Source organism: Pleurodeles waltl, chromosome 6 (assembly GCF_031143425.1).
Source record: "Pleurodeles waltl isolate 20211129_DDA chromosome 6, aPleWal1.hap1.20221129, whole genome shotgun sequence".
NCBI lineage: Eukaryota > Metazoa > Chordata > Amphibia > Caudata > Salamandridae > Pleurodeles > Pleurodeles waltl.
In genome coordinates, this window is record NC_090445.1 from 161,225,793 (window position 1) to 161,514,150 (window position 288,358).

The 288,358-nt window shown below is 45.2% G+C and overlaps 1 long non-coding RNA gene across 1 annotated transcript; it reads left to right on the forward strand.

The window, feature by feature from the left end:
- Positions 1 to 26,474: 26,474 nt before the first annotated feature.
- LOC138301888 (uncharacterized) lies at positions 26,475 to 217,736 on the forward strand. The gene is made up of 2 exons (XR_011205142.1): positions 26,475 to 26,516; positions 217,393 to 217,736. It is a non-coding gene; the product is annotated as an uncharacterized lncRNA (long non-coding RNA).
- The last annotated feature ends 70,622 nt before the right edge of the window (positions 217,737 to 288,358 follow it).

The window sequence follows — 288,358 nt, forward strand, 5'->3', positions numbered from 1 at the left end:
CTGCTGGGCCATCCCCCACCATTGTGAAAGCGCAGCCCCAGCTGATTCAGGTACAGTGCGCTTGGGCTGAGCGCATCTGCACCTCATAGTGTTAACTCTAACGGGGTGACGGACTGAAAGAGGTCTCCCCGTAGGACTCACACGGACTGTGCCTTCTCGTCGAAAGAGTATCATAGGTGAAGGACTTTGCAGGGTATTTCTGGTATTGAGGACTGTGTGGAGGCATCCTGAGGACGACAGGAGTTTGTCTGACAGGCTGCGCTCCAAATTATCGTATTCTGCCTAAGACAAGCTCAGACCACTGATACCTTGTCCCTTAGGCCCAGCACACCTTCTTTCCAGTGTTGCCTTGGGACGTCCCGAAGGGCTACCTCAGTAGGCATTTTTGGCTCGATAGACATAGTGGGACAGGACAGAACCTCAAAAGAGGCTCCCAATCCTGCAACTATTATTAGAAACAGTACCCCACTGATGTAAAAGGAGCGCAGGAGCTCCTATATCTGACACAGTGGATGAGGTATGGATACCGTAGTTCTCCTAAGGGAAGCGCAGAGGCGCTGCAACCTTTGTGTAGAAGGGATTGTAGATTATACATATAAACTCTACATTCCACCATGGCCCTAATTGTGTAGGCTGCATTCCTTTTCTTTACAACCTGACTTATGTGTATGTCGTGCTTGCCATGTTTGGGGGGACAGCCATAATTTCAGAATCTGCCTGGTATGCAGCGGGAGGGTAATGTTCTAGGACACATGTAATATTGAAATGTTTCTTTGTTTTCATTCATGATGATGTCTTAGCATGCATTATAATGTGTTTATTATGATGTGCCTTTTTGGCGATAATGACCTGACTACTGCTTGTGTTGCAGAATCCCAGTAACCTATGTGTTCACCTGACTGCTGCTTAGTCTTGCAGAGTACTAGTAAGCCTTGTGATGTTCTGACAACTGCTTGTGTAGCAGGGTATTACTGAAACATGTTGTGTTTGGTCTAATAATGTTTTATGCTATACAATTTATTTTGATATAACTTGTGCATTTCCTCTGTGGTTTATTTATTGTGTCACGTGTGTTGTGCTTGTTGTGCATACGCTTTACACATTGCCTCTGGGATAAGCCTTATTTCTCGTGCCAAGCTACCAAGGGGGTGAGCAGGGGTTTTCTTGGGTGTGTAACTCCCTCGCCCTGACTAGAGTGGTGGGTTTTGCCTGGCTGAGGTGCATACCCTAGCCAACCAGGAACCCCATTTCTAACAATGAGGGTGGATGATCGACTATGTCAAAGGCTGCTGAGAGGCCCAGCAATATCAAGAGCCAGAGGTCATCTTCATCTGTGGTCAAGAAGACTTTGTCTACAAATGTTGTAGTGTCCATGCTGCAGGTTGATCTTAAGTCAGACTGGTATTCATGCAGGAAATGGTTAGCAATAATATGGCCTTGCCATTGAACATAGACTGCTTTTTTAATGATCATTCTGATGAACGGTAGGTGAGTGATTGGCTATAATGGGCATGATCACCAAGATCTAGTGTAGGTTTCTTTAGGAATGGGAGGAGCTGGCCTATCTTGAGAGCTTCTGGGAAGATGCCTTGCCTTTGTGTGAGGGAGGCACAGACAATGGTATGAAAGGAGTAAGAGAGCATTGACAGAAAGCTTTGATGAAGGGTGATAGTAAAACATCTTCATGAGACATTTTGATGGGGTTGAGTGTACCAGCAGGATCTTGGAGGGATAGGGCTTTGAAAACTGACCAACGTGGAATTCTACAGGAAGGAAGATAAGAGTTTCAGACTCTTAAGGTGCCCAAAGAATCATCTCTTTTAAAGGCTTCGGTCAATACCCATATGACTCTTGTAAGAAACTCGATTACTTGGGGGCAGCTGACCATCCATCACAAGGAATAATCACAACCTTTGCTAGGTGAATCCTCAAATTCACTAAACTAACCGGAACTCAACCACCTGGTAGCTATGGCACAAAGCACACAGGGTAAAGCGTTTATGTAGCACCAAAATAGTAATAAAGCTGAAATGTAAGACAATAAAAATCCCAAAATGAATTAGAAAAGAAGCACAAAGTGCCAATGATAGCCAATGGTGGTGGTAGACCGAGACATTGGAGCAATTTGATGCTGACAGGAATAGAGTGCAGGTCGGATACACTAACCAGGTTCATCCTGGTCAAAGATTTTACCTTCTGACTTTAGTTTTTTAAGACCTAGTTCACCACAGGAGTACACTTCTAAAGCCCCGCAGGACCTCAGGGGAGGTACTTGGAGATTTACAAGGTGTCGGGCAGAAGCCAAAGAGGAGGGTCCTGTACAGTTCCAGTTGCCACTGGTGAGCTCAGCAGTTGCAGGAAAAGGCCTCTCGTAGCTTATTGTGTTCCTCTAGCTTTAATCGTAGGTCTGTTTTATGATCCTTTGAGTCCACTTCTTTGTCCTGGGTACAAGAGGGAGAGCAGGTTCTGTCTTCCACGCTCTCTTCAGGTTTCAGACAGCAGGTTCAGTCCTCTTCAGATCGTCTACAGGTCCAGGAGTGTTCTGAAGTGGGTGGTTGTAGGTGTCACCTTTATACTTGGTATGTGCAAGAGGCTAGGAATGCCTCATGGGCATGCCCTAACTAATGGGGTAAATGTTCCCAGAGCCAACCCTACTCACTTTGGGCATTTTTAAGATGTCAGACGTCTTTGGCCACACTAATCCTGGGCTCTGAGGGCTGGGTCTGTGAGTTGTTAGTGTACAATGTTAATCTCAGTGTCCTCCCACATCTAAGACCAAACTCCAGTTTGAAGCAGCCATTCTACGACCAATAAACCTAAAGACAAAGATCTGGTAGAACAAAGAAGCGTGTTTCAGCAAGAGGCACAGTATGCACACAAATTGGTTTGTTATCCTGTTTCCCTTCTCTGAAGAGTGCTCCAAATGTATATGTCAAAGCAGGATCTGACTATCGAGCAGGATTTGACATTGCAATGTCAAAATATGTGTTTACAGTGATTGGAGTCTTCCTAACTGGGTGACTAATATTTGCCTATGATAGAGGAGGCCTCTTTAAAGTTCCTGAGCAAAGCCCACTGGCCATCCTGTCATGGGAACAAGACAGGCGACAGTTGGATCTCATGCAAATGGGCTCCAGGGTTTTTAGTAGGTTACATTCACAGACCAGGATGTGCGGCCACTCCAGTACAGGATAGCACCAACGAGACCCACCAGAACTTTAAGTAGGCCGGGTCCCACTGGCTTTCAGCCCGACAGTAATTAAAAACAGACATTAAAATGAGTCCCTTTCCAACATTGTTTTTGTGCCCTTAACTTTAATGGCAAAAACACTGAACTATTTCTGAACAATGAATAAGAAAAAAATAAAGGTAATTCATGTCAGCGATTTAGTTCTGTTTCATATTTCCCATTTTACTTTATATTCCATTTCCTAAGAGCTTCAACTATTTCTAGGATGTAGTTTGTGGGGTTTTGTGTAGCATATTGCTCTTGTATAGTGCATGCTATGAACTGAGTTTCCTTCAGGTGATTATACCGTGCCACAATTGAGAACTTGAAGTTGAGGCTGTAGGCAGTGGGAGTTTCTCACAGTGACATCATTGAGTCAAAAAAGTGTTCAGAATACATGGTCGCCCAATTCTGGATGCCTCTACAGAGTTATAGTCATGCATTCCAGTTTCAGCCGTGATTCATTACAATTAAATTAAAAGAAAATGCTGTGGTTACAGGCGAGTGGGTGCGTTGTGTGTTTTGGGCGGAGAAGTGAAGGAGACGTGAGGAAGTGCATTGATGGGAAAATGAAAAGAGGGCATGGAAGAGGAACAAAATGAGTTGTGAGGCATGCAGATGAAAAGATATGAAGAAATAAAGGGCATGCATGTCTTACATGGAGTGCACATAACTGGAGTGGTTGAGACACTCCGAAGACCACTGCCCCTTCCCCAGACCTCGGTAATGTTTAATTCACACTCCCGATTTCAGAATTGAGATACTTTTAGTATTAATTATGTAAACAAAAACATTGTTGTTATTCAAATACCTTCAACAGCTAGCAACCATTGACGACGCCAACAACCCTGGCTAGTTTCAGATGTCAGTTGTCATATTTCTGGATGCAGTAAGAGAAAGCTCAGAGGGGCATCAAAATACTGGTCTGTGACACTCTGAGAGTCACAGAAATGTAGTTTAAGCCACACCCTTAATTATGTAACCCACACCCCTATCAGAGACACCCCTATCAGAGACACCCACCCCCCCTCACACACACACTTTTTTCCTCTCACTTAAAGCACTGGGACACATGATTTAGGACCCATCCGAGGGGAGGTGTATAATGGACCAGTAGGGAAACCAGAGCAACACATGCTCCAGCATGCTGTAAAACTGAAATGCCGCCTTTATCCACTAGTCACCCAAACCACAACTCCCCGCCCCTTTTCTCTACAATTGAGGATCTCGCTGCTTGGTAAAACCCTCCCTCTGGACCCAAACCCCACCTGCTCGATGTCTGCCTGACGGGCAAGTGCTCTGAAGTGACCTCAAGTCATCATGTTAGCTCGCTAGAAAACACCCAGATAAATAAACAGAACTGCACTTTTGTTTAATTGACACCTTATTACAGCCTGGCATGTATCCTTGACAAGAGGGTACCATTCCATAAATATGTGAGCCCTCTGCGGGATTCACAATGTATATTCTGCCGCGTAAACTGTGTGCACGAGTAAAAACCACCACCATTCTTTCACATGCTTGGCATTTCCGCGGCCTGGGCTGCTTTGATGCGTGTATGGTGTCTTGGAACATTGCCGCTGGGCAGCCAACCACAGAGGCCTCAGCTATGAGGTGTTTACAACACAGGCAGCTGCACTGCGCAACGTGCTTTCATCCACAACCCGCTAACACAATAAACAGAAAATGCCATTATATTAGGAAAAAGACTTCGGCTTCCAAGAATGGAGGGGCAAAAGTTTACGTTTCACCACCAAAAATACAACACATGAAATCTACTGGACAACGTTCCGTTCGAGATCTAATCAGTGGCACGTGCTCTGCTGAAAAGAAATATGCACAACCCCCAACTCTGAGCCAGGGAGAATCAGGCAATCACCAACATAGGAGGCCCCAGATCCTACAGCATAGGGTTCTGATGTGTCTGTTAATCAGCGCTGAAGTCCTGAAAAAGAAATGGGTGGGACTAAACAAAGTAGGCAGTACTTAAGTGGCATCACGACATGTGATGCGTGTGTGGCTTTACAGGAAGTGACATCACAGGAAGAAATATCACAACCTCACAGGAAGTGACTTCACAATAAATGGTGTCTCCCACATATGTCAGCAGGTCTATCATGAGTACATTGGAGATGTAACAAATGAAAGATGATCAGTATTTAAGCCTGTGACTTGCATTCCCTGTTTGAAGAAATTAACAGCCCAAATGTGAATTAAGTTTGGTGTCTGACTAACTGTACTAGACACACCACTAAGTTCTGTAAGATAGACATGCAAAACTTGGCATCAACAACAAGCACATCTCATGGACTGCATTACAATGCCCGAAACTGCAATTTTGATTTTCAAAACTATAAAATGTCTTAACCTACCAAACATACCACCTTTATATATACTGACAATTGTAGCACTTTGGCCATTATAAAAAAAATGTAAGTTGCATACCCTAAGAGAGCTACAGTTATAACTGGATATTTTGCACATATATTAATTCAGACATGATAGACCATACTGAATTGATACAGGATGTCTAACCATAATAAATTAGTAATTAGTGAGACCTATTGAAAAAATTGAATCTCTAACAAGTAGGTAACAAAATCACTGTAAAAATCCCATGCATCTTGTATCTTTTGTTGTGAAGGGCAGTAGGATCTACCTTCCTAGACAGACTATCTTCTGCATGGCGATGAGTAGTCAGCCATCTGTTAAAATATGGCACTGGGTTCCGAAAAGGCAGAGGAGGGCCCATGAGATCTATAACATGTAGTGAAGAAAGACGTGCAATACCAATATAGTTCTATATGGGTGACATTATCAAATTCATGGTGCTGAAACCCCTTTCACAGTCACATGAAGTCACTGGTAGAGTGCACAGTGCCCCCAAAACAGGTTGCAAATATTCTGTAATCTCATTCTCACCATTGTCAATATTGTCTCTGAAACCTTCTGAAATTAGTTTATAATTAAGAGAGAATCTCATGCACAGGTCTATACACTATCACAAATTACACACAATCAAAATTACTCATCTGGTTGAGGGGCCTGCTCGGAGGGTGTTTATGAAGCCACTGGTGTGCATGGACAGGCAGCACCTGCTAACCATACATAACTTGCCCATGCCTACTCTGTGGGCGTAACATCTTCAGCATTAACCACACACCCTACGATGTCCTAAAAAGTAGTAAGTGAATGCAGGAAGAACATTTCTGCATCCAGAATCAAGTGGTCCTCATCAGTAAAGAATAAATGTAAAACATTGGGGGCATTTTTAAATCCCCAAAAGGCTTAACGTGTTGGCAGCCAAGGATGTAACGGTTACATCATTGGCTCAGGCGCTCAGGCGTGAAGGACGTAACCGTTATGTCCTTGGACTGGCTTATGGGGGGGAGCGCTAGGGCTCCCCCCATAAGCCTCGCCTCGGCGCCCCCAGGGCAGGAATGGAAGGGGAATCGCTTCCCGTTTCACCCAGCCCCACCCCCTCTGTGGATTCTGATGGTGTCAGCACGCGATTGCGCTCTGACCTCATCAGGGGCCTACCCCTCCGCGCTGGAAGCTGAGCTTCCAGTGCAGATTCTAGGAGAAATGCAAAAGCATTTCTCTTCCGATCACGTGGAGGGGGCGAGAGAGGCATCAAAGGAAAGGCCTTTTCTTTCCTTTGATGTCTCTCTCTGCATTTCTGCTGCCAGATCGCAATGGGATTGGCCTATTTTTGGAAGGCCCTTCTGCCCCCAAGGTGGGCAGAAAGCCCACCAGAGACCAGGGAAGATTTTTTTTCTTCAAAATAAGAGGGTGGGGGTATGGCCATACCCCCACCCCAAATAAATGGGGCCAAAGTTGTTCTGCCCACCAGTGTGCAGGTGGGGCAATTACCCCCAATCCACACCCGGGGGGGGGAAGAAAGTCTACTAGATGCCAGGGAATTAAAACAAACAAAATATAGTGTGGTGGTGGCTACCAGCCAGTATGGGCATGGTTATGCCCCCACCCCAACTGAAGTGGGTAACAGTCTTTCAGCTCTCCCCCTGCACACTAAAACATCCTATCCCATGGCAAGCAAGAGGACATTTGATTATTTGGGGGTTTGGTTTTACATTTGGGCCATGAGAGCTTGGCTAACTCTCAAAATCATCCCACATGGAATGGTGAGGGCTGCACATTTTGGACTTTGGGACGCTGCCATGCAGAAAAATCCACAAGACCTAGACACATCTCAAAACTAAACATCTGGGTGATTCCAGGGTGGTGTGCTTCACATGCACCCGTACCAATTTCTTACCCACAATGCCCTGCAAACCTCCAACTTTGCTGGAAATCACACATTTTTTCCCTATTTTTGTGACGGAACCTTCCGGAATCTGCAGGAATCCACAAAATTGCCCTTTTGGACCCGCTTTGGTTCCCCCTCAATTTTGACATGTTTTGGCTCTTCCCTGTCACAGGCACTTGGCCCACATACACAAGTGAGGCACCATTTTTACCAGGAGACTGAGTGGAATGTTGGGTGGTAGGAAGATTGTCCACAGAAATGTGGGGAAAATTTGTTTTTTTAGCTAAATTTGAGGTTTGCTGAGAATTCTGGCTGAGATCTGGGGGATCCACGCAAGTCACACCTCCCTGGACTCCCTCAGGTGTGTAGTTTTCAAAAATGTCTGGTTTGGTAGGTTTCCCTGTATGGCTGTGGAGTCCAGGACCAAAAACACAGTTGCGCCCCCCGCAAAAACATGTAGTCTTGTATGTGATAATTTTGATGTGTCCAGATAGTGCTTTGGGGCATTTCCTTTTGCGGGCTCTAGGCCTAACCACACAAGTGAGGTACCATTATTATCGGGAGACTTGGAGGAACGATGGGTGGAAGGAAATTTGTGGCTCCTCTCAGATTCCAGAACTTTCTGTCACCAAAATGTGAAAAAAAAGTGTTTTTTGGCCACAATTTGAGGTTTGCAAAGGATTCTGGGTAACATAACCTGGTGAGAGCCCCACAAGTCACCCCATCCTGGATTCCCCTAGGTGTATAGTTTTCAAAAATGCATAGGTTTGGTAGGTTTCCCTAGGTGCCGGCTGAGCTGGAGGCCAAAATCTACAGCTAGGCACTTTGCAAAAATCACGTTCGATTTCAATGTAAAAATGTGATGTGTCCATGTTGCGTTTCCTGTCGCGAGCATTAGGCCTACCAACGCAAGTGAGATACCATTTATATAGGGAGACTTGGGCGAACACAGAATAGCAAAACAAGTGTTATTGCCCCTTGTCTTTCTCTACATTTTTTCCTTCCAAATGTAAAACAGTGTGTAAAAAAGACATCTATTTGAGAAATGCCCTGTAATTCACATGCTAATATGGGCACCCCGGAATTCAGAGATGTGCAGATAACCACTGCTTCTCAACACCTTATCTTGTGCCCATTTTGGAAATACAAAGGTTTTCTTGATACCTATTTTTCACTCTTTATATTTCAGCAAATGAATTGCTGTATACCCGGTTTAGAATGAAAACCCATTGCAAGGTGAAGCTCATTTATTGGTTCTGGGTACCTAGGGTTCTTGATGAACCTACAAGCCCTATTTATCCCCACAACCAGAAGAGTCCAGCAGACGTAATGGTATATTGCTTTCAAAAATATGACATCGCAGGAAAAAGTTACAAAGTAAAACGTGGAGAAAAATTGCAGTTTTTTTTACCTCTTTTTCAATATTTTTTTAATTCAGCTGTTATTTTCTTTAGGAAAACCTTGCAGGATCAACACAAACTAACCCTTGCTGAATTCAGAATTTTGTCTACTTTTTAGAAATGTTTAGCTTCTGGGATCCAGCATTAGTTTCACACCCATTTCTGTCACTAACTGGAAGGAGGCTTAAGGCGGAAAAAAATAGTAAAAATGGGGTATGTCCCAGTAAAATGCCAAAATTGTTTTGAAAAATGTTTTTTTCTGATTTAAGTCTGCCTGTTCCTGAAAGCTGGAAAGTTGGTGATTTTATCACCACAAACACTTTGTTGATGCCATTTTCAGGGAAAAAACCCACAAGCCTTCTTCTGCAGCCCTTTTTTTTTTTTTTAACCAAATTTTCGCTGTATTTTGGCTAATTTCTTGGTCTCCTTCAGGGGAACCCACAAACTCTGGGTACGTCTAGAATCCCTAGGATGTTGGAAAAAAAGATGCAAATTGGGCATGGGTAGCTTATGTGGACAAAATGTTTTGAGGGCCTAAGCGCGAACTGCCCCAAATAGCCAAAAAAAAGGCCTGGCACCTGAGGGGTAAAGGCCTGGGAAGCGAAGGGGTTAAGTATACAAAGTAAAATATTGAACAGAGTGGTGAACTGTTCATTTGTAGCTGTTTGAGTTAAACGTCTATTAGTGCAGAGACTTATGTGTAACATGCCAAGGTATTTGAATCATACCAAAACCACCTCATGGGAAATTGATGTAGTTAGAACCACAGAGCTACATTAGGAACATCTGAAGCTATGAGATAGGTACATTGACTGGAGGGAGACCCTAGTAACCGTAGAAAATAGTGCTGAAACTTGTCAGCCAGAGTAGTAGACAAGGCATGTGACACTTAGTGAGCACCGTCATTGTCATGTCTGGAAACCATCCAGCCTGCTTGCAGCGATTGTTAAGTGGATTATGAAGCCAAGGCACAAGAAGTACATACGCCAAGACTCCTGATCAGTGCTTGAAATGTAAAAATTAAAGTGCAGGTACTCTGTACCAGAGTACCTGCTTGTTTCTGGGAAGTGCCGGTACTCTCCAATTAAAAGTATTACGTTTTTCTTGAGATGTGCCGGTACTCTCCCTCTCAAAATAAAAAAGTGCTGGTACTCAGTACCGGACAGTACCGGCCCATTTAAAGCACTGCTCCTGATTTAGGCTAAAGACTCACACTTTAGTACTCTACATGTAAAACAATGTTGGCTTTTGTCACAGTAAAACATCCTTTACATCGGTCTATTGCACTTTCACAAACATGCAGCAATATATGGAGACGGAACTGGGGCTTAGTTATGCGAGGTAGGAAGATAACACTTTGAGTTATTTAATTTACTATAATGTTGCTCTGTGTATAATAAGAATCTAGGCCCTATATCAGGTGCACATGACAACTGACTTGAATGTTGCTTCTACCTGCCGCCCACACTCCAACCTCCTGCCCCAAGAATTAAAGACAAAGCAATAACCTTCTCTCTTGTGTTTCATTTAGTGGCCTATAATGTTGTGTGATGTATAATAATAATCTAGGTCACATATAAGGTGCACATGCCTCATTCACCTTGAAAAAAATACAAGAATTAACCTTTGATGTAAAACAGCAGAAATATAGCGATTCCCATCTACTTGCAGACTTATACAACGTAAAAGAAGAAAACTTACGATCAATCCTGGCTTTCCCACTCGACCACATTATGTGATCCTAAGCAAATCTTTCTCTTATATTGGATCTATTAGACTATACTGTTGTTCCATGTACAATAAGAATCTAGGTCACAATGAGGGTGCTCATGACAACTGACTTGCCTCCTAATTCATTAATATCATTGTTCGCAGGGCACGGATGAGCATGAATGTCTCCAAATTCACACTAGGTTCAAGAAATCAATTTTAGTAAATGCCTGTCAATGCAGTGATATCACCTGAAAAACTATGTTGAAACGTTTCTGCATTTTAACTAAATAAACGTTTTTGAATTGTGAAGTTACTTTGCATACATATTTTGATGCAAGAATCACTTGCCAATTTCATGGCTCTGCTCATGCACGGACTCTTGATGTTAATTTATTAGCTCTCTATTTCTAAATAAACTAGTGTTAGGAAGCAAGGCTAGGGTGACTGTAATGGTACCCTTGGGCCCAACCTTTGGAGTTGGAAAGAAAGATTTCCCTGAAATCAGGCCGCATGCCAAGCAGTGTTAACAGAAAAAGATATCTGGACTGTACAATGTGCAACAAGAAAACCAGTGCTCAATCGCTGCTGCCATGCTCACCAAGTAGCTTATCCTAGGCAAGTATTTTATTTCACTGAGCCTCCTATTTCTTTATCACATCATATCAGCACCTTCAGATAGGTGAGTTCAGGATGTGCACTGTTCAAAAACCACTTGCAATTCATTTTATAGACTACAGTGTTGCTCGATTTATAATAAGACTCTGGCCATTTTTAGAATATACATGACAACTGACTTGCTCCTTAGTTTACTAATGCCATGTTTACGGGACAGGTGTGGGCAGGAATGTTTACGGGCCCATGTTTACAATTTATCACTTTTAATCAATGCAGTGATTTAATCTGATGTACCAAGGTGAAACGCTTGTGCTTGCTAAATACACTTCTTTGAGTTTTGAAGGCACCGTACCATATTCTAACATGATATATGTTGCATGATTTACTTGCCAAACAAATCCAGGGCTCGGCTCCTACATGGGCTCATACAACCAAGCCAGACTCTTTGCTTTGGCTCAGCTCTCCTGGTTACTGTGTTGGCTCGCCCATGTCTGTGTGCAACAAATGTTGATCTTCCAGCTCCCTGGCGTATTGCATCCTGGGAGAATTGCACAGTGGACATTTTTCTACATTTCTTCCTGCTGATTTCTACTGGGCTTCTGACACTGGATATGTTAAGAAAAATCACAGGGCAGACACAGGGCAGGCTTGAGACAGTTTTCCAGCCTTGCTACTGCTCTGTGCTTGATCCTTACTGCAGTGCTGTAATTGTAAAAACTTTACTCTGGGGAACCCAGAAATTCGGGATCAAAGTGTGGCAATAAAAAATGGGTGAGGTCACGAGGGGCGGAGACATAGAAAGCAGTCAGACAGTCAACGTATTATTTTTTTCAACTCTTCCAGAAAGAAATTGACAACAAGGAGAAATGTTACAGTAAATCTGTTCTGGCTTAACTGGTTGCAAAGGCTGCATTTTAAAATACTGTATGAGGTTAAGGCACCTGTTGCAGAGATCTTTGTGTTCCCAATAAATCTCGGGGAATAATAGTAATGGTAAGATAACTATAGTAATTAAGGCATAACTTGGAGATATGTGTTTTTTCTAGCCATAATTTTGACTAAAAGTATCATAGAGAGTTAATATGTCTCCTGCAAAGCACATCAATTAACTTGCAGATGACAGCTTTTTATTTTATGTAGATAGGTAAGTGGGTTACTGCTTTGAACACAGAGATACTTATGTTCCTTGCAGTCCATAGGCTGCAATCCTTGGAATCTAGCTCAGTGAGCTATGAAGGACAATGTGTGACTCCTAAACCTTGAAATCCGCATTCAGGGCCACTTGATGTAATATTACAGTGCAGCGTTTTTCATATAATGATGAATTTGCCTCATTTGCCACATAATGTATCATCTTATGCATAATCTGCAGAGTTTAACAAAAAAAAATTCTAGCTGAAACAGATAAAAAGTTACTAAAAGTGCAGTGACATGTTGCTACTCAGTGAAAGGCCCTTTACAAAGATGAACTGATCATCATTCTGTTGCTTATTTATGCATTTTGGTGTCAACGTGGTATTAATGCGGTGAAACCTTTGCCCAGATAGTGTTAACATGTGCACAGATTCCTAAATAATGAGGTAATAGAAACATTAAATTTGCCTCGTTACGCCTCATACTTTGCCTTTTCTTGCTGCATAATTTAGTCGACCCTTACGCATAATTTGGTCCATCCTTGCCACATAATTCCAGTGGCCCTGCCCTCATTGTCTTATGTAGTACACTGATTTACACACTTGTATGATTTATTGTCATTGTATAATGTGTGAATGTAATGTAAAGCACTCTAACATCCTACATTGGGATGAGAAGCACCATAAAAGAATTACATTTAAAAACTGTGGCATTTGAATTATCTATGCAAAATACTTGTACAGACCGATACATCTGAAATTCCAGTGCATGTATATGTATTTTATACAGGATTGAACAAAGTAAAAAATGTGCCTCCAAATCATAGTTTCTCTTGAGTACTTGCGAAGTGATAACAAGCTGTGCACCTTTGTTTCCCTCCTTGCATTTGCATCAAGGTGATAGGTTTGAGATAGTTCCCAGCCAGGATGCTACTCCAACAAAAGGAGGGCTAATAGCCCATAAAAGCAGGCCTCTGTCTGTGGCCCAGATGGAGGTAGAAGTAAGAAAGCTTCTGTGTGTTACATACATGTTGCTGCTTTGAACGGAAAACAGAAAAATTGCAGGCATGCTGAATGTGTCCCGGTCTTGAAATATTACACCCGGGGAAATTAAGCATATTTCATGGGGCCCAACTTCTTGGCAGGAGTGACGGCGTCCACCCTGTCAAAAATAGTGGGTGGACGCTGTCCACCCTCGTGTACCGCGACTTGTGTCCTGCTGCTCATGATTTCATAATTCATTTTATGATTGTTTACTCTTCAAGTAAGACACCCAGACGACCAAGGGTTCCCCCACTGTGTAGCATGAGACCGACCTAGCGCTTCCATTTCTTGCATTGGGATATGAAGATCTCTATAAAGGCAAATAGAATTACGTAGGAATGGAAAATTGTAGGATGATGCAATTGTTGCAATCTTTTCTTGAGGGGATCCGAACCTCAGGCACATTTTCAGGATAACCACTGACTAAGCAAATTATTATTTTATGGTCCACCTGGATGTAAATGTATCTGATTGAGACCTGAAAATCTGGCACGAATCTCTCTCTTGTGCCAGGAAGTGAACATACCCCACATAGGGAATGATCTAAAGAAAGGAGTGACCAACATTCTAGCTAGACATTGTGGATAAGGGCGAAAGTTCTGCACTACTATACACCATGGGTGTCCAGTGTAGGTCCTGGTGGGCCAGGCCCATATCAGAATTGTAAAAGTTCCACGTAAGATTAATTTACATACAGTAAAACTAAATGGAACTTATTTAGATAGAGGTATCAATGAAAATCTGGCATGGCTCTGGCCTTCCTCCGAATTCGCTGGACACCCCAGCTTTAATGAGTTGCCAAATTAGGAGAAGAAGCCGTCTAGGATAGCAGACGCCCACCCCCCCAACCACCCTTACTTCACATGCAACATAAGGAAGAAGAACACTACTCCCATGAAGTTGGTACTATTTCTAATTTAAAAAAAAACAATAGTAGTAATGCTATGTTAAACATCGGCTTCTAATTTATCCTAAAATACTCTGTAATTTCAGCGGGAGTTGTACTAGACTGGTTCGGCCATAGGGTTGGTCGGTTTCAGGCTCCCCAATCCCTCCCACTGAGATCCTTCTACAGTAGTTCACACTGCCCTATCTCACCCCTAAGGGCGCGCCTTCCCCCGTCGCTCTCTCTTTAAATGTCACTTTCCAGTTGATCTGGTCAGTGGGAATGGTTCTTGAGCCGAGCCCTGGGACACGTGCTGTCCATTTCCAGATGGAAGTAGCGTGACCAGCGCTAAGCCTGTGGAGACCTCCATAGGTTCTCAGGCATTTCCTGACAATTTTCCCAGTGTGTAATTGGAATGGAATTCTAATATTGTGAGTGTGTGACACTCTTAGCTAGAGCCCGCGTGGTGTACGAAGGAAATCCAATCTAGTGTATCTGTGCATTCGCACTCTTAATGTCATTCCTGGAACTCTGTAGTGTCACTTCCTGTGCGCCCACGTTCTCACGCTCATGGGATGAGATCTCGGCTGGAAGAGGGTGGGATTCAAGCACAGCTGGTTGTATGTACATGCATATGGCGCCCGGCCTCAGGATGAAAAAGGTGGCCCACAAAATTTCTTACCATTAGTTCTCTATCAAACATGGCAACGCTCCCGATTCCGGCGGGAACGTCCCGATGTTAAACAAATAAACAAAAAGGCTTTATTTTCGCTTTCTGACACTTAAAATTGCCCACACTTCAAGTCAATGGGGAAATAAATCTAATATTTTTAAAATCTTCCCCTTGCCTTTTGCAGTATTTTATATATGTACATATGCTCTATTCAAGAATAGCCATTTAATGCGTGCCATGCTGCAAACTCGGCAGCTCTGTGGCTGCACCAGCGTAGTGTACCCGTACATGCGAACCCTGCCGATTTCAAGGCTAGTCTCATTGCCTCCCGATTCCTGCATGCAAAAACCCGATTTGGATTGCAGAATCATGATCTGCTGGAAACGAGGCAAGGGTGAAATGTATGCACGCTCCCATCTCCCCCTTCAAGAACTACCTCGGACATCAAAAGTTAACCCTTTGTATTAGAGCGTATGACAGGGCACAACAACTTATTTTTGGCAGTTTTGCATAGCGCATAAAAAAAACTGAGTTTAGAACTCTGGGCCTCATTTAGATTTCGGCGGAAGATTTACTCCATCACGATGGTGCCAGATATCCTATCCACCGAAATATAAATCCCATTATTTCCTATGAGATTTATATTTCGGCGGAAGGAAGGAGTTACCAGTGGCGGCCAATCCTTTAGGGCGGAGGGGCCACGCCCCCCCACCCCATGAAGAGTGTCTGTCAGGCTGAACAAAGGTCAGCCTGACAGACACTCTCCATGTGCAGGTCAGGCAGCCAGGAGTGAGACATGCTCGATTTGCTCACACTCCTGGCTGCCTGAGCCGAACTTTGCTGGGCTGAGGAGATCAGAGCTCCTATGGGCATGACCTCCTCAGCCCAGCAAAGGTGCCTCGAAGCCCTCCCCTGGGTGATGAGGAAAGCATCACCCATTGACACTCTCCCTGGGTGCTTCAGGTTTAAGTCCTGAAGCGCCCAGGGCGAGTGTCAATCAGTGACACTTCGTCACAGAGTGGGGTGGGGTCAGCAGTCTCACTGACCCCATCCCACTTTGTGACGAGGCTGGGACTGCTGCCTTCCCTCATTGGCTGACCTCAGGTCAGCCAATGAGGGAAGGCAGCAGTCCCAACCCTCCTGGGACCTGGAGGCAAAAGGTAAGTGTGTATGTGTGTGTGTGTATGTGTGTTATGTTTTAAATTGAATGGTGCGCGCGTGCATATTTGAGTGTTATGAGTGTTGTTAATGGATGTGGATGTGTGCGTGCGTGCATGTGTGTGTGAAAGAATGAATGTGTGTGATCTTGTAAAATGAATGTCTGGTGCGTGCATGTGTGTTTGAATGGAATGAGTGTTGTTAATGGATGAGCATGCGTGCGTGTGTGTCTGTGTGTGAAAGAATGAGTGTGTGTGTGTATGAGTGTGTGTGTGCCCCGCCCGCCCCCCTCCCAAAGCTGCCGGCCGCCACTGGGAGTTACCCATCTGCCGATATCTAAATCAGGCCCTCTGTTTTTGTTTGTGCTAAGTTATGAAACTGCCAAAAATGAAATGTCAACAGACAGATTTAAGCAGAGTGCTTTCTATTTCAATTTCATGGGGAAAATACATTCTCCTGACTATATTTTTTAAAATTTCCTACTTGCTTGCTCTAAAATGTTGGCATGTATGGACATGTACGGGCTCCTGATTTCTGAAAGATTCTTGAATTTGTCTGTGTTTTTAACTAAGTGTGGGCATAACATGTGTAATTTAATGTAGCATAGTTACACAAAATTACAGCAAAAGATCATGCAGAACTACGCAAGGAGCACAACCCAGCATTTAGCTCTATTTTGTTGAGAAAAAAGGCACCCTCACATCCAAAACGGACCAGAGGATGCATTTTGCGCTAAAAAAACAACACTAAGTACAACAGAACACAAATTGCAGCAGCCGATCATGCTCACTAAGTGTCATAGATTGAATTTGTGGAAGTGTTGTAGAATAGAGGTGTTTAGAGTTCAGTGGCAGAGAGTGTTGTGGGGTGGAATAGGATGGAGTGGGCGGGATTGGATTGAGGTAGTGGGTTGGATTGGCCTGTAGTAGGGTGGAGTGGATTGAATTGGGTCAGAGTTGGGTGGATTGCGTTGAGTGAAGTGGGGTGGTTTGGTGTGGGGTGGGGTGGATTGTACTGGAGTGGGGTGGATTGAAATGGGGTGTATTGGATTGGGGTGGATTTGAAAGGGATGTATTAGATTGGATTGGGGTGGGTGGTTTGGATTGGAGTAATAGGAGTGGGGTGGATTGGAATGGGGTGGGGTGGACTGAGGTGAATTAGATTTGACTAGAGTGGGTGGATTGGATTGGAATGGGGGGGATTGGAATCACTGGAGTGGGGTGGATTGGACTGGAGTGGGGTGAATTGTATTGGATTCACCGGATTGGAGTGGGGTGGATTGGATTGGAGTGGGATGGATTATATTGGAATAGGGTGGACTGGATTTGAGTAGGGTGGATTGGACTGAAGTAGGGTGGGTTGGAGTGGGCTGGATGGATTGGATTGGAGTGGAGTGGAGTGGACTGAACTGAGATGGAGTGAATAGGGTGGAGATAGAGTGTGGTGGATTGGATTGTAGTGGGGTGGATTGAAATGGGGTGGGTGTAGTGGATTGGCGTGTGGTGGGCTGCAGTGGGCTGGACTGAATTGGAGAGGGGTGGGGTGAACTGGAATGGTTTGTTTTGGATTGGGGTGGATTGGAGTGGGGTAGAATGGAGTGGGATGGATTGCATTGAGGTGGGGTGGATTAGAGTGGGGAGGGTGGATTGGATTGGGGTGGACTGATGTGGGATGGGGTGAATTGGAGTGCGGTGGACTGGAATGGGATGGTGTGGGGTGGATGGGAGCAGAGTGGGGTGGATTGGGGTGGATTAAATTGGGGTAGACTAAGGGATTGGATTGGATTGGAGTGGGGTGGATTGGACTGGGGTGGGGATGGACTGGAGTGGGGTGGATTGGATTGGGGTGGACTGGATTGGGGTCGATCTGATTGGGGTGGATTGAAGTGAGGTGGATTAGATTGAGTGGGGTGGATTGGATTGAGTGCAATGGATTGGATTGAGTGACGCACTATAGGGTGGGATGGGGTGGATTGGATTGAGTGTGGTGGATTGGATTGGTGTGGATTGGCTAGGGGTTGGGTGGATTGGATTGAGGTGTGGTGGATTTGAGTGGGGGGTAGGCTGAATTGGAGTGAATTATGGTAGATAGGATTGGATTGGAGTGGGGTGGATCGGATTGATGTGAGGTGGATTGGGAAGAAGATGTGGCGTAACGGTGAGAGTTGCCGACTTTGGAGCTGGGGAACCTGCTTCGAGTCTTTACGTCAGTTCAACATCCTGTGACTCTGAGAAAATCACTTGATCTCCCTGTGCCTACCAAAAAAATGAATGTGTCCTTGTATAATGTAACTGGTGCTTATGTGAAGTGCTCCAATACGATCTGGTCGAGTTCATGCTATAAAAAAAATTGGAGTGGGTGGATTGGTATGGGGTGTTTTAAATTGATGTGGGGTGGATTAATTGGAGAGGGGTGGACTGAATTGGAGTGATGGGTTAATGTGGACTGAATTGGGGTGGATTCAAGTGGATTTTATGAAGTGGGATGGATTGGGGGTGGTGTGGGTGCATTGGATTGTAGTGAGGTAGATTGGGTAGCAGTGGAGGTGATTGGAGTGCGGGTGGATTGGATTGGAGTGGTGTGGGCTGGATTGGAGTAGGGTGGGTTGGACTGCAGCAGGGTGGGTTGGACTGGACTCAGGTGGACTGGACTACAGTGGGGTGGATTGGACATAAGTGAGGTGGATTGGGGTGGGGTGGATTGGAATGGGTGAGGAGTATTTGGTTGGAGTAGGGTAGATTGGGCTGTGCTGGATTGGCGTGGGGTGGACTGGATTCTAGTGGGATGGATTAGATGAGAGTGGGGTGGACTGGATTGGGGTGAGGTGTATTGATTGGGTAGAGGTGAATTGGATTGGAGTGGGGTAGACTGGAATGGTGTGGGGTTGACTGGATTGTAGTGGGGTGGATTGGATGGGAGAGGGGTGGATTAGGATGGAGTTAGGTGGACTGGATTGGGGTGAGGTGGATTGGATTGGAGTGGGGCGAGTTGGAGTGGGGCAGGTTGATTTGGATTGGAGTGAGTTGTTTGGGATTTAAGTGGGGCAGAGTGGGGCAGGTTATTTTGGATTAAAGTGGGGGCATATTGAAAGGGATTGGAGTGGAGCAGATTGTTTTAGTTTGGAGTGGGGCAGATTGTTTTGGATAGGACTGTAGCAGATTGGAGTGGGACGAATTGGAGTGGGACAGATTGGAGTGGGGCAGATTGTATTACGGTGGACTGGAGTGGGAAGGATTGGGTTGGTGTGGGGTGGATTGGATGGGAGTGGGGTGAATTGGATTGAGGTGAGGTGGATGGGAATAGAGTGGGTGGATTGTTTTGGATTGGAGTGGGTAAGATTGGAGTGGGACAGAGTCGAATGGGGCAGCTTGTTTTGGACTTGAGTGGGGCAGACTAGAGTGGAGTGTATTGGAGTGGGGCAGATTGGAGTGGGACAGATTGTTTTGGACTGGAATGGGGCAGATTGGTGTGAGGCATATTGGAGTATGGTAGAGTGGGGCGGACTGGAGTGGGGAGACTGTTTTAGATTGGAATGGGGATGAAATTCTTATTTCGCAGAGGGGCAGATTGTTTTGGATTGGAGTGGGGCAGATCGGAGTGGGACAGATTGTTTTGGATTGGAGTGGGGTAGACTACAGTGTGACAGATTGTATTAGGGTGGATTGGAGTGGGGTGGATTAGATTGGGTTGGGTTGGTGTGTGATGGACTAGATGGGAGTGGGGTGGATTGGAGAGGAGTGACTTGGGGTTGATTGGATTGGGGTGAGGTGGATTGGATAAAGAGTGGGAGTATTGTTTTGGACTGAAGTGGGCAGATTGGAGTGGGGTAGTTTGTTTTCAATTAGAGTGGGGCAGATTGGAGTGTAGTGTAGTGTGGCAGATTGGAATGGGGCAGATTATTTTGGGTTAAAGTGGGGCAGATTGGAGTGAGGCAGATCATGAGCGTCCTTTCACTAAAATGCCAGGGGTAGCGGAAGTGACACCATACTCGCATTTAACCTTAATGATGTCACATGACCTTAACCCCCATGACATCACAATACATGCACTCACTCTCACCCTGACTCACTCATTTGCACTCTTACTCTCACTCACCTATACATTCTCACTCGCTCACTTTCACACATACACACTATCCCACTTACTAACATACTACTACTAACATACATGGTCACACATACTCATGCTCTGTCACCCAGATTCTCCCTCATACACATTCACTTACATACCATATACTAAAAAATATTGTAATTTACTTATCAAGGACGCCAGTGAAGGTTCCATTGCAGATCCTGATGCTCCACCTTTTTATTACATTAATAGTGAATGATAGATCATTAACCACTATTATTGTGATAAAACATTAGCAGAAAAGGAGTCTGGAGGCTGACACTGGTAATGCGAGCCACCACTGTGTTATGGCACTAATTATTCCACCCCTGAAGCAAGGGGTGTAGAGAAGGTGACAGGGGCTGCAAAGAGCATGCCAGGGGTCGCAGCTGCGATCCCTGTCGACCCCTAAATGACTCCACGAGGCAGACTGGAGTGGGGCGATTTGTTTGGATTGGAGTGGTGCAGATTGTTTTGGTTTGCAGTGATGCGGATTGGTTTGGATTGGCCAGATTTTTGGGATTGTAGTGGTGCAGATTGTTTTGGTTTGCAGTGGTGCGGATTGGTTTGGATTGGCCAGATTTTTGGGATTGTAGTGGGGCAGATTGTTTTGGATTGCATTGGGGAAGATTGTAGTGGTTCATACTGTTTTGGGTTGGAGTGGGGCATATTGTTTTGGATTGGAGTGGGGCAGATTGCTTTGGAGTGGTGCAGATTGTTTTGGATTGGAGTGGGGTGAACTGGAGCGGGCAGATTAGATTAGGATGGGTTGGGAGGATTTGAGTGGGGTGGGTTGGAATGGATTGAATTGGGGGGGTAGTTTGGATTGGTGTGGGGTGGGTTGGTGTGAGCTGGGGTGGATTGTAGAGGGGTGCTTTGGGGTGTACTGCACGATTACGTTAAATAATTATTTCAGAAACTGCACATAATAAAGAAACAGTGTGGCTTTGCAATATTGAGAACAAGATAATCGTCATCTTTTGAGAACAGCACCCACAAGCAAAAACAAAAGAAAACATGAGTGCAAAGTGAGAAAAGACGACTTAGCAAAATAATAGAATGTAAGCTATACAAAATAACACTGTGCAATTTTGTTAGTCCTGCTGGGCATGTTTTTGCCAGTCACAAGCCTTCTGTTTGCAGGACCCTAAAAGTTAAAAAGAACAAAATAGTACCTCAGTCATGTCCGGAGCAGCCGGCGATTACTGATTAAGTATAATCATTCAGTACTTGGTCCCTGCTCCACACAGAGGAACGAAATGGTGCTTGGCCTGCAGTGAGGAATTACGAGACTGTAAAGAAGAGTGCCAAGCAAGCCAATAAATGGTAAGCAACAGGTGGGCACCAAGCCCTTTACTGTACACAACAGAGTCTTGCTAGCATGCATTAATAGGTTTTACCCTAAAAAGGGAACTCCAAAGCCCAATCTTTTTGACAGGAGTCTCTTAATTCCCCTGATATTATGGGACCTACTCTGAAGTCACAGGAGGATTTCACTGAATGTACCAAACCCGGAGAATATTATGTATCAACATTTGTAACCAATTCAAATTGAATAATACCATTGTGTTTGAGTAGTGAGAATTGGCTTGCTCAATGTACTGTTCAATAAAGGTTTGAATTGGTTCTCACCCTGATCCCGCCCCAGACCTTTGCACTATGTTGTGTGCTGAAGGTTTTTTTTGTCCCACTTCGGAGAGTAGTTATCTGTTGCCCGGCAAAAAAAGACTGGTCAATATTATAGCCTCAATGTAATATGAGCTTTTAGGTGTGATCTAATGAGCTATTTTTGTCTTGCTAGGTGTAGGGCATATGTTGGAGTAATACAAGGGATGTGCTGTTGAGCTGGCAATGTTCTGCCCACTGTAGGGCTTTAGAGAGCTGTTTTGCACAAATAGGTGTCAAGATGTCTGTCCAATGTGTTCTGTTGGGAATTCAATGATAACCAATTTTGGGATGTATACAAGTTGCACAGTATTGGTGGGGTGGCAACTCTGAACTCTTAAACACTAGTACTGCACGGTAACCTTCTAACAGTACTGTGGAATTGCACTTTAATCTCCAGGGAATGGGAAATAACAGTGCAGACCTTTTTTTCAATTGAAATTCTGCACAAAATTCCTAATTCTGTAGGTAGTAAGGCTCTCAATTACTACATCCTCTGGTAGCAAGTGGGACCTGCTACCACCAGAGCTGGTGGGTGCAGGGGTTTGTGATGGTGTTAGTGGCAAGGGAAGGGTGTGGTCAGGCATAGCTGAACATTATATGATCCCTGTGTCTCAGATAGGGGTGGTCACAGGACAGAAGACAGCCTGAAGTTGGCGAGGGCAGTCACTGATGACCAGCACATTTTTTACTATTGATGCTGCATGAGGCCCAGCTGAACTGATTTCTCAACTAGGGTGTCTGAAGGCTCAATGAAGTGCTTTCAAGGGCAGAAGGTTGCGTTTAGAGAGAAGTCCAATAAAGGGTATCTGAGGTTAAAGCAAGGGTATTTTGAGCACCTGCTGGAGAGTCTCTAAAAGTCTGTAGGCTAAGTGTGGCAGTGCTAGAAACAACTAGGGTGTCTGAGGGAAGGATGGTCTTCTAAGAAAAGGCAGACCGTTGTCAGAGGGCATACTGGAGGTACCTCAAGGCACACCAGTGAAGGAACACTTAAAGAGCAGCTGATGGGAGGATCAGCATAATGGATTAAAAGGGAATGCTGGATGTTTCTGTGGGCATTTCAAGGGTTTCTGTGAGCACAGATGGTCTCTTTAAATGTCAGATGGTAGTGTTTAAAGGCATGAGGGTCAACTAGATGTTTGAGTGGAGGTCTATGGGGCCTGTCATAGATTTCTGAGACTGGTTTGAGGATTTCTTAAACAACAGTGAGGGTGTCCAGTGGCTGGATCAGGGTCCCAGAATGTGTGCTGGCAATATATGAAAGTTGATGAAGGTGCCTGAGTGACAGCTGGTGGGACTTACTGACCAACTGGAGGTGTCAGATGGTGGCCCAGCAGATGGCTTTGTTAACTAATGATCAAAACGTGTGTCTGAACACTGGCTAATCCTATAGCTCTCTGAGGGCATGCTGATGAAGAAATTTCAGGGACGGCTGAAGGTGTTTGAGAGTTGTCTGGGGGTGTTTAAAGGCAGACTGAAGATTTCTTTAGTCTGGTTTGGGGTCTCTAAGACCTTCTGATGGTGTCTGAGAGCATGGCAAGGGTCGTTGAGGGCCATTTGAGGTACTGAAGGACCAGGTTGGGCGTCTGATAGAAAGCTGTAGAACACCAAAGGTGAGAGGTGACTCTTGGTAGGATATCTGCAAGTGACCAAGGATCATTTGAGAATCTCTGTACATTTTTTAGGACAAACTGAAGGTGTCTATAGAGCAGCTGAGGCTGTCTGAAGGCTTGCCCAGGGCCTCTAAGGACCAGCTGGGTGTGGTTGAAGGTGAGCTGCAGATCGCTGATAGTTGGCAGAAGGTCTTTGAAGGCCAGACAAAAGTCTCGGAGACACCTGAGGGCCTACTAAAGGTCTACGAGGACATCTGAGATATCTAAGGCCAGGTAAGCAAGCGCAGAACCATCTCAGGGTGACCAAGGGCAGGCTGAGCTTGTCTGAGGGCTGACTGGCAGTGTCTAAAGATGGAAGAATCTCTGAGTGGTGTTTAATCACTTGTTGGAGTGGACAGGGAGTGTGGAGCAATTAATTGAGTTTTGTAAATATCTTAATTTGAATGACATGAATGTGAGATTCCCTTACCAATATAGTAACAACTGCATTGATTTCTTGGATGCACAATTATACATTGAAAACAATAGCATTCACAGTAGGTTATACAGAAAAGCAACTGCCTGCAACTCTATGTTACATGCTACAAGCGCCCACCCACATTATCAAATTTCTGCGATACCTTATGGTGAAATGATTAGGGCGAGACGCAATTGTAGTAAGGATGATGAGTTTGAAACATGCATTGAGGATATGTGTCAGCGGTTTGACCACCGGGGATATCCTAAGAACATTATTAATAATGCAAAACGGAGAGTTAAGTGTATTTATAGGGAAGATACATTGAAGCCTAAGGAACATGGTACTTGTAGTGAGCAAGGAAAAGTTAGATTGATAACAGATTACACAGGGAACTCAAGAATGCTGCGTAAGTTTATTCATAAGCACTGGCATATTTTACTACAAGATGATACCTTGAAAGGCATTATTGGTACCAAACCTGAAATCACATACCGAAGGGGTAAATCCCTGAAATGTATTTTGAGTCCGAGTTATCCCTCAATGCATATTAAGGAGGATTGGCTTACCGCCCTTACAATAGGCTTTCGCAATTGTGGACATTGTGGATTATGTAAATGGGCAAGCCGTAAAAGAACTGAATTCACAACCAACTCAGGCAAGACATACAAGATAAGAGCAAATATGAACTGCGGAACGTCATATGTGATATATATTGTTTCTTGCAAATGTAATTGCTATTATGTTGGCAGTACAATTCGTCCATTAAGAACGAGGATTGGAGAACATGCGAGGGCACTTGTACATGAAGATTATAGATATCCACTGGTAGCACACATTGGGGGTGATTCTAACTTTGGCGGGCGGCGGAGGCCGCCCGCCAAAGTTCCCCCAACAGAATAGCGCTACGCGGTCAGGAGACCGCCGCGGTTATTCTGTGTTTCCCGCTGGGCTGGCGGGCGACCGCCAGGAGGCCGCCCGCCAGCCCAGCGGGAAACCCATTCCCACGAGGAAGCCGGCTCCGAATGGAGCCGGCGGAGTGGGAAGGGTGCGACGGGTGCAGTAGCACCCGTCGCGATTTTCAGTGTCTGCATGGCAGACACTGAAAATCTTTTAGGGGCCCTCTTACGGGGGCCCCTGCAGTGCCCATGCCATTGGCATGGGCACTGCAGGGGCCCCACAACACCCCTCACCGCCATCCTGTTCCTGGCGGGCAAAACCGCCAGGAACAGGATGGCGGTGAGGGGGTCGAAATCCCCATGGCGGCGCAGCAAGCTGCGCCGCCATGGAGGATTCCTCAGGGCAGCGGAAAACCGGCGGGAGACCGCCGGTTTTCCGTTTCTGACCGCGGCCATACCGCCGCGGTCAGAATGCCCTTGGGAGCACCGCCAGCCTGTTGGCGGTGCTCCCGCGGTCGTTGACCCTGGCGGTCAACGACCGCCAGGGTCAGAAGGACCCCCATTATGTCTTGTGAGTCGCAAGGACAACACAAATCTTTTGAATTTTTTGGTATTGACCACATAGGATTGGATCCAAGGGGGGGTAACAGACGGTTGGCCTTAAGAAGAAAAGAGGCATTATGGATACTACGTTTGAGAGCTGTAGAAACAGGTCTCAACACGGATAGGGAACTTGAATATTTTGTAGGTGATTAGGATGAGCAACGTATAATACCAGATGCTGCAATTGATAGGAACACTTTTGGGGTTCCTAACTATCTATCATTTGGCACATCTATTGGTTGGATTTGAATTTTTTCTGTGTAGATAGTTTTTTGCTCAATTATCTAATATGCACCCATTGAGTATGATGAATATGGATTAATATTTGACTTGTACTTGTAAGTACTTGCTTAATATGGACAATTGTAATATGGCAAAAAAATGTAGAAAAACCTATATTTTGTAGTTCTGTAAAGAACACCAAACAATATGTTTGTTGTACATGATAATCATGATATAATCTCTGTCTCTTGCAATATAGCAACAAAATGTAGAAAAACCTATATTTTGTAATTCTGCAAAAAATACCAAACAATATGTTTGTTGCATATGGTAATCATGATATCATCTCTGTCTCCTTGAATACTTGGCACATCCATTTTTGTTATCTTTCCTAATGAAAAACTAACTTTATTTATACAGAGGCCATAGGTTTCTAATTCTTGGATTGAATGATAATTTGTGTATACTACTAACAGGTTTGACATTTCAACGTTCACACTTAATATTCACCTGCATCAGAGTTCTTGGTTTCGTTGTGTTAATAACCTTTCCTTCAAATACCGTTGCTTCATAACTAATATGATCGGGTGATCCTTTTCTTTCTGGGCACTTGGAACATATAATTTGACTATCGGTCTTAAAGGGTTTCTTCTTAACGAGATCGCATGATTTTTACCCTCAAGATGGCTGCCGTGGTCGTAGTCCCCTTTTTATCTTCATGGGTATATACTCCAAAGTTGCGTGATATTTGGAAGGACTGGATGAGCGTTCAGTCCGTTTTTTATTATAACTAGAGGAGACACAGACGGATGGAATGATTCTTTGGGTAAGTGTTATAACAATGTACTTTTGAAAGAATTGAGCGTTGGGGATGACTTGATTGGGGTTGGGAACAAGACGCAAATGTAACACTCGTTTGGGAAGCGAGTATTACAATTAGTATTGCAGACATGTTTTTTGGATAATTGCAGTGCTGTTGAATATTTGGCATGGAGGGTTAGGTGTTTAGGTTGGTTAGACTTAGTTGATATACATGGTAAGTCACTTGGTATGTATTGTTGATTTTGCTTCACAGATGGTATACATACTAGGACAGGCGAGCATAGTAAGCAGAATTTATCTGGTAACAGTATTAAAGAGCTGGTATTCTCAACATTTGAATTACGGCAATAATACGGTATCAAAAATACATAGGTAAGAAACTGGGTTTGCTGTGGGTTCTTTTCCAACACCTGGGTTTATTAGAGGACCACTATAGTTTGAGGTTACCCTATGATTCAGAAGGTGTGGTGAATTATAGTTTTGGTATCCCTACATTAGACAGCTTTTGTGCATTTCCCATAAGTCTGCACTAACATCACGATTCCTAATCACTCAATGACGTACAGAATTAAAAGTGGATATGATTGCACACTCTAATCACATGGCACTAACATGCCTGAGCATGCATGTTCATCATTTCTATAAAAATCATCCATCCCACCCTCTGGTGAACTGGTGATGGATTTTCATTTACTCATATATTTTTGATGACTGATTCAGACTTATTTGACTGGAACTTATACAATTGCAGCCCTGACAAAGTCCCTGGGGAACCCCCCGACGAAACACCTGTTGGCTGCGAGGTTGGATGTGAGATTTAAATAGACGGTGAGGATCAAATTGGATGACACGCATGGAAAATACATGAGGATTAATTTGGATGACAAACATGGAGAACATTGTCGAGCACAAACTTAACGATTTGGAACTTGGAGATTTGGTCATGCAATAGATCGGAACAATATACATGACGATCTTTTCTAATCTTCATTGAACTGGGTCTGGACTAATATCTCATCACAGAACATTGGAATTTCTGTTGAAGTTTATCTGTATTTCATTTTGATCATATTTTCTAGAAATATACGTAATGAGGTTTTGGCCATAGAACACTGACTCTGCAGTAATTGTTTATCAATTTCTGTTAAGTTGTGTTATTTTACGAGTGCCTCTTGTTGCTCATCACTTGTTGGAGGGTACCTTATGACAGACTGAAGGTCACTGGTTTTGTCTCCCTGGGATACTGTTCCATTCGAACACTTAATTTCCAATTCGGATACTTTTACACTTAACCTATAATATGGGCCCATATGGCTTTTGCGCACTGTGTTGAATGCTGTGATAAGGTGATTCTAGTGTGAACTTTAGGTGATTGTGTTGGTATTTCATGGCATGAAGCACTTGTGCCCGGTTCATCACAGCTGACTAAAACGCATATCTCTGTTGTTTTGTCTGCATGTGAGATATTCTGTATAATGCGTTCATATGGAGGCTGGGCTGTTTGTATGTATTATAGGGGAGCAAATTCTACATGAGATTATCACCTGAGTTTTTATTCAACAGTAGCCTTTGTTCACTCCTTACCGTGCACATAAAGAGTTCAGAGTTCACATTCCAATCTCTCTTCAATGTGTGTGATCTTCAACAAGTGTACTCGGTTGTGAATAGACTGTGTCTTTTGATGAAATATAAGGCAATATTCAGAAATAGGGAGACAGCAAAAACAGGAGCCAGTTCTCTGGAGTAAACAGGCGTCTCTTGAACACAACAGAGCCTGGTCACAAGTAGGGAACTGCACCAATGTTTGGAGCTCCTTCAGGTCTCTATGTAGGACCCTCCCATCCACTGGTCTCCGAGGTCCCGACTAGGTGACTGACAGTTGCTGCAGCATCCACCTTGCTTGTAGTGGTGTTTTTTTCTCCCCTCTTCTATCATTCTCCCAGTCCCCTAGAATCACTTAGCAAACCATAAGATCTCCACCAACAATTTCTCAAGGATGTCTCTTTTCTCTGGCACAGTCCATCTATCCGAAGACCCCCTTTGCTAAACCAAAGGAAATGAAGACCTGCTTTCGCTGCTTGTCTATGTGGCTGTTTCATCATGCCTGTAGGAAAGTAACCTTTTTTTTGCTAAGGTTACCCCCACTTTTTGCTTGCTGTCAGCGTGCTTTTGAGTGTGTTCAGTGGGATCCCGCTAACAAGGACCCCAGTGACTGTGCTCTCGTCCTCTAAATTTGATTGCTTAGGGCTTAGCACACCCCACAATTGCCATACTGCTGCCCCCATGTAAGCCCCTAGTATATGGTACTTAGGTACCCAGGACATTGGGGGACCAGGGGTTCCCCATGGGCTACAGCATGTATTGTGCCACCCATGGGAGCCCATGCAAAATGTGTCCTCAGGGTGTCTGCATGCACCCTTTCACTACAGGCCACTGCACCAGGTCACTGTAAGTCACCCCTATGGCAGGCCCTCCTAACCCAGAGGGCAGGGTGCAGGTACCTGTGTGTGTGAGGGCAGCCCTGCATGAACAGAGGTGCCCCTACGAACCCCAGCTCCATTTTCCTTGACTTCGTAAGTGCAGGGAAGCCATTTTACCCATCTACTGGTCCAGCTACTAATGGTAATGCCAAACCTGGACATGTTTGGTATCAAACATGTCGGAATCATACCCCAATACTGTTGCCAGTTTTGGTTCTATGATTCCATGCATTTTGGGGGCTTCTTAGAGCACCCCCAACATGTCTCCTATCAATCTTATGGATTTTCCGGGCAGCCCGCGCTGCTGCCACCTCACAGACAGGTTTCTGCCCTCCTGCTGCTTGACCAGCTCAAGCAGAGGAAGGCAGAACAAAGGACTTCCTTTGGGAGAGGGAGGCAACACCTTCTCCCTTTGTAAATAGATGTTACATAGCTTAGGAGGGGTAGCCTCCCCAAGCCACCAGTATGCTGTAAAAGGCACATTTGGTGCCCTCCTTGCATAAACCAGTTTGCACCAGTCCAGGGACCCCCGGTCCCAGCTCCGGCTCGGAACTGGACAATGGTAAGAGGAATGGCCAGTCCCCTGTCCATCACCACCCCAGGGGTGGTGCCCAGAGCTCCTCCAGGTGGCCACTTGATTCTGCCATCTTGAATCCAAGGTGGGCAGAGGCCCCTGGGAGCATTTGAGTGACCAGGTGAACCAGGTCAGGCAGGTGACGTCACAACCCACTCCTGATAGGTGCTCCCCATACTAGGTGACCAATCCCCCTTCCTTGGCTATTTAGGGATTCCCTCCAGGGTGGGTCTTCAGATCTGATGTGTAAGATTCCAGCAGGACTCCTCTGCATCATTTACTTCATTTTCTGGCCACCCGGACTGCAACTGGACCCCCTAGGAACCAACAATCTGCAACTCCAGGGATGACTCCGCTCTTCAACATTGTTTCTCTAACTCCAGCTCCTTCCAGCAACACCAACATTTTCCTGGCTGTGCATCTGTTAACCCCTTCGCTCCCAGTCCTTTTCCCCCTCAGGTGCCAGGCCTTTTTTTGACTATTTGAGGCAGTTTGAGCTTAGGCCCTCATAACTTTTTATCCACATAAGCTACCCATGCCAAATGTGTGTCTTTTTTATCCAACTTCCTAGGGATTCTAGAGGTACCCATAGTTTGTGGGTTCCCCTGAAGGAGACCAAGAAATGAGCCAAAATACGGCAAATGTTCATTAAAAATAAATGGGAAAAAAGGGCTGCAGAAGAAAGCTTCAGTTTTTTCCCCTGAAAATAGCATCAACAAAGGGTTTGCGGTGCTAAAATCACCATCTTCCCAGCTTTCAGGAACAGGCAGACTTGAATCAGAAAACCACATTATTCAACTGAATTATTTTACTGGGCCATACCCATTTTTACTATTTTTTGTGCTTTTAGCCTCCTTCCAGTTAGTGACAGAAATGGGTGTGAAAACAATGCTGGATCCCAGACAGCTAAACATTTCTGAAAAGTAGACAAAAATCTGAATTCAGCAAAGGGGTCATTTTTGTAGATCCTACAAGGTTTTCCTACAGGAAATAAAAGCTGAAGTAAAAAAATATTGAAACTGCAGTGACAAAAACAGCCATTTCTCTCCATGTTTTGCTCTGTAACTTTTTCCTGCCATGTAAAATTTTCAAAAGCAATATACCGTTAGGTCTGCTGGACTCTTCTGGTTGCGGGGATACATAGGGCTTGTAGGTTCATCAAGACCCCTAGGTACCCAGAGCCAATAAAGGAGGTGCACCTTGGAATGGGTTTTCATTGTATACCGGGTATACAGCAATTCATTTGCTGAAATATAAAGAGTGAGAAATAAGTATCAAGGAAACCTTTCTATTTCCAAAATGGAGCCAAGATAAGGTGTTGAGATGCAGTGGTTATTTACACATCTCTGAATTCTAGGGCCCCCATACTAGCATGTGAATTACATGGCATTTCTCAAACAGACGTCTTTTTTACACACTGTCTTACATTAGGAATGAAAAAATTTAGAGAAACACAAGGGGCAATAACACTTGTTCTTCTATTCTGTGTTCCTCCAAGCCTCCCTATACAAATGGTATCTCACTTGTGTGGGTAGGCCCAATGCCCGCAACAGGAAACGCAACATGGGCACATCACATTTTTACATTGACATCTGATGTGTTTTTTGGAAAGAGCCTAGCTGTGGAGTTTGGCATCTAGCTCAGCCGGCACCAAGGGAAACCTACCAAACCTGTGCATTTTTGAAAACTAGATTCCTAGGGGAATCCAGGTTGGGGTGACCTGTGGGGCTCTCATCAGGTTCTGTTATTCAGAATCCTTTGCAAACCTCACAATTCGGCAAAAAAACACACTTTTTCCTTATATTTCAGTGATAGAAAGTTCTGGAATCTGAGAGAAGCCACAGACCCCCCCCCAACATTCTCCCAAAGAAAACTGACCTGTATTTTGCAAACTGCCTAGCTGTGGATTTTGGCCTCTAGCTCAGATGGCACCTAGGGAAACCTAGCAAACCTATATATTTTTTTTAACTAGACACCCAGGGGAATTCGAAATGGGGTGACATGTGGGGCTCTCGCCAGAATCCTTCGCAAACCTCAAAATTTGGCAAACAAAACACTTTTTCCTTACATTTCGGTGATGGAAAGTTCTGGAATCTGAGGGGAGCCACAAACCTCCTTCTGCCCCCGTTCTCCCAAGTCTTCCGATAAAAATGATACCTCACTTTTGTGGGTAGGCCTAGTGCCCACAACAGGAAATGCCCCAACACACAACATGGACACATCAGATTTTCCCAAAGAAAACTGACCTGTTTTTTGCAAAGTGCCTAGCTTTGGATTTTGGCCTCTAGCTCAGGCAGCACCGAGGGAAACCTACCACACCTGTGCCTTTTTGAAAACTAGACACCTAGGGGAATCTGGGATAGGGTAACTTGTGGGGCATTCACCGGGTTCTGTTACCCAGAATCCTTTGCAAACCTCAAATTTGGCCAAAAAAAAACACCTTTTCTTCAAATTTTGGTGATGGAAAGTTCTGGAATCTAAGAGGAGCCACAAATTACCTTAAATCCAGCATTTCCCCAAGTCTCCCAATACAAATGGTACCTCACTTGTGTGGGTAGACCCAGTGCCTGCGACAGGAAATGCCCCAAAACACAACGTGGACACATCACATTTTCCCAGTGAAAACTGACCTGTTTTTTTGCAAAATGCCTAGCTGTGGATTTTGGCCTCTAGCTCAGCCGGCACCTAGGGAAACCTACCAAACCTATATATTTTTTAAAACTAGACACCCAGGGCAATTCAGAATGGGGTGACTTGTGGGGCTCTCACCAGGTCCTCTTACCTAGAATCCTTTACCCACCTCAAATTTGGCAAAAAAACACCTTTTCCTCACATTTCGGTGATGGAAAGTTCTGGAATCTAGGAGGAGCCACAAATTACCTTCCATCCAGCATTCCCCCAAGTCTCCTGATAAAAATGGTACCTCACTTATTTGGGTAGGCCTAGCACCCGTGAAGGAAAATGCCCCAAAACACAACATGGACACATCACATTTTCCCAATGAAAACTGCCCTGCTTTTTGCAAAGTGCCAGGCTGTGGATTTTGGCCTCTAGCTCAGCCGCCACCTAGGGATACCTAGAAAACCTATATATTTTTGAAAACTAGACACCCCGGGCAATTCAGAATGGGGTGACTTGTGGGGCTCACACTAGGTCCTGTTACCTAGAATCCTTTGCCCACCTCAAAATTTGGCAAAAAACACTTTTTCCTCACATTTCAGTGATGGAAAGTTCTGAAATCTGAGAGGAGCCACACATTTCCTTCCATCAAGCATTTCCCCAAGTCTCCTGATAAAAATGATACCTCACTTATGTGGGTAGGCCTAGTGCCCACGACAGAAATTGCCCCAAAACACAACATGGACACATCAGATTTTCCCAAAGAAAACTGACCTTTTTTTTGCAAAGTGTCTAGCTGTGGATTTGGCCTCTAGCTCAGCCGGCACCTAGAGAGAACCTAGCAAACCTATATATTTTTGAACACTAGACACCCAGGGGAATTTAGAATGGGGTGACTTGTGGGGCTCTCTCCAGGTTCTGTTACCCAGAATCCTTTGCTCACCTCAAAATTTGGCAAAAAAAAAACTTTTTCCTCACATTTCGGTGAAGGAAAATTCTAAAATCAGAGAGGAGCCACAGATTTCCTTCCACCCAGCATTCCCCAAAGTCTCCCAATAAAAATGGTACCTCACTTGTGTGGGTAGGCCTAGTTCCCCAAAACACAACATGGACACATCACATTTTCCCAAAAACAACTGACCTGTTTTTTGCAAAGTGCCTAGCTGTGGATTTTGGGCTCTAGCTCAACCGGCACCTAGGGAAATCTAGCAAACCTGCATATTTTTTAAAACTAGACACCCAGGAGAATTCAGAATGAATGGGGTGACGTGTGGGGCTCTCGCCAGGTTTTGTTAGCCAGAAAACCTCAAAATTTGGCAAACAAAACACTTTTTCCTTACATTTCGGTGATGTAAAGTTCTGGAATCTGAGGGGAGCCACACACTTCCTTCTACCCCACGTTCCTGCAAGTCTCCTGATAAAAATGGTACCTCACTTGTGTGGGTACGTCTAGTGCCCGTGAAAGGAAATTTCCCAAAACACAACATGGACACATCAAAATGATCTATTACACAACTACCTGGTTTTGCGGGGGGATGGGCACCTGCGTTTTTGGTCCCAGGTGCGGAGGTCATCTAGGGAAATCTACCAAACCCAGACATTTTTATTAACAAGAGATTTCACAAAAATGAAATACACTGTTAATAACTGAAAGGCCAAATAACTGAACCAATGACTCACAGCTTTTGAGCTGTAAAGCCGCGTCAAGGCACCAACCGCTTTACAGTCCATTCACACACCTTTCATATATGACATGCACAAGACCATTCACGCCGCCAGCCCAGCACATTACAACACTTGCATCAACAGACAGCGCCATTCAAGGGCCCATCACTTTCATGCGCCCACATGCCTGATACAGCAATCACACTAGCTGATGGGAGTGTGTGAACTGGCGTTTGGCTGGCAGTCTGTTGCAGTGGCCAACAGCAAGTCACTATTTACACTGCCAGCCAAGTGCCACTCCACGCACACCGCCAGCCAAGTGCCACTCCACGCACAGCGCCAGCCAAGCGCCACTCCACGCACACCGCCAGCCAAACATCACTGCACGCACACCGCCAGCCAAGCGTCACTCCACGCACACTGCCATCACTTTTTTTTTTAAACAACCAAGAAACCACGAACTAATTTATAAGTACAAAACTACAAACACAAAGGCTCTAACTGAATACATGACAGAAATGCCAACTGTGAAACTAAACATATGAAAATATAAAACAGGCAGTTTACGCTCATGGTAGTTCCCAGTAATTCTTTCTGGGTGTGGTAACTCCTGAAACAGCCAGCCACACTCAGCCCAGGCTTTGAAGGACAGTCAGGGCAGTATATCCGGCTCTCCCTCCGGATGCCTCTTCGGGCACAGACTCTAAATTTCTTAGTGGTCAAGTCTTATTTAGGAGCGGGAGGAATGTGATCAGGAAAGTGGCGATCTTTCAATCTAGCCACATCCTCCACCACTGCCACTCTAGGAACTCTTGCCTGTTTCCACCACAATAAGGCTCTCTATCACTGACTCCTGAAATTTAACACATTTCATCCTTGACTCAGGGGAACAATCCTTGAACACAATAAAAGCATTAAAATTTGCTAAATGAAACAAATGGATGGCCAACTTTTTATACCACACGGAAGACTTACGAAGAGCAGTGTAAGGTTCCAACCATTGATCTACTCTATCAACACCACCTATGTGCTTATGGTAGCCCAAAATGCACGCAGGTTTGCGCATTTCCGCAACCAGACCCCAAACAGTCACAGGGGAAGTACTCTCATCATGGATGGTAGTTAGCATGTACACATCCCTCCTGTCTGCAAATTTCAGAGCTAGCAGCTCATTATTATGTAAAGCAGTGCACTGTCCCCTCTCAAGTTTTTTACAGACAAGCTCCCTTGGATAGCCTTTCCAGATAGAACGGATTGTGCCACAAGCAACAGTGTCCACTCTGAACAATTCCTTGAACAACTGCACTCCAGTGTAGAAGTTATCTACGTACAAATGGTGACCCTTTGTTAAACAGTCGTCAACCAAGTTCCCACACAATTTTCTCACTAACTCCAAAAGTGGGTGGACAACCAGGGGGGTCAGTACTGGGATCCCTACCAGTGTAGACCCGGAAATTATACATATATGCTGTACTACTTTCAGACAGCATATACATCTTAATTCCATAGCGTGCCCTCTTGCTAGGAATGTACTGCTTAAAAACCAAACGTCCCTTGAACAGGACCAAAGACTCATCTACAGATATTTTTTTCCCTGGAACATAGACCTCTGAAAACCGATCTGCAAAATGATCAAGGACAGGCCTAATCTTAAAAAGACGGCCACAATCAGGTGATCTCGTGGCAAGGCTAAAGCATTGTCAACAACATGCAGCATCCAAAAAAGAAGCAAATACCGATTACGAGTCATGGTTGCAGGAAGTATAGCCGTTGCCATCAAGGGACTAGTAGACCAATAAGAAGCCAGTGATGGCTTCCTTATCAACCCCATCAAAAAAGTCAAACCCAGGAACGTTTTCAACTCTTCCAGATTTGTGGGAATCCACTGGGTAGCTCTAGACTGAGGCCTAAGTCTGGCAGCATTGTCCGTCAAATACTGCTCCGCATACAAATTAGTTTGCTCAACAATCTCTTCCAAAAATACATCTTCCATAAACAACTGAAAGAAATTGACAGGCAAAAAGTTTTCCGTATTCACTCACACCCTGGTAGACCAGTAAAAACAGGCAACTGTAGCTGCTCCATGTTTGGGGCAACCCAGGTGTCAAGTCTTCCAATGAGAAACCTTTTAGCCCCGGGCTGCTGCACTATTGGCACATCAGTGTCCTCCTCTAAAACAGGCCCTTCATCTGCACTGAGAGTGGCTTCCTCATCAGAAGATTAATCTCAGACAGAAAACTCAGACAGAATCTCTCACTTCCTCCTCTGCCTCAGATGCAGAGCCAGTCTCAAAATCATGGACTGAAGACAACTCAAAAAGCATGCCAACAACCTGCTGAGCGGTCATTCTGCGGCTAGCCATGATCCTTTCCAAGAGACGCAACTTGACAAATGCGGCAGCAACAACCAGCACAGTCTAAAATAAGTAATAAACAAAGTGTGGCTTTATCACAAAGAGCTACGTACTCAAAAACTATACCACACACTTGCCTGAAAAAGCTAAACTCACCAGCAACTACTCTGCACGGACATAGCAATCACCAATGATATCCCACTAAAAAGAAAAAAGGAAAAGCAAATTAGACGTAAGACAACACACATATCATTGTGCACAAATCTAAGGACAATTTCACACACAATCCTACATTTAGTACACCACCTACAAACATGCCATTCATGCACGGCAACAATACTCTGGTGGAGTAAACTGTTTTTACTTACCTAAAACATGCAACTAAGCAAACTGCAGGTCAACCACTGCCAAAACCACAGGGAGCCACAGCAAAGGAATCAAAAGCTTTGAACTAGAACAAAAAGGAGAAATAAACTGTTATAATCACAAATGCAAAACAAACACCCGCCACCAAGCAATTAGAAATTTTCCCTGATGCCTAAGTGGATTCTGCAGATGGGCCTACCAAAAAAAGGCCGATCTGCCCCCAAGGGGGCAGAAATGGGCAACAGTTCTGTGCCCCCCAACACAAAAAAAAACAGAGGGAAAAAAATTCCCTGGCGTCTTGGGGGCAGATGGGCCTAAAACAAATAGGCCGATCTGCCCCAAAGGGAGGCAGAAATGGCCATCACTAAGGTGCCCCTTTTGGGGGGGTGAACCTTGCTCAAGTGGTGCCCCCAAGACACAAAAAAACACACAACACAATCCCTGGGGCCTAGTGGGTTTCAACCCCCCCAGGGGTGAGATTGGCCAAAAACATGGCCGATCTAGCCCTGGGGGCCCGAAACATATAAAAACTCTTGCACGTAGGGCAGCGACCCTTGCCTAAGAGGTCGCTGCACTAAAACATTATAATAAACATAATTCCTGGTTCCTAGTGGGTTTTGACCCCCCCCCCCCCCCCGGGGGCAGACTGGCCGAGAAAACATCCAATCTAGCCCCCAAGGGGGGCAAAACACAGATATCAAAATGCCCCCAGGGGAGTGACCCTTGCCTAACGGGTCGCTCCCCAACATAAACAAAAAGAACATCCCTGGTGCCTAGTGGTGGATTCCTGCTCCACGATTGCGAGCCTCGCCTGCGATCGTGGAGCAGGAATCTGTTGAAAACAGGCACGGGGGAAAGGAAAAAAAAAATTCTTTCCCACTGTGTCTATTTCTCCCCCCCAACCATCCACCAGGAGAAGGACTCACCTGTTGAGCATCCTCTCCGATCAACGCTCTAGAAGCAAATGGCTTCCAGCACGTCCCCGCCAACATTTCATGACGTTGGCGCGCTGTGAGCACGCTGACGTCATCAGATTGCACGGGAGGTTGTCGGGGGCGGAAGGGGAAGTGATTTTCCCTTCCATCCCTGATGAGGGGTGTGGGTGGGAGGTCCACGGGGGGAGCGCTATCGCTCCCCTCGTGGGCAGGGTGTAGGACGAGCTTGTCTCGTCCCCGGCACACAGGAACTGTGGCTGAGGACGAGACCAGCTCGTACCAGGCACCCAGGGGTTAAAATAAAGATGATAAAGAGTTGCAGCTTCATATAGTTTATTATGTGTGACAGCATATACAGGGAGCAACGCTGTTCGATCCACCGCCCAATCCCACCTCCTCTACTCGCTAAACTACATTTCACTTTCTTCATTCTGGCATCTACATTCTACACCTCTACGTCCTACTATAACAATACTAAACGCCTTCCCCCCATAAAAATAACAATAACCAGAGTGGTTTCTTCAACATAGATTAAGGTACAAAATACATATACAAATATGTGCACCAGATTTCTTATATTCTCAGCCCATTACATAATCATCCAAATAAGATGGAGTTCTTCTCACCCTCTCACTGCGCCATAGTACTTCTTCTTCGCATACATCCTGAACATTATCATTGGAAACATCCTCATTCGCACCATCAATGTTTATACCATCCATTAAGTAACCATTGCATTCTTCGTGACCCTTCCTACTGTTCCCAACATTAACTCCACAATCCTCCTTCCTATATAATGATATTTGCTGTACATTCCATACCATCCTCCAACTCTCCAGTATTTTTCAAGACTTCAATAATCCTCAATGGTTCTGATCAATGTGGCTTCCTCTTATCAACAAACCCAGGTTTCCTAACCCGAACGTACTGTTCGACTCTCAAAACACACATTCTTCTCAGTCTGTTATGATATAATCTAGTACGCAATTGATAATCCTGCACTTTGTTCCTCATTTCACTATTAATTGTCACATCAAACTTCTTACAGTTTTTCTCCATCAACCACCGTGGTACCAAATTCATAGACTGTTTCCTACCTTTTAACAGTTCAAAGGCCATTTTCCCTGTAACAGAATGAGGAGTCGCCCTCTATGACAAAAGCATGTTTTGTAAAGACTTTTTCCAATGAAATCCCTGATTTAACAACTAGTTGTATGCTTTCTTTTATGGCCCTATAAAACCTTTCTGCCTGACCATTAGAAGAAGGGTTATACAAACCTACTTTCAAATGTTTGATACCATTCCTCCTTAGAAATCCAGCCATTTTTCCAGATGTTAGTTGTACACCATTATCCAATACTAAAATTTCTGGCACACCTTCCCTTGCAAATATATCCTCTAGAAACTCTGCTACCAGAACCGTAGAAATTTTGCTCACCATCCTTACTTCGGGCCACTTAGAAAAATAGTCAAGACAATGGCATCCTTCTTCACTGGTAAGGTAGAGAATGGACCCATAAAGTCAAAAGCCAATTTTCTCCATGGTCTAACAGGTAATTCAACAGTCATTAATGGCGCTGAGCATGGTTTGGTACTTTTATCACTCCAAGTGCAAATCGTACAATTCCTCACAAATCTGTCCACGATCACATCAACACCCGGCCACCAGAAATTCTCCTTCACCTTCCTTTTGTTACTGGACATGACACCATGACTAACACGACTCTTCCTTACTATGACTTTGCGTACACCCTTAGGTGGGATTATCCTGTCACCTCTCAATACTACATCATTGCACACACTCAATTCGTCCTTCAATTTCCATAACACTGCACCACCACCTCTCATCATGCATTCACCAGGTCAACCATTAATAATGTTTTTTTTATCATTTGCATTTCAGTATCCTTCAACATCTCTTGTTCCCATTCCTGTTCAGTTATCATTTCTTGTTCCATTTCTTCATTAGTCATTATTCCTAACAGCACATCATCATACGTACGGCTACATCACACTCTCCATTCTTAAAATTCTCATCATCGTCTTCAACTAGTAGCGCGAGAGGCCGTCGGCAATGGTATTGTTCCTTTCCAGGTACATATTCCACTTCAAAAAAATACATTTTCAATTTAGAAGAAAGTCTTGCGAGTCTTGGCGATAAATTCCTCCCACTACCTGGTTTTAATATATTGACCAGTGGTTTGTGATCCATGCATAACTTGAATTTCTTTTGCCATACATACATTCTGAATCTTTGCACAGCCCGTGAAGCAGCTAATAACTCCTTCTCAATTGCAGAGTAATTTCTTTCAGGTTTCGTCAAAGTTCATGATGCATATGCCACAGTCCATTTCTCATTACCTTCCTTTTATGAGAGAACTGCTCCAATACCATAATTACTTGCATCAACTGAAATTATGCATAGTATTCATTTTAAATGGTTTCAAAAATGGAGTTTGTACCACTTCACAACTCATTCAGATTGTTCCTTGCTCCATACACATTGAGCATTTTTCTTAACGAACTTCCTCAAGCCCTCTACTTTCGTTGCATAGTTCTCAATTGTAGGAAAGTCCTCCTTTTTGCCCTGGTCACCCCACACTTTTTGGACAGGTACTGGTGGTTACTGACTCTTGGCTGTGCCCTGGGTACTGCTTACCAGTCCCAGGGCCAGTGCTCCGTGTAAAGTGGATATGCAAATTAGGCTAATTATAATTGGCAAAGTTAACCTACCTACCCTACCCTATACCCTAGTATATGGTAGGGCATGGAGGTTTAGGGGCCCCAGCATAGGTAGTGCCCCCATAGGTGCACTGCTGAGGTGCTCAGTGTAATTGTAAAGGCAGGCGTGCCTTGCTGGCTTTTTTTAAATTAAAGTTACATGCAAATTCGACTTTGGAATTAAAAGTAGTTCCAAAGTCTTAAACTACCTTATTTTTACATATAAGTCACCCCTAAAGTGTGCCCCATGTGCCCCTAGGGCTGGGTGCCATGTAACTATAAGCAGGGACCTTATAGAAATAGTTTTATAAGCCCTGGTGAGGTAAAACAGACAGATTTGTTTTTCCCTCATTGTAGTGAATGGCCGCTATAGGCTATAATGGGGAGAATTTATTTTAATTTTAAAAGTCCCCTTAAGTAACAGATACTAAGAGTTTGGTATACTAAGAGTTTGGTATATATTAAATCCCACAACTTTCAGTTGTGGGATTTAATATAACTTGTTCAGGTAAAGTACCTGAAAAGTTGCCAACTTCAGCCCTGCAGTGTCTTTGCTGCTGTGCTTTAATTGGCCAGCCTCTGGCAGCCTGGCCAGGCTGCCTTGATGAGGTGTGAAGTGGCCTGGCTTCACACAAAGAGATGTGCCTGTGGGAGGAGATCTCCCCTCAGCAGATGGTGAGGCAGGAAGGGGGAGGGCTGCCAAACTGGTCTTCAAAGGCAGATAAGGACATTTGGAGCAACCCTAATAGAGGATACGTGGACCTGGTATAAGGTGATAACAACATAGGTGCTCATCACACACCAAGCCAGCTACCTATAATGCCTTTTTATGGTCGAGCCTGTGTAGCATGCGAATGCGTATCGCTTGCGAGACACTGTAGTAGTTGGAAAAGGGCTTGGAGCCCTGTCCGTGTCACGTCGGTGTCTTTCATTGGTTCGTGGGCTTGCCTTTTAAAATCTGCTTGCTTTCATTAGTGCAAGGCATGTCATGCCCTTTCCAGTGGTTAGCCCTCCTTCGAGGCTGCCCCGAAATGTTATCAGTCTCCACCAATGGCATGACGCCAGAAAGCACGCCATTGCCCAATCGACTTGCTCCTGTTCCAGACAGCCTTAGAACTGTTTGGTAACTCGCTAAAATGAGAATGAAAACAGTGACAAGATGACGGGGAGCAATATCCTGTTGAAAACAAAGGCGGAAGGAGCCAGGGGGCTGTGCGACCGGGAGCGCTGTTGGGAAGGCCTTCTGTAGGATGTTTTCATTACAGCGCGTACCACGGCATGGCTCGTGCTTGGATCTCACCCTCCCCGAGTTCTCCCAAATTGTGCAACTGGAGCCAGAGCCCGACCTGTTAACTGTGGCGACCGAGGGAAGGCTGAGGGGTCTGAGGGCTGAGTGGCAGTGTCTAAAGGTGGAAGAATCGCTGAGGGGTGTTTAATCACAAAATGGAGGGAACCTTACCACAGACTGAGGTGTCACTGGTTTCGTTTCCCCGGGATACTGTTCCATTCGAACAGGATGCGAGTCACTTAATTTCCAACTCAGATATTTTTCCGTTTAACCTATAATCCGGGACAATATGGCTTTTGTGAACTGTGTTGAATGCCGTGACAAGGTGTTTCTAGTGTGAACGTTAGGTGATTGTGTGGTACTTCATGTTATGAGGCACTCGTGTTCTCTTCATTAACAGTTCACTAAAGCGAATATATCTGTCGTTTTCTGTGCATGTGAGATGTTTAATCCGTTCATATGAAGGCTGGGATGTTTGTATTCATTACAGTGGAGCACATTCTACATGAGATTGCCAACTGGGTTTGTAATCAACATTGGCCTTTTGTCACTCCTTACGGCGCGCACAAAGAGTTCAGGTTCCAATTCCTCTTCGATGTGTGTGATCTTGGACAAGTCTGTTCGGCTGTAAATTGCTTGTGCGCAACGATGTTCAGGAATCTGTCGTTTTATGAATAATTAAGCAATTTTCGTAATTCGGAAACAGAAGACAGCAAGAACAGGAGCCAGTTGTCTGGTGTAAAAAGGCATCACTTGGGCACATGCAGAGCCCGGTCAACAGGTCCGGCTCTGGAATCCAGTTACACAATTTAGGAGAAATCGGAGAGGGCGGGATCCAAGCAGGAGCCGCGCGTGGTCCGCGCTGTCATGAAAACATCCTGCAGAAGGCCTGCCCAGCAGCGCTCCCGAGCGCACAGACCCCCGGCTCCTTCCGCCTTTGTTTTCAACAGGATATTGCTCCTCGTCATCTTGACACTGTTTTCATTCTCATCTTAGTGATTTACAAAACAGTTCTAAGGATGTCCGGAACAGAGCAAGCGGATTGGGCAATGGCGTGCTTTCTGGATTCATGCCATTGGTAGAGACTGATAACATTCCACACATCAGCCCTTAGGTGTTATGCAAGCATGGGGGATTGCATCCAATTATGCTTGCTGCTTTCAATATTAGTAGTAATATCCATTAAGTCGAAAAACCTGACCACATAAAGACACTGCCCCAATGACCATCAGACCAGCCCTTCAGGCACTGGCCAGGTAGCCCTACAGGCCAGCCACACCATGCGCCTCTCAGAACCTTGACATGTCAAGGATATAAGTTCATTAATTTCTTATTGCCCTATCAACAAGTAAGCAGTTAATCAAGAAGTAAGGCTGGACTCCTCTCGCCACCTCCTCTCTTTACAAGCTTTGGCGAAGTAGCAGTTGTCGCCTTGGGGACCTCTTGGCCTTGTTAATGCCTGTACGGCATTGGCAAGATGCTGGGCAGAATGCCCAAAAGAAAACAAAAAGGCATGATGACACAGTTGCATCATTTGTAGGTGCCTGCATGTGTGATGACGTGTGCGTGCATCATTATACATGCACACATGCAAAATCATGCAGGTGACATTTTTGTATTATTTACAGAAGCAAGATGAATCGGTAATTCAAAAACTTTTTTGGGAGCTACTTCTTTTAAAAAAATGTTAAGGTAGAGGGATCTGAAACAATTTGCTGCCAGGTTTGCCACCCCCGCTCCAAAAAAAAAAAGATAAAAAAAAAAGACTGGTCGTTGGTAGCAATGAAGGAGCGGGTCGAAGAAAGCAATAGTGGAGTAGGGAGGAAAGGCAGGGCACAAGGGAGAGGAACAATGGGCGGAAGGGAGCTTGGCGGAGGAGGAGCACAGAAGAGAGCTTGCAATATGAAGGAGACAGCAATTCAGAGAGTGGAGGGGGAAACACACTAGAAAGAAAGTTGGAAAACATAGGCACTCTCAAGCGGTGCTTAAGCAAAAAGAAAAAAATAATGCCCTAAATGTGAGCAGTGGAAGGATAGAAACCAGCTAATTAAAGAGATGGTAATGAGGCAATGCTCCAGGGGACAGACAATCACAAGATGGACAACCAAAAATAAGGAATGCCATCAAGTACGAAGAAAGTGAATGAGTGACAATAATACCAACCAATGGTAAGCAATGGGTGGGCTGTAAGCACCTGTAGTTTCTTGGTAAAACCATATCAACTCTTACCACTCAGGACTATGCTCTTTAGTAGGCTTGACATAAACACCGATTGGGTTTTAATACATGGTAAAAGAAACAGAGACATGCAAAAACTTCATGGGGTAGCCTATGTCAACACTATTCATTACGCAGTCACTAAGCAATATGTGAACGCATGAGACTTATGACAAATTGTCAGTTTCTTACTGCAGATATATGTCTGCTTTGTTGACCTTCCGTAGAGCATTGAGAACCTGGTGGCTCACAAGCCCTTCTAATGTTATGTTATGTTGATTTGCATAGCACACTAATCATCCAAGAGGGTATCCAGGTGCTTAGCAATGGCTACCTACTCACTCAAGCACCATGAAACCTATTTGTATAAGAGTGCTTAATCAAGGAACCTTATGATTACGTAACATAACACAAACATTTGAAGAATATAGCCTTTGTAAAGGCCACAAAGAAATACTACTTGCCCTCGTAAAAGCATTGAGGATAAAAACTGCATACCCCTTTGCCAGGACCGTCTTTAGCATTGGTGGCACATGGTGCGACAATCTGTTTTGACACCCCTCCCCCCCCACTGATATCAGTTCCCTTACTACCCCCCTGAAAAAGTGCCCCTCAACTCTGCATAACACCCTCTCACATACATTTAATTTGCTTCAAAGCACTGATAAAAGCTGGCTTTACTAATTCACTCAGCTATCAACACAAAATACAGATCTGTCCTTTGCAGCAGCCATATTACCTTCTGCCCTACTTTATGCCGAGTCAAAACTGCCACTAGACAAAACCCACTCTCTCACTAGCAGGAACATTAATTACAAGTTTTATCTTGACATTTATATTGCAGCTTAAAAGCTGGATGCACAAGGAACTCTGCAGGAAGAGCTTTTAAATCATAAGTTATTGCTAACAAAGCTCCCGCCTTGAGGTCAGTGCCCTCCAGGTCAGTGCCCAGTGCGGCTGCCCCATATCACCACTCCAAAGCTGGCCCTGACACGTCCATGCATTTACATGTGCATACTCACATGTGCAAACACACCAGAATAGCCTCTAACTTTCAATTTATTTTTAGTATTGTTTCACTGTTTGTGGCCCAAATTTTTTTTACTTAATTCTCTGACTGTGCCCTCCATATCTACTTGGAATCTCTGTGCATTAAGCCACCTATGCTTGACCCACAGGTTTGTAATAACTATGTCCCCCTTTTCCAACCTCCAGTCTCATATTGTAACATAAGGGATCACTTAGCCTCTGATTGAAAAAATCAGCCATGTGAACTCAATTGCACACTTCTGGTTATGCTGTGTTTTTGCAAAGTGTTTGCACTTCATTACCCCTTCGTGTGATCCTCCTCTTCCCAGTTCTTACTAATTGAGGACTGGAACGTGGAGGATCCCTAATCGGGGCAATGAAGATTACCGGTAAGTAACTGAACATTAGCCCCTCATGTGATCCTCCTCATCCCAGTCCTCATTTAATAACAACTGGGACGAGGAGGATCCCTACTCGGGTAATGAAGAATACCGGTAAGTAACTGCACAGTTACATGTATGTTCACAAAAAAAGGGATTAACACACACATTATTTGCACCAGTTTTCAACAAATTATCTCTGCATTTTTCAGCTGTTTTCATCATCATCTAAAAGATTAAGGCAAATACTACTGCAAAACCCGAAGAAGCAACCTTTGCATTCAGCTGCCTATCATACCTAGTGCGCTAACAACTACAGAAATGGTGACCTTTTTCTTACGTCTCACCTACAGACAGCACTTGACATTTTGTATAGTGGGGGATAGGACCCCGAGGAAAGATCCAGCCCCGGCCATCGCCACTGGGCAGGACGGAAGGTATTGGCGGAGAACAGGTACATGGCCGGACAGGGACCGAGCTACATTGGTTGAGGCTGGCTCTCCCAATAGCAGAGGTACTCGTAATAGGGACTGCAGAAAATGAAGTGCATGCAAAGAGGTGGGCGTGCCTGGATCCTACTGGTCTGTTCGGTGTGGCATTCAGTCCTTCTCTCCTGCAGTGTCCAGGAATTACAGCAAACCTTCCTGCATCCCTATTGCTGCCTCTTGCCCTTCTGTGCCTCCATGCGCCCATGCATCCTGGTACATTGTCCTTCCCTGCACATGTCCTATTACATGTTTCACTCACTGTCCTTAACCCTTTACCGCAGTGGTTTTCAAACTTTTTAATGCTGGGCTCCCAGTGGGAAAAAAAACAAAATCATCGCCCCCCCCACAAATTTTTCACTATTAAATTGGCGATGTGTAAATAAGTCTAGACATATTTAAGCATTGCAGTTAAGTTATGTTACTGTTTTAATAATACAATCAAATACATGATGCCAAACATACTGTTCTAGTCAGGCCGGCCTTCCTAACATGTAAAAGTATCCAGAGTATGGTTACTAGAAGTGGGGGTGGGGGTTTTGAAGAGTATTTGGAGCCTCTTCCCTTTTGACACATACTACCAGCTTGGATATAAATGACAAAACATGTTAGTGAAGGCCCATTACAAAGCGGTTTATTGCTCATTTTTTTCAGCTTAAACAAAGTGCTGTTATCAGCATGATGCTTATTTTGGCCAGAGGCTGGCAGCCCCTTCGGGATCATTTGGGGCCCTCTAGGGGGAGCCCCTCCCCAGTTTGAAGACCCCTGCTTTACCGTCTTCCAACTGAACTCACGTGACTTATGCCTCCCATTAAATCGATGTTTCTCCCATGTTGGAGCATGAGTCGTCTGTGGCCTGCATCAAGAGCTGTAGCAACGATGACACAGGGTGATAAATATCAAATCAGGCACAAAAAATATTTGCAACTAATCTGATTTCCCGACCCAAGATTTATTCCTTTATAATTTGTTCCAGGTAATACCTGGAGAAATCTGCATAGGGAAAACACGTGGTTTGCATTGCAGTAGACCTGAAACTGACTATTAGGTGCCAGTCGCGGCTCGCCGAGGGGGCAGGGCGGGCGTGGGGGTCGGGGGGGGGGAACAATGACGACGGCACATAACATAAAAAAAAATATTTAAAAAACACTTACCTCTGCTCCCGCGATGCGATGTTCCTCTGCTCTTAGTCTCCTCCAGCACAGGTTTTCAGCCTGCCCTGCGGCCAATCCTGACACTACTCAGAGCAGCGTCAGGATTGGCTGGGAGCCCCCAGCCAGGGCACTCCCAGGCAGACTGGGAGCCTGTGCAGGCTCTCTCCAGCCCAGCAACTGTGTTACTGGGATGGAGAGACCCTTCTGCGCATGTGTGTGTGGCTGGGCTCAGACGGCCGGCCAAACATGCATGCACATGAGGGGGAGTGCTGAGCACACACCCTCATTGCTTGTCACCCTATGGCCCCGCCCCTTCCCCCCAAAACTATAATTAACATGGTTTATAATAGTTTTTAGGGAAAAGGTTTGCAGCTGACGCTGCTGGCGAGGGGGCAACGCTACTCCACCCATATGGGTGCCCCTGTTAGGTGCCCTCCTACATAGAGTGTCCTACTCTTCAGTATGGGAAAAGCTAGAATGGCACTTCCAGGGCTGTGCTGGGCCTGTACTGTAAGTGTTATGCCTGCACTGCTGCTGTTGGTGTTGAACATGTTTTGTGTGTGAAAGAAGTTGCAGTTGAAAATGTCGCTGTGCTCTGCTGTAGGCTTATATCTAAGATCACTGGAATTATGCGGCAGGGCAGGACAAAATGATGTGGCAGGGTTTACCAAATTACGCAGCAAGCAGTCCAATTATGTACCCTAATGCACCATATTTTGTGAGAGTATTAAGTTATTATTTTGTCACTTTTACACATTAACATTACCTGGGTAAAGGTTCCCCTCATTTGTACCAGTCTAATACCGAAATATAGCAGTTGCATCAGAAAAATGACCTGACAACCTTTGAGAAGTGGCATTCATTGTGCTGCAACCTGTGTTGCCACTTTTTCTAGTAACGTTTGATCCGTTTGAGCTAGAAACATTTTTATCAAAATCTATAGATTGTGTAGTAGCAAATGCTCTTTTATTTGTGGTGAGCTCTTAATTATGCAGAAAACGCTGAAGCCACAAAATCGCATAATTCCAGGGGCTCTGTTTATATTTTATGCCTCTGTGTCTCATACAAGTGTAATTCCCACAACCCATTCTCAAACAATCTGAGAAACAAAAAATGTCTTTTTACTCGCTTGTTCTCATTGCAAAATAGTGTAAGTGGCCCGTATTTTAGCTGGTAGATAAGGGAGAGAAAGCTTTGCTAAGGGGAAAGTTGTTACGCCTCCATGGAGTTGTAGAGCTGACATAGCAGGGGCTGTCCACATTCCAGGCAGCGGAAGTATGCAGGAATTCCCCACGCTTCCTCTAGCAGCAGACAATAATGTAGGATTGTTGGGCTGTGTTTTTACTGCTGGGTATTTTCTTTGCATTCAGTTCGTTGTTTTTCTAGTTGCCACTAGTGCTCTGCTGATCATTACAATAATTGCTTGTCATTTTTATTCACCAGACTCGTATAAAATAAAGATCTGCAAGTCCAACATTGTTGTATTTTGTAACTTCTCAAAACTTAGAGTGGGGGAGGGGGCTAAAACAACCCTGCTAGGATCTCTGGCAGGCCTGGTGCAGTCTCCAGGCTGGCGCCCCCAGTGAAACAGCCAGAGATGGAAACGTGGTTCTTTTATACCATGTTTAGTTCTTGTCCAGATCGAAATGCGCTTAGAGCATTGACCTGAACACTCGCTGCACACAAATGTGATGTTCAAATCCAGATAAGCCATGCTCGGTCTTCCATCCTCATCAAGTGGGTAAATTGAGAACATAAATTGGCTCATATTAACACCTGTTATCGAAACTGCAGAGGGCCTGTATCTACCGATATATAAAACCATGTATTATTACCTACATACGATTGGATAGAGTTCTATAACCAGCTGTTGAGGCTTGCCCTACCCATTGAATTATAAGTATTGATATAAGTTGGATGCAGTGGCATCTTTAGGATTTAGGGGGTCCCTGACAAGAAATATCCAAAGTTCCACCTAGCAGGGCCATGAAAATATTATTACCCGTGTTCTGCTAACTTAAGGATATTACTGCCAGGATTAATGCCATGCACACGAAAGTGAAAGGGCTTCACAGGCCACTGAAGTTTTTAGTGTCCAATTCTGATGAAATCTTAATCAGAACAGGTGATCCATGATTCTATGTTCTTCAGGTAGAAAGATGTTGAGACTCTTAGCATGTGCTTCACTCACGCATGCGTCTGAGAGGATCTCTTCTGGACCTGGGGTGAATCTGCAGCAACAAAAGGGATACAACACAGGCAGAGGGTGCGCACGCTTGCCTAACACAAAGAACAGGTACCAGGCAGATGGCACCAGCAGTGTATGGCTCTCTCACTCACACATAGAGCAGGTACTATGTGTGCATCAGCAGACAATGCACACCTTGATTCCTGTGCACCATTACACTACAAGCTGTAGTAGTGGGCCTTCTCCATAAACGTAATCAGCACATGTGCATCAGCTTCACTGGGCGTGTGCTTGTGTGATGTCTGGGCCTGTAGCGCGTTAGGGAGTGGTGTTTATAGTTAATGTTTACTAGGTTTTGTATAGTGCACAGTGTGTCATTTGTGTGGCGTTGCAGTGCCTTCTCTTGGAGGGCATATTACTTTCAAAATGTTTCCCTCGCAGACTTAAGTCTGACTCAGATGTGTGGAGGTGTGCGGTCAGTGGCTGGAGTGTGGTGGAGGTGTCTGATAGGGTGTGGGCTGTGCTGGGGTAAGTAAGTGTGCATGTCATGAGATTGTGTGCAATTGTGCCTGATGAGTCTGTACGAAATACAGGTGCCTGGAATGAGTGCGTGCTGATGGTATAAAGGGGTGTTTAATGTGGTTGTGGTGTGTTTTGATGTCGGTGTGGTGTGGTGTGGTGGGAGTGTGGCTGAGTGTGTGTTGGCTTCATAATGCCATGCCAGGTCCACAATTTCTCAGTTGGATACACATTGCTTGCCAATTCTAAAAGGACTTAGTAAAGTAGGTATTACGTGGCTTTACTGGTCGAGTAGGTTCGCATTTCCTCACAAGTACTTTGACAGTTAGGCATAATTGTTGCAGCAATTTCATCGAGCATCTCCCTTGCTTGTTTACTTTGAAACTGATGTTTGTTTCCAAATGATAATTTATTTGTCCAAAAATCTTACTGTATTTTGAGCTGAGAATCATAGTTGGTGTAATTGAAATAAATATATGAATAACGAGTATTTCACATGCAATTATTTTTTGGAGATAAGAACTAGGCCTGGGTGTATGTCGGATTGGAACGGCTAGGCTGGTAATGTGGTTCACTGAGTGGGCACACCCATACTCGCCCTTTACTTGAATCGGCCTTGAGATTAAAACACCACTGGTGATGTTTTTGCCCACACAAAGCTGACAAGCTAACTGGTGGACATCTTGAAACCTGGCAATCCCTTGTGGGTGCGGCTCCGCCCTGCCGTGCGCAAGGTAGGAGGCTCTGTCTGCTGGCTGGCACCACCAGCCGGCGAAAGCAGGCCTCCAATGGGGGGATTTCAGGAGCGGTCTAGCCCGCAGGAGCCCCAGACTCCTGCCCTGTCTGATGCCACCCTGGCCCGGGTAAGGAAGGTGGTGCTGACAGGTCCTTGGTTCACAGGTCTCTCATCGGGGCTGGGGTGGGGGTGGGGGTGTGGGACTACGTAAGCTGTCTATCCCACAGGAGCCCCAGACTCCTGCCCTGTCTGATGCCACCCTGGCCCGGGTAAGGAAGGTGGTGCTGACAGGTGCCTGGAGTCCTTGGTTCACAGGTCTCTCATCGGGGCTGGGGTGGGGGGGGGGGGGGGGACTACGTAAGCTGTCTATCCCACAGGAGCCCCAGACTCCTTCCTGTTCTAATTCCATCCTGGCATGGGTTGGGAAGGTGGCCATGCCTGGTCCCTGGAGCACGGAGTTTGCAGGCTCTCGCGGATGAGACTATGAGAGCTGTTCAGCCTGCAGGTGCCCCACTCCTCCCAGGTCCAACGCCATCCTGAACTGGGAAGGGATGATGGCCCTGCCCAGTGCCTGGAGCCCTGGCTTCACCGCCTCTTATGGAGGGATTACAGGAGCTGTCCAGGGCACAGGAGACCCAGATTCCTCCCCAGTCTGACAATACCCTGCCTTGGGTAGGGAAGGTGGCCCTGCTAGGTTCCTGGAGCCCTACCTTCCCAGGCGAAAGCCATGACTTTTCCCGACTGTCATGCGGGAATTACTGGAGCTGTCCAGCCCACAGGAGCCCCAGACTCCTCCGTGGTCCAGTGCCATCCTGACCTGGTATCTGCCTGAGCCTTCATGTTGGGTCTTGTCTCTACTCCACACCCCGGAAGGGCACAATGGTACTCCCCAGTCTTCAGCCACCATGCCCTGGGTAAAGACTGTCATCTCCAGTTTATCGGCTAAGGATGCCCTAGGTTGGTGCCTTTCACATTCCGGGTACCGGAGCCTGGGGAGCTAAGGAGGGTTAAGCCCCCAGCCAAACCCCCTCTCTCCTTGGGCCTACCTGGAAAGCGATTTTTTTCTCTACTATTAAACCCCCACAAAGTGGGGCTTACAGAACCTGGGAGGGGGGAGACAAAAGTCACAGTTACCTGCTCAGCTGGTTGGCCGGTTACCCGTTCTGGCCCAGCAACCAAGCAGCACGGTCCGACCTGGTGACTGGAATGCCTAGGCAGCAGCCTACAACAAGGCTAGACATCAGGAGGCTCCTTCCTCAAACCAACAACCAGCATCTTGTATCCAGGTGGCTCCACTGGTGCACGCTCCAGCCATCCGGTCACCCTGCTGACCTGTGAGGGGTCGTGCCACCATGCCTGCACCTGTAGGGCAGGAGAGGGAGGCCCCTGTGCCACACTGCACATGATGGATCCTAGGACCTTACCAAACCATCCAAATGGTAGTAGTGATGGGCTGTGTGTACAAAGGGGAGGAACTTAATCAAAACAAGCTTACAACCTCACTTACTGGGAATTCCTCACTCATGGGAAATAATTGCAATCCCCAATCCCTATCATGAACAGTGGTCAGCAGGTTACCCACGCCTGTCAGCAAAGGATAGATACATGCTGATTTGTCCAGTGTAGCATGCATGCAGCCCTGGACATCTACGGGCCTCACAGTTATTGCTTGATCTGTTGTAGCTAAACACTACTTGTCTCTATAAAAAGTTGAACAGCAACTATTGAGGGTCATATAACTAGTTAGCATAGAGGATTTTTATTTATTGTCGGAATTAATTAGACAAATTGCTCCACCAACTAACATTTGACATGAACCACCACCCATAGAATTGAAAAAGAGCTATCAATCTGTCAATCCTTTTCATGTCCAGGCCAGGTGAGGTTTCAGGTGTTGAGTCAAATTAAGGCACAGGTTCCACTCCTGATGGTGCCCTTCCATCAATTCCTTTAAGTTTCAGCTTAGCAACCACATTCCCACTGGAACCCAAAGACTTTGGTTTCCCAAAAGATGCTCAGCAGGTCCTGGGAATAAAGCTACAGGATCACTAGTCTGCGTTGTTTATGGTCAGAACTACAACAGTATCTGATCATCTTTGAAGCTCTGACTTTTGTTATTGATTCATAAAAATATTCTTGGCAAATGTTTTTGCTGTTAGTTCAAATACAAATGCCCCTGCTGTCCCTCTTAATCATGGTCCAGTTCTGAAAACCAACAAAATAGAACTGGAGTCCTATTCCATTAATCCTATCTGAAGTATCCAGATGACTGGCCTGCTTAGGACACTAATGTTTTTCAAAGTAAATGCCTCGCTGCCCCACTTCCCCACCCAAGACACTCAGTGAAGAGCATGAAGGGGAGCTTGAGAGGCAGGGCCTGGGACAGGCAGTAGCACACCTTGTGGCGGACTGCCAGCTCAAACCTAAGATCCAACTTTTAGCTTTTTTACTGCAGCAGCTTTAATATACCCTATTGGAGCTGTGATTACTGCGGCTGCTGGCATCAGACTTGCCCTCCAATGGATCATTGTAAAAGGATTTAAAGTTTACTCATTCCAAGTACAGGGCCTCGAAGGTGTCCTAAATTGTTATTTTTGATCACTACCTCCCTGTGCCGAGAATGAACGATTGCGTGCCTGCTGTCTTCCTTGAATGTGGTAGCTGTTTCTCAGGCTCCCTTTCCAGAACTGAACCATTATTCCCTACTACCCATAGTCACCATAGTAGGCACAGAAAGTATCACTGAAAGTTGAAAGGTCAGACATCCATATATATCGTCACCGTCACTGGACGTTGTAGGAGGCTGGGCTGGCTTGCAGTGGGTACCAGAGGTACTTACACCTTGTGCCAGGTCCAGTTATCCCTTATTAGTGTAGAAGAGGTGTGTCTAGCAGCTTAAGCTGATAGAAGGTAGCTATGGCAAAGCAGCTTAGGCTGAACTAGGAGACATGTGAAGCTCCTACTATACCACTGGTGTCATATGCACAATATCATAAGAAAACACAATACACAGGAGTACTAAAAATAAAGGTACTTTATTTTTATGACAATATGCCAAAAGTATCTCAGTGAGTACCCTCAGTATGAGGATAAGTTATATACACAAGATATATGTACACAAACCAAAATTATGCAGGTAATAGCAAGAAAAGTAATGCAAGCAGTGTAAAGTTACAGTAGATTGCAATAGGAGCACATAGGTATAGGGGCAACACAAACCATGTACTCCAAAAGTGGAATGCGAACCACGAATGGACCCCAAACCTATGTGAGCTTGTAGAGGGTCGCTGGGACTGTAAGAAAACAGTGAGTGTTAGAAAAATAGCCCACCCCAAGGTCCTGAAAGGTAGGTGTAAAGTGCACCTACTAACCCCTGAGAGCACAGAAGTTGTGATAGGGGGTTTCTGCAGGAAGAACAAACACCAGCAATGCAACAACAGTGGATTTCTAGACCTGAGTACCTGTAAGACAAGGGGACCAAGTCCAATAGTCACGACAGTGTCGAGAGTGGGCAGGAGCCCAGGAAATGCCAGCTGAGGGTGCAAGGAAGCTGCCACCTGTTGGAAGAAGCTTGGAGTTCTGCCAGAAAGATGAGGACTAGGAACTTCCCCTTTGGAAGATGGATGTCCCAAGTCGCGATGAAGCTTGCAGAGGTGTTTCCACGCAGAAAGACCGCAAACAAGCCTTGCTAGGTGCAAGGGTTGAGGTAGAGGTTTTTGGGTGCTGCTGTGGCCCAAGAGGGACCAGGATGTCGCCACTTAGAGGAGGAGACAGAGGGGGTGCCCAGCAACTCAGGGAGCCCTCACAGAAGCACGCAGCACCCGCAGAAGTACCTGAACAGGCACTTGGAAGAAAAGTGAACCGGAGTCCACCCGAAGTAAAAAAAGGGAGTCCCACGATGCCGGAGGACAACTCAGAAGGTTGTGCACTGCAGGAAGGAGTGTCGGGGACCCAGGCTTGGCTGTGCACAAAGGAAATCCTGGAAGAGTGCACAGGAGCCGGAGCAGCTGCAAATAACGCAGCACCCAGCAATGCAGTCTAGCATGGGGAGGCAAAGACTTACCTCCACCAAACTTGGACTGAAGAGTCACTGGACTGTGGGAGTCACTTTGACAGAGTTGCTGAGTTCCAGGGACCACGCCCGTCGTGCTGAGAGGGGACCGAGAGGACCAGTGATGCAGTCTTTTGGTGCCTGCGGTTGCAGGGGGAAGATTCCATCGACCCACGGGAGATTTCTTCAGAGCTCCTGGTGCAGAGAGGAGGCAGGCTACCCCCAGAGCATGCACCACCTGGAAACAGTCGAGAAAGCCGGCAGGATGAAGCGATACAAGGTTGCTAGTAGTCGTCTTGCTACTTTGTTGCTGTTTTGCAGGCGTCCTGAGCAGTCAGCGGTCGATCCTTTGGCTGAAGGTGAAGAGGGAGATGCAGAGGAACTCTAATGAGCTCTTGCATTCGTTATCTGGTGAGATCCCCAAAGCAGAGACCCTAAATAGCCAGAAAAGGAGGTTTGGCTACCTAGGAAGGAGGATTGGCTACCAAGAGAGGTAAGAGCCTATCAGAAGGAGCCTCGGACATCACCTGCTGGCACTGGCCACTCAGAGCAGTCCAGTGTGCCACAGACACCTCTGTTTCCAAGATGGCAGAGGTCTGGGACACACTGGAGGAGCTCTGGGCACCTCCCCTGGGAGGTGCAGGTCAGGGGGGTGGTCACTCCCCTTTCCTTTGTCCAGTTTCGCACCAGAGCAGGGCTGGGGATCCCTGAACCGGTGTAGACTGGCTTATGCAGAGATGGGCACCATCTGTGCCCATCAAAGCATTTCCAGAGGCTGGGGGAGGCTACTCCTCCCCAGCCTTCACACCTATTTCCAAAGGGAGAGGGTGTTACACCCTCTCTCAGAGGAAATCCTTTGTTCTGCCTTCCTGGGCCAGGGCTGCCTGGACCCCAGGAGGGCAGAAACCTGTCTGAGGGGTTGGCAGCAGCAGCAGCTGCAGTGGAGACCACAGAAAGGCAGTTTGGTAGTACCCGGGTTCTGTGCTAGAGACCCGGGGGATCATGGAATTGTCACCCCAATACCATAATGGCATTGGGGTGACAATTCCATGATCTTAGACATGTTACATGGCCATGTTCGGAGTTACCTTTGTGACGCTGTACATAGATAGTGACCTATGTACAGTGCACGCGTGTAATGGTGTCCCCGCACTCACAAAGTCTGGGGAATTTGCTCTGAATTATGTGGGGGCACCTTGGCTAGTGCCAGGGTGCCCACACACTAAAGTAACTTTGCACCCAACCTTCACCAGGTGAAGGTTAGACATATAGGTGACTTATAAGCTACTTAAGTGCAGTGGTAAATGGCTGTGAAATAACGTGGACGTTATTTCACGCAGGCTGCAGTGGCAGGCCTGTGTAAGAATTGTCAGAGCTCCCTATGGGTGGCACAAGAAATACTGCAGCCCATAGGGATATCCTGGAACCCCAATACCCTGGGGACCTCAGTACCATATACTAGGAAATTACATGGGTGTACCAGTATGCCAATGTGAATTGGTAAATTTAGTCACTAGCCTATTAGTGACAAATTTGGAAAGCAGAGAGAGCATAACCACTGAGGTTCTGGTTAGCATAGCCTCAGTGAGACAGTTAGGCATAACACAGGGAACACATACAGGGCACATACCTATGAGCACTGGGGCCCTGCCTGGCAGGGTCCCAGTGACACATAGACGAAAACAACATATATACAGTGAAATATGGGGGTAACATGCCAGGCAAGATGGTACTTTCCTACAGACGTGCAGTCAGCCCAAGAGTCACCAAAGCGGCCACGTGAGCCCAGATTGGACTTGCTCTGATAAATGCACACATCCCGGGAGATCATCACTCTTCAGCATGTATTAGCTTTAGAATTACAAAAGTTACTCAAGTAACAGATTGAGCGATCGAAGAAACCATAAATGAATTAATGACCAATTCGCAGTTTCACTGTACTGGCCGTGTGTACTTACACATGCAGGGCTTAATCTCTGCTACTGCCAGAATCAACCAGGTAGCTGCACCTGCTGGATGGGAGGGGGAGCCACGTGCCCATCCTGGCCCCACCTTCACACCCCTGACAGCCTGCTTTGGGAGCCCCTGCTTTCCTATAGGGTACTGGGTGGCAGGGCAGTCACACAGTCACTGGGAGGCTTGGCCTGCTCCAAGACAACAAAAGGGGAAGGCAGGCAAGGTGCAGCCTGAAAAACACAGGGGTGGCATGTCCCAGCCTGGGCAGCTGGGGCCACTCCATGGAACGGTCCTTTCGAGCTGCTGCAGAAATGTACTGGGTGAAAATGGGCAACAGACTGGCACACTAGGCCCAGACAACCAGGCAGCACATAGGACTAGCACCACCCATCCTGATTCACTCTGGTCAGAGCACTTTACAAGCTGCCAAGCTGCTTGGCATTCAGTCCACTGAGTGGCCTCCACAAATAGCAGACCTTCAAGTCAGACAGGCCAGGCAGGGTGGAAGCTCTTTGCTTGGAACAACATCTGAAACTGCCCAAGCTGTCCTTTCCCAACTGAACCAGTAATGCCAAATCAGTTGGCGTACAGTGCTCGCTACACTAGCCCCAAGCAGGCTGCCCTGCTCAGGTTTGCATCCCTGCTTGCTCTCTAGAAAACAAGGCTCAGAAGAAAGTGCCATTGGATAGGGTTGGAAGGCAGCCACAGATTCAGGCCCCTGGCACCCCAGGGTGAGACTGCCCTGGCCCACATAGCACCTGGAGGGGTGACACCAGGAATTACCTCATACCTTGTCCCTAATACTCCATAGGGAGTCCACCTTCCTTTCTTGTAATCCTTGCACACTGAGTGAAAGGAGCTCATTTGAGCAAATGCATCTGACCCCATGGTGCCCTGGCTGGGCTTGAAAAGTCAACTGAGCCTTCATCAGGACTTCCAGGTCAGCCCGACGGTCATGATCACAGTACAGTGCTGGATAAACCACCCGAAGAAGGCTGCCCTGCTTGGGGCTGTCAGCTTCATATGTGTGCCTGCTCTCTGGCAAGCAAGGCTCGGAGGAACTGGGTTGGAAGACAGCCACAGCCCCAGGCAGCACCTGGATTAGAATCACCAAGCCACAAGTGGGTCCGACCTCCAGGAGCCCTGGCTGGATCGAAGAGTCAGATGAGCCCTCATTGGGACTTCCAGGGCAGCCCGGGCATTTCGCCATCCTACTGAGATGCATGTCATGTAAACAGATGCCTGGACTTGAAGAACGGCCATTTGGTCGCACCATGACTTCTGAAAAAGGATTCCGCTCATCCTTGGAGGGGAAAGAGACTCTGAAGTCTGGGTTCTTGGAGCCCAAGCTGAGAATCAGGAAGGAAGGGGCTATTCACAGGTCTCTAACTTAGGGCCCAATGACAGCTTCTGAACCCAGACAAGCATAGGAGACCTCTTTGGGTCTTCTGGATCCCGTCCTGGGCACCATGCAACACAGCAAACTGTAGAAGGGAGCCCAGTGCCATGGGCCTCCACTCATGAGCCATCTGGATCCCTGACCCAGGTCCTTGTCAGAGCTTTTGAACTCAATCAGTCAGAGTACAATGCAGGCTTTCCATCCCTGTCTGCTCTCCGGGAAGTAGGGCTTGGAGGAAAGGCCCGTCGGACAGAGCTGAAAGACTGCCAGAGACTCGGGCCACTAGGAACCCAGGTCGGGCCAGCCCAGGTCTTTGCAGCGCCTGGGGAGGAAGACTGTAGGACAGTGGGGTCCCTCATACCTTGTTTCTAATAATCTGGAGGAAGTCTATCTGCCTTTCTTGTAATCCATGCACGGCGAGTGAAAGGGGACCACCGGAGCAAACACATCTGACCTCCTGCAAAACTGGCTGCACTTGGAGAGTCAACTGAGCTGTTATCTGGACTTCGAAATCAGGCTAGCCATCATGATCATAGTACAGTGCTGGCTAAACCACCCTCCTCCCCCGTCGAGCAGGCCTCCCTGCACAGGTATGTCAGCTTTGCAACCCTGCCTGCTCCACAAGAAGCAAGGTTTGGAGGAAAGGCCCATCGGACAGGGCTTGAAGGTAGCTGCAGACGCTGGGCCCCACCCAGCCCTGGGAGCACCCGGGTTTGCATGACCAGAAAACAAGGGCATCATAGGGACCCTCTCCCTACTAATCCAGAGGAACATTCCTCCCTTTTCTTGTAATCTGTGCACTCCGAGTGACAGGGGGGGGCATTGGAGAAAACACAAGCAACCTCATGGATCCCTGTCTAAGCTTGAAGACTCAAATGAGCCCTCATTGGGAGTTCCAGGGCAGCCTGTCCACCTGGATACACTATAGGAACACATTGATTGCTAACTTCCAGATGTTGGGGGTTTGGTGCAACCAGATGTCCATGTTGGAAGGATAGACATCTGGTCGCTCAGTAACTTCTGAAAAAGTATTCTGCACACCCTTTGAGGCAGCAGGGACTCTGAGCCCGGGTTCTTGGAGCCCGAGCAGGGATTCAGGCAAAGAGTTATTAAGGGACCTCACAGAGCTCTGACCCAGGAACTCATGGCCTGCTTCGGAACACAGACAAGCAAAGGAGACCTCCTTGGGCCTTTGGGACCCTGTCCCGGGTACTTTGTGACAAAGTGGGCTGAAGAAGGGAGGCCAAGGGCTTCCAACCCCAGGGCCTGCTGGAGCTCTGACATGGGGCCCAGTCAGCAGTTCTTATCCCTGGTAAGCAGAGGAGGACTACCTGGGCGCTTTGCAATAAGGCGGGCTGGGAAAGGGAGCCTAGGGCTTGGTCAGAGCTTCTATACCCAGACAAGCAGGGGACACCTCCAAGGGCCTGCTGGAGCATGTCCAAGGCACTTTGCATGATGGCAGACTGGAGAATGGAGCCCAGGGACAGGGGCTGCCAGAGCTCTGACCCAGAGCCCAGTCAGCACTTGTTGTCCGAGGCAAGCAGGGGAGGCCTCCCTGTGCCTGGGGGACCCTGTTCCAGGCACTTTGTGGCACAGTGGGCTGGAGAATTCACCCCAGGGCCCTCCAGGGCTCTGACCTGGGGCCCAGTTAGAGCTTTCTCTATACCCAGACAAGCAGGGGAGTCCTTCCCAGGCCTGTGGGACCCTGCCATAAGCATTTTGTGACAAATTGGGCTGGAAAAGGGAGCCAAGGGCCAAAAGCTTCCAACCCAGGGTCTGCAGGAGCTCTAACCTGGGCCCAGTAAGTGAAGCAGGGGAGGCCTCCCCAGGCCTGTGAGATCCCATTCTGGGCATTTTGACACAGTGGGCTGCAAAAGGGAGCCCCGGGCTGAGTGGCTTTCAACCAGGGCCCACTGGAGCTCTGACCCAGGCACTGATCAGAGCTCTTGAACCCGTATAAGCATGGAAGGCCTCCCCAGGCCTGTGGCTCCCCACTGAGGGCACCCTGAGACACAGCAGGCAAGGGAACGGAGCCCAGGTTTGGGGTCTTCCACCCCATGGCTGTCTGGGGCGTGATCAGAGCTTTTGCTCCTGGACAAGCATGGGAGGCCTCCCAGGCTTGCAGGACACTGTCCCGGGCACTTTGTGACATGGTGGCCTTCAGAAGGGAGCCCAGGGCTGTGGTCTTCCACCCTGAGCCAATCGGGGCCCTGACCCAGCGCCAGATCAGAGCTTCTTATACCGGGCAAGCATTGAAGGACTCCTTGAGCCTGCAGGTCCCCGGCCCAGGTTCCTAGTGACACAGCGGGCAATGGGGCAGAGCCCAGGGCTTTCACCACCCCATGCCTGCTGGGGTTCCCACCTGGTGCCTGGTCACGGGTTTCTATCCCAGGCAAGCAGGAGAGGCCTATCCAGACCTCTGAGACCCATCCCAGGCACTTTACGACCCAGCACACTCAAGCCAGGTCCGCAGGGCCCTCCCCCTGGAACTGCCTGAGCACTACCCATTCTTGTAATTCATGTACACAAAGTGACAGAGGAGGGTATTTGAGAGAATATATCGGCCTCTTGGAGCCCTGACTGTGATTCAAGCTTCAAGTGAGCCCTCATGCAGACTTCCAGAGCAGCTTGGGAATCTGAACAGTGAGTCATGTGAAGGGAATGATTTGTTTTGTTTATTTATTTTAAGCATAAAACGTCACCAGTGACATTGGCATGGCACAATTTGCACCACTCATGTAGGTGTGGTAAAGATTCCTTAATATAAATTTCTGTTACAGTCAATTACATCTCTACAACTCCATGAAATAGCGTCCACTCCAAGACTTGGTTTATAGCATTCTATTTAATTATAAATTCATCATCTCAACCATGTTCCTACATGGTCCATAACCCTATGCTATTTGCTGGTTCTCCCGATATAGGAAATATTATAAATAAGACAGTATGGTTTCATGCTTTCGAATGTTGTATTACATTTTTCCTTTCTTGAACAAACGTATATGTTCCTGTTGTCACTCAGCAATTCTATTTCTTGAGTATGTCTTATGGCTTTCTCCTTGTCTGGATGTGTAATTTACAACGCTTGTAAAGAACAGGTTCTTCCCCTTTTCACTTACTTTGTCGCTTTGGGTATAACACAGGTATGAGGGCCTCACTTTCTTAGCTTTGCCTTAAGGTTAGCCAACATGGTCATTTCTACAAGTGTAAGAAACAGCTAGCAGTAGTGGTTTACACATAACAAACAACAGAATTCGTGTTCGTATAGCTTATGTTTCTTATAGCTTGTACCTTCAACCATGGCCATCATACGTATGCAATAATGTCAGAAAATCGGAATAGACATATGTGCAAATCTTCCCTAATAACTGTAAACAAATGCCATGTCAAAAAATAGTGATACCATCAATATTGTGAACGGAAACCCCCACACACAGTTCACATAGAACTAAAACATTTAATAACATAAAAATAACCGCTGAGTATTTTATATGTGTATCTGTATTTCGTCTTAAATAAATATTAGCTGTGGAGAGGTGATAATATAACTGCATTAACCGCATAAATATAGAAAAATAATAAATGAATAATTTTGTTTATATTCTATTGATGTGCATTTTGATGCACGGTCAAGTTCTCACGGTGAAATAAAAATGTATTTTCGTCATGCAAATATGCTTTATGCATAGGTTCATTGCCTTTGATTAACTACATAATTCAGTAGCACTTGTAAAATCACCCGTTCTGAGTTGGATTTCAGCTGTATTCTGCCGCATTGTGCTCCTTTACTACAGTTCCTCAGCTCTACAGCAGCACTACTAGCACCAACATTCTCTTGTCCAGGGTTGCCTTGACAACCAGTACCGGACAAATGATGCTGTGCTCCTCCACAAAATTGCTGTGCCCAAAAGGTGGCACGAGATCAGGAGCTGTGCCAGCCCATTGAAACTAGTGGATGCCGACCCACAAAAATGTTGACTGTACATTGCAAACACAAATTCTTCCGTAATGAATGAGCTGATTACCTCTATAAAGATATACCTGTGCTCAGTATAAAGTATCACCAAGAGAAGGGAGAATGGAGGCCGCCCCTAGAGAACATGTACATCCTCCTGATTTACAACTGTTCTTGTTAATACTCTAGGTAACTGAAATCTGTCTCAAATAGTGATATGTCAGGTGATAAGTCCTTAGTTTAAAGGACAAAAGCCATCTGCCACCCAGTAGGTGGCATGCTTCAAAGAGGGCTATTCCTCACACAGGTATCATAACTGTATGGGTTGCGACCCTTAATTAAGGTGAGCACTTCCTAATCTTACCATTGTCAACCATCATGTTCAGAACTCATGGACCTAACAAGGACTTCATAGGTGAAATCTCAGACCTTATAACTTCTGCCTGTATTCAGCACACTCACCCTACATTCCTCAGTGACTTTAACCTCTATAGAGGTTCAAATGCCAAGAAGCTGAAAATGTCCTCCAACACATTACTCAAAACCCTGGACATCAACCAACACATTGCCAAACCTACCCATTTTATAGCAACACCCTGAACTTTATCATTAAATCCCCTCCTTCATTCAAATGCAAATCCATTTTGCCACTAAACTGTACCAACCACATTTCCATTCCTGTTTCCTTCCTTCATACTACACCAATCCATCAAGGTCAACCAAAATGAGAAAACTCAGTCAAGGGCTGAGTCCCAGAGTGCCCGAGACCTAGCTCCAGGTCCTGGCGGGTTCCATGAGTGAACACCAGGAAGGCTAGCCTGTACCGTAGGGCCATCTGCTGAGGGAGACCCCATAGTGTCAGGAGAACATGGGGAGGGGGCGGCTGTAGCGAGCATCCCACCAGTTCTGGTTTCTGGCAGTACTACTCCCCGTGAGGGGGTGCAAAGGTTCAGACAGAGAGCTGAGAGGGGGTTGCAGGCCCCAGTGGAGAACCTGGAATGTCAGGGGTCAGCTCTGAGGTCAGAGCCCCCCAAGAATGACCTTGGTGATACCATTTCTGGGCTGGGGTGGATCCAGGCTCTGCCAGGTTGGCAGAGGTCAGGGGACCAGCGCCGGCCAGACTTTCATGTAGCCCTTAGGGAAGGTGTTTCCCTTGTGGGGGTAGGTGCGCTCCCCAGGAAGTCCTTTTTTGCCAGCCAGTGGTCCAGCCCGAGGGTGGTGACTCCGGGTTGGATGGTTAGGTTTAGAGGGTAGGCTCTGACCTGATGGGAGGCAGGTGTGCTCCCCAGGAAGTCCTGGCTTGCCAGGCAATGGTCCAGCCTGAGGGTACAGGCCCTAGGCTGGAGGGTGAGGTGCAGGGGGTAAACTCTGACCTGATGGGCGGAACGGTTTGCCCAATCCCCCTCCCCCGGTGTGACTTCTAGGGGTACTCTCCATGGCGGGGGAGTGCAGAACCCTGGGAGTAGGGGCAGGGGAGGGAGACTCACCCCTGACCCCAGTTCAATTCAAAGGTACAGACCCAGGATTGAATGGCCAGGTTCAGGGTGTCCCCCCTTACCTGGAGGGAGGGGCAACTGCTAACAGTGACCCTACCATATTGGATTCTGGGAGGGTCACTCCTAGTGGGTGGGTGCAGGACCCCAGAAGGAAGGGCAGGGGGAGGGAAGCCTCTCTCCCCTGGCCCTGATCCAATCTGAGGGTTTGGAAGACCAAGTGCAGGTTAACATCCCTGCACTGGTGGGAGCATTGTGCAGGACTGCTTCACAAGCAGTCTGACAATTCTAGACTCTGCGGATGTCACTTCTAGGGGGAGGGTACAGAGCCCCAGAAGGGAGAGCCAGTGTCAGGCTGTCATCCATGACCTGGCGAAAGGGAGAGTGGTAAAAGGGTGCCAGGCACCCACAGTTCTCCACAGTCACAGTGGTTGGAGATCCTTGAAAGGCCTGGTGGGAGGTTGTGTTGCACCTGGCCCTTTTTGCTGGGTCATCCCCAATCTGTTTGCCTCCTTCCTCCTAAGTTTTCCTACCAGTTTTTGTTTGCTTTAGGTCTCTGGGCACATTACCACTGCTAATCAGTGCTAAAGTGCATATGCTCTCTGTGTAAATTGTATTGTTGATTGGTTTATTCCTGAGTGGCATATTTGATTTACTAATTTACTAGTAAGTCCCTAGTAAAGTGCACTAAAGGTGCCTAGGGCCTGTAAATCAAATGCTACTAGTGGGCCTGCAGCACTGGTTTTGCCACCCACATTAGTAGCCCTGGCTCAGACCTGCCACTGCAGTGTCTTTGTGTGCAGTTTTAAACTGCCAATTCGACAGGCCCAAACCTTCCCTTTTGGTACATGTAAGGCACCGCTAACATAGGCCCTAGGTAGCCCCATGGGCAGAGTACAGTGTATTTAAAAGGTAGGACATGTACTGGTGTGTTTTACATGTCCTAACAATGAAATACTGCCAAATTCGGGTTTCACTGTTGCAAGGCCTAGCTCCCTCATAGGTTAACATGGGGGCTGCCTTTACATAACTTTAAAGTGCAGATTCCCTTTGAGGGCAGATAGAAATGTGGAGTTTGGGGTCTCTGAACTCACAATTTAAAATTACATCTTTTAGTGAAGTTGTTTTTTAGATTGTGAGTTTGAAAATGCCACTTTTAGAAAGAAGGCATTTTCTTGCTCAAACCATTCTGTGAATCTGCCTGTTTGTGAATTCCCCGTCTGTGTCAATTTGACAGTTGGGCTGTTTACACCTATCCTCTAGACAGTGACACAAAGGGAGCTGAAGTGTAGCCTGCATATCCTGATCAGCCATCTGAGCTAGAGTGGAGGGAGGAGTGGTCACTTACACCTGGAAAGACTGTGCCTGCCCTCCCACAATGCAGTTTCCAACCCCCTAGTGTGTGTCTGGGGCCTGGCCTGGACAAGGAAGGATCCTGCAAACTCTTGAGACTTTGCTTTGAAGTTTGCCAACTTCAAAGGCAGAAAGGGGTATAAGAAGAAGACCCAACACCCTAGACTTGTTGAATTGTTCTGGAATCAAGAGGAACCTCTGCCAAGGAGAAGAGCTGAAGGAGGAGTACTGTCCCTTTGCTGTGCTGCTTTGCTGGACTGGCCTGCAATTGCAGCTTCTGCCTGAAAAGAGTGCAACGGGTGAACTTTGCTGTGTATCCTGCCTGAGAAAGTTCTCCAAGGGCTTGGAGTAGAGCTTGCCTCCTGTTGGAAGTCTCAGGGACATAAAAGACTTCAGTTTCCTCGACCTGCAGCACTGGGAACTGTGGCCCTCATTACAACATTGGCGGTAAAAGCCGCTTACTGCCATGCAGAAGACCGCCAACACACCGCCGCGGAATTCCGCCACAGCTATTATGACCCACATTTCGGAAACCTGGCAAAATTCAGACACCCACACAAGTCCGCCACACCAAAGGTCAGTGATAAACTGGTGAAAACAAAACCTCCACCATCACGCCAACAGAAAAACGCCCACACTATCACGACACACGAATCCACGTGGCGGTCTTTCAACAGCAGTATTCCATCGCCGCGCTCAAAATACACACACTTTTACAAAACACAGCCACATTGGACAATTCGAAAATACACACACCTGATACACATACACACACCACTCCCACACACCCATTACAAAATAAAACACACACCCACATCACCCACAAACCCCTACGACCAAAAATTCCGAAAGAAGGCCAGAGAGAGACAGCACCAGCAAGAACAACAGCACCCACAGGCACACAACACCATCACCCACAGAACTTCCACGCACCTCACACAACACCCCACTACATATCAGCACACTAATCACCACACACTCCACCCCACACATCACCTACACCACCCCATGGCATGGCAAAGACACCCCAGGTTGTCGGAGGAGGAGCTCAGGGTCATGGTGGAGGAAATCGTCCGGGTAGAGCCACAGCTATTTGGATCACAGGTGCAGCACACCTCAATTGCAAGGAAGATGGAGCTATGGCGAAGAATACTGGACAGGGTCAACGCAGTGGGACAGCACCCAAGAAATCGGGAGGACATCTGGAAGAGGTAGAACGACCTACGGGGGAAGGTGCGTTCCGTGGTCTCAAGACACCACCTGGCGGTTCAGCGGACTGGCGGCGGACCCCCACCTCCTCACCCACAACTAACAACATGGGAGGAGCAGGTCTTGGCGATTCTGCATCCTGAGGGCCTCGCAGGAGTAGATGGAGCGATGGACTCTGGTAAGACAAATCTTAACTATTACATCCCCCACCCTACCTGCATGCCATCACATACCCCCACCCTCACCCTCACCCCCAGCACTCCAACTCCTCACAAATGTCCCAACATCACAAACCACCCATCCCAACACCAAGCCCTGCATGCAACAACAAAGCATGGACACCCATCACTAAAGCATGCCCACTGCACATACCCATACAACCCCCTAAACCATCATCACACAAGGTCCCACACAGGAATGCAAGCACTGGGGTACATGGTGACCCACCCATTGCACACCATGCCACACACAGATGTAATAACCATCCTTTTATACCCCTGCAGGACCCCTACCCAACGTCACTGGACAGGAGGGTCCACACATGTCCACACCACCAACAGAAGAGGCCCACAGTGATGACAGCAGCTCTGTCCAACTGGATCTAGATGACCAGCCCGGCCCATTGGGGACCTTGGGACAGTCGGTTCCCCTCACCCAGTCACAGGCCACCACAGACCTTCCCCCCTCTGGAAACACCAGCACAGCACCCACCCAGCGGGCCCATACCTCCGTCCCAGGACACGTAAATCAGCTGTGTGTCCACCACTACAGGGAATCCAGGCTAACCCACCACCCCAACAACAACAGAGACCTGGGGGCAGTGGCAGTGGGCACACGGTCCAGGGGACGGAGGCCCAGGAACACAGGGGAACTGGGAGGGCTGCTGTGCGACAGGGGGCGGACAGGCCAAGGGAACCCACTCTCCACGAGGCCCTCTCCTCCATCATGGGAGCCTACCACCACTCCCAGGAGACGATGGCAACGGTACTGGCCAAGTTTCAAGAGACCCAGCTCCTGCAGGAGGAACAGTATATGGGCTTCAGGGAGGAACTCAGAACCATCAGCTCCACCCTGGGCACCATCGTAGGGGTGCTGAAGGAACTTGTGAACACCAGGAGGGACACTGTGGCACTACAAGGGGCCCCTGACACTAGCCTGGACGATGAACTGCCCACCACCTCTGCCGGCGCTAGTGGACAGGACGCCCCGCCACAGGACCACCACACCAGCACCCCACCCCCTACAGAGGGAGAACCACCCCGCAAATGGTCCCTGGGATCCAGGAACAAGACAGAGCACGATGCCAAGACCCCCATCAAGAAATAAGACCACCCTGAATGTCATCCTTCTGTCCCACTTTGTCACCCGGTCCATCCTTAAACTGCCCCAACTCCACTTCCTATGCCCATATGGGCAATGTACATGTGAGACTAATAGACTGGACTCTGCCATGGACATTCCTCCACCATCACCCCTCACCATTTCACTACCCCCACCAATATTGAGCACTTAAATAAACACCCTTAAAGCACAAAACCATCTGGAGTCTGTCTGTGATTTCGAAATAGTGTATTAGCAATTACAGTGACAAAATGCTCTTTCAATTGTAATGTCAACATACCTATGTCACACAGCTCTAGTCCATGAGGAATCTAAGCAGATGTCACACAGTGGGACCCACATCTGTGAAATCGTAAGGGAAAGTGACAACTCAGTGACCATACACTGGGTGAAAACGACAGACAGTAGGGGGTGATTCTGACCGCGGCGGACGGCGGTCGCCGCCCGCCAAGCGGTTCCCGCCGAAAGACCGCTCCGTGGTCAAAAGACCGCGGCGGTCATTCTGGCTTTCCCACTGGGCCGGCGGGCGACCGCCGAAAGTCCGCCCGCCAGCCCAGCGGGAAACACCCTTCCCACGAGGACGCCGGCTCAGAATGGAGCCGGCGGAGTGGGAAGGTGCGACGGGTGCAGTTGCACCCGTCGCGAATTTCGGTGTCTGCAAAGCAGACACTGAAATTCTTCGTGGGGCCCTCTTACGGGGGCCCCTGCAGTGCCCATGCCATTGGCATGGGCACTGCAGGGGCCCCCAGGGGCCCCACGGCACCCCCTACCGCCATCCTGTTCCTGGCGGGAGAACCGCCAGGAACCGGATGGCGGTAGGGGGTGTCAGAATCCCCATGGCGGCGGGAAGTCGGCGGTACACCGCAGACTTTCCGTTTCTGGCCGCGGCTGAACCGCCACGGTCAGAATGCCCAGCGGTGCACCGCCAGCCTGTTGGTGGTGCTACCGCCGACCTCCTCCATGGCGGTAATTACCGCCAGGGTCAGAATGACCCCCAGTAGCGAGGTAGTAGTGTTAAAGTACATGTAGTAGGCAGGTCTGTACTCTTACCTGTGTCTCACTAGAAATATTGCTGGATCACCGAGTCCCTGTTGTTCATGTCTTCTTCCTCTGCTTCCTCGTCTTCACTGTCCACAGGCTCCACAGCTGCCACAACACCGCCATCTGGACCATCCTCCTGAAGAAAAGGCACCTGTCGTCGCAAAGCCAAGTTGTGAAGCATACAGCAGGCCACGATGATCTGGCACTCCTTCTTTGGTGAGTAGAATAGGGATCCACCTGTCATATGGAGGCACCGGAACCCTAGCCTTCAGGAGGCCGAAGGTCCGCTCGATCACCCTCTTAGTTCGCCCATTGTCCTCATTGTAGCGTTCCTCTGCCCTTGTCCTGGGATTCCTCACTGGGGTCAGTAGCCATGACAGGTTGGGGTAACCAGAGTCACCTGCAAATGGCAAGGGACAACTGTTAGACAAGCACTAACCTGGAGGGATATCCCCAGACCCAGACAACCATTCCCACTGTCTTGCTTCCAGGTGCTCACCTAATAGCCACACACGGTGCCTCTGGAGTTGACCCATCACATAAGGGATGCTGCTATTCCGCAGGATGTAGGCGTCCTGCACTGAGCCAGGGAACATGGCATTCACATGGGAGATGTACTGGTCTGCCAAACATACCATCGGTACATTCATCGAATGATAACTCTTCCAGTTTCTGTACACCTGTTCACTCCTGTGAGGGGGACCAAAGCCACAGGGGTCCCATCAATGGCACCTAAGATGTTGGGGATGTGTCCCAGGGCATAGACATCACCTTTCACTGTAGGCAAATCCTCCACCTGAGGAAAAACGATGTAGCTCCGCATGTGTTTCAGAAAGGCAGACAACACTCTGGACAATACGTTGGAAAACATAGGCTAGGACATCCCTGATGCTATGGCCACTGTTGTTTGAAAAGACCCACTTGCAAGGAAATGTAGCACTGACAGCACCTGTACTTGAGGGGGGATTCCTGTGGGATGGCGGATTGCTGATATTAGGTCTGGCTCCAACTGGGTACACAGTTCCTGGATTGTGGCACGGTCAAGCCTGTATGTGATTATGACATGTCGCTCCTCCATTGTTGACAGGTCCACCAACGGTCGGTACACCAGAGGATGCCGCCATCTCCTCACATGTCCCAGCGGATGGTGCCTATGAAGGACAACAGCGAGCACAGAGTCAAACAACTCAGAGGTACGTACCCACAATTTACACAGAACACCATTCATACACAAAAGGTGGCCTGTGTGTGTGTTGAGTCTAGGCCTAGGTATGTGTGACGCAGTTGAAAATGAAGCCATGTGGGCCCCTGAAATGGCAGCTGCCTGACCTCTAAAGTGGGACAATGGGATGTGAGGTAACTGTGCTGGCGTTGGGCACCGTCGCGGTAGGCGGTAGAAGACCGCGGCGCAATGCTGCATTGGTTAACATTGAACCCTATGGGTCCCAGGAGCCAACGACGATGTACGCCGGCGGTGACGGTACGCACCGCCGGGGACGTGACCACCATTTTCTATCTGTTCAATCACTCGATACCTGATCTTCGACAGGAGAGGACCTACACTGCAAGTGCTGCTCTGACCTCAGTCTGGAAGCGACAATGGCTCATGTGTCTGGGGAAAGGGCCCCTGCCTTCACTTCGTAGGAGTTGGAGAAACTCGTGGATGGGGTCCTCCCCCAGTACACGCTGCTCTACGGTCCTCCATACAAACAGGTAAGTACAGAGGGAGCATGTTGTATGGGCTATGCCTGTGTGGAGAGGGCTGAATGTAAGAAGGAAGGGGGGAGAGTGCTGCGTGCATGAAAGACGGTGAATGCATGTGCCACATGGCAAGGGTAGGGATGGGGGCCAATCAGTTTGACGGTGCAGTTGGTAATAACTTCTCTTTTTCCCCTGTACATTTCATGTAGGTCAGCGCCCACCAGAAAAAACATTTGGCGTGCCATCGCCAAGGACGTCCGGACCCTGGGGGTCTACCACAGACGGAGCACCCACTGCCGGAAAAGATGGGAGGACATTCGCCGCTGGAGCAAGAAGACGGCGGAGGCTCAGCTGGGGAGGGCCTCCCAACGTGGGAGGGGTGCCCGTCGCACCATGATCCCCCTGATTTTCAGGATCCTGGCGGTGGCCTACCTGGAGTTGGATGGGCGCTTGAGGGCATCACAGCAGCCACAAGGGGGTGAGTACACTCTCATTCTGCTGACATTGCGCACAGTGGAGTTGTCTGGGTGGGGGAGGTGGGTTGTGGGTTCCCCTAGGCCTGGGCAAGTTCCGTAGGCAAGGTCCCTCCGTAAGGCAGGCCATGTGGCACCCCACCCCACCTCTGAAGAGTGCCAACTACACCTAGTCATGCCCCTGTGTCATCTATGTGTGCAGATGTCGTCCATAGCCTTGTAGGCCATTTCCCAGGAATTGAACAGTGGAGCCCAAGAGCGCGGCATAGTGCAGGGGGCTTCTGTGTCTGTCGTGTCCGCCAATGGTAGCGGTAATGCATGCACTCAACATGTCTTTCTTCTGTCCCCCCCCTTCCCTTTTTGTGGTCTCCCTGTTCTTGTGAGCATTAGTATCATCAGGCGGAGGAGCAGTGGCACCGGAGCACCAAGGGGCTGCATCCCACATGGCCATGGAGGGCCACACTACGGACTCAGACTTTACCAGTGGGACGGAGGGCGAGGGGAGCTCCACGGCGGGGGCAGGAGCTGACACCAGTGACACGGACTCGTCCTCTGATGGGAGCTCCCTTGTGGTGGCGGCAACATCTGTGCCACCCCCATCTACAGGTACAGCCGCCACCCCCCCTTCCAGCACCGCCCTCCCAGCAGCCCCTCAGCCTTCGCCCCGTGCCCGCTCACCCGGGAGGGTAGGCATCACCTTCACCCCAGGCACCTCATGCCCTGCCCCAGTCACCCCTGCTGCCCTCAGTGAGGAGGCCATTGACCTCCTCAGGTCCCTCACTGTTGGGCAGTCTACCATTTTGAATGCCATCCAGGGTGTAGAAAGGCAGTTGCAACAAACAAATGCATTCCTGGAGGGCATTCATTCTGGTCAGGTGGCCCTTCAGCGAGCTTTTCAGACTCTGGCCTCAGCACTGATGGCAGCCATTGTCCCTGTGTCTAGCCTCCCCCTCCAACTTCCTCCACCCCAACCCAATCCCCTGTACCTCAGCCTATCCCAAGCACACCTACAGACCAGCATGCACACACGTCAACACACAAGGGAAGCTCAGGCAAACATAAGCACCACACATCCCACAGGCACTCACGCAAGCATTACACACATGCAGACACACCAACATCTACTGCCTCCACTGTGTCCCCCTCCTCCTCGTCTCCCTCCTCCCTCCCAGTCTCGTCTACACTCACACCTGCATGCACTACCTCTACAGCCACTACGTCCCTCTCCAGCACACCCACCACCACACCCCGCTCACGTGCAGTCACCACCCCCACTACCATTCACACGTCCCCTGTGTCCTCTCCCAGTGTGTCTGTGACGCCCCCTCCCAAGATACACAAACACAGGCACACATCCACCCAACAGCCATCCACCTCACGACAGCCTCCAGCACATGCACCTTCAACCAAAGTCAGCAAACGCTCACCTCATACAACCACCACCTCTTCCTCCACTCCCAAACCCCCTCCAGCTACCCGTCCCAGTGTGTCCAAAAAATGTTTCCTGTCCAACCTTGACCTCTTTCCAACACCTCCCCCACCCCGTCCATCTCCTAGGTCCCGAACTAGCACCTCAGCCACTTCATCTCCGGGACCAGTGGTGCCTGTAGTCACCAGAATCTGGAGTACACCGGCCACCAGGGCAGCCAGTGTGGCACGGAGCCACAGCACAGACAGTCCCCCACCTGTGAAGCATCAGAATTTATCCAGTGCCCGGCGGGAGAGGCGGAAGACTCCAGCCACCAAAGCCACTCCCAGGGGTCCCGGTGGGAGAGTGGAGTCAGCTGTGACACCTTCCAAAGTGGGGAAGGGCCACAAGAAACCCGGCAAGTCTGGGAAGAGCAGCATGGCGGAGAAGACCGCCATCATCCCCGCTGCCCAGGAGGCCACCTCCAGCACAAGCCCAGCTGCCCAGGACGGGACCGCCAGCACAAGCCCAGCTGCCCAGGACAGGCCCGCCAGCACAAGCCTAGCTGCCCAGGACAGGACCGCCAGCACAAGCCCAGCTGCCCAGGACAGGACCGCCAGCAAAAGCCCCGCTGGGCCATGAAGGACCGCCAGCAAAAGCCCCGCTGGGCCATGAAGGACCGCCAGCAAAAGCCCCGCTGGGCCATGAAGGACGGCCAGCAGCTGAGTCCCTGCAATGGAGACCGCCGCCTCAAGCACCGCTGAACAGGGCACCGCCGTCTCAAGCACCGCTGCACAGGGCACCGCCGTCTCAAGCACCGCTGAAGAGGGCACCGCCGTCTCAAGCACCGCTGAACAGGGCACCTCCATCTCAAACACCGCTGAACAGGGCACCGCCGTCTCAAGCACTGCTAAACAGGGCACCACCATCTCAAACACCGCTGAACAGGACACCGCTGGCCCATGAGCGGCAAGGGCACTGACGCAACTGAGTCCGTCACGTGGTGAATGATGCACTCTGGGCACCATGCCCCCTCCAGAACCAGTGGAGACTGTCATCCACTACCTCTGTCCTTAGCAGGATGAAGCACTCTGGGCACCATGCCCCCTCCAGAACCAGTGGAGAGATCCATCCACTACCTCTGTCCTTAGCAGGATGAAGCACTCTGGGCACCATGCCCCCTCCAGAACCAGTGGAGACCGTTATCCACTTGAGAGACTGTGGCTTTGCACTCCCCAGGATATGGCAGTGGGCAAACCACCCACTGTAGAGACTTGAGAGACTGTGGCTTTGCACTCCCCAGGATTGAACAGTGGGCAAACCACCCACTGTAGAGATTTGAGAGACTGTGGCTTTGCACTCCCCAGGATTAATCAGTGGGCAAACCACCCACTGTAGAGACTTGTGAGACTGTGGCTTTGCACTCCCCAGGATTGAACAGTGGGTAAACCACCCACTGTAGAGACTTATGAGAATGTGGCTTTGCACTCCCCAGGATTGAACAGTGGGCAACCCACCCACTGTAGAGACTTGAGAGACTGTGGCTTTGCACTCCCCAGGATGGAACAGTGGGCATGTGGCCCCCTCGTGGATTTGGCATCGTGCACTGAAGCGGCTGAGGTGCCCCCCCCCTTCCCTCCCCCTGAGGTGCCTGTTTAGTTGCTCTCTGATGGCCCTGCAGTGTTCTCTCCGTCATGGTCGGGGATCTTGTGTGGGCCTCGCCCATACTGTGTGGTCCCAGTGTTCCACTGACTTTCTTAGAGCACTACCTGGACTACTATGCTTGGTATATATTTTTTACATGGTGTGTACATATATATTTCTGCCTACTTGCTTTTAATATATTACAATGGTTACACTCATTTTCTATTGTCTTTGCATTCTTCCGGGGGCGTTGGGGGGGTGTAACTGTGATGTATTGATATGCATTAGTGTGTGTGTTGTAGTGGGTGAGGGTGGGGGTGTTGCGTGTGTATGTCCCTGTTTTTTCCCTCCCCCCTCCCCTGTGCCGTAGGTGCAGTACTCACCGTGGTCTTCGCCGCCGGCGTTCGTGCTCCTGGTAGAGGAGCAGGAAGACTATTGCAGGTAGAATTTGGAGTTCCGGATCCATGGCGTCCTCGTTCCTCGTCGGGTGTGTAGAGGTGAGCGTTTTTCCTTCGGGATTCCTGTTTCCGCCGTGTTTTTATCCGCGGTGAATCCGCCCCGGAAAAGGTGGCGGATTGGCCTGTCATAATAGTGTGGGCGGTACATTGTCTCCCGCATGTCTGTTGGCGGTGACCGCTGCGCTGTTTGTTTGTACCGCCGTGGCGGTCGGAGTGTTAAAGTGGCTGTCTTTCTTGGCGGTTTCCGCCACGGTCGTAATTGCAATTTTTTTACCGCTGGCCTGTAGGCGGTCTTACCGCCACTTTAACACCGACTGCCAGGGTTGTAATGACCACCTGTGTGTTTTGTGCTGTTTAAGAGGAGAAACCACTGCGATGCTGCCAACTGCACGGAGCCCAACTGCCCCGTTTCGCATCACGACCCTGGTCTCACCAACACCATCATCGGACGGCTTCCCTGAGCCCCTGCCTGCACCACAACCTGTGGGCCCTTCACTCCGGCATCGCCTTGCTCACACCACTGCTTGGGCATCCCCGACGCCGCCACTCCTGCGGACACCAGCGCATTTGCCTGCTGACACCGCGCTGTTGTCTGCACCATGGCCTGTGGACACCACTTGTGAGGAGCACGAAGCACCTTTCCCTCCGCACCGCAGCCCTGGTCCACCGACGCCAGCACCATCGACTCCAGTGTTGTCACCAGACATCCCTGCCTGCACTGTGGCCTGTGGACACTGCTCGTGAGGGTCATGAAGCACCATCCCGTCCCTCACCACCGGCTTGGTCCTACTGACAACAGTGCTCTCGCAATGACGACACCGCTGCCTGTACCGTGACCTGGTGACACCGCATGTCGCACCGCCCCGCTTCACACTTCAGCCCGACGCCATACACACCAGTGCTCCTGACTTCATCAGCCCGGAGTTCGATCTGCAACGTGTGTGACTTCAAGGCCTGACAATCTCCACACCAACTCTGGAACTGACAAGGCGACGCCAGCAACCCCGCTCTCTGGAGTTCACCGCAAGGATACCGACATCCTGCAATTCCAAAGGTACTGTTTGCGGGTCCTCCCAACACCGTAGCTGGCCTGCGACGCCGCAGGCGGCCTGAACTGTTGGTTTAGTTGATCACGATGCCGTGATAGCCCCAGGTGGAGCTATAGACTTCAAGGAACTGTATTTTTGAATAAACTTTGCAGAATATATATTTTTATTACTGTATGCTGGGTTTTTATCGTATTTAGTCTTGTTTTTTATAGATAAATATTGGATATTTTTCTAAAATTGGTGTGGTGTCTGTAGGAAAGTACCATCTTGTCTGGCATGTTACCCCCATTTTTCACTGTATATATGTTGTTTTAGTTGTATGTGTCACTGGGACCCTGTCATCCAGGGCCCCAGTGCTCATAAGTGTGCCTGAATGTGTTACCTGTGTAGTGACTAACTGTCTCACTGAGGCTCTGCTAATCAGAACCTCAGTGGTTATGCTCTCTCATTTCTTTCCAAATTGTCACTAACAGGCTAGTGACCAATTTCACCAATTTACATTGGCGTACTGGAACACCCTTATAATTCCCTAGTATATGGTACTGAGGTACCCAGGGTATTGGGGTTCCAGGAGATCCCTATGGGCTGCAGCATTTCTTTTGCCACCCATAGGGAGCTCTGACAATTCTTACACAGGCCTGCCACCGCAGCCTGAGTGAAATAACGTCCACGTTATTTCACAGCCATTTTACACTGCACTTAAGTAACTTATAAGTCACCTATATGTCTAACCTTTACCTGGTAAAGGTTGGGTGCTAAGTTACTTAGTGTGTGGACACCCTGGCACTAGCCAAGGTGCCCCCACATTGTTCAGGGCCAATTCCTCGGACTTTGTGAGTGCGGGGACACCATTACACGCGTGCACTACATATAGGTCACTACCTATATGTAGCTTCACAATGGTAACTCCGAATATGGCCGTGTAATATGTCTATGATCATGGAATTGCCCCCTCTATACCATCCTGGCATAGTTGGCACAATCCCATGATCCCAGTGGTCTGTAGCACAGACCCTGGTACTGCCAAACTGCCTTTCCCGGGGTTTCACTGCAGCTGCTGCTGCTGCCAACCCCTCAGACAGGCATCTGCCCTCCTGGGGTCCAGCCAGGCCTGGCCCAGGATGGCAGAACAAAGGACTTCCTCCGAGAGAGGGTGTTACACCCTCTCCCTTTGGAAAATGGTGTGAAGGCAGGGGAGGAGTAGCCTCCCCCAGCCTCTGGAAATGCTTTCATGGGCACATTTGGTGCCCATTTCTGCATAAGCCAGTCTACACCGGTTCAGGGACCCCTTAGCCCTGCTCTTGGGCGAAACTGGACAAAGGAAAGGGGAGTGACCACTCCCCTGACCTGTACCTCCCCTGGGAGGTGCCCAGAGCTCCTCCAGTGTGCTCCAGACCTCTGCCATCTTGGAAACAGAGGTGCTGCTGGCACACTGGACTGCTCTGAGTGGCCAGTGCCATCAGGTGACGTCAGAGACTCCTCCTGATAGGCTCCTTCAGGTGTTGCTAGCCTATCCTCTCTCCTAGGTAGCCAAACCCTCTTTTCTGGCTATTTAGGGTCTCTGTCTCTTGGGATTCCTTAGATAACGAATGCAAGAGCTCATCTGAGTTCCTCTGCATCTCTCTCTTCACCTTCTGCCAAGGAATCGACTGCTGACCGCGCTGGAAGCCTGCAAAACTGCAACATAGTAGCAAAGACGACTACTGCAACTCTGTAACGCTGATCCTGCCGCCTTCTCGACTGCTTTCCTGGTGGTGCATGCTGTGGGGGTAGTCTGCCTCCTCTCTGCACTAGAAGCTCCGAAGAAATCTCCCGTGGGTCGACGGAATCGTCCCCCTGCAACCGCAGGCACCAAAGAACTGCATCACCGGTACCTTTGGTCTCCTCTCAGCACGACGAGCGAGGTCCCTTGAATCCAGCAACTCTGTCCAAGTGACTCCCACAGTCCAGTGACTCGTCAGTCCAAGTTTGGCAGAGGTAAGTCCTTGCCTCCCCACGCCAGACTGCATTGTTGGAAACCGCGACTTTTACAGCTACTCCGGGCTCCGTGCACTTCCGGCAGAAATCCTTTGTGCACAGTCCAGCCTGGGTCCACAGCACTCTAACCTGCATTGCACGACCTCCTAAGTTGTTCTCCGGCGACTTCTTTGTGCGACTTCGGGTGAGCACAGTTTCACGCATCCTTGTAGTGCCTGTTTCTGGCACTTCTCCGGGTACTACCTGCTGCTGAGAGGGCTCCTTGTCTTGCTCGACGTCCCCTCTCTCTCCTGACGCAATTTGCGACATCCTGGTCCTTCCTGGACCACACCAGCATCCAAAAATGTTTACCGCACGATTTGCAGCTAGCAAGGCTTGTTGGTGGTCTTTCGGTGGGAAAACACTTTTGCACGACTCTCCACGGCGAGAGGGTTCCGTCCACCAAAGGGGAAGTCTCTAGCCCTTTTCGTTTCTGCAGAAACCTCAGCTTCTTCTGTCCAGTAGAAGCTTCTTTGCACCCACAGCTGGCATTTCCTGGGCATCTGCCCATCTCCGACTTGCTTGTGACTTTTGGACTTGGTCCCCTTGTTCCACAGGTACCCTAGATTGGAAATCCATCGTTGTTGCATTGTTGGTTTGTGTCTTTCCTGCATTATTCCCCTATCACGACTTCTTTGTCCTTTGGGGAACTTTAGTGCACTTTGCACTCACTTTTCAGGGTCTTGGGGTGGGCTATTTTTCTAACCCTTACTATTTTCTAATAGTCCCAGCGACCCTCTACAAGGTCACATAGGTTTGGGGTCCATTTGTGGTTCGCATTCCACTTTTGGAGTATATGGTTTGTGTTGCCTCTATCCCTATGTGTCCCCATTGCATCCTATTGTAACTATACATTGTTTGCACTGTTTTCTAAGACTATACTGCATATTTTTGGTATTGTGTATATATATCTTGTGTATATTTCCTATCCTCTCACTGAGGGTACACTCTGAGATACTTTGGCATATTGTCATAAAAATAAAGTACCTTTATTTTTAGTATAACTGTGTATTGTGTTTTCTTATGATATTGTGCATATGACACTAAGTGGTACTGTAGGAGCTTCACTCGTCTCCTAGTTCAGCCTAAGCTGCTCTGCTAAGCTACCATTATCTATCAGCCTATGCTGCTAGACACCCTATACACTAATAAGGGATAACTGGGCCTGGTGCAAGGTGCAAGTACCCCTAGGTACTCACTACAAGCCAGTCCAGCCTCCTACAGTGTCCTTTTGTAGTGTCTTATTACTGTGTGTTATGTGCAAATGCTTTACACATTGCTTTTGAGATAAGCCTGACTGCTCACACCAAGCTACCAAGGGGGTGAGCAGTGGTTATCTTAGCGGGTATCTCCCTTATCCTGACTAGCGTGAGGGTCCCTACGTGGACAGGGTGCAAACCGACTGCCAGCTAAAGACCCTATTTCTAACACTATGGAAGTGCAACCCTTCTTGGCCTTCCTAGATCCAAGTTGGCACCTCTAAGGGCCTCTCTTAATGCTGCTGCTAGGCTCGTCACAGGAACAAAAATATACAAACTCATCTTGCTGGACTGCTACTTTTGAGATAGGTGACGGTGCCTTCCTTATCATTGGCAAGAATAATCCATGTCTCATGACCCCTCATACCTTCTAACACAGTCAGCCACTAAGCATAGCACTGATTCACACACTGTAATGATAAACATTTTTCATCAACACTGTACCACTATTCTTCACCCTTTACCTCTCCATTCGCAACTAATTCATTAATTGCTCATGATCGGTGAAACTCCCAATTTCATGATCTGGGAAATTCCCAATGTTTTTGTCCCCATTAATTTTCAAACCTTTATAAGGAACCCCTTCGAACCACATTCTCTGAAATTAGCATTAAGATCCATCAACACGATGATGACTTGCAACATGCCGCAAAGTCTGTTCTACTCATTCAGAATACAAAAAAAATATGGTTGTAATGGTTGAAATAAATCTCTGGGCCACATCCCAGTCCATTGCTTTTTGCCCATCATACCACCGCAGAGTAGACGCAGATAAATCATATCAGCCTTGGTTCCGCTCCAATGGGAACAGTCCGGCCCAAACTGCCAGGTCAGGTCCTCTCTGAACCTGTACATAAGCAACTTAAAACTGTTTTCAGCCTATTTGGGCCTCTTCAGTCATGAGCTGCTTAGTTCCAGCAGCACAGTGAGCAAAGGATCCACATCTGGGCATACCCATTGCACTTAGGGTGTTACAATGAAGAATATAAAAAAGCAATGCATTGAATGCTTGAAATAATCTCAGCCACTGATAATTACATGTGGCCACATTCCAATCTATCATCGTTTGTCCACCACGCCACCTCAGATTAGACTGAGCCATTTGCAAGTCATCTTTGGTCCTGCACCAATATTCATCCTCATTCACCACTGATTGTTCAGCTTACCTAAAACTCAGTTCTAATAAAAGAGAATTCCTTCTGTTTGACAACAGCAAAAACCAGAAATTCCAAAATTCTAAAAATTCGACTCTCCAAAATGAAACTGGATGGCTAGCACCTAAAGCAATATTATGTGGCTTTATCCTTATCACCGTCTTCTCGTTCAAAGAATACATTGACAATAAAAGCAAGATGCAATGGTGTCAGCTCCTCCAGCAGAAATGTCAAACCTTCCCTTCCTGAAACCAACTTCAGAACCCGTTTTCAAGTTAGTGTTCTTGCACCTAAACAGAGGTAATGACCTACTCCATGGCCTCTCTGACTCCACTCTGAAAACCATCCTAGATGTTGCATTAAAGGTGCAAAGATGTTCAAGCTAAACCTTGGACTATATCACCCCCCCCCAATCTTAAACACACTCCCCCACTCCCCATTATCTTTGAAGACCAGCTCCATCTCTTATAAGGTCACCACAAAAAACTTACTTGGCCAATAAAAAAATCCGCAAAATGGGAAACCAAAACAAACAGAATAAAATGGAAATCACAAGACAGGTCTTCTGCATCACTGCTCCTAGGATCTGGACCTACATCCCTTTTAAAGATCAAAAATTCCCCAATACTCCTGACATTCAAAAAGTATCAGTTTGCTCACATATTTTCACACAATAGGAATCTTCACTGATAAATATTCTGCGTCATTGCAAACAAGTGCAAAGTATATTTAGTGCTCCTTTGCTCTCTACCTAGATACAAATAATTACAGATACATAAATACATACATAGTTACACACACCTATGTATTCATAGATTATTTTCTATACACACCAGGGTGTGTACGTGTGTGAGAGAGTGACAAGTGCCTTCCATTTTTTACGTTTTTATTTTTCAGTCCACTTTTAGGTCTGGCATCAAGCAAGACCTTTGGTTTTAATAAAATTATATGTATGGTATATTTGTAGGCCTGGCTCTCAGCCGGGCCTTTTCATCCATTTGTTTTCTTTTGTCCACTGCAGCATATACCAAGAGGCACTGAGTCAGCCCACTTCAGCCGTTAGCTTAGTTCACTATGAATGACAGCATTCTTCTCTTTCAAGTAGTTTTCTGCAGTGTCAGGGACTAATAAGGCAATTTGTGCTTTTTACCATCAACATTTTTTTGTTGTTGCTTTCAAGCATTGGTTTATTTATTTATGTATTTAATTTAGGGATGAAGCAGCTTCCCTAAAAGTAAAGGGTTGTAAACAACATGTCAAAACAAGCACTGACAAATGCTGGCAGTCAACACCAGAGCCATTGGCTTTGCCAATGCTTCTTATTCATAGGGCCTGATTCACAAAGGTAACATACATTTTTGAGTAAATTTACTACTTTTCGTGTTCACAGACAGCACAAGTTACTGCTAAAAAAAATAAAAAAAACAGTAGAAAGCCCAGCACCTCACATGGCCAGCCACTAGTCCTGCAACACCCTAAAAAATAATGGTACAGGGTGCTTAAAATAAAACCCCATAGGAAATAATGTTAAACTAAATGATTTCAAATAGTTACAAATATAAATACATATCAATTAACAGTAAATAATATATAAAATACTACCTATTTATTAATTATAAAATCTTATAACATTTTGATTTAAAAAAATAATGTAACAATAAATGATGTTAAAATAATTAAACTATTTTTTAATTATTCCACTTCCACATATCACTTTTAATTAAAAAGCACATTAAATAAATAGTTTTTCTTTAGGTGGAAGGTGTACCAGTTTAACTTACAATTCGGAATAATAAATTTAAGTCAATATATTTTGATTAATTACTGCTTTAATTAAAATAAATTTAATATTGCTGTAGCATTTTTTTAAATTTGGTTTTACATTTAAAGTGAATAAATAAAATGAATTTACATCAATATTTAACATAAACATGTTTTAATATATATTTACGAGTTAAATACCGTTTTTTTTCCCCTCCACTTTACTATCATTTAAGATGTCATCAATGATGTCATCAATTATGTCATTGAAGATGTTGTGAGGTATCTAATATCTCAGGTAATATACAGTGCATGGTCACACCTCAGGTTATAGTTGGCTAGCTCACCATTCACATGGGAAAAACATTGTTCACTGCCTTGCAGAATGCATGTTACAATAACTTTAAATATGGAAACAACTGTCCTTATGACAGGAGGCTAAACGTGTGCCTCAAATTCCCCATTTGCAAAACAAAGGAGTTCTCAAAAACAGGCTCATCTGCTAGCAGAAAGAACGATTTGGAAAGAAGCTGTGGCGAGAATGCTCTAATGTGAACCAGTTACAAATATTAAGACCCTGACATACTTTTTGACGCAAACCTGCGTTAGGGCAGGTTTGCATCAAAAGGTTTACCGCCGGCTAGCACCATTCCTGGACGCCAGCCAGGAAGCATATTTATGGAATGATGCTAGCCGGAGGTAAGGCCCAGTTAGTGTTAAAATAAATTACGCTAACCGGGTGGGGGAGGCGTAGAGGAAACAGGAGGTTGTGCGTCGAAGAATGGCGCTAGTGAGGTTAGAGTCAGCAAAAATTATGCTAACCTGACTAGCGTCATTTTTTGACGCACAACCCCCATGGTCATGACTCCTGTCTTAGTAAAGACAGGAGTCATGCCCCCCTGCCCAATGGCCATGGCCATTGGGCACAGTGCCATGTAGGGGGGGGGGGCAAGTTAGGCCACCCATGGCACTTTGCAAAACAAATGTTTTAACTTATCTGGACTTACTTTGGATAGGTCCCCCCATCCTTAGGTGTCCTCCAGGGTTGGGTGGGTGTGGCTGGGGGTGTCCCTGGGGGCAGAGAAGGACACCTGTGGACTGCTTCCATGGTCTCCACCATGGAAATGAGCCCACAGGTCCCCTAATGCCTGCCCTGACCCAGGCATTAAATAATGGGGCTAAACAGGCTTAGCGCCATTATTTAAGGCCCTCCTCCTCCCGTGCGTGATTTTTGCACGGGAGGATAAATAAGGCGCAAAGGCCTTAGAGTAATTTTTGCCCAGGAACACCTACCTTACATCTCATTGATGCAAGGTAGGTTTTCACAGTAAAAAAATGACGTTAACTCTAATATTTTGACGCTAGACGGGTCTAGCGTCAAAATGTAAATATGGAGTTACGTTTTCGCCGGATTCGCATAAAAAAATATGACGCAAATCCGGCGCAAACAGAGTATAAATATGCCCCTAAGTGAGATCACTTCCGCTTTTTGAATGTGTGTTTGGTTCATTCCGTTGTCATTGATGAGTTTGGACTAAATGTGCTTCTAAATCTCCTATTTACCCGTTGGGAGGCATTTCCACTGTACAACCCTATTTAAATCGATTCCAACTGTGACTAATGTTACAGCATCCATGTAAAATTGATTTCTTAGACACAATGTTCCTTTAAAAATCTTTGGCTGCACATCAAACAACCCCTTTAGTAAAATTACCTTTGAATTTACACTATTTCTTAAATCTGACGTTGTACTAAAATTATATATAATATACTTAGAAGGGCTCTAATTCAACCCTCTTCATCTATTGGTCTTTTTGTTGCCAGTCACATATTTCTTCTGCCACCGCAGCATATGGTAGTTGGTCATCCCACTTACTGGCTAACATTACTTTGAGTGACAGCAGTCTACTCTTCCATAAAGACCACCTACACACAAGGTAATTCCCATCGCTATCAGCGACTGCCAAGGTAACATGCTTTGTATGTTTTCACTGTTACTCAGTTTTTATTTTTTATATGGATGAGGGTCCAGCAGCTCCTCAAAAATAAAGTTTTAAAAAACGCAACAAAAACTTGTAATGACAAAGCCAAAAGGTTGGCAAGATACGCCACACCTGTCGGCTTTGTTAATGCTTGCTGCTAACATTAGTGACATGGCTCTTCTTATAAAGGCCCCGTTTATTACATTTTCCAAACAATTTTCAACCAGCATTATCAATTTATCTGTAAGGCCCCAATGTATCATTGATATTTTGTGGTTGCAAAATCTACCATTCGTAAATAAAAAAAACATGGTTTTATGACCAGAAAATACAAGAATGCAATAGCTAGAAGGCATCTTACAAGTAAGTAAAACCTTTTCCTGCTCAGGTGAAAGGGGCATGCCTTCCTCATGGTCACTGACAATGGGATAGCTCAGTGCGAACCGTTTGGGTGATATCTGATTCACAAAGAGGAAGATGTCCTCCATGGAACTGTGTTTGGCAGGCATGGGGAAGCAGGTAGTGATCCCTCCTGCCTCTGCATGCTGTCACCAACTTCTTCCAAAACTGTAAATATTTTTTTTCTTAAACAGCACCTATGCCTTTAATGAACACAGGCTGCTTATGTTTTCCCTTGGTAATTTAATACAGGCGCAGACGTTTGCTGTGCCTTGTAGACCACTATTACTGCATTTGGTTTTGAATAAGGTCAATCTATCTAATTAATATTCATTATGCAAAATTAAAGGCTTTGCAACAGTTAAATGAAAGGATGACGTGTAGGAAATACGTTTTACTAGTTAGAAAAACCTTCCAGACTTTCAAAATGGCTTTTACGGCTCATTCCAAATTGCAATTAGAAGGGGCTCGAAAGGAGCATCCACACTTAACTTTGACTCTGAATGACATGCATCAATACTTTGCAATCACAACTGTGGTTGCCAACCACTGAGTTGCCAACCTGAGTTAAGACGGTATCTGATTCACAAAGGGGAAGCTGGCTGTAAGGTGCATCTTCACCTTCCGGAATCTTTTCAGGTGGTCGGGAGGGTGCGGGGCGGGGGGAGGCAGGAGCATGGAGTGGTCTAGGGGAACATAGGTGGTCATTATGACCCTGGCGGTATTACAACCGCAGGGCCAAAACGACGGGAGCACCGCCAACAGGCTGGCGGTGCCTCCCGGCGTATTTTGACCGCGGCGGTAGCACCGCGGTCGCACCTCCGGGGCCGGCGGTTTTTCGCCACAATTGCCCCGGCGGATGTAATCTGCCAGGTCAGCGCTGCTTGTAGCGCTGCACAGGGGAATACGAGTCCCCGACCGCCAGCCTTTTTCTGGCGGTCTGAACTGCCAGGAAAAGGCTGGTGGTACGGGGAGTCGTGGGGCCGCTAGGGGCCCCTGCACTGCCCATGCCACTGGCCAATGCCATTTGGAGCCGGCTCCTATGTTGCAGCCGTGATCCCCGCTGGGCCGGCGGGCGGAAACCAGGTTTCCGCCCGCCGGCCCAGCGGGGATCTCCAAATGGCCGCGGCGGGGGTGCGGCCGCATTGGTGGCCGCATGACGGTCAGATCTTGGCGGGCAGCTGATGCCACCTGCCAAGGTCGTAATGACCCCCATAATATTTTAAAAGCTGTAACTGTCGCTTTAAAGGACAAGAGCTACTTTAAAAAGTTTTCAAGTTCTGCATTTGGGAATGGAGGTATGCTTTGCCTTGCAGACCGCCATTCCAGAATTTGCAACCGATCACCAGAGCTCAAAAAGTGACTTTAGGCTGGTTGTTTTGAGATTTACATGGTGACTTATGTAGGGCACAACATAAATTGTGTTCTTATTCACAAACCAGTAAGTGTACAGATTACCACCCTAATTAGTACATCAGACTCTTAATCAATTCTCGGTGCGTAAAAATTAGGCATTTACCACATCTTTTTATTAAAAGACCTAAAATATGATACACAGAAAAACCAACAGAGGGGTGCGGGGGATTTATTTGTTTGTATTAGGCCCCATGCTAACTTTACGAGTTACGCCTCTCTGAACATGTATATACTTCCATATTTTATTCCCCTGTACTGTTTATAATTGGAAAGATTATGCCATATACATTAAAAGGTCTGGTGATAATATTTTATATTTATCCCCAGACATGAAATACTGCATTCATTCAGACTTTCAGGGTTTGCCGCTAGTATGTATTATTCAGCAGGCATAGCGTGCAACAGATGTTGAAGTATAATAAAAGTTACTTTTGTAAAAATATGCAAGTAATAAAAACCTTTCTCGAAGGTGTCTGGAGCCACATTCCAGAATAGGTGTTGGAATAGGTAACTCTCATGGGCAGGGTCGAAATAGAGCGAAACCAGGCCCCTCGGACATTTGACAATGACAGCGCCTCTATGCTGCACGCAGAGCTTCTCAGCGCTGCGCTTTAATAAAGACCTGAGTCACACAACTGGCATTTCAAATGGTACTTTTCAAGTCTTTCAAAGTTCAGGCCATAAAACTCATCCAAGAAAAACCAAGACAGAGTTTAATATTTGTTAAAAATAGTAATAAAACTTTACCATAGAGAGGATTTCTAAATGTTGAATTTTCTGCTGAGATACAAGAAAAGTAGAGACACGTGGGATGGACGCTATAGACAACTGCAAGACAGTCAAACAACACCCATAGCTTACAATACGCATCACTTTTAAGAGTAAAAGCAAACAGTTTTTCTTTCAGGTATGAGGGCTTCCTAAACTAGGTTAACTGTTGACATGTGTATTGTTTACACACATTTGTCTTTTTTCTGTGGTAAACGCACATGACGACTCTCACTTGAAGATCCGATATCAGAGTGGCTTAAGCAAATGGACATAGGGAGATGTGAGCTCGGACAGACAACCTGATCTGCAGAGTTCTGCAAGGATCATCCATGAGCCAGACTCTGTTTAATGCATGCATGAGCCAGCATCATCAGTTCTCACGTTATCTCACGTTATCGATGTCCTCTTCTACGCCGATGACATGTTACTCATTATCTTTGTACCGGACAAGACACTCATTACCTGGATCAAATGCAGTGCCTGCATGACTGAAATAGCCACTGGATGAAGGCCAGCTGTCTAAAGCTGAACACTGACAAGACTGAAATAGAGATCTTCGGGAAGAGCACATTACCGTGGCACCTCACCTGGTCCCCAGCAGAGTTAGGATCAACACCCACGCCAAGATCCTTGGGATCATCATGGACAGCAAACTCGACATGGCCACTCTAGGGAACTGGGCTTCTTGTTGAAGTACCCCTCCCACACACTGTTTGCCTGGCATTTGATGCAACTATGACTGAAGTGCACTAGGACTCTGCCAACCAGGTCCTCAGTGCCAGTGTTTTTCCCCCAAAATTGGTAAATCTTTTTGCCTTAGGGTGCAGCATGAATTATGCCTCCCTAAGGGACCCCTCACCAAGCACATGACAGACTGTCATTGCAGGCTGCATGTCTTGGTGCAGACAAAAGTGAAAACACGACATGGCACACAGCCTGTGTGCCATGTCCCCTAACACTGCATGCAATATATGTAAGTCACCCCTCCAGCAGGCCTTACAGCCATAAGGCAGGGTGCATTATAATGCATGTGAGGGCATATCTGCACAAACAGATATGCCCCGGCTATGTCTTTGTCTATTCTCAGACATAGTAAGTGACCAGGAAAGGCATTTTAAATGCATGTGCTGGACACTGGTTAATACGAGTTCCCCAGCTACATGATGGCTTCACTGTAGAAAGAGAAGTTTGGTATCAAACATCTTGTATTGGTGAACCCCCACTGATGCTAGTGTTGGATTTACCAAGACATGCACCCAGAGGGCAGCTTAGAGGTTCCCCCTGAAACCCTACCAGCCTCTGATGTGCTCGCTGACCAGTTTCTGCCGGTCTGCCAACCGAGATACCATTCTGGACCCCTAGGGTGAGAGCCCTCTGCTCTTAAGAGGTTCAGAACAAAATCATGTCTGGGAAAAGTGTGTAACACCCACTCCCACAGGAGGACCTGATGATTAGCCTTCCTAAGGCGGCAAGCCCCGAAGGGCTGCCACCTTCGAAATGTGAATCTGGCTCTCCTCAAAGGAGACAAAGCCACCCCACCCCCTGCCCAGAGCCCATTTGGCACCTGGACAGGTGGGAAAATTAGCTAGTCAGGTAGGCGTGCCCTCCTCCCCCTAGGCTAGTACCACCACTAAGGTCGGCTACTGCGAGGTGGACACAATGTTTCAGAAGTAGCCATCTTTGTGATGGCATACTAAGGAATTCTGGACAGGATTATGCCCACTTCCCACAGGACGTGGTCATATAGGGGGCATAGTGACCCCAAAGATCAGTAGACCATTGGCTACTACCCTACACACACCTAACACCCCTAAATTTAGTATTTAGGGGAGCCCCTGGCACCAAAGAAGGAGATCCTGACAACCTAAGAAGACAAATGACACTGATGAGCTGCAACAGCAGAAGAGGAGAAAAAAAGCAGCCGACCTGGTACCAACTTCAACCGCCTGTCTGCATCCCTCCACAAAATAAGCACCAAAGTTGACTTTTCCTGCAGCTGTAACTCCAAAAACCCGGGAGGACTGCCTGCGTTCAATAAACACTCAAGACCTCCCATGAACAGCTGACCTGTTCTCCAAACATCTCTAAAGAAGAGACTCTGATGAGTCTGGAATAGTCAAAATCTGGCACCTGAAGTCAACACTGCAACCACCGTCTCCAACCCGAGGTGAAGTGGACCATCGGTGCCAACAAGGTTCCCCAGTTCCTCAGAGTCTGAGTCCATCATGGTTTCACCTCTCCAGGACTCCCCAAAGTCACCTGCAGCCTCTGCATGCAGGTCCCCTCTCCAGTGGCTTCTGTGGTGAGAGAAACCTGATGCCACTGCACCCATCACCTCCGGCATGAGTTGAAGTGGACCCCTGGTGTCACTGAAGTCCCCCAGCTCTCCTGACCTTGAGTCCACTGTGGTTTTCCCCCTCCTGGACTCCCCGATGATGCCTGCAGCCTCAGACCAGAGGACCCCCTCAATCATGCTCTCTGACACACAAACATGACACCAAAGTACACCTCTGCACCCGTCGCCACCGACCTGGTGAAAAGAGGACCAAAGGTGCACTTATGTCCCCAAGCGCCACACGTTTGTAACCTACAGGTTGGTTGACCTTGACTGGCCTCCTAGCCAAAGCCTGCAGCTTTTTTCCACGAAGACCGCAAATACATTGGGCACCCGATGTTGTACTACACCTCTGCACCTGGCCGCCCCAGTGACACCCGGAGTGACCTGTTGGTGTGGTCCTGACCCTTGCGCAATACTCACCTTAAGTCTCGGAGATTGGACCTGTAAGTCCGCAAACAGTACCTGAATGCAGAACTTGTTTTTCCTCCCATAGGATAACATTGCAGAACTCAAAAATTGCTCTGTGTCCACTTTTTAAAGTGAAAACAATTCCTATTTAAAAACGTATTTACCTAAACAATTTTTTTCTGATGCCTAAACATATATAAAGATACTTGCTATTTTTGATGTGGATCTCTTTTTTGAGTCATGTGTATCATTTATTGAGTATTGTGTGTATTTGTGGATGTCTTGCACTTCTCTGCGTTAAGCCTAAGGCTGCTCAGCCACCCTGCCCTAAATAGAGTACTTTGGGATAGCATAGCAAGCCCTGTCCACTGACTGGGGAACTCTGGACCCTTTACACAATATTCACATACCACTTAAAGGGCCAGCAGCCTACAACTACCCAAGCCAATGCCACCACTGCGTCATGCTTCTATACCCTGAAAATGCTGAGTACGATTTTTAAATGGCTCCCAATTAGCACCCAGAAAACTGTCACTCACACACTTGACAGAAGCAAGCTGAACTATGAGAACATCCTCTATCCTGGGATCAGCAAAAAAACTCAACAGAAGGCTTCAGACCATTCAGAAGTCGGTGACCAGAATCATTCTGAACCTCCCACACTGCACTCATTTACACTTTACCTGGAGGAGCTCCACTGGCTCTACATTCACAGACAAGCAGAATTGAAACCCCTCACCCACACTTACAAGGCATTACATAACACAGGCACAGCATACCTCAACAATCCCATTTGCATTCAGAAACCTTCTGGACACCTCGGCTCATCCAGACTCCTAATTGCAGAAATCCCACATATATGGAAAATCAGATCTAGCAGCCGAGCCTTCTCCTACATCACTGCTAAAGCATGGAACGACCTGCCACTACACAAAAGCGCCTCCTTTTCACTTCTTGAATTTTGCAAGAAGCTGAAGACTGAAGCTGAAGGCTTTTTGAATAGTCCCATTAAAGCCCTTTGTGTGGCTAGACTCACACCTGCTCACCACCAGGACACCCTCACAGGTGATAGTCGCCCTGCATAACATTAACATCACAACAGCCATAACCATAACAGAAACATAAGATAACAATAACACAAACACAACCCAACCCAACCCAACCCAACCCAACCCAACCCATTAACCTTCACATCCAAGGGGAGACTCGGAGGAGACCAGTACTTAGTTTGAGCTGATGGTTGCAGGCAAGGGCGGGTATGGCCTGACCTACAAAGATGGCGGATGCTGCCAAACTGAGCTCTGCACCATGCACAGTGCAATCATAGTGTATCTTGCATTCCACAAAGCAACCGGCCGATCCCCCTACTCCTCTATAAGGGAGCAGCGGCTGGGGGAAAGAAGGAGACCAGCAAGCGTGGCCACTGCTAAGGGGATCGGCTGAATGCTACTGGGCCATCCCCCTGGCGGCTGCAACACCACAGCCCTGATCCATCCATTTGCTGCATTATCACACTAGGCCCAGCATCAGCCGCGAAGAAAACCCTGCAGCTCTGGACATGGGGAGGGCCTCCCTGCAGACCCTCGGCCCTCTGCTGACAAGACCGCTGGACCCGACAGCCTTCCCTGGGGGCATGGTGTGCTCCTACCTCCCGGCGGCATATCAGGAAGATGAGGCCTAGAAACCACATGTCCTGCACTGAGTGCCCGGCAATTCCCCGGCAACCGGCCTGCATGTGGAGGCAATCAGAGCCTTACAGACTCCACCTAGAAGTATGCCGGGGGCCAGGGCAGGACAGAGAAGAGGGGCCTGCTCGTTAATAACGCAAAGTGAGTGGCCTGGACAGCACACCTTATGGCCTCAGCCAACTACCTCCTGCATGAAATAGTAGGAAGCATGCAACTCTAATGGGTAACAGTGAGCCTCCCACGCCACATGGCCTTCCGATTGGCAGCATTCACCAGCGAGGCGCCTAGGACCTGCACCCCTCAGCGACTACCAAGGCCTCTGATTGGGGTGCAAACTACATATGAACTGCAGCCCATCACGACTTTCACCAATGATACATTGGGCCTCTGGGAGTTCCTACAATACCCATTCTTGTGATGTTCTGACCAGAGGGGCCTCTAAAACAAGCACTGACCTGCTCCCATTGCACGGAGACACCAGCAAAGCTACACCTCTGTCAGGAGTGCACTCAGGGGGGTAACCTACCCGGTAACCTACAAGGCAACCTACCTTGTAATAGCCTGCAGGCTATTACAAGGGCTTGGGCTTTCGGGAATAAAGCCTCCACCTCTCACACGAGACCCACAGCGAGATGCCGCCGGCCACTGGTTGAGACCCTTGGGAGATATTCAGGTCCTGTGAAAGACTGACACACTGAGCAGGGGACACCAGATCCCCTGGACCCTCACAGCTCCTGCCCAGCCCAGTCCACCGCCGCTGCAACACGTATCCAGACAACTAGGTAAGCAGGCTTTTGTAGCTTGGCTCAGCTCCACAGTGTCCATATGAGGGCGTTAAGTGGTAGGAGATCACCCTGTGCCAAGGCACACAAGTTGGATCTCCCTAAGACCCACAGGACTCACTTTAAAGGTACACTGCTAACCTCTGTACACAAGATTCATGTGGACAGCAACCATCCATCCACAATGCCTCCCCAGCCCAGCCACAACTCCGGACAGCCCATTGCAGTGTTTTCTCTTCATAGGCCACAGTCACGGTCAATGACCAAAAGAGACACACAAAACTAACCACAGAGAAAACACGGAGCACAAAGTGCTGATCACCATGGACAGACAGAAAACGGCTAAAACCCAGTCCTGCCTGCCCTTACCAGTGCCCAACTCCCCCACACGCCATGAGGAGAGGGGCTCTGAACTCCACAGACCGATGGCTTGACCACCAAATTGGATGCCATTCTACAGGCTATCAAAATGCCCTGCACATCTTTCAAATCCTGTATAGGGGAGATTTGGGTGGAATTTGGCCTCCTGCGGGAAGACCAGTAGAAACTGGCCTCCTGAGTTACCTCTGCTGAACGAGCCATCACGGATATGCAGCCACAAATAACAGCCAAAACACAAACTACCCAGGACCTCCTCGAAACGGTACAATGCCTGGAGCATCGAGCAGAGGACGCTGAGAGGAGAGCATGTCAGAATAACCTCTGAGTGGTGGGCCTACCGAAGAGCTCGCAGGGGGTCATATCCATTATCGACTTCTTGGAGGAAAGGATAAAGTCATTTACCCCAGCCCAATCTCTCTCAACCCACTTCTCCATTGAAAGAGTTCACCGAGTACCGGCCCATTGACCTCCGCCAGGTTTGCCCCTGTGCTCAGTGGTCACAAAGCTCCTCCACTACAAGGATAGAGACGCAATCCTAAAGGTAGCCAGGAAAGCAGCTCCCCTTGAATAAAAAAAAACTGTTTATTTTGATACGATGCAAACTCAATGCCAACACTCCTCCTTTCTGGCAGTGAAACGTCACCTCAGGAATCTGAATGTCCAATATTCCCTGCTACTCCCTGCTAAATTGAAGATAATCCACGACCAACAGACTCACTACTTTATGGAGCCAGACTTGGCATGGAATTGGACATCCCAATCTAAGGCATCCTGTCCTGGTAGATGTACAAATGGAAGCTGGAAGGAGAGCAAATCTAAAGGCACTCTTAGGGCTCCCTCCCCACAAGTAATGAGACAGAGCCAACAATCAGCTATTGATGCAGTATTTGCACTCAGACAATCCTCAACCGACCAACAAACAAACTTCAGCTTGGTCGCAAGCAAAGAAGATTCGGCCTCGGAAGACTTCGGTCACGCAGGCTGATTGTCTGGATCTCTGGTAATGCTGAAATCCATGGCCGATCTCCTCCAACCCGACATACCCAGCTCACTCCACGGATTGTTCAGCAGGAGGGAACCCAACTGGTATGTTATGCTAAGAGTTTTGCAAGGCACCTGGCTACTTCATACCAGAGTGTTCCCACGCTAAGCGGTTCCCCCACACAGACCAGTGACTCATGTGACACTGCACCTCTTTGATGTGGAAAAGCCATGTTTTTAGCTTCTTCCGAAACATGGCTTCCTGTTCCACATGTCGTAGGGTCATAGGCATCGAGTTCCATAGCATAGGGGTCAGGAATTCGAACGACCGACCTCCTAACCATACCCTCTTAATTCTGGGCACTACCATCAGTGCCACATCAGTTGAGCTCAGATTTCTTTTTCGACGGTGTTCCTGAAGCACCAAGTAAAGATATTGAGGACTTTTTCTCCAGCTAATTTTAAAGCAGAAGCACAGGGCTTTAAAAGCCACTGTTTTCTTGACTGAAAGCCAGTGAAGTTTCACTAGAGCTTGACCCATGAAAGAGAACTTCAAGATGTTGACAGCAGGCGAGCAGCCCCATTCTGTATCCTCTTAAGGTTTTGTATCCTGCCACTGATGGAGCCTAGGTACAGAATGTTGCAGTAGTCTATCCTAGATTGAATAAGGGCTTGGACCTCTGTTTTCCTCACCCCTTTGGGAAGGAAACCTATGATCTTCCTGATTAGTTTCAGGGTGTTGAAGCAGGAGCTAGCCAGACTGGAGATTTGTTAATCGAACGTGAGGTTTGAATCAAACCATGGTCCCAGATTTGTCACTGCTAGTTTAGGAGCAGGAACTGATCCTAGAGAGTCTGGCCACCAGGCTGGAGATCAGATAGTTAGCTGTTTCCCCACCACCAGATACTCTGTTTTTCTTGCATTCCACTTAATACAACTACTGTCCATCCTCTTAGCTAGGTCTGAATGACCGGATTGAAACTGATCTTGCGTAAGTGTGATAATTAGCTGTGTGTTATCATCATAAGACACGATCACAAAACCGTGACGTTCTATCACCTCTGCTAATGGTCGAATGTAGAGATTAAAGAGTGTTGGAACTCCTGCTCCATGAAGAACCCAAGACAATTGTCTGGGCTTATTTCACCTCAAGCCCTCTCCTCATCTCCTCCCATGCCAAGATGTCAGCCGTCCCTCCCCCAAGCAGCAGGTCTTCTGAGGAATCGATGGAGGGCCAATCGCTTGATTGGGACATATCAATGATTGCACACCTACCATTGGACAGTCCCCTCTCTCAACCTTTTGCCAGATGTCCACCTCAAAACCCCCTACTTGTTCTGTTTAAAGACTTGAGATCTCCCTTGACTGATCTCACCCTTCCCTACTCCAAGCAACCACTCGCCAACACAAAGCAATTCTCCCAATGGGTCCGACAATGGCCTCTCTTGGATTCCTGGGGATCCCATAACCCACACCAGCGCCTATACTCCCACTATTCAGCCCCCACAACCTACACATCCATCTAGACTGATTCCTCTGCTCCCCTGAATTGATTCCCCTCTTGATACATGCAGATTATTTGGCCACGTACTGTCAGACCACACCACTCACATACTGGACATTGAATGGGACACACCACACCTCCAGTACCCATTTGGCGGCTGTCCCAGGATGCACTAGACAACCAGGTCTTCTGCAATACACAACTAACTCACATTCCCAATACTTCAAAACCAACTAGGCCACAGCCACCTCCCAAGCTGTTGAGTGGGACTTCAAGTGGTCACAAGGGGCTTCTGCATTCAACACATCACTTGTGTGCGTAGGTAATTACCCACTGCTCTACAAAAGGTCAGAGCCAGGGTGGCGATACTTAAAATAGCCTCCTTTCAGATGATACCACCCTCCAGGTTCTCACTGAAGCCAAAGCAAACCATGCTACTCTCTCAAAACGCTTATGTTATTTTAATTATATGGAATACACTACCAGACTCCATGCAACAGAGGATAAACCCAGGTGGATGCTCGTGTGGTTAGCCCACCAGGACACTCAAGCCCCCATCACAGAAATAGCCCAAACCACAGGGGTCTCCCCAATACTTGCGAACACCCATACTCCAAGCCTTTAGCGACTACTGTACAGACTTATACAGGGCTCCCCCTGCCCCTTCCATTGACACCATTAGACGCTTCCTGGCCCCCTTCTTCTCCCCACCATAACCACCCAACAGCATGCTGACTTAGCCTAGTTGATTACAATGGAGGAGGTAAAGAAGGCAATACATGACCTAGCCCGTAACAAGACTCCAGGGTTGGACAGACTCCCTCTGTAATACTACGATCGTCTCTCGACCTATCTATTCCCAAAGTTAGTTAACATTTACAATGAGGCCCTCACTACCGGCACTCTCCCTTCTTTCCTCTAGGAATCCCTTGCAGACTGATACAAATAGATTCTCCCTGCCTTAGTCTACACCGACAAAAATGGCTTTGTCCTGGATCACAATACCTCTAATAATATTTGTGCCTTTTCCATATCATGGACCAAGCATCGCTGCACTACCCTCAAGCAGTGAGCCTTATTTTAGAGCTTGAAAAGGCCGTCGACTCCCTTTCCTGGTACTACCTTTTCAAGGTTCTTAGGATGGTGGGGATAGGTCCACGACTGTTGGCATATACAAAACTCCTATGCGTAGGCCTGACTTCTAGGGCACGAGTAGGATGCCCGATTTCAGCCCCCTTCCCAATCCGCTACAGCATGCGACAGGGCTGTTCCCGATCCTTTTTGCGATCACCATGGAGCCACTGGCTCAACCCGGAGGGACGGCAATGGGATAGCCCCTTCAACGGGACTATACATACCATATCACTCTAAGCCTAAGATGTCATCCTATATATATGCAACGCATCGGTGAAGTTGACTTCCATATCGGAGACCTTTCAGAACCTTGAGTTGATTGCTGCACTCCGTGTGAATTGGGGGAAATCCTGTGACTTTCCTCTTGACCGGGACACACTCCACGAGACATTTGGCTTGGTGATTCACCACTATCATGGAAGGAGGCTGCGGTCTGATATCTGGGAATCAGACTTTACCACACACAACAAGACCTGTATGACGATAATCTACAATGGCCATTTACAAACCTTAAAGTCCAATTAGGATTCTGGCAGCGGCTACCACTCGCCCTAACAGGCCAAGTGTCCCTCTCCAAAATGATAGTCCTCCCCAGACCATTGAACTATTCTGCCAATGTCCTAGTCTTTCCCAGTCGAAAATTCTTTCAGGATCTAAACCGAATGCTAGGAGACCTGCTATGGGACGCACTGAGAAGAAGAGTCGCCCTTAACAAGCTCCAGTTGCCAGTGGGTTGAGGAGGCCTTGGAGCGCTTTCTTATAAGGCTTACTACCTGTGGGCACAGCTACAATGGGTCTCCTGTTGGCTGGCAGGTAAGAAACTTCATGAGCAAAGCACAGGGGGCGGCTCTCTTCCCCACCACATACTACACCAACTCCTCCACTCCAATATCAAACAACACCGCCCCTGGTTCCTCCATGTATGGTTTACTAGGAAGTGCCTGGCCCAAATCGCTCAACTGACAAAACACACCCCTTCTTATTCTTCCGCGATTCCCCTCCAGGGCCTTTCTGAACCCTTAGGACCTTACACGGCCAGTCAACTGTTAGTCTGGCATGAACACTCCCTAGATACAGTAGGTGACCTCTTTGAAAATTCCCTACTTCTAATGTGTGACCAAGTACAACAAGACTACGGTGTTCACCCAGGATAATTTATATTGTATAGACAACTTATGGTGACATTACGGTCATTATGGGGCCAAACGAACCATCTACTCACTCGGTATACATTATGGGCGAGGGACACCACTTAATATCATGCCTCTACAGTGCCATAAGGAAGCATACACAACTTTGACAGCTCTGGGAGGAAGAATTAGATAGACCACCACATGATACGGAATGGTCCAAAGCCATTGAATCCCCCCAAACTGTTTCCAGAAATGTGTGTTTCAAAAATATTTAACATTGGTACTTCACAGGGCGTATGCCACCCTCTCCCAATTAAACCGCATGTTTCCAACAGCAAACCTAGCATGCCTTAGGTGCTGAACTCGGATAGGTGATCTTAAACACATGCTGTGAACCTGTCCCACCATCACTAATTACTGGCAAGGTGTACACCACGCACTAGCAACAATCACTGAATTACCTACCTTAAACACTTGGAAGGCAATAGCTCTGTGTCTCTTTCGCACTAGGAAACACCACAAGTGCCGAGCATGTTTCGCTCATCTAGGGTTCCTACTGGTAAAAAGCCTGTTAACCCTACAATGGAGGGCTCAACTTCTTCGACCCTGCCCCAATGACAAAGAGCAATGCTGCATTGGGGAGAGGTGGAAAGTTTGACGTTACATTGGGAAGAGGCCCGACAATTTTGTAAACATCCCATTGCAGTGGCTTGGGACACCATAATCACACAGCCTAAGGGTCTCACTGCCGGCATCACCCGCTCCCTCCTACCCCCCCAGGCGACATAACCTTTTAAGGTCTTCCCTCCTGGAAAATCCAAGGGCACTAGCGACTTCTCGCAACACACCCAGAGATGCCCCAGCACCTACCATCACTCACCTACCTCTCTTTCCACCCTAAGGGACCACCTGGAAGGCACAACACCCATATCACCCTCTTCCTTTTCCTTCGCCCTAGCCGTACATACTTGCCCACGGCTTCACCCCACTACCTAGTCACAACCCATTGCTATTGCCTAAGCTACTTGACCCCCCCCCCCTGCTCTTTCACCCTGGCCCGAACCTCTTCCCAGTTAAATGTTTTTCTTCTCCACATTCCACTAGAGGTTTCTCGTATCCCCCACAACTTGATCAAGCCTGTCTTAACGGGATCCCTGAGTGACACATAACCCATTGGGACATTGACTTACAACCTATGCTGTTATGATTATCCCCATCCAGATCGAACCGAGTTAAAAATATTGTTGATTATCCACAAATACTAATCTTATATTAATTCGGTTCTCTCCTTTTATCCCCCTCTCCTTGCCGCTTGATTGCTGTTCATTGTTTATTCATATGTATCACGTAACTACACACAGAGTGTGGATCTCTGTTCACTCCTGTTTTGTTTATCACTGTACCCGCAAGGGATTGTAGAAGGGATGGCGGATATATTGACACAGAGGCTGAGTTGGTTTCTGAATTTTGAGGGATTTTATTTATTCATAACAAACAGAAGCTGAAATGTTCATAGGGTTAGGGCTAGGGATAGGTTTAGGTGAAGGTGATCCTCTCTCTTCCTTCCTCTTTAGGTCCTCTCGCAGATGGCACCGCCGGTGGCCTCGGGAAAAGAAAGGGTGGTTAGTAAGGTATTTTGGTTATAGTTTACCTAGCCCTTCCAAAACACCCGTGAGATTGCTAGGGTCATGCAAGAATACCACGATATACACTGGGAAAAGGGACTGTCCAGTGAGGGTGGGTTATTGTCTTTCCAATGCTTTAGAGTTAAAGTTCCGGGTTTTCTCTCTCATCCAAGAATGTACTTTGTTCTTTATACTCTTTTCCCAGCCGGCATCTCAAAACTCATAAAAAATAAACAAAACATAAATTTAGGACCAGCATCACTCTTTAGGGCCTTTCGGTACCCGTGTAAATTTTAAAGTGCTCATCATAATGTGCGCACTCGATTCTACACCAAGAAAATACTTCAGTGTCTCAACCAAGACCTAAACAACCATAAACACCAGTGTTGGCCTCCCGTAATGTGGTAGCAGTTATCCCGCTGTTCTGTGCTCCTCCCTCCTGCCGTTTGCCCATAACAACCAACCACCACAAATACCTCCAGCATAGCCACAACTCTCCTGAGTTGTCACAGATGAAACAGCATCCTCCCATAGCGTCCACCAGGTAAGGTAAAGTAAGGTTTATTGTTTAATTACTTAAAACCATAACAAGGGTTAAATAAAAAAAGCACGGCCACCACTCTTTATCCACATCTCAGGGCACTCATTTTTTTTTGGTGCGGGACTCTTCTTGGCTCCCTGCTTCGGCGTCCGGAATCTCTGTTGCTCACTAGGGTCGTTTCGCTTATTGGTGTCCTCGCTGTTCTCCTCTCCTCTGACGAGGTTGTCCTTGGCATCTTCTTGTTTTTCTCCCCTCTGCAATGATTGGCCCTCATTAGTGGAGGCCCCGCCTCCCTGTCCCAAAGCAGAATAGTCAATTTTTAGCTCGAGCACACAAGCACTTTGACCTGTTGTAAGTCTTTTGGGCCTTTAACCATGCCCACCACACACCCATCACACTCACTCGTCCCTGTCCTTGACTTTCAAAAATTCTTTATCATTGGTAAATGCTTTTTGTTTGTCCCTCCTTGGGCCGATTTTGTTATCGCCTTGCAGACTGCCCCTATTACATGGATAATCGCACATTTGCCGATACGTATGACTGCGAGCGAATTTCATTTTCATTTTGTGCCTCTCCTTCACACTATGCTCATGGCGGCCATGGCGCTTTAAATCGGCTTGCTTATGTCAACTATTTTAGTTTTCATTTTCAATTTATGTGGCAAGAAACTTTCAGTTAGGAATTTACTACGCCAATAGCTCTAAATCGAGCAAATGTGAGACCCATTGCATTCCAAATGCTTGTTACTGTTTCTTGTTGTTTGCAGTTCTCTCCCTTTCTCATGGCGCGTTTTTCTTTTTGTTTACAGAAGTCAGGGTGGTCATGAGTGACAGGAGAGCACACCCCAGGGTCATTATCAGGGAAGTAATAGGGTTCAGGGCCCTCTATCTCATAGGGATGTAAAATGAAAAACCTCAATACAAATTATTGGAAAGAAAAATGGTTGCAGGCAGGGCCCACAGCACTCATTTTTTGGGGGACCAGCACTTATTTTAACTCGTTAGACTTTGACCCAGAGCAAAAGAGAGAAAAACACAAAAGTGGGAAAGAAGGGGGAAGAAAAGACAGAAACACAGTGACTAGGGGAGAAAGCATAGATGGAAAGTACCTGCAGGAGAGGTTAAAAAGCGACAGAAAGTGTCTGGTGGTGGATAAAAGCAGCATGAGGTCGAATCAAAACTACACAGCCTTAGTAGACCTCAAGCTCAACGTTCGTCAGCGCTAGTTGTGGGCTTATAAGAAAAGCTTTGTTCACTGGCACTTATTATTTTACTAATTAACCACTGGAGGAGACATATACATGGGGAGACACAAATACAGGAAAACTTTTGGGAGATGGAGACACAGGAAAACTCAGAGGAAACATACGTGGGGAGACACAAGCCAGGGCCAACGACCGTGGAAGCACCGCCAACAGGCTGGCGGTGCTTCCTGGGCCATTCTTACCGCAGCGGTAAAGCCGCGGTCAGAAAAGGGGAACCGGCGGTTTCCCGCCGGTTTACCCCTGGCCCAGGGAATCCTCAGCAGCGCCGCCATGGGGATTCCGACCCCCTTCCCGCCATCCTGTTCCTGGCGGTTTTTACCGCCGGGAACGGGTGTCATGGGCCCCTGGGGGCCCCTGCACTGCCCATGCCACTGGCATGGGCAGTGCAGGGGCCCCCTAACAGGGCCCCATAATGATTTTCAGTGTCTGCCTCGCAGACACTGAAAATCACGACGGGTGCCACTGCACCCGTCGCACCCCAGCAACTCCGCCGGCTCCATTCGGAGCCGGCTTCATCGTTGCTGGGTCTTTCCCACTGGGCCGGCGGGCGGCCTTTTGGCGGTCGCCCGCCGGCCCAGCAGGAAAGCCAGAATGACCGCCGCGGTCTTTTGGCTGTTCCCGCCGGGCGGGCGGCTACCGCCGCCCGCCGCGGTTGGAATGACCGCCTAAGTCCCTTAATATACACCTGAAGACCCTGGGCACAAACAGGCACTGGAAGACTCCGGGGAGACACACAAACGCCTTAGGACTATGGGCAGACACAAGCACAAGAACACTCTGAGGAGACACAGACATGGTGAGACAAGCAAAGGAAGACTGTGGGTTGAAACCAGCATGTGGAGACAAACCTAAAAAGACTCTTGAGATGCATACAAGAGAAAGATTTACAGAGATAAAGACACAGCGAGACAAACAAGGGAAGGATCTTCAGATGCACAAACACAAAAAGGCTTTAAGGAACACGCAGACACAGCGAAACAAACACAGGAAAACTCGAGAGCTGCAAGAACAAGGGAACATTCTATGGATACACAGATACCGTGAGATAAACACGGGAAGGCTCTTGAGGTGCAAGAACACAGGAAGGCTCCATGAATGATCAGACACAATGAGAGAAACACAGGAAGACTATTGGGTCACCAGACGTTGCGGCACAATATATAGGACGACTCAGGAGAGACAGACCTGGAGAGACATTAACAAAGAAAGACTCTGGGGAGACCCAGACACTGAAAGACACAAACACGAGAAGACTGGTGAGATGTGAATATAGGAAGACTCTCAGGAGACTGAGGATGTAGGAAGACATAAATACGGAAAGAGTCCTGGGTGACATTGCCAAATGAAAACTCTGAAGAGTCACATACATGGGGAGACACAAGCACAGGAGTATTCTGGGGAGATAGGAATACCTGAAAACTCTAGGCAGACATGAGCCTAGGAAGACACAGATGCAGTGAGACAAACATGGGAAGTCTCTTTGGGACGGTGCTTGGAGATACAGACATGGTGAGACAAACATGGGAAGACTCTTCTGGGACCGGACGTGGGAGTGGATGATATGGGATGGCCCTGGGTGGATACAAACATGAAATACACAGGAGACACAAACAAAGGAAAACTCTAGAAAGACACAAACCCAGGGAGACACAAACATGAGAAGACTCTAGGAAGACACGAGTACAGGAAGACTCTGGAGATACAGAAGATGTGGGGAGACAAGAACAGAGGAAGACCCTTGGGAGACACCATCATCAGAAGACTCTGAGGAGACATATGCATGAGGAGACACCAAGAAAGGGTGGCTCTAGGAGATGCAGACATGGGGAGACATAACACAGGAAGACTCTGGGGAGCCACGTACACCTGAAGATTCCTGTTGGATACAAACACAGTGAGACAAACACAGGAAGACTGGGGAGATATGGTGATGCAAACCCTGGAAGACTCTTGGGATGCAGGAACAAAGGTATTCTCTGGGGAGATAAGACACAGCGAGACTAACAAGGGATGTGGGGGCACATAATATAGGATGAGTCTCGGGAGACACAGACAGACGAGGACATAAACATGGGAAGATTCTGGGGGGATACAGACTCAGAGAGACACAGCAGGACACAGAACACTCTGGGGAGACGCAAACACAGGAGGTCTCTGGGGAGACACAGTCATGAGAAGACACATACATTAAGGAGATCCAAACACAGGAAGCGTCTGGGGACACAGGCATGGAGAGACAACACAGAGAAAGTCTGGGGAGACACAAAAACCTGAAGACTCTGGGCAGGAATGAGCATTTAAACAATCTAGGGTGATACAGACATCAGAACACTGAACAGACACATACATGGGAAACACAAAGACAGAAGACTCTAGGGAGACACAGGCATGGAAGTAGCAAACAATGGAAGATTCAGGGGACACACAACCACATGAAGACTCTGCAAAGACATAGACACGGACCTGAGAAGACTCTGAGAAGACACAGACATGGGAAGAAAGAATCAAAGGGGATATAGGCATGGGGTGAAATGGACAGAGGAGGAATTTGGCAGACATGGGGAGACATAAACATGGGAAGGCTCTGAGAAGATATAGGGGATCATTCCGACCCTGGCGGTCCATGACCGCCAGGGCCGGGGACCGTGGAAGCACCGCCAACAGGCTGGCGGTGCTTCCTGGCCAATTCTGACCGCGGCGGTAAAGCCGCGGTCAGAAAAGGGGAACCGGCGGTTTCCCGCCGGTTTTCCCCTGGCTAAAGGAATCCTCCATGGCGGCGCTGCAAGCAGCGCCGCCATGGGGATTCCGACCCCCTTCCCGCCAGCCTGTTCCTGGCGGTTTACACCGCCAGGAAGAGGCTGGCGGGAACGGGTGTTGTGGGGCCCCCTAACAGGGCCCCATAAAGATTTTCAGTGTCTGCTTGGCAGACACTGAAAATCGCGACGGGTGCCACTGCACCCGTCGCACCGCAGCAAATCCGCCGGCTCCATTCGGAGCCGGCTTCATCTTTGCTGGGGCTTTCCCGCTGGGCCGGCGGGAGATCTTTTGCAGATCGCCCGCCGGCCCTGCGGGAAAGTCAGAATGTCCCCCGCGGTCATCTGACCGCGGGGTGGTGTTTGGGCAGTTTCCGCCCGGCGGGCGGCGCCCGCCACCCGCCGGGGTCAGAATGACCCCCATAGACTGGCTGGGCCACAGCTCCAATCCTAGATTTAAAATGTCTTTAAAAATTGATTCTTAGGTAAAAACTGGCTTTATTTGGGTGCTATTAAAGTGACTCACATCTTTTGACTAATTTACCAGTTGGTTGTATTTGACAGTGTAGGCCTAGGGGACCACAGTCTGGTTGACGGCCACTGACCTGGCTAAGATTTCAAACTGGTAGAAACATGCTGAGCAGGAATGCTTGAAGAGCTACAATCAAGCTCTCTTGATTTTAACCTTAATAAATGGAGACAATAGTAAACCCAGAATAATTTACCCCTAGGTAATTGTAATAATAAGATGGTCCCTTGTGTTCCTTGCAAAGGTAAAAAGATAAAAGACAGTGCCTTTACTTAAGGCATTTTTTCTCAAGCCTAATGTAAATAAGCTGTACATCAAGGCTGTAGAAGTACTGAAATCCAACTCCAGTGAGACTCCAAAGAGCTTTCAAATACACAAGGTGCCCACCAGAATCAATGCAGACATAGGGTGAGCAGCTTCATCCAGAAAATTATGTATGCCGTTTCTAGTCTTTTTCTTTTGTGTGATATCCAAATTCCTTTTGGGTGTTGTTATCTTGTTAATTGAAGTAATTGAACTAACACATCTGAAAATAGTGATTTGTAGGTGAAAAGTTCAGGACTGGAGACTGTGAGCCTGTTAGAGAGTTTGGCGGTCAGAGTAGTCAGTCACAAACATATTGGAATACAATATCTGCCAAGCCTATGATCAGTATGCTCAAATAAGAATCAGGCAGACCATCAGTTTCCTGACAGCCATAGTTTTTTTAAATGTCCTGTTCTCTGTTATCCACCCCGACTCAATTGGCAAGGCCAATTGCTCTCCTTTACGAAAGACCAATTAGCTTTGCCAATGCTTGTTTTTTTCAAAGTGGCCAGAGTTGCTTAAAGGAACTGCTTATTTTAAAAAGAGTTATTCCTATGTGGGAAAACTTTAGGGGGAGTAGGCAGTGTCCCCTTGACAAATGCCTACCCCCCAGAGACACCCAACACCATTCACCAAGGGAAGGTCTCCCAAAACCCCCTTTACAAATCACTTACCACCTTCTTTGAGGTGTCTGTAACTTATCAGTGGATTTGAATGCCGTTGTAGTTGCAGACCATTAATACATGTTGTAGAAAATGGGCCCCATGTTGCAGTACCCCCACACACACTTTTTGCCTGATATTGGATGCTAACTTGACTGAGTGTGTGCTGGGATCCTGCTAAGCGATGCCCCCTGAAATTCTCCCAACTCTCTAGTGTGTGGCTGACCTGTCTATGCCAGCCTGCCACTACCAGACGAGTTTCCGACCCCATGGGGTGAGAGCCTTTGTGCTCTCAGGAGTCAGGGACAAAGCCTGCTGTGGGTGGTGCTTCACACCTCCCCCTTCAGCAACAGCAACACTTGGCGGTGAGCCTCAAAGGCTCCTGCCATTTGTTTTGCTACCTCAGGGCACTCCAACTAGTAGAGATGCCCAACCCCCTTGACAAGGCCCCACTTTTGGCAGCAGGTCCGGCAGGAATATTAGTAGTCACCAGGAGGAGTGTCCACCCGAGTGGGGCCACCCCTGGGGTGCCCAGAGCTGTGGTGAACCCCTCCTGGCAGAATCCTCCATCTTGTTTTGAAGGATGATAGCCGATAGGGTTAGGAATGTACCCACCTACCCAAAAGGAGAGGGCACAGGAAGGGTGTCGCCACTCTCAGGATCAGTAGCCATTGGCTACTGCCCCCTGACCTTTGTAATGCACCTCAATCTAGTATTTAGGGGCACCCCTGAAGCCCGCTCTTCATATTCCTGGTAACCTGAAAGAAGAAGGATTGAAGAGCCACTTCAGCAGTGAAGACTCCTGACGACAACTGAATTGGCCCCAGCCCTACCGGCCTGTCTGCAGCTTCAAGACTCCTGCTACAAAAAGGTGATGCATCCTGCTGGACCAGATACCTCTACAATCCTCCAGAGGGCTGCCTGTCTACCCAAGGACGAAGATCTCCTGAGGACAGTGGGCCTGTTCACAGAGAAACCTCCAAGAAGGACTCCAGACCCTCCCTGGATCCGTGAGTTCTGCGCACTCTGCACCCAATGCCCATGGCCCTGGTCCAGATGACCCGTGGTCCAGAGAAGGTCCACAGGTGATTCCGACTTAGAATCCACCCTGGACTGACCCCTCCTGACCAACACTACGACGCCTGCAGCCTAAATCCAGAGGACTCCCACTGACCGCAAAAGGCTCTGGTGAAGATTTCAAGTCACCTAAAGGTACCCCTAAAGAAACTCAACCGATGGTCCAGTAAATTTCAGTGGGTTCTCTACTCACCTGTCCAGCTGTTGGTCTTCTTCAGCCAACTCCCTGGACCAAGTCTACAACCTCTTTGTGACCCTGGGGTTTGTCCATTGAAAGCATTGAGTGCCAGACGCCGTGTTTGCACCCTGCACCCGGCTGCCCCGTGCCGATGAGGGTGTGTGTTTTGTGTTGACCTGTGGCCCCATCGGTGCTGATCTAAACCCCCCAGGTCTGTGCCCTGAAGTCACGGGTACTTACCTGCAAGCTGTTTCTTTCTAAGTGCCCCAGTCTCCTTAGGATTCTATTGGGCGCCCAACACCAAATTTGACCTCTGAACCTGGCCAGCCCCGTGTTACTGATGGTCCTACCTTGGTGTCTTCCTAAACTTTGCCCTGTGAACACCCTAACCCCCCAAGACTGGGATTGTAAGTCAAGTACTTACCTCTAAACTGTGTTGATCCTTTTCCTTCCCTGGGACTGCATTTCTTTCTATTCAAATTGCAGTGTCTACTTTTGAAATTGAAAAGTATTACTTACCTGAAGCCTGTTTTATCTGTGAATTCTAAACAAAGTGCATTTGGTACTTGAGAGTGATACGTTCTTGAAATTGAACTTCACTGCAACAAAGATCCTTATGGTTCTAGAAATAAAGTAACAAAGTATATTCTTTGATACATAAACATTGGCATGGAGTTAATCATTGAGTGTGTCTCATTTCTTGACTGTGTGTCAACAACAAATGCTTCGCACTACCCTCTGATAAGCCTAACTGCTCGACCACACTACCACAAAAGAGAGCATTAGTATTATCTACTTTAGCCTCTGTAAAGCCTCTGGGGATCCACTGGACTCTGTGCACACTATGCCTTACTTTGATAAAGTATATGCAGAGCCAGCTTCCTACACATGTTTCAGCGAATACAGATTAGGAGCGGAAGCTACATCTACACCTCTTCCTAACAGATTTGGTTTTGGTTGCTAAACCCATTTTGCGAGTTGTAAAGGCATTCACGACTTACAAAATTTGTTTAATGCATATGTTAAAAGTTGATTTGTTGGTTTATTCACACAAAATGTGTTTTCTGTGGCATTTCTCTCAGCCTTTTTGGAAACTTCCCATCGTTTTCAAAACCCTACCAAAAGAATACAGGCACAGAAAGGACAAATAAATCATAGCTATGCAGGCTTTGTGCAGCGCAAGTGATTGAGCATTCCCTCAATAATCCCATCCAAAACGTGCTGGTTCTATTGAATTGTTTGCCAAAGTTTTGAGGTAGTACGTTATAGTTTGTCAGTCCTTTTCCACAACTATAATTAAACTTTGTTTTTGTGCTTTACTGTACATTCAAGGGTATACACCAAAAGTTGAGGTGATGACTACTTAGATCTTGACTGGCAAGTCTAGATTTAGATGGAGCCAGATAGTGACCATGAACACACGACCCTGACTCTCCTACAACATCCCCACTTGTCACTTCTTATTTCTTACTGGGGACCTCTCTGTCCACCACCAGGAAAGGGATGGAGCCTACTGCTTTCTTTGCATGCAAAGTATTTTAGGTATAAAGACAGATTTTTGGACCACCTCTCACCTCATGTCTTGCGGTCTAGTTAACACTAAGGGCCTGATTTAGATCTTGGCGGAAGGAATAACATCACAAACGTGACGGATATCCCATTTGCCTATTAGGATCTCCATAGGATATAACAGGATTGTAATACGGCAGATGGGATATCCATTACCTCTGTGATGGAGTGTTCTCCTATGCCAAGATCTAAATCAGGCCCTTAGTGAGAGGGCAGTAACTCTTAATACCATTATGTATGTCTCAAAGTAGATAACTGCAAAGCATGTGAAGAGTATTTCTCGCTTGGTGGAGGAGCAACCCACTTTGCTGCACTTTCTCTCTTGTTTCTGGTCCATCTTACAGTTCATGCTTTGGTTCCTTTCACTGTCTAACCATTGGACCCCTCCAAGGCACAAGAGACCTCCTCCTCTCCAACACCCTGCAGGGGGAGTGTATTCCTCTGGAGCCAACAGCCTCTAACATTCCTCCAGCTCCTTGGCTTTTCCAGCGCTGAGGTTCGCCGCAGACAGTGTGATGACTGCTTCCCACAACTACAAGAGATGCAGAATGTTGGAAGGGCAAGCAAGTTTATCTCAAAATAATAACCCGGTGGACGGTTTCCAAAACTGGCAAGCTCCAAGCCTCTCACTTAACATCACTTGAAAAGCTGCTGGAGACTATGTGCAACAGAACTTAAACACCACAGATAATAAAGCCTATCCCTTCTCTTTACTATTATGAATACATACAGGCGTAAGGATGGTGGTAACATCCACTCCCAAACATATTTGCTTTATCACCTCAGGACTGAGCATCCAGTGTGAATGTGTATGTGGTTGTGGGTAATTCTGTGTGTAGGAGTAAGTTGGAGTAGGAACAATTAGGAGCAGGAGTAAAGACAGAAGTAGGTGAGCATAAGCAGGAGTAGGTAGGAGTGAAGAGACATAAGCTAAAGTAACAGTAGGATTAAGAAAGAGCGAGAGTAGTGCAGGTACAAGCAACAGAAGGAGCAAGTGTAGGGATAGGTGTAAAGTAATTAGGATTAATATGAGGAAGCAGGAGTAGGTGGTAATAAGATAAGCAGCAAATAGGATCAAAAGTAGCAGTAGAAGTAGGCAGGAGTACATCAGCATACGCAGAAAAAATAGGATTAGATCAAAGCAAGAGAAAGCATAATTAGGAGTAAGCATAGGAAAAAAGTAAGGGTAAGTCTAGGAGTAGAAGTAAGAGTAGGAATGGTGTAAGGTAAAAATGGGGTAGCTATGAGTAAGAGTAACAAACAAGTAGGGGGAACAGTGGGAGTAAATAAGATTACATAGGAGTAAGTTAATGCACAATTAGGGGTAGGTAGGAGGAGAGTACAAAAGAGCAGGAGTAAGATTTGGAGTGAGTAGTAGCAGGAGTATCTGTAAGCATATGCATGTGAAGGTAGGAGCAGGTGTAAATAAGAGTAGGAGTACATAATATAGGCTTACTTAGAAGGAATTTTAGATGTAAGTTTCAGTAAGAGAAGGGCTAAGTATAGGAGTAATGAGAGATAGGTAGCAGAATATGAGAATAAGCAGAATTAAAAATAGTTGTAAGAGTAGGAACAAGGTAGCAGTAGCAGTAAGTTAACATATGCAGGAGAAAATAGGAGTAAGAAGAAGTAAGACTATGGGTGAGTAGGGCTAAGAGTAGCTGAGGTAGGAGCAGAGGTGTAGCCAGAAAATTAAAATACCTTCCAGTTCGAAAGAAAGCTCTCATGACACCATGTAAACAAAGCAAGTCATCATGAGCCTCTCCAGAAGAGCTCTCTTGTGTCTTCCATCCAAGCATCTATCCATTCATTATTTCATCCTTCCATCTGACTGCTGATATGCAACATTTCACCTTTAAATTCTGTCATCCATTCATTCTTTCATCCATCACTGTCTTTCACCATTCCGTCCATCCACCTATCCATATCTAAACCTATCCATCCATTGCTCTATCTATCTATCTATCTATCTATCTATCTATCTATCTATCTATCTATCTATCTATCTATCTATCTATCTATTAACCTCAGCCATCGCTCCATCCACCCTTTCGCTCTTCCATCCTTTCAGTCATTCATCCATGCATCCTTTCGCTCATCCATCCTTTCACTCCGTTTATCCATCTACCCTTTCACTAAGCCATTTATCCTTTCACTCATCCATCCACCCTTCCACCCATCTATCTGCTCATCCATCCATTTACCCTTTCACTCATCCATCCATCCTTTTACTCACTCATCCATCCACACTTTCACTCATCCATCTATCCATTCATTCTCTCTTTCAGTTATCCATCCATTCTTCCACTCATCCATCTATTCACCCTTTCAGCCATCCTTCCTTTTGCTCGTCCATCCTTCTTTCGCTTATCCATCCTTTCTCTCGTCCATCCACTCATCCATCACTTCACTCATCTATCCATCCTTATACCCATCCGTCCATTCACTGTTTCACTCCATCTACCTTTTCATCCATCCTCCCATTCACTCATCCCATCTATCCTTTCACTCACTCATCATACATGCTTTCTCCATCATCCTTTCACTCATCCATCCATCAACCCTTTTGCCTTATCCATCCACTCTCCATTTCACTTATCTATCCACCCTTCCACTCATCCGTCCATTCTTTTACTTATCCATCCTTACATCCATCCTTTCACTTATTTATTTATCATCTACCCACTCAATCCTTTCACCCACCCGTCCATCCACCCTTTCCCTCACACATCCATCCATTCTTTCACTCACCCACCTTTGTCTTCGAAGCTGAGGACAGAAGAGGCCCCATCAAGAACTCCACCCACGCTGTAGCTGCTAAGGTTGAGGGTTCACGATGCCCCAGCATCCATCCTTTCACTCCATCTATCCACCCTTTCACGCCTTCCATCTATCCATCCACCCTTTCACTCAACATTCATATTTCGCTTACTCATCCATCTATCTCTTCTCTCATCATCCACTTTTTCACTCATTCATTCATCCATCCACCCTTTTACGCATCCATCCACCCTCCCTGTCACTCATTCATCCATCCTTACATCTATCCTTCACTCACTCACTCATCCATCCACCCACACACCCACCCTTTCACTCACTCACCCATCTATCCACACGTTCTTTCAGTCTCTCACCCATCCTTGCATCCATCCATCCACCCACCCACACACCCACCCTTTCACTCACTCACCCATCTATCCACACGTTCTTTCACTCTTTCATCCATCCATGCATCCTTTCACACACTCGCACGCCCACCCTTTCACGTTATTTATGGGCCTTGGCGTGCAGAGGCCATTCAAGAACTCCGCCCTCGCGTAGCTGCTAAAGCGGGGTTCACGACGCCCCCAGAATTAAGGTGGAGTAAGTAGCCATAAGAGTAGAACTAAGAATGGGTGTAGTTCTACAAGTATGTGGATTATGAATAGGACAAATTAGGACTGGAATTAGGAGTAATTTGGATTCGGAGTAAGCAGGAGTAGGTGTAAGAGAGGCAGGAGTAAATAGGTGTTGTCAGAGTAAATAGGACTAAGTAAAATTAAAAAGAATCGAGAGTAAGGGAGAGTGAGAGTGCAAGCAGGAATAAGTAGTAGTTTGCAGGCCAAAGTAGAATAGTAAGAATAGAAGAAGCACTACAATTAGAAATAACTGAGAGCATGTAGGAGAAGGGGGAGCAAACAGGAGTAAGTAGGAGAGTAGGAGTAAGAATAGGCATAGGTAGGTGTAAGCAGAGATAGGAACAAGAGTGTGTAGTTGTAAAAGTAGGAGGATGTGGGCAGGTGGAAGTGGAAGTATGTTGGAGTAAGAGTGTGAATAAATAGGAGTAAGAGTAGGAGTAACTAGGAACAAGAATACATGTAAGTGTGAGTAGGAGTAAGTAGGGCTAAGAGTAATGGTAGAGGAAATGGAAAATGCAGGTATAAAAGTAGGAGTTAGTATAAGTAATAGTGGGTGTAAGTAGAGCTAATATCAGAAGTATGATAGAACAATGAGTGAGCAGGAGGAAAAAATAGCAATAGTTGTAAGTGCATAGTAGGAGTACTTGAATAATAAAAAGTAAGAGTAGGAACACGTAGGGATATGGGCAAGAGCATAAGGAGTAAGAGTTCGGAGGTGAGGTCGAATTAAGAGTTGGAGCAAAGTGGCAGAGTAAATCTGAAAGTATGAGGGGTAGAACCAAGAATAAAAAGAAGTATCAGGTGTAAGAAGGCACAGGTAGTACGAAGAGTTGGTGCTAGGGAAATAGGTGCAGCAGTAAGTGTAAAAGAAATGGTAATCAATCAATTAGGTATTTACAAAGCACGGCTTATCACCCGGCGCTGGTAATAAAAGTAAGAATGAAATAAACAGTTAAAGGGAATACAGGAATGGTGAGTAGAGAGCAAATCCTTTCATCACCTTCTAAGAACCCATTGCTAACGATGCCTGGCATGATTTTTCTATTAATACACAGATCACATGAAATGTAAGGACCTTTCATTGAGCACTGTTGGGACACGCTTCAGCTGAATAAAGACCACTTGTGTGCAGCTGAAATAGGCAAATTGTCTATGTTTTTTTATAGCGCCCGGGACGGCAGAAGTGCAATACTTGGCGCTATATAAAATAAGTTAATGCTGCGCACCTGCTCGAGGTAGAACCTTTGTGTAATGAGTTCCAGACGCGGTTGGTCTGTGTAATGTGCAGAGTGAGGGAGCCTCGCTCGGCAGAGGGCGGTCTGTGGCGCATCAAGGCGCAGTCAGGTGACTCCAGTTGCCGGCTGGATCAATTCTGGTCTTCCCCACACAGACCGGTGTTAGCCGTGAGGGCACCGCCTGTCTGTCACGAGACGAGAGGAGCGCGTGCGATACGGACGCTGCATCTCTACCGCACACAGTTTTAAACCGTGCTTAAGGTGGCCTCTTCGGAGTTGGGGGATGAGGGTGTACTATCCCTTGGAAGGGGCAGCTCCTGGGAAGGTGTGAGTGCGCTATTCACAGAGCCGCGTTACAGTGCGCATGCTCCTTTAGAGTGAACATTTTATTTTAGGAGCCTGTGTACAAATTTGAAAAATGGTGCCATTAACCCTTCCTAGCCTGTGAGTCAGTTTTAGTGCACTCCTCCCTGATTCTTGAAAGGATTTGATGAGCTACTCTGACCCGGTTAGATCATCGCGTTGCGCAGCTCTTACATAACGCAGGAGCCAGCGGTGGTTTTTGTGGGTCTCTGGCACCAGTTAGCTGTGTATTCAGCCTGAGGGCGCCATCCTGCACGTTTTCACTTGAACTTGCCATCTCAGAAATAATGCATACTCTAGATAAACCAATGTGGTGACGTATGCAACATGGGCCTCCCCACTCCTTGCAATGGCGGGGTGTGAATTAGGAGGGGGCCCTCCATCCAGCACAGCTCCACCCCCAGGTCATTGCCAAGACAAACACACACAGCTCCAGCTCAGGTGCCCTGGTAGACACGAGGCTGCGCGCGGTGAGTAGAGATTTAGAAGCCGAGCGAGAAATCTGCAGGTGTGGATGGGTGAGTGACAGCCCGCTCTGAGGTGTTTACAGGTACCCCTCTACAGTCATGAGGGATGGGCCTCCTCTGCCCCGAAGTGTGAAGGATGTGCATCCTTTGCCAATGCCTGTCAAACAGTTAATCAAGCGAGGCCATGGCAAAATCAAGCTAGTGGCAGATAAAGCGCACTAGCTGGGCCCCGGGGAGGGGTGGGGCAGCAGGGAACGCGTCCTGCACGTGGGTGCTGGGCCTGGGAGAGACAACGTGACAAGTCGAGGCAGGTTCAGGGGCAGCGGCAGAGTTTACTCGGGGACTACGCTAAATCCCAGATAACCTCAAAGTCGTTGCCTATCTGTAAGTGTGACCTAACTAAAAGGAGAATACAGCACACACAAAAAAAGATGGGGGTGGGGAGAATGGGGAGAAGAGGAGAAATAAAGATATTTTGCGCCTCCCCTGGGGAGGCATAAGGTTTTGGCACATCCCCAGGTTTACAAGGTCTTGTAAATCAGTGGATGTGTCAAAATCCATGGGTGTTGTGTGTGAAAACCCACTACAACACCCATGGAACGCCTCCCTTGCACAGAGTAAGGCAACGCAGCGATTTGCGCTGCTTTGTCTAACTTCATATCTATGAGGCCATTCCAAGGCATGCAAAGTGGCTTTGCATAGCCTCATAGATATGAGTTCAAGGTTTGTGCCACCGTTGCGTCACATAAAGTGACACAACAGCGACGCAAGGGTCTCATAAATATGCCCCATGGTTTACAGAAAGCTCCAATACTTCTCTTGAGGACCTTTTTACTCAGAATAAAAGTACTCTTGCAAAATTGGAAGGGTATGAGATAGAGATGTGTAGCCTTGGCCGATGCAACCAATCTGACCCACACTGTTGTTCCTAAGACTACCTGTTCCTCATTTGAATTCACAGATGCTCAATTATCCATGAACCATGCCTGCTCTACTCTGATCATACCATTACAGCATTCTGTTGCCTCGCAGGCCATGAATAAATCTTCATGGAAGGACTCTTGGAGGTGACACTGGATCTTCAGAAAAAGGCTAACACAACTTGTTCAACAGATGGTGTTTGTCCCTTTTCAATGGTTTCTCTTCCTTGGCCTATTGTGGAATCTGCAATCAGTTTTCTAGTAGCAAGGCATCTCCATAGAAGAAGCCACAGTGCTCTCAACAAATATTGTATTCAAAATTGTAATCATAAATGATTTTTAGGACAGATCTAAAACCTGCAACTGACCTCACTGAGAACATGGAAACACTTGGGTTCCAACAGATAGTTAGCAGCCCCACACCCACATCTGGGGATACACCTGACCTTATCTTCACAGTTGTGAGGCTTCAGATGTATTGACATAGCCAAAGACATGCTCAGACCATTCATTCATCTCCACTAACTTGATCAGCCTTACTTATGCACCACCCTCCTGCAAATCTAACAATGCTCCACGCTTTTACAGACACTTCAAAACATTTCCATAGAAGTTGAATGTTTCAACCATAATGTTGAATGATAACAGAGCAAATAATAGTCTGAAAAGGGAAAAACGTCCTGATAGATACACAGAAAAGGATATCACAGTGCAATCTGAAGGGGCAAAAAGGTCTACCTCACAAAACATATTACTAAGTTACTAGCCAAATTAAAGGACATCTTTAGCATCTACCTTGAGCTAGCTAACCTGAATCCAGATGCATCATAGCAAGACGACAAAGACTTACTGGAGTTATTTTAATCCCAAATCTCTAAAATATGAGATCCATCTCCAGCCACCAGATACATTTACATTTCCGCAAACCTTGCCAACTTTACTGCTACCTTTATTCAAAGCCTTCAAACTCTCAGAGACTCATGGGATGATTTGTCTGGCTTCCAAAATAAAAACATTCAACTTGCATGTATTCATCTATGCCTCTTAAGCAACCACTTCCCACTCTTGCAGTGGCTATTGCAAACATGATGAATGGCTTTCTCCTGTCCGGATTCGTATCTAACACTAATTCATGGTGCTAACATCTCACTTATAGTAACCAAATGAAAACTTTGATACCCTAGGGTCTTATCTCAGATAGTGGTCAGAAGGTGACAAAACAGCTCCAAGGGTATCACCATCTCCTACATGACTACAAGTCTGGGTTTAAAGTTGGCAGAACCACTGAAACAGTCTTATCCAACACAAGGAAGGGATTCCTCCTCTGAATATATGAATATAAGGAAACAACTGTCATGCTCTTTGACCTTCCCACGGGCTATGACACTATTGAGCATATCATTAAGTTGGGAAGGCTAGAAAAATGGGCATGAACAGCAGGGACTGTCATATCCTGAATTATATATATTTTTGTCTCTCAAACCAGAGTCACAAAGTCAGCTGAATCTTTCATCTGGGACTCTATGGCCTCCACCAAGATTTATCCCTGTCCTGTCTGTTCTACACATGACTATTCACATTGCTTCTTGGGCAGTATAAAGTCAACTTACAATATATACAACAACTCATAACATCATCCATTGCATGCAGAGTGTCCTCTGCTGTCTGAAGGAGAGCTTCCTTAGTGCAAAAAGAACCAAGCCTGAGATCATCGTAATTGCAGAAAGTGTGCTTGCCTTTAGTTTCTGGATCCCTCCTTCCGGAAAACCACAAGCCCGGAACCTATGGATGCTCATTCACTCACAACTGTGATTAATGCCCCAAATCCCCCTATTCTGCACACAACTTCCTTGACTCCAAACTAACCATTTGGTGGAACTGAGGAGAGTTTTTGTCATGCAATGTTAGCACGTTAGAGCACAATACGTGGGAGATGGCCAGAAGGAGAGTACAAGGAGTTCTGTAGTTGTAAAGTAGTCGCTCCAGCAGTTCAATACAAGCACTTCATATATCCAAACAACTAATATAAGTAGATGAGAGATGGAATACTTGACATGGCTGAGCCGAGACATGACTGACAAATTCTCAAGGAAATGGCTGAAAGAAACTGGTTGAAAAAAACAGAGGCTGAAAGGATTGGACCCAAAGCCCACTCTGTATATTGCTAGCAAGGGTTTTGGTTTGACAGCTGCAGTGTTAAAACCCAGACCTAAACATCACAATATATAACTGTTATAAACCTGACCTATGAACTTCTTCCTCCATCCAGGATAACATTCTCTTGCAGGTCAATTGAATTCCTTGGCAGGAAATTGACAAAATACCCAATTAACTGGTATTTACACTTTGATGGTGCCAAGACAGACAAAAATGGATGCAGTGTTTCCATGAAACAGCACTCAAAGGAATCCCCACAAATAAATATCACAAGAATAGATTAAGGGGCTATGGAATGAAGTCCAACAAACTTTCATGGTGAAAAATTTGCAAGCATACTTGGAAAATCTTGTTTACCGGATGTTGTTGTGAATGCATTGATCACAACACACCAGTTACATGAAAGCCTGAACAGGAAATGTTCAGTATCACAGACCGTGCATATCTCAGGCATAGCTTCCCGCTCGCCAAGTTCGCTGATCATAATGCTGTATCACTGCAATGTTCTTGCCTTTTCCTTTACCTCACTAATGGGCTATATTGATAAATGGAGTCAGCGCTATATAGCTCGCTCTCAGCTCAAACATTTAAAAGACCAGCCCAGAGTCACCCACATTAGCAAAGCCGTCCGAGTTTTTATTGATGGCTGGTGGTACATTTTTAAGGTGATACCTCCTGTCAGAGAAAACCCTGCACTCAGTCCTATCAACAGTTATACCAGGGGGCACCCACAATGTCATGCGTGACACATCCTGCCGGATCTCTCCTTCGCATTCTCCTTAGAAGGCATAGTCCTAGATGACATTACGTACAAACTCCTGTGTCCTTCTGTTCTATTGAAGATGCAGCCATGACATGTTGCTTATGATTGAGGCAAGTAGAAATATATGATTTGGCCGCTGTGGCGTTTTCTGCTGAACTATGGATTTGCCACATTTGCCACATGATACATTATCAGCTGCAGATTTTAACAAAAAATTGTTTGTAGCTCAACCGGATGAAAAGTTACTGAAAATCTACAAAAGTTGATTAATCACTTTTCCGTTGCTTTTTGCCACCTATGGGTATTAAACTGACACTAATGAGATGACACCTATGCCCAGACAGTGTTAAAAAATGATAAACTAATGAAGTAATACTATCAAACAATGTGCCACATTATGCGGTCCTCCAGTGACACATGGTTTCAGTGGCTCCGATTATAATTGCAAATGTATACCTTTTTTTGTTTGGGAGGTGCTTGCTGTTTGGATGATGTAGCCTGCCATAAAGCTACATCGGTGATGACTAATCATGCTCTTTTGCTTTACTTTGCTGTCATGATAAAATACTGTAGCTTTAGGGCTTTTTGTTTTTCACAACAACATTAGTCTGTGAGAGGACAGCATAGCTCTGCTAATGCAGGCTGTTCAGCAACCACTCTTTATACTTTCGTATAGCTCAGGGACCATTTTTGCAAGCTTGTCTGCATCACTAAGTCAAATTTCTCCATATTGTAAAGTCATCACTCTACTCAAGTCCTGAGGTCCGTTTCTTCAAAGATACATGTGATCTACATTTCCACCAACACTGCAGAAACGACGAACCATTTGAAACACTCTTTTATCAAAAATAGCTAAATCGTCTGTTTGAGGGAAGGCCCGTTTTAGGGGTGGGGGTTATAACAGCTGCAGCCTACAATCATTTATGAGTCATGCATCCTTCAGAGGAGCTGCTGGTTGTGTTAAAGGGGGGAAAGAAATCCCCTCCAAAAAATGTACTCCGCTTCCAACAGCTGCGGTCTGTTTCATGTTAACGGGTGGAAAATGCCCGAGTTATCAAACCCCGGGCCTGACATGAAATACTGGTGCCTAATAAAAAGCAGCAGCCGCCTGGGGCTCGGGCCTGCCCACAGTGAGTGATCAGCCCTGTCATTTCCACTCTGCCAACTCCGCATCCTGTGCCAGCCGGCAGGAAGCACATCAGGGCGGACAGAAGGGTCTGCAGCCGGCAGCTGTGATTAACTGTGTCTAACCCGCACATCTCTAGCCACAACAAAGACAAAGCCAGGCCAAAAATAAATACATCTCCTTAACTCTTCATCACATCATCTCGTGAATATTTTGTCCCTGCCAGTGCTTAGCTTGAGCCGGTGGCCCCACTGGCACTTATATTTTTGGGACCAGCACTTAGTTTTCCTCATCAGACTTTCACCTACAGCAAGAAAGAGAAAAACACAAAAGGGAGAAAGAAGGATCAAGAGAAAGACAGAAAAACAGTAACAACGGGAGAAAGCGGGGATGAAAAGGATCCTTAAAGAGGGAAATAAGGAGCGAGGGAGTGTGGGGAGGTGGATTAAAGAGGCATGGGGAGAGGGTGTTGATGGGAATCAAGACTTGGTATTCAGCACCCCAACCTTGATAGTGTGGCTGCTCCTCCGCTATGGTGGAGGAGCGTCGTTCCCCTGCCAGCAGCAGCCGCTGCAAACCTTTTACAACAAAACGATAATAAACCATGTTTATTATCGTTTTGTTGTGAAAGGGGCAGGGCATTGGGGATGAGGGGAGTGCACTGTGCACTCCCTCAGTGCGCATGTATGTTTGGTCCGCCGTATCGGGCCGAACAAACACACATGCGCACAGGGCTCTCTCCAGCCCGGCATTGTGTTGCCGGGCTGGAGAGAGGAGGCACAGGCTCCCAGTCTGCCTGGGATCGTCCTGGCTAGGCGCTCCCAGCCAATCCTAATGCTGCTCTGAGCAGCGTCAGAATTGGCCGCAGGGTAGGCTGGGAGCCTGTGCCTGCTGTCAGGAAGAAGGAGCAGCGGCGACGAAGCGAGGAAGGTATGGAAAACATTTTTTTAAAGTATAATTTAATGTTTAACCACCCACCCCCTGCACGCGCAACCCTGCCCCTTCACAGCGCAGAGAGCCAAGACTGGCAGCTGGCCGTGACCTTCTAAACCAAACTCTGTGTAAAGGCATTTATTGTATTACAAATTAAGCACAGGTCACTGTAAATCATCACTGAATGGACAGAATATAAGCTGTCAGCTTGGCATCTTACACCTCGGAAGCCGTCAAACTCATCTGCGGAGTGCCTCAAGGTTCAACACTCAGCCCCTCCCTCTTCCACGCATACATGATCCCTCTGGACAATGTGATCCACGCACACATCAACATCCTCCCCTACACTGACAAGAGGAAACTTGTACTCTCCATTTTGGATAAGACTAAGACCTCCAGTACCAGAAACAAGTTCACCGCCTGCTTGCCCAAAGTCCCTACCTGGATGAAAGCCAGCTGTCTCAAGCTGAATACTGACAAGACAGAAGTAGTGGTCTTGTGCAAGAACACCTCACCATGGAATACCAACTGGTGGCCAGTCAAATTCGGACACACAACCAGCACCCACGCCAGGAACCTTTGAATAAAAGCAGCAAACTGGGAATGACCACACAAGCCAACACCATTACTGCATTCTGCTTCCACACCATGAAGATGCTGAGAACCATCTTCCAATGGTCCCCAAGCAACACTAGAAAAACTGTAACTCACACCCTAGTCACCAGCAAGTTGGAGTTTGGTAACACCCTCTCCACCGAGATCACCAAGCAACTCACTAGAAGACTATGAACTATACCGAGCTTGGCAACCAGACTCATCACCAACCTCCCACACAGAACTCACATCGCATCACACCTCAGGAACTCCAGTTGCTTCCAATACACAAATGTTCACAATGAAAATTCTGCACACAGTCATTTAAGGCAATAAACATCTTAGGCCCCACCTACCTGAACAATCGCATCTCCTTCCACCAACCACCCAGACACTGCCTCTCAGCAGGATTCCTACTCGCACACATCCCGCCCATACCAATAACCATATCAGGAGGACCAGGGTCCTCTTAGTTCACACCTAAAGTGTGGAACGGCCTCCCAGTCCACATCAGAGCCTCATACTCTCATGAATTCCACATGAAGCTGAAGACCTGGCTTTTCAGTTAATCAACCTACCATAGGCATAGCTAGGCACACACACCAGCTCAGTGGCAGAATACACTTGTGTGATAGTGCACTTTACAAATACACATAGCACAACATAACATTGAATGCACTGAATGGGGCATCAAGAGGATTGAGAGAGAAGGCTATCTGGAAAATATTTAGGTCTGACATTAGCCAATGCCCTTTTTTTTTACAATTACATATAGGATTTTTTGTTTACTTTCAGGGGGTTTCACCCAGCTCTCTTCATCCATTGGTCTTTTGTTGTGCTATTCACCCCCCCCCCACTATTACACAGCATCGAGCAATGGGTCGACCCACTTCAGCCACTGACTAACTTCACTGTGAGTGACAGCATTCTGCTCTTTCACAAGGAGAACATCCGCACACACAGTAATTCTTTTCAGTCTCGGGAACTACCATGGCAATGTTTGTTTTCGGAACTTAAAATAGATTTGCTGTCAGCCATTTTTTTTTTGATTGACGAGGGCCATGTAGCTTTCCCACAATTAAGTTTGCAAAAACCATCCCTAACCAAAACAAGCATTGACAAAGCTAAAAGGCTGGCAGCCAATGCCAGACCCACTAGTTTCAGTGGCAACTGTTGGATTTTATAAGTGGTGGGGCCACTCAAATCCCAAAAGAACTCTCCAGCACCCATACTCGGGCCTTGCCATCGCTTTCAAAGGCTTACAATATGTGTTTTTGTTTTCTTTTCTCTCACACACACCACACACTCAGGCAAACATTTATCTGGGGCAGGCGCACAATTTCCGACTCCTCCAGCCATCTGCAGCATACCAAAGGTCAGACCGCAAGCTTCCACCCAATAAGAAGCCAGAATAGGCCCATGCACGTACAAAGGTAGGTAAGCATGCACATACTTGTGTATGGACAATCAGTCGTCTTTTAACATTTTTGTCATAACGTTTTACAAAAAACATTGCAAGATGACCGCTTGTATTTAAACAAGTGTGCATTTGCACAGGCGGATGTCTTTGCATGCTTTCGTAAAACTTTATTAAAAAAAACATTCAAAGATGACCGCCCATGCATGTGCACACAGCCATTGCTGAACAGGTTGAAACTAAGTCCATTCAACTCTGTCCACCCGTGCCGATCTTTAAATGGGCTAGAAGCTTCTTCTTAAATGGATACAACTTGCAGTGCAGAAAGCCCAGAAGCAGTTCCTGTGGAGTTTCTAGGCCCTCACAAACCTATATAAAATAAAAAATAAGAAACGTACTGGGCCACACGTTTTGGCCTATGAAAGGGACTACTTTTTTGGAGCAGTGCACATTTTGTGCACTAGTCGAATGCTGGCAGAAGAAGGTAGCTAATGACTAAGATAGGCTGACCCATTTCTCCATTCTGTATGCTGCGGTGGGAGGACACGAAACGTGGAATACATTGCAGGAGATGAATAAATGAAGATGGCTGGCTAAAGGCCCATACAAATAAGTTTATTCTCAAAAATTGTTTTGTTATCAAAAAGTCTTGGCTAAAGATTCTAAGACCTACTCTGTGAGCTGACTAGAAACAAGCATTGGCAAAGCCAATTGGTTTTGCCTATACGAGAGCTATTGGCTTTACAAATGTCTTTTAGGCATGTTGTACAGCAGCGTGGAGTGGCATTGCGTAGAGTGGCACTGCATAGAGTGGAGCAGAATGGCATAGAGTGGTTTAGAGTGGATTGGCAAAGAGTAGAGTTGAGTAGAGTGGAATGGAATTGGGTAGACTGGAGTGAAGTGGCGTGGAGTGGCATGGCATAGAGTGGTGTGGAGCGATGTCAATTAGAGTGACTTGGCTTGGAGTGGCATTAAGTACAGTAGGATAGAGTAGAGTGGCATAGATCAGAGAGGCATTGCATGGAGTGGGTAGAGTTTTGTAGAATGGCACTGTGTGGAGTGGACAGGCATGGTGTAGAGTGGAGGGGCATAGAGTGGCTTGGAGTGGCGTAGAGTAGAGTGGTGCAGAGTAAAGTGCAGTGATGTAGAGTGCAGTGGCATAGAGTGGTGCAAAGTAGAGAGGGAAATAGTGCACTGGGGTAGAAAGCGGTGGAGCAGAGTGGTGTAGGGTTCAGTGGCATAAAGCAGTGTGGTGTAAAGTTCAGTGGCTTAGAGTAGAGTGGTGCAAAGTAGAGTGGGGTAGAGTGCAGTGACATAGAGTGCAATGGTGTAGAGTAGAGTTGAGTACAGTGGTCTAGCGTGCAGTAGCTTAGAGGGGCATAAAGTGCAGTGACAAAGTGCATTGGTGTAGAGTGGAATAGAGTGCAGTTGTGCTGAGTAGAGTGGCATAGAGCACAGTGGCACAGAATAGAGTGGCATAGAGTAGAGAGCAGGGTGAAGAGTGGTGCCATGGTAGAGTGCAGTGTGGTGCAGCAGTGCGGTAGAGTAGAGTGGTGCAGAGTAGATTAGAACAGCTTGGAGTGTAGTGGTGTAGAGTGTAGTGGTGTACAGAATAGTGGAGTAGAATACAGTGGTGTGGTCAAGAGTGCAGTGGTGTAGAATGTAGTGGTGTAGGGTAGAGTGCAGTGGCATAGAACAGAGAAGTGTGGCATAAAGTGGAGTGGAGTGGAGTTGGGTGGTGCAGTGTAGGGTGATGCACAATAGAGTGCTGAAGAGTGCAATGGCTTAGAGTAGAGTTGGGTAAAGTGCAGTGACATAGAGTGGTGTAGATTGTAGTGGTGCAGAGAAGAGTGATGCAGAGTAGAGTGTTGTAGAGTGCAGTGGCATAGAGGGGTGCAGAATAGAGTGGCATAGAGTAGAGTGCAGTGGCATAGAGTAGAATAGTGCAGAGAGCCGAGTAGCATAGAGTGCAGTGACACAGAGGAGAGTGGTGGATAGAAGAGTGCAGTTGTGTAGAGTGCAGTGGTACAGAGTACAGGCTGGGGGTGGGAGGGAAAAGAAGCCACATGGAAGTGGGACCAGGTGGGAGAGAATAGAAGGTACATGGATGGGGATATGGGAGATGGACTTAAAGCACAAACACTCATATGGAGTGCTTGAACTCAAAGAAAAAAGTAGCTCCAAAAATGGGAGCAGTGGAAGGACACCAGTACTTGGTTCACGCTCTAGGTGAGAGGCAAACGCAAGAAGAGGACATGATGCCTGTATGCTGTGACAAATGTGGGGAAGGCAAATGAAAGCGATGCTAAAGCTAACAAATGGTAAGCTTTTGGGGTCTGTAAGCCCACTGTATGTAAACATATCTCGCAGACAGCACATGTGCTGTCTATGCAAAACCTAACAGCAGTGGAATATGTGCTTAAACACGGTGGAACTACTACTGTCCATGCTGCCTGAGCCTTCATGAACCACAAAATGGTCTGGGCAGGGGTGGGCTGCCTGTGGTTATTCTGAATGGCTAATTAGCACATACTCAGAATTGTCTAACCAGAGAGATCAGTTCTAAATGCTTCATAAAAGGCACAGTTCCCTCACTAATTGCTAGATCTTCTGGGAATCCACGTTCTGGATCAATCAGCATGCTTTAGGCATCCCACGAAAACAAATGATTAGCCGGTGGGTGAAGATACTGGGTGGCCACGTTCAATGGTAGAGGGCTGAACGTCTTGCATAGTCGGATTTTCAGTCTTGTATAATTGTAATCCCTTATGAACAGGCTGTACCAATTAATAGCCTGTCAGGAGCATTAGGCGTACAGTTGTTTCCTAAATTAGCCACTGGGGGACCATCTGCAGCCCACCTGGTATGAGAAAATCTTTATAGCTCTATGTTCACCCAATTCACAAATTGTATAACCCCATGGAAGCTGTGTTAGGGCACGGGTGGGCTTAATTTGGAAATGAATACATATAAGTGCTGGTGCCCAATGTTTTTCTCAGCTCACCAGTGTTGCTGTCAAATTTCTCGATTGTCAAATACCAAGGCTGTCCAGTATTGATTTCACCTCATGTCTCTTTCATCCACTCGCATCCTGTGACTGCCCTCTTAGCGCTCTCTTGCGGTGCCTTTTCATCCATGCTTTCTCCCTTTGTCACTGTTTTTCCATCTTTTTCTTCATCCTTCTTTTCCCCTTTGCTGCCTGTCTCTCTCTTCTCTCGAGAAACAGATTTATGAAGAAAATAAGTCCCAGCCCCAAAACTGAGAGTGGCAGTGGGTCCCGCTTGCTCAAATTAAGCACTGGCTAGTGTAAGGTGTCTGGAGGTTAAGGATCGAGTGACTGTGAAGTGTGGAAGGTTTCAGAATGGCACTCCCTGTGCAGTTTGTCATTTTGCTGCTTGGAGGCTGCCCCTCACTACGGCTGCACCATCACTGGGTGCTAGGGAGACAGGTTTCACGTTATCCTTAAGCTATCTATGCTTGATTTTTCAGTGGTGACCAGTGGGCGGAAACTTAAGGAGAGCGTCTGGCCTATGGGTCATGAGTCTGTGCTCCGGGAAGGACTTTAAAAAAGGTGAATTAATGTGCTGGTGCTGTGAACTGTTGAACATTATATTGCTAGACGTGTGTGCCAGATCAGTGGCTTAAGAACATGCATGGATGCCTACCTCACAAACCCATGGCTCATGGGCGAAGCATGTAGGAGAATAGGCTGTGAGCAGTCAGAAAGGCTTGCTCCTAGGATGCCACAGTGAGAGGCGTAAGCATCTGGTCGTTCTGTGGGCACCATAACATTACTGTGTGTGTGTGCTGTGTTACATGAGGTGGGGCAAGTGAGGACACTGATATCCACAAGAAGTGAAGCAGTTCCTGTCTGTTCAAAGGTGAGAATAACGAGCCCCATCTCCCTCAAATGTTGCATTGGCATCAGTGCTGTGAGAGGAGGAGTTAAAACAGCAGTGAAAGAAGACTTCATAGGCACCAGTCTTGTGGACGTGGGGTATAAATATCAAAGTCGGAGAAGCAGAAAGTGGTTGTCAAGTTACCATGGTAGCCAGGGGGTGTAACACAGACTCATGCAGCCCCTGCTGCGCAAGAGGGGGAGGCTCTAGGGGCCCCAACCGTTCAGGGGTACTCCATTCACCCCAAGGTCAGTTAATATCTATGAGCTATGGGAGACTAAAAGGCCCATCATCACATTCGGTAGGTGAGGGCCATCATTTTGTGTTTTGACACTTATGGCAGAATTTGTCTTCTGGTGGAGGACTCCGCTGCGAAAGCTGTGAGGTTGGGCTTCATTGTGTTAGAAATTGTTGTTGCATTGGCAACTTCCTAATTGTGAACTTACGTTCATAAACTTGAGTATCAAAATACTTCAATGGGAATCAAGGTAGTAGCCAGAAACTTAAACTAACGCCTACTTTGAACTAACATTTTCATGCAACATAGCAAGCGATGCAAGTAAGCTCAACCCTCCCTAGAAGAGTTCCCTTGTCTCTTCCATCCCAGCATCTATCCATTCATTCTTTCACCCTTCCACCTGCCTGCTGATATCCACTATTTCACCTTTACATTCTGTCATGCATTAACTCTTTCAACCATCATTCAGGTTTTTTCCTATTCCATCCACCCATCTAATCTGTGATCCATCCATCGACTCTGCCATCCATTGATCTATCCATCCATCCATCCACTCTGCTATCCATCTACTCATCTATCCACTCTGCCATCCATCAATCCATCTACTCATCCATCCACTCTGCCATCCAGCCACTCTTTCATCCATCCATCCAACTATAGACTCTGCCATCCACCCATCCATGCATCCAATCCCTGTGCCATCCATCCATAGATCCATTCATCAGTCCCCTCTGCCTGCCATCCATCTACTTTGCCTTCCATCCACTCTGCCATCCATTCTCTACTCTGCCATCCGTCCACTCTGCCATCCATCATGCCATCCATCCTGCCATTCACCAATCATAAATGTATACACTCTGCCATCCACCCATCCATTTGTCCATCCACTCTGCCATCCATTCAAATGTATTTTTACACACCATCCATCCCTTTACTCTGCCATCCTTTCACCTGTCTACCCACCTATCCATTCACTCAGTCATTCATCCATCCCTTTACTCAGGCATCCTTTTAACTGTTCATCTACCTATCCATCTACTCCCTCTTTTACCCACTCGTCCATATACACACGTATTCATCTGTCCACTCATTCACCCACTCATCCATACATTCTCTCACCCTCCTTCCTTCTATTCAATATTCCTTCCATCTTTCCCTCTTAAATGTACCCACTTTTTTGGTATCCCCTGTTCCTGCTTACTCTTCTATTGACGCTGTATTATTTTATAGCAGTATTTATCAGCTTTTGACTGCCGATTTGCAGACAGAGGAGGCCCATGAAAAACCCCACCCCCACTGAAGCTTCTAAAGAGGGGGGTTTCACCATGCCCCTCCTGTGTAACATTAAATACAATATTTGAGCTATCTTGTACAGTTCTTTGAGAGATGAATGTGCCAAGTTGGTCTCACTCAGTGGGGAAAGGGAAGCAGAGAGAGAGAATTTTGTTTGTTTGTTTGTTTAGCTCACAATATGACAGCCCTCGCGCTGTTGGTAAACCCTGAAAAAAACAAACACCATCTCTGTGACGATCTGTCTGCAGGCATTTTTAACCCACACTGTAACCAGTCCTCACAGAGTTGGTAAACCCTGTCAAGTGCATGTGGAGGTTGCTGTTGGTGGTGCTAGAGCGCAGAAGTCTTCTTCCCACCTCAGGTTAAAAAAACGCAAGCACTCGGGTGAGACACCATCACAAATTCTCACCCTCAGAGGTCAACCAAACCTTTGGACTTGGTGAGGAGTCAATAGTTAGAATCATAGATCCCAAATCATTGACATAAAACTCATAAACAATATTAAACACCATGAATAAATCAACACTGAATCACACCTCCACACTGAATAAAGTTTCAAAGCTTTATTAAAATCCCAAAATCAATGCCACATAAATGGTGCGCAAAACTAAATTATAAATATACATGAAAACCATAGGCTGAGTGAAATGTCTGAAAAGATTCAACCTAGAGAACATCATTACTGGTAAACACTCCAAAAGAGTGATATAGATTAACAACAATACAATATGCACATTATTACCAGACTTCAAAGTAGATGATGGTGACATCAGTAAATAATCACAATACAGTTTTAGCAATTTATTTCAGATTTCAAATTACAGGGCTGGGACTTTCTTAACATTAATCAAGATTGGGCCTAGCATGTATGGAAACTGGCTAACACATGCTGGCAAAGGCAAAAATAAAAGAAAACAAAAATAATTTTGAAAAATCATTTAACTATGGTAACTAACTTTAAGAATATGCTTGTGTAAGTGACTAAGCTAAAATAAATCAAGAAACCATATTTAATTATACCTTTCCGCATGGGACAGCAGACATTGATGATTCGTCGAACAGAGCAGTCACCTTCTTCCGGCATCAGTTGATAGCAGCATCAGAATGGTGCAGAACACTGGATGCACATAGGACAAATCAGCAGTTCAGAAATACTTGGGCATATTAGTAATGAACCACATAACAGAATAGGGCAGTTAATACTATTTTGAGAAAACTCATCAGGGGACTTAGAGAAGAGGTGTGTAACAGCAGACTAAGCAAGCGTGGAACTTTTTCTCAGAAGAACTGGTGAAGGACTGTTCTCAAGAAGGTTGAGGGGAACTACTCACAATTCCAAAGTTCTTCACTAATTAAAATACACAAAGTGCATTAATTGTTTCTTCAGGTGGGCACATACTGGGCGGCAGTTTCAGCATCCGATCATAAGCGATGGCACCAGCAAGTTTGTAACTTTCAGAAATGTTCTTGGCAATAGTCCATTGTTCATACTATGCCAAAATATTACATTTTATAAAAATATCAACTAATAGTTCCTTTCACATGATCCACAATAAACTAAACTAATATTCTTTCAAATGAATGCTGTGACTTCCTGCTCTATTCGACAGCTAGAACAAATATTGTTACATTAACTAAATTTGAAACATGCTCTTCTCCTGCAAAACAACAGAACATTCAACATTACATTTGCTGCCTAGAAAAATAATTCAGGTCAGAGGGGACAGAATAAACAATGAATTTACCATTGCTGCTTGCAAATGAACCTAGTCATGTTAAGAAAGCCTTAATGCCCAATAATACAATTAATACATTAATAAAACTTATTGCGCACCCTTTAATTCAAATTAAATATGCAAAACAAATTATTTAAAATGTAATTCATGTTATGAAAGCAAATTTTAAACATATATTTAATTAGATGGAAAAATAAATACAAGTATGTTCACGCAAATATAAAGGCAAAATAGTTTCATGGTAAACGTAGTGTCAGAAACACGAATGGTAGGCACAAATGTCCACCACACTTAAACGTGCACATTTTTGTTTCTAGGTTATTTTCTCTATCATACTTTTAAAACTGCAGATTTATTAGGTGCCATATGCTACTTCTATGCCGCAAATTTATTAATAAAATGTTGCTCTCTCTCAGTGGTGGTTTGGAGATGATGAAAACACACACCACGCAGGAGGATTGAGCATTTTTATGCCTTTTTAATGGACCCTTGTAGGAGTGCTGATATTGCTGTCTGTAAATTTCTTGATTATGATATTGCTTTTTATATCATGTATAATACTAGTTTAGAGAAATTGAATATGCTGTGAAAAGAACAAATGTGTTTTTTGAAAGGTGCAAGTTTTTTGTCATGAGCACACACCAAGCCCTTGGAGCATATGAATACCTGTAGTTTAAAAACTGAGCTGAGTATGTGAAGTGGGCAGAAAGGAAGAATATAAAGGGGGAGAAAGAGGACCAAAAATAAGGTTCTCAAAAAGGAAATGTTTAGGCAAGCTGGTGAGGGTGAATGTAAGTGTAAAAGAGTGTTCAACAATAAGAAATACATTTCTGAATAATTAAACCTATCTGCAATTTAGGGGAGGTGTGCTAGAACACTTCACAAATTAGAGCGTGGACAGCATTAAAAGAGGATGACATTGTTGTGAATGCTAAAAAAATATGTTTGTGTGTGGTCAACCATGAGGAGGGATCTCCAATATGTGACTTGCTATAATAACAACAACAATTATAATAGTAACTTGTTTTCATATAGTGCTTCATTTCATATTTGCTTTTTCTAAGCACTGTAAAAGCTATTACTATTTTGAAATGTATGAATGTAGAGGGATTGTAATGTTTTATTCAGAACTACCTTAAACCCCAATATCATGAAAAATATTTAAAAGAGTGCTGTCACGTGAGGTGGAAATTGAAGTTCTACATTACCTATCAAGGTTTGGTTTTGAGCAAAGCTAAATTATATTGTTCAATCATCTTGGCAAAGATGTTTGTTACCATTAAACGGATTGCTTGATTAACATGGTGACAACTAGAGGATTTAAGAATGGTGCTCAAATCAGCTAGCAGATAACTATTTTGTGGGTTTGAGGATACGTTGTTAAATACTCAAATTGCTATATTGTATACACAGATTTTTGTGGAAAGTTGAATCAGCTCAAGGATTTTGCCAGAGTATGCTATAGAAAGCAGATGGGATGACAGCAACATCAAGCACATAGTATGTCTGTTACTATTTGAGAACAGTTAAATTAAGAATTGAACACGTTGTGTTCTGTAGCATTATTAAAATAATTAAGCCTGAAATTCCATGGCTTGGTGATTGAGACATGTGTTCAGATGTGAAAGCCTAGTCTGAAGGGACTGGCCTTCTCAATTCAAGCAAAAATTGCAAATATCAAAAGCAGTTGGCCTCGTGAAAAATTGAAATATTATGTAGCAGAACCAAAAATTAAACGGAGCAGAGTGCACATGCCTTGGCCACATTACTTAGTAAGACTGAACAGTTCAAAATGTTTTAAAATATTTTTAGTGTAGGCATTATGTTTGTGCTATGAGACAATGCAGCTATAGGCTATGTCCAAAAACCCCAGGACAGACCAAGTGAAATTAGCATTGAAAATGCTTTACAGGCTCTCAGTAGAGTCAAGAATTAAGTTCGAAGTTGTATGTGCAATTCATAAGGGCTTTTTTCGCCAAAGAACCAGGATATTTACATAAGCTGCCCACTCATCACATCTCACCTTGAGACCTCCCATCAACAATTTGATTCAACAAAGGACTAAAAGATGGATGAAGATGCCTGTATTTCAAGGTATTGTATTCTGAAATAAGATGACACCTATTCTCCAATGACTCCAATGCTATATCCTTAACAAGTGGGATTAAGAAAATTCTCAAAATTTAAATTTTCATACAGAGTACAAAAAAAATGACAAGAAATGTGGTTTGTTGGAATCTGGTATGAAAACGTAATGTGAAGGAATATCTCATGTACAGAAGTCACATGAGATAATGACAGAACAATGAAAATGTCTCTCTAGTGTGACCGTGTCTGGGCAAACCAATGTCTTGTGACCGAAAATTATGGAGAATCGCATAATGCAAACTTCCATAACATTTCCTGTGAAGCAACATTTCTGGAATTTTGCCAACATAGAAACCAGCCAAGGTATAATAAGACGGTGAATTAATGAAGCCAGAAAAGAGCTGACAGTCCCCCCCTTAGAAAACAAAGTGATGGTGGGCAGGGATGGAGAAGAAGGAAGGAAAGAGAGTTTCTCCCTAAAACTAAACCAAAAATGTTGTCCTCAAAAAGCAAGGCTGGAGGTCATTCAGTGTGGTGGATTCTACCTCATAATTTGCAATTTATTTGGAAGCATTCAAGGAAATGGGTGCATGGAGAAAACAGGTTCTCTTAGGCATGAGTCACAGATTCATAGAGTATGCTACTTAAAATATTGGCACTTGGGAGTTTATTTGTCACAGATCTTAGTCTCACCGCGAATTTCCATACTGCTGTTGATGCTGAGGGTGGCCACAGTGGTGCACACAGTCATTCTGAAATCTTCTAATAATTTAAAAATCATGTTTGCAGTTAAAACAGTTCAAGTAAGTAGTAGAAGTTTCTGATGCACACCTGATGCTAGTGTCACTCATCAGAGAAGGTTATTCATACTATGCCAGGGTGAGAGTTCCTGTATGCTGTTCCTTTAATACATTTTGGTGTAATGCAAGCCAAGAAATCAAGAATCACATCAACGTGGCTCAGACAACCCAGCAGTGTTTAGCATCACAGAGACTGGCAGCACTCTATAACATGTTGACATGTCGGCCGAGACTGCCGGCCAAACACACATGCGCACTGAGAGGAGTGCACAGTGCACTCCCTTCATCCCCGTCATACCCCAAGGCCCCGCCCCTTTAACAACCAACTATAATAAACATAGTTTATTATCATCGTAAAGGTTTGCAGTGGCTGCTGCTGGTGGGGGGGTGACGCTCCTCCACCATAGCGGAGGAGCCACCGCTGATATTGCTATGGTTAGAAGATATGTACAAGAACGAAACAGATACCGTATTCTGTGAAACATATACAACCTTTTCGTTGTAACTAATAAAGCATTCATTAGTTTGATCATGTACCTTATATATTCAGGACCTTAGGAGTTATGCGACAGTGGAGGACCAAATTATGATTTAGGGTTGACAAAATTATACGGAGAGGAAAAGGCATTTTCTGAAGCATAACGCAGCACATTTTTTTGATAGTATTATCTCATTGTTTTGACATTTTTACACGTTATCACTATTTGGGCACATATTTTACTTCATTATTACAGGTTTGACACACAAAATACAGAAATAGGCAACAGAAAGTAGGCCACTCAGTTTTGCGTGGGGTCTTCCACTGCGTGGCAACACGTGTTGCTGCCTTTTTTGTAACTTTTGATCCGATTGAGGAATTTTTTTCGTAAAAATCTGCAGATCATGCAGCAGTTGAAGTTATTAAGTCACCAATACGGCAAATCCATGGATATGCAGAAAATGCTGCAGCAGCAAAATTGCATAATTATAGTGGCCATGAGTGGCCTTCTGTGTCAACACTGACTCTATTTTACCATTAATTTTAAAGTGCTCTTTTGAAAACTGTCTTGCAGAAACAAAACATGCTTTTGTGTGTCATGCAGTTCTGAGTACAAATTGGAGCAGGCATTCGTTTCCTCAATGAATTCCCATGGACTTGTTTGAAAGGCTCAAGATCATGGATTTTTGATTAAAGGTCTTCGGTTTGTTTATCAAGCATAGCCTTTGTAATCATTGCCAAGGTGCTGATGACTGCTCAGAACTGAGGACATGCCTGACAGCCAGCTGTACATCGTTTATTAATAATGACACTAAACTCAGTAGTATTAAGAGTTCAGCATCATCACAGCACATCAAAAGTTGTACAGATTGCAGATTCCTTCCTAAATCAATATTGCATAAGCTCTAGACATTCATTTTATCCTCCCCTCTCCCTATATTGCCCCGAAGAAAACTAATCATAGAATAAAAAAATCATCTTTAAATAATATATTTTTCATGATTCCCCCCCCTACATCATGTGCTGAATAGAATTCAAAACAGACCTTTGCCCACATGACATTCAGCCCATTTACATCGGTGTGTTACAGCTGGACCAACAGGCCATACAGAGCCCAAGTAAGTCATCTATCCACTGATGGCAGGGCCTTGGCTCAAGGTGAAAACCAATTTATTAGTAAGTGCTCAGGAGTGTGTTCATTTCTTAGCTGAGATTGATTTGATGACCTGCTCAAACAGGAGTGGTTAGTGCTATGATCACAGCTGAACGATTCAATCTGCTATGCCTCAGAGGGAATGACACTTTAAAGAATTCTTACCTTTGGTGTTCTGAAAGGAGCAACAACACTCTACTCCTTAGATGCAACCCACTTAACAACTATCACGTAATTAGAAGCAATGCTCCTCAAGACAGAACTGAGACACCGGTCTATACTCAAACCGTCCCCATGTTGGAGGGATCCACTGTGCACTCCCATGAGCAGACCTGCAATTAGTGCCTTGAAGATGCTCCACTGGCTCTGTAGAGGGATTCAGGCTTGTGAACATATTTAGGCAGCCTGATGGTACTCGCACAACTGGTGAACATGTGCTCCCATAGTTTGCCAGACAATGTGCCTCTGTATACTCTACACCTGGATTTATCAGAGACCTGCCTGTACAGTCCCTCTCCAGACATGAGTGGGATCTCTGAAGGCTCAGATAACAGAAGACGATGTTCCTACAATGTTCCTAGGTGGTAGGTAAACACCGGGCCCAAATGGTCTCCCTGCCGAGGTTTTTCAGAATGTTGCACTTCACACTCATACCCAAACATGGCACCCCCCACCCTCCCAGACCAATATAATCCCTGTCTCCCTATTTCTTTGATCACTGTGCAGGCTACATTTATAGCGGAAGTGTTGGTCTTAATAGTGGAGATTAGGTCTCTGGTCCATAGGTATCAAATTGGCCTCATGCCAATTACTTCTACTCAACATAAAATCAGATAGCACTATAATGCATTAGGCATGTTTGACCACCTGCAAGGGCCTTTGGCCCTGTTGGTGGTGGACTTTGAAAAATAATTTGATTCAGTATTGTGGAATTATCTCTTTGCTGTCCGCCAGGAGGGCAATCATGTACCCACCTGCCCAAAATATGTGAAGCTTTTATATACGAATGTATGGGGTAGGATTATACTGAGAGTTGAAGTGTCCGCCCCTTTTCCAATACAACCGGGTATGTGTCAGGAATGTCCCCTATCACCTCTTTCCTTCATGATTGCTATGGAATCCCCTACTACATGGACACAAATTGACAGGCAGGTCAAGGGATTTATGGGGACTCTGGGAGTGTCTGACAGGGTCTCAGTATAGGGGCTTTGACCGACTAATATTCTTGCAGGATCCACACAAATGAATGCTATTAAATCACTTGTGTGCCCCCTTAGAGCTGACACAAAAGATCTGCAGTGGGTCGGGGATTACGGTTGTGGTGGGTGGGTTCAAACGTCCTGTCGTTCGCATATCGCGACACGATAAGGATATGTAAAAGCATAATATTCAAGATCAGCTGACTTATCTCAGTAGTGATCTGGCTTTCTGTCCCCATTGCCACTGTCTGCGATAGGTAGAGATGCTATCTTTAACATAGTGTATCTGCCACATTGCTTATATCAACTTCAGAACTATCCCATGCATCTACCACAAGGCTTTTTTTTTATAAGCCATCAATCCGTGATCCAAACCTTTTTGTGGATAAGCAAGACCCCAAAAACTGCATGGTTAAATGATGCACATCAACCTTTGATGGGGGATGGTGTCACAAATGTACAGCCTCATTAACATGCAGCACACTTAATTATGGTGAACGAATGGGTACATACTTCCCACTTAGACCCAAGATTTGCCACTAAATATGAGCCATGAAGCACACACATTTTATGCTCTCTCTGTGTGGTGGTAGAGTAACTATGTCTATACACCACATCACAAGGAGGGTATTTCACACCGAAGGATCTGTGTTAGTGAGGCAGGCTGACTTCCAAAAGCCCACTATGGATGGGGACCATGCTAAGCATCATGCTGGCGCTTCAGGGCTTCCTGGACTGGGACAAAATAGGCATCTCATATTAGGGGATATAGTATTGGGCACTCACATGTGCACTTTTCTAGACCCCCAAGGCACCTTTTAATACAAAACACCAGTTCTTTAAATATTTATACCCCATCCATTATAGAGCTCACTCCTCACTGGGCACGCAGATGGGATACAATATCATCTCTGCACAGCTCCATAATAACTAACACCCTGACATCTTCACCCTACTGGGAGAGAGATGCGGGCAAATTCACAGGAATGGATGGAGGCAACGATGGCTCGCCATCACTGGCGGTCTTCTGGTGCCCGCAGCTTTGGCGCTCTTCATGGAAGACCGTCAAAGTCGTAATGAGGGCCATAATGTTTAAATACATTTTATGACAGGCAGGGGGCTTGGCAGGGGCCTAAGGGGCAGTGGAAAGAGAGATGAACGGGGGTTAGCAGGGGTACAAAGTGAGGGAAAACACAATAATTTGTTAGATTACCAATATTTTTGACGACTTTAATAACTGAGGGAGAGAGAGTGTGTGTGCGTTTTTGTCTGAATGTATGTAACAAATCCTGGTGAACTCCGGCAGACATCTCACCAGATCCGACTGAAAGCATCTGTACCCAACTTCTTATCAGAAAATACATTTATTAGGGGCGTGTAGCACCCCCCCCTTTGAAGTTACGCCCCTGGCAATGGCTTTGGCTGTCTAGAAGACCTATTGATTGGCATGTGTGGCATTTGGGGATATTTAGAAGTACAACTCGCTTCAACAACTCTGACACTGTGTCCTTCATTTGAACCAATGTTATTTTATGTGCAGGGCCGGTGGAATTATGCAACAGGGGAGGACCAAAGGATGCGGCAAAGCTGACTGAATTATATGGCAAGAATAGGCAAATTACGCAGCATAATGAGGCACAATTTTTGGTACTATTACTTCAATATTTTGCCATTAAATACATGGCAACATTGGGCAAATAATTCACCTTGTTAGTCCCAGTTTAACACCCAAATACAGTAATAAGCAATTGAAAGATGACCAGTCAACCTTTGTGAAGGGCTTTCCACTGTGATGTAACACTACACTGATTTAGTAACTATTGATCCGTTTGAGCTAGAAAGAATTTTGTTTGTTAAAAGCTGCAGATTATGCAGCAGATGAGGGATTATGTTGCAAGTACGCAAATCCATAATTATGAGGAAAGTGTGGCAGACTCGCATAATTCTAGCGGCCCTGATTATGGCCCTCATTATGAACACGGCGGTAAATACCGCCGTGTTCATGCTGGCGGTCAAAACACTGACCACCAGCGACCCCGGAACCCCGCAGGCCAAATAATGAACATTTCTGCGGGCAGGCAGGCGGAAACATTGTTTCCGCTGGCTCACAGAAAGGCCTGGCCAGGACATTGACGGAATGGCTCTGTGCGGAGGGTGCAGCTGCACCCGTCGCACAGATCACTGCCGACCTGCGCGATGGGGCACTACACTAGGGCCCCTGCACTACCCATCACAGTGCATGGGCAGTGCAGGGGCACCCAGGGGTGCCCCGGGGCACCCCCTCCACCAGCCATTCCCTGGCAGGATAACCCGCCAGGGAAACACTGGTGGATCAGGAAACATTATCTGAGGGGTAGCGCAGCTAACCTGTCGGATAGTGTTTCCACTCACCGCCAGGCTGCCTGTCGGCGGAAGCCTGGTGGTGAGTGAGGACTGCCGATGGCGGTCCTCAACGTGTACAAAATATGGCGGTTCAGACCGCCAAGCTGGTGGAACCGCCAGGTTCATAATGACCGCCTATGTGTGATGAACACACGTCGCACTTGCGTCTTTCTCTTTCATTTGATTTATTGAAAGTAGTAATGCCTTGTTACAAGTTTAATGCCAATAAAACTATTTTATAAAGAAAACCCTTAACTACTGGACATCAGAGAAGAGGTAAAAGCTTTCATCCAGGCCCATCGCATTAGACTAATCACTCTGTAGCAGAGCGATGCGCCTCAAATTCCAAAATATTAATATGAGGAAGGTTGAAGTATCCGTTCTGCAACCTCATCCCAGGCACACCTACCTCATGACAGGTTCACTAAGCCTATTTGAAAGTTGAGGTTTAATAATTGTTTGACTAACCAATACACTAGTAGACAACATGTACTGGGTTCAAGGCATGGACACCCCAGAAAAAAGGATAACTGAGACAAAATGTGGACTCCTTTCTAAATAGTATGTCAGGGTGGGGTTTCAAACTCACATTGTTGGGATTGGGTATTGAACATCAAAATTCTAGGCTGTGTGTTTATTCTCCAAAATTACAAACACATTGTAAGTTCATTTGGGCCAGCAGATGTTATAGGGTTGCATTTTTTCAGTAAGTTGGAGCTGGTGTCAGGATTTTATAATGTGACATAAAGGAGAAAGAGATGGAAGCAGAGCTTGAGTTGAGCTGTTGGTTGCCGGTGGGAGGGGGGGGGGGGGGGTGACTGGCACTCATTTCTGGGAAGTGGCACTTATTTTTCCTCTTCAGACATTTCCCAAAAGCAAGAGAGGGAAAAATATATAAAGGAGAAAGAAGGGGGAAGACAAAGACAGAAAAAAAAGTTCACTAAGGGAGAAAGCCAGAATTTGCAAGAATGAGATAAAGGGGCAGGGTTGCATCTGACAGTGGATTACAGAGGTCTTTGGTGGATTCAAGACTGCACAGCAGGCGAGGCTCCTCTGCTAAGGTGGAGGAGCGAGCACTGAGGGGGAGTGCTCACTGTGCATGTATGTTTAGCTGCCCGTCTCGGGCTGAGAGAGCAGGCACAGGCTCTTAGTCTGCCTGGGACGCCCTGGCTGGGCACTCCCAGCCAATCCTAACCCTGCTCTGAGCAGCGTCAGGAATGGCCGCAGGGCAGACTGGGAGCCTGTGGCTGCAGCCTGTCTGCGGGGGAGAGGAGAGGAGCAGCACGGTGGTGACTGCGTCAGCACAGGTACGTTTAAAAAAAATTAATCCCCCCCCCCACACCCAGCCATGCCCTGCCCCTTTTTAGTACCACGAGCCGCTCCTGATATGCAGCCTTGATATTCGGCAGGCTGTCGTTTAACAACACTGGCAGTGGGCTTCCGAGTAGGGATTTGGGCACTGGCAATCATTCTTTTATAAATAAAGCTCTGGACATAAGTGCAAGACTGTTTTATTCTATCTCAGAGATTCAGGAAAGACTGCAGCCTGAGGCAGACCAACTTTTGGTGGCTGGCTCACATGAAGACACAGAGTCATGAACAACAGTTCCAAGTCAGAGCCAGAAGAGGGAGCACAGCACTTCCTGGTTACTAGAAAATGTCTACTAAATAGCAAGATGGTGCCTGGCAACTTTTCACTTTTTGTACGGCTCCTGCTCTCACTTAGTTCATTACTGTATTGCGTTAAATCCACATTTGTTGCGTTGTTCCCTTCCCAAGTTTGTGTTTCCCCTAGTCACTTGTCTTTTGACCTCTTTTGTTAGATCGCTGTGCTCCATGATATATGTTCAATTTGGTTCCATCTGGACAGCTGCTTTTTCTGACTGTCTTCCAGGTGCTTCCAGGCCTCTGGGTGTTTCCTGGTGCCCAGGGCCGGACTGGCCATAGCGGGCATCGGGCATTTTCCTGGGAGGCTGGAAGGGTAGGGGCCAGTTTTGCAGCGTTGGGGCCGGTTTTGTGACCGTGGGCTAGTTTTGAAGAGGTCCCCAGAAACAAAAGCAGCAGCAAGCTCCCACTTGCACACCACTACCCCCTCCGACCCGAGCGCTGGTCCAACAAAATTGCCGGGGCTCCTTTAGGTGCCCAGTCCAGACCTGCTGGTGCCTTTGTGCCTGTAATTGCCATCCACTCATAAGTTCACTGCTGAGTCCCATTGTCTTCCCTTCCTTTGTATGCTCTCATGTGCAAGCCCCAGATATATATACTGATTCTCATTGTGCTACTTGTTCTTACAGGGAATTCAGCTCTGAGATCACTCATTTCAATGCCACCCACTGTGGCAATGCAATGGGATTCTCCTGTGAGGTATCCTTGATGGCATGGTGTGTTTCTCTCTTGCCTTCCGTTACCCCCATACCCCTCTTTCCCTGTTCCGGACTGACCTGGGAGCCACCTCTCAGGAAGTTCTTACGTGGAGACTGGTGGATTACCATAACTGAGTCCAGAGCCTGGCTCTCCATCGCAGGAATGGGCACATTCCTGTCATGTGGCCTATTTGAGGTTATGTTATTCACAGTGCTTAACTGGAGGCAGTGGTTGCAGGTGCGACCCACTGGCATTTATTTTTGGTGACCGGCACCTATTTCATTTCATCAGACTTTTTCCCAGAGCAAGAGAGTGAAAAACGCAAAAAGGGGTCGAAGATAAAGACAGATATACTGTGACAAAGGGTGAAAGCAGGGAACCTGAAAGAGTGAGGTAAAGATGATAAAGATGCAAGACATGTCTTGTGTTAGATTAAAGACACATGAGGGTGAATTGAGATTAAGCAGCCTTTATATTCAGCTCTCTGACCTTTGATTGCAGTGGCCGCAGCCTTGTAAGCAAAACATTGGGCCCAACACTTATTCTTTTACAAATCAAGCACTGGTTATTCACATTTGGATAGTGCTGGCATGACCCAGTTTCTGACAGCGCTGAGGATGTTGAAGCCAATCCCTCCTCCTCAACTTACAGCACACCGAAGGGATATGAATAAAGTTATTATAGAAATGGCATCTGGCCTTACTTAATGGAGCATGCAGGCACACTGTGGCTAGCCCACAAGTCTTCCTGGAGTCCCACTCAAGAGCCAAAGTACAATGTAACACCTTTGCAGCACCAGGAAGGAGGGAGTCTGGGAGTACAGAAACAGAAATAACAAATAGAGGACATTAGTATGACACTGCAACAATAAGAACTCAGGAACCAAGTAAGAAAAAAACAACTGAAGTGAGGGAATAACTAGGCTGAGTGTGAAAACCAATTGGAAGCAAAGTGGTCATAACAACTGTTGTTGCCAGAGAGTTTGCTTTTTATACCATCTCTGTCACTGACTCAGAAGTGCTACTGCGAAGACTGGTTCTAATGTCATTGGTGCAGAACAACTAATCGACCCAACTCTGGAAGCCTTGGCTCTTACTTTTTGGGACTGTATTTTCCATTGCCCTGTTGTCCACTGTGAGAAATTGCGTGGTTGGTTGACTGGGGTATGAGCCCTGTTCAAGCAAAAGCCACAGTCCTTTTCATGGTGAACCTCAAAAAGTCACTAATTTAACCTGTGCTTAAGCCTGGGTAGGTTGGCACAAAAAGCAGTCAGGGTAAACTTAGGGGCAATGTGTTAAGTATTTATGCAGTACGCGGACAGCAACACAATAAATTATTTGCCACCGAAACCTTCAAAATCCAATTTGTAGAACCAGAGTTACGAATTTTTAAAGTCTCAGGTTCAAAAAAGCAAGTCCTCAGTTTTGGAAAATGGCCACCAGGGCACCTTCAGCACCATAACCAAGGGTCCAGGAGTGGATGAAGACCTCTTGGAGGTTAAAGATTAATTCAGGCTGGGCACAGAGTTGGATTCAAGATAATGAGAGCCTGTTATGCCCCTGTGGCTGTGAACAGGAGGTCATTTAAACTAGGACTTGAGGTCACTTCTGAAGTCCAGGGTGTAGGTGAAGATGTAGGGCTCCACAGCAGGGCAGGCTTCTAAAGGTTTAAGGCAGGCTCCAGCAGCAAAGCAGTCCTTCCAGGTACAGCAGCTGTCTGATGAGATGCACAGCAGGTCACAGCAGCAGGCAGTCCTCTGAGAGTCTATCCGGAGGCCTAGTAGTGAACTGAAGAGTGGGTCTGACAGCCCTATTTTTATACCTTGGTGCCCTACTACTACAAGTTGGGAGAAGTTTCCAAAAGGGTTCTTTGAAGTTCCAGGAGTTTCCTTCCTCCCCTGGCTTTTAGCTGGCTGCACTGACAATACAGGTTAATTAAGCCTATTATGTGGTAGCAAAGCCCAGCCTATTCAGGTGCAGGTGGGGCTGTGCTTAGCTCCGCCCCAGTCAAGTCAGTTAATGTCCCATCCAGGCTCTGCTAATGCCACTATTGTGTGACTGTCTGGGAGGAATTCACAAACTCTCAACTGTCAGTTACACTCAGTCATATGCCCTCAGGCAGGCTGCAGGTATAGAGAGCTAAGGGCAGAAAAATGACACTCTCTAAAAGTGGCATTTACAAACTTGTAATGATAAATTCAACTTTACCATTGAAGAGGGTTTATCATTACAAGTTAAAAGATACCAGACATGACACAGTGACCACCTCGGGTTTAGGAATTACAACCTATTAAATATAATAAGTAATCCCCAATTTTATCCTGTGGAGGGGTAGGCTTTACAGTAGTGAAAAACAAACTTGAACGTTTTCATCTACTAGGACATGTAAAACTAAAAAGTACATGTCCTATCTATTAATAACACAGCACCCTGCTAAATGGGCTTCCTTAGGGGTGGCTTATATATAATAAAATGAGAGTTTAAGGCTTGGCAAGGTTTACATGGCAGTGGGACACTGCCTTCAGGCTTTAATGACAGACCTCAGACATGTTTGAAGGGCTACTTTAGTGGGTTGCACAATAAGTGCTGCTGGCCCACTGGTGGCATTTAATTTACAGGCCCTGGGTGTATGGTATATCATTCTATGAGGGACTTACCTGTAGATTAAATATGCCAATCAGGTATATGCCAATCAAACAATGTTTTAGGGGAGTGAGCACAAGCACCTTAGCACCAGCTAGCACAGTGGTAAAGTGCACAGAGTTCCAAGGCCAATAAGCAAAATTCCAGCAAAATGTAAGAGGAGGAAGGTAAAAAGTTAGGGGGTGATCCTGTAGAGAGGGCCATCTGCAACATCCACTTTCACCAAGTTGGAAGTCTTCATTTTGAAGTTTTACAGGCTACCATGCCTGGTGAACTGACAATGGCTAACCACCACTGTCATGCCATTTTTGGCTTATGATCTATTGGGTGCCATTTTGTGCAGATCTGCTCTGCTGAAAGTATCTAGAAGGGGCAAACTGGAAACATACTAATACTGAGTTTTTCTTCAAATGTTTTCATATTAATTTCCCAAACCAAACAATACAACAGAAAACATTTTCACCTTTCAATTGGGTGTTGGATAATGTAAATTACCCAATAACACAGTAAGAAATAATATTTTTATAGGGCACTGGATCTGGTTCACTTTCTCTGACTCCATACAGAAACAAGCTGAAGGTCCTGAGAGTTGTGCCAAATACATTTCAATGTGGACTTGGCGCAGGCCCATTGCCCATTCCATGTCAATAGGAAGCTGGCCCAGGTTCCTGAGTGTGTACAATGCATTCCAGCAGGAGAGCTCGAGAAGGGCTATTGTGTGCAAAGTGTTTCATTAGTGAGCTGGAGCCTACCTATTGTCCCCACTGCATTTCAGAAAGGAAATTGGAGTGTATCCTAAAACATTGGTTAATAGCGCTTTGTAAGATGTCGGCAGGTATGTGCAGCACCATATAAGAAACTCTTTATTTGAACCTTTAGTGGACGCATTTCAACAAACTCCAGTCTAAAGAAAAACCTGTCTCTAATTTTGGAAAAAGTGACTAAGACCCCATTTACAAATCAAACTTTCTGACTTATTTCTGCAAGTAGGAGGAATGTATGCTTGCATAATTTGCTCCACATTTATCAAAGTAAAAAAAAAAAATTGGACAGTCAGTTGAGTGTGTAACTTCCATCAGCAACCCCTTTCATTCTTACATTTCTTTGTGTGGGCTTATGAAGGCAAGTGGCAAGGGATTATTCAAATTTAGCACTCACTCATCCATGTGTAACCTTTTATGATATTTGCAAATATCTTTAATGACATTTCACCAGCAGATCTGCCCCGTTAAGTTACAACCGACATGACAGAAGTTGCTAACCGAATGAAAGCCAACTTTCTCAAGCTCAACAAACACTGACAAAAAAAGTAAGAACAGCAAGAAAAACAAAAACACCTCATCATGGGACTTCAACTGGTAGTGGGCCAAACTCGGACCCACACCTAGCACCCACGCCAGGGACCCGTGAATAATGATTAACAGCAAAATAGAGTTTCTGCATCCTGCATCCACAACCTGAAGATGCTGAGGTAGATCTTCAAATGGGTCCCAAGCAAAACTAGAACAACTAATGCCACTCATGCACTAGTCATCAACAAGTTTGACTATGGGAACACCCTCTACATCGGAATCACCAAGCAACTCACTAGAAGACTACAAACCATCTAGAACTTGGCAGCCAGACTCGTCCTCAACCTCCCACACTCAAGTCACATCACACCACACCTCCGGAAACACCACTAGCTCCCGATACACAAACACATCCATTTCAAACTCCTCACACACACATTCAAGGCACAACACAACGTAGGCCCCACTTACCTGAACAGTCGCATCTCCTTCCACCAACCCCCAAGACACATGTCCTCCGCAGAACTCCTAACAGAACTAGATCAGGCAGACAGCCATTCTTTCACATTGTTCCTAATGCATGGAACAGCCTCCCCACTCCACATCAGACCCTTCTCCTCTCTTCTTGAATTCTTCAAGAAGCTGAAGACCTAGTTTTGTAAAAAAAAAAACTACCATAAGCAGGGCTATGCACGCAAAACCAACTGTTCAGCACCAGTATACCCTCGCGGGTGACAGTGCGCTTCAAAAATACAGTAATAATAATACATAACTGGACGGTCCTATATAACTGCAGTTGGAAGTGTGCGAAGAAGCATCAATCACTGTAGTAATGACAGGGGATGAGGGAAGGAAGGATAATTAGAGTAAATATGTTTGAGTAACAGAAGAACGGATTTATAAAGTACATTTAAAAACACATCCCTTGCTGTGAACTAGTGTATTTCACTCGGTTGTGTGAAAGAGACAAACTAAAGGTTAGGGAAGCTGTCCTAGGTGTATTTTTTGGTGGTCCCATAATGACACTTGTAAATTAGGAATGTTTTGGGAGGGAAGGTTAGCGTAACCTTAAGAACAAATGTTGAGTATTGTATGAGGTGTAATTTGCTCCTGTTTATAATCCCACTTTCCCGACACTGTCCCTGGATCCTAAAGCAGGAAGCAACATCTTTGTTAAAATTTTGCAGAATATTGTGAACCAAAACTACAGTATCAAAAAAGAAAGTGGTGAAAAGAGTGCAGGTGTTGTTACTTGACCAAAATGCTCTCTGTGGATCAAGCTCTTTTTGGAGGATTAATGCTGCACAGACAAAGTGAAGCAATTTTTGTGAACTTGTGTTGGTCTTTTGGTTTTTTTTTGTGTTTAGAAAAAGAGAGATGGGTGACAAAATGAAATGGACACATCATTTTGCACAGAACGTACAATTTTGAGGGTTAGGACTGCAAGATATTTTTTAATATTTATTTTCCCATAGTATTTTCACAGCTTTTTAAAAAAAATAAACAATGCCTTTTATTGGTTACATGCTCAATTTTAACATTTATAAACTACCGTATCAGGGAATACTGAATGGAAGCAGAAATCGGAATACTTAAAGTGCAAGATGGAACCAAAATGAAAGTTGCTCGCCCCTCACATTCTCCTGCTGGCGACGAGGGCGATCTTCCAATTGAGCGGAGCCGTCCAGCATAGAACAGCTCCAGTCCATTTCTTTTTGGCACTTTCCACGTGCTTCCGTCTCACACGAAGGCGTCGAAAGTCCTAGGCCTGGACAATTTCTAGGTTCGGCTGTGGCGTTCCAAACAAAAACAAATTAGCAGAGACTTATAGGCAATATGGTGCATTTCACCTGTGGTTAATGGAGCCTGCAACCAGCCCCCTGCTCCATAGCAATGTTTCCCCTAGTAATGGGCCCTCTGAGAATTGACAGATGGATTTTTGTTAATAGATGTATTGATGATGTCCATGAAACTAATGTTTTTTGCAGGAAGCCTTGCCTTTATTTTGGTTATTTTTTTGTTCTGCAAACAAAAAATATTATGTGTCCCACAGCAAAAATACTGCTGCGCCATGCTTAGCACTGCACTTTAAATGCCAAGGGAGGTCCCGTTTCAAAACAGTTTATTTGAGCACGTTTTAAAAAGACCTTAAGTACAAGTAAAATCCACAGGACATAAAACTTATAGACAGGTTTACAGGAACTGTGCTGAGCGTGAATGGGTAGGTGGTCCTCTTATAAACTTAGTAACCTGGTTTGAGAAACACATTTTGAGAATTTGCCCAGTTTAATATCCTGGAAGTTAAATGAAAATAAAAAAATATCAATTATACGCTACTTATGTTGTCAAATAAACAATACAGCGGTTTAGTAGAGTTATGTCTTTTAGAATAATAAAAAAAAGTATGCAAGTAGCTGAATTCCAGAATTGAAGTAATACTTTCACAGAGGAGTCAAGGGACGGCAATGTGAACCGCGAAGAAGCAAAAACAAAAAGTGGATTGTTTTGTGTTGCTGGCATTTTTATAGCTCACAGTGTGGAATTAGTTTTGCCTCATAGCGCTGTTGGCTATCCAAAGATGCCTTTCACCTGCTTAGAGGATTGCATGGTAGACCAGTGTCTGTTCTGTATGATCATTAGATGTTTCGGGTAACTCAGACCTGTCAATACACACAAAGACACCTTGGCCCTAATTCTGAGTCTGACGGGCGGCGGAGGCCGCCCGCCAGACTTCCCCCCTCCGAAATACCGCTCCGCGGTCGAAAGACCGCGGAGGGTATTCCGAGTTTTCCCCTGGGCTGGCGGGCGGTCTTCGCAAGACCGCCCGCCAGCCCAGGGGAAAACTCCCTTCCCACGATGACGCCGGCTCGTAATAGAGCCGGCGGAGTGGGAAGGTGCGACGGGTGCAGTTGCACCCGTCGCGTATTTCAGTGTCTGCTTTGCAGACACTGAAATACTTTTAGGGGCCCTCTTACGGGGGCCCCGCGACTCCCCCTCCCGCCATCCGGTTCCCGGCGGGAGAACCGCCAGGAACTGGATGGCGGGAGGGGGAGTCGGAATCCTCCATGGCTGCGGAGCGCGCTCCGCAGCCATGGAGGATTCCTACGAGCGGCGGAAAGTCAGCGGGAGACCGCTGGCTTTCCGCGTCTGACCGCGGCTAAACCGCCGCGGTCAGAATGCTCGTAGGAGCACCGCCAGCCTGTTGGCGGTGCTCCCGTGGTCGGTGGCCCTGGCGGCCACCGACCGCCAGGGTCGGAATGACCCGCCTTGTGTCACCCAAATTCGTCTACTTTCACACGGTCACTCAGTGAGGGGCCGAGTTCACCCGGTGAAAAGCCAAAATCACACGGTAACACCGCCAGGAGCCGAATTCACACGGTCACACAATGAAGAGCTGAAATCACACAGTGACAGTTGCTATTCTGTCCCTGTCATGAATAGATATGCCTCGTGATGCAGGATAATTCCATTAATTTTCAGATAATTAAAAATTTACTAGGACGTTTACTCACACCTGTTTGTCAATTTAGTTCTCCGAGTTCCGATATAGATCGGCTGATTTCCTCTAACGTCTCTTTGGAACAGTGTAACGATGTAAATCTAACAATACGATCTAACACGTGATACTTGCATATAGTATTAAATGTTCTCCAGTAACCCAGTCCTCTTTGACATACACATTCGCTTCATGGAATGTGGCAGGTTTTTAGTCAAGTGGAACAACCTTGACTGGCTGGGTCTCTTGGGAAACTACATTTAATTTGTTGTCAGGAAACTTGGGCTATGCTCCCTTCATACTTTGATGTTTTACTTCCTATTTTACCACTCCCCATTCTCACTAATTCGGGTAGAGGCAAGGGCTGGATGCTCACCCTGCTTTCACTTAATTTCACAGGAAGTTTAGTTTGGGCTCATCTAGCCTTACCTCATTTTTAACTGCGGTGGCATGATTGTAGATCAAGGGAATTGTGGGATAGTCAGTTGTCTTGTCTGGGGTCTCGTTGTATAGTCTGTTGTCTTGTCTGGGGTCTCGTGGTATAGTCTGTTGTCTTGGATCTTGTGGTATAGTCTGTTGTCTTGTGTGGGGTCTTGTGGTGTAGTCTGTTGTCTTGTCTGGGATCTTGTGGTATAGTCAGTTGTCTTGTCTGGGGTCTCGTGATATAGTCTGTTGTCTTGTCTGGGATCTCGTGGTATAGTCTGTTGTCTTGTCTGGGATCTTGTGGCATAGTCTGTTGTCTTGTCTGGGGTCTTGTGGTATAGTCTGTTGTCTTGGATCTTGTGGTATAGTCTGTCGTCTTGTGTGGGGTCTTGTGGTGTAGTCTGTTGTCTTGTCTGGGATCTTGTGGTATAGTCAGTTGTCTTGTCTGGGGTCTCGTGATATAGTCTGTTGTCTTGTCTGAGGTCTTGTGGTATAGTCTGTTGTCTTGTCTGGGATCTTGTGGCATAGTCTGTTGTCTTGTCTGGGGTCTTGTGGTATAGTCTGTTGTCTTGTATGTATGACAGGAGATATGGAATATGAGGGTTCTAGACTTCTGGCTAATGCTGGCTGGAATGCTGGGCAGATGGCCCTGGAGAGTCATTGGGACCAACTGTACTCTCCTGGGCTCTATACTCTCATGTCTTATATTTAATACTTTATATTCAATAAAGAAGTATTTGACAGTGGAACTTTGGCCTCCATGTGAATCCACTTCAGGATTTTTTATTAATCAACTTTTATAATGACTTTTTTTGGCCCAAGAAACACTGGCACTATTAACTCTTTGAGTGGAGAGATTGACTATTGCTGATACTCGGAATAGCTCGTTAGCTCATTCTCAATAATATGGGTGGGGTGTGATGGAGTGTGATTAAAATCTAATAATTAACATAAGAAGCTTGCAATATAATGCTTAGTGAAATCGCATAGAAAATGTAAACGTTAACGCATATGTATGAAATGTGCCCACGGGGAGTGGCCACCAATGTATTAGATGATTAATGAAATTGACTAATAATGAAATATTAATGTATTAATGTATGATTTTGTATTACTATCAAGAGTTATATGTATTAAAATTGCTAATTAATCACTAGGCCTTAGTTAGCATGAGTCGGGGCCTAGCTGCCCGGTTTCATATTAAATGTGTTTTTCTAACATGCAGTGTGCTGACTTGCTGAAGGACATGTAGTCGTACTTTTCCAGAAGCTGGAAGATGAGTGTAACCATAGTAAAAACGTTCTCATGAGACTCGACTTGCCCAAGGAGACATTCTTGCTGAATGCAACAGTGTAATTTGCTACAGGTACAAAGTCATTTAGACTAGGGAAAACAATGGGGCTACTGACTTGAGTAACAAATGTCACTTATTCCTCACCTGACATTGTACCCGTTGGAGACGTCAATTACAGGAGCCAATAAACTACATGAGAACAGGTATGGGGCGACAATCGTAATGAGGTGACCAATGGACTATTGGATGGAGATGATGGTGCACCAAAAACTTGCCCAATTGGAAATTGGGGGACTGTACAACAAGATTGATATAAAATCCTTGGACACGAGGAGAAAGAAGGATTACCAGCCACTACAAGCCATTCTGTGGCGTTATATGCCATGCATGATGATTATGTTATTGCCCAGCCACTTTGTTACTCTGCCCAGAGACTTTGCTGCTTGAACTTTGCAAACCATCTTCACTTACTTTACCTTGCCCGATTCATACTTTTCCTTCTTATGAGGGAGGTATTCCCTTTTGCCTCGTCTTGCCGAACTTTGCTGTGTTTCCTGGCTGATGGTGAACCAACTGATGTCCTGAGGATGTAGACTGACTCTGTATGCTGACCCATTACGGAGGGTAACTATATGACGATGAAATTGTAATTGTCTATTTGCCTTTTCTTTCTAGGTACCAACTGCTTCTTTGATAGAGACCATAGACAGATGTTTTCTAAATTGATGTTGCTAAATTGTTTTGCATGAAGCCCAACATGCCAATGCTAATTCGAGGTTAGTTAAGGAGTTCACTAAACGGACGCAAATAGACAAAATGACGGAATCTATGCTTTGTTGAATAATGCGCTAATGATACTCTGCTAAAGTTAATCCATGTTGACGACGTGCTATGTTCTAATATTCATGATCTTTGCTTTGATGAAATCTTATTCGAGTTGCCATATTATGACAATGTTGATGTGCTTCTTGGTTTTGAGACTAATAAACTTGCTAGTAGAGTGTAATCAATAGGGAATAAATATCATAAATCTTACTAAATCCTGGTGTGGTTATTCCTGACTGAAAGGTCATGGTGTGTCCCAAGTTTATTGACGTTACTGATTACTTTGATTGATTTGCTGTTGTGATTACAGATGAGGTTATTGATTATTGATTGACATGTTGACTAGCTATCTCGTCTTAAGGAGACTTCAATCAGGGTCAAAAGATTCATCGGCCTAAAAAGTCCCAGAGTGAATAAATTATCTAGATTGGGACGCGTTATCAGTTCTGGTAGCAGAGTACGGTTTAGGCCCTTTGGGGCCCTAGGACGAGGGACCATTGGGTTAGAATTGGTTTTGAAATAATGCAAATTGGAGGTATGATGTGCCCCTAAATCCCAAATGACTTTCCCGGAATCTCGGAGCTTGCCGAAGTGAGTCGGGTATGTTCTCGGCGTTGTAGTGATAGTATGTGTGGTGTAGAATTTGCACTTGCTCAGCTTATGCATACCGCAGGTGAATTGTGAGGGTTGTGAGAATTTAGGCCAGGTAATGTTTTAGTAGGAGTGTGCGTACTCCGCAGTATGAGAGTAGGGAAGTCGGCGAACTTCATGTGAGTGTGGCGCTTTGTGCTCAAAAATTGTCCACGTGGATGTTGGTGATGTACGGACCCGGTGTGGTCTAAGACTCCGGAGTATATTGATAAGTGTGTGAGACACTTGGTTTATGTTGTAATTTGCGTGGTTTAATAGGTCAATCGGGCGTGGTTGACGAGTCGAGTTTGAGTCAAGGTGTGTGAGTGAAACCTCAATGGAGATTTGGCAAGTTCTAAGGTGCACTAGAACGAACCATTGACAAGTCGAGAGTAGGATTTGCGGGTTGAATTCTGCTTGCGAGTGCAGGATCTGAGAAGGAGAGAGTAGCGGCTGAGGCTTCAAGTGAAATCTCTGTAAAGTTCTGAAGCGATTATGTTGCCATTCCTGTAGTAAACCGGCAAATTTGGTTTTCTTGTTAAAGTGTTCGCAATATATTGCATTAGGTTTGTGTGAATAGAGAGTGAGGAAGACAAGCCGCAAGACTTTGTCAGCTGCAGTGTGTGTGAGTGTGACGTCATTGGAGCCGCGCTGGGATAGGTCAGGTGCCGAGTGGGGTCCGCATGGATTGGCAGCCGTCCGTGAGAGGCAATTGGTTGAGAAGGTAGGCGAAGAGTGTTCTGGGAATTAAAGTCACTTCCTGATTAGATTCTAAAACAAAATAAAAGATGCAAAAATTAAGTTTTTCAAGGCTTTAAAGAGTGCCTTGAGGGGAGATACATATATTACCGTGAGTGTGGGGGGAGCCTACACCGCCAGAGGATACTCCGGCTTATGCGGTCATGGAAGAGAAGGGAGTTGCGCCATGCCTTTGGCTAAAGCAATGGTGCAAATTGACAGAGAAGGAAGGATGCTTGGCGTTTCCGGAACACGAAACGTTCAATATAAGGATTTTGGAAAATTTGCAGAGGGTGTTAAATGAGCAGAAGCCGCCTCCGAGACCAGCTCAGTTTGAGGCGTTAGCAATTTGGGAACTGGCGGCAATTCAGAAACAGCAGTAGAAATTTGAGAGGAGAATGAGGAAAGCAGAGAAGACTCTAGCGGAGGCTAGATGGGATAGTGAGACCAGGATGTGGAGAAGGGAAATAATAGACGGAGTTAGGATGTTTCCGGCAATAACTCAAGAAGCCGAAACACAGGAGAGAAAGGCAACTTGTAAAACAGACAAGGGGTCTAGTAAGCAAAAGGAGACTCAGAAGTCCTGGGCAGATGAAGATGATTCTGATGATGATGAGTTTCTAAATTAGTTGCTGCATGATCGACCACCACCATATGCTATGAATGACAATAGACCGAATACTAGTGTAGGTCCTGTAAATACAACACAAAATCAGGGAGCCACAAGCGCAGCACAGCCAAATAATGTTATTACATCAGCTCCGATACAGAATGGTGCTAGTGTATCCACCGCACCAGACACACAGATACAGTTGCAGCCACCACCAATTCAGAGGCTCTATCCTGATGTCCCAGTATTAGAGACAACTACGAGTTTGATGGTGCCGCCTGATCCAGTATACACGAGATCAAAATTAATGCAGATTGAGCCAACTCCACAATTGCTGCCCCAGCCGCAGCAACAGATGGTCCCGAATTACACTTCGGTCACAGGACCGCAGTCAGTTACAGCACCTATGATGAATAAAGCTATGGGAGTTAATGCCCCACAGGGATTGGGAAGCGGACAGGCACCAGCTGCCATATCATTGCCGATTACTGTTGGCCCGCCAGTACCGCTATATGCGCAGGCAAAGCCTAGTGTATGCGAACAAGGAGTAATGACTCAAGAGGTGGTAAGAGGAGGGTTCACAGGAAATTCCCAAGGGACGACACCAGGAGAACAGACAGTCGAAGGATCTAGGTCCTTGTTGGACTTCAGTCCGATGGGGGTTCCTCTAAAGACAATGAGACAAGCAGGTTTGGGTTTACTGACACCACAGGTGCTGAGTCAAAATACATCACAAGCACCGACAGTGCAGGCTAGAAATATCTCGTTGCAGGGCTTGACAGCGCAACAGTTGACTGAGTGGTTAGACAAGCTTAGCACTCCACAGACTACTCCTGTGACAGCAGAGCGATCAGAGAGAGAGGAATAACTGAACTTTATAAGGTTGGGTGTGGAAGCAGCAGAATTAGTTGAAGGAACTATGGGAGTGAACAGATTAGAATCATACACTGAAGCGGAATTGAGGTTTCTGTGCCCGAAAATAACCAAAGAAGTGAGTAAGGTGCACCAGAGGTTAGCGAACGTAGCAGACAAATACAGCATAGACTTAGACAATACTAAGCATTTGAAGAGGAGTTACAGGTTAGACTTCGAACCTAAAGATTTTGACCAAATGAGGACTACTGGGTTGAAGGCACACCTCAAAGAGATACTACAGAGTGCTCAAGTTTGGGGAGCATTAGAGAAGTGGGAAGGCAGATGGGCAAAGAAAAGAGATAAAGGGAAAGGTGACTGCCCGGAACTGAAGCAGGCGAAAGCTGCACATGACACGGGAACAATAAAGATGTTACCAATGAGAGAAACAGCTGGAGGGGTTTTAGTTCATGTACCATGGTCTAGAGGTGACATTCTGTCATTCACAAATGATTATCCCAGGTTGAGGGAAAAGCCGATAGAGTGGTACCAGCTGACGGACAGGTTCGTGAAGCTTGCGAAATGTCTCTGGGAAGACTTGAATACCCTGTTTGAGATTATAGTTCCAGCTGATTTGTGGCTTGAGTGCAATAGGGGTGTGGATTGGCTGACAGAGGAACCGGCAAGGGAGAAGATTACTGGAGCACCGTCTCCTGACGTGATGAGGTATTATCATAAAGTGATTGAGTTTTTAAAACAAAAGGTGTCGCCCAATGTCACTGATTGGCAGAAAATTGATTGAACGGCACAGGAAGGCAAAGAGTCGATACATGCTTACTATGAGAGGTTTTTAAAGGCGTTCAAACATTACAGTGGTACGGAGGTCATAGAACCAAAAGACATGAATCATCTTGTGTTCAGGTTCGTTGAGGGATTGCGACCAGAGATTAACCAGATGATTAAAAATCATTTGATCTGTTGGCAAGCGAAGCCGATAGATGAGGTGTTGCAGTATGCAAAATACTGTAGCGATGAGATTGAATTGAAACAAAGAAAGCTGAAAGAGAAGGTGATGGTGATGTAAATTAATGCAGCTCAGGCAGGGATGCAGGGAAATGGAGTACAGCAGGTGGTACAACAGCAACCTCAAGGAAACGGAATGTTTCAGACGCAACAAAGAGGCAGAGGTCGGGGAGGTTTTGTGAACCGTGGTCCAGACTTGAATACGGTTGTTGTTCAAAATAATGTGCAAGGGATGAAAAAGATGTTACCATGCCATGCGTGCGGGGGCGGGGGACACTGGAAGCGGGAGTGCCCAATGATGGTGCAGGATGGTGTTGTTCAACAAAGCAATGATGTCGGTACATTTCAAAATGTGAGGGGTCCAAGAATGAGGGGTCAAAATCCGAACTTCCAGAATAATATGGTTCAGATGCAGGGACTCCAGCCTATGCAACAAATGCAAATGCCACAAGTTCAACCAGCACAGTTGCAGCAAATACAACAGCAGGTTCCCATGGTACCTAGACAGCAAAAGCAGTTGCCATTAGCTCCAATGGGAAAGCAACAGGTGATGCTTCCTCAACAGGTCACAGGCCAGACAATGAGTCAAAATAATGCGGTACAACAGTTCCCATTGCGTGGTGAGAATGGAATAAACAATGATTGGTCGGATGATTGTTCAGATAGTGAGGAGTGTAGGCTTTCAGCATCCCTAGAAGTAGATCAGAGGGGACCTTATGTGCAGGGGAAAGTGATGGGTCACAAGGTTTCGTTCCTGGTTGACACAGGAGCTACATGCTCTACAGTGAGGAGTGCAGAGGTTCCGAAATTGCCACTTTCGGGGCGTACCATAAGTGGTCGGAGTAGCAAATCAGCTCCTGACAAATCCGATTATAGATCCAGTCCAAGTTGAGATTGGTACCTTTCAGGGATTACATAGGTTTGTAGTCTGTGATTCAAGTCCTGTGTCCCTACTGGGGAGAGACTTACTGTGTAAGACAAGGTGTTTGATCACCTGTTCCAATGAAGGGATTGAGGTGCAGACAAACAGTGATGACAAGGGGGACGATGGTCAGATCTCAGAGACGGAAACCACAGATGAAGAATACCCTTTGATAAGCTTCTTCCCGATGTTCACAGTGTCTGATCTGCCAGACGAATTGCAAGGAATAGTGACAGAGAAGGTGTGGGATTTGACAGGAAAAGAAGTAGGACTGATAAAAGGAGTAGAACCAGTCAAAGTAGATGTGAAGCCAAATGCCGTGTTTCCCCAGGTACCGCAGTACCACATGGCACAAGATGTCCTTATACAAGTGACGCAGATAATTGCAGACTTTGTGAAGCAAGGGGTCTTAAGAGAAGTTTTGAGCAGCCCATGTAATTCACCTATAATGGGTCTGAGAAAGACTAGTGGGAAGGTTCGAATTGTCCAAGACCTGAGAAAAATTAACAAGATAGTGGTAAAATGTTGCCCCATAGTGCCAAATCCAGCCGTGATCATGTTTCAGGTTCCATGCGATGCAGAGTGGTTCATGGTTGTGGACCTGTCACAAGCATTCTTTTCGGTACCTCTTCATGAGGATAGCCAATTTCTCTTCAGTTTCAAATTCCTGGACAAGGTTTACAGTTGGTGTCGAATTCCTCAAGGGTTTTCAGGATCACCTTCCATCTTCAATCAGATATTCAAGAAGGATTTGGAATCATTAGAACTGCCTTTTAATTCAACTCTAGTGCAGTACATTGATGACTTATTGATTGCGTCCAAAACGAAAGATGACTGCAGGTATGACATAATTGCCTTACTGAATCATTTGGGAAAGAACGGACATAAGGTGTCCCCAAAGAAGCTACAGTACTGTCAGAAAGAAGTGAAGTACTTAGGCCATCTAATTGAGAAAGGGTCGAGGAAAATCTCTAAAGAAAGAGTGACAGCCATATTGCAGATGAATCCCCCGACATCCAAGAGAGATGTAAGGATATTTTTGGGAATGGTGGGTTACTGTCGTCAGTGGATTCCCAACTTCTCGATTATCTCTAAGCCTTTGGTAAGGTTGACTGTCAAGGAGATTAAGGATGGCCCGGGTACCCTGACTATGTCCGAGAAAGAAATGAAGGCATTCATTGAATTGAGAGAGAGCATGTGCAGGGCTCCACCTTTAAGTATGCCTGATTACACAACGCCTTTTGTACTGTTTTGTCATGAACATGATGCTTGTTCTCTGTCTGTCTTGACACAGGTCCATGGAGGTACAAACCGCCCAGTAGCTTATTTTTCAGCTACTTTGGACCCAGTCGCAGCAGCCTTACCGGGTTGTTTGCGTGCAGTTGCAGCAGTTGGTCAAAGCCTTACTCAGTGTGAAGGCATAGCGATGGGACATCCTTTAACAGTAATGGTTCCACACTCAGTTTAAATATTACTCACCCGAACCAAGACCCAGCATATGACAAATGCGAGACTCACAGAATATGAAACGATTATATTGGGGTTACCCAATGTGCCTTTGAAAAGATGTACTGTGTTGAACCCAGCAACTTTGCTTCCTACTGAAAATACAGATATTGATGATGCTGAGGAAGTAGAACATGATTGTCTTGAGGTAACAGAACTGTGCACCAAACCAAGACCTGATATTAAAGATGACCAATTGGAGGAAAATGATTACATTATCTTTGTTGATGGCTCGTGTCTGAGAGACTCAGTGGGAGTACTGAGAGCCGGATACTCTGTGTGTACAATCACCGGTATCCTGGAAGCATCTAGGCTCGAAAGAGTGTATTCCGCTCAAGTGGCTGAATTGATTGTTCTTACTAGGGCATGTCATGCCGCTGAGAACCTGAAAGTGACTATCTGTACTGACAGCAGATACGGATTTGCAATTGTCCATGATTTTGGCCAGTTATGGTCCCAGAGAGGTTTCCTGACCTCTTCTGGTTCTCCATTGAAAAATGGTGAAAGAATTAAGGAATTGCTGTACGCGATTCAGTTACCTCTTGAAATTGCAGTGGTGAAATGCAATGCTCATGTTAAGTCGCAAGACTTTGGGGGTCATTCTGACCCTGGCGGTCATGGACCGCCAGGGCCAGGGACCGCGGGAGCACCGCCAACAGGCTGGCGGTGCTCCCAAGGGCATTCTGACCGCGGCGGTATGGCCGCGGTCAGAGACGGAAAACCGGCGGTCTCCCGCCGGTTTTCCGCTGCCCTGTGGAATCCTCCATGGCGGCGCAGCTTGCTGCGCCGCCATGGGGATTCCGACCCCCTCACCGCCATCCTGTTCCTGGCGGTTTTGACCGCCAGGAACAGGATGGCGGTGAGTGGTGTTGTGGGGCCCCTGGGGGCCCCTGCAGTGCCCATGCCAATGGCATGGGCACTGCAGGGGCCCCCGTAAGAGGGCCCCACAAAGATTTTCAGTGTCTGCCATGCAGACACTGAAAATCGCGACGGGTGCTACTGCACCCGTCGCACCCTTCCCACTCCGCCGGCTCCATTCGGTGCCGGCTTCCTCGTGGGAAGGGGTTTCCCGATGGGCTGGCGGGCGGCCTTCTGGCGGTCGCCCGCCAGCCCAGCGGGAAACACAGAATAACCGCGGCGGTCTTCTGACCGCGCAGCGGTATTCTGGCGGCTCCCGCCGGCACCGCGGTTACCGCGGCCGGCGGGAGTCAGAATGACCCCCTTTGTCTCACTGGGGAATGGATATGCAGATCAAGTCGCAAGGTTTTGTGCATTGAACTGTATATCGTTCAAGGATCAGTGGGAATTGTTATCGGAAACTGAAAATGAGACATGTACAGGTTATGCCTTGAGGGTGGTTGAAACAATGGAAGAGTTAAAATTGCTGAAGGGACGTGCCAGCAAAGAAGAGAAACGCTCTTGGCTTAAATTGCAATGTGGTCAAAGACCTGATGATTTGTGGGTTTCAGATGAGGGGAAAATGGATTTGCCAAACAGTCTTTTGTCACGGTTTGCGAGGTTTTACCATGGTCAAGCACATATTGGGAGAGATGCCATGATCAGGCTATTTAAAATCGATTGGTTTAACCCGAAGTTTAGACAAGCCGCAGAAGTGATTTATCACAGGTGCATCATCTGTCAGCAGATGAATGCGGGGAAAGGGACTGTGGTGAATTTGAGCCACATTGGGAGAGCAGGAGGTCCATTTAGCAGGATGCAGATGGATTTTATTGAGATGCTTGCGTGTGGAGGTCTGAAGTATGTGTTGGTGATTGTGTGCATCTTCAGCAATTGGATTGAAGCTTACCCTACACGTAGGAATGACAGTCTCACAGTAGCGAAGTTGCTGCTTAGGGAATTGATACCACGTTTCAGGTTTCCGATCTCTTTAGAATCAGATAGGGGAAGTCACTTCAACAACGAGGTGGTTAAGCTCTTGTGTGCCGCACTGAACATTGAACAGAAGTTGCATTGTAGCTACTGCCCTGAAGCATCAGGACTAGTGGAACAGATGAATGGTACCTTGAAGTCCAGAATGGCAAAAATGTGTGCAGCTACAAACTTGAAATGGCCAGATGCATTGCCCTTAGTGCTGATGTCGATGAGAAATACACCCAACAAGAAAACAGGACTGTCCCCTCACGAAATTCTCATGGGCCGAGCTATGAGATTGCCTGCAGTGCCCGCAAATGCTCTTGTGAATATCACGGATGATATGGTGTTGGACTACTGCAAGGGTCTGGCTGATGTGGTCTGCTCTTTCTCTCACCAGGTGAAAGCAACCACACTGCCACCGATAAGTGATCCAGGTCACAATCTGAAAGCCGGTGACTGGGTTGTTGCCAAGAAACACGTGAGGAAGTTGTGTTTGGAGCCACGTTGGAAGGGGCGGTATCAAGTGATATGACAACTACTATTGCTGTGAAATGTGTGGGAGTTCCAAACTGGATCCATGCCAGTCACACCAAGAAGGTGACGTGTCCAACTGATGAGGAACTTGAGTTGTTGAAAATAACAGCTACAGGAAAGGAAGTCTCAGGGCCGGAGAGTAATCAAAGGGGAACTGAGACCGAAGGAGAGCCCATTGAGGACGGGTTGGTCACTCAACCAGCAAACAAAACCCAGAGGGGTGACAGTGAGCCTATCTCAACTGAGGCACCAGGGGAACCGACGCAAAGAGAGGTTCTCCCAGAAGTAGACGGATACGGGTTTGAAGTTGAGCCCCTGACAGACCCGGAAGGCGAAGGAGGTGAAACAGAAGGAAGTCAGAGTGTTCAGACTCCTCCTGAGCTGCTTGCAGGGCCATCAAGAGAAAACACCATAGCACAAGAGGAGGGCATTGACCACCAACCTGAAAAGTCGAACAATAAAAGGACATTGAAAAGAGATAAATGGCCTGGGCCACAACCTGCAAAAGAGAAAGTGGTAATAGATGAAACAATAGAAGAAGAAGTCAATACCACAAGGAGGGAGGATCTGAGTGAAGGAGAATTGCAGGGTGATCGCACATTGAAAAGAAAGAGAATCGCAAACTGAAGATACGCAGGTCCTGAATGGGCGTATGCAACATCAGCTGAGTGGCAGCAAGAATTTTTGATCGAGAAATTCCAGGTCAATACTACGGCACCTGAATTCGACCACAGAAAAGAGAGATTGTGTTAAAATTAAAAATAAGGCTGAAAAGCTGAGAGCAAAAGAGACTGATAAGTTACCAGATGTGACACTGTTAACCTGAATTGACCTGAGAAAAATGATTGTGACAAGCTGCTAACCTGATTTGACAAGGATCCTGGGAGTGAGTGAAGACGCTGTAAATACTTGATAAAGAGAGACTTTGCTTAGGAGGAAAAAAAAACAAAAAAAAGAGCTTTAGACCTTCCTCAGTTAATTGTTTGCCTCTATATTGTTCTGCTTTCTGATTCTATACAGATCATGATTAACACTAGAGATGACAACAATAGGAGTAGGATTCGTAGATGGTTGAGTATTATTTTGGGTGTTGTGTGTGCGATAGTAATAATAGCTGTGATTGTGGGAATACCACTCGTGGATAAGAATGAGACTAACAATGCTTCAACTCCTGAGACTGCTACACTAACATCATGGGAGGGATTTGAGCAAGATACAAAATATTTGCATGAGGGAACTAACACGAAAGGGGAACTATCTACTAATGTCTTCTATCGCTTGTTGAATGAGTATGTTGAAACAATGGATGCGAAGAATTGTTATGTGTGCACAAAGATTCCTTCGTCAGTACAAGAAGGGGTTACTTATCATAGTCTGCCACTAACCTACGGGATAAGTTTCAGTTTGCTATTAACAAGGCTTTATGATCAAGAATATATTCAGTACTTCTATTCTAACCTAGATGTAGTGTTCTCGTTTGTGCCTATAAATGAGTATTTGAGTAAGATAGCTAGAGATCATAATATAAAGATAGTTAGGGGTTTCTTTGAGCCTACACTGACATTTGGTACAGCTTATGCGCATCGCAATAATCTAACCTGCTTACTAATGCCTGTAGAGAAGAGCTTTTTAGATCACACTGATGATAGAAGGAAAGCGCTAAAAGAAAAGCTAGAAAAGGGATTAGAGAAACTAACGTTTGCAAATGATTATGCTTATAGTGCGATAAAAATACAAGGCAAATTAGCTATAGATGCATTACACGTAGGAAAGCTTTGTATTTACAGGCCAAAATCTGATCATGACACTTTATTTGTGGGAACGAGTGAGTGCAGACATGTGTTTTTGTTTCAGAGTAAGTGGACGTTCATGTTAAATGGACAGGATCCAGCGATCCCTGGGATCTATTACATATGTGGACTTAATGCTTATTACCGTCTTCCAAAGGGATGGCATGGGACATGTTATTTGGGAATAGATTTCCCAAAGATCTACCAATTTGACGACTTAAGGAAGTTTCCTAAATTATCTGAATTACATCATACTAGACAGAAAAGAGAGACAGCGGCTGCTGTTGTGGGTGATATATTTGGATCAATAATTCCTTCAGTGGGAGTTATATTAAACTCCATAAAGATTCGAAAGTTGTCTACTATTGTGGATAACATGTTGACAAACTTCACAGGGGCTATACTCCTGATGGATACTGAACTTGCTGCAGAGAGGGCCATGACTCTTCAAAACCTGCTTGCTTTAGACATTCTTTTAGCGAAAAGTAGCGGAGTCTGTAGGATGCTTAATGAGCGCCACTGTTGTGCCTTCATACCAGATAATAGTAATAAGATTAGAAGTATGCTTACTAACCCAACAAGAGATAGTACAGATTTGAAAGAGCTGAAAGAACCTGGAGTTTGGGAAAAGGTTGGAAAGGGACTTGCTAAAGTGGGAAGTTGGTTTAGTAATATTTGGAAGGGGATACTTGCAAAAATAATAGGGGGAATATTGATTGTTTTAGCTTGCTTATTTGGACTATGGTTATCATGTAAACTTAGTAGAAGAATTAGGGAAAAATTGGCAAAACGCAATATGAGGAGGGAAGAAAAGAAAAGGGAGAAAATATTCAAAGCAAAATACGAAAAGTCAAAAATGGGTGAACAAATTGAAATGAAGGAATTAAGAAAGTGAAGGAAAAGTAAAGAGTGGATTTGTGTGATGACAAGAGTCATCAGAGGAGGGATTGATGGAGTGTGATTAAAATCTAATAATTAACATAAGAAGCTTGCAATATAATGCTTAGTGAAATCGCATAGAAAATGTACACGTTAACGCATATGTATGAAATGTGCCCACGGGGAGTGGCCACCAATGTATTCGATGATTAATGAAATTGACTAATAATGAAATATTAATGTACTAATGTATGGTTTTGTATTAGTATTAAGAGTTATATGCATTAAAATGTCTAATTAATCACTAGGCCTTAGTTAGCATGAGTCGGGGCCTAGCTGCCCGGTTTCATATTAAATGTGTTTTTCTAACGTGCAGTGTGCTGACTTGCTGAAGGAAATGTAGTCGTACTTATCCAGAAGCTGGAAGATGAGTGTAACCGTAGTAAAACCTTTCTCATGAGACTCGACTTGCCCAAGGAGACATTCTTGCTGAATGCAACAGTGTAATTTGCAACAGGTACAAGGTCATTTAGACTAGGGAAAACAATGGGACTACTGACTTGAGTAACAAATGTCACTTATTCCTCACCTGACATTCTACCCTTTGGAGACATCAATTACAGGAGCCAATAAGCTACGTGAGAACTGTTATGGGGTGACAATCGTAATGAGGTGACCGATGGACTATTGGATGGAGATGATGGTGCGCCAAAAACTTGCCCAATTGGAAATTGGGGGACTGTACAACAAGATTGATATAAAATTCTTGGACACGAGGAGAAAGAAGGATTACCAGCCATTACAAGCCATTCCGAGGCGTTATATGCCATTGCGTGCCTTTGTTGTTGCTCAGCCACTTTGTTACTCTGCCCAGAGACTTTGCTGCTTGAACTTTGCAAACCATCTTCACTTACTTTGCCTTGCCCGATTCATACTTTTCCTCCTTATGAGGGAGGTATTCCCTTTTGCCTCGTCTTGCCGAACTTTGCTGTGTTTCCTGGCTGATGGCGAACCAACTGATGTCCTGAGGATGAAGACTGACTCTGTATGCTGACCCATTACGGAGGGTAACTATTTGACGATGAAATTGTAATTGTCTATTTGCCTTTTCTTTCTAGGTACCAACTGCTTCTTTGATAGAGACCATAGACAGGTGTTTTCTAAATTGATGTTGCTAAATTGTTTTGCATGAAGCCCCACATGCCAATGCTAATTCGAGGTTAGTTAAGGAGTTCATTAAACGGACTCAAATAGACAAAATGACGGAATCTATGCTTTGTTGAATAATTCGCTAATGATACTCTGCTAAAGTTAATCCATGTTGATGACGTGCTATATTCTAATATTCATGATCTTTGCTTTGATGAAATCTTATTCGAGTTGCCATATTATGACAATGTTGATGTGCTTCTTGGTTTTGAGACTAATAAACTTGCTAGTAGAGTGTAATCAATAGGGAATAAATATCATAAATCTCACTAAATCCTGGTGTGGTTATTCATGACTGAAAGGTCATGGTGTGTCCCAAGTTTATTGACATTACTGATTACTTTGATTGATTTGCTATTGTGATTACAGATGAGGTTATTGATTATTGATTGACATGTTGACTAGCTATCTCGTCTTAAGGAGACTTCAATCAAGGTCAAAAGATTCACCAGCCTAAAACGAGTCCCAGAGTGAATAAATTATATAGATTGGGACGCGTTATCAGTTCGGAGGCTTACATTCACTTTTGCCCTCATTCGAGCAGCAAATACTGTGGCATCTTAGATTCTTCAGGAAGCCCATTACCTATTGCTGGCACACTGTATTTAGTGAAGCCTTAAATTTACTGTTGATTAAATATCATTAACAGTTTGCTTTTGATTAAACCTGGCAGTTTTAAAAGCAAGCTTCACTGGTAGAAGCATTTGTGGCATTATTGATTTCATATGATTTTCGTAGGAATTTCATGGGTGCTTTACTGATTAATCAGTACAAGGTAATGTATTTAGTGATTATAACCTTTTATCTATGTCTTATTGTGAGGATCCTATTATCATGCAACTAAGAGGTAATCCATTTCCCTTGGTGGCCCAGGGGAATAAGGGAATTTTGCTGAGGTGAGAAAGTATAGATAGGTAAGAAAAGCAAGCTAAACAGGTCCTTTGACTTGCAATGTTCGAAAGCAAACAAATATGTTCTCAATGCCCTCAAAGCAGTGTCTAGAAGTACTGAGAATATGCGGTTTTGTGGGATTTTGTCTAAAAGGGCCATTGAATGCAGAAAGAATGCCGCTAGAACAAAAGCATGCCAATTTCTATTAGCAGCCAGTACTCATAAAGATAACTATGCTTTTTGTAAACCATCCTTATTCCAGGGATTCCCCAGAGTTGGGTATTGTTACCTTGATTCCTCCTGATAAGGGGTTGACTCATTTTTAAAAATATTTATTCCACTATACACGTCACTTCATATTATTTTACTGTGATAGGAGAATACAGGGCTAGGGATCCTGGAAGTTTGGATGTTAGATTCTCAGTTGCCTTCAGGGCAAGGTTCCTTGTCTTGATGGGGTTCTGGCAGATTTATTTAAGAGTGATATTGATGTGTGGCTCCCTTGCTGACCACTGTACTAAAGGCAATAGCTAAGGTAGGTCCTCCACGATTATCCCAATTTTTAAGATGTTGGACAAAGGGACTCTTAGTGATATCAACCCATATCTTTAATTGACTTCGCTGCTAAGATTATGGGCAGGATTGTATTGGACTTTCTTGAGGTGTGGGTTCAGGCAAATCATATTCATACAGTTTGTTTTGTATGCTGGTTTTGGCACGGACTCCTGTTCCCATCACATCTTCAACCTCAGGAGCAAGACGATTGGCGACAAACTCAAGTAAGTCCTGAATACCTTCATCATCTAGGCCTCTGTTTCCAGAATAGGACAAGGCAGCAAGACTCATTATCGCCCTCCCCTGACAGCCCCACATCACACCACACCTCAATACTCTGCAGTGGCTCATGATACAGAAGAGATGCCAGTTCAAGATGCTGACCCACACATACAAAGCCCTGCACAATGAAGGACCAGCATACATCAACAAACGCATGACCTTCCACCAACCCACCAGACAACTACAATCTGCCTCTCTCTTCCTCGCAGACACCCCCCCAGATGCATCGCGGCAACAGCAGAGGATACTCCTTCTCACACCTGGTGACCAAAGCTTGGAATAACCTTGCCCTGCACCTCAGGACCGCCTCATCACTCTGGGAATTAAGGAAAGGACTCAAGACCTGGCTGTTTGAATGAACATATCAGCTCCAAGTACCTAGCAACCCCAGCTCCTTGAGACCCTCATGAGCGCAAGGGTGCTCCACACTGAGTGATGAACGTATCTATATAGGATCTTATGTCTAATATGATTTGTTATGTTATGTAATTTGTATTTGTACATCCAATATTCATCAATTAATCTGGGTATTGATATGATGACTTACAGTGTTATAGTCTGGTCCGCTTCTTTGTTAGATTGATATGTCTTTTTCATTGAGTCTTGTATGTATGATTTTGGGGTGTATGGTGGCAGACCACAGGACAGTTTATAGTCTCATGTTAAAACATCTGGTTTTAATTGATGTCGAAAGAAAAATAAAGGAATTGGGAAACTAAGCAGTGATGGCATTTGAACTGACTGTATGAATGGAACCAGATGTTATAAAACAATACTTTGGGTGATGTTTGAAGGTTAATATTTGCGCGCCTGACTACCTTACAGGAGTGTTTTCCCACTGAGAGTGTAGCTCAGGATGAAATCTCTAGGATACGGGCAAAAGATGTGGCCTGACAGCCTGAGCTGCTGACTTTGGAACTGGGGAACCAGCTTCAAGATCAAGTGAAATCTCAACTTGTTATGATTATGGGCAAATCACTTAATCTCCCTGTGCCATAAAAGAAACTGCAACTGTAATGTAACCTGGTGCTCATATAAAGCGTTCTAATGTCCTTGGGTCAAGTTCAAGTTATATAAAACTGCAAACATTTTTTTAAACATCAACATTTCTCATGAGAGAAGTTGGCCTGGGTGAAATTGTAAGTACGGAGGAGTAACTGGAGTAATTTGGGTAATTCCACGTTACTCTTTTTATGCCAAATTACCGAAAAATACGCAATAACAGCACATAGTTATGAGTAATTTGGCTCAAAAATCCTACTGCCCAGGAACAATGAACTTAGCTAGCATGAGAGGCAGCTTGCTGCTGCTGTTTATGTTCTGCTGCATTTAGTACTATTTTCATAGCACAGAATGCATCCTCTGTTCCATTTTGGATGCAAGATTGCTTTTTGTGCTAAATGCTGAGTTACACTCCTCGCATAATTCTGCTTAATCTTGTGTAATTTTGCTGTCATTTTGGTTAATTACACTACAGCAAATTACATGAGCTAGAGAGAAAACAGTATGCCTAACTCAACAAATATAGCATATCACAGTTTGGTCTATGTAAGGCATTCACTACATTGCTAGTGACATTGGGAAGGTTGTAACCACCAAAGTCACTATCATAGTGTATGTATATTCTGTACTCCAAGTAAACGGAAGGCATTCTGTCTTATGTGCTCTGTTGGATGTTTTTTGTTGCTCATCTCAGTAGGAAGTGCTGTTGGAAGCAATGAGACAAACAATTACATAGCATTTGCTGGGCTGGATGCATGTATTGTATTACTACTGCATTTATTTAGTGCTTGCTACCGCTGATCAGGTGTTAAAATGCTTTACGCCAGGCAGCATGCTGCTCTGGATTGCAGTTTGTTTGGTTAATCCAGAGGTTATTGGTTGGCCTTCCTATAAAATGTTCTGCTGTGGTGTGTGCAGACTTTTAGCAAATAATGCTAATATGTGCAACATGATTGCCAAAGAATGAAAGGTCTGATGTACAAATGTTTTTATAGTCGCAAACCCTCAGATTCTGTAAATCTAAGGGTTTGCAATCACTAAAACACTTTTTTAGATGTACTAAATCCATTTAAAAGTTTGGAAAAGGTTTTCCGAATTGTTAGATGGGTTTAGGGAACATTAAGAATCACTATTTGGAAGGGGTTGGTTTAAGGGATTCCCTTCCAAATACAGATTCCGTAAGGAATATATATATATTTTGCAACCGAAATCCGTTGCAAAACATTATAATTCTAACTTGAAGTAGATGGTAACCCATTCACAAATGGGGAGGGATCCCCAAAGGATCCCCTCCCATTTCTGAATGGTGAAAAACATTTTTAAGAGCAGCAGTAGTCTGACGGGCCACTGCCTAATCTAAAAAAAACTTGTCAACATTTTCACTCATCCAATTTTCCTTTTAGGAAAATAGGCTTCACTTAAACAAAATTACTTTATTTAAAAGTAATCACAGACATAGTCGTCTGCTGATCCCTGCAGGACACCATGTCTGTGATTATGGGTAATCATAGTGGGTTGCAATTTGCAACCTACTTCATGAATATGTATGAGGTAGGTTGAATTGGACTCATTTGGGTTAGGCTTTTTGTGAACTGACGTATTAATAGATAGGCAGTTCCAAGGCAGTAGCCAGAAATTTAAAACCCTCACTTCAACCGTACCTCTAATCCACATGAACCAGGCAAAGCGAAACCTGATCCAACTAAAGAGGTTTTGTTCTCTCTTTCATCCTCCCCACATCCATCTACCCATCAATCCTTTCATCCTTTTAGCTATTCTTCCGTTTTTCTGTCAATTTCTTCTCCACCCATCCACTGAGCTATCCATCTATCCTATCACTTGTATATCCAAGCATCCATCTCTTCATTATTTCACATTTCCATGCACTCACCCCTTCAACCATCCATCCATCTTTTCAACCTTTCATATTCCCTCTTTCCATCATTCACCCCATCACCCATCAATCCCTTTGGTCTTCCAGCCATCCTTTTGCTTTTCTGCCTACCCATCTTTCCACACTTTCACTCCTTCCTTTCACCCCATCATCTTTTCACTCTTCCATCCATTCATTAGTTCACTCTCTTTCAACCTTCCATCCTACCTTCCATTTTTTTCTTTCTTCTTTACGTCCACGGTTCTTTTCTTCTGTTTGCCTTACATTCTTTCTTTTTTCTTCCTATCTATCCACCTTTTGACTATCTGTTCTCCCCTATTTTCATCATTCCAACATTTCACTTTCTATTTCTTTTGCTCTACATATCAGTCTCTGACCCACAGCCATCTTTAATGATATTCCCTTACTATTATTTATTAGCATTTTGTCTGCAGACAAAAGAGGCCCAAAAACGAACCAATTCACTTTTTATTGAGACACAGTTCACCAGCCCGTCAGTTCCAGTGGCAGTCCCCATTTAAGCTGCCTAAGTGGTAGGCTAACCATGTCACTGGTCAGTTCGCAAAATGAGAATGCATTCAGTAAAAGTGGGTGCTCAAACTGTGAGCCCTTTTACCTAACGTATTCTGTGTACCTCAGAGCCAAGTGAACTAACCAGCACAAAATGAAGAAACTGTGGAGCAAACTAAAGAAAACTACTAAATACTGCACATAGAGCTAGAAGTAGGAAAAATAGGAATAGCAATATCTTGTGAATCACAATTAGGAAATCACTCTTTTGAGTTTTATTACTGATTCATAGTGAGTCAGAAATAGACCTATTTTAAGAATATTAATGAAATAAATCACAATTTGTGACCCACTATGATTCGCAGCCATCACAGGGATGGTGGCCTGCTGGGTCAGTAGACCACCATGTCTGTGATCGCTTTTAAATAAGGCAATCTTTTTTAAAAAATGTTCTGCATTTTATTTAAAGGAAAACGGGATGTATTTAAAACGAAAAAAATTTAACTTTGAAGCTTCATTTTTTAAGAGTAGGCAGTGGTCCATGGGATCACTGCTTGTTCTTAAAAAATATTGTCATAACCATTCTGAAGGGACCACTTCCCATCTGCGACTTTAAGTTGGTAGTAAAGTGCAAGTGCTTTGCAACCGCATTTCAGTCTCAGAACACTTGTGCATAACATTCTAATGTGGTATTAGGAAGTACCACCCTCAATATGCCCCTTCCAAATATCGAATTGCAAAACCCATACTACGATTTGTTAACAAGTTACTGAATCACAATTTGGGCTTCATACATCCCAAAACGCATTTTTGCAGTTGCAGACGGTCAGATTCTGTGAATCGCGTTTTTTGCGACCTCAAAAATGCTTTGTACATCTACTGTAATAAGAAAAACAGAACATCTACCATACAAGATTGGAACTAAAGGTAGAGTGAAAGAAGAAAAACGTGTGGCAAGAAAAGCCAAAGGAAGAAAACACAGTATCACGAAAATAGAAAACTATAAAACAAAAAAGAACAATGGAATACGAAAATATAGAAATATTAAAGGTAAACATATACTGCAAAATGGAATAAACTATCAAGCAAAGAGTACACAAAGTAAAATGAGACTGTTTGTAAAGGGAAGAAAAAATAGAAATATAATACAAGGAACCCAAAAAACAGAAAGAAATTATGTGGTGAAAAAGAAAGACACAAAAAGTTTGAAAGAGAATTAAATAGGAAGGAAAAATTGGAGGCTTGTTTGAGTACACACACACCTTCAGTGCATGGAAGAGAGAGGCCTGTCCGGTACCCAGAAAATTATGGGTTCCAATTGGTTTCAACTTGCTTGGAAGCCCTATTTAGCGAGCACCAGAGAGGTGAGCCCTATAGCTCTGCAGGTACCAGTTCCCCGGCATAGCATTTGTCTACCTGCTTTGGTCCCCCACCAGTTCAGCCTAAAGAGCTGCAAGATTCCAACCTCCATAAGTGCGACGAAGAGGAGAGCTCTCATTTAATACTCCTTTTCATTCCCTAATAGACTCGCAAGGGTTCTATGGCCACCCTCAACAGAGGTAATTTTTTGCTGTTGTTTGCTCATACTCCTGCTCTTAAGAACATAACTACTGATGACCTGGACTGGGTCGAATTCGATGCCCATGCTTTAAACTCAAATGGGGACGTGACAAAGACAATCTGGAAAAGAACGGCCCAACCAACCGCTGTTTGTGCTGAAAGGGCTGCCTTCAAAGAATGGGGTATTGATCTTCATATTCCTTCCCAGTGACATATCCACAGATTCTTTTAAAACCACTTTGATCCCAATTTCCAGCTTGTGTGCTGAAGGGTGCTAATGGGAGAAATCATAGCAGGGCCACCAATAGAGGGCACAAGGCCAATTACTATTCATTGAAGGCATGGCCAGAGGGAGGTTTCCTTTAACACTATAAAGAATGATCATGGCACGCAGGGTAGGTAGCTGTAGGCCAAGTCTAATACACAGGATCCCATGGAAACATTTCTTGGAACATTGTGTGGCTGGGTACCAAGCTTGTTCAAGCCTGCTGGGGGAATTTATAGAATCTGCTGACATAATTATATTTCAAGAAACCTGGGAGATCTATCCCTTATATAGGCAGGGTTTTAAAACATTCATGCCCCAGCTTGCAAGTCCAAACCAGGTAGACCCTTTGGTGGGTTTCTAATTTGGGTTAAGATTTCTCAGGAGTACCACGCTAACCAACTATCTATTAATTGTCCAGATTTGCTTGGCATCGAGAGTTCCACCTCTGATAAAACTAAAATTCTTTTTTTTAATGTATATAGAAGGAGTGTTCCTAAAATTGCTGAATCCCCTTTCGTCCATCTTTGAACTGATTATATCTCCAACTTATCACAGAAAGAAGCGGTTGTAATAGTGGCTGTATATTTTGATCCTTCAGCACTCTGTAATGAAGTAGAAGGAGAGAAAGATCAATGCTGGGGTATTCAACAGATTTTTAGCCTATTGTTATCTTCGCTACTGGCGGGCTGCTTTGCACATGCTGGATCTTTGTATGAGTTGCTGCTTGAGGGCCTGTAACAGTAGAAATAAATCTGATTTGGAGTTGTCTCCCACCTTTAACAGAAATAATTACCAGAGCTAAATTGATTATGGTTTTTGATGTCCAATTCTGGGGAAACCTTTTTGATATGGAAGTTCTGTATCCTTTTTTTGACGGGAGCCAGTGTAGGTCTCTCAGATGGGGAGTTATGTGGCTGTGGCGGGGGGCATCGAGGATCAGGCGTGCTGAGGCGTTTTGTATGTGTTGCAGTCGTTTCAGGAGTTTGGCCAGGGCTCCTGCGTAGAGGGCGTTTCCGTAGTCAAGTTTGTTGCTGACGAGGGCTTGGGTGACTGTTCTTCTGGTATCTGTGGGGATCCATCTGTAGATCTTGTGAAGCATGTGACAACCACTTCCCTCTTCACCCTTTACTTAGTGGGAGTGGCGAAGGGGGAATAGGACTCAAGGTGTCCCTTCGGTCAGTAACAACCGGAGGAGAACTAAGTGGGAGTGCATTATGCACAATAAGTCCAAGTATGCCTTACTATATCAAGATCTAGTTCCCATTTTGTCCTACATGGGTAACATAGAGGCAGCTCCGGACATGATTATGGATGCCCAATTCAAATGGTTCGAAAATCTGAAAATTCTTTTTTGTTTTACTAAACCTCCTCCATGTAATAACCTCCCTCAGGAGGCAGACCCTACATGGTATGATGGGGCTTGTGGGTCAGCCAAGAGTAATCTCCTTAGTGCTCTCAAAAGAGGGTTTCCACAGACCATAACGTCAGCCAGAGCAGATTACAAACTAGCCTTAAAATGAGCAAATCTACCCTGGGACACATCCATTTGGAGTGCTATTTTGTCTGCAATGCACTCAGGGGACCAGGTAGCCTTCTGGCAAACAATAGCACATGGCACCAAAACACATAGGATGAAGCCAGAATCACACATTCTTCCTCGAGACTGGACAAACACTTCTGAATCTTTATATAGTAGCTCCCATCTGACACTTGCAAACCTGTATTCCCTGGTTGTAAGCAAACCGCTGTGTCCTGCAAGATTTCCTTTAAATCAGATACTTTTAATGATGGTTGGGCATTCAAAGTGGCTGAAATGGCTGCAGCCAATAAATCTCAGAAGGCAGGAAAGGTGCTCAGGCTAGATCGAATATTGGTGGCCTCTTTAAGTCTGACCCAGTAATCTGGGCACCCTACTATACAAGCATTTTTTATGTCATTTTAGCAGGAGACGAGATCCCAACCTAAAGGAAAGGGGCAGAGCATATTCCTATTCATAAGAAAGGCCCGAAGTCTGACTCAACCAACTACTGCCCAATTAGCCTTATTGATTCGAGCTAAAAAAATGTTTGTTAGCTTTTATTAGATCAGGCTCCTCATCTTGGCTGATGAAAAAAAATTCTATCACAGTTTCAGGCTGCATTTCATCCCAAAATGAGTACAGTCAACCAAGTTTTTGTGTTTCAATTAATAAGGTGGAAAGAAATAGACATAAAAAGGGATAGCCTCTAGGTCGCTCTTGTTGCCCTTAAGGCGGTGTTCGACATGGTCTCCTGAGGTAAGTTATGGTGCACTCTAGCTGATTTAGGGCTTCCTCACCCACTTCCCGATCTAATCACTAGGCTCCTTCAGTATAGTTTTGCACAAGGTAGATGGGGTACAAACAGGGATAATACTAATCCTTTTAAGGTTGCAAAAGGAGTTAGTCATGGATGCGTCCTTGCCCCCACATTGTTCTTGCTGTTTATAAATGGCTGCATTGACTATCTTCTGGGTTGTAATAATGACTCCACGGTTCTAGGGGGAACCAAAATACCCACCCTACTATTCACGGACATACTTTATTAGTATCAAAAACTCCTCAGGGCCTAGAGACCCTTTTGAGTAACTTAAATAAATTCTGCATAGATCACGGACTGGCAATAAACACAAATAAGTTCAAATTTATGGCCGTCCACCCCCATAGAGGTTTCAGAGGATCATTAATGTTGGAAGGGGACGAGTTGAAGAAAGAGCTATTTTTTTATTATCTTGGCATTCGCTAGTGCAAACTCATGGGGTACCCAGGTTAGCATAAGCACCCTTATACTAAAGCACAGGATGGCAGTCATCTTCGTATTTTCAAACAAGACCTTGTTTCACCCAATTTCTGCCTCTTCTTGAGGTGTGGAGGGCCAAAGCTGTAGCTGCCACAATTTATGGAGCAGAACATTGGGGATAGGTTAATTTAAGAGTTCTGGAAGTGGCTGAGAATACATTTCTAAGACTATCCATAAATTGCTCCAAAGGACACGATTGATTTTTATATATGACCTAGAATTTCGGTGTATTACCCCCCTAGTGCATCTAAAATCTATCTTGTACTGGCTATGGATTTGGTCAATGCCGAGCTGGCTCAATATAGGGTGGGCTTAAGAGAAGTTTTAGGTAAATCAGAGAGAGAAGTTTTGCTACCCTGGCTGAACTATGTTAAACAGTCCTTGTACTCTATGACTCTACACTAGTATTGGTTGTCCACTAAAACCATTCCATCTTCTGCAAATAGGAAACTGAAGGCCATCTACTGGGAGCTTGAGGAGGTTAAATTACCCAAACAGGCAGACCTGAGCCAACTGACTGATTGTTTTGTTTCTTAGGGTTAAAGCCTACCTTGTACTTTGGAAATTATATGAATGATATCGATCCCCAATTTACAAAAGCTCTTTATATAAGGTTCAGGGTAGGTACTTTACCAATTGCTACCCTGACTGTTAAATGGAATGGTCAGCAAGGAGGTAGTAAAATATGTCCTGTTTGTAGGAGTGCCGAAGAAACCGACAACCTCCTTCTGTTTTTTTGCCCACAGTACTATAAGCAGTGCAGGCATTGGATTGTCCTCTGTGCCGCCTTTTAGGTGTAGCCCAATATAGCATAGCCATAAAATTATGCAGAGCGGATAAGTCTCCGGTTATTGTTTTCTCCATTGCTAAATATTTGGAGAGCATATGGCCAATTCGACAAAACATTGCCTATCCTACCCTTATTTCGCGCTCTGCCTATTGCAAATCCTCCCCCTATTGTGTGTTATGGTTTTATTTATTTTAGAATTTGTGTTTTTAATTTTATCATAAACCAGCCAGAGCATTTGCACTCTCCCCCGTTAGGCCAGCCTGTGAGACAAGGTAGGGCTTATATCCCCAGTGTATCAATGTATTTACTCCATCCCTGTTCTCAATGGACTAATTCCTGAGTCGGACATGTTAAATGTAGTATGCATGGGCCTAGTAATGCCTCTTATAAGAGTATCTGTGTTTTAAAAAAAAGATTATTAGGTTATTATTCTGGTCTCAAGTTTTCATAAATATATTTATTACAGCATGACATGTATAAACTGTACTTTTAGGCGTGGCAGACCATATTAGGTTTTTGTCAATGGTCAAGCGTTTGTACATCTGCTTTGTGTTGTTAGGCCAAGAGTGTATACTTCTAAGAATATGATATGTATGGTATTTGTATATTTCATATCTGGCAATGTATTGTGTTTTCTTTTAAAATATTTTTGTACCACTTTTATAGCCATTGGCCGAAATAAAGTAAATAAAAGGAAGTGAAAGATGATGAAATGAGGTAAGAGGACAGAGGAAAATACAGAGAGCAGGATAATGTATTTAAGGGAAGATACTCTAATAAGTATAAGCAAAGAAATAATAAAAGGAGCAAAGGAAAAATGTAAAAGTGAAAGACCAGTAATGAAATAAAAAAGGAAATAACAAACACATTAAAACAATGAAGGAGCACCAAAGTAGGAAATTGAGAAAAGAAACAAGAAAGTTAAGTAATAAACGAAGGTGCAAAAAAAGAAAGAAAAAGTGAAACAAAAATATGGAGCATATTCAAATAAGATAGAAATGTCTAACGCAGGAAATCTGCAGTCATTTGATAATCCCTGCCCTTTAACCCAGCCTTAAATTAAACACTGCAGACCAATATCTGTTATTATTTTTCTGGCTAGCGACACAATTGATTCTCAAATGCCTTTGTGAAGGCTCTGAACTGGCATTTCCTCTCACAGCCAGACCATGCATTGAACCATATTTTGGCTGTGTGTGCTGAAATAAATGCCCACACTTTCCTGCACTTAAATGTCTCTTACACAAACGTATAAATCTAGACACAAACACTAAAAGTGTTGCTACAGGAAGTGTTTTGAAAACATTTACACTAGCTTTTTCACACATTTAATTAGCATTGACAGAGTGCCACGTTTTTGTGGTCTTGCTACAGAAAAGACAGCATTCGACACGATGCTACACTCAGTCAGCCCTAGTGCATGATTAAATGGCATTCTTGTCAGTCTCAGTTCCCTGCTTTTTACTGGTTGCTCTCCTCCGTAGTCTCCTTCGTAGTTCCCAACCTTTTGATTTCTGTGGACCACCACTTTAACATTAATGGAACCCAGGGACCCCCACTGAATCATCATCGGAATGTGGGGACCCCCACCTGAGTCATTACTGGAAGCTGGGGACCTAATTTGTCAATATTTGTTAATATTTTTTAATTTTCTAGGCTCTCGTGGACCCCCTGAAAAGGAGTAGCGGACCCCCTGAGAAGGCTTTGCGGACCCCCAGGGGTCCCCGGACCACAGGTTGGGAACCACTGCTCTAGGCCACTGCACTCTACACTACTGCACTCTATGCCACTCTACTCTATTCTGCACCACTCCACTTACGCCACTGCATCCTATACCATTGCACTCTATGCCACTGCACTCTAAGCCACTCTACTGTTCTCTGCACCACTGCACTCTACACCACTCAACTCTGCACCACTCTACTACTGCACTCTATGCCACTCTACTTTACTTTGCACCACTGTACTCAATGCCACTGCACTCCATACCACTCTACTGTGCTCTGCACCAACCCACACCACATTGCATGCCACCGCACTCTACACCACTCTGCTGTACTCTGCACCACTCTACTCTATGCCACTATACTCTATGCCACTTTATTCTACTCTGAACCACTCCACGCCACTTCACTCAACATCACTCTGCTCTACATCACTGTACTCTATGCCACTGCACTATACTCTTCACCTTTTTATACCACTGCATTCTACCCCACTGCACTCTACGACTATTGCACTCTACAGCCACTTTACTCTACTATGCACCATTCTACTCTAGGCCAATGGACTCTACACCACTCTACTCGGTACCACTGTATGCCACTGCACTCTACTCTGCACCACCACACTCTACAGTACTGGACTTTAAGCCACTGCCCTCTACACCACTCTTCTCTACTTTGCACCACTCCACTTTATGTCACTGCACTCTATGCCACTGCACCCTGAACCACTCTACTTTGCACCACTTTACTCTATGATACTGCACTCTACTCTACACCACTCTGCGCCATTGCACTGTCACTGCACTCTACTGAGCACCACTCTATGCCCCTGCATTCTACACTAATCCACTGTACTCTACTCTACTCCACTGTGCGCCATTCCACTCTACACCTCTCCACTCTATGCCACTCCACTGTACGCCACTCTATCCCACTCCACTCTTTGCCACTCTACCGTATGCCACTCCACCCCACACAATGTCACTCTACTCTGTTACTCCAAGCCACTCTACTCTACTTCACACCACCCCACACCATGCTATGCCAATCCACTCCACTGTATGCTGCTCCAGTCTACGTCACTCCACTGTACCTCACTCCACTCTATGCCACTATACTCCACTCTACGCCACTCTTGCAACTCCATGCCATTGTACTCTACACTTATCTATGCTATGCCACTGCACTCTGTGCCACTCCACTATATGCCACTCGACTCTACACTACACTCTGCACCACTCCACGCAACTCTACTCTATGCCATTTCACTCTATGCCACTCTCTTCCACCCAAAGCCACTCTATTCTACTTCATTCTATGCCACTCCATAGCACTCTATGCCATCCTGCTCCACTCTACTCCGCTGTGCTGCACAACATGGCTAAAAGACATTGACAAATCCAACAGCTCTCACGTAGGCCATAACTATTGGTTTTTCAATGCTTGTCCCGCTTTCATTTTTTAGAATATGTTGCCTAACCGTGATTTGCTGTTGGGTTCTCATTTATTTCTATTCCAAAACAGGGACTTTCTTAAAATACATTTATATTTTTGAACTTTTCTTGAACTTTAATTTTGTCCGAATGTATTTCTATTAATTATGATTGTCCACTAAATTAGTAAATTGATCAAATTCCACTAACCCAACCAAGATTTTGAGTTTCTGAGATTAGTTTCTGCGATTTTGCCTAATTGGAGATATTGGCGGTGATTCTAACCGCGGCGGGCGGCAGTCGCCGCCCGCCATGCGGTTACCGCCATATGACCGCACCGCGGTCACAAGACCGCGGCGGCCATTCTGGCTTTCCCGCTGTGCTGGCGGGCGACCGCCAAAAGGCCGCCCGCCAGCACAGCGGGAAAGACCCAGCAACGATGAAGCCGGCTCCGAATGGAGCCGGCGGAGTTGCTGGAGTGCGACGGGTGCAGTAGCACCCGTCGCGAATTTCAGTGTCTGCTAAGCAGACACTGAAATTCTTTTTGGGGCCCGCTTACGGGGGCCCCTGCAGTGCCCATGCCATTGGCATGGGCACTGCAGGGGCCCCCAGGGGCCCCGCGGCACCCCCTACCTCCATCCTGTTCCTGGCGGGAGACCCGTCAGGAACAGGATGGCGGTAGGGGGTGTCAGAATCCCCATGGCGGCGGAGCGCGCTCCGCCGCCATGGAGGATTCTCAGGGGCAGCGGAAAGTCGGCGGTACACCGCCGACTTTCCGTTTCTGGCCGCGGCTGAACCGCCACGGTCAGAATGCCCAGCGGTGCACCGCCAGCCTGTTGGCGGTGCTACCGCGGTCATTCGCCCTGGCGGTTTTTACCGGTAGGGGGTGCCGCGGGACCCCTGGGGGCCCCTGCAGTGCCCATGCCAATGGCATGGGCACTGCAGGGGCCCCCGTAAGAGGGCCCCAAAAAGAATTTCAGTGTCTGCCTAGCAGACACTGAAATTCGCGACGGGTGCTACTGCACCCGTCGCACTCCAGCAACTCCGCCGGCTCCATTCGGAGCCGGCTTCATCGTTGCTGGGTCTTTCCCGCTGTGCTGGCGGGCGGCCTTTTGGCGGTCGCCCGCCAGCACAGCGGGAAAGCCAGAATGGCCGCCGCGGTCTTGTGACCGCGGTGAGGTCATATGGCGGTAACCGCATGGCGGGTGGCGACCGCCGCCCGCCGCGGTTAGAATCACCGCCATAATGTGTATTTATTTACATTCATGCTAATGTCTCTATTTACCTCACATGTCTCATCACTCTCCCTGGGTCATAATGTAAGGTTCTCTGCTCCTTCACATACCCTGTCCCACTCACTCGAACATACCACCACCAGCCACCCAACTGGCAACTTAAAGATGCTGGCAAAGGTGGTGTTAGTGCCAATCAGATAGTGCTATCCCTGCCTGAGCCACTACCAGTAGCCCACCAAACCCTAACCTTGCCAGAATGGTATGATGGTATGTAGGAGTAGTAGAGCGGCAGTGGGCATGACGTCCGGACTGCATGGCCGGCTTTAGCACTGGTGGTGCCCTGTGAGACAATCTTTTTTGCGCCCCTGCCCATGACCTCCTTCTCGGATTCCTGCACTACCACCTGGCAAAAATGCCCCTCATGTCACCTTAGCCCCTCTCTCACATACATTTCACATGTTTAAAAGCTCTGGTAAAGTCTAGCTTTACTAGTCCACTCAGCTGTCCACATAAAATACATATCTGTCCTTCGCAGCAGACATATTAACCCTCTGTGCTACTTTATGAAGAGTCAAAACTGCCACTGGAAAAAATGTGATCTCTCTCTCTGTGAGGAACATTAATCACAAGAGTTATCTTTAGATTTTTATTGATGTATGACAACTGAATGCACATGGAACTCTGCTTGCGATGCTTTAAAATTGTAAATTATTGTTAAACAAAGCGCCCCCTCCCCTGAGGTCGGCGCCTCCAGTGCAAGTCAGAGCCCAGTGCGACTGCACCTGTCACACCTCCTGCTGGGCTCCAAATATCTCCAGGGTATCCCTCATGGACTTGCCACACATGTGGGAGGATGGTGGGAACAACACAGGGAGTCCATCAGCTCCGGGTAGTTGCCGACTGCCTTCATCACCTCTGGACATTAAGGCACACTGGTAATCTGAAGGATTACCTGATCTACAGTGTACATAAACACCCCCTGAATAAAGTGGAATCCCAGAGATTACATTGCTGTTTTTGTATACCAAGCACTGTAGAGAAACTAATCCTTGGATTACTCGTGTCTGCAGGACCTTCTGTCCCAATCCCTTGCTGATGTGACAAACAAAAGTAGTGATAGCAAGGGAATTCCCAGACATTCCCCAGGGCCTGTGAGACACCATTCTACCAGGCGGCCCCTCAGGACCCTGAAAGCAGCACCATGCACATCAGCATAGCAAGGCTTTGTCCGCCAGTTGATATTTGCCGCAATCCCACCATACTTCTGCATGATTTGATTGCTCCTGTATCAAGGCTAGTTGCTGCAGAGGACATGGTGAGAAGCTGTCAGGATGATCGCAGTATTTAAGACTGGATTGAAGGGGTGCCTCCATGTGGGTTTAAATGAGTTTCTGAGCAATTACCTTCTTTGCACTATGCTGCTATCACCTGCTTAGCCCCACCTGAGCTGCCATTAAAATAAATCCATTTGTGCTAGAGGTTTTTGTCAATGTCTGTTGACTGATGCTGCCCATTAAGATATCATTCCATTGATATGGTGCTTACTACCCCTTCATGAGGCATTGAAGCGCTCACACCAGGCTGCACGCTGCCCTGGAACCCAAGGTTGGGGTAAATCCAGTGGTTCTTGATTATTGTTGGTTATTTTGATTAGTCTTGTGCTCTCAAAGAGACTCCTCCATTCACTTACTCCAGTGTCTTGAAGGTGGATAAAAGTAGCAGGAGTTAAAGTGCGGTCACTAGTGCGAGCGGCATACATGGGTTCAAGCAAATGGTAGGTGGGATTCGCAGATGAACTAGAGGAGAACAGTATTGCTGGGTTACAGATTATGACTTTCAAAGAAGGAAAGGTTGGAATCTTTGAGATGAGATGTGGGCAAGTTACAGAAATACAATAATGGAGATAAAGGCAAGAATAGACCTGATGTAGAGCGGGCTGTACTCAGAGAGAAGAGATATGCAGAGGAAAGAATGTAGAGGGAGGATCATTGAAAAAAAGATGAGAATCGGAAGCTTTAAGTCCTGGTCAAAATTTTCATTGAAGGTTTTAGGAACATTGAGTATATTTTTGAGACAGCATTTATTCTGTGGATTTAAATCGTAGAAAGATACATTATTGCTTGTGAAATAGTGCCATGTTAGCTGCACCTGATAGGCCCTGCAATCAGGTAGACAGCCTGCCCGCTGTTGCTAGGCTACTGCTACACCGGTGCTTCATCGTGGAGAGCTGCTCAGGTCAGGGGTTGGACGCGTAAAGTAATGGCTGAACGCATAATTCGGGAAATATCAAGACATTTAGGCCAAACTTGAATGAAGCAGTAACCTCATGATCAGAGCAATGTAACAGAATATACAGGTTAAATAATGCAAACACTGAAAAGGTGATTCTGCAAATGGTGGAGGATATATTATCACGTTTACACTTAACGTTTGCCTCAAAGTACTCAATCAATAATCATTTGTTTATGATGCTTCAACAGTGCACATCCAGAGATAGAACTATGGAAAAAAAATGGAAAACCCCAAAATATACAAGTTCGGCAGAAATTTATCAAAATCACAAAGTCTGTGGGAAATAGTAAAACATATTCAACGTTGCAGAAGAAGGAAGAAAGCTGTTGACAACACCATATGCCACCGCATTGGACAGTCATCTCTCAGGACAGAGCGCATTTAATTAAAGGACCGAACGAATGTTCCCTGTCACCATCAGGGGACGGTGCCAGGCCCCTGACCGCGCGCCACTGCCCTGTGCGTAGCCGGCCAAGAACCAGCGAACTCCATTTGTCTATGGATTATCACTTCTACGAAATACTCGCATTTACTGTTCAGTTCATAAAACATTTCCACATTGTTGCGACATTCCTAGATCTTCTCTAAATAACTGCATAACCCCCCTGACCTGGCACGGGGTTTAACGGATGATTTCTGGGAACGGGGAGAACGCGCGCGCTGCGGCCTTAGGCTGATGTTTTTAGCTTCAATGGGGTTCAAAGGGCACAACTGGAAAAATATTGCGCGCACAAGAGAGCCATAAACCCTGGCATGATGATTCCCAGAACATGTTTTCTAACATGAACAGACAAAACTGGTTGTAACTGGGTCTGACAAAGGCCATGCCGTACCCCCACTTAAGCCAGAAAAAATAACATGCCCAATGGTTAATGGGGAAAAAACGTGAAGGGGCTACAGTTTTTCGTGGGAATTCGTCCTTGGCCCACATGATCGGGGGCCGCATAGCCTTCATTCCACCTCAAGCCCTTTTCTTTTGCCACACTTACACTTCCTGTTTGTTTATCTCGCGTGTTCGTTTTCATCTGTACTTTCTCCCTTGGTCACTGCTTTCCGGTGCCTTAGTCCCTTTTCTGTCTTTCCTCCCTTGATCTGGGGCAGACACTAATGATGAAAAAGAAGCTCCGATAGCAGTGCTTGAAGTGGACATACAGAAGTGCAGGTACTGACTACTTAGATTGCTTGGTTCCTCCTGAGACGTGCCTGAGCTCTCCAATTAAACGTATTGCAGCAGGGCTGGGAAGTCTCAGGACTTTCAAATTAAAGATGTGCAGGTAACAACATACCAGAGAGTACCTGCCTATTCAAAGCACTGCCGAAAACTGAGTGCCGGTGCCCACCACACACTACTACTGGCACAAATTAAGCATGATATAAGCTATCTGCTGCATCACTAGAGTTGTCCTTCAAGGTATCTACTGCAATACTGAGTTCTGAATATTATGCCTTAAACATAGTGTGAATATTTTTGTGCTGGATTGTCTATTATGCAACCTGGTGAACTGTCGATGACTTTCGTCGTGTTCTACTCCATGCTGTCTGAAAAGGGGTTGTGCAGCTTTTTCATACATTAGTAGTTTTGGGAAGGTCCTGATTTTCGCAGTTTGATAAGTTTGCGTACTTTCCTGGTTTATGTTTGCCCTTGCCAGTGCCATGGGCGCCATTTAGGGAATGCTAGGGGCACACCTGCAACCCCTGGCTTGCCCATTGAGGCTTCTTTGCGACCCCTAGCCTCTGCTTAATTTGTAAATAAAAACGTGCCAATGCCCAAAGCCCTCCTCTTAAACACGCTGCTGCTGCATTTAAATGTGCGAGCACGGAATACTGAGGCAGCATAATCCTGAAGCCAGCCCAGGCCTTTTCAATCCATTTTCAGCCACTCCCTGTCCCTTCAGCTCACTCTTGCAGCTTTCTGCTTTCTCTTATTGTGAGGCTTTTTCGTTTTTCTCTTCCTCTGTCTTTCCCATATGTGTATTTTGCTCGCAGCAGATGCTTGAGGCAGAAGAATAAGCACCGGCCCTCAAAAATAAGTGCCGGTGCTCAGCACCAGAAACAATAAGGACAAATTAAGCACTGCCTAGCCTCAAAGGTGACTAAATCAGTGCCAAAAAGACAGGGGGTGCATCTTGCATTATCAGCATCAGGCTCCAACCTCTAAGTTGCTCTCTGCTAATGTTTTATTACATTTAGCTAACCATCTATCATTCATTATTAGTGTAATGAAAAGTGGAGCAGCAGGGTCTCGAACAAGATCTTCACTGGCATCTTAGGTAACTAACATAAGTAAAATAAAAATGCTTTTAACGTATGTTGTGTGCTTGCATGTGGGAGAGTGAGTTTGTGTGAGACAGCGTATGTAGCAAGAGCATGTATGTTTGTATGTGGGATTGTATGTGTGTGAAAGTGAGTGTGAAAGTATAAGTGAGTCAGAATAAGAGTGAATGAGTGTGAATCAGTGACTCAGGGTAAGAGAGACTGAAAGAGACAGAGTGAAAATGAATTAGAGCAAGTGCTTGTACATGAGTGAGCAAGACTGAGTGGTAGTGGTGATAATGAGTGTGAATAAGTGAATGTAAGTGAGCATGAGTGAGAATGTGTTGTTATGCCTGCGAGTCTGCTGTTGGACCTGGCATGCTTCTTGGTTTATACAGGCATCTATGCAAAAGGCTTCCACTGGCATACTGCAGATAATAATTGCAAATGGGATACCCATGGCAAAATACTGGCACCGGCACACTAGAAATACATCTTGGCATGGAACACCCATGCATAAATGGGTGGCATACTGGAGGTAATTCTTGGCATATGTGGTACCTGTGGCAAAATGCTGGGTCTGGCACATTGGACGAAATTATTAGCATTAGGGAAAGCAATTGTGGCATATGTCCGGGGACATCCATGACAAAATGTTGTCCTTGATATACTAGACATCATTTTGACAAAAGGGTCAGCTATAGTACAAGGGCGGCAGAACTGGCAAAAATCTGGCACACTGTATGTAGTGTTCGGTCAAAAGCAACACCCATGATAAAATGCAGGCCACAGCAATGGAGAAGTTTTTTAAGAGTGCACCCACAGGACATTTTAAACACAAAAAAGGGGTCAACTTGTGAGTACTATTGGGTTTCATTAGTTTGGCACATTATGAAAATACTTGAATATTTAATTATAGTCTTTTCAGAGCCTTTTTTTTTATTTTAGGGACATTTTTGAGAAAATTATACTCTGAAATGCACTATTAGAGGCCATTCCATTCACAATATCAGGGTAGAGAATCACACCCACTCTACAAACTCCTAGAATGTGTCAGACTCGCATACTTTGCTCATTTACTACAATCCAGGTAAATGTTCAATTGGCATATCATGTCAGCACTTTATTATAGATGACATCTAAAATAGACATTTGTCTACATTGTGTTGTTATATTATTTCTGCAGTTTTTATAGAACTTCAGCAGTGCTAATTACGATGTCATCAGTAGTACTCTCACCTCATCCCAGGCTCCCCCCGCTAGGGCTTTCACACCTTAGGGTTAGTGTGCTCTATACATTTTATATACATACATACATACATACATATATACCTACATATCAGGGTTAATGTCATGTGGCATCACTTCCTGGGAAGATTCAGGGTCAAAGTTCATATGATGTCACTTTAAGGACAAATGGTGTATGATGTCAATTCTGCTACCCTAGCATTTTGATCGATCAACGTCCATGGCCAGTATAATGGACTTTCTGCATAGTTCAAAAATACTTCATTGCTCGATTAATAGAAACCATTGCAATATAAAACATGGCCACATACTACAAATAATAAAATTGACACTTAAAGATAAAACAATTACAAGCTTGGCAGCTAAAAGTCATTTTAAGCCCTGATAAAACGTTTAAGCTGATTCTTTATGAATTGTCCTATAGATATGTTCCCAAGTCTGCCTTGTTCAATTTCTTACAGAGTAGTTGTAAAAATTGTACCTCCCTACAGCAAAATGGAATTGACTCACCCTTAAGCCAGTTTATAACCGCCAGTCTACAAGAGCGGATGTTATTAACTAGGAAATCATGCTTTAGCAATTTTCTTCTTTCCAGACCAAGAGCGGGGCGAATACAAAAGACATGCAGCAATGATTCCTGGTTATAGCCACATATGCAGCAGTTTTGGTCAATATACTGGCCTTTCCAGGATGGTCGATCTTCTTTGGTGTCGAAGAATCCCATACGATATAGCAGGAATTGATGTTTGACGTGAACATGAAAGTGCTCAGCTAAATAGCCATGTGGGGACAATGTCGAGTAAGACCCCAAGACTGCCCAGGCTTGCCGTCTTTTGGGAAGAATGGCTTTGTCTGTAATGAGCGAGAGTGAGCGAACAGCAATGTTGACTAATCTGTTAAATTCGGACTTCCCCATGTTACATTTCCAAACTTCTTCCATTCCCAGGTTAATGATAACCTGGCTTGGGTAGCTTCCCCATGTTCCTTTCTTGTTACTGAGTTGTTGTGCCTGCACTCCTTGCCAGCAGGAGTAAAGTATGGAGGGATTCTCTGCCGCTCGTAACCTCCATGATGCTTTAAGAAAGGCGCCCTGACGCTGGAAACTTTGATTTTTTAAGCCCATCTCCAGTCTAACCTGGGCCGGAGAGATGAACTCCTAGATATTTATACGACTGCACCATTTCCACTTTTTCCTCTCCCAGGTACCAATTAAATTGTTTATAATTTGTCCCTAGGAACCTTATCAGTTTAGTTTTGTCCAGATTTATTTCTAGGCCTTGCTAAATCATAAAGGTGTTAAGCCCTGATAAACTCCGTTGCAGACCTAGAGGGGTATGACTCAGCAGTACAATATCATCTGCATATTGTAAGCACCCAATTTTCCCTGAACCCAATGCCGGGAGAAGACTGTTCACTTGTGCTAACATGCCAGCAAGATCTGCCAGATATAGGTTAAAGAGGATTGGTGCCAGAACACAACCTTGCTTTAGGCCAGATTTTGTCGGTATTCTATTTGTTAATCTTGATCATCTCCGACTTTGATCTGGACCCAGGCATCAGTGTAGACATCTATAATGACCCTCAGTAGGTTGTACGGGATACCCCATTTAGCCAGCTTAGCCCACAACCTTTCCCTGGGAACCCGGTCAAAGGCCGATTTGAGATCAATAAAACATGCGTAGAGGCCCAGCTTCCTATGGCTGGCTTTTTCCACTATAAGGAAAAGTGTGATTACATTTGATGACGTTCCCATACCTGCCCTGAAGCCTGTTTGAAACCTTGGGAGTAGCTTGTGTTCATCAACCCAGGTCTGAAGGTGCTGTAGCAAACATGAGCCATGAGCATATGACTTTCTGCATATTGCAAGATGCTTTTCACTTCATTGCGAGGTTACTTTCATTCTAATCGAATAGAGGCAAACATAAACATAATTATTTTCTGCTAGCTTACACCTAGGACTATAAATCATCACAACTGTTGACCTACTTTAGGGGTGACTTACACATAGAAAAAGGGAAGCGTTAGGCCTGGCAAGTGGGTGCTCTTACCAGGCTGACATGTCAGTTTAAAACTGTACACACAGGCATTGCAATGGCAGGCCTGAGATATGTTTGCAGGGCTACTCATGTGGGTGGTACAATCAGTGCTGCAGGCCCACCAGTAGCATTTCATTTACAGGCCCTGGGCACACATAGTACACTTTACTAGGGACTTACTAGTAAATCAAGTATGCCAATCAGGGATAAACCAATCACTAATACTGTTTACACAGGGAACACTTACACCCTAGCACTGGTCAGCAGTGGTTGAGTGCTGGAGCTCTAAAGCCAGCAAAAACAAAATTCAGCACTGGATCAAAAACAGGAGGTCAGAAGCAAAAAGACAGGGGAGATCACACCAAGAACAGAGAGGGTCTAACAGTTACACTAAGACAGTATTCTTTACTTGAGGTGAGAGCATGAAAGAATGTGTCACAAGGGTCAAGGTAGATGGAGGTAGGCATTAGGTACTTTTATAGTTCTTTACATTTAGTCATTCTGAACAATTATATCTTGAATATTGATTTCACGTATTTTATATTGAATGCTGGTTTAAGTAACAATTTATACTTCTAAGATGAAAGTCAAAATGGTGAGTGTCTGGTGTATCCTTACCAAACTAACATGGCGTCCGCATAGTGACAGTCATGTTCCAAATGAGAACAAACAGTTGGGTTACCCTGGAGAACCTCGTTTCCCAATGACCATTTTTTGTCTGCTCAAGGCTTGCAGGCTTTGAAAATTAATGGCCTGATTTAGAGTTTAGCGGACGGGATTACTCTGTCACAAATTTGACAGATATCCCACCCGGCGTATTACAGTTCCAAAACAGTCCATAAAACTTGTAATACAGCAGACAGGATATCTGTCACGTTTGTGACAGAGTAACCCCTCCACCAAACTCTAAATCAGGCCCTAAATTATGTTACGATCATCAGTGGAAAATCCTCAGTGTGGTAATAGCTAAATTTCTTGAGTGGATCTGATTGCTGTTGAAGGGTGTCCATCCGTCTTTGTATGGACTTTGATATTTCTTCAAAGGCAGTATTGTTTCATGACTGATTCTAAAGAACCAGTTACATTTTCGTCTGTGGAGTCACAATCTCCCATCTCATCTCTGGTCACTCAGGCACGACACCTATACCCTTTGTTATGTGGTCAATGAAAAAGCCCTCGATACTCAAAAATGACCACGCAGACTCTTCTTGGCAATCCAAAGACAGTATTTACTAACTCGTGGAACGGAGAAAAACATTGTGGACTTCACCTCATTCCTGCACGACCTGCATCTATAGTTTTTCTCAAATGCCTGTTCACAGACAGGCCTTTTTATACACATCAGTACAATACTTCATTACACATGATCAATAATAGATAACTTGCACGTTTACAGACTGAAATGGAAAAACACTCGAAAACATGTGACTCCGGGACTTCTGAGTGCTAGGAATTTGGTTTCTTCCCTGCACCCATTGCAAGTTGTACACCTGTGTGCTTTGGGTTAATTCAATTATGTACCCATTGTCTAATGAGTTTGCAGTCTGTTTGTAGGCACGGACAGAGTGCCAGGGAATCGTGTGCTGATGTTATAAATACCTGCAGGTTAGTTAGACATGAGTTAACCCTTAACAGATGACCTTTTCATGTTCCTTATTCTACCACATCCTTGAATGAACCTTTCACCATGCTGGTATCAGTGTGGGATTAGGCCTAAACCGTTTTTTTGATTGTGAGAAATAGTTGTAGTTTCTACTTGTTCTTGATGTTGTGTGATGTTTTCACATTTCATATTTACTGTAGTGTGCTTATTTTTTCCTACAACACTTTCATACATAGGTTGGCAACACATAAAACACTGTTCCAACTACACACTCTCCAACGGATTAGCATGCTACCCATCTAATAACGCAAAACAGCACCCCGCAGTGAGGGATGAGGTTTTATGTACATGCTACAATGCAATATATGGATGCGCAATGGATGTGTAATGGTGCCCGAATCTTCAATGGCTATAAATATGTGAAAAAGTGTATGTGTCTATGACAAGTAGAAAAACATACATGTGCAGTTGTACATAGTGATGTGCAATGCATTTGCAGTGGGTATTTGGTAACAAATTGGGTTATGCTATACAGTGGACTTTTAGGTATATAGATGTTCATGTCTAATGCTTAATGTGCAATGAGGATGCTGTGCCTTTCATAGAACATTAGGGCAATGAACTTGTATATTTTCTTTTCTTTAACTTTTTCTCTCTCAACAGTAGTACCCGGAGACTGTCTCTGGGTTCTATACATGATCCTACTTAGAGAAATGATACCCTCATCTTAGATGTGAATACCACACAGAGTGGAGTGGCTTAGAGTGATGTAGAGGACAGTGGCGCAGAGTTGAGTGTCATAGACTGCAATAGCGTAGAGTGCAGAAGAGCGTGGCATAGAGTGCAGTGGCGTAGAGTGGTGCACAGTATAGTAACATAGAGTGGTGAAGAATAGAGTATAGTGCCATAGAGTGCAGTGGGTGAGTGGAGTAGTGAAGAGTAGAGTGGCATAGAGTTCAGTGACAGCGAGTGCACTGTTGCAGAGTATAGTGTCAGAGTGCAGTGGAATATAGTGGCATAGAGAGCAGTGGCATAGAGTACTGTGAAGCAGAAAAGAATGCAGTTAACTAGAGTCCAATGACATAGAGTGCAGCTGTGTAGAGTGTGTTGGTGTAGAGTGCAGTGGTTAAGGATAAAGTAGCATAGAGTGCAGTGGTATAGAGTGGAGTAATGCAGAGTGGAGTAGAGTGGCACAGAGTGCAGTGGAATAGAGTAGATTGTTTCAGAGTAGAGTGAAGTGGTATGGACTGCGGTGGTGCATGACAGAGTGGTGTACAGTGGAAAGGCATAGAGTGCAGGGACATAGAGTTGAGTGTTACAGAGTACAGTGCATTGACTTAGAGTGTATTGGCATAGAGTACAGGCATAGAGTGCACTGGCCTAGAGTACAGTGTTGCAGAGTGGCGTAGAGTGGAGTTGGTCAGAGTAGACTGGTGCAACCTAGGCTGGAGTGGTGTAGAGTGCAGTGATGAAGAGTAGAGTGGCGGAGAGTACATTGGCATAGAGTAGAGTGGTACAGAGTAGACAGGCATAGCATGAACTGGCATAGAGTGGAGTTGTGCAGAGTGGAGTGGCGTGCAGTGGTGTAAAGTGGAATGGTGCAGAGTAGAATGGAGTGGCGTAGAGTGGATTATTCCAGGTGTGGTAGCACTCTGCCATTACAGACAATACATTTTCAGTTGAAATGACCATTACATTTCCACAGGCTTACAGTTTTACTAATAAAACGATACAGTGCACAGACGAAAATGTATGGGGAATTCCATCACTTAGTTTAATTATTTGTTTTGATCATATTAAAGTATTTGTTTCCAGCACACTTCAGAAATACCAAAAATTGTGCTTCATTTGTGCGTTCATAATTCTGTGATATTCTGGAATACTTAAACAGTTCATTTAAATGTTGTTGTGTGCTAGAAAGAAACTCTTTCCTATCCCCAGTATCCAGCAAGATTGTCACATAAATCCTCTCACTTTGAAGTCAGAGAGAGAAAAGTAAACAAGTGCCTTTGGAAGACAGCGCCTGACATTTGACCCCCGGTCTTTGAATGCTGGCACATGTAATCAGATAAGAACAAGACTTAAAGGCCTGATAACAGAAAGCTAGTTCGTGGAAGAATACAGTAAACACGGTTTAGGCAACGGGAGGGACAAATTGCACTTGGAGAGACTAAAGCAAATAAAGCCAGAAAATGGAAAGCCAGAAAGTGTGAGTTACAAACCACAAAGCCAGAGGTAATCAACGAGCCGAATGCATTCCTAGGTCAACTTTCAGAAAGTCCCCAAGTTGTCTTAGCAAACCACACAGATGTGCTTTCTGGTAGGCTGAACCTAAAAATGACCTGGATGATTCTAGAGACCTTTATGTCAGGTGTACAGATACTTCTTCTCCATTGAGCTGAGGAGCCACTAACCCCAAGCACTTGCTCAGCAATTTTGTCTTCAAGTGATATATGTATTTTATATTCCTAGAATTGGCTTTGAAGCCAAGAAATCAAGAAACTCAAGAATGAAAAAACTGCATAAGGCAGGATATACACTTAGAACTGGATTAAAAAGATGTTGCCGTTTCATAGCTCTCGAATTAGCAGTTGTTAGCATTACCCAACTCACTGGTATTAATTTTACCACTCTAATAAGGCTGAAAGGCTACGTAAGCCCTACTAGGTTTCAAGCCTTTTGTCCCACAGAGGACATGCCTGCAAATGCTCCAATAGCCTCCTTGGTCAACATAAATTAGGTGTGTTCAACAGTATTGCACAGAAGTCGAAGTGAGCAGGAGAGCCACATCCCCAGCATGATTAATTTAGTCAATACAGTTCCGAATACTTTATGTTTTAAAAAAAAGTTTCCAAATGGTTACGTTCCCACTGGTTGAAAGTGTAGAAAAAGGGTCTCCTCTACAGAGAAGTGGGAGAAGGGAGAGGCAGGTGAAGAAGAAAGAACTCTCAAGAGTGCCTGCTGCCTGAAAGAAATGTAAATCTGTTCAACTGATTAATCAGCAAATCTAAAGGCTGCATGGGGCCAGTAAAAGCTTTAATTCAGATAATCAAAAATGTGCTCTTTAATGGAAACATACAAAAAAGGTGTAGATTACGTACAGTCAGCGTCTGACTAAAAACAACTTTTGAAAGCAATATAACATTTAAATATTTTTTTTGCACATTTTGTGACAACCTATTTATAGTGTGTGCAACCTTATGCTGTGTCTAATATATTTTTTTAGTCTAATGACACATATTGACAGTGCTTCGTGCCACAGGCGCGGACCGCTTTGCACTATAAATAAACGTCACTATTTCCCCAGTGTACCAACCAGGATTCAGGGGGTGACCATCCGGTTACGCCCACAGACAACTGGGGCATTATTACAGAAGTGCCCCGGTGGCACAGCAGACGTTTGTACCCGCTTTGTGTGCACTTAGGACACTTTGGAATTACAGAAAGGGCCGCAAACACACATGTAGCGCCAACTCCAATATTAGAGGGCATTCTCTCATTAGCCTGTGGGCGTGGCCCCATGCAAATGAAAGAATCTCTCTGCGCCATATTACTAATGTGAGCGCAGAGGCAAACATGCCTTTAGGGGGCACACTGAAAATGTGCCACAAAAAGGTGGCACACTTTTAGTGCACCTCTAATGGCAGATCTGGAGGGATCAAAGGGGGTCCCATAGACCCCCCAGACATCACCATGCAGTTCAGTGAAGTCACTGACTGCCACCCACCTACCAGGGGATCTCTAATCCCTCTTATAAGTGCCATTTGCACAGAGAAACACAGAACAGCTTTTAAACAGCTGATCCGTATTTGTCTTGAATGCACAGCCTTGGGGGCAGCACATTCAACATAATATGGCACGCTTTACCCTTTTGCACCTGACACACCTGTTTAAAGGTACGCCATGGCGCAAACAGAAAAAGTATGTGTGCTCTATCTGTAATAGGGCCCCTGGAGAGCTTGCATTAACCAACCAAGCTTTCCTACCAAAAATAGGCATTTCCCACAGATACATTTAATCAATTTTTCACTGAAGGTGTGTACATTATATTTTATTTGCAGTTACCTATAAGTGAAAAGGCGTACAAAGGAGAGATTTTTGTTTTCTTTTTGTACATGTCTCTGACCCCGACCACCATGCTCCCTGGCCCCCCACCCTCCAGGAACACGGTTCCCATACTTTTCTTTATGCACTTCGACCGCGGGTATCCCTTGGTGTCTAAGAGAGCTTCGTTTATATGCATCCCTGCAGCTGCCCATTCATAAGTGTGTGAAATACCAGAAACTCGAAACTGAAATGCCGCATATCTCATTAGTAAGTACAACAAAAACCACTCCAGTATATTTCAAACAGATGTCCTACAACACAAAACACGCCTCACAGTATTCAGAAATAGATGCGTGTACACAGCCACTTGCGAGGCAAATACGGTATGTTTTTCCATAAAAAGTTCACATAACATAGTGTTCACCTCCGCCCCCTCCCACAGAACTACTTGTTCTTTTTCTTGTTCAGGCATTCGACTCGCTTTCACCTCTGTAATGAACCCTGGGAAGACGAGCGGATGCACAACCGGTTTCCCGAAGGGACGCCGCTTGCCTCGGGACAGGCAGGCATCAGTTAGGGAGCAGTGTTAACAAAAAATGCAGACATTGCTTAACGTGTTCTGGTCGGGGCCTCTCGCTGGCCTGCACAGAATGTGCAGTGCTGTAGAGGAGAGAAATGTTGCCTAATGTGCTATAGGAGGTACCAGAAAGGAACGCATCTCTCAGGACAGGCGCAGCACCCCACAGCACGCAGCGCGCGTAGGCGCGCGCGCCACGGCCAGCTGGGAGGTAGCGCCTACGCAGGTCCCGACATGTTAGTCCTCTGCGTGGCGGCGCATCAATGCTCGGAGCTGAAAACAGTCACAGGAAGGAATAAGCAACACAAGTACCATGCATCTATTTAAACCTTTTCAGTGACAATTACCTCTGCACCATTTAGAACTGTCAGGGATCCACAAAAAGATACCTGGAAGGCATAGATCCATTTACCACTGCATAATGTTAAGCTATGACTACAATTGCACAGTAGTAAATGAAACGTAAAGGGTGGGAGGTGGCCAGAACAAGACATAGTTTGTATTAGCAGGTTGTGGACAATCACAACTCCCATCAAAGCCTTTCCACCCTGTAAATAATCAGAGACCTGCTCCGGCATTGGACTGGAGTAAATTACCTTCCAGGGGCCTTATTGCATATATGGCGCACTTTCCCTCTTTGCACTTCGGCGCACCGTTAAGTAGGTGTGAGGTGCGCAAACAGGGAAAGTGCACCATATTACAGTGAATGTGCTGGCCCCAGGCCAGCCGCAAACTCATGCAACCCTGAGGGCATTCAAGTGAAATACGGAGTAGCTGCGTCAAAGCCGCTCCTTGTGTCACTGTTCAGGTGGCAGCCCAACTTCACTTTTAGGAGGGGAGAGAGATCCCCTTGTGGGTGGGTGCAGTGAGTGACTGCACTAGCATACAAGGGAATGTCTGCGGACTCCATGGGACCCCGTTTCTCCCATTCAGAGGGCTTCCTTTAGGAGAAGCACTGAAAGGGCTCCACCTTTTTGTGGTACACTTTCAGTGCGCTTCCTAAAGGCATGTTTTCCTCTGCGCCCACAGGCTCATAAGCAAATAGAAGATGTCTTATTGAGATAGCGCTTGTGCTCCATATGCGCCGACTGCACAAGCATCTGCGGCCCCTTCTGTAATACCAGTGTGCCCCCGGGGCGCACAAGGCGAGCACACCCATGGGGCACTTTTACCCTAGGATGACAAGGAGGGTAGACGACCTAAAAAGTTGGAGGGGGTGTAAGAAAAAGGATTTCTTTTCAGGAAAAATATTTTCCCTGTGGTGATAAAAAGGAGAGAAGTATGGATTGGCACATCAAGTTGCATTTCTCTGGTGTGTAATTAAATACTATGTACAATTACACATTAGGGAAGTAGTCAACCAGGGAACATGTCACATGGCATTCCCAGTAAGAAAGCTAAACCCAGATAAGGTTTCCAGTCATAATTCTGGTAATGTTTGTGAATTCCAAAATGTAAAGCAGTATTACCTGATTGGAGCATGACTAACAAACGTTTCATTCAGAAAGATATTGCTTCGTCATGAAATCCCAGATCTCTTACTATAGGTAAGATCTTTGTCTCTTGCAGCAGAGCCATATCATACTATCGGAAGTGACCTAGAGGTATGAGTAGAAATGTGTGACCTCATTGAATGTTTGTAGTTTTTGAGCTGTGTACATGTCCCCTGTTGTAAGATCATAAACAGCAATTCAAGGTGGCGTAGAAGCTTAAGCACCATATGGAAATTCTAGCCCTCGCACTCTTACATCTGGATGGTGGTAGCATCCTGCTCCATGACCTTCCACACCGGCAAACCTTAAGGGCATCCTACACACTGTAGCATGTCACATCCAGGCCCAAAATAAACATGATCACATGCCCCATCCTAATGAAATTACATTGGATCATCTTGCCAACTTACACTATCTTTAAAACCAACTGCATCATTTAGAAATCCATCACAACCAGCCACTCCGCTGATTATGCAGACTAACTCACCATCTCTTGTGGGCGTTTGGCACATCCACAGTCGTAACACCAATTTACTGCACACTAAGAAGTGTAAGAAAGAAACAACAAGACAGCAGGACTTTTCTATCTATAAACCCGGGATCTGGAACAACATACCTGTATCTATCAGGACCACCCCGATGCTGCTCCAGTTTAGGAAATAGTTGAAGATTTGCATCTTAAAGGAATTCTACATCATGATGCATTAAGAGACCATAAACCAGCTACGTCTCCTTTCCACTCATGTATTCTTGTCATTGACCCTGTAAAGCACTCCACTGCCTTTTGACTAGATTTGTGCTATAGAAATACCATATACATGCATACATACAAGCCGGGTTTGTTTGTTGCTCTGAGTCAACAATGTCAATTTGAGATAAATCCGCATTTGTACGTGTTGACTCTTCCTCTCTAGTGAGTTCAGAGGCACAGACCATTAGGTTGCAAGCTACAGGACTAGCCCATATGACAGTTTCACTATGCTACACAACTCTGTCTGCCTTTACCACACATTATCCAAACCTAGCCAGGATTTTGTGTAATGCCCTAAAGAAAGGGTTGGACACAAGAAGAAGAGTGTGAAATGTATCTGCTCAGCTCAAGGATGTTGCAGGCAGTCCTCCTCCTTGTGAGAACACTCAGGAGAAATAGATGGACTTATCATAGTTTAAGCGTAGAACAGGTACCTACCAGAAATAATCGTTTTCCTCCAGTTGAGCCGGTACTCACTTCTGGGGTTCAGGCCTCCAGCAATACATCACCCATGTATAGGGAAACAAATATTTCCTTCTGTATGTGTAAGCCTCTGTTCAAGATTTTGTTTCCTCAGCGAGAAGGCTGGTGCCTCTCTGGCTTAGAAAAAAACATTGCATGGGAGAGAAGACACCATTGCCCCATGCCTCTCTAGATAATTCAGGGTTTAGAATTTGGGCTGTCCATTCTGAGTCTGGCAGTCAGGCAGAGTAAGGGAGTCAGATCCAGGAAATAATTATCAGGCCAACAGTTATCCATTATAGGGATCCAGAAAAAGGAACTTCCATCCTAAGGCGTCAGAGGTCCTCTTTGTGCACAATGAGGTCACTGTTGGGGTCATGCCCAGATTTTGCCTCTATGACATCTAAGAAAATAATCTCCTAAGATTAGAATGGTGCTGAGGCCTGCGTCGAGCCAAGATGGTCACTCTCTGCAAGGTTACAAATCACTTACTTCCACCTATTAGCTATAAGTTGACAAGAATTTTGCTGTCTAAGTTTAATATTGAGAGTAGTCTGTAGTAGAAATGTATGGGGCCTTGCCCATTATTGATGATACCACTATGCATCCCTTGCTAAGAGATGTAGAAACTACCACATTGTTACCTTGCATTATAGTATAGGCAAAACAACTATGATATATGCAGTTCGTTATATGTGACCTAGACCTTAGTTGGGAAATCAACTCATCCTGGTATTTTGACCTGAGAAAGTCAGCAGGCTCTGGACTTTCCAGATAAATAGGATTTTGTGGCAGTTATCCTGCCACAATCCCATAGAGGCCCTATCTTCCCGGGCTTTTTTCAAGATTCGGGAATGCCGGAACGAGGTTGACCCCGGTGCACAAGTATCTAAGAATGACCATGCCCTTCTGTCATGGTGCCATTTGCCAAGTACAATTGGGATACTACTTCATGAAGCAAAGTGAATCATCAAAACATCAACGCCTGATGTGAAAAATAATCACGTTAATAAGGCAACCTTGGACCATTCTTCTTCGTCAACAAACACAAAACCCAAGACAAAAAGAAGAATCTTTTGAAGAATCTAGGGCCTTTGTGTATACCCATGGCCAAAATGACCATTGGGAGTTGCCAACATCGGGAAAAAGTTGACCCAGGAGAAAGCTGTGGACCTCTTCTTCCTCTGAGAAGGGAAACTGTAAGAGCTGGGAACGCAGAAGCTGCCAGAGAAGACTTTGCAGCTGCAGGTCAAATAAATGCAACTGATGCATAGACCTCACAGCAGCTGGTGGCAGCAACCATGTCTTAAAAGCTGTCATGAGATGCAGTTTTAAGGAAGATTATCCTAACATGATCCGTTAGATGAGAAGTCAGAATGGAGACAGTACAGAGTCTCTTGCGCGGATGTCATGAGAGGATGCCATCCTGCTTGAGGAAGCACAAGGAGCTAGGAACCAGCATTAGTGTGTTGAAAGGTTTCAGGGCTTAGAGCAGAAGGAACAGGAAATGGTTCTTCCCAACTGATATTCATTGTGTCCTCATGTGAGTTGGCATCTTCACTGATGAGTTTGTCTTTTGGATTCTAATGAGGAATCTCATCACGGAGGCCTTCCGGAGGAGCTGGATTTTGAGCGCCTTGTTGCAAGCTGCCATGAACTTGACTGAGTTATCGCAGTGTGCATATCTGGAGAATACTGATTCTTCTCTGGGTGCGTTTATGCATAAATTAGGCATCAGGTTTTCTTTTTCGATTCCTGTTCAAGCACGAGAGGAACATTATGTGGAGCTGTATGGATCTTGTGAACTGTGGAGCTAACATTCCTTGAGAATTACATAGAACCTTTTTAATGTTTGCATTTGTGACAACTTACTTGATAACAAGACCTTCTTTCTCAATGTTGTTATAAGGTATGGATGTGATGATATTATTATGGGCATTAATCTATCATCAGGAAACCGGTCCAGAGAGCCTACAAGACCTTATACCTTTAATCAGAGGGAAAACAATCGAGAAGATTAGGTTTAATCCTAGTTTTGCCTACACATCATTAGAGATAGAGAATCTGCAGAAGTTTGCAAAAAATAATATACACATCTTACAGGAAGACAGAATGCAAACTCCGGAGTGGCTGCTGTTTCCCTTTCTCTCACACCTCTTTCTTCTTTCCCTAATAGAGTTCAATTTCAGGAGCACCCTCTATATAGTCTCCTGGTGAGAGCGGGAGGGGCGGTCATCCATCTCACTTCTACAGTTACTGGTGCTGATAGCTAGACTCACTCACATAGGAACCATGTACTGTGGTGAAAGAGCTGTAGGTGTGTGTGTGTGTATGTATATATATATATATATATATATCTATCTATGTATATCTATATAGATATATATATATATATATATATATATATATATATATATATGTAGATACTTGTATAGTGTGACTGTAACTAGGAATCGATGGAGCACTGAACAATGGTTGTAGCCCTGGACTGTAATTCAAGGCCATTTACAGATAGAGAAGTAACAGTGTTACTTGAAGAGGTGAGTCTTCAGCATCTTTCTGACTTGCAGGAGGTTGGGAGTACCTCTAATATTGGTGGGGAACTGGGAATGCTATTCCATATCCTTGGATATCCCTACCTTCTATCCTGTTTTTCTCCCTTGCATGCTCTCATCCCTACTGTGGCAATGTCCTCACTCCTGGCATGGTTCTGTCCACCTAAAGCGGTTAGATTTCTGACTAGGTATATCAGGACACTGTTTCTAAGAGTCTATTAGGTAATTGCCTCATCTTGAAGATGATGTGTGCCTGAGTGGGGAGCCAATGTAATTATTTTAGCGTTGGGATCCCATGGGTGAATTTCTTCAAGCTATTTATAATGCATTCCATGGCTCATAGAATACTTTTGAGGCGTAGCAGAGTGGTGTGATGTAAGGTGATGAAAAGTGTTGCCTCCATCTAGGTGTGAGAGGACCAGAGCTTATTCTGTTGTTCTGGAGTCATTCCAGATAAAAAAGGATTTTGCTTTTTCAAGAGGGTAAGCTGGTTTAGCTGGTGATGTGATCTTTCGAGTTGTGGTCTATTGTTAGGGTATATCCAAGTGATTTCACATTGTTTGTTAGCTGAGGGGTGAAGTCATGTAGGATTATGTATTATGGTCAGGCCTGTTTTCAAAAGGTTAAGCCTTAAGTAGATACTTAGAATCCAGTTGTGGATTAGCTTGAGGCAGGTTTTGCTGATGATTGTTGGTAGAGCAGTCTTTGTGGTAGATTTAAGTGTTGTTAGTATATTGATAGTATATCTTGATATTATTGTCAGTAAGTAAGGATGCAAGACGTCTCATGAAGCGATGGTAGATGGTGGGAAAGAGGATGGAACCTTGTGGTACTCTGCAGTTGCTGGGATCCTGTGGTTATACTGTTTATGATCTGTTAGATTTAATGAGGTGGGAGTTGAACCCTTTGCAGGACGTCGAGAAGTCCATGCATGTGTCCAGGAGTGACTCAGTGTTCAATAGTCCACTGTGCAGAAGTGGAGTGAGATCAAGGAACAGGGATCGTTCCTGTCATTGATATAGAAGGCGTCGTCAATTACTGGAAAAAGTATCAGTCTTTTGTACTGCATGGTAGTCTAAAAGTGGCTTAGTAGTTCTATAGCCCTGAGTCCTCTTAGCTGAGACTTTGTGGCTAGAGAACGATCTGAAATCAGGAGTGACAGTATGTGTTTCTCCAGAAGTGAGAATGAAAAACAGCATGTGGCAGGGGTGGCACCTGTATGTGGGCAGGACGTTTGCAGGAGTCGTCACTAGTGATACTCCCCATTCAGTGGGATGTACAACAATACCAATTGTGCAAAACTTGAAAAGCAAAAATATCTGATGCGTTGTATTCCACAAAACCAGGAATTTGAACAAGAAGACGTGGAACCCGCGCACAGGAGGGAAACAAATTGTGTACCACTGGTTTCATCTAGGACACGTGGAACAAGGGACAGTTTCTGGGAAAGCCCTACAAACAATGGGAAGATAACTAATCTTTACCAAATGGGATGTTGGGGCTTATTTGTTTTTCCTATTAGAAGACTGCTGCATAGGTTCATGGGCACCAGCTAAGTTGTCAGCCAAATTGTGTCTAATGTTTTAACAATTAAACACACATTTGCGAATTCTGGTACATGAGCGTCATCCAAAATCCTAAAAGGTTACAGTCATGAAAAGCAAAATAACTCTGTAGGTAAATGCAAATGAAACTGATTATTCTGAGCGCTATATAAAAAGCTTTAAAATGATTGCTCTGCTACTTGATTGGCATGCTCCGTATATCCATTTGCTTGTGGATGATACTTCAAGGATATACCAAAATGGAATCTTAGCCCCCGGTGAACGTTTTCAAAAGCAAAAACACATTCTGCCCTCTTTTGTAATTATTGTATTTTAGGGGGGGTCTATGGAAGCTCCAAATATCATGTAAGTAAGCTTGTATCATTGCAAGGAGTAGGGTATGTTTAGTAGCAGACCGAAGTAATCAATTTTTGTATGTGTGTCAGTAGTTACCATTGGAGGCGTAGCTTGGTGAAAAAGATAGGGGTGTGATCCACAGATTTCCAACAATCACACTGGCATATAATGTAAAAATACATTATTTGGTGAGCAGGGCGCATGAGAAGGGCTTAAGGGGCAGTGGAAAGGGAGAGGAATCCGGATTGGTAGGGGTACTAAGTGAGAGAAAACACAATATTTTGTAAAATAAACATTTTTGAAGATTTTAAAAACAGAGAGAGGAGAGAGTCTGTTCAGTTTTTGTCTTTGTGTATTGAAGCATGCCTGATTAAATCCGACAGACACCTCACAATACCTGACTGAAAGGCTCTGTACCAAATTATTTACCTGAAAATACATTTATTAGGGGGGTGTAGCACCTCAAACACCCCCTAAAGCTATGCCCCTGGTTACCATTAATAATGTAACAACTTTCAAATACTGATGTGCAGGCAGTTAATTCAGTGGAGATGTTTCTCCAGTTTTCTCCATTTTATGTGGAGCATCTGCAAAGCTGAAGGCCTTTGATAAGAGTTCTTAGTCTGCAGACAAGTTTTACAATAGGCTATGATGTAAATTAGATCACACTGAAGAATTAACCGCCAAACAGCCCGTTCCCCACCCACCCCAAGAAATTAATTTAGAGGTTGTTGTGGTTCTTTTGTGCTCAGGGACGGGTACGTTATGTTGCAATTTCATTCCCTATCTTTGAAAGGCAACAGAAGTCAAACAACATTTGCCTAAAACAGAGAGTAGACTTCTGTTTAAGGGATAGACTTAGATATTCTTTAGGAAATACTCAGTATGTTGCCCATGTTGCTTCATAAAGATCTTACTATCTTCAGAATCGCTATAATTATGGTCAGGAAATGAGCAGGGACAGCAGTGTTTGTGGCTTTTCTATTTTATGGACATGTTCTGTGGCAACTGATATAGGTAATAGAGAAGTCCAACTGGCACAGAAAATAGGCCCAGCAAGGTTGCCATCTATTACTGCATGACGTTTGGTGATTGATGCATATTTTATGGTATTTCTTACACAATACAGGCTTCTTTAAGTTCAAGTAGTTCTTTGACTTCAGCAGTGGACAGTGGTCAGGACCTAAAGTATCTTCCTTATAATCGTCCATTTGCTTTTACAAAAAGAAACTAACTTATGCCAACCTTCCAACACTTAGATTCAGGTTGTCTCAGAATTTGGCTTTTAGCAATGACATTGTGAGAAACTGCGTCACTAGTTGTTAGGGGTGAGACTAACCTTCCCCAAAACTCCTCTTAGACGCTATGCATGCACAGGGTTACTTGATTTTTTCCGTTTAAATCTATATATTAACATTTTCAGTTTTAGAGTATGCAGATCATATATAGCAATTTCAACAGTATTACATCATCCCGACTACACTGTCTTAGGAACAAGTAAGTAAAGATAATACAGTGGATGAAAAAGCAAGAGAAGACACCTGTGGAGCACAGAGCATGTGATAGAAATGAACAAAGCATATTATATAAAGCTGATATGCAGTTGCAAAGCGGAGCTGTCAGTCCATGACTTGAACTATACGTAGACGGATTAAAACAGATGTACAATATTCAAACAATATGAACCATGACCTGATCCGCACCCATCCATAATACTCACTAAAGATTTGCAATAGATCCAGAATGTGGTGTAGGAACCAAAGTTTAAAGGTAAAAGGGTGGTGTGGGGCAGGTAGGGGAATGCGCCATAGACGGGTAGTTTGGGAACCAGTATCACAACAGACTCTGAGGATCAAGCAGGGGACTCCAACAGATGTCAAACAGCAATTTAGAAGTTGTCTCAGTTGGAATCCCAACAGGTCCACAAGGGTTTTTCTGTAGTCCCGGTATGTCCTCCTTGTGAAGGGCAACATTTTCCTTTCCGCCTGAACCCAAGCAATCATGGGGTGCTCCCAAGCAGTAAGCAGAGGAGGAGTAAGGACTTCCATTTACATGTAATGAGATGCCTGGCAAGCAAATGACCTAGGTAGAGGAACCTGATAGGGGTCTTATGCTTTTTATCATGGCAGCATAAACTCAGTATACAGATTTCCCAGGTGTGTAATGAAGGGCACCCCATATCACCCCACCTGTTGCTTAGCACTCTAATCAAAGAATTATACAGGAGAAATTGACCCGGGGAAAAACCTCTAGCATCAATCAAGGATACTAATGGGATAAGAGAACCATCTCGGTACAAGTCACCTAGTGTATGCATCCCCGCATTGTGCCAGGAAGATAATTCCAGCTGGCAATACGATTTGGCCTCTGCGTGGTGTGCCAAGCAACTGAAATTCCGGTGCATAGGGAGTGACAGAGATAGTAATACAAAGGCACCACTTGTAGCATGGATAAGCTACCTGCAGAAGTGTTGGGCTAGGCATCACTGTTGTCGTACAAGGGTGGAATAAACGGAGCAAGGCAGGCATGTCCCAAACTGGGGTGGTGGTGGCTGTGTCAACAATGTATAGGACTGCTAGCCAGCATGCTACCCATTCAAGTTGGGAGGCTAAATATTACTGTTCGAAGTTAGGGACCACCTGCACCTGACCTCCCTTATCCATGGCAAACAAAGTCTCTGCAGTGCCACCCCATAGCGCATGTTGTGCCAAATTAGTTACTGTGTTAGTTTTTCGAGTAAATGAAAGAAGGGTTTTGGCATATAAAGGTGGAGGTTAGCAAAATAATATAACCGGAGTAGCGTAATCATTATGGTAAGAGCAAGGCAACCTACCACAGATAATGGGAGTGACTGCTAGAATCCCATCTCCGCTCACAACAAGGTCACCCCTCGTGTGAGGTTGCCTTCAAATAATGTGGATAAAATGGATGCCCAGATAACTAAATACAGTGACTTGCCAGGTCCGACGAATACCATTAAGGCAAAAAGCAGGGTCTGACATCAATGGGCTAAATGGGAAGAGAAAAGATTTAGTCCAGTGACCTTAAGCCCTGGCAATGCCGCAGATCTCTTAAAAGTCAAAGCCACTGTGTCCGGAATGACATGGATATCCTGAAGATGCAGAAGCAAGTCATTAGCATACAGAGAGATCAAATGCAGACCATCTCCCAGTGGGAAAGCATAAAGAAGGTTAATCAGCCGCAAGCATCGAATTCCTAGGCTATAAGTGGCAGTATCTAAAGAAGAAATGTCCACTCCAGGGAATCAAATGTTTTCTCTAGATCCAGCATCATGCAGCTAGACCGGGGCCAGGAGTGGGGAGCATACTCCAGGATTTGGTAGAATCCCTGTAGGTTGAGTGTGCTACAAGTCGGGACAAACCCATTTTGGTCTTGGTGTACCAGTGCTGGTATCAATGGTGCCAGGCAATCAGTAAGTACTTTGGCCAGGATCTTGTAGTCGGTGTTTAAAAGGGCCAATGGTCTATAAGAGCCCAACGCAGTTGGGTCTCTATCAGGTTTAGAGCGAGATATAAGCAATGCCTCACATGGCAAGCAGGAGGCCAATAAGGCTTTGTTGTAAAGTATCAGCAGACAGGGGGCTAAAACCTTGGTTTGTGCCTTATAAAATTCAGTAGGAAGACCATTAGGCCCAGGTGGCTAGGAGTCTTGCCAGTAGCAAGGGCAAGGATGGCCTCTTGAATCTCAAACAGAGTGAGTGGGCTATCAAGTTCTGCACCCAGTTCTTGTGTTACTCGAGGGAGGGAGACACCCGATAGTCGTTGCAGATTGATATAGGAAAGAAAAATGTTGTTTCAGCTTGGCATGCATGTTATCTTGTGTATTTAGGAAAATCCCAGTGGCCGCTCCTAATTCCATAATTGATTGTTGTGGCTGCTCTAAGCGAATAAGTCACACTACAAATGTTCCCGATCTATCAGCTCCAGCATGTGTCCTAGCCGAGTGAGTTGCATAATTGAGACAGCAAAGTCTATCCAATAACATTGTGTGTTCTCACTGCACACGCACCAAGTGAACTCAATGGGCAGGGGTTTGTGATGTGCGGGTCTCATGACCCACAGATCACGCTGCACCTCAGTGATGTCCTTACCTAACTGCACCACGTATTCCAGGTGCTACCAATATATTGTCCCCTACTTGCAACTTTAAAGGCGTCCCACTCTGTTAGTCGGAATTATGCTGTGTTAGTGTTGACGTCAAAATATTCAGTGATGGCTGTACCTAGAAATGTACGAAAAGGGGGGTCTTCCAATGTTGTCAGCTGCAGAAGCCACATGAGAATGGATGATGATCACGATTCCCAGTCAAATTGTTACAACTGTGGGTTAAGATCAGAGCGTGCATGTCCCAAATAATCAATGTGATATGTGGGCGAATGTCAGGGGAACGATGGGGTGATCAATGCGGACATGTAAATCATGTGGGTAAAAATAAAAGGAATAGACCTTGGCAGTGGCTTTGCGTCATATGTCTGATAGGCACTAGTTTCTTAGCCAGTCAGTCAGATTCTGGGCATTGGACTTGGCAACGGTGCAAGGGAGGAGAGGAAATGAGCAATCTAAATCACGCTGCCATGCACCATTAAAATCCCTCCCAGTAGCCAGGGCAACCTGCTCCAACCTGAGAGTATCTCAGACAACATATTCAGAAAGGCTGCTCCGACCGTACTGGGGGCATATATACTCCCCCGGATTTTGTGGCAGCCATCCAACCTGCCTTTAACCACAACATATTTGCCGTCTGGGGCAGTACTGGTAGTATCTGCTTGGAAGGGGACGCCTGTCTTGATCCACACCAGCAGACCTCCAGCGTATGCAGCAAAGTTAGTGGCGAAGACCTGGCCTCGCCAATGCCATTGCAGTTTAGCAGCTTCAGTTTTAATTAAATGGGATTCCTGTAGATATGCAATATGTGTATTTGGGCGGTGCAGGTAAGAGTATACAGCATACCTATGGCAAGGAGTATGCATCCCCTACACGTTCCATGTATGACGTTAGTGCTAGCCAAAGAACAGATCACTGCCTCCGTGGCAATGGGCTAGTCCCTGAACAACATGTGAGTTGGATGGGTGTGGGCAAGAAATCCAAAAACTAAAAGAAAAAGGAAGAACCATAAGAGCCGAGTATAGAATACCACTGGGACAGATATGACAGCATGTGTCCACCAAAACCGTACAACTTTGCGTCTGTAATGTAACAAAACAAGCAGCGAGTTTAAGTCAGTGTGCGGGGTGCAGGCATGAACCCCCCCTAAATATGACAAAAGCAATAACACCTTACAGATGTGAGTAGTACCAACAGCACAAATAAGACAACGTCAAAATACGCACCACAATTGCAAACAATCAGTTGAGTGCTTCTGACAGGGGAAGAGAAGGAAGGAGGGGGAGATGAGAGGGGAGGGAGCCATGAGGGAAGGGGGTCCTCGGGAACAAAACCCATTACAACAATAGGCAAAGGTTCAACAGCTGGTGAAAAATCACTATCCGGAGGGTGTTGTGTGGAAACCAGTTAAAAAGCAGTACTAGGGTCTGGCAATGCTCACATGAGGCGTCATATCAGGGGGCACTTCGGGGTCTGGTCTAGAGGGCCAAGTGCTGGATAAGTTGTCTTTACTGGCAGACCCAGGCATGTCCTCCTCAAGGGTTGACTGGATCACAGCATTGCGCATGGTTGCGACCATCTGCAAACTGCTCCATCTTTCCTAAATCACCTCTTCCAGGTTAGGTGTGGAGTTAGTTTATGTGGAGTATTCCTCTTGGAGGCATCTCCAGCGGCACCAGTTCCTTCCCATAAGCTCCACTTTCATTACTCCAGGTTGAGATGGGTGACAGGGGATAGGCCACACCTCGCCGTAGCGGTCAAGTTGTGCACTGTGTCCCCACTGCCAGCAGAATAAAAGTGGTGGTGGTGGTGGTCGGGGAGGGGCACATTGGGGGACACGTGCGTATCAGCACTGAACTCACTTCCAAGGTTAGAGTCCCCCCCTACGGGATGGTCACCAATGCCTTTGCAAGGCTTCAGGGCCAACCACATCCCAATGGTGGCAGCAGCAGTCGGGTACACGCCTCAGTCCGATACCTTTTGGGGCACCCAGGTCCCAGTAACAGTGGGCAGCAGTAAAAGCGGGCACCCACACTTAATGAGGTTGAATGTGGAATTAAAAGCGGGGAGGTGGGGCTGCCCATATTTTGCACTAGGTAGTCTGAGGCTTCCCGGGCCACGCAGGAGCAAGCCGCCCAGCAAACAGTGTCAGCAGGATCCAACAGGTGTCCGGAGCCTTCTCTGGGGCCAGCGGCAGTGAAGGGAAGAACATTTCATGCAGCGCTCCCGAAGTCAGGCCACAGCAAGGCCTGCGCAGGCAGCAGCTGCCAGCATCAGTCAAGGACCTTCACGTCAAGCAGCAAGGAGCGAGGGCAGCGTGCTCCGCCAAAGGGACCCCCATCAACACTGAAGGTTCAAAATACAACCACAGCTTCAACATACTGTGCAGAGCGCCGCTACAACTCAAGAGACAACGATCGCATATGGTGTCATGGATACATGCATGATTAAAGGTGTGTGACGCTCCATTAAAGAGCGTCTGCCATCTTGACCTCTCAAGCCATGCACCCCCCAGGCACAGGGCTACCTGATAGGCAGCAAACCAACTATGAATATTGCTGCCCATCTGAAAGCTAGGCACTAGGTCTTTCGGTATGTGGACCTTTTTGTCTCCATTTGGTACTGTGTTGTCACTGGCACCCTTACTAATGCACTCTAAGCTTTTTTATTTTCAACTCCAGCTCTTTTAGACTTGCTTCATGAGCCACAAAAAAATTATTTTCCTCCAGAGCTAGCTTAATCTCATTAAGGGTCTTTTCCTGGGGGTTAAGGCTCTCTCTGTCACAACCCTTTTCTTTTCTGCAGCCAGTTTCAGCTGGCACGTCCAGTCTTCCAGTTCTTCAGTGGAAAGGCTGTGGCAGGGCACACTGCTCCCTGCTCTGGAGCCAGTAGGGACCCCATTCCTGTGCGTCTTCCACTCTCCTCTGGTATTGTGGTCCAGGGCAGGAGGTTTTCCTATCCTTCTAGCTCTAGGGCTGCTGCCAAATGGTCTCCTTCCTCCTCCTCTTCCATTTAATTCTCCTCCTTATCATCATCATCCTGGTCCTGTGGTGCAGCCTGTAGCATGCGGACATCCTCCCACGCTCAGCTATCTGGTATTCAAATTTTAGGGAATCCTTGACCGGCTTCAGTCCCCTCTCCTTGCACAATGTCGTCAATTCTGCCATCCTTTAGCTGCCAAGGTAGTTGAGGTCCACCTCTATGCTTGCAAAGGCTCACATATGCACAAAAATGAGACAGGAATTACATTTGGAAAAAGGAAAAAAACAACCAATCAAGGAGAAATTAATGAGAATCTGATGTCAGATTATTAAAAAGTATTTTCAGTTTTACACAAATCACTTAGTGGCACCGCACAAACACCAGTACTGGATCCCAACACTGAACACCAATGTAAGAAATTGGGTTATTAGTTGAGGGTGATGAGATCCCCAGTCAAGTAACAACCACAGTCGTCAGGGTGAACCACAAAAGTTACTGAATTGACATGTGTTTAACACCTTGGTAGCTTGCCACAAAGCAGTGTCTTTACTTAGAGGCAATGTGAAAAGTACACAAACAGGTATAAAATGAAACCATAACACAAGAAAACTCAAACCAATTTAAGAAATAGAGTAACTTTTAATAAATAAAATGACACCAAACCAACCAGAATCCAACCAGTAGAACCAGAGATATGAGTTTTCAAACGTTTTAGGTAAAAATAGTGCCAAGAAGTGCCACTCGAGGTTTTATGGTCGTGCTAGACCAGAGAAAAGTCACAATTTTAGGATAACCACAATGCTGTGTGGGTCAGGTACAGGAAGCAGGTTAATCCACCTGAAGACTTAACCCCTCAAGTGTGGCTCATAGGGTGTCATTTTCATTGTCAGGGGTTGCGAGGATGAGGTTGTCGGTGTGAGGAGCAGGTCGAGCATTGTGGATATACTATACTATGAAGAGCTGGTTGTCGCTGGAGCTTTACATTGGTTGATTGCTGTTGTCACAAAGTGCAGGTCAAGTGTTGCTACCCGTCGCAGACAGTTGCTGTCGTCGTGAAGAGAAGGTCTGCTGGACTTTCACATTGGCAGTCCTCATGGGGGCTTGAAGATATCAATTTGCCAGAAGCCCAAAAAATCTGTAACTTCACCTTTGCTTCAGAAGGAGTTCTCAGTGATGTAAGCCAAGGGTTCACAACCTGAGGGGCATCTGTTGAGTATCAGGACACACTCCAGCAGAGGCCAGCAGCAGGGTTCTGGCAGGTGTTGACAGGTCTGGTTGGTGCTTGTCAGCACGTGGTGTTGCAGGAGGGCCTCTGGTAGCTTGCTATGCCCCTCTGGGTCTAGGTCACTCTGGGTACCCTGCGTTCAAGGTAAGCAGTTCGATTCCTTCTCTGGTAAGCAGTCAGTCCCTCTTCCTCAGACAGTAGAGCAGTCCTTCTTCCGACTCTTACACAGGCCCAGGAGTATCCTGAGAGATTCAGAAGGTCGCACTTTTATACTAGGTCCAAGCCTTTGTGTAAGGGAATTCCCTGACATCCCCCAAAACTGGTTCCTGTTAGTTCTCCCTCTTTCCCTGGATTTGGCTTCAAACTGTCAAGGGTGAGAAAGGCAAGGGTAGGTCTGATGCCAGGTTCCTTTCTTTGTGCTACAGTCAAGGCCTTTTAACATGTAACAGGGGCAGGCACAGTTTCTACCCAACCATACTTTCAAGAAGACTCTGTCTCCTCACACCTAGGCCTCTTTTGTCTCAACTTCTGGAAGCAATACACAACCCACCCTGTCATAAGACCCAGGACAATGGCACTAAGGCACAGTAGGTTTGGGCGCAAAACATTTTCTGAAAGTGATATTTTCAGAATAGTATCTAAAAAATCCCACTTTCCGATTAAAAAGGATTTAAATTACAATCCATTTGAGTGAAAAAAATTAGTTCTCTATATGTTACAAATCTGAAGTTGGCACTTATAAAGTGTGATAAGGCAATCCAGCATTAGTTTGTGGGATATATAGCCTTACAACAGTGGAAAGCAATTTTATGCCAGGACCGGAGGTTTAGGATTATGCTTCTCTTTCTTTACACAGCAGCCATTCAAAACGTGTAAAACTATAAAATGCATATCCCATGAGCCCACAGCCTCCTCCAATTAGAGATGTCAAGTCCCTCTATATATATTGTCAAGACTGTAGTCCATCCTTTTACTTTGCTGCAGCAGCAGCTGGGCTAAGTGCCTTCATTTTCTTAATTCATTTGCATGTACGTTAGTGTGCGCAAAACTGAGTTATTGTAGATTGTTTTCTCCGCGGAGCAGACTCTGCTCTTCAGGGTGAATAGTTTTGTTGTCTGTGATTCTTTTCAGCGTGGAGCGGGAAAACAGAGCTGTCTCTCTGCTTGGAGCGAGAATGCTGTCCTCTTTCTATTATCGTTCTTGCGCATGCGCGCAAAGTGGATTCGGGTCTTCTTAATCCCGATCGGCGTTACACGCTGCGTGTAGTGGTAACAAGTACTCCTTTTTCCCCATTGAATGCCCAAGGTAGCGCATAAGCGTGATTAAGGGCTCTAGCCTAGGGATACTTGCAGGTGGCTCTGTACACTGTAATTTGTATGGTTTGGGCTGCTTTTTCTACCCTATCCTTTGTCCTTTCAGAAATGATTTTGCCTACTTAGGGCTCATATCCTCCCCTGAATCTCTTCCAGCCCTTCACTGCAATTTATTCTATAAGCAGCATGATAAACTACACTGATGAGGAGGAAGGATATATGGAATACACAGATGTGCCTTATGAGTACCATATGGAAGAGAGATTGGTGGAGGCCATGAATAACCAGGTGCAAGATTCCAATAATCAAGCCGTAATCGTGGCTTTGAGGGCTTTTCTGCAGCCCCTGGTCCATTTTGTATGAAAAGAGTTTGGGGGATCACCTGGGGATTCCTTTCCCAGAAATTTTGCAACCAATGATGTGGGCATCACCCCAAGAGCCTCAGATGGGGTTACTACTTCTTCTTCCAGATAGGCAGACATCCTGTCCCAGACTACCCGCTCGGTCTTTCGGGACCATGATTATGGGAATGCTCCATCCTTGAGTCCGTCTGGGATCTTGGTGGAGCCAAGTCCCCAAATGACAATGTTGTCTTCTACATCCTTTTCCCCATCTTCTCCTTTGGACATTCCCCAGGTTGATCCTTAACTGGCATCAAAACACAAACGTAAGCCGCAACATACTACAACTAATCTACCGCCTGTAGGACGTAAGAACTTGCTGTTTGAACCAGAAAATATTATTCATCCTTGCTCGTCTGAATGGGTGTGGCACACTATGTGCAGGACAGGTTCTGCAAGGGCTTCAAGCGCAAGGTATGCAACACTCTCAGGTTGGAATGCCTTCGATCATCCCTATTAGGCAAAGTGCCAGACATGCCGAAATTAGATCCCAACATGGCAACTTTCCTTAAAAAGTTTACGAGGGATCCCATAAAAGGTCTGGACAGGGCATGGCGTGGATGCCAAGTTAAATTGCTTGAACTGTCTGGCCCCCTCACAAAAATTCTGGAATTAGTGAAAGAAGCAAATGTACAATTGGATCCAGGAGAGATGCTTGAATGGGTTCAAAGTGCGATATCTCTCCTCTGCAATGCTAACTGTGCTAAATCCACAGAGCATTGAAAATCTTTTCTTATTGAGGACTGACCCAAAATTGGCAGAGTTGGCCTCTACAAAGGTGAGCACTATGGCGAATGGCTTATTTGTTGACAAATCAGTTAAGGACCATGGGAAGTATGTGGCTACGTTCTCCGTGATAGACAAGGTGCAGACGTCCATTAAGAAGGTGTTCCACAGTGGCCTTTTTGCCAGGGTTGGGCACTTTCAAATGCCAAGCGCCATGCCGTGGTTTTTCTCAGGCTTCCAGATGTTATTATCAGACAGTAAGAGGTGGTCTCTAAAGATCCTTTACCTTCTATCCCTCCTGTAATAGAGGAGGTCAAGGCAGCACCCACCAAGGTGGATATCAAGGTGGTAACAACTCTTCCGATTCTACCTATGCAAGTGTTATTCTGGCCTCTGAAGCCTTGGTGGGTGGACAGATAAGGTGGTTCCTGCACAATTGGGGAACCGTAACTCAGGACCCATGGGTGTTGCAGACAGTTCAGGGGTTCAGATTGGAGTTTTATTCCACCCCCCAATAGGGGTAACGTCCAACCCCTCTTCTTTTTTCCCAAACGGAGAGCAATTTCATACACTAAGAGATTCAGGCTCTCCTTTCAAAGAAGGCTACTGTACATAGTATCCCTCATTCACAGGGCTTCGTCAGTGCAATCTTCTTGGTCCAGAAAATGGACTGTGGTTTTCTATGGTTCTAAACCTCAAACTATTGGATCATGTACCACCACTTCAAGATGGATGGCATACACGTGCTTTGCCATCTGTTGCAGGAGGGAGATTGGATGAAACGGTTAGACCTAAAGGATGCTTATATAGCGGTCCCCATCTTTCCTCCCCATCAGAGGTTTCTTCAATTTCAATGGCGTCACCAGTGGTATGAGTTCACTGCAATGCCCTTTAGTCTGTCCTCGGCTCCTTGTGTCATGACCACACAAACTTGCCAAGTCAAATCAAAGAAGTGCATGAGAAAAGCAAAGAGATATCCTCAGTGGAGACAGCAAAGCCCAAACTGGAAGAAGGTTTGCAGAGTAATCTTGCGCTTATTTGAAAGGAAGAATCAAGAAGAGAAGATCCAAGATGGCCGTTGTGAGTCCTGAAGGTTAGTTACAGTTCTAGTCTTGCAATCGGTTGGTTGCTAGGTTACGAGCTCTCCAGCTGGAAGCCTTGCACTTCAACTGAGGTCTGACAGGAATCAGCTGTGTGGAGAGAGAGCGCGCTTCAGAACAGAAACTCCTGTGAGGTAAAATTACATTTGAAGATTATATTACAGAAAACTGATAAATATTGTCAAGGTTTATTCGAAGAGTTTGATAGTAGACCATTCCCGTGGAAGTCGGCAAGGCTACAGAGTTAATGTATGAATTAACCTTATGTTTACAAGTTTCTTGTTTAAGATATTAAAGTCAAAGAAAAAACGAACTTTAAAAGAGCAAGTATCTACAAATGTCAAGGTTATAAACAAAGGCCAAGTTTAAAGGAGAAACGAACTGTTAACAAATAAGCATTTACAAATTCAATGGTAATAAACCAAAATAGAGTTTAAAAGAAAAACTAACTTAAATAAACAAGCATTTACAACTACCAGTTATCGACAGATGTCGAAGTAAGGAAGGAGAAACTAACTGTAATAAACAAGCATTTACAAATACAAGTTATCAACAAATGTCGAAGTAAGAAAGGAGAAACAAAATTTAATAAACAAGCATTTACAAATACAAGTATTGACAGAAGTCACAATAAGACAGGAGAAATTAAATAACATCAGCTGATTTGAAGAACACATTATCACCAACTATATATATATATATAGCAACATAAAACCAATCTCTAACAAAGGTTGAGAAGTTCTTCCAGAATCAGTAATAAGCATTTTTTAAGAAGAGCTATCATTTATAGAGAGAAGCAAGGCTACAGAGAACTCAGGGTGAGTGAAGAAATAATAGAATTAAAGAGAATTAAGTGTTGAGAGTAGAAAGTGAAAAACTGATGTTGTATGTCCCTAGTAATTTAGTAATTGCGACTGTGACTCTTGTAGGTGCTGTATCCAATCTTTGATGTGAAGAGTCAGACTGAGTACTGGCGTTCATCATCTCTGTGGCAGTCTCTCTACCATCCCATTCCCCTTTCCCCCTCCGGGGTACTCAGCACGAAGGATTAATATTCGTTGTGAGTAGCTCGGGTCGGGACTGAGGAGTTATCTTCTGCTTCTGAGGAAATCGAATTGAAGTATCCTGACAGATTGAAGTGCCATCACCCTAATTTTAGGGAAAAAACAGATTTCCTCCTGAGCAGAATGGCAGAAGTAATTGATATAAAAGCATTAGCCACCGTTTTGGAAGGGTTACAGAAACAATTAAATAACAACATAGAAGAAACAGTCCAAATAAAACAGCGAATAAATGAGTTAGGGAACACCGCTAAATCAAATGAATCTGTGTTTTCACAAATCCCTAGCCCTTCACAGTCCTCAGGTATATCCACTCAAGTAATTCATGCGGTTTCCCCTATTATTCCTTTGGCTCAACCCGAGCGCTTCGGTGGGGATCCAAGTAAGGCGCAGATTTTTCTGACCCAATGCTCATTGCATTTTTTATGTAGACCAGTCATTTTTTCCGAAGACCAGTCCAAAGTGGCATTTATATTGTCTTATCTGACAGGAGATGCGGCCGCATGGTCCATGCCAATAATTTCCAGAAATTATCCTGTTTTATATAATTTCCAAAATTTCATGGAAGAGTTCTTAAGAATATTTGATCGGCGAACTGCAGCTCAAGCCACTGACAATGAACTACTGGAAATCAGGCAAGGTAATAAAGATCTAGTAGCCTATCTGGCTCATTTCAATAAACTCATTGTAGAGACTGCCTGGCCGGAGTCAAAAAGAGCCGCCATATTTTATCGTGGACTGAGAGATGAATTGAAAGATGCCTTAGCACAAGTTCCAAATAGACCCACCAAAATTTCGGAGTTAATTGATCTTGTGTTACAGATTGACCACCGGTTAACTGAACGAAGAGTAGAAAAGAGAAGAGAGTATCGACCATTTCCCCTGAGAATTGATCGTGTAAGAAATGATCATACGAGAGCCGGAGAAGGGATAACGATAGAAGAACCAATGCAAATTGGTTCCATCCGAGGTCCTTTATCTAAGGAAGAAAAAGAGAAAAGAAGAGTGAATCAACTATGTTTATATTGCGGTGCATCTGGGCATTTTGTTAAAAACTGTCCCAAGAAACCCAAAGCTCTTCAGTCGGGAAAAGGCCAGCTTCATCAGTAGAGGGAGTTGCCCTGATGAAAGCAGAACCCAAGACAACTCCTTTAGATCAACGAGTGGCGAATACCTTACAAACCGCAGCGCCATATTTGGTACAAGCAGTATCAGTTAAGACCCTTGAGAAGGAAATTCAAGGGATCTCAGTTATGATAGACTCTGGAGCTACGGGCAACTTCCGTGATATCAAATACGCTTGTAAAATGGGTATTCGATTTATCAAGAAATCTACTTTGGAAGTAGTAAGAGCTGTGGATGGAACCAATCTTTCTTCAGGACCCATTTCCCATGAGACCGAACCAATTCAGATGCAAGGTTTTGGTGGACATCAGGAGCAGATAATCTTTAATTTGATAGATGCTCCACAATTTCAACTCATTTTGGGTCTGCCCTGGCTTACAGAACATAATCCACAAATTGATTGGAGCAAAAGAACGATCAAGATGAATTCCTCTTACTGCAAAGAGAATTGCTTTCATGATGGAGTGGAAGGGTCCACCAAGTCCCAAGCGGCCTGTTTATCATCACACTCTTCAATGATCTGTGCACTAAAGACAGCAGAAATCCCAAAAGAATATGAGGATTTAGTCGCCGTTTTTGATGAAAAGGAGGCTGAGAAATTGCCACCACATCGACCCTACGACTGCAAAATTGAACTGGAGCCAGGTGCGATATTGCCATGTAGCAGAATATACGCATTGACCGAAGCAGAGAATCAACATTTAAAGGAGTATTTGGATCAATATCTTGCTAATGGTTTTATTCGTCCTTCTGAATCTCCAGTGTCATCCCCACTATTTTTCATACCAAAGAAGGATGGGAGTCTTCGAACTTGCATTGATTATCGAGCCCTCAATCAGGTTACCATCAAGAATCGATACCCACTGCCTTTAGTGTCAGTTTTATTAGATCAAGTAAAGAATGCTAGAATCTACACCAAATTGGACCTGAGAGGAGCATATCATTTGATTCGAGTGGCTTCAGGGGATGAATGGAAAACCGCTTTTCGGACTCGATACGGATTATTTGAATATCAAGTGATGCCTTATGGGTTATGCAATGCTCCCGCTGCCTTCCAGCATTTCGTTAATGATATATTACGAGAATTCCTCAACCGGATTGCCGTGGTTTATATAGATGACATTTTAATCTTTTCCGACAATCTACAGGAGCACATTTCCCATGTTCGATCCATCCTCACAAGGTTGCAAGAAAACCATCTCTATGTAAAATTGGAGAAGTGTGCATTTCATGTGCAACGAGTTGAGTTCTTAGGATTCATTTTGTCACCAGAAGGAGTTAGTATGGATCCTGCCAAGATAAAGACAGTGCAACATTGGCCTTCTCCTTGCAATGTCAAAGAGATCCAGAGTTTCTTGGGGTTCGCTAATTTTTATCGAAGATTCATATCCAATTTTTCTCAAACAGTTACACCCATTACTCGATTGTTGAAGAAAGGAGTGAAGTTTGAGTGGACAAAAGAAGCTGAAAATGCTTTACATTTTTTGAAGAATTCCTTTGTCTCAGCTCCAATCTTGCTCCACCCCAATCCAGATGAGCCATATTATGTGGAGGCAGATGCTTCAGATGTTTCCATAGGAGGTATCCTTTCCCAGCGTCATAAAGATACAGGTCAATTACATCCAGTGGCCTATTTCTCTCGAAAATTAACACCACCAGAGATAAATTATTCAATTGCGGATAAGGAGCTATTGGCAGTCAAAGAAACTTTTTGTGAGTGGAGGCATTACATTTTGGGAGCTAAGCATAAAGTGACCGTTTACACGGACCACCGAAATTTACAGTTTTTAAAATCAGCTCGAACTCTAACAGCTAGACAACTACGTTGGTCCCTATATTTTGCAGACTTTGATTTTGTTATCACTTTCAGACCAGGAAAAGTAAATGGGAAGGCAGATGCTCTATCTCGAATTGATACCGGTGCAGTTAAAGAGCCTCCAGAAAAATAATTGATTATTCCACAAGAGAAGTTCATATCTGCCATATTGTATGAAAATTTAACCAAAGAAATTCAAGAAAACTTAACATTCGAAGGAATGCTGAAGTGGTCCAAAGAAGGCCAAGGAAGAGAAATCAAAAAATGTTTGCCATACTTTAAAGGTGCACTGTATGTTCCGACTGTGGAGCTGCAAGAAAATATTCTTCAGGCTTATCATGACGATCAATTGGCTGGACACAAAGGAATTCAAAAGACTCAAAATCTAATTCAACGAAAATTTTGGTGGCCAAAAATGAAAACTCAGATAAGACAATATGTGTCAACTTGTGACAAATGTCAAAGAGGGAAATCAAATAGAACAGCTTCACAAGGTCTGTTAAGACCTTTGCCCACTGCACCCCATGCCTGGCATACTGTTACTATGGATCTTATAGTGGACCTCCCTAGTAGCCAAGGTTTTAACACTATCCTAGTTTTTGTAGACACTTTCACTAAAATGGCGCATTTCATTCCTTTGAAAGAAATCCCTCGAGCCCCACAGGTTGCACAGTTGTTTACACAACACATAGTACGCGCCCATGGTATCCCAAAAATTCTAGTTTCAGACAGGGGATCCCAATTTGTTTCTCGCTTTTGGAAGGCCTTTAGTAAAAGATTAGGAATTGATTCTCGTTACTCTACCAGTTACCATCGTGAAACCGATGGGCAAACAGAGAGAGTGAATCAAGAGTTAGAACAATATTTAAGACTCAATGTATTCGCTAAGGAGAAGGAATGGCCCGAGTTGATGTGGGCAGCTGAATTTGCTTACAATAATGCTGTTCATTCCACCACTGGGTTCACCCCCTTTTATCTGAACCATGGTAGACATCCTAATGTAATGTCGGGTAAAGAAGATGATTCAGTGCCTGCAGTAGAAGAGATGGTGAGGGATTTGCAGACCACGTTAGTTAGGGCTAGAAAAAACATCATTCAAGCAAAAGACTCATATAAGACTCAGGCTGATAGAAAAAGAAGAGAGAGCCCTATTTATTCGAAAGGAGACAAAGTTTGGTTATCCACTCGTCACTTACGTCTCAAAGGAAATCGCACATTTCAGCCACGATTTATAGGCCCATTCAAAGTTGACAAGATGATCAATCCAGTGGCAGTTAAATTGCAGTTGCCAGCTCATCTAAAGATACATCCTGTTTTCCATGTCTCCTTGTTAAAGAACAGTCCTCCAAATTTACGTCAAAACTCCCCTCCAATTCCTATCCAGATTAGCTCTGCAGAAGAGTATGAGGTCAATCAAATCTTAGATTCCAAAATCCGTAATGGCCAGCTTTATTATCTAATTGATTGGAAAGGTTATGGTCCAGAGGAACGATCCTGGGAGCTGCACGAGTATGTACATGCTTCAAGATTAGTGAGAAACTTTCATAGAACCTACCCAAGCAAACCTAAATTGGAGAACTGTTCCTTGAGGGGGAGTACTGTCATGACCACACAAACTTGCCAAGTCAAATCAAAGAAGTGCATGAGAAAAGCAAAGAGATATCCTCAGTGGAGACAGCAAAGCCCAAACTGGAAGAAGGTTTGCAGAGTAATCTTGCGCTTATTTCAAAGGAAGAATCAAGAAGAGAAGATCCAAGAGCTGTGAGTCCTGAAGGTTAGTTACAGTTCTAGTCTTGCAATCGGTTGGTTGCTAGGTTACGAGCTCTCCAGCTGGAAGCCTTGCACTTCAACTGAGGTCTGACAGGAATCAGCTGTGTGGAGAGAGAGCGCGCTTCAGAACAGAAACTCCTGTGAGGTAAAATTACATTTGAAGATTATATTACAGAAAACTGATAAATATTGTCAAGGTTTATTCGAAGAGTTTGATAGTAGACCGTTACCGTGGAAGTCGGCAAGGCTACAGAGTTAATGTATGAATTAACCTTATGTTTACAAGGTTCTTGTTTAAGATATTAAAGTCAAAGAAAAAACGAACTTTAAAAGAGCAAGTATCTACAAATGTCAAGGTTATAAACAAAGGCCAAATTTAAAGGAGAAACGAACTGTTAACAAATAAGCATTTACAAATTCAATGGTAATAAACCAAAATAGAGTTTAAAAGAAAAACGAACTTAAATAAACAAGCATTTCCAACTACAAGTTATCGACAGATGTCGAAGTAAGGAAGGAGAAACTAACTGTAATAAACAAGCATTTACAAATACAAGTTATCAACAAATGTTGAAGTAAGAAAGGAGAAACGAACTTTAATAAACAAGCATTTACAAATACAAGTATTGACAGAAGTCACAATAAGACAGGAGAAATTAAATAACATCAGCTGATTTGAAGAACACATTATCACCAACTATATATATATATATATATAGCAACATAAAACCAATCTCTAACAAAGGTTGAGAAGTTCTTCCAGAATCAGTAATAAGCATTTTTTAAGAAGAGCTATCATTTATAGAGAGAAGCAAGGCTACAGAGAACTCAGGGTGCGTGAAGAAATGATAGAATTAAAGAGAATTAAGTGTTGAGAGTAGAAAGTGAAAAACTGATGTTGTATGTCCCTAGTAATTGCGACTGTGACTCTTGCAGGTGCTGTATCCAATCTTTGATGTGAAGAGGCAGACTGAGTACTGGCGTTCATCATCTCTGTGGCAGTCTCTCTACCATCCCATTCCCCTTTCCCCCTCCGGGGTACTCAGCACGAAGGATTAATATTCGTTGTGAGTAGCTCGGGTCGGGACTGAGGAGTTATCTTCTGCTTCTGAGGAAATCGAATTGAAGTATCCTGACACCTTGGTGTTTCATCAAGTTGAGCAGGGAGTATGATTGATTATTTACCTAGACATCATTCTGGTCATGGCAGAGAACAGGGACACTGTAATTCTGCATCCCTCTTGGACAATCTAGCTTCTTCAGGATCTGGGATTCACCATCAATTCAGGGAAATGAGTTCTGATCCCTTCCCAGACTCTAGAGTTTCTGAGTTTTTCAGGTGGACTCTGTCAAGGTCCAACTTCTGTTACCATTGAAGAAACGGATGTCTATCAAGAAAGAGTTGAGAAGAGTGCTTGCCTCTCTGACTATATCGTTGAGGATCCTGGCTTGCCTAGTGGGCCTGTTAGCTTCATCCATGCAAGCAATTTTTCTGAGTCCTCTGCCTTATCTGGCCCTTCAGAGATTGAAGATCTTACATATTCGGAAGGGATTAGCCTATTCTGAGAAAATAGTGTTATCAGAAGAAGCCAGGACAGAGATGTCCTGGTGGTTAGACCACATGGATGCCTGGAACGACAAAGCAATATTTACGTCAGTTCCGGAGGTGATAGTAGAATCCAATGCCAGACGATGGGGTTGGGTTGCTTGGTGCGGCTCAGTGGCAATGGGGGAGGGGTGGTTGTTTGAAGCTATTGGCTGGGTCGTTTGCGGTTCGCATGGGATTCCCTGCACAAGCAAATTGTTGCATCCTGCTAAGGATGGACAATCTGTCGGCGGTTTGTTATATTATCTGTCTGGGTGAGACAAGACCCCCACTTCTGGTAGAAATTGACAAGGATTTCTAGTATTATTGTCTCCAACATCAAATATTGGTGACAGCGGAATATATTCTGGGCCATGGCCCATGTAATCACGGACTGGAACACTTGATTCCTGCATGACTCCAGAGATTAGAGACTTCATCCACAAGTCTTCCACCAGCTGAATCGGCTTTGGGGATTGTGTTTGATAGACCTATTTTCATTGCATCTTAATACTCAGCTCCCGATCTTTTACTCCTGGAGGCCAGGCCCTCTGGTGGCCGTCTCCTATGCCTTTTTCAAGTCTTGAACGACGGGTCTTCTGTATGCATTTCCCCCCTTCTCGGTGATCCAGAGGGTACTCTCACAGGTAAGTCACCAGATGGCAGAGGTGGTGTTAGTGGCTCCTTGTTGGAAGGCCCAACCTTGGTTTCCTGTAGCAATGTCACTGTCCTGCACAATGCCGTTGTGGATTGTTCCCTTCCTGGATCTCCTCTTGGACTCAATGGGTCTTCCACACCCGCTGGCGTCTCAGGGAACCTTGTTACTCATGGCATGAAGAATTTCAGGTGCTTTTGGCAGGTGGCAGGAGTTTTGCAAGACGCCATGTTCTTCTTGTCACAGTCTTGTGTTCCCTCTATGCATAAACAATATGAGGCTGCCTAGGGCAGCTGGGTATGTTGGTGTGACAAACAGAGTGTGGATCCCATGGGGACAGGTGTTCATATGATGGTGAATTTTCTTTCTGAACTGTCTAGTCAGGGTCTTGCCTATAGGATGGTTATTAATTTCTGTTCTGCTATTTCTGCTGGACACCCACATTTGGATGGTAAATCTGTCGGTGAACATCCATTGGTGTGTAAGGTACTCAGAGTTATTTGAACGGTTTGCCCCCCCAGTTGAAATATTCTTTTCTATGGGATGTTGATTTAGTTTTACGTTTCCTTAAATATTGGCAAGCTAATGAGGATGTTTCTTGTAAACAGTTGTCTTCTACACTGAGGCTCCTTTTGTGCCCAGTTTCCTGTAGTCATGTCTCAGATGTACTGGAAATGGATTTAGCATTTAGAGTATTTACGTATCTTTTACTATTTCAAGATGTACAAAGACTGCATCACAATGTATTAGTTATCCCGCTTTTCCTCATCATCAGAAATTGTGTATGGTTAAATGTATTAAGGCATATGAGGACGAGGACTATACTCGTGAACTGCAGAGAGATTCCGCAGGTCAATTGCTTATTTCTTCACAGAAACCTTTTTGTCCTGTCACTTCGGCAACCTTAGCCAGATGGTTTAAATGGTTGTTGACTGAAGCTGAGGAACACATCCCCATTTTTGGAGCTCATTCTGTCAGAGGTGCATGGCCTCTAAAACTTTCTCTGTAGGTTCTCACCTTGAGGACAATATGGCTGCTGTGAATTGGCATTCTGATTCCACATTTAAAGTCTTTTATCATAAGCCTATTGTGGATGTGGCGTCTATAGTGGTGGATCAACCTTAAACTAGCATAATCCCAAGCCTCCGGTCCTGACATAGAATAAAAAATGTTCAAGCTGACACTTTAAGGATTTTCAGTTCTATTAAGGACACAGAGATGAGGATTATCCTAGCCTGAGATATTAAAATATCATTACAATTTGAATTGTTCATTGAACATGTTCATTATACTGAATATTAATTCATCCTAAACTGTTTTTTCTATGATGCATTGTTTGAGGTTATTGTATCCTATTTTCCCACCCGTAATTGATTGATCTATCTTTACAAGATTGTTATTACTTTGATGTTTTTATTCCAGGTGCAGACGCTACATCCGTGTGAAGCTATGTATTGGATTGCTGGTGGCTGATCTGCTGTCACTGCGAAAGCAGTTCTCTTTCGTCTGTGAGATGCTGTTCCTCCTTTTGAGAGATCATGTTGGTTCCATTGCAGTTTCATGTTGGATTCAGGTTCCGAGACTTTATGTTGTGGTTCGCAAAGAGAGAGGAAGGAAAGATGAAGGTCTCCGGTCTTGACAATATATATTCCCTGGACTTGACACCAATTATTGGAGAAGACTGTGGGCTCATGGGATATGCAGTTTAAAGTTTTATATGTCTTGATTGACTGCTGTGAAATTCTCAGTAAAGAAAGAGAAACATAGTCCTCGCCTCTGTGTCCTTAATAGAATGGAAAATTCTTAACACGTCAGTGTGACAAATCTTTATTTTAGGAGTTGTTCACTGCTAGGACATGTAAATACACATGTCCTATTTTTGAAAAATCATGAACCCTCTTCTATTAGCCTTTAGGGCCTTACCTAGGGGTGGCTCAGAAGTATTAAAAAGGAAGGTTTAGGCATGGTAGCACCCCTTTTGTGCGGATGGGCATTGACATTGTGGAGCCTCTTGATCCCAAGACAGCCATGCGCAACAGGTTAATCCTGGTCTTGGTGGACCATGCCATGGGGTATCTGGGAGCTATCCATCGTAGGACAGTGACTGCACCCACCATGGCCAGGGCACATATGGGGATGTTTACCCATGTGGGTTTTTCCAAGGAGGTGGTATCTGACAGGGGTACCAATTTTGTACATGAAGGCCATGTGGAAGGCATTTTGTGTTACCTACAAGTTCACTATGCCTTACCACCCCCAAAGCAATGGGTTGGTTGAAAGGTTCAGCCGTACCCTGAAGGACATGATTATTTGTCTCTCAGAACCCATGAGGCGTAAGAGGGACGTCCTGTTCCCATGCCTGTTGTTTGCCTACAAGGAGGTACAGCAGAAGGGGGTTGACTTCAGCCCTTTTTAACTTCTGTATGGGTACCCAGTGAAACGCGCTCCGAGTTTGGTGAAGGAGGGCTGGGAGCAAGCTCCCAAGAAGCCACCCCCGGATGTATTCAGTTACGCGTTACATGTGGCCTTCAGGAACCAGACAGCCCTCTTCTGGAAGCTCACCCAAGAGAATCTGGAAGCTAGCCAGGAAGATATGAAATGCTGGTATGACCAGAATACCACTCTAGTTGCATTTCAGCCTGGCCTGAAGGGGTAGGTGATGGCCCTGGTAAAGCCCCATGCTCTCGAAGACTGGGCCTTTTGAGGTGAAGGTGCATAATAACAATGTCATCTACATGGTGACCAGGAAACCTTTGAGGTGAACCGCATAAAGCAGCACTTCGAGAGGCCGAGTTGACCATGCTCTTAGTCACGGATCACGGTGTGGAAGAGGAGAGTGAACCTTTCCCTGACCTCTTGCCTTCCAAAGAGCAGGATGGGGCAGTGGAGGGTGTGAACCTCTCCTCCATTCTGACCCTACAGCAGCAGAGGGACTGCCACCAGTTACTGGGACAGTTCGCCTCTATGTTCTCAGTCACCCCTGGAGTCATTCATTGGTGTACTCATGACATCGACACTAGGGACAGCCTACCTGTTAAGCCCAAGTCTTACCAGGTGACTGATAGAGTGAGGAACAGCTTCAAAGAGGAAGTCTTGAAGATTTTGGAGTTAGGGGTAATTGAGGACTCCAGCAGTCCTTGGTCCAGCCCAGTGTATTTGGTCCCGAAGACTTCTTCATCCGGTGTCACACCTGGGCTGAGATTCTATGTTGACTACCGGGGGCTCAATGCCGTCACTAAGACTGATGCGCACCCCATCCCCCAAACTGATGAGCTCATCAACCGGTTGGGAGCTGCCAAGTTCCTCAGCACATTTGAGCTAACGTCTGGGTACTGGCAGATTGCCTTAACTGAAGGGGCCAAGGAGAGGTCAGGGTTCTCAATGCAAGAGGGGCATTATCAGTTCCATGTTATGAACTTTTGGTTGAAGAATGCCCCTGCCACATTCCAGAGGCTGGTCAACCAGGTCCGTGCTGGGTTAGAGAACTTCAGTGCCACCTACCTGGATGACATTGCTGTCTTCAGCTGTAGCTGGGAGAACCACTTGTACCACCTCTAGGAAGTGTTGAGGGCTCTGCAGAGCGTAGGCCTCACTATCAATGCCAGTAATTACCAAATAGGGCAGGGTTCTGTGTTGTATTTGGGACACCAGTTAGGGTGCAGCCAGGTTGCACTTCTACAAGCTAAGATTGACACCAGTCTGACTTGGGCACCCCCCAAGACCCAGGCGGAGGTGAGAGCCTTTTTAGGTCTCACCGGGTACTACAGGAGATTCATCAACGGGTGTGGCACCATTGTTGTCCCCTTGACATAGCTGACTTCCAGGAAGCAGCCCTGTCAGGTGAACTGGACGGAGGACTGCCAGACTGCTGTTGACACCCCGAAGAAGGCCACGTGCACAGCACTCTTGCTGAAGGCTCCTGACTTCTCCAAAGAATTTGTGATGCAGACAGACGCATCAAAGCATGGTGTGGGAGCCGTGCTCTCACAGCTAAATGAAGAGGGTCTAAATCAACCTGTAGCCTTCATTAGTGGGAGGTTACTTTCCCGGGAACAGAGGTGGTCCGCAATAGAAAGGGAAGCTTTTGCTGTTGTCTGGGCACTGAAGAAGCTAAGACCCTACTTGTTTGGGACTCACTTCCGGGTTCAGACAGACCACAGGCCCCTCAGATGGTTAATGCAGATGAGGGGTGAGAATCCTAAACTGTTGAAGTGGTCCATCTTCCTACAGGGAATAGACTTTATGGTGGAAGACCACCCTGACACAGAACATACCAGTGCTGATGGTCTGTCCATGTTCTTCCGCCTTAGTGATGAGCAGTCCCAGGAGGTTAGGTAGTTCTCCCAACTTTCAGCTGGGGGGGAAACGTGTTAGTCCTGTCTGCTCTTGGCGAGGTTTCTCCTGTCTTTTTGGCTTCTGATCTCTTGTTTTGGTTCTGTGCTGAATTTCTTTTTTGCTCGCTTTAGGTCTCTGAGCACTTTACTACTGCTGACCAGTGCTAAAGTGCAAGTGCTCTCTGTCTAAATTGTATTGGTGATTGGTTTATCCATGACTGGCATATCTGATTTAATAGTAAGACCCTGGTATAGTGCACGGTGTTTGCCCAGGGCCTGTAAATCAAATGCTACTAGTGGGCCTGTAACACTGATTGTGCCACCCACATGAGTAGCCCTGTAAACATGTCTTAGACTTGCCACTGCAGTGTCTTTGTGGGCAGTTTTAAACTGCCATTTCGACTTAGCATGTGTACATGAAAGTCACCCCTAAGGTAGGGCCAAGGTAGCCCCTGGGCAGTGTGCAGTGTATTTAAAAGGTAGGACATGTCCTGCTGTGTTTTGCATGTCCTGATAGTGAAATACTGCTAAATTTGATGTATGCTGTTGCAAGGCCTATCTCTCCTATAGGTTACCATGGGGATCGCCTTGAAATATCTGTCAAGTGTAATTTCCCATTGGGAGCAGATAGAGAAATGTAGTTTTGGGTCTCTGAACTCACAATCAAAAAATACATCTTTTGGTGAAATTGTTTTTTAAATTTTAAGTTTGTAAATGCCACTTTTAAAAAGTGGGCATTTTTTTGCTTAACCATTCTATGCTTTTGCCTGGCTGTGGAATACACGTCTGGGTCAGGATGACAGTTGGTCCGTTTGTGAATTCACTCTAGACAGTCACAGAAAGGGAGCTGAAGTGTGAACTGCATATCCTGATGGGTCTTCTTGGGCTAGAGTGGTGGGAGGAGCTGACATTTACACCTCCATAGGGCTGTGCCTGTCCTTACACAAAGCAGTCTCTACTGATCTGGAGTGTGTCTAGGGCTGGGGCGGGAAAGGCAGAGTCTTGTGCACTACAAAGACTTTCCTTGGAAGTTTGCCTACTTCAAAGGCAGAATTGAGTATAAGTACTGGACCTCTGAGATCACTACTTTAGAATCCTTCTGGACTGAGGACATTCTGCGAGGAAGAAGAGCTTGATGTTGTAGGAGGGACTGTCACTCTGCCTGTTGCTTTGCTGTGCTGGCCGGCTGCTTGCTGCTTCTGTCATGGGAGCAAAAGGACTGGACTTTGCCTTCTGCATCCTGCTTGCAAAGGTTCTCCAAAGGCTTTGACTGAACTTGTCTTCTGTTAAAAGTCTCACAGACATCAAAGACTTCATCTGCCAGTACCTGGGCTCTCTTGCTGAGAGTCCTGACTTGCCAAGAGGTGCAAGATCCAGTCAGGTAGTGCCAAATCCAGTCCCTTGGCCGTTAGGACTGAGTTCTGGTGCAACCTAAAAGAAACCAAGTACATCGACTCCAGAACGACTTCTGAACCAGCACCACTGTCTGACTCTGCACCGCTGCCTGCACCAGAGCCGTGATCCCAGCTGGGTGCAACAACCACAACTGACACTGCAGGCCCGATACCACTGCAGCACCTCTGAAGTCCCGCCACCACGTGAGTCCCGAGTGCCATGTCACCGACGTCCATGACACGTGGTGTGTTTGCGACACCATGAAGATGACACCTCACGTTTCGACCTGCTGGATTCATCAACCCCGCCAGATCGTAAGGAGCTGACTCCTCGCCACTGAAGCAGCATTACCTCTCCTGCAACCATAAGGAACAGACGCCTTACCTTCCCTGCCTAGTAGTACGGCATCGACAGCTCACTCTCCCTGGTAGCAGCAAGGAACCGACGCAACGCTGGCTCCAACGACTCCTCACCTCCCCAACTCCATGCAACGTCTTTGGTTCCTTGTTTTCCAAGGTACTGTACCTGTTGTCCGTGCGACTCCGTAACCGGCCCGCATTCCCTCGCGAGTGGCGTCGGGCAGTTGGGAGCGACTCCATCAAGACGTTGTGATATCCCCAGTTGGAGCTATTGTGTTTTTAAGCACTTTACTGAGATTGAATTTTTAAAAATGTGTATTGTTGCTTCCGTATGTTGGATTTTTGTTGTTTTGGTCTTGTTTTATTCAGAGAAATATTGACTATTTTTCTAAACTAGGGTGGAGTGCCTTTGTAGTGTTTTCACTGTGTTTCTATGTGTGTGTACAAATACATTACACATTGCCCCTGAGATAAGCCTGACTGCTCGTGCCAACCCACTAAGGGGTGAACAAGGGTTATCTTAGCTGTGTGGCTCCCTTAGCCTGAGGATCCTTGCTTGGATAGGGTATAGACCATTGCCAACTGTACACCCCATTTCTAATACTATGTAAGTATACTATCCTCTTCTTGACCCACTGCCCATAATCCTTGGCTTTAGAAACTGGCAATCAACTACCTACTTCCTATAAATGATGCATTTACATCCTACCCATCAATCCACCCCACCAGTGATTTTTATGAGCTAACATAAACACCTGCATCCCTCAGCAATCATATCTAGTTCCCTCTAACTCTACCCAAACCATATTGGGGTAATGCATGGAGGTTATCCTTTTGAGAGCAAAAGTCTGGACCAGCTAATGAAAACAAGCATTGACAAAGCAAATAGGTCTCACCTATGCAAGAGCTATTGGCTTTGCCAATGTGTCTTAGCTATGTTATACACCAGCATTGATACTGTTTAGCATAGCTAAAAGTTAGCAGCATAAAGGAGAGTGGTGTAGAGTAGAGTGGAGTATCATGGAGAGGTGTAAAGTGTTGTGGAGTGCCATAGAGTAGAGTGGATTGTCATGCAGTGGTGTGGAGAGAAGTGGGGTGTCATGGAGTGGTGTAGAGTGTGGTAGAGTGGAAGGGCATAAAGTGGAGTATAGTGGAGTAGAGTTGAGTGGCACAGAGTGTCATAGAATGGAGTATCATAGAGCAGAGTGGAATGGAGTAGAGTAAAGCAAGTGGAGTGGCATAGAGGGAGTTGTGTAGAGTGGAGTAGAGTGTCGTAGAGTAGAGCGGCACGGAGCAGAGTAGATTGTCTTAACAGTGGAGTGGCATAGAGTAGTGTAGTAGAGTGGAATGGCATAGAGTGGAGCACAGTGTTATAGAGTGGAGTAGAGTATCGTAGAGTGGAGTGGCAAAGTGTTTCATAGAATGGAGTGGCATAGAGTGGTATGGCATAGAGTTTTGAGGGACATCAGTGGAGTTTAGTGGAATACAGTTTAATGGAGTAGATTGTCAGAGTGGTGTACTGTGTAGTGTTGTAGAGTGGAGTGTCATAGAGTGGAGTAGAGTGGCCTAGAGTGAAGTGGCATAGAGTACAGTGGCATAGAGTGGAGTAGCACAGTGTAGAGTGCAGTGTTCTGGTGTGAAGTGGCATTGTGTGGAGTAGCGTAGAATGACATAGAGTGCAGTCGTGTAGTGTATATTGTGTAAGAGTAGAGTGAAGTGGCGTGGTGCAGAGTGGAGCAGTGCATGGTAGAGTACAATGGCATAGAGTGCTGTGGTGTACAGTAGAGTGGGGTAGAGTACAATGGTGTAGATTGTAGTGGTCAAGAGTGCATTTTTATAGAGTGCCGTAGAGTAGCGTAGAATGGTGCAGAGTACAGTGGCATAGAGTTCAGTGGTGGAGAGTGCAATGCTGTAGTGTAGAGTGCCATAGAGTGCTGTGGTGTAGAGTGCATTAGCATACAATAAAGTGGCATAGAGTGGTGTAGAGACCAGAAGCGTACAGTACAGTGGTGCAGAGTAGAATAGAGTGATGTAGAGTGCGGTAACGTAGAGTAGAGTATTCCAGAGTGCAGCATAGTGGCTTAGAGTGCAGTGGCAGAGTAGATTGGTGTAGAGTGCACTGGCCTTGAGTAAAGTGACATAGAGTACAGTGGTGTGGAGTGGTGTAGAGTAGAGTTTCATAGAGTGGAGTGGCACAGCGTACATTACAATGGCGAAGAGTGCAGTGGCAGAGTAGATTGTTTCAGAGTAGAATGAAGTGGCGTACAGTGGAGTGGTCTGGAGTGGAGTGCAGTCGCATAGAGTATAGTGCAGTGGCGTAGAGTACAGTGCAGTGGTGTAGAGTGCAATGGTGTAGAGTGGAATGATGCAGAGTAGAACGGCATAGAGTATAATGGGGTAGAGTGCAGTAGAATGTCTTGAGTATAGTGGTGCAGGGTAGAGTGCAGTTGTGCAGAATAGAGTGGCGTAGAGTTCAGTGAGGAGAATACAGTGTTACAGAGTAAAGTGTCGTAGAATGCAGTGGTGTAGTCTGGAGTGGTGCAGAGTGCATTGGCATAGAGTGCTATGGCTTAGAGTACAGTGGTATAGAGTAGAGTGGCATAGGGAACAGTGGCATAGAGTACAGTGGTGCACAGTAGAATCGAGCGGCGTAGAGTGCATTGATGTAGAGTGCAATGGTTTATGGTAGAGTGGCATAGAGTGCAGTGGAGTAGAGTGTTGCAGAGTAGCATATAGTTGTGTAGTGTGGAGTGTGGAGTGGTAGAAAGTAGATTAGCGTAGAGTGCAGTGACGTAGAGTGCATTGATTTTCGGTGAAGTTGTGAAGAGGTCATTGGCCTAGAGTACAGTGGCATAGATTGCAGTAGTTTAGAGTACAGTGGCATAGAGTAGAGTGGTGCAGAGTAGCGTGGCGTAGAATGGAGTGGCACAGCGTAGATTGTAGTGGCGTAGAGTGGAGTGGCACGGAGTGGAGTAGGATGGCATAGAGTGCAGTGGCATAGAGTAGATTGTTTCAGAGTAGAATGAAGTGACGTAGAGTGGAGTGGTGCAGGGCAAAATGGAGTAGCGCAGGGTACAATACAGTGGTGGTGTAGAATAGAGTGGTGTAGAGTGCAGTGTCAGAGAGTAGAGAGGTGTAGATTGAAGTGGCGTGGGATGCAGTGGTGCAGAGTAGGCTAGAGTGGCTTAGAGTGGATTAGTCTAGAGCGCAGTAGTGTAGAGTGATGCAGAGTGGAGTGGCGTAGAGTGGAGTGGCATACAATGCATTGACGTAGAGTGCAGTAGTGACGTAGAATAGTGCAGAGTAGACTGCAGTGGCATAGGGTCCAATGGTATAGAGTGCAGTGGTGCAGAGTAGAATGTCATAGAGTTCAGTGACAGAGAGTGTAGTGTCATAGAGGGAGTAGAGTGGCATATAGAGCAGTGGCGTAGCCTGCAGTGGTACAAAGTAGAATAGAGTGGTGTAGAGTGCAGTGACATAGAGTCCAATGGTGTGGAGTGGCATTGAGTGCAGTGGCGTACAGTTGAGTGTTGCAAAGTAGAGTAGAGTGGCATAGAGTGCAGTGGTTCAGAGTAGATTGATGTAGTGTGCAGTGATGTAGAGTACATCGATGTTGAGTAAAGTGATGTAGAGTGCATTGGCATAGAGCACAGTGGTTAGAGTAGAGTGGAGTTGTGCACCATTGATTGCAGTGGCATAGAGTGAAGTGGCATAGAGTAGACTGACGCAAAGTGTCATAGAGTGCAGTGGCATAGAGTAGATTGTTTCAGAGTACAGTAAAGTGGCATTGAGTGAAATGGTCCAGGGTGGGGTCGGGCGGTGCAGGGTAGAATGCAGTGGCATAGAGTGCAGTAGCACAGAGTAGAATAGTGTGGCACAGAGTGGATTGGCTTAGAGTGCATTGGTGTAGAGTGGTACAGAGTAGAGTGCATTGGCATAAAGTACAGTGGCATAGAGTGGAGTGTTGCAGAGTAGAGTGCCGCAGAGCGGTGTAGAGTAGAAATGTGTAGAGTGTAGTGGTACAGAGTAGAGTGCAGTGAGACAAAGTGGAGCGGCATAGAGTGGAGTGGTGCAGAGTAGAGTGCAGTGGGATAAAGTGGTGTAAAGTGGAGTATACATGATGTGGTAGCACCCTGCCATTACAGATAACACATTTTCAATTGAAATGCTAATTACATTTGCACAGACATGGAGTTCTACTGATAATACTGTACAGTGCACCGACAATAATTTGTGGGAGTGTCATCACCTAGTGCATTTATTTGTTTTGATCTTAATGAAATATTTGTTTTCACCACACTTCAGAATTACCAAAAAATGTGCTTCATTTATGCTTTCCCAATTCGGATATATACTGAAGTATCTGTACAGTTCATTTACAGACATTTAAATGTTGGTGTGTGTTAGAAAAACATAACATCTTGAGCAAACCCCCAAGTATCCAGCATGATTGTCACATAAATCCTCTCACTTTGAAGTCAGAGAAAGAAAAGTATACACCAAGCTCCATGGAAGACAGCCTGGCATTTCAAGGTTTAAAAGCCTGTTTAAAGAATGGTGCAGTAGTGGAAGAATACAAGGGGAGCTTGTAAATAGTCTATTTGCCACAAATAGGATGAACTTGAGCTGGACAGCATAAAACAAAAAAGCCAACAAATATAAAACAAGCAAATGTGAGCTACAAACCAAAAATCCAATGCTAAACAATAGGTGGAATGCATTCACAGGGAAGCTTTCCAAATGTACCCAAGGTGTTGTTAGCAAGCAAGACAGCTGAGCTGTCTTTAAGTCTTTAACCTAAAAACAATACATTAACTACTAACCATGGGTCTAGTAAAGTGTGCTAATCACTATAAAATGCATCAGTGCCTCATCAGTGGTAGTAAATGCTATATAAATACAATTACATCACATTACCAAACTAATGTCGTTTTGAAGGTTTTGCTCCAAATATTCCTGTACTGGCAATTTTATTGGTTCAGAAAAAGGGGACATTCTGCCAAAAGGAACCACAACACCTGGCATGAGCTGTGACTGGCAGTCATGCTGTTTAGAAAGAGGACGAGTCACTACTGGAGCACCTCAGGAGAACTAGAGCCAAGGAAAAGACCACTGAAGTATTTCTATGCAAGACCTTTGCCTGCTCTGAATTCCAGGCTGCAGGTAAATACACTGGGCTCTTATAAAGTGCAGCACATCAACAGGAGCAGCAAAGCTCTGAAACCAGTACCAAGATACTTTTGACAAGTTTATAAATATATTGTGACTGTGCTGTGGAATACTTAAAACAATAGTTTCACTTGGTGTGGCGATCAAATCAAATACACTAAGGGTCTGATTTAAGAGGCCCTCGCGGCACCTTAGCACCACCATGGCACCATTTTTTTTACGCTAAGGCGGCGCTAAAGTGGTTTTTTACACATGCCATATTTACAAAGTGGCACAATGCATGCACTGCGTGACTTTGTAAACCCTTGTGCCACATTATGCCTGTGCCAGGCATATGTATGCAAGGGGAGCGTTCCCTCGTTAGCGGGGGGGGAAATGGCACAAGGAAATCTAAGAGATTTCCGTGTGACATTTTTTTCTGCACTTTTAACGCCTGCTCAGAGCGAGGCATGCCATTGAATACAATAGGCCCCTATGTACTCTACAGGAGTACATAAATAGCGTCAGGAATTCTGAAGCAATTGCCCCCTACCCTCCGCCATGGTGCGCCATATCTTAGATATGCTAAGGGGCACAAGGAAAGTGGCGCTGCATTGGGTGCAGCGCCACTTTTCCTAAACCAGCCCCTAAGTTCATTGTGTCGATCTATCTGCAGCTGTAAAGTGCCTGGTCTCTTAGCAACAGGCCCCTCGCTATTGAAACATCAGCTGTATGGGGAAAATGCATTTAAATATTCCTAGAACACATTGATTTAAGTATCTACTATAACACCAGCTTAAGATAGTGTACGTGTAATATAACTGCTTTATCCTCTAAGCATGTGATTTGAAAGTGTCTGTTCTTTGTGCCTGCACTTCCTACGCCATCATTGTCACAGAGGTCTAAAGGGGCACCTTGGAATCCCTCGAGTGGATCTGTTTGCTTCAGTCCACGCCTGTGCTCCCCATGTGAACAGACCTTTCTCACAGCCAGCACCGAAAGGCAACTCACTCAGAATGTGTTCGCATTTTTCTGTCACTGGATTTGTTTTGGGGCTACCACTTGTGACCTTTCATCCTGCATGAAGTTACAGGAGTGTCTGTGGGGAGTCGCGGTGAGACATCCAGTCTGTCCTGAAACCTTGATGTGGAGTCTGGGGAGCGAGGGTGGGGTCCTTTAGAGGAGGGGGAAGAAACCTTATCTGAACTTTACAAGCCATCTTGGGCCGCACCGAGGTGCTTGGAGTGCGAGACCCGGCCTGCCTTCAGGCATGGATTTATTTGGACAGGGAAATGTATCTATCTGGCAAACTAGGCACGTTCCTGGTTCCTTCCGTGTGTTATGGTTTTCCGCAGCCTTGTTGGCAATCCGCCAGGCTAATGGTATTTGTTTAAGACCTAAATGGCAGGAAATGCCGTGTTGGACTGGGGCCATCCTTGGGTCCTGCCTCTGTTCTCTCGGCCCCAGAGAATATTCTGCGGCCCCACAGTCTGCCAGGGAACTTGAGTCTAAAGGGGACAACGGGCCGTACCACTCCCATTTCGTGGTGGGGGGAGGGCGCGGGTGTGTTCCCTGTCCTTGGCGCCTGTTAATAGATACAAGCAGTTTGTTAAAATGTGTTTTTATCAGGGCGAGCGGTTCTTGAAGCACTTTAAAGCATGGGGGTTTGGGTGACTCATGGGGGCACTGTGAGGTTTCGTGACAGTCCGGGGACTCTGAAAGGCTGACAGCCCCAGTGGAAATTCCAGACGGACAGTTACAAGTGGTTTCTTCGGCATCCAGTTGCAGCATAGTCAGTGGGTTTTGAGTATTAGACTATATATCCCCACCAGAATAAAAATAAAAAAACTAAACAAAAATACATACATTAATTACTATATTTATTTTAAATTATGCAGTACGTACAACTGGACGGAATATGTGTCGCAAGATGCAGCTGACATCAACAGATGGATCTCCATTCGTTCATTTTATTTCTAAAAACCCACATGCTACGAACTGGATTTATGAGAAACCATTTCTAAATGTACAACTGCAAGTGAACCAGGAGAGAGAGATGCGGATCTAGGAGACCTTCACAAAAACAAACCCGATTAATCACTAGCACGATGACGTAAAGGTCACGATCCGTTGCTTGTTTGGATAGCATTGTTGTATGAGGGAGGTACTAAATGCTAAGGGGGACTGGGGTATATGGCATGGGCGAGCCGCGGGCGAGGGTCAAGGGATGTCTGCCGGTCCATGGGAATCGGTGGGGTTTGGGTGGATTTTTGAACATTGCTAGTCATTCAAATAACAGGCGCAGATGGTGCACAGCGGCGGCCGCGCAAATCTCAAGGGGGGAGGAGGAGGTAGGAGGTATGGAGGGAAATCAAATAATAAAAATACAAAAAAAACAGTTTCGGAGCTGTCGCCACCCTCCTTGACCGTCTTACCTCAATGGCATTTGTGTCCCAGCATTGCCTGGGACCCCAGCACAGGCTCCCCAGAAATCCTGGTGCTGCTCTCATGCTAAACCTAGCATGAGAGCAGCATCTGGATTGGTCTGAGCAGCTTCGTCTGTCGCTCAAACAGTGCTCTGGGGTCTGTGCATTTTCTCCAACCCGGGTGTGCAACACAGCCAGGTTGGAGAAACCTAAGAGTGCACGTCAGTTTGGCCGGCCTAAGGCAGCCAGCCAAACTGACATGCGCACTTAATGCACTGACTCCACTTCCCCTTCTCCCTCCTCCCATGGACCAGCCCCTCCCTGCTGGCTGAGCCAGCAGCTGAAAAATAAAACAATGTAAAAATGTTGTTGTATTTTTCAGTTGCTGGCTCAGCCAGTGGGACGATGCTCCTTCGCCATTGCGAAGGAGCCACCCCTGGTGGTGCATGCTTTGACCAGAGGTGGGCGAGCTACTGAAGACTTGAGCCAGACTCAAGCCTGAAGCCTGGCTCTGGTTCAGCTTAGCGGCCTTTTGGAACCTCCAGCCATAACCAGCCGAGCTTTCATGTGGCTTCTGCCTTCACCCCTCTGCCCAAGATTTGGCGTTATGGTCTGTGTTACCAATTGTGCACCTGGCAAACCACATTCGAGTCTCTGCATTGGCAGAGTGTCCTGTGATTCTGGGCAAATCATGTATCCTCCCCACGGCCTACAAACAATGCATGTGACCTTGTGTAATGTAACTAGTGCTCATGTAAAGCGCTACAATACCTTCGGGTCAAGTTTGTGGTTTATTTTAAAAACTGCACTAAGAGGTCAAAATAAAGCCTTAATATAAGGAAAGTTAAATAGATACCCGTTTACTGGCTGGCATGCTCAAAGTGAAACCAGAAATCCTGGATACATCACAGCTGCCCCACATAAATAGTGTTATCTTAGACAAATATATAATTTCACCAAAATATTTTTCTACATTGCCCTGTATGAATGCACTTTAAAATATGTGAGCTCAGACTTGCAGTTATACATTTTTTAACAAATACTTCTCAGAGCAATGCTATAATGTGCTCTATTAGTGTCAAAGCTTCCACATGTAAAACATACACTTTTTACAATTTTGAAGAGACTTTATCTTATTTTAGGTGATATTTGTTGTATGATTTACATAGAAAATAATTTCCTGGCCCCACTCGTGCAAGGGCTCTATGATCCCAGCCATCCCCTTGACTCGGCTCTCTCTGTTAATTTGTTGGCTTGCCCACCTCCACTGTTAACACGCACGAGATGCCATTCTGGTTAAACCTTCCGAGTCTTGCACAATAGAGGCAGCCCCCTGGTTTTTGTAAGTAATGTAGGTGGAACATTAAAGAAACTTTAACTTGATTTGGGAGAGGAGGCTCACTCAAGGGTTACGTGATTGGAGATGGGCCTTTGGTAGGTTGTCTAGTAGTGGTATAAGAATCGTGGTGCAGCAGCTTTATGGCAACAGAGTGACTGGCTGCCTTAGTTTTTGTTTTTAGACTGTAACATCTCCTGTCTTTCGAAAGAATCAAGATATTAATTGGGTCCTGCAGGATGCTGTATGAATCGCAGCACTCTCAAAACTAGGTAGTGTATTACAGATGTCATCTATGAATCCATTTTGCAAAGCCCGGTGGTAAGGGTAGACATTAAAGTATTAAACATTCTGTTTTTCCATGTGCTTATACTAGGGTGCGTAGAATTATGCTCACAGTCGATGGTGCAAATACCTGCATATGTTGTGATATTGAGTCTGGGGTTTCCAAATAGACAGTTTGTTCTAAGGATGCTTCATAAACGCCCAGACTTGCATCACTGTAATTCTGAGGCATATTCTCTTGCACGTCGGTGCACGCACCTCATTTTCTGGTTGGAAGAGCTTTGTGCTCTAAAGGTTTTTTAATCTCTCTTTGAACATCTAGTTGCAATGGACCACACATCTGCTATTAATGAATGAATGAATGAACACATTTTTAAAAGCATGTAGCTACTTTTAAGAGTGTCCTAGCTCTACAAACTAACAGAATTGAAGAGATCCCAATCAAGTCAAAGCAATAGCCAGGTTTTAGGATTCTTTCTGAAAAGTAAGTCAGAGCTCACCGTGCAGAGCTCTATAGGAAGCTGTTTCCTTTTTTGCATGACCAGATAGAAGGACTGACCCCTTTCTGACCCATTTAAGCTTAGATGCCACCACAAGCGAAGACAAGAAAGAATACAAGACTCTTAAGGGGAATAGTGCTACAACCTGGTCATCAGATACTGAGGTCCAGTAGAAAAATCGGCCCTATGTGCCAATACTAAAGGCTTAAAAATAATTATCTTAATTACTGGCAACCAGTGAAGCAGTTACAGGTAAGGAGTCATAGTTGACCGGTGGGGAAGTTTGAGGATGAGACATGCTGCTGCGTTTTGGACATCCTGTAGTTTACTGATCAGATAGCCTGGAAAACCCAGGAGCCACTGTCAGCAATGAAGGGGGAAGATCACCTGGAGAGACAGATTTACTCTCCAAGATAGCAGCTTTGGATTCCTCCAGAGCGATGGAATTAAACTGGAGGAGCGAACAGAGCCTAGGGGCAGCCACAATGCCCCTGTGCTTTCCACCGTCAAAGAGTGAGGATGTGGTATCCAGATTATTCTGAATTATTTTGAATGTTTCCTCATCAAATAACACAAAGAGCTTGCTGCTCAACTCCTGGGATTGCAAAATACCACTGCTACATGATAGTGGTCTCAGAAACCTCTTAGCAGTTTTAAAAATTGCTCTTTCTCTGCAAGTCTACAGAACTTCAGCACTCAGGTTTAGCCCTTGCATTACATAGTGGGTGGATTTTTAAATTACTGATTCTGGTTCTGAAGACATTTTCTCTTTCCAATATCTGACTATGGGTTTTTCACAGAGGTAAGTGGCAGTGCTGGGCGGTAATGGTGCAGAACGTCTGGTTTCAGACTCTAATAGCCAACAGGAAACAACATTGCTACTGATTTATGGATCCCGAGAACACTTTGGCCTTCATAACAAGTTTTTTGGATTTTGGTGTGTGGGTCCCAGGGGGCAGGATTTTCTGTCTGCAGGATGTGTGGTGGGGGTTGGGTGGCGGGTATTCAGGAGGGACAAGGCAGGCCACATGGCATAGTTAGGCCAGCAGAGCACTGCATCCTCCCATAGAGTCCAGGGATCAGACAGGAGGTTGTGTTGGTCTCCGCAGCCTCTGCTTCTGTCCTACCGGTGGTTTCACCAGCTGCACATCTACACTTGGTGAAACTGGACCCATCGTCTCCAGTTTCAGAACTATAGGGTCTAGAAGCCCAGACATAGGCCCCCAGACCTTCAAGGGCCCCTCCAACCTTCAAGGAGACCTCTATTTAGCCCAAGACCAATGAATATCTGTGCGGTATGGGGGTCTAAGGATGCTATTCACATTCTGCATGGGGGGGCTCCATCATTTTGCATTACGCCACGTGGCACAGCATAGCTCACAGCAGTATCCCTACTGGAGTTACCACTATTAGAGCAATGCAGCACTCATAATGAGGGTCTCAACCTCAAGTGAGAACTTATCCCACAGCTGAAGTCCATAATCAAAGAAGAAAGACGAAAACTAAGAAAAAAAGACAACTCCGTCAGTAAAGAATTAAGCCTGATTGATTCTTTTAATTATGTTTCACAGCTGTTCCCACACAACTCAAATATTTGGTAAACATAGATGTCTGCGCAGATTATCTGATAGGTTCTCTTTCAGAAAAATACCAAAGACAAAACTGTTAACTTTTTGGTAATTAACTTTATTTTTTTCGTTTGGGACAACGAGGCAGGGCAAACACATCCCTAGTTAGGAGCCATGATTTCTCAGAATTGTTTTTGTAAGGAGCTTGATTTGTTTAAAAAACCAAAGCGCGGGGCGAAGTTACAGAATAACAGGGTTGCCTACTCTTGATTTCATCTCATGCCTTCTTCTTCCGCGCCATACACTGCCTGTCTCTTTAGCTAACTCTTGCAGGTTCTTTTTCACCCCCTTCTATCGCTATCACTGTTTCCCTACCTTTCTCTCCACCTCTTTTCTTCCTTTTCTGCATTTCTCTCCTTTGCACTCACTTATGGCTTGATGATATGATGAAAAATATGTTGACCACGCCCCCCCAAAAAACTAGTGTGGGTGCCCACCACCAGCACAAATTAAGCACTGCTGGCAAGCTAATACAAATAAATTATTATACTTTGATCAACTCCTGTGAACCTTTCGGTAAGTTTATTTGTGTTGATCATTTGTCACTGACTGTCTTGCTTGAAAGATGTCCCTGTCTACACCTTTGGACACCCTCCTTGTACGATGTCGCATGTGCGCAGGCAAGGTTGTTTTCATGTTCTCATGCCTCGTTCCTCCACAGTCACCTTGGATGTGAGTGCCAGGGACATTTCCTGATACTTGCATCTTCACTGCTCCTTGATCAGCATTCTGTGTGACAGGAAGGGCCATACACCGCCCTTGTGCTTCACCCCTCCTGCTGAATGTTCCATGTGAGCGGTGGCTGCCATTTTGTTGTTCTTGTATCTCCACCCATCCTTTATTTTACATTCCTCATTAGCACAGAGGGCTCATTCCATGCTCTAATGTCTACACCTCTCTACCTTCAACGTTTCATGAGAGTGGGTAAGTCATTTGTTTTTCTATTCTTGAGTCTTCACCCCTAGTCAGTGTTGCATCTGGATAGTCATGAGAATGTTGCTGTTCATATATCTCCGCCTAATACCATTTCCCATACTTGGTACCCATAAAGTTCTTAGGTTAAACCATTGCCCTGAAGCCACTGACCAGATTTAGATTTTGTCTTGGTGATTAGATACGGGGCTCTTACTATGTCCAATGCCAAGATACTGCGACACTGTATTATTGCAGCAAAATAGATCTTGAGAGATGTTGCAGGCCTTCTGTGCCACAAGTCTTGGTCACTAAAGGCACATAGCAATTACTACCACATTGAGATTAAATATTATGTGATGTCACTTCCTATAATACTGTCAGCAGGCGTGTCATAGACATGAGTAGAATTTGGGGATATCTTTACTCATCATTCAGAAAGTTACTGACATGATACCAGTTTTTTTTGGGAGTGAGTTTGGGAGAGCTCTTGACACCCCAGTGCTGGAAGGCCAGTAGAGCTGTGTTGGGTCCGTTATGTGTGACTGACCCTTCCCGAGCCCTCATCTGCCTTCAAGAGGCTCCAGCCTTTGAGAATTCCCTTAAGCAAACCTTTGATAAGGGCACTTCTCTGAGTCTCCCAGAAGCCGCCCCTCCTTTCCTCTTCTAAGCTAAGTCGTGTTCTGTGGAACCTGATCTCTCGACTGACATTCTTTGCTTCCTTTCAACTCTGCAGATTCCTAGTCTGGCTTCTTGCCTTGCTTAAAGACCCTCTGACCCGACATCCTTATTAAAGGAAATCAGCCGAGAGCAGAAAAAAGATATCTCCAAAAGAAAGGACCTGGAATCCATCGGGAAAAGGGGAATGCACACTGCTGGCCGCTCCGGCAGATTGATTTCTGGCTGGAAATGAATCACGCTGAAGGCAGTTCTCAGAATGACAGGGCCTGGTGAGTTAGAGCAGCTTCACGGTGGGTGCATGTGTTTACATGGCTGCAGTGAATCACGCGCCAAGATTGATCTTGTACAGTTTATACTGACGGTGAGGATGGGGCATCTCTTCCTGTGGTTATCAGCTCTGTACACATACCGGATGCTCCTTTGGCACTAGCGGGGCCCCTGAGTTTAAATCACTTCGATAGCTTAGTGGGTTGGGAGCCCACAGCAGAGACGCCTATGGGCCTGATTTACAGTTATTTCTTAGATAAGTTGTGGGGTGGCAGCGGGTGTTGTTTTGAAGTGGTTGGGCAGAGATGCCCGCCTTAATGTCAGTATGCATGAAAAAAAAGACTTCCTTAAGAGTATTTTAGAGGTGGGGGGGGTTTGCAAAAAGAGTGGGCCAAACAGTGTACTTTACAGCACAATTTTCGTGCAAATTTGCTGAAAAGCCATAAGTTTTGTAAGTTTACTTATAAGATATTCCAATACTTTCATGATGTGCCATGGAAGGCTGAACTCCACCCCCCGAGCATTGACAGAGGTATAACACAAAATGATATCTGCAGAATCTGTCGAGTTACCTCTGAGTCTCCCATGTGTCACAGATACTCATTGGCCATGGGCTGCCTGGGGCCCCTGAAGGGTTGAGGGGGGCCCACTGTACCTCAGGGGCAGCAGGCGCCTACATTACGCCCCATGGGCTTTGAGAAACACAGGAGTGTCTTGCCCCGAATTACAAGAAGCAGATAATGTGCCATTAAGTTAGATCCATGCCTTGACTGTGCTTTCCAACACTTTCACACAGTCTAGAACTAACCCAAGTAAATGTCGGTCGACACTGTCATAGGCCATCTCTGCGTCAAGCAACAGTAGTGCTAAGGTTAGCTGATCTTCCCTGCTCATCATAGCGCTGCTGTTGTGTTCTCATGCCCCACATAACCCTACAGGGAATGACCACCAGTCATGAAATTAGTATGTGTGGGTATAGCAATTAAGCCATTAAATAATTGGATATAATGCAGGTAGACATGAAGGTTTCTCTTTTCTTAGAAATACACATTCCTAATAGGATCTCAAGAGGGAGAACTGACACCTTGATAAACCGTCCCCATTATGTTAAGTAACACCGGCTTAATCTTGTTGGATACTGCCTGAAAACATTCGGCCCTGTAACCTTGTGGTTTGAAAACTGAGAATATAGAATCAATTACCTTTTGTAAGACAACGTTTATTGGGCAGATTGAGTTATTTGGGAGAAGAAGAACGTGTCCGAGGATTGCTCTGATGTGATTAGTTCTTGAAAAACTACAAATTACATAGATAATGTAACAACAATCAATAATTATTGATGTTTGCATGTGCCCTATTCCTGTACCATCCAACACAAAATGCACTGTTTGGTGACAGCAGATTTCCTAGGCTAAGACCCCTAGGAATGGCTCAAATAAATCACCAAACTCAAAGGCTTTATATTTCGACTTCACGTTTTTGGTTGCTTGAGCACCACAATTTGGTGGAAGCGTGGTACTGTACAACTGGCTGTCAGCTGGTACATCCAGCCTGAATCACCCAAACTTGAATTTTCTCCAAGATTGATAGCGCCGTATGCAAGGCTTAACCCTCGGATTGTTTATTCGAACTGACAGAAAGAGCATAGTTACATGTGTAATCCTAGGTTCTTTCTTTCATGCGCTCCCAAACCGTTTACCAGATGTGATACCTACTCTGAATTTTCAACTTTAGGAACTCTGAGATACCCTTTTCCAAATATTTAAGACAGGAGTTATTGAAAATGAGTGCACTTTTTACCAAGGATGAGTGATTGGAGAAGAAAATAGAAAGGATTTATGGGCGTATTAGTTGGACGAAAGTAAAGTAAAATGCATAAGCCTTCAAATAAATAGCTATTTTTATGCCTTGCATTTACCTCTTTTGAGTTGCAGGCTACCAAACATAACAATATCAACCATGTATGAAGGACTGAGAATAAAGCTAACATATTATTATATCCTTTTTCTTTCTTAGTTCTTTTAGTTCTCACCAATTCATAGATCAATCGCATTCGCCCAGCCCATATATTCCATCCCCTTAACCAGAGTATGCATTGGTAGACCCATGGGCGACAATGAACAGCCCAATACACTAAGGGGCATATTTATACTATGTTTGCGCTGAATTTGCATAATTCTTTTTAATGCAAATTCGGCGCAAACTTAACTCCATATTTATATTTTGACGCTAGACACGTCTAGCGTCAAAATAATGGCATTATCACCATTTTTTGGATGCGTGCACCTACCTTGGGTCAATGAGATGCAAGGTAGGCATTCCCATCTAAAAAATGTATCCCCCATCCTAAAATGACGCACGGGTGGGAGGAGGGGCTCAATAATGGTGCAAAGCTTGCTTTGCACCATTATTTAATTCCTGGGTCAGACCAGGCGTTAGGGGACCTGTGGACCCATTTCCGTGGTGAAACACCATGGAACGGGCCCACAGGTGCCCACCCCAGGCCCCAGGAAGACTCCCACCCTCACCAGAGGACCCATCCCAGGTAAATAGGGTAAGTATAGGTAAGTATTAAAAAAAAAAATGTAAGTGCCATTGGGGGCCCTGACATGGCACTGGGTGCAATGGCCAGCCCAGGGGACCCTGGTCCCCTGTGCTGGCCACTGGGGTGGTGGGCATGACTCCTGTCCTTTCTAAGACAGGAGTTGTGTGGTGTGGATGGTTTTGCTTCTGGAAATGACACTAGGGTGGTTAGAGGCATTTTTTGTTGTCTCTAACCGGCCTAGCGTCATATATTGAGGCAAAAACCCCCTTGCACCGTACCGCCACCCCCACCCCCACCCAGCTTACGTCATTTTTTCTGACACTAGCCCACCCTGAGTGCCGGATTGCGGGATTCCATAAATTTGGCACCCGGCTGGAGCTCTGGAATGACAGAAGCCGACGCTATACTTTTTGACGCAAAACTGCATTTGCGCAGTTTTGCATCAAAAAGTATAAATATGGGCCCAAGTGATCTGCCTACATCTGAATGGTTGAAACCCTTACTGAAACGTAGTGAGCACACTGGTAACCCTCTTCCTGCACTGTGGACTTCTCACTTGCCCCAAAGCGTATTTTATCCAACTGTAAATATAGCTCCATGGAGGAACATTTACAACTAAGCATCAATCTCTTGGTAGCATCCATCGAAGAGGAGATCAATTCCCTTGGCTCTGTCTCTTCCCTCTGTCAGATCAGCCAATATATCTGCTCCGGGTGCTGCTGGGAAGATGATATGGCTGGTTCTTTTGCAATAAATCCTTGGCCTCACTTGGTGCTAAAACCTTGCTTGTCCTTCCCGGGCATTTCTCAAGAGCACCTACTTCTGGAAATATATGAACACCCCACAAAGTACCTCTAATGACATTCTTTCGGAATAGTGAGATGGGAGCAATCTGGCCTGACAAAGGTGAAAGACACGGACTGACAGGTCTACGAGGTCGAGCTACGTAGTAGGTCAGGTGAGTTCATAAAGTAGTACCAAGTTTGCTGCACATAATATCATTTAGAATGTTTTACTGCCACAAAATCAATTTAAAATTGTAAAAATAATGGTAGTGTGTTAAAAGAGGACACATTGGATAGGAAATGATCATGAAAAGAAAAATAGCTGGAGGAAAGATGAGGAAAAGGGAAGTTCCGGGGCTGTGTTCTCTCTGTAAGAGAAACAAAAAAACAGAAAAATACCAAACCAAACCCAAAGGAGCCAAGTAAAAAGAAAAAAAGAAGGGAAGGTAAAAGGGGAAAGAAGCAGGGGGTATTACCCTTAAGAAGAAAAGAAAGACGATGGCTATTTGTATTCCTACAAACCTCACAGGAACCCGTCTTCCCCAGAGTTAATATATATTATTACTTTCTAATTATTACATTTTGTCCTCGAAAGGTCATGCTCCTGACTGAGTAGAGAAAAGGCTCTCCTGTTACAGTGTGCAGGCCCAGAGGCAGAAAGGGATTATACATTCTTATCTGTGCTCCAGCACAGGCAGGCCCCGAGGCCAGAGCAGTGTGTGGCCCAGTGATGTAAATACTCGGGGATCATTACAGTAACTGACAGGGCATGGTGACAGAGAGCCACACGTTCTGCTGCAGGGCACCTTCAGCAGATTCACTGATGGATAGGTACATAGCAACACACCAACAATGATTCATGCTAATGTTTAGTCAGATATCTCCGCAGAACTGTGTTTGACCCAGGGTGAAAGGCATGAATTGTGAAAGGGTCGTCTCACGCGAAGCTCCTCGAAGGGTGAGGCCCTCACATCCGGGTAACAGCGGTACCTGTTATTGAAGCGCCAAAAAACGACTTAACCTAAGCACGTGCGCTATATAAAATTCCCAATACAATCGTTATTGTGATCCCTTGACAAAGAGGCAAATTCAGACATGGGGAGAATTATACATTTTCTTTAGCTAATTTCTTAGGATACAACTTTAAAGAATATAAATATAAAGTCTGTTTGCTGGCAAAAATCACAATGGATGAGTCTTTCTAGCTTAAGGTGTTCTTGCCTAGCATGTCTTGTTCATAAAAATCCCTATAATCTAATTGGGAGAGTCCTCTTATGCCCCCTTATTTTAAATCGAGCCACACTTGCACTGAGTGCATCTCTTTACCTCACAAATGACTCGATTGCTGTACTGGAGGCTACTTTTGCATGTAGGTGGTATTTGTGTACCGTGAACCTCGCCAAGAAGGCAGGAGGGTGCTTTACAGAGCCAAAAGCAAGCATCGGGTCAGTGATAGGAGAGACAACTGGTTATTGGCGCTTATTGCACTGTGATGTTGTGTTGTTTAAAGAGTTGAGTCTTCGACTGTTTCCGAAATTTGAGAAGCTTTGGTCCCGGATGTATAGATGGAAAAGGCCTGCAATTAACTGTGGTAGAGGTTTGTTATAAATTTTGCATTTGCAGCTTGTAGGGTCAGTAACACTGGCTCTGATGAAGCACCGTTATTTCAGTGCATTTTATCCACAGGTCTCCTACTCTTCATCTGCAGGTGTATGTCTCCATTTGTCCTTGCACCCCCACAAGCCTTAGTCCACTCCCCACTAGGAGGCCCTAATACTTCTTATTTCTGAGGACCCTCACAGTCCACTGACCAACAACCCCCCAGAAGATCATGATTACGCTTATGTCCGACTTCTGTTATTTTTTTAAGGACCTGGGTGCCCGGCCCACCCTAAGACAGTGAGGCTTCTGCTCACCGTGAGTGGATCCCAAACTACCTACTTTTTCTCAGGACCCTTTAGCTCCACTCTCAGTCCCCTTAGGCTCCCGTCTGGCTTGAATCCCTGCTCACACTCACGGAGGTCCAGTTCACTCGTGTGAGCCATTGAAATCCTGCTGGTCCCAGTCGTGGCTCGCGCGAAGCAGAAGGGACGGTGCGACATGCTGGGGGAGGATTAAATTAAATTTAAAATACTTTTAAAAATTGAAAAAAAACACCTTACCACAGCCCGCCGCTTCACTCTTCCATCTCCTCACTGCAGGGCAGGCGCAGTCTCCCAGCCTGCCCTGTGCCATTCCTGATGCTGCTGGAGGAGCCGTCCCTGGCTGGTCCTCTTATATCCCTGTTCACCATTAGACCCTATATCTCTTGCTTACTTTTACCCAGAAGTCCCTGCTCACACTGTCAGGGAAGATGATGTTCACCCTAGACTGTCTGAGGTTTCTGTTTACTGTCAGCTCCCCCAGTGTTCTGCACACACTGAGACTCAGAATTCCAGGTCACCACCAGATCTCTCAATATCCTGATCACCTCTGAATCCCACATGCTTTCTAACCCTTCTAGGTTCCCAGTAATTGCTCTGTTCAATTTAGTTCCCCGAGGCCCCCAGCTTACCCTGAGGTCTACATGGCTCTCGTTTTTCTGACTTGGCTCTCAGTTTCCTAAAGTTCCTGCTAACTCTCTGGTGGTCCCTAAACTCACTGCTTACCCTGTTTGCTCAAAGGCATTGCATGGTCTGCAGGTTTACCTTTGCTTACTTCACAGGTCTCAACTCATGTCACCAACTGAATGAGGGTAACTTATGATCATCGGATTACGCTCTCCATGATCAGCCATCGTCTCTCTTTTTTCCTCTTCGTGGATGCCTACAATAGGATGGTTCACAGACAAAGACTCAAGTCAATGGAGCAGTGAGAATGCTAAGACTTTGATGGCCATCTTCCCACATAGACCTTCTTTAGCTCTATTGCATGATCTGAAGCTAGTAAGGAATACATGACACATGCTGCTCAAAAAAACACTAAATACCAGCAAACATCCTTTACTTCAGACTGAGAAACTTTCCCAGTGAGATGGAATAATCTATTACACTAGACTGCAAAATCGCTGAGTGAATTAGGTGTCTATGGCAGATGTTTGTGTGCACCAGCAGGTCATAGGTTTCAACGCTGGCGGGTCCAACTCAGCCTTTCATTCTTCTACAACAGTTTAATTGGGTACCAGTGTGCTGGATCATGAACATCTTTCATTAAAATTGTTTTCCCACCAAGAGATATTTCAGTTGCCATTGTTTGCGTTAAATAAAAGTCACTATTTGTATCAGCTGTAGTAGGCCAGCAACCATAGGCACAGAAAACTACAGGGAAAAATTGATGACATTTGTGCTGCATTCACCTCTGCTCTCCAGAAAAGAGTGATTGGAATAATTGTCCCTGAGTGATCCTTTTCCATATTAACTTTAAATCCGCCTCTAAATTAATAATTCAAATTGGATGAAACACGGAAAACTGTAGGATTTCAATATGTGTTTTCTTGTCTTTTCATTCTGAAAGAAGAGTGAAAGGACAGGTGAATGCATGAAGGGGGTACCACTTTCTGCCTCTCATTCTGTGAGAGAAGATAAGAGAAGAAAGATTGCTACTGGCTGTGGCCCATGTCACACACCTGGCCACTCCCTCCCACTTGTACATCAAAGGTTGTGAGCTTACTTGCAGTATAGACTGCAGGACCAGCTGACTCCTGCCTGAAGGCTGTGATCTGGCTTCAGACCCAGAAACAGCAGTAGGGTCTCTTCTAGGTTAGCAGTACTTTCCCCCTAAACATAAAGGGTAGCGGGGACTGTGCCACCTCCAAATGTGCAGTCTTTGTCAGCAGCCTCTGAGTGTGGTACACAGTGTGCTTTTCACCCACTTTCTCTTCTGTTAAAGAGGTTCAGACCTCCGCGTCAAAACCATGTCTGTTGCTACAAGAGTCAAAGACCCAACAGTGGAGAGAGAAAGGGCCATACACAGTACATCCTGGATGTGTTTTTATGCGTTATAATACCTAAAAAAGTCAATACAAATCCTGCTTATGTGCTCAAGGCCAGATTTTTCTAAGGTGGACAGTAATTGCAATGAGCCCCGCCCCCCACAAGAGCTCATTCTGCAGAGAAGTACAACCCTCAGCTTTGGCACAGAGAAGACGGCGGCCTTAGACGATCCTTCGTTTGGATAGTAGATCCATCCTCCCCATAGCTACTGAGTCCCCACTGGCCACCAACAGCCTGCAAGATACAAATCAATGTAAATCAGAGGTTGGTGGGATCACTTGGGCACAAGATATCATTTGCCATAAACGGTTCCTGTACTTTTTTGTATAAAGACAACTGTCCCTAAATGGTGAATGCGGAACTTGAGGTGCCTCGAGCGGAAAGGGGAGGGAGGTCTCCAGTCCTTTGAAGCCTAGGGAGAGGCAGACAGTGGAAGAAACAAACCTTTTCACCAGGACCTCTGCAACCTGAAAGAAATGTAAATATGTGCCATTAGTTAATCAGCAAATCTAAGTGATGCTTGGACAGAGGGAGCCTGTGTGGAGTCTAATTGACGAGTCACTTAAAACTTCACGTGACAACATGTTTTTTTAGAATAATGTTAGGGCTTTGAATGAATCTAGTGGTTCCATCCTTTAAACGCTCCTCCTAAGGCGGCAGAAGCATTTTTAGATCTACGGCTTTACTTTGGAATCAGCTTCCTATTAGTTTAAAGTCTGCTGTTTCCCTCTCTCTTTTTAGAAAATCCTTAAAGACACGGCTTTTCACTCAAGGGAGTGGTTAAGGGGCTGCTCTCTTTCACCCTTGAATCTAGCATAGACCTTCGGGTATTTGTTTGCGCTTTGTAACATCTTTCATTTATTCATTCATTTAATACGTCCTTTGAATAGAAACATAAATATATATAAAAAGATTTTGCTCTAGTTACAGTCTAATTGGGTTTTACTAAAAATATATAGTTTTAGCTGAAACAATCTTATTGCACACTTTGCAGCAGCCTATCTTATCTGTGTGTAATACAGTTTTAAAAGAATTACATTTTCACAGTATTTTCTGTCATATGAAAGCACAATAATACACATCACTGTTCCCCAATGCAACAATCAGGATTCAAATCTCAGGGTTCTCTGTAAAACACAGACATATGCTTTTTTCCCATTATCCAGTTGGCTTTTCCACCTGGAACAGAGTGCATTTCCCACAGATTAGTTAAATTTAAATTGCTTTACTTCAGGGTGTGTGCTATATATTATATGTGTAGTTACCTGTAGGTGAAAGGACAACATAATAGAATGTTTTTGCTCGTTTTAACTTCACCGCTGACCCCGTTCCTACATCCACTGACCCCGCCCCCTTTTCATTCAGGATCACAGTTCCCGTTCTTTTACACTTAGACCTCTGATGTAATCCCACCTGCCCCACCTCACCTCGACATTGCGAATGGGGTGGCAACTATCCTGAGTTGCGGTGGGAGATAAGAATAGAACCCCTGAAGCCTGCCGTTCCACCTCATCAAACACTTCTCTCTCCCTTGATGAGTCAAACTCTGTGGGTCCAAAGCTGCATCTCATGTGGTGCAGACAACCTGTAATGCCCTAAAGATTGGGATGGTAGGAGGTGCACCACATGCTGTGACCGCTGAGGACCAGAGCATTCTGTAGTATGGAGAAAAGGCCAGCTGAGGACATCCGTTGGGGGCCCAAACGGTTGCTCCGGCCTTTTGGGTTCAGTATCAGCAGCAAACGCCTGCCAGCACACTGTTAAAAGTAGGGGACAACACTGGTGCTTGGATGACCCTCAGGCACTGGCCTGTCATACAGTCCCCAAATGACGACTTTCCCAATCGACCGCTGGGTTGTCTGTCTTCTGAGTCTTTGATAGATGCCCCCTCCTTCACCTCTAGAATCAGGCTTCCATCGCCCAAGAGTCGTAGGTTCATATGTACTTCCTGGTAGAGAGTAGGGGAGTGTGACTCTTTTCCAGTGCTCAGGTGTCTTCTCTTCTGTCACTGATCCCTCCTCTCTGACCACATTGACCATGTTGAAAGAGCATAACTTGACTGCGCCATTATGCTTTGTTGGAAGAAGAGTAATAAAGCATTTAATTTCATATATATCACTTAAAGTATATCCATGTAAATGTGGCACATTAAAAGACCACAACATTATAGTGCCTTTATGAGTAAAAATACAAGAAGTTACACGTAAACTGCCTTTATATAATGTTAACTAAAAGCATTTATACCGTATGAATGAATGAAATATTTTATAATCACTCTTCATTTATTGTGTTTAAGAGAATTGCATTTGTAAGTGTATAACTAAATTGTGGATTTCTTCTCCATTGTTCAGGTTGGAGATAAGGCCTTTACAATTCCCGTGTTTAATGTCAACATGAAGCTTGCTTTCTTTGTGCATTATTTTTCTTTCCTCTGCAGGTGATAGATAAGGAAGCATGAGCTGGGTTGCCATGGAGAAGAATCAATAGCAATGAGCTGTATGAACCTACTCCCAACCTACTCCACTTTTAAATTCCTGAGTGTGGATGTAATCCAAGGTTGAGCAAATGTGTTCAGAAGAGGATAAACGTTAATTGAATATAACTCACAATGATGTGTGGTAAGTGGAAATATCCTTGGGTGTGATGTAGCTCCTGGAAGGTTCTGAGGTCAGTCAAAGTGTTGTTTATTTCGGCAGTGCTTCAGATTCCCTTTGCCCCTTGACTAGAGTGGACCCTTAAGGGCGAGACAGATCTCCTTTCCTTTGCAATGCTAAGTGGTTTTATACTACTCACATCTCTCAACAGAACTTCTATCGAAGTTTTCTTTGATGGTGATGCTTTCCTCTGTATTCACCTTTAGTTTATTAGAATAGTTAGGAACTTAGATTTAATGGTTACGTAGGGCAATCGGAGTCTAGATTTGAAGAGCCATGTGCTTTTTCTTATTTTCTGCATTGTCGCTTTTGAATTATCTGTCCTTTATATGATAGTGAAATTTAATATTGTGCGACGATTTGATTCTCCTTTGATGATCATATACATTATATAGTATGTTTTGAGACTCATTTGTGTAAGGTTGGCTTTGAGTCTGTAATAAATCCCTTTCAAAACTTCAAGTTCGTCTCTGAGATTTAATGTGTAACCAAATGGGTTACACTATGATTTAATGGTGTGAATGAAGGTGTTTTTCCTTGTCCCCCGGGACTCCTAAAAAGATTCATTGGACCCAGAAAGAGAAAGAAAGGACACCGCTAGATCAATATAGAGTCCAACATGGTAACGCGATGTTCCCTATCTCAATGGGGGACATGAGGTTGCACCACCTTTCCACTGGAATAGTAGAAGCTCATCTGCTGCGGTGATGTGAGCAATGGCAATGTGGCAGACGGCATAATCATTAGATCATGGATACTCAAAGTACGGCCCGCGGGCCTCATGCGGCCCCTCTGACCTTTACATGCGGCCCCTTAAGCAACAGGAGCACTGGGCAGCTGTTTGCTCGACCGCACTAACAATAAAAATATTAAATAGACACAATCATTTAGTTCAAACTTAATTGGTGTTAAAGAAAGGAAGTAACTAGAGACTCCTACACCTAACTTTAGAAAAACCTTCATTTTTAAAGACATCTTGGAGCATAAGTGTAAAACTAAGACAGTCTCATCAAAATTAAAAAAGTGTATTTAGTTAACACGCAGAACCTTTTCACCTTACTACAATTTATTTTATCAGTGCATTGAGATGTATTCATTTAAAAGTGATAGTTTTCAAACATAAATTTGGAAACATTAATTCTTCCCCTTACCCTGAGAACACCACCAATAGTAAATTAAAGAGGCAAGTCACTTGGTACGTGCACTTTATGGGTGGCCTGGTTTCCTATCATACGTGAACCAAATTATATTTTATTAAATCAAACATAGAAGCAGGTTATGTGCAGCACACAACATGAATCATATATTTCGAGGTCCTCTTAAATGTGATAATGCAGAGAAAGGAGGGAAAGAGAGATTAAAAAATTGCCTCGGATCACACAATTTGGAAAAGTGGGTAAACCGGGATTAATTCCAGGTTTTCTGGTTTCCTATTGTGTATTTCAGCCACTAGATGTATATTCTTTGCTTCTTCTACACCTACCTTGCCACCAATCCCCCCAGCCACCCCACCCCACCCAACTGCCACTGCCTTGGCATCAATGCGGCCCCCAGGCACACCACAGACCAAACTTTTTGGCCCCTGGGAAAATGTTTGCGAGTACCCATGCATTAGATCCTGCTCTCCGAGTGATATGTTACTGTTACATCGCAGGAGTTACATAAGGAGTCATTGGGAAAAGGTGTAGTAATATCTTTTTCGGGTTTAGGGATAGGTAGTGCACAGGGAGTCAAAAATGGGCATAGGCGTAGTAAAGTGTTTTTATGGTTCATGTATGGGTAGTGCATCGGGTAGTAAGAAGTTTTAGGGTTCAGGAATAGGGAGTGTGTAGGGGTAGTCATTGTATTAAGGGATTAGAGACCAGTAGTGTATAGGCATAGAAGGGGGTTTTAAGGTCCTTAGTGTCCAGAGGGCTAAATTAAAATATAATTATATCAATATAAATAAATAAATGAAAATTGTCATTAAATATTTTGACATTAGTAATTTATATTTAATTTGGTTAGTTTATAAGCATTTATAAGATTAATTAAAAATATATATCCATACATACATACAGGGGTTGCTAAAAACAACATTTGCCAACTTACAAAAATAAGTACTCACAACATAATGACCACAATGTAATGGTTCCCGATATTATCACTGCCAAGTAACAACTAATATTTCTCTAAATACACACGGGCACGCATTTCTGTAGAACCAACCAGCCAAGGCCCAATAATTACCGGAAAGTGGTCATTTTCAGCAGTAAGCACCGAAATGTATGTATTATTCCCTAAAATCTTGTAATAGTGAATAGTTATTGTGATCACTAAATTTGAACTCCCACAGTGTGATTTTATTGGTGCAATGATTATCATCTCTGATACTGGGCCACTTGTAATGAGGGTCAAAGACTCCAGGCTCATACAGATAGCATTGTTTAGCTTTAAGTCCCTCTGTTCTTAAGATACCAGGATACCCAGGCTAGCCTGTCCATGATCGTAGCAGCTGGCACTAAATGAACCTTCGTATGCAAACAGGCATGATAACATCTAGGCATAGCGGCATTTATAAACAAAATCAAACAATAATAATAATAAACAGATGTGCCAGCCCCAGTTGTAGTCTCTGGTTTTCTTTTTGTTAGGTCAGGTAGGATTTTATATGCTCCCAACAATGTTCTTTGGGTTCATAGTGGTAACTTTACATGGAAACACAAATTAGTTGTGTCACTAAGGGGCAATGTGTGTTGAGCACTATAGGTTTCTGAGAGCAACAGTCTAGATACTCCAAGACAAAGCAGAGTTTTTTACGCTGACTGGTATGGCCACTTATCTGCTCGATATCTGGATTTCAAGGAATAGTCGCTGGAAGCTGAAAATTGGGGCCACAGTCCTTCAAGAAATCTTTATGCAAAGCATCAAGACCTTCAGGGATGTGGCTTAAATACCCTTGATCTTCCAAGATGACTGCCGAGATTTGGGATGTACTTGCAAGGGTGCCTGAGATACATAGGACTTACAGGAAGACATAACACAGCCCGAACTACTTTGGTCTCTCAATGTTCGAGTCAGTTCAGCCCTTGCCACTCAGGATCGCCCGAAACATATGTCTGTGCATCCCCAACCACCAAGGACCATTGGAGAGTGCAGTCCTAATATTCACACCAGAGTCTGTCCTCATGCTTTTAAGAAGCTTAAGGAGAATACTTGTTGGACGTGTGCAATATGACACCCCCATCCAGTGAGTAAATTTAGGAACCTACTGACGTTTTCTGACAGGTTGCAGGTGGTGGCCGGCCACCAGCACCCATTTTTTAGACCAGGACTTGTTTTTCATCAGCAAGAGATAGGAAGGTAGAACAGAGAGGAAAAAGAAGAGATAGAGAGGAAAACAGTAACAAATGGAGAAAGGGATGAAAAATAACCTTAAAGAATTAGATAAAGTCACAGAAAGTGTATGGTGGAGGAGGAAAGAGGCATGAGGTGGAATCAAAACTAGGCTGGCTTGTATTCAGTAATCCTGGCATTGTTCAGCACTTGTGGTGAGCTCTTAAGAAACACTTTGGACACCTGTACATATTTAGTTTACAAATTAATCAGTAGCAAGCCCCTTCAGCCTACTAACTGGCAAATAGGGGGGTTAGGGGGGGCCTATTCTGATGGAAGGCCTTTTGATCCGTCTCAGGAGAGAGATGGCCTTTAACTTTTTACTGCACCAACACTAGACTGTTCTACTAAGAGCAGCTCACCCCATGAACTTCAGGTCATGTTATTGTTTGTAGCTATTATGTATTGTACCTAATTTAGTTTGGGAAACTGGGCCTGCATTGGATCTAACTGTAGTACATATTTTTAATCTTAAATTGTACTGATTGTTTACTTTGTGGCCAATAATGGACATTGTCAGTCAAACGTTTGTGTTAATAATGATGTTTCTGCTTGTTCACTTTAGCTCTCCACCAGCGAGGAGATACTTAGGGGCAAATTTACAAAGAACTGGTGCAGCGTGGTGGAGCACCAAAATTGGCTGCACCTCGTGATCAGTTCTGAAATGCAGGGATGTGCCATGTTTACAAAAATACGGTGCATCCTTGTGTTTCCCCCTGCGCCGGCGCTTAATTAGCCTGCCTAGGGCCAACGCAGCCACCCTTGCACCATGGTGCAAGGATGCATGCGTTCTGGGGGAGATTGTTTTTGTGCAGGAAGGTAGTCTTCCTGCACAAAAACAATCTACAATGGCGATTTGCTCTTTCTATGTGTGCTGCAAAACACCAGGAGAAATGAAAGCATTGTTGCGCCATGGTAACGCCACCCTGGGATGGTGTTAGACTTTGGCGCTGCCACAGATTTATGATTTCTTGTAAATCTGGGGCAGCGTCAAAATGCAATTGGTGTTACTGTGGAACGCCCACAGCAACACCCATTACACGCCACAAAAAGTGGCTTAACGTCGCCTTGTAAATATGGCGCAGTGCACAGCGCCACCGGTGTATCACAAAAAGTGCTGCTCCAGTGGCACTAGGGGCTTGTAAATATGCCCCTCGATATCTCTTGTTCAGGATGCTGAAGCCACGTCCCAAGCAGCAGAGGAAAAATCAAAAGTGAGATTCAGTAATCCAGCCCCTCCTCTTCACTAGGAATCGGACTGCACTTCTGCGGTAGCCTGCAGGCCCCCAGAGTGATCCACAATCAGGAGGAGCAACATTCTACTAGGACAACTACTAGTGGACCTAGAGCTGCGAAGTAGTCGCAAGGTGACATCCTGGCGCTACATTAACAAAAATCCTGAAATAAACAGGATGTCAAAGCAGTCTACCTGGCTTTCCAGCAACACACATAAGCGAAAGGCAGTCCATTAATAAAATTCCTGTTTCTCTCTCCGCCAGCCCTGTGCCCCATTCCCAAACACAGGGACGGGCCCAAGGTAAGTCAAGAAACATTAACAGCCTCTGGCGTTGTTTCTGAAAACGTCGAAGACTGGTCCCTGTGCCCAGAGGGTGGGGTGAGGTAAAGAGTTCAAAGTACCCTTTCTCACGAGGCCGTAGAAATCATTGCACGAGCCCCTCCCAAACCTAGCTCACCTCTTAACTGTGCCTCTAATTCTCCTGCAGGGCAAGCAGGCTGCCTCTGCGAGTGCATTAATGAGCTGGAGTGACTAATGAGCTGTTAAACCCCGCGCATGCTTCACTGGCTCCAGTTTCCACGTTGCTGCCTTTTAAGTGCGCGCTGTGGGGCATTAAAATGACGTCAGAGACTTGTGTGCTTCAAAAGTGTTCTTTTCTCGGATGATTTTTGTCCTCACCTTCCTCCAAGGTTCTTATGACAGCGAGAGGCAAACTGTGGGGCAAGGCAAGTCTTGGACATCAAGAGAAGCCCTTGAATGGCCTCACGAGGAAGGTGTATGAGACTGAGGTGGCCACCCAGTTATGTGTAAACATGCATCCCTTGCTTACATCAGCGGAAAATGGGTGACACATGTAATGATGATCTGAACAGGGGGCCTCAATATATGTCTTGCCAGGGGTCCCAAAAATCCATACTATGACACTGAGCTCCAGTAGCCTCTGCAAGAGGAAGGGTGCAGTCACCTGCCAGGACTGCGCCCTTGGCTGAGGGCATCACTTGATCTCCCAGGGTCGGCCACACTGATAAAACTTATGAACAAGATTGTTTTCAGCTGCGTCCCCTGACGTCACTGGAGTGCTCCGCTTAATTTGTAAATAAAAATGTGCCGGTGCCCAAAGCCCTCCTCTTAAACACGGGGCTGCTACAATTAAATGTGGGAACACAGAATACTGAGGCAGCGTAATCCTGAAGCCTTCTCGGGCCTCCTCAATCCATTTAAAGCCACCCCCTGTCCCTTCAGCTCACATTAGCAGCTTTCTACTTTCTCCCTTTATGACGCTTTTTCGTTTTTCTCTTCCTCCGTCTTTCCCATATGTGTCTTTTGCTCGCAGCAAAGGCTTGAGGCAGAAGAATAAGCCCCGGCCCTCAAAAATAAGTGCTGGTGCTCAGCACTGGAAACAACAATCACAAATTAAGCACTGCATCCAGGGCATGGACGTACAATGTGGAGGACCACGTCACTGAACAGAGGAGCCTGTTTTACCCGGAGAGTGAATATCATTGCTGCAGTCACCTGGAGAGAGCAGAGCATGTATGGTATTTCAGTTTCTGGCTATGTCTCTCTCACACACAAACAACCATTCATACATACACAGTCTCTTAATCCCTTTCTCTATCTCTCTCTCTCGTTTTCTCAGACCCACACACACACTCTCTCTCTCACACAGTCACTTTCACACATATCCCTATACACACACAATGTGTTTCTATATCTCCATCTGTATTTCCACTGACATCTCAAGGGACCTATTCAGAGAGGACATTATACTCATGCAGAAGGGTGCTAGGGGACAAGGCCTTTCGGAGATGGGCGTGTAATGGCTGCTGCTGCACCTCCTTTAGTTGGTAAGCTTAGGGTTTCTGGATTCAGCATAGCCTGTTGTACACACTGCGCATGGAGGCCAGTCTTCACCCAGAAACTGAAAGAAAGCTCAGGTATCTTCTGTTTTGGCATTTTGGGCCTTGAAGCAACTCCTTATCTTTTGAGCCATTGGGCATAGGCTATAAGCTCTGGGGTCCGGGCCAAACCCCAAAGAGTCCTGGGTTAGCATCTCTACCCAGAGCTCTAGTTGCAGGGATGCTGCTGTAAAGACTGCTTTGCTTATTGATCCTCCCTCTTTGGACCTTCAGCAGCACAAGGGGTGAGCCAGAACTGTCTCCACTGAATAAAAGACTATGTACAAATGCATAGGGTACTCATCTCTCCAGGGATATCTAGGCGCTGGAAGTCTTATGCTGCTCAGAGCATGTCCCACTATAGGCGTTTCTCCATCTTGGAGTTTCCAGCCTTCCCGTTTCATCTTCGACTTCACAGCCAACTTATTGATTTCATATGTTTGTTAGCAAAGTGCATTTACACAATACAGTGGCATCTTGTCTCTTGGAGAAACCCAAAATTACATCATTAAAGGCTGTCATGAAAGATGAGGCTCAAAAAGGTGCCAGCTCTCTTGGGATGCTGCATAGGCTGTAATATAATCATCACAAAGGCTGTGCAGTCTGTCCTCATTTCATCTGCCACTGCAGTGGCCTCAAGCTTCACAACCTTCCTCAGTTTCTCAGGATGCAACCTCCCTGTTCGAGGTCACCAGCAGCGCACCATTAGACCAATACTTTGAGATGCAGTCCCGGGTAAGGCTATGACCGTGCACACGTGAAGAGCTAGATAGTGCTCTACCTAGCGCTTCATACCTCTGACACGACACCAAAGAAAATATGATTTGCGGACATGGGAGTGATCTGGATGGCAAAAAGTGTTTTAATGTGGCCATTCTGGGTAGTCGTTTGGTTGTTGTGCACGAGAGCCAGAGTTGTGCTCTTGTCGTATTTTGTCACTGCGCCTTGGTGTGCATTGAGGGAAAAAGATGTCAGTGATAGGACACTTCAGTATTCAGTGCAGTGTATGGGCGGATAGAAGGTGTGTGAGTGCAGTGTGATATATGTGAGAAGGGTTTTGGTGGCAATCATGTATGGCAGAGATGACTCAAACTGCGTCTCAGAAGGCGTGTTGCTTCGCACAGGTTGAGGTGAGAAGAAATTAGACGTAGTTCCTCGAATAGTGTAAAAGCACTGCTTTACCACTATGGGTCGTGAATAAAAAAATGTTGATTGTTTTCAGGGACTCTGGGATTATGAAATTATGCATATGGGCCCTTTCTACACAGCTATGGATTTGTCGCATCTGCTAAATAATCCACCCACCACTGCATAATTTGCAGATTTCAGCCAAAAAAAATGGTTTCTAGCTCGAACAGATACAAATAAATCATTAAAACAGGCTCTACAATGTGGTCCTCCCAATGTCTGGCCCTAGGCAAATGTAAACTGATGACCTTTCAACTGCTAAAGCAGTATTCATGTGTTAGAAGGTAACTAATTAGGTGAAACTTTGCCCAGACTGTATTTCTAGGTGCTGAAATTGAAATATAATAACACTTTCATCGATTGTGTCGCATAATGAGGCATAATTTTCCTTCTCTTGATGCATAATTCCAGTGGCCCGGGTTATATTTCATGATTGCTGTTAAGGTTTGCTAGAGTTACTCTCATCTAACTCAAAGGGACAGTAACAAACCCTGACTTGCGTGTACTAATCGCCATTAGTGTTACTAGAAAGAAATCCTTATGCACAATCCTCGTTGCCAGCACATAGAAGGTATGCATGAAAGAAGAGACGTATACAGTTTCAAATGGAGGAAAGCTTCTCATGGAGCGCCAAAAAGAGGACAGGTTTTCCCATGATTGGTGTGTCCATACAAGTCACAGGGTAACCCAGCGTGAACAGGAATCTGGATAATTAAATAATGTATAGGAACAGTGGCTCCTCCTCCATAGTAAGAATGCTTTATGCACGTGCGAAATTTGCGTAATTACATAAGGTTTCGGGACTATTACGCAAAATTATGCATTATTGTACAAAATGCAAATCTGTCATTTAGGTCTATATTTTAGTGTGAAACGCATCCTCACGTCAGTTTTTGATGACGAGGTGCATTTTAAAATCATATCGCACAAAACACAAGTTATGCAGGCAAACGCTGCTCATGTTTTAGGTATTTGTGTTATTTCAGTGCTGTTCAATGTATACTCTTGCCACAAACAGTGCGTAATTATGTGGTGTTGCATAATGGCATAACAAGTGTAACACACAATTCCGGTTATAACATGAATTACGCCGGAATAGAAGTTTCGCTGGGCCTAATATACATTCACATAAAAATTAAACTATCAAGTGATACAACAGTTTAATCAACAGCTTAGTTGCATCTCAATAACAAGGGTGTAACACGGTCCCCTGAAGCCACTGCTTCGCGTAGGGGAGCACACAAACCCTTCAGGGGCCCCCTAAACCCTTCAAAGGGGTCCCATGCCACCAAAGAATGAGTATTCGTGAGATATGAGAGACCCAGGGCCTCTCCTTTATGTTCGGCACGGGGGCCCATCAGTTTGTGTTACGCCACTGGAATAGATGGAGTTGCAGAGCACAAGAGAGATTTAATATTTTGTATTCAGACTCAAAATTATATAATAAATAAACGCACTAGTGCAAAGTAAATGGCACAGTGCCCAGAGCCAGATACGTAAGAACGTAAATGATGTGAAGGAATGGTCTTTTGGAATGGCATAGCTATTCCCTCATAAAGGTAAGTGGCTGACTGGTCTTTGGGGGAAGAACCAAGGTCTCCACTGCAACTTTGGTTCAGCTGGCTTGTAGAAAAGGAAGAGGGGTTGCTAGCTGAAGAAAGCCACATTTTACCTTAAATGGGTAAAAGTAATTGCCAGACCTGTGTTGGTTGTAGGTGCAGAATTTGCCCAGATTCCACCCCCCCAGACCCTGCCTGGCACCTGGACATTGTCCAACAGAAGACTCAGATGCTAACAATTGGACCAGTGCCTATGCATTCTCTTCTGATCACCACAGTGTCCATGGCACAGGAATCTCACAGCAGGTGTTTATGAGCATATACTGAGCCTAAATAAGCAACACTACAGCCCTTTACATCTATGACGTGGGAGTGAAGATAGCTCAGCACTTATAGGAATGTTGCTCCATCTATGGCTATTACTCAACATTCCTTTGATCTCTATGATCTGCTCTGCAGAAGGGATGGGGCACATATTTAAGACTGGTGAACAATGCCAAGAATGGTGTACGCGTTCTATCCTAGTGCTTAATTTGGGCTGGGGTTTGGGGATGTTCGTCACCGCCACTCACTTTTTGGGACCGGGGCTTATTTTAAATCATCAGACTTTTACCCGGGGCAAGAGAGAGAAAGAAATAAATAAAAAGAAAGCGAAAGAAGGGAGAAGAGTGACAAAGAAAGAACGCAGTGGAGGAAAGAGAACCTGCAAGCGTGAGATAAATAGGCAGGACATGTAGGGTAGTGGGAGGAGAAGGCACGAGGTGGAATCAAGACTAAGTAGCCTTGTTATTCTGCAACTGGCATTGGCCCTACACTCATTACTCTTTTTTTTACACACTATTCATTGCTGTGCAGTAAAAGGAGCTATGGGTGGAGTGCGCATTCTCACCTTTCACATGGACAGAAATCACGAGTAATCATTGAAAACCCACCTCACTTTTAAGGCTTGCATTTGTCTCAAGAGGAGGCCACATCCTGAGACTTGACTGGGCTTCTGGAATCTTTCCCGCCCAGAGCGTCCGAATCCTTGCCCTGGACTTCCTTATTCTGTTCAGTTTAACACAAACTGACCACCTCTCTGACCCCTCTAGTTAATTACAGTCCCACCCATTATCCAAGCACTCCAGTGGCAGGAAAACCTGAGTCTGGTCTTTTCAGTAACTTCTTAATGAGGTTTTTAAGTGATTTCCATTGAGGTAAAAGGGCGAGGAGTTGGGAGTGCACAGCACCCCTCCCCCACAGCATGGAAAGCATCCTCCTAGAGGGCAGTGCTTCCTCCTACGGCACTGAGACACCCATCCAGGGCATGTCAGCTGCCAAGACCTTTTTCACTTATTGTTTCTCTGTATTCGCCGCAAATGGCGGGTGGGCAGCGGGCCAGGTGATTAGAGCGATAACGTAAACACAGCCAGAGCCCGCCGTCCCAGGCCCTGGGAATGAGCCATGGGTTGTGTGAACCGGAGGCCTGCCGGAGCAGAGATTCTGCTGCTGACGCGCAGCGGTGTCGCGCCAACGCCATGCCAGTCTCTCCACCATGTTCTAGTGGAAATTCCAGTTGAACAGTCGCAAATGGTTTCTGTTGCATTACCTTGCATTATGCGCACATGCCAACATTTTAGAAGGAAAGTGGGAGATATTAAAAATAATGATTGGGTGAATGTATTTCCCCCATTTACTTCTATTGGAGCAGAGGCAATTTGCAAGTATGAGAAAGCCAAAATAAAGCCATTTTAGGCTTCCAAAAAAAGGAGTCTCCCCACCTGCATTGGGTAGTATTGACATGTATGATCAAAGCTGTTCTTGTTCTGTGCATAGGTTATTATGTGACCAGTGAGTTAAGAAGAATCCACTGAAACCTCTAGAGATCATTTAAGAATTACAAGCAGCAGCAATGAAAATGAAGTGAACCATTATCTCCTTTACTAAAATTCACTAGGCCGCCTAAAGCCTGTGCGCTCCACAATGGACCATTTTCAAGTGCTTTGCTGGGTGGCGTTTACAGACACATACACATTTCACCCCATATAGACTCTATACAGTCAAGCAGAGATGGGACGTGGCACACAGTTTGTCTGTCTAGTCATGGTCGCTTATTATACTATAACTAATTTGTATACATGTTCATGTTCATATGATGGATTTGTGACAATATTTGGGAACACATACAAGGGAGATTTTGTGTTTGGGTCTTTCCTCTATTCTCTTTTAAGTCCATCCTGCTGCGGTGTAATAATAAATACAGAGGGCAGTTAAAACTAAAGATGGCTCACTATCCCCCAACTCTACTCTCTGCTCTTCATCTCACTTTCCTGTACCCTCTTCCTTGTGTCCCCTCAGCTCCTGCCTCTACTTCCCGTTACATGACTAGAAAACCACTGTCTAATAACTTTTCTCCACCAACCATCATGCATGGTCTACCTTGCAACACTCAACACAGACACAGGTCTTATTCACCCTTCAATCTGTGTCCATCTCTAAGAGAACCCCCATCTAGTATAAATGACACAACCTCTCCTCAGGGCCCGTACAGACCTCACCTAACCTACAATCCCCCTCGGTTGGGCCTTCTTTGGGAAACAACTGGTATCTGATATCTTGGTCCAGAATCGCTCAGGAGGCGGTGGGATTTGAGGATTTCAATATTGGCGCTGTGTTGGCAGGACTACGGATCACAGTCAAGTTTTGGAACACTCTCTGACTGTCCTTGATGGGCAAGCTGGCTTTGGTAAAAATGATTGTTCTGCCTCGTTGCCTGCATGTTTATCAGGCGGCCATGTTTGAGATCCCTAGAAAATACTTTATTGAGCTGGACATGTTGATTGTAGAACTGTTATGGGCCTCGGGGGAGAAAAAGGGTCAGCCTGGCCACAGTCAAGTGCCCTTGGAGGTGAGGAGGTCTGGAATTGCCTTGCCTGGATCTTTATTACCTGCCGAATCAATTGCAGCATGCAGTAGATTGCTTTGATGACAGAGAGAATTGCGAGCGGTGGTTGTTGCGTGGTACTTGTGATGGCGGTCCTTTACCTGAGCTGCTGATGATGGCAGCGGGGTTCCAGCTTCCATGCCATACGTGGTCCCACAAGTGTGCAGAGTGTGGGAGAGGGCAGTCAGACTTGTATTGCGTAGGGCCCCATATGAGCGGATTTGAATATTTGGAGAATTCACCTGTTTGCTCTTATTGCGCAGACAGCTGATAGGTGGCGTGCTAGTCGGTATGATACCTTGCAGGACTTAAACCCTAATAACAAGTTTAGTACCCTAGCAGATGCCATTTAGACCTTTGCCGTGGGGACTGGCCAATTTTGACAGTTTTCTAAAATTGCGGCGACGGCTCAAGATATTTGGCCCTCCTTCCCTGAGGTCCCGCAAGAGTCACAGACTCTGGGAGCACTACTGAATATAGCCGGAGGCCGGAGTCTAATATTAGATGTTTATAGGGCGTTGAGAGAGGATTTACTGCTCAGTGACTTGTCAGTACATAAGAGGTGTCTTGAGATTCTGGGGACACCTCTTACTGCAAAAGGCTGATGGGCAACTCATGAAGGGAACCTCTATGAATGCAAGATTCCAGCTGCTAAAACATGATTAGGGTTTCCAGTTTTATGATATTTATGTTTTTGACATTTTCATCTATATTTATCCAAATGTATTTTGTGCTTACTGTAAAAAATAAAGGTGCAATGGATAAACCTCGATATTAATTTAATCAAAAAGCATTTACTCATCTTTGAATGTCAAACGAGTTTTAGCCATTCACAGTACAATATGGTCAACTGAAATAATTTCCATTGTAGAGCAGCTTAAAAAGATTTAGGGGCATATTTATACTCTGTTTGCGCCGGAATTGCGTCGTTTTTTTTTACGCAAATCCGACGCAAAGGTAACTCCATATTTCTACTTTGGCGTTCGACCCGTCTAGCGCCAAGATCTTGGACTTTGTGTCATTTTTTAGCGTGGACACCTACCTTGCGTTAATGATATGCAAGGTAGGCGTTCCCGTCTAAAAAATTACTCCAAGGCATGTGCGCCTTATTTAAACTCCCGTGCAAAAATGGCGCACGGGAGTGGGCGGGTCAAAAAAAATGACATCCAGCCGCTTTTGCGTCATTTCTTAACGCCTGGTCAGGGCAGGCATTAAGGGACCTGTGGGCTCGGAAGGAGCCCAGAGGTGCCCTCCCATGCCCCCAGGGACACCCCCTGCCACCCTTGCCCACCCTAGGAGGACGCCCAAGTATGGAGGGACCCATCCCAGGGAACTTAAGGTAAGTTCAGGTAAGTATTTTTAAAAAAAATTTATTGTGGCATGGGGGGCCTGATTTGTGCCCCCCTACATGCCACTATGCCACTATGCCACTATGCCCAAGCTCCATTTTCCCCTACGCCGGCGCTGCCTGGTGTGGGTAATTTTTTTTGACGCACACCAGTCAGCTCCGCCGGCTAACGTCATTCCATAAATAAGGCGCCCGCATGGCGCTTTGGAATGGCGTTAGCCGGCGTTAACATTTTTGACGCACAACTGCGTTGGCGCAGTTGTGCGTCAAAAAGTATAAATATGGCCCTGTGTGCTGCAGTTCTTTAAGCTTCATTAGGAACCATTTTTTTTTTTTTTTAACGTCCCTACCTGTTAATCTGCAGAGCTATTAACTGAGCATGCATTATTTACAGTAGTGAAAATCGTTTAAAAGAAAAACTAGTTTCTGTATTTTTTCATATTTCAAAATAAATACAGAAAGGAAAACCAATTGTTCTCTTTCTGTATTTTTCTGTAAGAATCAGTAAAAATAGAAAACTGGAAGCCTTTAATATAATGTAGAGAATCAGGTGTACCTTACTCTAACTACACTATGTTATTTACCCAGCAAGATCGCCCCCTAACCCCGCTGTGCCGGACGGGGTGAGGGGTTTCGATAAATGTTTTGGGGGTGTCCCGAGTTGGATGCTTTCTGGCAGACAGTTTTGACTTCCTTGAACGCAGTAACGGGGTGGGCCATTCCTCAGAGTGTAGGACAGTGCCTGCTGGGACCCATCCTAGCTTGAAAGAAAAAAAATCTTAGGAGGAAATTTCTCGTCCTGGGCTTGGTTCTCGCCAAGTGGAGAATATCTATTGGCTGGTTATCCCTTATAGTGCCGAAAGTGTCTGAATGGCTTCGAGATATGGCTCGATGGGCAGAGGCCGAGGAAAGCCACAAGAAAAAACACATAAAAACAATAAACTTAGTGATAAACTGGAGGCCTGGCAGCAGTGCTTAATTTGTAAATAAAAACGTGCTGGTGCTCAGAGCTCTGCTCTGAAACACGCGGCTGCTGCAGTTAAATGTGCGAACACAGAATACTGAGGCAGCGTAATCCTGAAGCCATCTCGGGCCTCTTTAATCCATTTAAAGCCACTCCCTGCGCTTCAGCTCACTCTTGCAGCGTTCTGCTTTCTCTCACTGTGATGCTTTTTCGTTGTTCTCTTAGTCCGTCTTTCCCTTCTGTGTATTTTGTTCGCAGCAAATGCTGGAGGCAGTAGAATAAGCGCCGGCCCTCTAAAATAAGTGCCGGTGCTCAGCACCGGAAACAACAAGCACAAATTAAGTACTGCCTGGCAGCAATGCTTGCCAAACTTTTGGAGTCCCCGGGAGCCTTGCTCCCATAAGTCGCTGGTGAATGGGTGAGTGTGAGAACTTGACGTATGGCTGAGGGAATGGGATTAAGGAGTGTTACCTCTGTGTAAACTGTTGTGAAGCCTCACTTTGGCGAGGATTTTTGCAGTGTATTGTACTCCCTGAGCACTGTATAAATCATGGGGGCGTCCAAGTAGAGCACATTGGGAGGGTGGATGGTGGCTGCTTTTGTTTTCATATTTTATAACAATGTTTATGTATGACAATCATGTGATGTTTAAAATGCCAATAAAAACTTATATAACAAAACCTATGACCCTCCACAAAACAAAATATAACGTATTCTCCCCTAACCTAGTTAATCTAAAGAGCAGATTTAATATATTCCTCTACTATGTCCCATCACTAACCTATTCTGTCCTATCAACCATAACCGTACGATAACCCTACTTCACCTTCTTGGCCAATTAAACAAACTCTGCTCTTCGTCTGCCAGCCATACTGGCTGAGAAATCACTGGAAAAAGAGCAAATATCCATAACGAGGATGGATGACTACAAAACCTTCATTCCATCACACTAGGCTTACTTTTCTTGTACATTGCAGCAGCCTCACGTTCAAGGGTCATCACCAATCTCGCACAATCTGCCCTCTTTAGGGCAAGAGCAATCACTAAAACAACTGGTAGAATGAACAGCTATCTTTCTCCATCTATTCTATCACTGGTCCGACAGACCTGAGCAACAACCTCCGGTACATCTGCTACAACCTACTGTATCTCACAGCTCACCTGCCCACCACACATAGAGAACCTGACAGAGGAATTACTAGAGAGACATCCTGCCCACTTGCAAGCTAAAGGGCATATTTACAAGCCCCATAACGCCACTGGAGCGTGACTTTTTGTGGTGCTGTGCATTACGCATATTTACAAGGCAACACTAAGCCACTTTTAGTGGATTAACGGCACCTTGTAAATATGGCCCAATGCAGTTTTCTGCGGCAAAGTTGCATGCAATGGATGTTGCAGTGGGCGTTCCACCGCAACACCCATTGCTTTTGTCGCTGCCCCAGATTAACAAGAATCTGTAAATCTGTGGCAGCGCCAAAAACTAACGCCACTCCGGGGGCGGGGGCATTAGCATGGCGCAACGAGGAGAAATGCTTTCAGTTCTCCTTTTTTCCTTTTTCTATGTGCGCTGCATTCTGCAGCACACATACAAAGAGCAAGGGACACCTTCCTGCACATAAACAATCAATTCCCTCAATCTGGTGAAAGCTTGCAGAGTCCTAAACACCGCTGAATCTGAAACAAGATAATGGCACGCACATAGCCATGCATAGTGGATGCGGCAGAGGCGAGGCGCAGCAGCATTAAAGATGTTGTCACTCAGCAGGAAACTGCTTAGCGTTCAGGCATTTACCTCCCGTTCTGGGTCAAGCACACCACATTACTGTTGGTGGCAGTCCTTCGTCGGCCTTCCTCCTGCTTCTTGGATCCTGGGATTTTTGTGTACGGCCATTCCCTATAGCACTTATGGATTTCACCCTTGGGTCTTGCTTTTACAATCCTCCTCCCACCTCATGTATTCCTGCTGCCCAAGATTTGGTAGATCACATACAGGGCATACAGAAAAACACTTAGGTCAATCTAGACAAAGCTGAAGCAGTGTACAAAAAAAATGCTGATCTCCATCGGCGCTCCAGTACTGATTATTCTAATGGAGATATGGTGTGGTTGTCCACTCAAAACACTGCCTTGAAAGGTTCACGTAAATTCAAACCTCGTTTCAATGGACCCTATAAACCATCAAGAAGATCAATCCCATTGCTATGAAATTGGAGCTACCTGCCACCTTGCGGATACACTCTGTTTTTTATGTGTCCTTACTAAAGCCTGTTGCTCTGGGTACTCAGTGCCCCACTAACACTTTGCCTGTGATGGTAAATGAGGATTTTAGAATTTGAGGTATAAACAATTGTGGATTCTAGAGGGGTGCACCGTAGGCTTCAGTATCTGGTTCACTGTAAGGGTTATGGTCCTGAAGATTGTATGAGGGAGCCTGCTGGCCATCTCCATGCCCCCCGTTTACTCCGTCGGTTCCACAGGCGATTTCCTCACAAGCCGAAACCTGTGGGGGGTATTATTGGGGGGCATACTGTTGCATCTGCTGCGGTTCTCATAGTGGATGCAGCAGGGGCAGGGCACAGCAGCATTAACGCCACTCTTGCCTGGCAGTAAGCTGCTTAGTGTTCTAGCTACACTTCTGCTGTTTTCATGCCATCGAGCACTTACCTTCCAGATCCGGGTCACAGCGCGCCGCATCAGCATTGTCGGCAGTCCTTCGCCAGCTTTCCTCCTACTTCTTGGATCCTGGGATTTTGGTGTACGGCTGCTCCTGCTTCTCTCCTGAATTTAACCCTGGAAAGAAAACAAAAGGACAAAGAGGAATTTAAAGCACCATATCTCTCTACTTCATAGTGGTAACACGCTTTGCGTTTGTTTGATTAATTGACTGCAGAGTACTTTTCTGATATTGGCATCCTGCATCTGGGTCCTTCACTGTCTTGGCATTTTGGAGTTATTCACCCTGTGAAAACTAACAGGACAAATTTAATTCTGGTTCTGGACCTATAAGGACACAGTACTAAGAACTCTTTGAAAGGCTATATAGTTTTTCTGTTTTTTTTTAGTTTTATTATTTTCACTCAGAACTGAGAGTTGTAAGATATGCTTAACCCTCTCATGAGTATAGGGCGGAAGTTGTTTTCCTAAGTCTGTTACCATATATCACTTACGCTCTATTATGTCCCTATAGAATACATGTTCTACCTTATGCCACCAATTGTCTATCACAAAACATAAGAGGGGTTTCATTCAAGTATTATAATTGTACATATCATCTGCTCCAATATTACACACACTGTAATGAATCCCTCTATTGGGTAATTACTAATTCCTTCTGTCCTTTCTATTTCACTCAGGACTCAGCTGGGTACATGCACTTTTTTGCACTGCCTCCGTGGGGCCTGTTTTTTCTCTTTCTTCCATCCCCTCTTCCCCCACTCAACCTTGATTGGCTTTGACTTGTGTTGGGCTGGACGGTGGGGAGCGAATTTGGGAACTTATGTCATGAACTTTATATTGCTCCTGCAGAAACTAAGGTGATAGTTGACAGATCTGAAGCATGGCGTCCCTGAAGCGGGTGCTCTGCTGATAAAAGAAAAGATGCACGGCCTCCCAAATCATGCAAATAAACAAAGTTTGTGCAATTCAAATATGCCACACACGCTGCCTGCTCTTTAAGAGATTAAGGGCCTAATTTAATAAAAGTGACGCTGCACCCAGTTGAGCGCCACTTTTCTTGTGCCCATTACGGCCCCCCTAATGCCACCATGTGTGCACTGTCTCTAAGATATGGCGCACCACAGCGGTAGTTAGAGAACTAGCATCAGAATTTTTAAGGCTACTTAGGAGCTTTGCAGAATTAGTGTCAAAAATGTTGAAGCTAATCCTGCAAATCCCATTTAGGCCCATTGTAAACAATGATGTGTCTCCTTTTCATGCCTGCACTGAGCAGGCGTTAAAAGTACAGAAAAACATGACACAAAGAAATCTCTTACATTTCTTTGCACCATTTTTCAGACCCCCTAACGGGGAACGTCCCCTTTGCATACATTATGCCTGGTGCAGGCATAATGTAGCGCAAAGGGTTACAAAGTGGTGAAATGCATGCATTGAGCCACTTTGTAAACCTGCCACAGCGATTTTGGACCACATTAGCGTAAAAAAACAAAAATTACGCTAATGTGGTGCAAAGAGGCGCTAGGGGCTCTTAAATCTGCCCCTAAGTGTTTTATGAGCAGCCACAGGCATTGACATTAGCAGGAAATGCAGGGACAGGCAGGAGATAGTGGTGGGATGGCACAGCGAGCCGAGTCATAACAATAAAAGTACTCCAAACCTACCTAAATGGTCAAAAGTGAATGGATCCATGCAACAGGGTCAGTCTCCAGGGCAGAAACAAAGAGCCAAAAGGTGGGACAAAGACAACAAAGGGAACATAGAAAAGCAAGATTTTAAGAGGGGCACTACAAGGAACAAGGAACCAATTAAAAGCGAGGAGTATGCCCAAAGCCCAAACAGTGAATACAGCATGTCTCAAAGACAGCACATGTGTGCTGCCTAGGCTCGACCTAATCAGCATTCATACGGATCTCAGATTTTCTCAAGCAAAACGGTTTCCTCAAACACGGCCTGCAAACAGCCATGTTCCTTCTGGCATTATTGCCCTTCCTTATCCCCCCATTTGACTTGTCAGGTCAGTGAGTTTCATTGAATTGGAAGGATTCCCAGACCAATCTCCTGGGGGTGCTCTGCTCTTCTGTCTCCCTGCTATCATTTGTCAATGTTGGCCACCATTGAGAATAGACCTCATTCTAGCTTTGATCATTTCATAGATGTCCTTAAAAAAATCTGAAATCTCGAAAGGGACCTTTTTTCCCTCAGTGCCATCTTGCCCCATGATAAGGGTTATCTCTGGCATTTTCACCAGATGTTCTCTCGTTTATGCAGTCATTGCATTCTTGTACATTTGGCCATGGGTTATATGTCTTTCCCTGTGAGAAGAGAGTTGACAATATGCATTGCAAGATGACGAGCTGAAATTAGCCCTATGATATCATCCACTAGTTGGGCCAGCTCTGAGGCTATTTTCTCCAGTGATTTCTCTGAGGACATTTTTGGGGCACCCAGGAGCTGCTAACACAGTTTAACACAGTTGTAGAGTTCTTTAAAGAACATGTACACAATGAAACCCAAACTGCATAGATTAGGCCTCCTCGGCAAACCTCTTGCCTCTCATACAGTGACAGTAGCAGTGCTCTTCTAGTAGGCCTCCATACCATATTTATCCCCTAAAAGTTACATTCCTTGGAGGAAACTATCTATAAGAGATATTTTTCAGGTGTGAGTGACTAAAGAGACTTGTACACAAGATGTCTTCAAGCTCATGAAAGCAAAGCTCACCGATCAGTGTTTCGAGGTGTTTGCAGGTGCAGTCTTTTTGTGAGTTAATTCTTGTTTAAGAAAGAGCTGTCACTTGGTTTCTAAATATGCCCTGTGCTCTAGATCTCTGAGTGAAGAAGGAAGAAAGGCATCTATAAAGAAGAGGAACTCGACACAGATTTTAAAATGTTTATTCTCAACAACAGCAGGACAGGGTTTCACCTCCTTGCCACCTTCCGCCCCCCACCTGTCTTTTTCCTCGCCTGATCATTTTCCCAGAATATTCTAATCCCCATATTCCACCATGACGCAATGCATTACATCCCAACATCACACTAAATCTCTTTTCTGTAGTATGGAGTCTCAATGCCCAGGTTGGGGGGGGGGGTATCATAGGAGGCACTACTCACTTTATCATGATCTGACTGACAAGACTTACTGGAAAATGACAGGCAAGTATAGTTGAGTGCCTGTAGGTACCAGTAAGAATATGCCATTTCTGAAATACAAACTCTAGTTAAATTACAATGAGCATCTGTTGGCGTGTTTTTATGGTATCTGTTATGATTTTCTGTTTGTGAATGACGAGTAGTACACCCAGAAAAGGGAGATGAGGCTTGTGCATAAGATTGCTACTATAATTTAATGATAGGATGCATACCTTTGATACAGGTTTTAAAATCTTCCACTTTTCTACTTCATGCTTTCCGTATTATAAACAAGTTAGCAATGTATCCTAGCCACACCATGGGTTTCATACTTGAAAATATAATTATAAATATTGTAATATAACATAAGTATAAACATAAGTATAATGCAAAAACATTTCCTATATTGTCTACCTCTGAATAACTACAAAGTGTTTTTCCAAAACTACTTGTCTTTGATTATTGCAGGTCCTCCAATTTATTAGCACTTATTGTGAAAAGTGAAATCAAACAAGCTGTAAGAAAAGCAGAGGTTAACTCCAATAATTCTAAAAGGTGTATTTTACATTAATACCTTTTACAAACACCATCAGTTAGAAGCTCAGTTAAAGGAAGAAAAGTGTTACATGCCAATCAGCATGTGAAATGTATGTGATTTAGTACCAGTGACAAAGGTGTCAAAACTAATGTTTAAGCCAAATTGTAAATGACCTCTGTACACAGCTAAGGAATCATAAACCAGCAAATAACGAGAAACCTGACAATTCTGTAACCATTCATTTTAATCTTCCAAACCAATTGCTGTTAGATTTGAAGATTTGTCCCTTTGGAACCATTCTTCAGAACAGAACTACTAAACTGCAGGGAAAAAGTCTGATTTACTGTTTAAAATGATTGCATCCAGATGGACCAAACATCAGCGATAATAGCACCTGATCATTGTATTTCACAATCGATGATAGTAGTTCATTGAACCTACATTGTAAATCTTCACTCACGATGCTTCCCAAGGAAGGAGGAAGCAGGAACACTGTAGTAGAAATATGTTTTTGTTCTTTGGAAAGTTCATCTATTTCAGTCACTTTATTGGATATTACAGTTCTTTGTGGCACATTGTCTCCTTTTTTGGTATTTTTGCACTGACTGAAAGTTATTTTCTTGTGGTCCTTCATCATTTTGCTCTGAGCCCCAACAAAGCACGTGACAGCACTAGTTGTAAACATTCTTTTGTAGGTATTCTTTTGAAGGGATAGTTTATCATTGTATCACAGAGAAGCAGACTATGTGCTTTTGGTAAATAGCCCATTCATGCATATACTACTGAGAGCAAAGCTCAGAAACCACCCCCGTTTCACATCCTTCACTTGTGTGAAAGTGCCCATTTTTAGTTTGACTCTGTATATGGTACTTGTGGGACCTTCTTCAGGCCTCCCATGACAATCAGGTTACTTGGCTCAAATAATAACACCTAGACCCTTTTAGACCTGGTGACAGGAATATCCTATACTTGTGGACTTAAAACTGCACCAAGTCCCAGATTTACAATCGGCCTGCGCCGCTGATGCATCACTTTTTCTGACACATTGGCGGCGCAGGTTGCAGACCCGTATCTACAAGGCCATGCAAAGCCACTTTATATACGGCTCATTCCAGCCCTTTTGTTTTGATGCAGGGGAGCGCAGTAAGAAGGCTTGTGGTGCTGCCCTGCACCAAAACATTGCAAATCTGGCCCCAAGAGCATCCATTTATCAAGTGACCCTCAGGGTCCAAGGCAGGGCATTCCAAGGTTTACTCAATGAGTGACTATAGACACAGAACTCAAACAAGCATATAATAACAATTATTAAATCACTGTCAAGCCAGTGCTTCTACTTGAAAATTATTTTAATAACCGTGCAAGCATAAAAATGCTCATGCAATACATAGGGCAACAAAATACACACAATTATAAATGGGGGATGTTGGAAACTGGGTTTTGGTTGCATTAGTCTCCCCACTTTTTGATGAAACTTAGACTGAAGTGCACTGGGTTCTTGCTAACCAGGTCCCCAGTGCCAATATTTCTTCCCCAAAACAAGATACCTGGGCACTTGACCCCCAACTGGCCAGGCCTTTAGCACACCAGTTAGTCCCTAGTAAATGGTGCCTCTAGTACCTAGGGTAGGGGTACTTAAAGAGGATCCCCAAAATCCATAGCACAGCACAGCCACTCTAAGGGACCCCACACCAAAGTCATACAGACTGCCACTGCAGGCTGCATGTCTTGGTGCAGCTAAAAGTGAAAACACGACATGGCACACAGCTTGTGTGTCATGTCCCATAACACTGCATACAATGTATGTAAGTCACCCCTACAGAAGGCCTTACAGTCCTAAGGCAGGGTGCCTTATATTATATGTGTGAACATATCTGCAAGAGCAGATATCCCCCTGTTATGTCTCTGTCGATTCTTAGACATAGTAAGTGATCAGGGAAGCCATTTAAGGCATCGCTCAATACGAGTTTTCCAGCTACATGATGGCTTCACTGAAAATAGGGATGTTTGGTATCAAACATCTTGTATTATTAAACCCTCACTGATTTCAGTGATGGATTTATTAATGCATGCACCCAGAGGACACCTTACAGGTGTCCCCTGAAAAACCTACCATCTACCCGTGTGCTGACTGACTAGTTTTAACTAGCCTGACACCAACAGATAGGTTTCTGACCCCCAAGGGTGACAGCCTATGCTCTCGGGCAGTCTGGATCAAAGCCTGCTCTGACAGGGGTGTTAAAACACCTCTCCGAATAGGATGACTTGCAAATCTTCATTCCAAGGCAGGCAGCTTCAAAGAGGCCCACCACCCTTTGTATGTAGATCTGGCTTCCCTCAGGAGGGAGATGCTGACCCCCCTCCCCAAGGCACATTTGGCACCTGGAAAGGCAGCAAAATTAGTATTCAGGAAGGTATGTCCACTCTAAGGTAATTGTCACCCCTAAGGTGAGCTGCCTGATGTGGACACAAAATGTAAAAGTCTGCCATCTTGGTGATGGCAAAAGTAGGAACTCTGGGGCAGGGTTATGTCCAGTCCTACAGGAAGTGGTCATGTAGGGGGCACAGTGATCCCAGGGGTAAGTACCCTGTTGGCTACTACCCTGCTCTCCCATAACACCCTTAAATTCAGTATTTAGGGGAGTCCCTGGCACCAGGAAATCAGATTCCTGATCACCTATGAAGAAGAAGTACACTCAAGAGCTGCAAAAGCAAAGACTGAGGAAGAAGCCAATGACTTGGCACCAGCCCCGCTGGTCTGTCACCTGTTCCTGCTGAATTGTGCCAAAGTCATCTCATCCTGCAAGCTGTTGTGCCTCCAAAAGCCTGGGAGGACTGCCTGCCTTTAACAAAGACCCAGGAACCCCTGTGGAGCAGCAGAGCTGCTTCCATGCAGCCTACAGGCACCCCAAGAGACTTGAGAGGACTATGACCACCAAAACTCGACACAGGAAAGCACCACTGCACCTGTGCTGCCTAGCTCGAGCTGAAGTGGGTCAACTGTGCCAAGATGGTCCCCCAGCCCTCATGAAGACAAAGCCGACCTTGGACTTGTCCACTGTTCACTGATTGACGCCGTCTGCAGCCTCTGTTTGCAGGCCCCCTCCACCTAAGTGCGCCTGGTGACACAAATTCAACACCTCAAGATACCTCTACACCTGTTGCCCCTGGCCCATGGATAAGAGGAACTAAGGTGTCCCCACATCCTGAGCATCATGAGTGCTGAGCCCACTTGAAGGTACAGCCCGACTGGCCTCCCAGTCCAAACCTGCAGCCTCTTTTAAATGAACCGACCCCCATTGACTAACACTGGGCACCTAACGCTGCATTGTACCTCTGCACCCAGCCGCCCCAATGCTGCTCGGTGTGACCTGTTGGTGTGGCCTTGGACCTTGCCCCATACTAACCTTAAGTCCAGGAGATTGGCCCCATAAGTCGATGTGAAGTGCCCGAATGCAGTATATGTTTTCCCCCCATAGGATAACATTGGGCACCGGATGTTGAAAAGCACCTCTGCAACCAGCTGCCTCAGTGCAGCTCGAGGTGACCTGTTGGTACCTTAAGTCCAGGAGATTGGTCCTGTAAGTCCCTGTAGTATACCTGTAGGCAGTATTTGTTTTCCTCCATGGGATAATATTGCAGCCTTTGAAAAATGCAGTGTCCACTTTTAAAACCTTTAAGTATTTTTCTTGCAAAATATACTTACATGATCATATTGATTCTGGTGCCTATAAAATATAAAAATATATGTGGTATTTTTATAAATTGGTGTGGATCTCCTTATTGAGTTGTGTGCATTCATTATTGGCTGTGCTCGTATTTGCAGATATCTAACACTCTTCTCTGATAAGCCTAAAGCTGTTCGACAGCACTACCCCCTAATAGAGCACCTTGGAGTGCTAGAGCAAGCCCCTGTCCGCTAGTAAGGGAACCCCTGGACTCTTTGCTCAGTATATCTCATTTTGATATACTTTACAAAGAGCCAGCTTCCTTTAGGGGATACATTTTGTATGCCACCGAAAGGCTTTTGGGACACAATCTACTTTCACATACTCAAATGTAATGCTGTTTTTAGGTTGCACTTGTAGCTGTCCTGGTACCCGTAAGTGTGGTCCCCAAAAAGGCTTTAGTTGTGTACTGTGGCTTTAAAACTTGAGTGGGACATTTTCCCCCTTAAGTCTGGCAGCTGGGGACTGAGGTGTTCCACACTTGTGTGAATGCTCACACACAGTGGAAATTCTGCCTCTGCTCCAGCCCTGCCAACTCCACTAATGCCCTCTGGACTTGATGATGTTTATGTGCACGCAGCTCTGTGGGAGATTGGGTTGTTTGTTTGAGTGGGGTGAACCACAAAAAGTCACAAAATTACCCTGTGCTTAACCCTCTGGTAGCTTGGCACAAAAACAGTCAGGCTTAGCCTACAAGCAATATGTAAAGTATTTATGCAGCACACCCAAAGTGATAAAGTCAAAAGACAACACAAAAAACCCACACCAAGTTAGACAAATAGAGAAAATTGTAATAAATTATTTGACACCAAAACAACAAAAATCCAAACAGTAGAACCAGAGTTATGAAAAAAAATAGTGACTAAAAAATCCAACCGCCACCCACGAACATCTTCTCATGCGAGACTGAGGCAAAGTTGAAAGTTATGGTGATGGAGTGCAGTTTGGATACGCAAAGTAGATTGAGCTCTGCCTTCGCTAACCTTCAGACTTGGAAGAAATTTCAAGAAAAAGATGTCTGAGAAGCTAAAGTTTATGGGTGCAAGGCATCTGGTCGAAGAGGAGGTGCCATCGTCTGTGAGCCGCTGGACAAAGTCGTAGTGAAGATTCCTTCATTCGGGCTTATTCTCTTTTAAGGAAGTTGAAAATCTCCAGCGGGACAAAGCTGCAGTCTGTACACGAGGCCAGATACCCCTTCTGTGAGGAGCCACTGAACAGGATTTGCTGCTGTGGAGAAGAATGTATCAGGAGCTGCTGCGATGTCAGGCCAACTGGTAAGGCACTTTGGTCAGATCAACGACCAGGTTGGTCCCGGTCTACTCTGGGTTCTCAGAGCAGTTTTTAACTGAAGAATTCCCAGGTTTTGTATTTGGGCTATCTGAGCACCTTTAGCACCACTTCCAAGCATCCAGGACTAGAGAGGCACCACTTGAAGGATCAGGACTCCATTGGGAAGGGCCGAGGTTTGGGTTCAAATTAGTTAGAGACTTTTCTGTCCCTGAGACTCTGATCAGAAGGCCAGCCAAGAAGCCCTTGGAGTCACGTCTGGAAGTCCTGGGTTCAATGAGGAGAGCAGGGCAGACCACTGGGGCTCAAAGCAGGTTCTTCTTGGTATAGCAAAGCAGTCCCTATGGAGTACACAGCAGACTACAGCAGCAGGCACTCTTCTGAGAGTACCCTCCACAGGTCCAGGAATGAACTGAAGAGTAGATCTGAGGCTCCTATTTTTATACCTGGTGCTTCCTTTGAAGTAGGAGAAGTTTCTAGAAGTTCTTTGTGTGAGAGCCTTTTGATGTATACGTGTGGCTGTGCACAGCTCTGCCCCTCATCCTGCCAGCCCATGGTCCATAGGGCACACCTAGTCCCTCTTTTGTGTGACTGTCTGTGAGGAATATACAAAGTCCAATTGCCACTCACACCTAGTCATGTGATCCAGGAATAGGATGCAGGCACTAAATGGTTAGAACAAAAAATGGCAACTTTCTTTCTAAAAGTGGTATTTTCAAAATTGTAACTTAAAATCTGTCTTTACCATTAAAGAGGACTTTGGATTACAATGTTTCAGACGCCAAACATGACTTTCCTATCTGCGCCCAATCAAAAGGTAGCAAAATGTAATAAGGTAACCCAATGTGATCCTATGAGAAAGGTGGGCCTCACAGTAGTGAAAAATCAAATTTTGGAGTTTTTCACTACCAGGATACGTAAAACGTAAAAGTACATATCCAATTTTTTTAATCAAATGCACTCTGCCCTATTGACTGTCTAGGGCCCGCCTTAGCGGTGACCTATGTAATAAAAAGGGATTTTACGGCTTGACATTGGGTTATTTTGCCAATTTGAATAACAGGCCTGAGACATGTTTTATAGGGATACTTAAGTGGTTGGCACAAAAAGTGGAGCAGGCCCACTAGCAGCATTTAAGTTACCTGCCCTGGGTATATGGTATACCACTTTATTAGGACTTCTAAGTAAATTCAATATGCCAGTAAGGTGTAAAACTATTTTACCATGTTTTAGGAAGTGAACACATGCAACTGTCAAAGACTTTGCCATACCCACAGCTGGCACCGGCAACATCATCTTATCACAAGATCTGTGTAATGACCTCTTGAACTTCTCTTACAGCAAAATCGCAACCATATATTGCAACTTCCCCCCCGCAACTGGATGCCCGGCCCTGTCCAGAGGTCTACCAGTGGCGAAAGAAGTCAACACAATCACCACAGAGGACACCATTAGCACATTGGCAACAACAAAACACATGAAGACAATTCTCTCCAGGACCCCGGTGGACCTCCATCACTACAGCCTCTATCTCAGAACCATGGAAACAAGCAGCAGTCAATACTCTCCAAAAGAAACCATCGGCTAACTTGATCAAGCTCGCCAGTAACTGGTTGATATCCCTCCTTCATACTCAGCCAAAGTCCTGGAAAAAGCCATCAACAAGCGCCTCTCTGACCGCCTCGCCAAACACCAGCTGCACAACACCACACAATCAAGATTCAGACCCAACCACAGCATGGAAACTGCACTTACAGCAGTAACAGATGACATCCAGATGATCCTCTACAGGGGTGAACCGCAGCCCTCATCCTTGAAGACCTATTAGCAGCCTTCAAGACCATCTCCCACCCAATCCTAATCCAATGACTCCACAAAGCAGGCATCCAAGGACTCTCCCTTGAATGGATCTGCTCTTCCTCACCGGAAGAACCCAAACCATAACATGCCTACCTACGCCTTTGAAGCATAAAATCATATTTGCAAAGTCCCACAGGGCTCTTCGCTCAGCTCAATACTCTTTAACATTTACATGATCCCACAGAAGTAGCTACCTGGATGAAATCCAATAGCTTCAAATTGAACTCGGACAACATGAAAGTGGTAGTCTTCCCGAAGATCACCTTGCAATGGGACTCCATCTGGTGGCCCACAGACCCTGGCCCCACCCCTACATCTTGCTCTCAATCGAGAATCCTCAGAATTAACATAGATAACAAACTGGACATGACTGCCCAAGTCAATGCAGTGGTGTCGGCCTGCTTTATCACACTAAGCATGCTGAAAAAAATCATCAAGTGGCTACCAGGTGACACCAGGAAATGATCACCCAAGTCTTCATCACCAGCAGATTCAACTATGCGAACACTGTGTATGCAGGGATTTCCAGCCAGCTCACAAGAGGGCAGCAGACTGTCCAAAACACAGCAAACAGACTAGTCCTCAACCGCCAACGATGAGTCATGTCACACCACACTTTGGGGAGCTCCACTGGCTCCCAAAACAAAAGTGCACAAACTTTAAACTCCTGCCCGCACATACAAAGCACTCCACAACAAAGTTGCAGCCTACTTAAACAGCTGCATACACTTCCAGCAACCTTCCAGGCACCTCTGCTTTGCCAGTCTCTCACTAGCACAACACCTCACACATACACGAAAGCAGAGCAGGGGCCACGCCTCCTTTCACCTTACCCCTAAAGCCTGGTCTGCCACAACAAATCAGAGCCTCTTCCTCACTTCTTAACTTTTGCAGGAAGCTGAAGACCTGGCTTTTCAATTAAGCACCCGGAGATGGCCTCACACAACTGCTTTAAAGTTCCTAGACACTCTCACAGGTGGCATAATAGTAGTAATAACAATGTAAAACATGGATTGGATTCAGAAGGTCAAAAAAGGAAGCCGAGTCCCAAGATGGCTACCAACACTTCCTGGTTTGAAGTATTGGCAGCAAATCAGCTGTGCATTTCCCTGCATGAGCTCATCTTTCTTCGCAAATACTTTGCAGCCAGGGATATACAAATTTGAACTTCACTAAATTTCTCAAGAACTACTTAATGGATATACACCAAATAACCAAAAGCTCAATCTGCGTACCAAAAGCTAGCTTTCTGCCAAATTTGGTATAATTCTGTCCAGTGGTTCGGGCTATAGATGTGTCTAAAGGTCCTATGGGAATTAACATGGGAACCCAACTTTTTAACCCCCCACCTTTTTCTCAGCCCCACTTGACAGAATTACCCTGAAATTTGCTGTGCGCAACAAGAATCACCACAACACTTTTTCTGGAATATTTTGTCAAGATTCGTCAAATGGTGTCAATAATATAGGCAAGTCAAAACATTTCTGTGCAGGTTTTTTAGATCTAGCCAGACATAATGTGATCAACCTAAAAAATAGCTTTTAGGAAATCTATATAGAAGGGCTTTGATTCAGCTCATGAGATGGTAGCCAGGAGTACATGTTTTGATTGCTAAAAGGTGTGTGCTTCCACAGAAAACAAGCATTTCCAATGCAATCAGTGTCGCATTTGCTCCATTTAGAGCTATTGGTGTTGTAAATTCCTAACTGGACTTTTCTAGCCACATAAATTGAAAATTAAAAGTAAAACATTAGTTGACAAAAGTGAGCCGATTCAAAGCGCCATGGCTGCTCTGAGCATGAGCGCGAAGGAGAGACACAAAAGGAAAAAGAAGTTCGCTCAGTCAAACATATCGGCAATCGTGCAATTATCCATGTAACAGGGTCAGTCTGCGAGGTGGTAACAAAACCTCCCAAAGGAGGGACAGACGTAATGATTTGTGAAAGGCAAACCCACGTAGGAGTGAAAGTGATGGGTGTGAGGTGGGCGTGCTTAAAAGCCCACAATACTAACAACAGGTCAAACAGCTTGCACTTTCGACTTAAAAAGGGCTTCTCCTCCCAGCAGCTGTAATTACTTTGCTTATTTATCCCATTACCTGAATGCAAACTTCCAGGGGCACGCACATAACATTTGGTATGCTGCTTAAGTGTCTTAAATAACTACATAATTTACAGTGTTTGTTTTTCGCTGGCAACAGGCAAGAGGAGGGCAGCCATAAGGAATATACTGCAGCCCAATAACCCCCCTGTTCCATCATTATCTTGCAACTGTAACTGTCACCTGACCTTATGTGATCAACAAAAAAGAAGAGCTTTCAGAATTCTACTGCAAGAGAGACATAGGCTCCACCACAACTTCGTTTGGCTGAGTACAGGATTTGATTGTACTGAATTTGTGTGCTTCCACTAAAAAGACTGCTTGTATTGCACTTTATGTCTGTGGTGAAATCTGCACTCAATACTGCAGGGCTGAGTTGGTTATGATGACCTGATCTGTTTATTATGAAACAGTATGATATAGGTACTAGGCCTGAGATACTTATTATGAAAACCATAGGTTAAAGTAAATAGGCACACAAGTGGGGATTAGTTGTACTCTATATTAAAGCATACAGATAGTTATTTTGTTACATGGAATCTCACTGATTAACTTAGAAGTCAATGGTTTTGCTGTTGGTTACCCCGAGTGACAACCTATGAATGTAGAAGGTTTGCTCTTTGAGAATCTTTATTAGGCTGTTTTAGGAGAAATAGTATTTTGCTGGGCCAACTGAAATTTCATATATATTCTAATTTTACAACTGTGTGTTTGAGGGTTGACTTGTGTAAAAGCTAACACTCAAAGGCCTATGGTGGTTATGGTAACAAGTTGTAGGCCTGAATGGTGCACTGGGAAAGGATCTGTCTTATGCCATAGATCTGGTCTGCTTATTGTGAAACATTATGACAAAGGCAGTTGGTTTAGCTTAATAATTGTGAAAAGGATTTGCTAAAGCTAAGAACCTTTTAACAGTTGGTTATTATCAAATTGCGTTACAGGCTATAGACAGGTATTTTGTTACATGTAATATCACAGATTATGGTAGTAGGCAAGGGTTTTGGTGTTGGGCACCCACCTTGACCAACCGTGGGGATTTTCAATGTGATATTTCTTGTTAGGCCCTAACAAGAGAGTTGTATATTGTTTTCAAGTTGTATTTTTCTACATGGTTGTAATTTTATAAATGTACACATAAGGGTGCTAGTTTATGTCCACTTGAATAGGCTGGTGTTGGGTAAAAGGTACAGCCAATATTTAAGGGTAGAGACATCACTGGTTCCCTTGGAAAAGTAATGCCAGATGTCATAGGTTATGTTTGTTTTCTATGAAGCATTTTGACAAAGCCAGTAGGCCTGATCTACGTATTGTGAAATGCCTGCCTGTGTTTAAAACAATAACCTTTTAAGGGTTCATTGTTAATACAGTGTGCTAAAGCCTGTAGGCAGCTATGTTGCTACATGGAATTTCACAGGTAGCCACAGTAGGCAAGGGTCTTGGTAGTGGTGATGCACCAGAACAAATCTTGATGATAGGCTTGTTTGGCTTTCTTGGGAATTATAGGCCCTCATTCTGACCTTGGCGGTCTTTTCGCAAGACCGCCGAGTTACCGCCGCGGTAAAGACCGCCGACCGCGGCGGTATGCCGCTGCGCGTATTCCGACCGCTGGGAGCGTTCCGCCGGAATACCGCCAGCAGCCACACTGGCGGTCGGCGGGAAAGTGGAGACTGGTCAACCTCCACCGCCACGCCAGCAGAACACCGCCGCCAGAATTACGACCCACATTTCTGTGTGGCGGTCTTCTGTTGGCGGTCTTCTGTTGGCGGTCACGTCCCTATGGCTCCCGTCGCCTCCCGGAGGACCAACGCACAAGGTAAGTTGATCGTCCGTGAGGGGAGGGGGTGGGGGGGTGTTGTGTGATGTGTGCGTGCATGGGGGTGTGTAGAGGGGGTGTGTGAGTGCGTGCATGCGGGCGGGGGGTGCTGCTGTGCCTTTGGGCAATGTGTGTAGTTCGGCGGGTGCGCATGTCGGCATGTATGTGTGCGGGTATGTGCCCCCGTTGTGTATGTGTGTGTGTAGGGGGTGTGCATATGTGCATGTTGGGGGTGCGTGCATGTCGGGGTGCGTGTATGTGCATGTCGGGGTGGGGGGGGCAGGGAGTTCGTACCACCTCTGGGGGGTGGCAGGGGGGTGGAGCGTGTGGGGGGAGGACTCGTGGGGGGCAGTGGGGGGTGGGGGAGACCCCTATCAGTGCCAGGGAAGGAATTCCCTGGCCCCGATAGTGCCTACCGCCATGGTTCGCATGGCGGTTCCCGACCGCCAAAAACCGCGGCGGTAAGCAGGGTCATGATACGGTTGGCGGTCTTGGGTCGACCGCCGGGCCGGAGTGTGCAAACTCCAGCCCGTCGGTCATGACCGCCGTGGCGGTCGGAGTGGGGAAGTGGCGGTCGATCGCGGCGGTGACCGCCGCGGTCAGAATGCCATTTTTTGGACCGCCGGTCTGTTCGCGGTCCGACCGCCGCCTCTCCGCCGACCGCCAAGGTAAGAATGAGGGCCATAGTATTTTGCCTTGCCAACTATAATTTTGTATGCATTTGTACCTTAATGACAGTATAGCAGATAGTTGCCTTGTGGAAAGCTTACACTTTGTACAATAGGCTTGAGTTTGTTGTGGTGACAAGTCCTTGACCAAGGCTATATGCCAGTTTGCTTATTGTGAAATTCTAAGGAAGTAGGCCTGCCATACAGATTCTAAAAAGCATATGTTATGGTCGAAAGGCATTTAGGGGTGGATTGATAAATCTGAATTAAAGCCCAGAGATAGGTTTTCTTGTTCCATGGAATTCACAGATTACCTTAGTAGATAAGGGGTTTTGTTTTGGCTACTACCTTTGGCAAATCACGGGCATAGAAGATTTGCACAATGAGAATCCTTTTAAAATCTTGTTAGGAGAGATAGTATTTTACTATGCAACTGTAACTTTGTATACATTTACAATTTTATGACTGTTTGCTTGATGGCTTCCTTGCGGGAAAGTTGCACTCAGGACAGTAGGCCTGAATTAGTTATGGTTACAAGCCTAAGATGACAGCTATAGGCTTCACTGGTGTGCATGAAAGTGTTGTGCCCAAAGCTGTAGGTCTGGCCTGTTTATTATGAAAAACTATTACTAAGACAGGAGGTCTGACTTATTTATTGTGAAAAGCTCATGGTAATGCAAATAGGCCTCTAATAGAGGATTGCTATCACATTATGTGCAGGCTGTAGAAAGCTACTTGGTTATATTTAATCTGTTGATCACCCACTTTGACAAACCCTAGGAGTAGAATTTCACTGTGATGATTTTTGTTAAGCCGTATTGAGAGTGGTTGTATATTATTTGTCCAACCGTAATATTGTACATATTTGTAATTTTGCAAATGTATGCCTGATGTTTCCAGACTATGCAACCTTCAGTAGGCCTGGGTTGTATATGGCATCAAGTCGCTGGTAAAGAGTAGAGATCTTAACAGTTCACTGTGAAAAGTTATGTCAGATTCCTTAGGTGTGAATTCTTTACAATGAAATGTTAGGACAAAGCAGCAGGCCTTACTTAATTATTGTGAAAACATGTTAAAAGCAATAGGCTTTTAAGGGTGGATTCTTATTGCACCGTATTAAAGCCTGTAGCTAGGTATTTTGTGACATGAATTTTGCATCTTACTGTACTAGGCAAGGGTTTTGGTATTGCTGACCTTAACAAACCATACAAAAGTATATCATTTTAAGACTCCATGTCTGATGATTGCCTTGTGGGAAAACTTAGCCTCAGTGCCGAATGCCTCAGTTGGTTACTGAGACAAGCCAATGATAACAGCTAGAGGCTTGATTGGTTCACTAAGAAAAAATATTTCTGTAGGTGTGATCTTTTTACTATGCAAGGTTATGGCATTCACATTAGGCGATATATATTATTGTGAAACATATGTCAATATCAATAGGCAATTTAGGGTGGTTTGCCGTTTCTCTGTATTAAAGCCTACAGATAGGTATTTTCTTACCCGAAGTGTCACATATTACCATGGTAGGGACAGATTTTTGTGTTGGTTTGATGATTTAACATTTTTCATTATCTAGAAATTCTAAGCACAATTATTTCTTTAGGTATGAAACACATGCATGGAAATTGATGTAGATGAAAACGACATCTAAGCATTCATTCAGCATGTCCATGTGCATTCATTAGATTTATTACATTAGTTTAGCTCTCAGACAGAAAGTAGTTGCAGAGCGCTAATACAAACGTAAAGTGATCACAGTCTCAGATTCAACATGTCATGTGGCATTAAGTGGATGTCTGTGAAATATGAATAAAACCAACATTATGGCCTTATTACACCCTGCTCTGTAAATGGAGTGATGTGATTACATTCGACTCCGACAGGCCATAATTTATTGGATGCAACAAATAGCAACCAATTACTAGTTTTGGGGGGAATAACAGGCAGATTTTAGTCCTTACCGTGCCAAAATCTGCATGTTCTAGTCAATACAAAACTCATAATTCCTATATAAAAGTAGTTACTATTTATATCACAATAATCTGGGCCTCTTCTAATGGGGGCATAGCTTCTTAAAGCAATCTCTTTATTAATCAATTGGTATTTGTTCTTTGCCTGACAAGTTTATCAGGGGTAAGTGGCTGCTGAGATGTGATTACTTGTGAACAGCTTTGAAGGGACAAGATGTGGTGTAATGGGCAGAGCTGCTGGCTTTGCAACTATGGAACCAAGTTTGAGTCGCTTAATCTCCCCTAAAAAACATAATCTGACCTAAAGCTAGTGCTCATGTAAAGTGCTCCAATACCCTTAGGCCAAGATTGCACTATATAACAAAACTGCATAAAAAGTCTGAATTCACCTTGCTAAATATATTGTTTCTAATGCTCCTAGCTGAGTGAGCATTCTGTATGTTACATAAATAAATAACTTTCTGGTTTGCTTACATGTGCAGGGAAGGGAATGGTGTGTGCTTAGACATTTTTGTCTAGGAAAGCAAACTTCTAGGGGGCTCCATGATCGAGCCTACTTCTTTCTCGAAGGCGTTGGTCACAATAGCAGACAAGTAACACACAGTGGTGGCATTCCTGCTGTGTGGTCCTTACATACTTCCCCAACAACAAACATCTTTTTAGGTCTGGGATTTGACAGCACAGCTGTCAAAAACATCTATGGTTTACAAAATACGTAGAGTCAGCTTAGGATGCGCCTTTTTCAACCATTGTTTTTTTAAAGAAAAGCCACATTCATCCATTGGCTTGAGACTTTGTCATGCAGGTCTTGGCTCAGTCCAGTGGAGTGCTCATCTTTCATCTAATTGTTTTGACGGCTTGAGTGTATCCTTCCCCCTACTTTTCAGTGTTTGACTAACAAGATTACAACTGTAACCCTTTCTACCTTCTGCTGCTGGTTCATGCCGGTGGCCATGCATTAGAATATTAAACCCAGGCCTATTGACTTTGAAAATGTTGCAATGTGAAATCCGACGTTGAGGATGTGTCACGCAGTGGCGGTCCAGAAAAAGCTGTAGGACTGAAATGCGAAGAACTGCGTTGTCGTCAAGGATGCCATTGATTAGATCCTTGCAATGCAAAGGCCTGAGTTGAGGATGTGTCATGCAGCACCTGTTTCGAGGAGACTGTGGCCTATGATGCGAGGTCTGGCGTCGTAGACATGTCACGCTGCAGTGGACCCGAAGACCTATAAGTAAATTAAATAGGCCAATTGGATGTGAGATAATTTTACCATGTTTAAAGCAGAGAGCACAAGCGCTTTAGAAGTGGTGAGCAGTGGCCAAGTATGCAGAGTCCTAAGGCTAGCAAAAACAAAGTCAGCAAAACAGGAGGATTGAAGGCAAAAAGTTTGGGGAACCACATCAAGGATATCAGGTCCAATATCTGTCCCCCCAGCTGAAGGCAGAGACAGCGACAGCTACCTACCCTCTTGGAAGGTCTTGTCACTAAGGTTAAATAATCTGAAAAGACTATCAGCATTGGCGTGGTCAGTTCCAGGGTGATGCTCTACTGTAAGTTTCATTTCCTGTAGGGAGATCGGCCACTGCAACAGTTTGGGATTCTCACCCCTCATCTGCATTAGCCATCTGATGGGCCTGTGGTCTGTTTGAACCCGGAAGTGAGCCCCAAATAGGAATGGTTTCAACTTCTTCAGTGCGTAGACCACTGACAATGCTTCCCTTTCTATTGCACGCCATCGCTGTTTCCTGGGAATTAACTTCTTGCTAATGAAGGCTACTGGTTGATCTAAGCTCTCTTCATTTAGCTGTGAGAGCACGTCCCCTATGCCTTGCTCTGAGGGATCTGTCTGCACGATTAACTCCTGTGAGAAATCAGGGGGCTTGAGCACAGGTGCCGTGGACATGGCCCTCTTCAGGGTGTCAAGATCAGTCTGGCACACCCCTGTCCAAATCGCCTATCTGGGCTGCTTCTTCAAAGTCATCTACATCAAGGGAGCAACAATGATACCATACTCTGACAAATCTCCTGTAATACACGGTGAGGTTTAGGAAGTCCCTCATCTCTGTCTGGGTCTTAGGGGGCTCTCAAGCCAGAATGGTCTGGATTTTGGCCTGGAGGGGCTGCACCTTGCCTCTTTTCACTTGGTGACTCAAGTAGACCATTGAACCCTGCCCTATCCAGCATGTACTGGCTTAGACAGTCAGTCCTGTTTCTTGTCGAGCCTGAATCACTTCTCAGAGGTGGTACAGGTGGTCCTCCCAGCTAGAACCGAAGACTGCAATGTCGTCTAAGTAATCAGTGCTTAAGTTCTCCAGGCCAATCAGGTCCTGATTCACCAACCTCTGGAAGGTGGCAGAGGTACTCTTCTACCTGAAAAGAATCACCCAGAACTGGAAGTGGCCTCCTGAAGTAAAGAAACAGACCTCTCTTTGGCCCCATGTTAAGGCAATTTGCCAGCACCCAGACATCCGATCAAACCTACTGAGAAACTTAGCAGCCTTTAACCGATCAATAAGCTCATCAGTTCTGGGGATGGGTTGAGCCTCAGTTTTAGTGACTGCATTGAGCTTCTGGTAATCCACACATAACCTGAGTTCGTGGGTGGCACCTGGAGGGGCAGCCTTGAGGACCAGAAGAACCACTGGGTGGGAAAAAAGAGCTGCTTGAGGGCTCAATTACCCATAGCTGCAGCATTTTGGAGACCTCCTCCTTTATACTGGCTCTTAACTTCGTCAGATAGCCAGTAGATCTTATCCTTCACAGGAATACTGTCCCTATTGTCAATATCATGAGGACATTATTTAGTGAGCCCTGGGGTTGGGGAGAAGAAAGACACAAACAGCCCCAACACTTGGCAACAGTCCCTCTGTTGCTCTTGGGTCGGGGTAGAGGAGAGGTTAACACCCACCACTGACCCATCCTGCTTCTTGGAAGAGAGGCGGTTCGGGAGAGGTTCACTCTCCTCCTCCACTCTATCATCCGTGACCAGGAGCATGGCAACCTTGGACCTTGCGAAGTGATGTTTGAGGAGATTGACTTGCAGGTCTCATAATGAATTCCTGGGGGTCTTGAGGTCTACAAGGCAGGTGACTTCCCCCCTTACACTCTTTCATCTCATAGAGCCCAGACAATCGGTCTTGTAGGGTCCTGAGCTCTGAAAGCTCCGTTACCCACACTTTGTGGCCAGGATGCAACTCGACCAGAGTGGCCTTCTGGCCATAACCCTGCTTTATAGTCTCCTGGCTGGCTTCCAGATTCTCCTTCACCTTCTTTCAGAAGTGCTTCATCTGGGTGCAGAGGGCCAGCATGTAGCTGACCACATCCTGAAGATCTTTCTTGAGAGCTTGTTCCCCTTCTCCTTCATACTCTCCTTCAGAATGCCAATATAGATTTTCAACTGGGCTGATCTAACCCTCTTCTGCAGTATCTTCCTGTTCTCAATCAACAGACATGGCAAGGGAATGTCCCACTTCCACCTTAAGGGTTTTGATATGCCAATGATTATGCCTTTAAGGGTCCCTGAACATGTCTATTAATTTGGGGATGATCGAGTGTGGAGAACATGTCTGTTACCACACACTCCCCCACACTAATCCCACATGGACTTCATGTATGCCAATATGAAGTTGGTACCACAGTCACATATTACCTCTTTGGGGGACCCCACACAAGTAAATATCCCCATCAATATAGGAGAAACACAAATACCAACTGCCAGCTATGCCTAGTCATGTGACCCAGGATTCAGGCTGCAGGCACCAAACGGTTAGGACAAGAAAGTGCCAACTTTCTAAAAGTGGCTTTTTCAGAATTGTGACTTAAAATCCTACTTTACCATTAAAGAGGGTTTCAGGTTACAATTCTATAGACACCAATCTCAAGCCTCCTATCTGCTCCCAATTGAAAGTAACCATTTATTAAAGTCAGTAAGAGAACCAAATGCTATTCTATGAGAGGTAGGCCTCATAGTAGTAAGAAACAACTTTAGGACGTTTTTACTACCAGGACATATACAATTTAAAAGAAAATGTCTAACTTTTGAAATACTCTGCACAGTGCCCCGTGGGCCTACCGTAGGGGTGATCTATATGTATAAAAAAGGAGATTTGGGCCTGACAAGAGGTTTATCTTGACATATAAATATTAAAATGCACACCCAGATTCATCACACTTTTTAAACCATTAACAGTTTTTAATGAATGGTCTCAGGGTAAAGTTTTGGCGTGCAGCTCCTATTACATGCTCTACCGATGCATGTTCACATATTGCCTAAACAAAGCTGGTGTCTGAGTGGTACCCCAGTCCCTGGGTGCACTTTTTAATATTTTGCTTTACAGTTACCCCTGAAGAAGGGATTTGTCCCCAAATGTATTGGGTTTTTATGATTATGGATGTTATCAGTATTGTCATCTTCATTGTGGAGGCATCACATCATAATAAATTTATAGAAGACTTGAATATTATCATTACATTTTGCACACAATTGGATGAAGATTGATGAAGATAGATTAAATAAGAATGAAAATAAGTAAAATGTTTCTGAAATATAATGGCCTATGGGCTGACATGAGGCTGTACAACCTGGGACAGGGGTACAATTTGGACACCAACTTTTTTTAGGCAAGAGGTTTATCTTGCCATGTCGAAATGCCAGTTTAAAACTGCACACAGGCTGCAATGGCAGACCAGAGACATATTTAAAGGGCTACTTAAGCGGGTGGCACAATAAGTGATGCAGGCCCACTTGTATCATTTATTTCACAGGCCCTGGGTAAAGGTGATACCACTTTACTATGAACTTACAAGGGGCTTACAAGTAAATTAAATAGGCAGTATTCTGATGGTTTACTTTTGATTTATGTGGTTGACAACTAGCACAGTGCTGTCTTACATCACAGCCAGGGATACACTGACAAACTAGTTTTAGAATTTAGTCAGGTACTTTTCCTCCAAATACGTTGTACATACTCTTGGATGCCAGTGTAGCTCTTTCAAGGACTGGGTGAAGTGGTGTAACTTCTTTGATTTAAGACCAAGCATTCATTTTTACGTAATGAGAGCTTAAAGAATAGGTGCGGCCTGGAGCAATGCATATTTGAATTAGGCCTGAGGGGAGTTTGCAAAACTGCGCAAAGTTCTGAAATAACTCCACTGCGCTATGTGAAGTTCCGCAAGTGACAGAGTTTGGGTGAGTCGCACTGTTCACGCTGATTTTCAGTGGCAGGAGTTTTTTGAGTGCTGTAAAATCAGTGTAAATGGCATTATGTGGAGCGCCAGAGGGCGCTAACTCCTTGCTTCCCCTCGAGTAGATTTTCTACTCAAGCAGCAGCTTCCTCAGCGCGAGCAGCAGCTTTCTCAACATGAGCAGTAGCAACCTGCAGCGACTGCCAGCGTTCACAAATCTTGCTCGTGCTCACCAACTTATCGATTTCTCTCACTTGTGCTCAACAACATAACATTGGCAAGCCGCCTGTGAGGAAGAACTCTGCTGAGCACCGCTTTGCAGAGTTTTCCTAACTCCCCAGGGAGCGGGCAAAACTCTGTGAATTCCACCAGCAAAGCTGAATTCTTCACCCACCCCTAATTTGAATACCTCTTAACCCAGGACACACAGTGGAGTTAGGCTACCTGGGTCACAGTACAGGGCACAACGCTGCATGCTCAATGCTGGCATCTGTAGTGAAATGCACATCAAAGGTTCGATTCCTGACAAATCAGACTCTGCTTTCAATCTTTCCAAGGTTGGTAAATTTAGTACCTTCAATTGGGTATTAATATTTTTTACCCCGCTTCAGAAAGCGCAGAAATGTGGTGTTGTTGTGTAGCCATTTAAGTTGTGGCTCCATATATGTTGATTTAGCAAACTAGGCCTGCCGCTGTGCACTTTAACCTAGATATATTTTATTCAGCTTCGTTTATTATTTTAACAATAGCCACATCTGCGGTCTTGTTTTATTTCTATCTAGCTGTTCTTTGCCTAGGTCAGCACTGCGTTCTTAAATAAGACATTTCTTTCACTCTGTGCTTCTCTCAAGGCTGCAGTAAGATAGGTTGCCGGTAAACGTGGTAATGCTTTGTCTCTAGTGTTCATAGAAACATACACATCCTTATGTAGAGACATTGGGGGTTATTACAACTTTGGAGGAGGTGTTAATCCGTCCCAAAAGTGACGGTAAAGTGACGGATATACCACCAGCCATATGACGAGTCCATTATATCCTATGGAACTCGTAATACGGCTGGTGGTATATCCGTCACATTTGGGACGGATTAACACCTCCTCCAAAGTTGTAATAACCCCCATTATCTCAGAACATCAGCTGTTTGATTATAAAAACACTTTTCTGTCCCATACACGTGAGAGGAGATTCCAGCCAGATGGCCATGACTGTATGCTGATTGCTGAACGCTTCACTACAGCTGCTTATGTAGACTACAGGTCTCTTGCCCAAGTATGAGGGATGATGTCTTCCCAGGGGAACCTGAAGGGCAGAACTAGAGCTTAACATGCTGTGCTCTAACATAGCCTGGGTAGGAATTATTTTAATGATTCTAGTTACAATATGGTAGCGTTATTTTTATGCTTTACTCTCCTTGTCACAATTTTAATCTTGTCATGCTTCATCGTCCAATTTATTGCTGTACATGCTTTATTATCTAAGATGCAGTTGCTTCATTAAAACCTTATTGAAATATATACTGCCTCTGATTGTCCTTGTATATGTGAGACCAATGTAACTGAGAGAAACAGATGCGATCTGAGTGACCACGATTTCCCTGAGGAGTCATTTGTGTCATGCGCTCGGCTGCCCAATCATCCCTGCTCTTGGGTGGAGTTGAGGCACTGCTAGTTAGCCAGAGTAGAACCGGATTAGGCTGACAGGTGTCACCTGTAATGGGTTTAGACTCAGTCCCCCACAGCACAAGTGATTCTGCCGCTCAAATCCAGTAGTCTTATTAGAATAATGGGAGCCTACTCGACAGTGAGAAGCACTATTTATGAAACAAGTTATTATTTCAGGTTGTAGGGGATGTTGCAAAACATCAGGCACACATTAATAAAGCTCAACATGCTTTCAAAGGCAGATCTGTTCATCACTAAACAGCTCAAGAAAACATCCGGTGCCTTTTTCATTTCATGTCTTTTATCTGTGTTTTGGAGGGTTTCTCAGAGCCATGAGACAGTTTCTTGGAATTCTCCAGCAATACAAAAGACAAGTAGTCCTCTAATATAACATATTTTTAACTTATGGCATTACAGACTCAAGGGAATTCTCAGCTCGGTCCTGGTGAGTCCAGGATGTATCAGGTAGAGAGTTTTGGTTTGTTTTTACAGGTCGCCCAGGCCAGAAAGGCGTGCTTGTCAAGTTCTACAGTCAGTCAGCAGCAGCTGCCACTGAGGTGGTTTTCAGTGCTTTGGTGGTTTCAGCTATTAATGATTCGGGCTGAGGAGTGCAGCAGGGACCTGCTCAGGACTACATGGTTCAAGGGAGAGACACTTGGTATCATCAGACTTTCCATTGAAGTACCTGCCACAATGACGGTCACGCTATGAATCAACATGAATAACATTTAACACAATCAGGGACCTGCTCCAACTTTACATTAAAACACATGGGACACATTATTTATATTTTTAATTAGTACAGTATATTTGTTTTAGCTACAATCCATACAATAAAATCCGATCCATATAAAACAATCAGTTAAGACACAATAACATACAATTAATGACTCAAAGTTATTTCAACAGGTTATGAAAAATATATATTACAAAAGTCCTTGTCTAGTTGTGTTCAAAGCCAGGGCAATATATTAGGCAATAAGGAGGAAAATGGCGTCAGAGTCAGTGTGGCAACATAAGGTCATGGCCACAGTACATTACCAACATACATCTTGAAAAGTGGATAGAGCAACCGCTGCCTTATAAGCAGAGTTTTTGTGCATAACAGCATAAAGTGCTTGGAAGTCTGTTAGCCGCCTAGCTCACCATTACAGAGCCCTGAGCAATTCTTATTGTTGGTCGACTTTTTTGTATAAGCTAAAACTGATAGCACTCCTAGTCTGAATTTTTTATAAAAAATATTTTTAGGTTTGGATATCAACAGTCCATATATGTTTCAAGAACTCCAAACCTTAATTCATAGATACTATGATAACAAGTTCCCAACATGTTTCTGGCATTTCATCATCATATAACATCTTTTGATAGCTGCAAATGTTGGACTATCCGAGAAACCTATACATCTTATTTCTTTTAAGATTTGGCTCATGTGACTTAGCTAATATGATTTGAATAGATCTCTGTTAGTCCAGATATCGAGGAATGTTTTTAAGTAAGTTTCCAATGAAGAATTTGTCCATAACGGAGCCCAATATGGACTTAGCGCCTTCATTGGAGAGCCCAGGTGAGATGTAATATCTGCCACAAGAAGCAATTTTTCAATCTTTTGCAATTCTGGTCCTTTTTATATCCACACAAATCAGTGCCAGACATGGTGCCAAAATCGCTTTAATTTCATACACTTGAAGAGTAGGTTATATTACTTTTCCTCTATAATTTATCATGTAATGTAATACGGCACCTGAGATCTGTCTCATAATAGACTCACTTTTCTCAATTTGGCCTCCCAAGGAAAATTTATTATTGAACCGTATTCCTGGGTATTCAAAACTATGGAAACAATACGGAATAGCTCTGCTGATTGTGAATATTGAATTCCATTTCATTTTTGAATTCCGCACCATCAATTGTGTTTTGTTGGCATTGATGGTAAGTTCTTTGGAGCTGCAGTAAGAATCAAGGCCTCTCAGTAGGCGATGCATTGGCAACTCAGTTCATGCCAACAGTACAGCGTTGTCTGCGAATAAGAGTAATGGGGCTTTCTCTCCTCCTGTT